This window comes from Populus trichocarpa, chromosome 10, assembly GCF_000002775.5.
Source record: "Populus trichocarpa isolate Nisqually-1 chromosome 10, P.trichocarpa_v4.1, whole genome shotgun sequence".
NCBI classification, from domain to species: domain Eukaryota; kingdom Viridiplantae; phylum Streptophyta; class Magnoliopsida; order Malpighiales; family Salicaceae; genus Populus; species Populus trichocarpa.
Genome location: NC_037294.2, coordinates 16,808,501 through 17,051,092, shown reverse-complemented (window position 1 = coordinate 17,051,092; position 242,592 = coordinate 16,808,501). Strand labels below are relative to the sequence as shown.

Sequence of the window (242,592 nt, the reverse complement as noted above, 5' to 3'; positions counted from 1 at the left end):
AGAAAGGTTAATAAATGATCTTGATGGTTATTTCCATTTTGTTAACCTAACTCCTCATAGGGTGAACCTTACATCTACTCTCGTACAAGTTCAGGTCAAATGTTGAGTTTGACTAAAATTGTCCTTTGTATGCATCTTAGAGTCTGTCTGTACTCTGTATCTTGGGAAATTTTGTTTATTAGGAAGTGTTTTTATTTTAAAATAATATTTTTTTTATTTTGAATATGAACATTTCAAAATAATTAAAAAACATTATCAAAATATCAATTTAAAACTAAAAAAAATAAAAAATATTGTTAAACTACATTAAAAAAACGGTGATATATATATATATATATATATATATATATATATATATATATATATATATATATGATCCATTCCACATAAACTAAGGCAAACATTTTTTTAGCAACCCCAAGACAAACGTTGGGTTTAATTTTCTTCCTACAAAATTCTAATAACACTCGAATAAAAAAAAAAGACCTCGGCAAACTGTATTTTATTTATTGATTAAAAAATTACTGTGAGAAGGAAAAAAAAAAAGATTTCCGTGGCCAATTAGAAAAGCTGTCATAATTAACAAAAAAGATACGGGAGCATTAATTAGTGGCCAGTTAATTATTTCAATATAGAAGGGTTTGATAGGCTGAAAAAACTTAATCGATCACTTTCACGGGTGACCAATTAAATCACTAAGTAAATAAAGTCATTTTTGTTAAATTTTCAATGATTATGACCCAATTGTAATGACGTGGATAGCTTTAAGTAAATCTCAGCGGTTTGACTTGGATGGAAGGTTCAGAGTGCACTTTGCCTTGATGTTCCTGCGACAATTTGCATGAACAAACATAAATGGTGAGGGCTGGATTGGCAAAATCAAAATAGAAGAGGGACTAACCAAAGAAATACGTGTTTGGTAGTGAAACTGCATTCCAAGCACTGCATCAAAGAACCGTACAGTAATCCTTTAAAACTGTCCACACCACTTGAAAAAGACAAGGGTTAATTAATTGAAGTTTTACACAATAAATACAAATTTTCATTATTTTTTCTGACAAAAGATAGAAGGACCTGATTGATAAATGGACAAAATACAAGGAGTTGATCTATAGAAAACAAAGTTTTGGGAAGAAATCGTTCAGTTATATAAACTTGGGTGGAACAACTGAAATTAGCCATGCATTGATATTCAAAATACTGTGGAGTTATGTTACAAATGGGTAATCACAACTTTCATGGTTTCCAAATGTCGTGTGGTTTGAAATTAATTTAGAATGGAAGGGATGCATAAGCTTCGAACAAAATAAATCTGATAAAATACTTTCAAAAGCAAATGAATACAAAAATAAACTATTTTTGTTATTCAATTAGATAAACTGCGGATCATTGGATTAATTTTTTAAAAAAATATATATATATATTTTATGCTTTGCTAACATTTTTTAGTAAAAAAAATAAATTATACAAAGATTGACTACTCGAATCAATTATTGAAATGAATAGTATTTTATAAGCTGGTACATGATAAAATCAACATCTCTTTTAGTTTCTTGTTAGTATATAATCAAAAATATATCTATACAGATCTTTTCTAACAGAAGAAACATGCTTATGATAAGCCTTGCAATTGTGTGTGCAAGTATTGATTAAAATACAAAACACTCGATAATCAATGTAGATGCGCGCGGGGATGATCATGGACTTGTAATTAATTTCAGATGAAAACATATATAATACAAGCTATATATAATTCAACCTCAACTCATGGAAGATAAAAATAATGATAAAAAACCCAGACAGACGTTTTCATTAAAATAATTATGGATGTTGTTTCTAATATCATGCACAATACGAAGAAAAGAATTGAATGGACTGCATCAGAATAGAGAGGTGCTTGTGACATGACGTGAAACTTTAGATGAAAAATGTTGTCGGTTTAGCGGACCAAGAAGCAAAAAATGTTGGAAGAAGCTGTTGGCAGCATCCTATGTTTGGATACGAATGGGAGAGAGGTTCGCTGTCGAGAAGGGGATTTGTTCCCTCAACGCCCCGAGCTCATGTGATGGAGTTGGTTATGATTGTGTTGAACATGAAAGAAAGAAACATGTTTTGAGAATGACCCTTGTAAGATACAAGATAGCTCGCCTAATCAGATCTCCAAAATGCATGAAATTATAAAAGAGCCGCAGAGGTGTGTGGTATAAATGGGGCATGGCCCACCGTATAAATAGTAGGGCTTATCCATGAGATTCTGTTGGGGATGTTCCCTTGGAACTACATGGGAAGGGATGTAAGGTTGTGCCTTTGTCGCTTTTGGGTACCCCATAACCCTCAAGAACAAGACGCGAATCGTGGATTTCAAAGGCAAAAGCATTGCTCCTTGAAGCTCAAAACAAGGAAAAAAAGAAAGGGAAAATACAATGCACAGGCAATTAAACATCATATGTTATGGCCTCCCCCTCCCCTCGCATGTTGGATATCAGGTATGAGAGTCAGCTAACCCTGTCCGGAGGCCTAACAGCAACTATAAGTCGCCTTGCCTATTACCATGTGAGGTGTGGCTTTTATGCCTGACTTTGCTAGGACCAGTTCTTCAGGAGCTGTTAGTGAGACTCTATATATAATCAAATCTGTGTAGATACATTTTGGGATGTATATAGATGATTTTGATACATAAAAAAATATCAAATCAATGTATTTTCACAATAAATGCATTTTTGTAAAGAGACAATACATCACATCACACAACCAAACACAGAAGACATAAATGTTTCTAGGAGAGTTAAGAAACAATATATAGGAGAAGAAAATAGGCTTAGCACTAGTTCTGCTCACGGTTGAACCTATTAGCATATGCAATAACGACTTTTCCCTGCTTAAGGAATTGTTCTTACTGGTGTGATTGTGTAATGGCTGGAAGTGTTCCTTTCTTTTAGAAATTACAGGAGGAAATATGTTTGCTTACAGATGATATTTTTGCACTCGTTTGTGCTCCTACAATATCAATGATTCTTGTTTTGAGAAAAATTATGCGTGAAGTCAAGAACCGCGCGAGTCCAGAGCTAGCCTAAGAATAATCATGCTCCATCTCGACGTACTGAATTACTGCACCAATCAACCGCATCAATCAATCAAAATAGTCTTCTGTCCCACGTCAATCCCGACTCCACATAAATGTCATGGATTTGGTATGATTATATTGCATATGCTCTTGCCGTTAGTAATTGTTTGCTGTAAGTGGTTCGCGATCCTTTTTTTATATGGATATGTGTGTCCTGAGTTAATTGTAACCTAGCCTCTATTATTTATTAAAATTACTTAATTAATCTTTGTCGTATTAAAAATAATTAGATAGTTTTTTATTAGTATTTATTGTATTTAATTTTATAGTGTTTTATTCTAAAAATGTGTTTTTTTCTTATCATTTTGTTTTCATTTATCTACTTCTTGTTTTTTCTTCTCTATTTATTAAAATCAAAAATCAAAATAAATTAGAAAAAAAATTCAAATAGATGGAAAAAAAGTTATAAAAGAATTTAAAACCATGGAGATATATATAGGTTTTATATAGGTTTTGGTATTTGAAATAGAGTCATGTGTATATTTTAAAAAATAAAAAATAAAAAATAAAGTTGAAGCCCGATAGTTTTACATTGTGCTTTTCTCAACTGTACCTGTGGTATTTTTTAAAATATTTTTATGACAGTGACAGTTTCCAATATTATTTTTAAGAAAAACTGAAGTAATAAAGAGCAGGGGTTGCAGTACAAGTGACCGCAGTTAGCTATGCTGCTATAGCCCTAGCTACAAAGAAAACTGAAGTCAGCAGAAAAAAGGTTGCCGTGTGGAGAGGGTTGTTCTTAGACTGAGTTACATGAACTACCCAGACACGGTATGGACCTAAGAGACTTATTATGCCACTTGTAGATATTAAAGTAAAAGGAGTTAGACTGTCATAATAATAAGGCTTAATAGTCAGTCATCAGTAGTAACACAATTGCTGATACACAGAAACGATCAGAACCCACAGAAGGCCTTCCAGAAAGAGATGACTTTCTTTGAACGAAGTTAATGCTTCATATGGTAAATGAACCTGGTTTCCCCACTCTTTTCCTCGATCTGCAAGATGTCAACTACACATAGCAAATGGATGGTATGAATGAACTGTTGAAGAGAGTGAAAAAAGAGTCCCCATTTCTCTCGCATTCATAAAACTCTTTGACAGAAAGGGAGGGCTGAGAATGACCCACCAGTTTATCTCCTCCCTGTGTTGAAGGTCCTGACTTCGATAGTACTCCTGGGACTACCAAGTAAAAATATGATCAGAAGGACATTGAAGGGAAAAAAAGAAAAAGCAAGGCCCTTAGCCTTAGGGGCAAGCCAGTCAATTTTCATCTTGTTTATGGGAGAAATTAACTGTGCATGCCACGGGGGGTGAGTGACAGGTGAAAAGGAGAGTGGGAGATAGAAAGGACAAAGGTGTTGATTTTCTAAGAGATTTTCTTGCATTGATTAGGGAATAGACACTGCTTTACTCACGTAGAGGAATTGTCTGCCCTGATCATCAACTTAGTTAATAGCAATAGTTTATTGTTCCTCCCAGAACAAGTGATTGTACTGTCCACGTGCGTAGACCCCTTGTTTGCTGTTACTTGTATAACATAGCAGACCCAACACTTCATGCTCCGTTTGCGATTTTTTTTTTTTTTTAATCAAATTAGCCTATCAAATATTAAAAAAAAAATAGCATAATAATAATAATTCTGCTCAAAAAATATTTAGTGAAATAAAACACTTTTACCTTATTATACTTCTAAAACACAACAAGATAAAAGTTCAATCATCTAACTCAATCGACCGGTCGATCGATTAGATTTAATTGTATTAATCGATTGATCGTTTCACATCAAAACTATAATTTTATGAACTTTTTTTTTTCAAATATGTTTTATGAGTCACGATATGTTTTTTTTCAACAAGTATACTAAAAATAGACTACAATTAAAATCTCAAAAAATCATTACTCACAGGGTAGTTGTCATGTGTTTTTCAATGTCAATGATGTAGTCGAGTTTGTAATAACGGATGATTCTAAACAAGCAGGTGTGAGTCTGTCATAACTAAATAAGAATGTACCCCGAACAGATTACATGAATAACCTAGCATATGCATTTATATACCAGTGTGACAGGTCTAGGTTCAAGAGAGATATGGTCGCGTCGGACCATAAAAACATATCAAAAGAGCAATTACTTTTAATCCAATCATTGAGTCGTGCTGAAATTTTTATAAAAATTTTCGAAAGCTATTTTCCCTATACTAGCCATTGCATCACTATATAAACCGTCAAATCTTTAAGTATAAAAAATCTCGTCGAGGCCTCATGATCTTAGTAGCTTTGAGATTTTTCTTATTATTTTTAGAATTAGTCGACAGGTTTCACTAACCATCATGAACTAGTATACTAGTTGAGTCAGATAATTAAATTTTTATATTATTGTGCTTCTAAAACACGACAAGGTAAAAACATGCTATTTCATTTTTAAAAAAAAGGAACAATTTTTTTCCATCAATTTTTTACGTTTATTGTGTTATTTACTGTGCTAATTGACTAATTTGTCCCCTTCAGCACACCTGTATATCATATCCTGTATTATATAAATAAAGAAAACTAATATTAATCAATAGAATGTATATTTAGAAAAATACCTTTATTATATGCTTATCTTTTTTAAGAGAGGTAAAAATTATTGGCCACGTGATTTATTTCTGAGGTTGTCCTAGCTCTAATTAAGAAAGAGTTTTGACCAACTTAATTTCATGTTGTCACGTACCAAAATTCTGACTCCCTCGATGCAACTGAGAAAATTAAATATTTACAATCAATCCAGGTAACTGGCTTCTGGCTAGATCCATTAAGACGACACATTGATATTTAATTAGTGTCGTGAAGTCTAAAATGGTACGGACCTGTTTCCTTGTCTTTAGGTCATGGTCTTGTCTTTTTTAGCCTTTTATTTATTTATTTTTAGTGATGATATTTAGAAATTTTTAATCTTGAAAGATAACGAATAAGAAATAAATAAAAAAATAACCATAAAGCTCAGCAAAGTTGCACAGCGTCGTTATCTCTTATTCCTTGTGCATGGTATGAATCGTTGCCTCTTTTTCTTTTTTTTTTTCTTTCCAATTATTTTAGCCTTTTTTTAAATAAATAAAAAATTGGTTAAGCCTAGCTAGTGATTTTATGAACACATCCAAAATCCTAAACATCAAAATGCATGACCCCACACTTCACGTATTTGGGAAGAAAACAACAGTCTTGAGGCAGACACAGACAGATGTGGGAAACTCTTAAACACGATGCCTCTTGTGAATTCAGTAGGGCTAAGCAAAAAAATCAAATAACTGAGAAAACCAAAAAAACCGGAAAAAAAAAACTGATAAAACCGAACAAAAAAAAAACTGAATTAACCGATTAGAAAATCACAAAAAAATTCCGGTTCGGTTCGGTTTCGGTTTCTAAAGTCGGAAACCGATTAAACCGAACCGAACCGAACCAGTTCAACCAAGCCAACACTTAAAAAAACAAACATCTATAAATAGCTTCTAACCCTAACCCTAAACACATTCTCATCCCTCAGCCGCCGCTCCCTCTCTGTCTCTTATCTCTCAAATGACAAATTCCAAGCTTTCAAATCTTCACTTCTTTCTACCTGGCCATTTTAAAATGAAAATCAAGGCCTTTCATGAAGGAAGTCAGTCACTCATCTCAGGAAAATGCCCTGAACTTTAGCTTGAGCCCTTCCACTTCCAGTAGTCTTGCTTCGTGAATGGAATGACTTTGTAGTTTCGAAAGGTGGAGCAGATCTTGGTCTTATGGACTGGTTTTCTAACCATCCTGAATATTAACCCCCTCGATTCTGTCTTCTTCTCTTTTAATTTTCCAATCTTCCATTAGCCGGTTCATTAAAGCTGGCTTCATTAGGACTACTGGAGTTTCTTCATAAGCAAAGTTTCTTTGGTTAGTTTGATTTGTTGGTTTCTTGAAACGCAAAAGGCATTTGAGTTGGAGAGCTTCGAGGATATGTTTAACGGTTTCAAGATCTTTCGATGGTGATTCAATCCCTTGCGTTGTGTTGTTCAGTTTCAATCGGTTTAAACCAGTTTGAAAGGGAAAAAAACCGAACCGAACCGAACCGAAATTAATCGGTTTGAACCGGTTTTCGATTCGGATTGGTTCAAAAACTAAAAAAAAAAAAAAAACAATTTGGTTGTTTATTTTGGTTCAAAACCGGACCAAACCGAAAATGCTCAGCCCTAGAATTCAGGGACATTAATGAGGCAAGCAAAGAAGTCCTTCCCCTAGAAAAAGACTTCCGACAATTTTCAAGCTGAAGAATAGACCACGCTAGGATCTGCTATATCCATATCAACACATGAATATGGCCCTTGGCCCAAGTCGGGGTGCTGCCTGGTCAACCAAGGCATGGCCTCAAGTTTGGAAGCTCGGAAGGAAAACAACACGGCAAGTGGATTAAACGAAGGTGGAAAACCTTTGTAGTTTGTACTGGAACAAAATTCAATTATTTAATTAGTTTATGCAATCAAATGAGATATGTATAGTTCTCCGTATGTCCAAACACATTGGACCATTTTTCACCGCCAAACATCCTGAAGGAATTCCAGCCCTTTTTCTAATACCTTGTTATCGTATGATGAAGAAATTCCAGCAGCTTTCTGCCACATTGCACCCAAAGCAGCCAGTTGCATAAACACCCTTCGCGGTGCTTAATTGCAACAGTTTGGTAAATTCACAAAGCTTCCTCCGTATGTTTATCTTTTCTACCTCAATTGCCTAGGCTATGTTGGGATATGGCTTTATAGGTAACCTTTTTCATCTTGGCTAACAGGCATCCACTGGAACTGTATTCATAGACAGGGTATTTGCTTACTTTAAGATAACTGTGTAGCTTTATCAGTCACCTGTAGTGCGATCGATGTCCCCATGCTGTCATGCACAAGCTCCTCCCTCAACCATCTAATTACCGAGGATGGATATCAAGATTTTGAGCCTGTATTCAAACTGAATAGAGCTTCAGCAATGCTCCCAGTATTTAGGTCCCACAACATATTAACACTTGATCAGGAAGGAAGAGGAGGCCTACCAAGCACAGAATGCGTTTTTCTCCTTTATTTTCATCTTTGCACCTGCTCAAACATAATTGAGTAAGACTTGACAATACAAGATTCTCTTAGGATAAAAGAGAACAAGTTTTCAAGGATACCAAGAGATACGAAAACAAATTTTCGTGGATGCCAAGATGTGGGTCAATGTTACATAATAAGACGATCGACAAAGAGTTCATGTATAGTGATTGCCCAGAGAGAAATAGAAGAATAACAAGGACAGAATTTCTACAGAAAACCATGTGACTTTAAACTGCTGCAATGCAGAGGCCCCACCAACAAGGCACAGTGTCCAAGATATGCCATTCTTGGCATCCATTGAACAGCCTGTAAAGCAATTTCAAAACACCAGATGATTATGACGGCAATCAGTTAATCTTTCTGAACCGTTAATTACTTCTTACCAACTACATGAAATGGTGCAGTAGGTCAAAACAAAGGATCGTTAGTCAAAGAAATTCAGTGTCAAATACTTATTCATGCCAAATAGCAAAAATGTTTGAACCAAATGCAGCAGCGCCATAATTCCCATTTTTCTATTCGCGATCTCTTACAGAAGGCTCAGAAATTGAATAAAGAGACTAACTGGTCAGCAATAGAGATCAAGACCATAAAAGCCAGAATTATGTAAATCCAAGAGCAATAGGGAACAGAATAGGACACTGGACGTGGTTTAATACCTTCAAAGTCTTCACCTAAGCAACATAAGTTGGATAGCCGATTGTCTACAGTGAAGATGAATGGAAATTAGTAATGCAGGGATACTTGCAAAGTTCATGCAGACTCCAGTAAGATAAGTAATTAGATTCAACAACACAATCATGCACCATGATCATAACCTTTAATCAATCTTTGGTAACACTTAATCTGTGTTTAGTGCTGCCTGGTCAGCAAGAAACCTAAAATGAGACATTTATAACGCAGGAAAAAACCACTGTTCAGGACAAATGAAAGATCCAAAATGCAGGAATAGCAGACCATTTATGCTTCAAGTCTCTTTGAGAAATCAAGCTTGATCAGAGATAACCAAAATCCACACCATATACTTCAACGATGTGCACATGTCATATCGCTCGTAGTGATGAAAGAATTTATGGAGCTGAATTGATACACACTGAACTAGTTTAATATATATGAACACTTCACCGAATCAGACAATTAGAGTGTATCAGCAACTGCAGGTAATGCCATTAACAGAAGAGATAAATAAGGATAGGGGTTGACTACAAAAATGCCCCTTGCCTACTTGCTCATTCTCAATTTTACCACGTCCAATTCAGGGAATCAATTTTGCCATTGATGTTACCAAATATTTCCAATATGACCCTTCTGTCCGATCTCTGTTAAAAATAGTTAACAGAAACATCAAATTATTTGTGCGCCATGCACACGTTTCATTAGAGGGGGGAAAAACTGCCAAAAACACCCAAAAAACACATTCATCCATAGCAGCTTAATACCAAACAGGCGATTTTGGGTATTCTGGCAGGTTTTGTTCCTTCCAATTTCACGAGTTAATGCGAGACGTGAGTGGCACGTGAGTAATTTGACTATTTGTTAACTGTTTTTAATATATAGTAGATGAAAGGTAACATTGATCCCTCTACTTTTGCTTTGTGAATCAAGTGTGGATCCGCTAATTAGAGAGATAAAGAGAGATCACATTAAGGTCTCTCTAATAAACCAAATCTTTCAACAAAAAATCAAGCAGCAAAAATTTTAAGACTTTCGCATGCATCTGTGATATGAATGGGAAATCACTAATCAGTCAAGCTGATAAAATCTTTCAATCCAAAGCTGCATTCTTAGAACTACTACCAAATAACTTTTAACAGAAATTAATAATTTAAGTAGAAGCAAAGCAGGCAGCTGAGGACATCACGGAAACAAAAAGTGAAAAGAAAAACTTTCAAAAGATACTCTGTGCTCCAACTTCCATTTCATCCCTCAGAAAAGGGAAGGGAGAAAGAAAGAACAAATGACTGTATGCTTTTATTCAGTGATATAAAACTCAATTTTGATGTTAGAGGCAAGCTCAGGTGGCCCTAGGTAGAGAATTCAAGTTTAAGCAGCTCAACCTTGAAGAAAAACTCATTTAACCTAATGGAGCTTGCACGAAAAAGGACAAACTGTGAAGAGAACCATAGAGCTTATTGAATTTTTAGAAGGGGCATGCAATCCCAAACAGAGGAAATGCAAGCCATTGCCTTCTATCACAAGACATGTAGATTGACAGTGCACGCATGCAATTTGATAAGCAACATTGTTGTAGCAGAAGAAGGTTTAGTCTCCATGAGGTTAGACATGGATGTTGGGTTGTGATTGGTGATGACGGTTATGGAATTCGGGGTGAAATTGTAGTGAGGATAATGAACACATTCAAGGACATTGATCTGTTGGGGAGGTAGATGAGGAGTGTAGGGTGCATCCGGGATTGAGTTGTTGCTTCAGTTAAGGAATAGTTGAGGGGACATCGGGGAGCAGCAGAGATTAGTCATGACTCATGAGTTAAACAAACAGAACAAAAATTCAAAAGGGCATCATTATAAGCACGGAGACTCTCAAATTTAAGTTTGTCATGTTACCATAGAAGTTCGGAGTATGTTGAAAGGTACAACTGAACTATAAGCTGGGAGCTTCTGGAGTTTGATATCTAGCAAAACTTAAAGAAATAATGGTAAAGCTAGAGTACATCTGCAGAACTTAGTTTTTGCATTCTGGTATTTGCAGAACCGTCTCTGTTCTCCAGCAAGTGGAACATGCTTTAACATGTGTGTTGGAGTTTCTTGAATTTCTAAAAGTTCTAGTGTATAGCAGACAATGTGATAGCATTCCTAAAAGAAAAAAATGGATAGAAACACAACATTTCTAGATAGGAGACAGTCAGAAAACTGCAACTACCTAGGAATGCTGATGACTGTGGTATAAGCTATGGCCAACAGGCCACGTATGAATAGCAGGACAATGGTACACTTGTATTTCTTGAATGTTAGGACAAAATTGCAGGACTTTCTTACAGACTTGCCTATTCCTCACGTTGTTGTAGGCTTAAAACCATTGCTTGAAATCCTCCCAACACTAGCAAATTCAGTGGTTTTTTAAACTTTTCCTTTCAGAAACAGAAATTGAGAAATAAAATTAATCCTTGGAGTCTCCCAATCTGAGAGATTTAGGGTTCATATCACTGAGATTTATGATGTATAGGATATCAAGTGCCTTTAGAAGCTCCACAAAAGAGCACAAGTAGTGGAAAAAGATTTACACAGTAAAACATCACAAAGTGCTTGGTTTTTGTTAAAGCTTGACTATGTCGCAACACACCAAACCAATGTTAACCACAGGCTTAATTATCAACATCTTGGCTCCTAAATCTGTATGAACGACACTCACACTTGAACCAGAAAGACAATTTTCACATCCCAGCAAAGTTTATCGTGCATGGCTAAGCAAAACTTCCTGCTGCACACGTTGTGTGTGTGTGTATATATATATATATATATATATTTTGAATATTTCTCTTTTAATCTTCAAGTATAACCTATATATTAACTACGCTACAAAATGCATCAAACCTTGTAAACATAAGACAATTTTCTATGTCCTAAACACAAATTAGGATACATAATCAACATAAAATCTCAATCAAATCTATAGCAACTTAAAAATTCAGCCTTATCCAGCACAAACTCAAAACATGCCCACATGTAAAACTATCACGATATATCACAAATCCCAGATAATACTCGATCAAAATACACAGGCAAGCAAGCAAGCAATGAATCAACTTACTGATTATATCCGATCAAGTTAACTCTCCTCAGCCATTCTCAGCCGCATTTCAAACAATCTAGCGTTGAATTCCCCGTCATTAACCTTTAACATTCTCGACAATGGCATCTTCAACCCATACTCCACCAACATTCTATGCCTAGGCTTAATCTTCCTCTCCAAACTAAACGAGAAAAATTGCGGAAACTTCTTCAATTCCCCTAGATCCCCCTTCATTTCTCTCACAAAGTATTCAAATTTAGGCTTCATGTTCCTCTCCACACTGAGAGTCAGAATCCCAGGAGCCCTCACAACCATATTTTTAACCTCGACAAACTCAAACCCCAGCCCCATCAAAAACTCGATCTTACCCATCAAACTTCTCTCCACGTTATAAACAAGCAACAAAGTAGTTTGATAATTTAACTTACGTGGACCCACAAAGCCCAACTCTTTTAGAAAAACAAAAGCAGGCCTCAATTGATTAGACACGCTGGAAACTAACAATCTGGGACAGCGATTGATTGACCTAGAGATATCAAGAAATGGGATTTCGACTTCATTTAAGAGGAAATCGAAGGTGGGGTGGAGGTGGAGGTGGGGGTCAGAGGTGAGGAGGCAAGGGTGCATGTCGAGGATGCGGCCAATGGAGGAACGGTGGAAGCCCATGGAGGAGAGACAGTTTTCAATGGCGAGGAGAGTAGAGAGAGGAGTGGAACGGATGTTTGGGTTTAGAGTGAGAGCTTTTTGAGTGTTTATTTTAAGGTTTGTTAGGTAAGTTAGTTTTTGTCGGAAGAGAAGACCAGTGTCTTTTGATGTTGTTATAGTTATTGTCGTCTTTGCTAGGCAAAGATTTGGGAGGGCTGGGTTGTTTTTGAAGAGGGAGGAGAGGGGGTATGGTGATTGGCTGCATGTTAGCATTATGAGAGTGTCATGAGAGGAAGGAAGGAGATTGCTGGTTGCTGGTGAGAGGAGGAGGAGGAGCCTAGGCTAGGAGGGCCATCATGATGATACTATCCATTCATCCGTTCATTGGGTAGGATTTGATTTCACTTTATTTTATTGTTATAATTGGGCTTTTGTATTTCTTTGGATGTTGGATCCTTTTTGTTGTGTTGGAAGTTTTTGCACACCGTTTTGTTGACCTTCGATTGGATTGTGGGTTGGCCCATTGCCCACAAATTTCAATTTGTAAGGGGGGAAAAAAACAAAATAAAAGAGGTTATTTGTACCATCATCAATTCGTGATGTTACTATACCGCCGCTCTGTGTTACGGTTTGTACTACATTTTTTCTACCAAAATAAGGATTAAAAATAAATTTTACATATTGAATTCATCTAGGTTAGTTTTAGTTAATTTATCTAATTTATAGCTTAAATTTTGAGATTATCAACTAAGATTAATTAAAACTATTTAGAAAACATATTAAACTACAATATATTAAATCAAATTTTATTTTGTGATTTAACCCGTCAAATCTACAATTTGGCTTGTGAAGTGTGTTGGGTGAAATAAAATTATTTTACAAAAAAACTTTATTATTTACATAATATGCGATAACAATAATATATAATTTTAAAAATTAAAAAAATAAATATATGATAACAAAAATCAAGATTTCTTTATTTAAAAAAAAATTAAATTATGTAATTAAAAGGAAAAAACAAATAAAATGAAAAAAAAGGGTTAGACACTTGGATTTGGCTTAGGTGGCCCAACACTCTTGGACCTTAAAAAAAAGCCTAGGTGCATCAGACTTCATACCAAGTTCGCATGCTTTGGTTTTTCTCTCTCTCTCTCTTTTTTGTATGGGATGAATGATCTATCACTCATTTTTTTTTTTAAAAAAAAGACAAATAGCGTGTCATCATGAAATTCCTCCCTATTTTATAATTTGGTCCCTTGGATTTTAATTTGACCTAAATTTTAACAAGTTATACCTTAATCTGGGCAACGAATAATGAAACCCAAAAAAAAACAAAGAAAAAAAACAAGGCCGGGCATTTTAGTATATGTTATGACATTTCTTTCTAGTGTTGTCTATAATAATAAGCTAAAAAGAGAGATTATTTTGAACCACCTTCCCGAGGGTTGATCGCAGGTTCACATTAATTGCATCCAGCGTGTATTTAAAATTACAGTGGCGGTTATAATTTAAAGTATTTTTTAATTATAAAAATATTAAAATAATATTTTTTTTATTTTATAAAAAATATTTTTAAAATCAATATATTAAAATGATCTAAAAATATAAAAATAATAAATGCAGCCCGAGGATATCCAAATTTTAGGTCCAAGAGGATATGCGAAAGAAAATTAAACGAATTAAGTGTGAATTATCCCTGGCTTCAGTGTTTTTATAATATCATTCGAAGAATCAAGTTGATGGTTTATACAATATATATTTTTTAATTACTAAAATTACCAATCTACGTGTGTAAGGTTGCGACAAGTAAAATTTATACGAATCTCTTAGTTCTGATATAAAAGATTTGACTCTAGAAATATTGAAAAAATAAATTTAATTTTCATATGAAAAAAGGAGTAGTTGGATATAAGAACTAGAGTTTTACAAAGTTTTATTGGCACGAATGTGCGGTGGCGGGGCTTGATAAACCTCCAAGGGTTATGGCGGGGTTTTGACTTTGACTTTGAGAGGCTTGATATTGAAAAGAGCTGGATTTCTGTTGTAGCCAAGACTCGCAACATCTTCTAATAAAATGGCGCCATCTGGCAATATAAGATCAATTCTTGTCTTGCTCCGTCTGTTACAGTGACTGTTGCCTTAACTGGGCCACATGAATATTACACCTGGCATTATCGACACGGGGAGGTACTGAGACATGTGTAGAATGAGAAGTAGAGGAGTATTTGGCTCTGATGTTACGTGGGTTTTTGTTATGTTTTGTTTTGTTGGCTTGAAGCTCTCGGGGGAAACTTACTGACGATCCCGGTTCTCAAGCTTCTTCTGGTGACCGATTTTGGCGCTCACCCGATCATGTCATGCAATCCTATATGCAAGCTAGTTCAGAACCCTTTCTCCCTCTTTCCCTTCGTCCTCTCCTTCTCCTTTCTCTCTCTACTTTTCTTGGTTCCCACATTTAAAATTCCTTTCCATCATCCATTTTTTTCTCCTCGTTTGATTTGCTACTTTAGGTAACTTCTTTCTTTCTTTTTCCCAAACCCACTCTTTTCTTTTTTTTATCCCCTACCACTACTCTTTTCTTCTTCATCGGAAAGAGAGAGAGAGAGAGGGGCAGATACATAGATTCCCCTCTTTCTCTTCACGAAAAGGAAACTGGGTAGTGTTTCATTCTTTTGTTTTTGTTTTTAGTCAATATAGTTACATGGATTTAGTCTCTCCTGGCTTATTTATTTTAGTTTCTCTTTTTTCTATGATCCCATTTCTTTTTTTTCCCTGTGATCAAAATTATTGCTTTCCATCTCTCCCCCTTTTCTTTTCCAACAACTTTCGTTTGTCAAAATTCTTGGCTCGTCTTAATGTACTTACGGTATTAGAAGGTGTTCTTGGTAAATTTGCAAACTTTTGGGGGTATATCGATGCTAATTGATTAAAAACTAATCCTTGGTTTGAAATACGTGCTTAATGTTGGAAATTAGATGTTGAGATGAAATTATGGGTTAGTGGCGATTCTGAGAAATGTGGATTATTCTAGATAGAGTTTCGAATTATGGGCATCCTTTGACGATGAAATGCTGATGTTAAACGTGCAGGATGGGTAGGGTTAAGCTAAAGATTAAGAAATTGGAGAATACAAATGGACGCCAAGCGACCTTTGCCAAGAGGAAACATGGCATCATGAAGAAGGCTAATGAGTTATCAATACTATGTGACATAGACATCATCCTTCTCATGTTCTCACCAACTGGCAAGCCCTCGTTGTGTAAAGGAGCAAGCAGGTACTGCCATTCATGCCACGCTTCCACTGCTTTAGAGAATTAATTTGCGCGACTGAACTTTAAACTTGCCTATGAAATTTATATCCATTTCTTGTTTTGCATCTTTTGGGAATTTCATTACATATGCACAAATGCAACTTGACTTCACTTCTCACCATTTAACGAGTTGGGTTGTCAGTATTCATTGTTTAGCTACAATAAGAAGCGGATTGAGAGTTGTGGCTTGATTGTCATATGCACGTGCAACCCCCAATATATATATATATTTATTTATTTATTTGCGTGTCTGGTTTAAGAAAAAAATGTATATGAAGGTTGTGTGGCATCATAATATGGAGTTCTCAACGACATCAACAATTTTGAATAATTTCCTTTTTTTTTTCTCCTTTAGTAGCATTGAAGAAGTAATTACGAAATTCGCTCAGTTAACACCTCAAGAGAGGGCGAAGAGGTATGGTGAAGTTTTCTTGCTTCGTTTTCTTTTAATCTCCTTGTGCCTGCATTGAATATTTACCAAATTGGAATTTATTTGCTCTATTATTTGATTGGAACAGGAAGTTAGAAAGCCTCGAAGTAAGTCCCTGGATCCTCGTTTACAGTCACTCCCCTTTTCTGTTATTAACTCTCATTCTGCTCTTTTTATCAACTTTTTTTGTTGAAGATTGTCATTCTTATTGGTTACGTAATTTTTCTTTCCTTTGAGAGGACAGGCACTGAAGAAAACTTTTAAGAAGCTGGACCATGATGTTAATATACCAGAATTTCTGGGTACAAGGTATATGCTCTTGTTGATGTTGACACAATTAATTTTTCATAGCTTACAAACTGGCTATGTTCTTTAAACATTATGTACTAAACTTCTTGAATCCTGTTCTTTTTGTTTCAGTTCTCAGACAATAGAGGTATGGGTACTGGTTTCCATTGTTAAATACGACATCTTAAAACTTCCTCTCATATGCTGATGGCTTGTGACGTGTTACAAATTTTGCAATTTAATTGACCAGGACCTGACTAGCCAATCAAGACTGCTGCAGAATCAACTATCTGATGTGCATAAGAGACTGAGGTGAACACCTGCAAATCTTTGAATGTAGATTTCCATTTCATGATCTCATGTATACTTTGGTTGGTCACCAACCTGGACTAATAGTAAATTGAGTTTCTGCAGCTACTGGACCAATCCAGATAAGATCAACAGCATAGAGCATTTGGGGCAATTGGAAAACTCACTCAGGGAATCACTTAATCAGATTCGATCGTGTAAGGTATGCCTATTCTTGTGGTGTTCATCTGGAGAAATTACACACACACACACACTCTTTCTGCTTGTTATTCAACAGCTCTTATGTTTTTGATTAAATGATTATATCTCATCTTTGGTCGACTTGGACTCTATGTGATTGAATGCGGGTTCAATTAGGATCTTCATTTTAGCCTATCTATGAGAAAATCCATGACCCTGGTCCTCATTGTGATCGTATGCCTGCTGGGAAGAATTTGGAGATCAATTGTTTAACATTCCTTTTTTTTTTCTTAATGGATAATGAGGAGGGCAAGGAGGCTAAGATGATTTCACATCTCAGTCATTCTTAACCAAATTGGATGGTTGTGTAAAGGGATAAAAAAATAAGCAATGCCAAGTATTCAAGTGTTCTTTAAGTAGCACAGTGAAACAAAAGCCAGGTGCTGCAAAGTTTTGATTCAATTTAGAGGAAACACTCAGTCAGGCCTTGGAAAAAAGAAACTATGAATATCTCTTGATTATCTGTGGCATTTGTATTTACATTTTAAAACTGAGGGTTCCCTCTTTGCCAGGAAAACTTGGGAAAACAGCATCTTATGTCACTAGATTGCCATACTCAGGTAATGGATGGCTTTTATTCGATACAAATGGTTTCCTGATGGCATTGTACTAAATCCTTGCTGGAGTTGTTACCTAACTAATCTTGCTTGCAGTTTCAAAATGAGATGCATGTACCTTTCAGAATGGGTGCAGAGCAGCAGCTCTCACCTCTTCTGTGGATACCTAATAATGACAGTCAACATATTATGTTACCAGAGGAACAAAATCTGCTTCCCCATAGGTGAGTGAACCAATTAAAGGAAACTTCTAATCCCATTGCTTAAATTGTTTTCCTATTGGAAGATCATCTCTGGGCTTGCTCTGCCCTCTCACAAGTATAGGATTAAAGCTTCGTTTTGTAAAATCATATTGACAAAAGTTTGTTTATATACATGGAGAGAAAGAGGGGGGGATGGGTTCATAGTATAGGACTAAACTAGATTTTGTGAAGTATTTTGTTTGATGTAAGATAGGACACGAATAAACACAGAACAGATGACAAATTAACAATGTACCTATCCATAGAGGAATCTGTAATAGCCCCTCCTGATGTTGTGTTCTTAAATAATTGATCGAATGTCTTTTTTTAGGGATGCTGAGTGCACTGCAAGCACCTCTTTTGGGAGTTATTCTGGTTACTTTGGTGCAGGAAAAAATTCTGAGCTATCTAGTTCTGGTCAAGAAAGTGGTATGAATGGTATTCTTGATGAGTTAAATGGAACTGCATCACTGAGGCTACGGTTGGCTGGACAGTACCCTTACTTGCCAGGGCCATATAATCTGAATTTACTGAACGATACAAAATTCCAACCTGCAGCAGAGATGAACATACAAAAAGGCCCTGGGGATTTTAATGTTAGTGGAAGTTTTGAAGCTCCCAAACCTGAGTATGACTCTGGCCCTCATGGCTGGGCTTCTACTTCAGGATCATGTGCTGTTACTATGTTTGATGATCATTTGTATGCTCCGGTAAGTTTTCCCTCGGTTCTGGTTTGAACAAGTAGTTCAGTACTTTTTTTTCATACATTTTACGTTGGTGGTCATCTATGAAATGATCTGAGCCTTTTTGATTGAGCTAGCAATTACTGGGTTGAGTGAACATAGATGTAGAGCTGTGGATATATATAAACATTTTTCCATTATTATGTTTAGTATGGGAAAAATCATCTGAAATTTTGTAAGATGATGCCCATTGGTATAATGAATGAGCACTTCTACTTTTTGAACGTTCATTTATAACATGCAACTAAATTTGCATGAGCTAGAGTACTATTCTCTTGAATGCTTCAGTTAATCTGGAGTATTATCTGCGTATGCAGTAGTTTGAGCATATTACTAGATGATTAATGTGGTCTTCTACTAGGCTTAAGAGAGAATGATTAAAGTCCTGGACCATTTATTAGAAGATCACAATCTGAAGGTGGTTTTTAATTTATTAGAATCATTGCTGCTTCTTTTGCATAATAGAGTTTTAAAAATACAGCCATGTCTTTTGTCAAAGTAAGAGGGAGTGAATGCTTCAAAGTACGTAACTATTTGAGTGATGTTTAGCCTGTCTGTTGCCTAGTTCAATTTAGGATTTGAAAGCCCTTTTCTGTTCTGTAGCTATTCTATGATGATGGTGTTTTAGGGATCCAGGTGTTGGATTTCTGTTCTTGATGATGTATTGCAACTTCGGTAGCTCATTTGAATATTATTATACTACTTTCGAGTTCTATATTTTCCAGGAAAATACCACATCAACATTACAGAAGCCTTGAATTGAGAGCTAATTTTGTTTAATTGAGATTGTATTTTGTATTCATGGTGTAGATGTTTATCTCGGTGATAAGAGTGGATGTTATTGGAAATTCAATTATTTCATGAATATTGTTATCGCTGTTGCCTGTTGCACCAGTAACATATACCTTGGTTAAAATTAAGTTGCATCACTATAACGGACTTCAGATAGATTAAGTTCCCTATTAGTGTGAAAAATTATTGAATCTATATTGGAGTTGCCAAACAGCTATGGTCAAAATATTAGTTGCTCCAGATCAGAGAGGCATTGCTTGTTTGTATGAATTGCTCGTGCACTACGTTTCAGTTAGCAATGCAGACTGTAGAATCTGTAGTTAAAAGGTGGTAGGAGAGGAATCTATTGGAAAACCGCAACATGAATGTCATAATTCTTCATACACCACTATTCGTTAGGGTGCTTGGTCTTGGAGTTGATACTGATTGCAAAATCTTGATGCTCTTATTCGTCTCGGGTTTCTGTTATGATTTCATAAGAACCACTGATTTAGTCATTTTAATTATTGTGAGATATCGTTTTAGAGCAGAGATTGTAGATTATAAGGTCCTCTTTGAATCACCTATATCATACTGTTTTATCTTCTTGTATATTGTTATTGTCCAACATACTGCAAATTTGAAACCCGTTTATTTTTTGCAGCAACCACACTGAGATTGAGTTTTACTTGCTGTTCAGCTGGTGATAAGTTGCTGGAGAGCTTGGTCAGGTTTGTGAAATTACCTGTCCTCCAGATGACACTGTTGGATTTACTGTATAGGTTTTAAGCTATGCAATGGCGAGGGGAAGCCAGTGAAATACATATATCTATACAGCTCGACACCAGCATAGGAATTCACTGATGTTGCTAACTCGTTAGAAAGAGTGGTGCTGATTCCATCAAGTGAGACACCATTTACAATCTTCTGTATACAAGCTGTAGGTTTTACTGAAGTTACTATACTTCCCCGGCCTGAACTCTGGTGACAGGGTCACGGAGGGCAGGCAGGCTACTGCCCTCCATCCTGCATTAGGGTGCCCTGGGCTGTGTATTAAAACCAATACAGCACAGGTTGTCTTTTTTTATTTTTTATTTTTCCAAGGAAAGCAATGCTTGCAATTTAAAACCACTTTTGTGAATCGAGTTCTGTAAGCAGCTTGATACCAATTTTTATTCGTAAATATTTTGATACTGATTTTCCCGAAAAATGTTATGGTGCTCACAGCATCCTATTATTTAGACTCACATGGGAAAAAGAGAGAGCATATAATAAATACTGACGTTTCATTTGTTTATCGACAAGGTCTTGTTCATCTCCGTTAGTTTTGCTATTGTAAACGTCAATTTCCCTTTAAAATAAAGATAGTTTCTTAATTAATTTCTTGAAAACAATTTCATGCAAAACATTTGAAAATTTTCTGTGTGATTTTATTTTGAAAGCAAATTCACCTTCAAATAAATATAAAAAAAACAATAAAATTAAAATTTGGTTAAAAAAATTAAAATTAAAATCCAATTTCACCAGATATTTCTGGAGAAATAATTATCAATTAGTCCCAGATAAAGTTTTCAAGTTATTATACTACCAAAGATTTTCTTTAATCATGACAAACATTTAACAATCGTCGGGCGGTGGTGGTAATGGGGTGGAACGTGCAGCTCATTTTGCAACGGTGCGGTGGTGACAAACCTTTTTTTTTAACAACTCTTTTTTTATCTCACTACTACTGAAGCCTCACCTTTCAAAATTTAATCATCACCTTGCATTTATTTTAATTTTAATTTTTTTTTATTATTTGTATTGATTTTAATATTATATTTAATTTGATACTCGTTTTTTTAATTATTATTTTTTGATTTATTTATTTTTAGTTTTGTCCCTTGACATTTTATCTCATTTAATTTTTGTATCTAATTTAGGTCCTTATTTTTTTTTATCCTTTTCCTAATTTATTTTGTTCTTCAATTTAATCCCTAATTATTTTTCTTTCATTTGATTTTTGTACTAAATTTAGTCTTCATTGTTTTGATTATTTTCTGTTTGCTTTTTTAATTTTTTATAATTGAGAATTTTGCTACGTTATTTTTTCATGTTCGCCTACAGGTTAATCGCAATCTCATGACTCGAGTTACTAATTTTAAATATTAGCCTGGTTTAAGTTCGGTTTTTTTTTACAAGTTGATTTTTTTTCAATCTTATCATTGAACATTGATTTATTAGGTCTTGAGCGACTTATTTTGCTTTTTTTCTTGTTGAGTTATCTCCGTCTCATATCTTTGACAGCAAGTTAGTCAGCTTATCACTCAAGTTTTTTGGAATTGATTTTTTTTAATTTTTTTCTTTAGCATTATTTATTAACCCTTAAACTCTATGATTCTTTCTCTTTCTTTTTCACGGGGAGGTGTCGGGTCGGGTTAGTCAAGAAAAGGACCAGAGCCGTGTAATTGGAAAAATCACATCAATGCTTAAAATGTTTCGAGTGCAAGCAAAACAATAAAGTAAATTCTGCAATCAATATCATGTGAAGAGAGCCATTCTCTAAGCACCTCCCACGTAAAACAACCTGACAACCTAACTACCACATCAAGGTGAATGTGTACTTAATAAATGTGGGCTCAGCTCAGCCAGATTTTGATGTACGACTGCGAGATTTGATATGATAAAATTAAAGTGCTCAGAAAATCGAATCTACACCGTCCCGAACCATTATATAGGGTCCAAGTGGAGATTTTTTTTATGGTCCGATGAGGCCCCATGGCATCTTGCAGTTTTAGATTTTCCATGATTTTTATGGCCGCAGCTGCATTTTGTCGAAGAGAAGAAGAAGGCACACAGCGCCGTATGCAAGAATCATGGTCCTAACCGCTAACAGGTTATTCCATGATGTTGAAATTTAGGACCAATCGGAAAATGTGAAGTTTTACATTTATGCGACCACATGCATATGTCCCATCTTTCTCTTTGACAGAAGAAGACATAGGCAATCAATTCACTTCTTGTTGTTCTATCAATCACTTGTCTATGTAATTGCATTTTCTCAGGTGATGGACGGATTCAAGATTTCTTTTTTTTTAATAACCGTAAATATCTGATAACCTACATGTTCCTTAACTAAAAATATATTTATGAATAATATAAATTATATTTTAAAAAGTTGAGAACTCTTCTAAAAATTTAAGCTATTAAATAAATTTTTAATATATAATTTATATTATTCTCTAACAATATGGTACCAGAGCCTTGATAACCAAGCAATTACGAGTTTGAATCTCATCATCTCTATTTATTTAATAAAAATTAAGTACAAGGTAATGTGACATTTTACAAGTTTCAAGCCTAAAAAGCTATCACTTGATGGGATGTGTTATAGAATAATATAAATCATATCCTGGAATCTCATCTAGTGGCTTAAATTTTTAGGTTAAGATAATTATTTGACATATATATAAATACTTCGTGTAAGATTGATGCATAAATACCACATGTGAAGTTATTATTATGAATATTTAATTAAATATCCTGGGTAGATCCACAGTAAAATTAATTGATATTGATATTTTGTTAAAATTCTTTTATCCTATATTAATTCATAATTTTGTATGCTAATTAGCCCATTTATCTTTAGAACGCGATTAAAAATAAAAAATAAAAGCCAGTAGTGTTTTACGATACATTACATTGTTAATTGGAATTCTCTAATGATACTTTTGCCTTTCTCATTAAAATTCAAAAAGCTTGTATATTTTCAAAGGAATATGTTGAATATTATAAGGTTAATTAAGGATAGATTAGTTAGAATATTTTAATAGCAAATTTAATTATGTTGTTGACTATCTTTCAGTCATTGGCTTTTTTATCTTTTGAAAATTACTTATATGATAAAATTACTCTATTAATTTTAGTTCATCTTCGTTTAATTATTATTTATTTTATTTTTAATATCTTTTCAATTTTAGATTTTTTTAATTTTATTATTGAAATTTTTATCTAATTTGTCTTTTGATATATTATCTAGGTTTTTCTTTTGAGAGTATATTTTTTTTATTTCTTTCTCATATTACAGGTGGATAGTTATCTAAGCTAATTATAGACATTGTTTTTTAAAATTGATTTTTTTTTATTTTTATTTTTTGATATTAAATAAATAGACTTTCAATTTTATAATTTTTTTCTTTAGTTTACGTGTGTTATCTCAATTTTATATACCAGATCTCGTCTTAATAGAATCAATCTAAATTAATTTAGATTATAATAACCTTATTATTTTTTAATTTTCCAAAGAAAAAAGTTAATCTTGCTCCCAGCACTGATCGCGACACCTATTTAGTCATTTTCTAAGATTATTCAAAGAAATGGAAAGGAAATAAAGTATATTAAAAGGTTATCCTGTGCATCGTTTAGTCACCACATAAGTAGTTCCGTCGTGGATGGCGACACACCGTAGATTGCTAAGAAAAAGTGGTGATGTGTCACAAAACCTGACTCCTCTCACGTGGCTCGAGATTTTGACGTCAGTTGGAGAGACAAACTGCTTTTTAGTTCGTGACTGCAGTGTTTGTCACTGGAATTGAAAATTGTTTCTGAAAATTTTTTAAATTAATATATTTTTATATTATTTTAATATACTAATATCAAAAATAATTTTTAAAAAATTAAAAAATATTATTTTAATATATTTTAAAATAAAAAAACTTTAAAAAACAACCAATACTGTACAATTAAACAACCTTTCATGTCTAATAGCTTTTTTTTTTTTTTCAACTTGTACTATTTAAAATATTCAATTAAGGGAAGATTAGTTCATAAGCCAGGCGCGTCCAATCATTATTTTTCTAATATAACAAAAACAAAATTGAAGATAGGAGATAATCACTTGGTATTTATTTTTATTAAATTTAATACAGTGAATTAATCTTAAAAATTTTCAAATTTTTTATTTAGCTTAAATTTAAAATTAAATTATATATGAAAAAAAAGACTGGATTGAAAAAAAAATCAACAGTAAAACTCCATAAACATTTTCAAGTTTTTTAACATGCAAGAAAGTGAGGTTATTTTTGTCAAGCCATGACTTTATTAATAGTAACAAGTGGATTTGTTCTTAGAAATGGAGGGCAGAGTAATGAGAAGCGCTAATTTATACTTCTAGCAAAACATGTGGTTTGACCTTAATTTTTTAGTGAGACCTACCCCTAAATTACATATTAAATTCTTAATTATTTAGGTGGTGGTCCAGTGGTAAGAGCTTGGGATTAGGAGGTTTGCTTCCTCTGTAGTCTCAGGTTCGAACCTTGTGGTTGATCATATGATGGTCACTGGAGGCTTACATGGTCATTAACTTCAGGGCCCGTGAGATTAGTTGAGGTGCACACAAGCTGGTCCGGACACCCACGTTAAACTAAAAAAAAAAATTTCTTAACCAAACAAGTATAAATTATGATTAGGGCAAAACACAACCCCAATAACAATACCAAACAAACCCCTAGACTAATTAAAATTTCTATTAATTCGCGTTTGGAAACCCAAACAAGTCAAAAAGACAACGCTATTAAAAAAAATCGAAAAGAACGCAAATGTTTGGATGAAAATTAAAAGTCACTCAAAATAGAAAAGGAGAGAGAGACGTTTAAGAACTTGATTACTCTGTTTTACACGTATTGTTTTCGAATATCATGCTGATGCGAGTAAGAAAAGGAGAAAGGTAAATCTGGAATTTACAATATTGTTGATTCAAGCATTTCCTAACGAGTCAATCTAAGAAGTAAAGCTCCCCATGACAAAGATGGTGCTCCACCTCCATCCGAGAAGGTTGCTCCAGGAACTGAAACCTTGCCATGGATTTGTTTTGGTTACAGTACAAACAGGTTGCCTACTCGAGACAGAGCACCAATTACAGAACGTGGGGCCAATGTGAAAAAAACAGGACAAGTAGAAATAAAAAGAACAAAAGAAAACAAGAGCAATGCAATAGTATAATATACGTTTTTTGAAGAACGAATCATGTGTTTCCTGTGAAATAAGCTTTAAATTGAAGGACAATTACAAGAGTTTTCAGATTTTTGGGACTAAAACGTGAAGTTTTTGAAAGTTTGCGGATGCCATTGTTAATCCATGTACGTTTTCCAAGGACCTCCATGTAATTTTATATGTATTCTACTAAAAATATCTCTCCAAATTTTGATAATTCTTTTTTTTTTTTTTTAAATTATATATAAAAAACTATTATAATACCAAACACACATATAGAAACCTTCTTTTTCTTGAGGCAAAAATCTAGCAATCGCTAATTTCACAGAATTGCTAGAAATAAACGAACATGAACTTTCGGGGAAACTTCAGTGGTGCTGAGCTCCATCCATTATTTTGTCTCAAATATTCCCATTCTTGGTAGTTGGCACTCTCTTCTCACGGTTTGCTTTCAGAGTTCAAATCTGAATGAAATATACCTAACTCTTTCGTGTGTTTTGTTTGGTAGCTGGAACTAACAAAATCTGATTACCTTTCAGGATCTGAATGCAATAACCAACCATTCATTTATCATATTCAGGATTCTTTTGGGCCGCCAACTCGATCCATTTATCAGCACCAGACCTTCCAAGCTAAGGGGTTAATTCACACGGGATATTTCTCTCCAAAAGAGGGGGGGAAGGAAAGAAGAAAAACATATTTATCTAATGTAACAACAAACATGTCTGATTTTTGCTTGTCATGTTCTCTGACAGTATTCATGTGACTGAACATGGTGAATCTTGAGGAAATCCTCCCAGAAAGAGATTTGAAGACAAGGGACAAGCAGCGGAGACATTGATATGAAATGTCTTCACTCCATTTTACTCGAGTCCAGACACCAGGCACTGTCAAACAAAATGCAAATGGCAAATACTGTTGGATTCATTCAAGAGAAAGAAAGAAGGAAAATAAAAGGTAAAAGGCTGCTGCGGAGTGAATTCGGACATTCATTTCTAACACGAGAAATGAGGATGAATTAAACAAGTGGAAATTAGAAATATACAATGCAGAGTACACGGGCCTGGTGGGGTAAAACTTGAAAGATTCTCATCTACAATTAAATGCGAGTCACCATCTATCTAGTATATGCAAACAAAAACGAAATCAAGTGCGAGAAGAGAAGACAAATCAAATCTTGTAATCTTAACCTCCACCTAGTGTTTTTGAAAGATCGGTGACATCCGAAATATTTCCTCTGTTTTTTTTTTAAAAAAAAGAAATCTACATTGCCCCAGAGTCGTATCACACCAGTGTTAGTTGAAATTAAATTTGAATGGTGAAGTCTGCCACATACACGAAGATCATTGCATTTCGATTATTTCATATCGGATGGGAACTTTCAACGTTTGTGGTGCCCATTAACCAGAGCATCTAAATGTCAAGCCTCGAGTTAACCATCATTACTACAGCTGATCTTACACATTTAACTTCTGGGACTCCATAGACTAGGCAGCCAACCATAAAAAATACAATTTTAATTTTACAACGAATTAATTTCTGTTTTTAAAATACAAAATAGTCAAAGAATTGTATTTATTGAATGATGTGTGTTGGGCCTTTAACCAAATAAATTTAATTTTTAAAATACTTTTCAAAATAGATATTTCTCTGATTTCATTTTAATAATTAGATTTTAAATATACATGATTTTTGAAATATAAAAATTAATTCAAGAACAAGGAAAGATTATGAAACAAAAATAACCTAATTCAAGAACAGAAAAGATTATCAAACAATAATAACCTTTGGATGGCCGGCCTAAGCACGCTCTTTCCATATCCATCAAAGTTCAAAACTCTAACCAGGGAAGGAAGAGTCTCCTGGATGATTTGTCTTCAATTAAGATTGGAAAGTTGACGTTTGGGTGGGTGAAAACCGATGAGCTTGGCTAAAAGGCACGAGAAAGAAAGAAACAACTAAAATTTGTTCAGAAAATAAATAATACTCTACTATTTTGAAAAAAAAAAAAGAGTTAGAAAAAGGAAATTGGAACTCCATCCTCGAATGTAATTTTGTTTTTTTAAAAAAATTGTACTAGTTTGCAAAACACAATTATAAAAAGTTTTTTCATATTTTTTCATTTTTTATCAAATAAACAAAAAACACTGCAATATTTTTTTAAAATTTTAATATTTAGTTGGTGTCATAAATCTAACTTCTATTGTACATATAATATCAAAATCTCCTTCTGTTTAGATAATAATTTGATATTTTTCATTATAATTTTTAAATTGAATAAAAAAATTAATATTATATAATTAGATTGTTACAAATACAAAAGTATTAAGACAATTATAATAAATCATATATTTATTTTTTATGAAAAACAGCTGTAATTTTGAGGAGAGAATTCCTTTACATATTCTCAGCAGAAATTAGCGCGTTTTTCAAGTTTTTTTTTACTGAAAAAAACAGAAAATAAAAAATGGTTTTTTAATTAAATAACAGACAAAGAACAGAACAGGATAAGTAAAAATAGTTTTCCAAGAAAGTATTAAAAAGGAGACAAAGAACAGGATGGGTGAATAAGCAAGGGAAGCCCTCAAGCGAAGTTGGGCTATACAAGATTCGGCTCGGATCGATCAGTTATCAAAAGCCATTAATGGACTCCTTTCGAACTCACGAATAACCCATTACAGGCCTTCGAGTGGCCCAACTAGCTGCCACTTAATCTAATCACAACTTTCCACGTTTCTCAAACGAGTACTCCGTGCACCGGACCATATTTGTACAAATGAAAAATGATATTTAATGGTAACAAGGCAGAAGAGAAAATGTGGGACAGCAAAATAAAATAGAATAGATAGCACTCAGCTACTACTTTCATCATCACTAGTAGCAATCGGAAATTTACACCTTAGTCTCAAACAATTCAGACTTCAGAACCAAGGACATAGTTCAGCGGAAGCTGATTACAATATTATATATAGATATATAGATAAAAAAAAAAAAAAAAAAAAGAGGCCCCCAAGACCCAGCAAGGCCGTGGAAGCCAAAAAAAACAAGCGGCGGGTGGTAAAGACCACCTCTGCCATGATCTTCTGCCCCTTTAACAACAGAAGAAAAGATGGCAAAACCCCGGAGACCGATAAAGAGTCCCCTGAATAAAACACCCTAGAGCATCTCCATTAGCTCAAAATGAGAAGCGTGCCATTTAAAATAAGCCCTTCTCATCTTGACCCAGGAGGCCGAAGACTGACCTGACCTCCAACTGAGACACGAGTATATATTAGTATTACTAAAATCATACTAATACTACTTCTGTAGCTAACTATTGATTATAGACCTAACATGCTGCAAACTTTAGTATGGTGAGAGGACGGTGGCCACCGAGGCAAGTATGGTCCCTAACGAAACTGGGCGCCGGAGAAGGTCTGCCCAAAGGACCAGCTAGAAGGAGCCGCATTGTAGGAGACCACAGTTCGACCATCACTGGTGGTGACCTTAAAGGAAAGACTTTGTCCATTGAGATAGTTGTTGCTCTGCCAATTTTGCCCCCAGTTCCTTGACATTGGTTGCCAACCAGTCCTGGACCCCTTGATGGACACAGAATGTACATCACCAGCACCACCAACGTTAGTGATCAGGACTAGATTGAAGTAAGAGTGGCCATTGATTGTGAACCTTATGCCTCCTCTCCTCCTGCAGGGTACCCTACAAAGAACCACCACCAAGACAATTACTAACACTGACACCAGAGCCAGAAATGAGAGGGCTTAGCTAAGGACAGGGCAAAAGGACAATTCGTTAACATGTCCAAGAAAGGAAAAATTACAGGCAGCAGGGAAGGGCAAACTTGTAAGAGGAAATTGAACTTTTTATTTTTTTACAGTTCGTGGTAAAAATGATAAAACCTTATTTTTTGTTTTTGTAAAAAAGTATTCCCTTTCGGCATTTACACCTCAGTTATTACTCTATAAAAAACTAGATCAAGAATGCCAAGTTTTGACATAGTGAGAGGGAAAGGTTGACTGCGGTAAAACTAGAGTTGTGAAAGTAGTAGCCTGCAAGTTTAGGAGTGCAGTTGATGGAACATATTTTTCCTAATTTTTTTTAAAGTTTCAAATTAATAACTTTTAGTGTTTTATAATTAATTTGAACTGAGAATAAAAATATAAAGTACATGAAAAGACTGGTTAAAGACCTAGATAACCCTCACTGGCAGCTTAATTAAGGGAAAAGTGAGACTAAATTCATTAAACACCGCATCTTAGCCAAAATTTTCCTTCAAAAGGTCAGAATTGGACGCTCAGGAAGACAGGGAGACATACCTTCTGTAAGACACAGGCACAATTCCTGCTCTAAATTGGGCAATGTGTTGGAAGACAGGCTGGGAGAGATCAAAATGGTGTTGAGGAGGATTACACCAGCCCCCTGCATTGTTAGGCAGGGCATTGTTCGGAGGGCAGAAATTGGTGGCGGTGATCACAATGGAGCCAGGCAGGCACCATTTGGGGTCATTCACGCACCTGATCTCATAGCAAGATCCACAGCTTAACCCGCTGTTGAACAGAGCTGTGCTCAAAGCTGCAGTATTAGTACCATACCCCTGGCTGTACAAGTTCCCATAACCGCAAGCCCCACCTGAAATTACATATTTTTATGCAAATTAGTCAAACGGGTGCGCCTAGCTAAAAGAGTTTAATTTCTTAAAAAGGTTCTTCTTTTCTGCAAAACGGCCATACCCATTGTGCCAGAAGCATCACCACCTCCGTAGAATGTTGCATGAGCATTAATCCAGCCTCCACCGCCATAACCATAAACAGATGAAACCATTGCAAGGAAACCCACCAAGAAAATACCAGCTAGAGCCATTTTCCTGCACAGAGGGGTGAACCATTTTAGTTTTCTCTTTAAAACACACCGAGCTCGCATTTTTTTGTTGGTTCATTTAACAAAAGAAACAGCATATAGAAGAGCAAATGTGAGAGAAGATAGACAGAACTCTTACAGGAAGATTGAGACTTGGGAGGAGAGAAAAGGAGAGTGCAAGGCAAGAGAAATGTGAAGCTGTTGAGTGAAGAAAGTTGGGAGGGGATGAGGTGGAATTTATAGAGGTTGGGGGAACTATTTTGGCCACCACCGTCAATGGTGCTTGGGATTTTAAAGTTTATTTTTAATATTAACAAATAAAATAATTTATATATATATATATAAAATTTAAAATCAAAATCTTTAAAAAACACTTCTCAACGGCAGCGCCAAAACCACCCCCATTAGTCACGTTAACACACCCTCGAAGAAAGCAGCAGGGGGGACCATAAACCGCTAGGGCATGAATAAATAGCAGCTTCGTAATTGTGGAAAAACAAGAGCACATGTGAGCTTTGAAAAAAAAAAATTTGTTTTGTGGCTTAAAACCCTGTGGGTTTGTTGCTTTCTTAGTAGGAAATTCCCTAAAATCCAAGTGGGGTATAGGCGAACTTACGTGGCCACGTGCAAACAACTCCCATTTGTCGGAAATACCCTTTATCCCCTCTCCTTTAGTTTTTCTAGCAACCATACTTTCTTTAGATTTACCAATTTCCCAGCACCTTAATTTTAATTAGGAGTGAGCTGATGATATCGTTAAACCACTCGCTATTAATCCTTTTACTTCATGGACAATAAATGTTAAATTATTAAAAAACCCTCAATGCATAGAATTTATCTTGTCTTATATAAAAATATAGAAATATTTTATTTATTTTAAAATTTACGTAAAGTAAAAAAACCCTTCTCAGCGTGGGTTTAAATTTCGTTAATATTAGAGGTAAAAAAATATTTTTGTTGTACAAAATAATCTTTAAAGACAATAATACTTATGTTTAATTTTTTAATAACCATTTAACCTACATGAAAAGATCAAAATACCCCCATACACGCGTTTTATATTTTTGTTAATGTTTATTTCTGCTTAATTTACGCCCCCATCAAGCGGGTGTGTGTAATTAATATCGATCAGTTTGAGCTAATTATAAACTTCCATTTTGATCCTTTGGTTTGTATCTACCCGGATACGGTCCCTATCTCTAGCACATGCACGCGTACCGTGGTTCTGCTCATAGCCGTTTATTAGGACCTGGCCAGCTGAGCCAATTTATTTATTTAATACTAAATCTATTTTGGTGAACGAATTAAATTCCTGTTTTGAGTAGCACGTACGAGTCCTTTTTTTTCTTCTCTTTATTCAGAACAATTCATTAATCAATTCACAGCTGTGAAATGGAAGCTAGCTTCTACTTTAGCGTGGTGTGGGTCCCAGGTGTTAAGGATAGTTCAAATACAACTGAACAAGCACAAGCTGGTTAGAGAAGAACCAGGGAGAACTTTACCAAGTATGAAACGGATAGAAGGTACTTTAGAGCCTGGTAGCAGCACGTCAATGGTATTTTAGAAGCAGGAGAACTCTGTACGTGCTGTTGAGAGTTTCCTTCCCGTCAATGGAGATATCATGAAATAACCAGAGATTTCGGTGGCAAAGCTCACACGCGGATGGTACAAAAACTCTGCAACAGCTGTGATCAGTTTAATTTGATGCCAGCCATCTCAGCATGGGAGGGCCACTGAGCTGGATTAACTGTTTGCTCTGTGTCTTGTTGCTTGTAAGTTAATCAACAGGCGCTGCAAGCTTGGATTCTGATACTGATTGACGAAATCAGAGGACCGCGATTCTCGGCATTAGCTTGTCTAATTATAATCGGACTCATTAATTAAAATGTAATTAACAATTATAGTACTGTATCTACATCGACGCTGACGAAAAGACGTCCTGCAAATAACAATATAAATGGATGTTAGTGCATGTTCTTGATGCTTACCACGAAGTTTAATTATTTCTATGAGAAAAACTTATCCTCCTACTAAATTTGAAACAGACAGTATCTAACCCTAAAATGAAATGTTCAAGACAATTTTTACACCGTTATGGATTCTGAAATTTTTTTTTTTCAAGATGACCCTCGTGGTTAAAAATAATACTCTTGAAGTTTTCTTGGCTCGTCCATTTCCTTCCACCGTCCTCTCCCACCTTTTTACTAAAAGAGAAAATACCAGAGTGTTTTAAAAGGAGATTTCACATTGGAACCGGAATTAGTACTCCGGGGAAAGGCTTTGTTACATGCAAAACATTTTCCAAGTAATTAACAGACTGGTATTAATTATCGATTGATAATATCACTATCAAAGTGTATTATTAGTGAACTTGAGTGGTAAAAAGAACGAAATCCAAATTGATATTCTGTATTCGAGCCCTGGTGGACAGGGAGGGGGGGGAGTCTTGGTTACTACTAGCATTCATTCCCGCGTCAAAGTTAAAAGAGATCAGCTCTGAATAGGTATGGGCTGACCAGCCCAGATTTCAAGTGAAGCTCGTGCCAGGCCAGCACCTAGAGGTTAAACCATGCACGTCTCAAGAAAAGAGAAAAATCGATCATGGGAAGGTGGGGGGCGACTCTTCTATGTAGGCTGCTATGTTTGAAATGTGGTCAAATTAAGAAAAAGGGCACTACCAAAACCTTTGAAATAACTTCTTGTTATCCATTCTAGTTTCTACAATATGAAATTGGCCATGCGAGGGTAAAAGGATTACATTCGTGGTCACAACAATTTTAAAGTGGAAGGAGGCTTTCTCAATTTGCCTGCTGAAAACGATACAAGGGTTTGGATTAACGGCATAGCAGCTGCACATGCTATCCTTCTGGCTCTTATCTTTTTCTCTATATACAAAATCCAAATTGGCTTCTGCTACCAGAATATTTTATCTTTTTGATTTTTTTATCATTTTTTTTTGTTGGAGGATAGCTTCTTTTGGGTTTGGGGGTGAAATGTCAATAAAGCCCGGGAGAAAGGGACACGACTAAGAGATAAAACGGAACTCGGAGTCCAAAGAAGGGAAGAAATTAGCCGTGCTGCTTAAATTTTAGGATGGTTTTTCCTTTTCTTTTCAAAGAACAGCTCAGAATTGTTTTCACCTGAAGACATAACAAGATATGATGCTTACATTTACACCTTTCGGCTTTGCATCGAGTTACTGTTTTGGCCCACTTATATTTACACTTTTTATCCATCTGAGCAAGTGCTAGTATAATAAGATATGATCAGGTTTGTATTTCAACACTTGCTATTAATATATGGTTTTCACTTGTTGCTTTCTTTTCAACGATCAATTTTTGAATTAATCTGCATGTTATTTAAGACTAGGCATTTTTTTGAATAATTTCTTTTTGAATAATTTTTTTCAATGGTTAGCTACAGGAGTAGACTAGGCATGTTAATTAATCTGCATGAATAATTAAGACTAGGCCAAACTTTCATTTAAAATGATAATTATAATCGGAAATTAAAATAATCAATCCAGAAGGAGAGGTTGACCCTGGCTGCCACCCTTTTTTTTTTTTCAAGGGTTACCGACCGCCATATTACAACCACTGAACTATAACTGCCAATAACCAACTTGTCGTTTGAAAATGTCCAAATTCATTCTCTCTCATTTGCTTTTATGTTTTGTCTTCAGCCTCACAGCTTTGATCTGGACCGCTTATCTTCTGGGAAACTTTACCCACCGCTACATATCCCATGTTGATTCCACGTTAGATTTTTTGGCTTTTATGTTTCGTCACAGTTACCCTGTTGCTAAGGATCCTAGCGTTCTATCCTCAGGATCTTGATGCCTTCAGCAACTACAAGTCAAATGGGAAAAACATCATTGCTCTTTCTGACTCGCTGAACACATCCCCATCCCTGGTTTTTCTTGCTTTATATATATGTTGTAGTGTAAAACTAACTATCGGTAAACAACTTCAAACTTAATTTCCATATTGGTGTCTCCCTTTTTTTTTCCTTGCCTTTTGACGTTATCTTCAAAGCGAAACTGGCCAGTCATTAAACTGTTCTTCGTCAAAGTTTACATGCAGATGGGAAGTCAGATAAAAAGTACGATGATCTCAGGCATGATAACTCCGCTTCAGCTTTTAGACAGTGCTTTTCCTTTTCTTTCCCAGCGTAGATAACTGTACGGGATATATCTTCAAGATCTGCAGATTTTAAAGAACAATATTAAAATTGACTAGGCATTTTCAATGGGCAGTTTTATCCGTTAATGATTTCTTTTTTCCCTGGCAGACATATAATATAGTGCTTTTGTTGCGAAACAGGATACCATGAGCGAGGCCATGCATGAAAGATTAAAGAACTGTCCCATCTTTATTAATTTGTTGGAAAATCATAGTGCTTTTATTCCTGTTTTAACCCGTCGTGTGCTAAATCATATCTCTAAGTATCTTGTGATTTCTAAACCCAGCACCGAGATCTCCCTAGTTGTCCCCATCCTTCTTTCTCTGTCCCTCCCCATGTGCTATGTTGTTAAAGAAAAAAGTAGTTAATCATTCTTGTTACGACTCCGAAACCCAGAAATAAAGGCTTGCCAATTACATTGCAACAAGTTGACTACTCTCCGTGAGATTCTTATCAAATAAAAACGAAACTGAGGATTTCGATTTCGAGTGTTGTCTCGTCAAAAAAAATTTGTCTTGTCACTGCTGATCAATTTATGGCTTCACGATTTCTGTACCCCAAAGTTTGCTCAACGCTTATTTATCTGCGCCAGCGTCCTGGCGCGTGGGCCTCAATCTCTACAGTGAATTAAAAGGTGAGTGTGTAATGTGTATCCTATAATTGTTACTTGCAGGATCAGATACGGACAATAAAAAATATATCAAACTTTTTTTATTTTACTTTATCATTTAAAAAATTACATTTTAAAATAAAATGACCAAACTAGCTGATATAGTATAAAAAAACACACACAATTAGCGAATCAAAATTTCTCTCAAGCATTAGTGTTAGCTTAACTGATCGGGATTTAAGTTTGTTTTCTAGTAGTCATGAATTTGAGTTCTTTTAGAGTTATTAGAATTTTATATGATCGTTAACTTTAGAGTCTATAGAATTAATCGAGGTACGCGAAAGTTGATCCGGACACCTATATAAATAAAAGAAAATCTCTCTCTCTCTCCAAACACTTTACCTCTCGTTTAAAAAAAACCAAAATCTAAACCTAATTTGCGTTTATCAAAATCAAAACATGCAATTTTTTTTTTTTTGATTTACATGGGGTGTCCGGGCCAGCTTACGCGCACCACGACTGTTCCCCACGGCCCACTGGACATCCTGCAAGCCCAGGAGCAGGTAAGGCACCGCGGGGGTGACAGGCGTGCACATAGAGGGTTGAACCCGGGACGGGGGCGGAACAAGTCACACGATTGACCACAGCAGCTAGACCCTCAAGTGCAAAACATGCAATATTTGATTGCAAAGGTGTTGGGATATGAGTTGTTTTTAATTATTTGGCCTGGTATTGTTTTTGTGCTATAACATCGACGCTTGATAGTCAGATTCACCTTTTTAGGGTCCGTTTGTTTAGTTGTAGCTTTTATGTTTGAGGTGTAAAAAACATAGTTATGTATTTGATAATACATCAAATTGCGTTTTATGCTGTGGAGCCCATCAAAAAATTGAGTTTGAAACGCAGTTTTTGTAAAGCAGTTTTTACATGTTTTTTTAACTGAGTTTCGTAAATTCTGTTTGTTTTTGCGTTTCAAAAGCATTTTTTTCAAAATTTAAAGTTTTTTATTTTTTTCTTTACATCAAATTAATATTTTTTTTTGTATTTTCAAATCATTTTGATGCGCTGATATCAAAAATAATTTTTAAAAAATAAAAAAAATTATTTTGATGCATTTTCAAGTAAAAAACACTTTTAAAAAGCAACCAAAATCAAACATTTTATATATGTTTTTTTGCTGCACATAAACCTCAACCATAATTTTTACCAGACACGTATCTAAATTCAACCAACTATACTTTTTTAAACTTATTTTTTAAAAATCATAACCATAAAAGTTATCTAAAAAACAAACGCTATCGAAGAAGTCATGGGTTAAGCTTTTCCAAAGGGTTGAGATAAGAAAAGATTTGAAGGTTTTTTTTTTATTTAAATCTGTAAGTCCTGGTCATGCTTTTTCGCAACGTGGCTCATGTTGAATTTCAGGGGGCAAGATTATTGTCATATTGTTAAAATTGGGTTGGAGTCTGAGATTTTTCTATAAATTCTTCTTGTGGACTTTTATGTTGAGTGTTTGAGTTTGAAATATGCGTCCAGAGCATCTGAATGGATCAACGAACCAAATTTGACGCCGAAGTTATAATATTATTAGTGTAATGGCTTTTTATAATTCAATAAATATAATACAATGATAAATTTGTAAATAATCTTGAATATTTTGTTGACTTTTCTCGTCGTCAAGCTTTAAGTATGTAAAGTGTTGTAAGGATATCAAGTTTATGGTGTGAAATGTAGTTTTTCAAACAACGAAAATAAAGTAAATAAATGGCTAAATTACATAAGACTCCAAGTAATTTTTCCTGTTAAAAATCTATTTAGTTTTGTAACTATATTAATCACTCCATCAAAGTAATTCTAACTTCTAAGAACAAACATATTTTTTCGATAAGTTTAAATGTTAATTCAAATTATTATTTTTCAAATAATTATAAGTGCAAATTCTTCAAATCAACTCAATGTCCCTGAGAGGCTGGATTTTGAGTGATAATCCTGTTATCTTGGTTTAGAGAGATGGAGTAGAGAACAAATCTTTTGGACCAGCACTGGCATCTCTCTTCTCAACAGGTGTCGGGTTCAAATTTCTTATCTGTGACAAAAAAAGGAAGTATGTTGAAATAAATTATATAGTTCTATAAATAAGTGATAGTACAATTAGTTTTCCTTTAAATTAAAGAATGATAATATCACTAAAAATACCTTGAAAAAATAAAATAAAATTTTTTATATTTTCAAAGAAAAGGCAATTTACCACTTGCGTCCCTTTTTTCTCTTGTTCTAACCGGTAGCTTTGTTAAAACATAAATGTGCATTACTATTATGTTGATTTTTCTTTAAAAAAAAAAAACATTGTTCTAGAAAAATCAGCAAAATAACATGTTTTTGAAAAAAAAATTAGCAAAATAACACAGCTTGGTACATGTTACAGTTAAGAATAAAGACCTTGCAAGAAGTAAGACTTTATGAGATGTCGCATTTCTAAATGAATTATTAAAATGAGATAGTATAAATTTTAAGGAAGAGGGATGAGATAAAAAAAAAGAAAATAAAAAGACCTTGTAGAGACACCTGAGCTCTGATTACAACACCACTAATATCATCGTAAATATTATAATGATACAAATTCAACTATATTAAGAAAGATTATCAATAATAATTGGGGTGGATCACACTTCACATTCAAGGCAAATTAGTAATTAGAATGAGGAGAAATTAGAGAAAATTGAGAGAGAGAGAAAAAGAAAGAGACTGTAGCGAGAAATTGAAACACTAATTGCTATATCATAGGTGTCATTATAAAAAATTCAACAAGGCAAATCCAATACACCAAGTGAGATCACAAACAGTGATAGGACATGGCAACACTCACTGTGCATAGCTAAGTGAGTAATTACAACAAGAAGAGATAAGAAAGTAAAGAGTTTTTTAAAAAACAAAGAATGAGATCCTAAAGGCACACCAAAACTCTGTTTATAACATCTTGATACCATCAAAAAAATCTAGACGAAACAATTTAAGCAATACCAAGAAAGGTCACCAAAGATGACTGCAGTGGGCAACGCATGGTGAACAACTCCCTTGTCTTTTGTTAAAGAGCGCGATGCACTTTGAACATTTTCAATGACCTTAATCTTATTGTTGGATTCATCTTACTGAATTTTTTTAAAGTATCGATAATATCATAATTAGAGTTTTAACATCCATTTCCTTTTTTTTTTTTTGCCTTGTTTCCCTTTCCTCTCTCTTCTTTCAAATTCATGTCATCCCATTCTAACAATTTTTTTATAAGTAATATTCCGAACTTGACTCCTTACAAAGTCATTATTCCCAAAGACAACATATACCAGACGGTATTATTTTTTTAAAAAAATTGGTGTTGACAAGCGATTATATTATATTATGCTGTTTTAAAATGTCATTATATATTGAATGTATTTGTTTTTGTGTTCAAAAAATATTTTTAAAAATTTTTGAGTTTTTTTCTTCAAATTATTTTTCATAGTTTCTGATATTTTTATATGCTGATATTAAAAAAATATTTTAATATATTTTTAAATAAAAAATATTTTAAAAAATAATTGATAATACAAATTCACTACCGTAGTCCAGCACTTGGTGAGGGCATTTTCCACGTCTACTCCCTTCAATGGCGCGTGGAATGAAAAATGCAATCCCCGTGATCAGTGGGAATCCTGCTTTTAAAAAAGGGAGGATCTGCAGTCTTAGATTTCTCGTGCCTTAGGTAGCTAAACTACCCTCCCTCCAAACCCTTTGGATTCTATTGAAAACAAAATCTACAAATAGAAAAACCCAACTAATCTCGAAAAAGTGTACTTTCAACAACCTCTTGGATTCGGTGAAGACCCTCCTTGCTAGGCGTGCTCCGCAGAAACTTGCCGTGATAATTGTAAATGCTCGTTGATTCGACAATAAGTAAAGAATAAAGTCTGGCCGAGTGGAATAATTGTTCAATGAGCGCCGTTCGATTCGATTCCCGTTTTCATTCAGCGAGCATTTTTAAGATGCTGCGATTACTTCTCTTCACTGACTTCATGGCTTCGAACATGAAATTAGCGTTGGAGAATTATTAAATCTATTTTTATCTTTAAAATCATTTAAAAAAAATAATGTCTATTGATTCAGGAAATCTTTACATGAGTTTTTTAAAAAATAAACAAGCTTTTTTTTTAAAAAAAATGGAGGGGGTCCCTACCTAAAAAAAACAGGAAGAAAGCAGAGGTGCTGCCGACAACAGTACTGCCCAGTGATTCTCTCGGATTTCTCATTGTTCCCCTCTGTAATAATGGATCATGGACACATCATTTTTTTAAATTTTAAACTGCAGTACTTTATCCCTACATGAAACTTCGCGGTGAATCTTGCTTTAAATTTCAAATTAGAAGCTTTTTGTTTATTTATTTATTTTTATGACACCTTTTGGCTTAAGGCTATGAAAAATAAAGAATAAAATCAGCCATACATTACTTTTTAGCTTGTCTTTCTCTCCGGGGGATGGAATTAACTGTCATCTTAATTTCATCCGTGACTGCTCCAGTGGATTATTCGAGGGGCTCGAAGATTCTCTCCCCTCGAGAAGTTGTATGGAATTTTATATTCATGGTAAAAACAACGTCAGATCCCTTGGATAGCCATGTGATCTCTATATTGCTGATTATTTTAGATACAACCAAGAAAGAAGAAATTATTTCCTCTTCGAACTGAAACTATTGCCATAACAAATAGCTTAATTCATTTCTTTATGATTAAGCAAATCTTTAATATATTCTTACGTTTTTAATTATAGCTGCCATGTCAGTGCATGGCATTTGGTTTTTTAATGTATTTTTTTTAATCATTTTTCCATCAAACTTGACAAAATCATAAGTTTTATTTTGAAAACACCCTTGCACTGCACAAAAATATAATTATATTTTTTAAATAAAAAAATAGTTTTTTATTTTTTTAAAATTTAATGGTTAAGTTGCTTGATTTTATTTATTTATTTCTTAAAACATTTTGAAAAACTTTCAGCACGTTTTCCACTGTATCCTTGCATAGCTCAATGTTGTTTTTATATGAACAATGATTTTTTGATAAATTTTGATAAAAAAATCTTGATTGAAAAACATGTTTGAAAAATTGGATACTATATTATAATATAATAAACACGATTAAAACAGAGATACATGTTAAGAATTTGGAGAACAAATCTAGTTCTTCATCCCTACTATTAATAACTTTTATTCTCTAAGCATAAATCTTGTCCTCAAATACCATGAACAGGAGTACATTTTGTCTTTGCTATAACTATCCATCCAATTACAATTTCGGAAATTTACCAATCACGTGGAAAACAGCTTATCCACGAACTCACTCTCCTCACTGTTTAGCATGTTACTTTTTACATTTCAAAATTATTATTTTTTATGTTTTGATATATTGATATCAAAAATAAATTTTAAAAATAAATAAATAAATTATATTAATATATTTTTAAATAAAAAATATTTAAAAAAACAATTAATATGTAACAGACTCTTGAATATCTTTTTCTAAGTTAATTCAACAAGAATATACAATTAAGAGAAACTTAACCAGTGTGATCGGTGATTACGTATATTTACTGCGAACTGTATATATGCTTATAGGAAAATTCAGATAGATTTATTGAGAGAGACGAGTTTTGGTAATTAAAAAGCGAAAAATCTCCAAGATGGTTATTGTTCTATATATATATTTCGTAAACCATAAAGAAGACTAGGTCAAAGGTTCCATGCACCAGCCACGATATACTATTTATGGTGAAGGTGACGCTAGTTGAAAACTAACTTGCGTCTAATTCAAAAGTGTTCTTCTTATCCTCCCATCTCAAGAGCAAGCAAGATGGCCGTTGATGTTACTGCATGCATTGTTGCTTCGTTCACGTTTCTATCGCTCTCATTCTAAGTGCATTTTTTCATGAAAAAAATCATCTACATACAAGCACCAATCACTAACGTCTTTTTTTCTTCCTTTTCACCAATCAAAATATACAGACCAGAAACGATACCAAACAGTCAATTGGTTTTATATATTCTCTGGATTGCGGCACCGGCCTGGATGTTTATGTTTACGGATGATTTTTAGTGTAGCTGTTCATCTAGTTGGTTAATTTGAAGAATTTACAATCTAGAAGCTAACTGGAGTTGAATTTTAAATTAAATCATGAAATATATTGAGATGGTGAAACCTGGTTGAATTGATTGGGTTGACCCATGACCTAGCTGATCTAGTTAAATCAAGTTTAAATCTAGCCGAATCAACTTTAAAAATTAAAAAAAATATAAAATAACATTATTTTAATATAAAATAATTATTTTGGACTGATTCGATAATTCACAAGCTGATCCATTGGCTCGACTATGTTTTTCATGTTATTCGAGATCTATGCTTGCTCAGGCATCCCACGTATATTTGGTTCGTTAGAGGGTTTTAGCTGATTGTTTTTCCATTAACTTCTCCGGGTTTGGGTAGTAGCTTGATTGTGATTCATGAGCATCCAAGATAGAAAGACAGGCCGTTTAGCTTGATCAAGTGTGCATGAGATATTATACTGTTGACCAGTCGTCTCCTTGTTGATCTTGAAAAAACCAACAAGAGTGATTATAAGATTTGATTTGGATTGGGGCATCTTAAAATAAAATAAAATAAAAACAAAAATCACTCGAAAGAGCCAAATTATCAGTATAGTATTTTAAATAGTGTAATTTAGCCTCTTTTTTCTTTGTCCATGTATGACTCCAATGACAGATGACATTTCAACAAGCTATTTGTATTTTAAATAGAATGAGGTAAGAGAGATGAAATATTTAAAAATAAAAAAAGTTTAAGTTTTCCCTCAATTTCATAGCTCTTCCAAAAAAACCAGTAAGAATAAAATTTTATTCTGATAAAAAGAATTTCAAGATCCCACACAACTATCCCTTTAAAATCCAAAATCAAAAAATAAAATTCCAATTTCAGGATTAATTTTTTGTGGCTGTTCTTACAGCTCTGCCATTGGAGATGCCATTACTCGAGTTTTGCTTTATTAGGAGCTGGGGGAATTTCATGGGTTGAATGTTGACTTGCGCGTGCAAACTTCGTTATCTGAGGTGTTTTTTTAAAGGACAGTTACAGCTGCCACGCAAAACTTATCAAGAGGCTAGAAGCAGCTCTCGTCAGGTACACGCACCAATCCATGTGCACATCACATAGTACTTCCTGCTATGGTGCTCCGATTGGCTGGCCTGTGTATTAGGCCCATACTGCTTAAAACTTGTTGGTTGCCTGTTGGCCATCGGGTCGGGGTGCCCATCTTATATATAGCTTTTTTATTTATTTATTTATTTTATAATTTCTTTTAACTATGTATCCGGTTTTTTTATTTTTTTATTTTTTATTTAGCGTTAGGAGTTTAACGGGGACACCACCACCTCGCCAAACCGCCATAAAAGAGAACCATCGCTGCACCTATGAGAGTGCCAAGCTCTTATTTGAACACCAGAATTGAAAATAAATGAGAATGAACAGAGGGACCACTTAAAGTAAGGGTTGGTTCGGTAATAAAAGGTTTATTTGTATTGTCTTTTATCTATTCTTATGAATGAAGTAAATTGGTTTTCATCTAAAAAAAAATCTAGAATCACTGGAGATCTCCAATTGGAGAGCCAAAAAATAAAAATAAAAATAAACGTGGCGGCGATGCATGTATCTCTAGATTCGGCGGAGCAAGCCTGCCGATGGGGGGGTTTCGAGAATGGAAAACGACCGGGAAGGGGCAATTGAATCCAGCCGTGCACCGCAATAAGATCAACACTATTAATGTCTTTTATGAAGATTCATAGAGGGCACGGGCATGCTTCAATGAGAATAATGGCAAGCACTAAATGAAAAGAGAACCCCAGTTCCCTTTAAGAGATATACGGTTCAACCTGCATTTCATCAAATTTTAAATTTTTTTTTTTTGTTAAAATTGAGTGTGGTTTGTACTTTTTGAATCGTTTTGATGTGCTGATATCAAAAATGATTTTTAAAAAAGAAAAAACATCATTGGCATGTATTTCGGCATGAAAAACTATTTGAAAAGCAACCATTACCACACTGCCAAACACCCTCTTAACCGGAGCACCTTTTCATATCCTTTTGAAGCAACCTAATGGATTTTTATTTTATCAGACATCTCTCACCAAACAGGCAATTGGCTCATCAACTCACTTTGCTGCTGTAATCAGTTCATATTACTTGCTCGGCAGCGTTTTGCACATGTAGAGGCCAAGATATTAGAGTTACAAAAAAAAAATATTATTTTAATATATTTTTAAAAAAGAATCATTTTAAAAAATAATTGCTAACAGAAAAATTTAAAAAATACCTAAAAAAAATTGTTTTGAAAAAAAAAAAAGACCACGCTGCATAAACAAACAACTCCAGTTAAAACGGCCAAATTTTATAACTACAAGGAATATTCTTCTCTGCAATCAAATTGACTTGCACCACTTGCAATCAACTCCAAGTTAAAAAATTGTTTGTGTCGCCTCGGCAAATGGATAGAAAATGACAATAGCATGAACATGGCTAATGGGAGGGGAACGGCGTGATGATCCAATTGGGCCCGATTGTAAGGTTGGTTATGGGTTTTCAAGGATATGGCAACCAGTAGGCATACCATTGTTGCTTGTAGTGCCTTTTTCATCGTGCAATTGTCTGGGAAATGCAAACATGGCACATGAATCTGTAAGAGGGAAAGGATGGTCCCCTTGTACAAATTAACCTTGACAAGAAATTAGCTACTGCAAAAATTGAAAATTTGAGCGGCCATGGATATTGGTTTTGTGGGCTCTTCTCATTTATTGGTGTGGAAGAGGGACACATGCTGGATCGGAAATTGGTTAGGGTTCTGATGTAAACCTCTACTCTGCTGGATCGGAAAGTGGTTAGGGTTCTGATGTACACCTCTACTCTGCAATACGTAACCTTTATGTGTAAATCTAACCTTATATTTTATGGAAGGACCATGAAAAGGGCCAAGTTTTGGTATTAAAATTTGTCATCTAATGTTCTGAAAATGACTCCTCACTAGATCCCCAATATTTCAATTGCCCTCTCCCCTTACTAACACATCGAATTAGGTCCCCCCCTTTTTGTAAATTCTAATCTTTTTTCATGATAAATTAACCGTCCGCATGGTAGAAAACTTGCTCTTCTCTTGAAGATGAACAATCTGATCCTCTTTCATGAAACAAAATTTCGTCTGATATTTAAAAATATAATTTACTTATGAAGTCCCTAACAAATATAAACTTATCAATTTAAATATTTTCCTCTACTTTCTTACAAGGAAAAGATCTTGCCCCCCAGGCCATTTCAGGATGCTAGATTCATCCTTGCTTCATTACGTTTGAATGCATAACTCACCCTTTCAAAGCTGTAGAGAGAAAAAATTATGAAGGTGGTTGCATGCATGATGGAGAAGATATGAATGGGATTAATAAAATCTCTCTCTCTCTCTTTTATACGAGGAATTAATATATTTCAACGATGCCCTAAGTAGTTTCTAGTAAATATTGTCTTCAATCACCGATTGCACATTTACTTGCCTTCTTATTTTAGGAAGTTGAGAGAGAGATATATATTTCAACTAATGCTTTCTTATCATTCACATCCCTTCTCAGCTACTGCACAATTGTGTGGTAAATTATGTCCAATATACAAAAATTTAGTGGAATTGATAGTGTCATGGAAGAAGCATGCACACTGCTTGTATAGATTCAAAGTTTGAAAGCGGTAGACCAGCAGCCACGCTGATTCCTGCGCGCGCATATTTTCCATCTTCGTGATAGGATCCACGCCGAAAACCTGGATATCAGCATCACTGGCATGGTATTTGAGGTTAGGACCAGTGCCTATGAATTCTTGGCCTTTAATTTCCTCTTAAATTATTAAAAAGCTGTGACTTACAAACTGCAACCTTGGCCCAAAAGAAAAAAGAAAAAAAGAGAGGGAATATATCATCAGATAGAGGCCTGGATATATAATCCCTACAACAAAAATTGTTTTAACAGGCAAGAGTAGCACTAACTCTGCTTCATAGGGTCCCGTGACAGAATTCAATACAGGTCCATAAAATTCCTCCTACCAAACCAATCTCGTACCTAATGAGGCTACCGAAAACCTCTCAAAGATTATGGTTTTCCCACAACTGCTATAGGCATTTAGTTGTACAAGATATATAGGTTTGAGTTACAGAAAGAAAATAACTTGCCTTAGGATTTAAGGCTATCTATATAGCTTAGGATGGTTAATGTGCTTGTCTCCTCTGACTACTCAAGGATAGAGACTAATAAAATGACAATGAGTTGCTGCAAAAGTTGCCCCAATTCTGGGTTTTGTGGGCTATACAATGATTGAACCAATCTCCAAGGGACATGTGACCAAGGAGCGTGCAAAATACATGTATATTTTATCCTGAGTAAATCAAATTTGACCAGGAGTGGTGCATTCTGGTGTAGCAAATGGTATCAAATGTATCAGCCTCGTTCAGCTTTAGTTTGTCTATGAGATCTCAGTGAGTGTTCTACATGAGGTGCTGTTATATTGGGCCATATGGACACCTCAAAATAGTATAATGAATGTTTCGAACTTATTGGGCATCAAAGTTCCTAGAGGTCTAAATCAACAACATGGGTTCTACAAAAGCATTGGACCAAGTGATACACCCAGGTCTACATGAAAAACCAAATGGATGCTAACTTTAATTGAATCTTGGATGCTTGGGTGAGCTTTATAGCCTATCATGGCTTTGAATATGTATCTCTCATTAACCTAAGCATTGGTATATGGATCTTGTTAAGAGGGTGTATATTCAGACCCATCAGTAAGGTGAACTCTACTTTTTTTTTTTCTATTAGAAAAAAGAGGCTCGAACAAGAGACTCTTAAAAGAGGTCTATTGAACACCGTAAATATATCGTGTTACAATACTGAAATTTCTCACACAACTAAATCAACAATGACAGCAGTCTCAATTATGCCCGCTAGCTCGGGGTTGGTTAACCAAAACAGTCATTAACATATTTAAAATGGTTAATTTCTACTTCTATTGGCAAATATTACAGTCAAAGTCTGATATTGTAACTGGGTTCACAGAGTGTGTTACATTATTGAGTTTGCGGAGCTCAAGTTTTCAGCTGCGAAGTTAGCTTTTGACAGGACAAGACTATGTAACAAGGAAACAGAACTGAAAGTAAATTTACATCAAAGGCTTTGATATCTTTTTAAGCACCATTCAATCGTGTATGCTTTTGGAGCAAATTAAGATAGGCAAACCTTATAATCAGGCTGTAATTTATCAGAAGCGATGGAAGGACGCATAGGAAATAATGCAGTTGATGCTGCTTCAAGAAAATGCCTTCTCCTGCATGAGCAAAATCTGCTGCTGGCACGTAATAGCTCCCCTTTGTTTTTTTTTTTCCCTGATCTTCCTGAGGTGTCTGGAGGACTGGAGTGCCTGGTTCCAGAATTCAAAAGGGGTGTGATTGTGGGAGTGGAAGTTTTATGAGAAGAGCTGCTGCAGGAAGTGGTCAAGCTGAAGGTAAAAAGCGAGGACCCAACGATCATCTTAATGGGGGTTATATTTAGTTTGTCATGGTAATGTCGTATAAGAACTTTAACATAAAAAATAAAATTGCTGTTATCATGACACCAATGAAAGATATTTCATACCATTGTGCCACTTATCTTTCACGACCCGGAGCTGTTCCTTTAAAATACAAAGGGCAGAAGAACTAAAGAGAAAGGATAGGGATCACTTGATCTTTAGATCCCTACTAGTACTAGATATGTCCGCGCTACGCTGTAGGGTGGATATATATTTTTTTGTATAAAATAAAAAAAAATTATCTAAGTATTGTAAATGTATTTTAAAGAATAAAAACAAAATTTATAACTGGGATTATAGACCCCATTAGAATAATATAAATTGGTTTTATCATAAAAAAATATAATCTAGTATTTTTATCATGTTTTAAAGAATAAAAACAAAATTAACAACTCGGGTTATAAACCCAACTAGATTAATATGAATTAGTTTTATTTTAATTATATAATAAAAAAAATAACAAGATCAAATATACTATGTAAAAAAAAATTGCCCAAAACAACTTTTTTTTTTTTTGAAAAACAAGAAATATGATGCAAGTCAATTTTTAGCTAATTAAATATGAAATGATGAAATGGAGTAAAAAAAAAATAAAAAGACCGAGCCTAAGTCTATCCGAGTTGGCATGAAAAACTTGTAACCCGAGTAATAAAGACCAAGTCGGCACGAGCAAACCCATGGTCCAGGTAATGAGACACAAAACCCTTTAAAAAAAAAACCAATATCGAATAATGAAATAAAAAAAATAAGTAAAAAAAATAGATGTCAACTAGTGCTGACTTCTTAAACAAGTGGCCCGGGTTATTAGACCGGAAGCACTCCGCATGAAAAAACCATGAAGCCTAATTCTCAAACAATAAAATGTTGAAGAAATAAATTCAAAAAATAACAATTAAAAAAATAGAGATTAAAATTAAATAAATAAATCAGAGGGTAATTACAAACTTTTAATGTTGAAATTGAAAAAAAAAATGAAGATCAAACTAAAAAAAAAAACATATGATAAATTAAGATTGAATGATGAGATTATATAAAAATCAGAACTTTATAAAAAAATCAAAAATAAAAAATAAAAACAAAAAGAACAGGGATCAAATTTAATGACAAAATAAATTGAGGGTTAGTTGTGGAATTTTGGTAGGCTAGGAGTGAAAATCAGAAAAGAAAAGAAAAAAATCACCGAAATCAAATGAAAAATCTATCTAGGACATCTGTGACCAAGGTTGGAGATATCGCCAAGAAGATTCAGACATTACCCTGAAAGTTATTATTTGGTCATCAACCAACGTTACAGGTAAAAAGAAACGTGATTGGTATACGTTTCTGTTCTTTTATTTTTTGAAAAAAAACGTGATTTTTTTGTTATATGAAAAACGCCATTTCATTTTCTAACAATATTTATGAATATACTGGTGCAAATTAAATTTGTAGTGACACTTCCTGTATTAATTATTAAAGATAATTCAATTTTATGTTTTGAAAATCAAACAAACCAATTTAACTATAATTTATCAAATATTATATAAAATTATTCAGATTTAAAAAAAAAATATTTTACTAATAATTATTCAAGATTATTTATTTACAAGTTACTCAGTTTTTTTAAATAAAATATTGTAATAACACACGTGCAGGAAAATATAGCTGATATAACAAAGCACCATGTGCCTAAAAGAAAATAACAAAGAGGGTGTTACCGACATAGTTCTAAGTTCTAACAAAAAGAGTGTTGTAACTTGTAACTGCAGAGTAACGAATATAGTCAGTAAACGTATTTACACGTTGTTTCGAACCTTAAAATTGAATTTAATTCAAATAATTAAATCAATTTCCGTGTTTAAAATCTTTTTAAGAATTTACAAATTAACTCCTCTTAAAATTAACAATAAAAATAATATTCTAAAAATAAACAGCAACACCCATTTCTTCAAATGATTCGCTGTCAATTTTTTTTTATTAACGTAGATGTTCGGGTTAGCTTGCGCATACCTTAATTAATTCCACAAGCCCTGAAGTTAACAACCATGTAAGTCTCCAGTGATTCTGAGATTTATAAGACTTGAATGATGACTTTTAAAAAACAATTCTAAAAATTTAATCAGTTAAACAATACCCTTGAAGATTATTCGGTATCCGTCTCTTCTCTGTCAAGCAAGTTGCCTGGAAATGCTACTTTCCATTTATTTAAAGCCAGGACTGAACCCAAATGGGAAATTTCATTCATTACGTGCTACTGGAGAAAATGGTCTGTTACTACAAATAGAGGTGCATTTGCATCTTTGTTAAGCTTCAAGGAAAACAGTAGCAATGTTTATATATATATATATATATATAAAAGAAGTGATGTGACTCGTCTAAAAGAGATATTTCTCTTTAACTTATGAGAGCTTAAACGGGGAAAATAAAAACAGAGCAGGGAAAATATATAATATAAAGGAGATTTGAATATCGGTTTTATAATTCACCTTCTTGTTGTTTCTTTTGTAAGGTTGAATGCTTGATATTCTTAAATTCTGACTATAAAATCTCTCTTTTTTTCCCCGACTTCTTGTTGTTTTGGGGGTATGTTTTCAATGCTAATGACTGGTTTTTTTTTTTTGTGCTTCCAACATTTAATAAAGAATCAAGGGTAAAATAAATATAAGAGTCTTTACAGTAATTTTTTAATTATAGATAAAATAGTTAAGACTGTTATTAAATTTATTTTTACATGTATTTAAAATAATATAATTTAATATTTTATTTAAAACATAAAAATTATAATAAGTTATTAATTAAATTCAAGGTCCACACATGAAATTATAATAAGTTATTTTTGCCATTCGATCTGGTAAAAACAGAAATACAATTAAATACTTTACCTAATCGTATTTCATTACTTTTTTGCAAATACAACATCAACTGTCCATCTTCTGCCCTTCCTATTCCGAGCTGCCAATTTCAGCTAAAAAAATTCCATACCAACAGACGGAGGCTATCTCAGTAATTTCCATGAAGGGATCCGGAAAAGATACGGTACAACCCTAGATTCCAATGCTCTGCTGTCCACTACATATTTTGACAGAGTCATCTTTGCCCCATCTTCTCCCTCCCCCTCCCCCTCTATCTTTTCCACCGCAGAACAAATCAAAGCAGACAAGCACTACACCCTCTCTCGCTCTCCAGTCCTCGCTTCCCGTGTTAGTCTCTCTCCCTCTCTCTCAATCCCCCCTTCCTTTAAATCTCCTTTGATTTATTTATGTTGCGTAATTGTTACTATTAAACTGCTAGTTACTCAAATCCCAGATCTATTATTATCACTAAAGACACAAACTTTTTTATTTTCTTGTTTATCTTAATCACATAAAAAACTGTCCTTTTTTAATTTTTAGTTGGTTTTTATGTATCTGCAGTTAAAGGGGGTTGCTCTCTCTGTTTTTTCTTGTTCCTTTTGCTGCTACTACTAATAATGGCTGGTCAAAGGAATGACTACGGAAAAAGATCACAACACTCACAATCTGATTATGGCGGGGGTAAAAGAAGAAACCCCGGAGATGACCCTTCTGACCAGAATACTATTACTAATGAAGATACAGTCTATCGTTATTTATGCCCTTTGAGAAAGATTGGCAGTATTATTGGTAAAGGTGGAGAGATTGCTAAGCAATTAAGGGCGGATAGTAAGTCAAATATTAGGATTAGTGAGGCAATGCCGGGTTATGATGAGCGAATTGTTACTATTTATAGTTCGAGTGAAGAAACTAATCTTTTTGGAGAAACTGGCGAGTATGTTTGTCCTGCTCAAGATGCGCTTTTTATGGTTCATGATAGGGTTATTGCTGAGGACTTGAACAATGCTGCTGCCGAGGAGGAGGAGGGAGAGGATAATTTTGGGGAGGTGCAGCAAGTTACGGTGAGAATGCTTGTGCCAGCGGATCAAATTGGGTGTGTTATTGGGAAGGGTGGACAAGTTATTCAGAATATAAGGAGTGAGACTTGTGCCCAGATTCGGATTACAAAGGATGATCATTTACCTCCTTTAGCTTTGAGTATTGATGAACTCCTCCTGGTAAGGGGTTTCTTAAGTTTTTGTTTTTCTTGCTATTGTACCATACCGGAACTTAAATTCTTATTGAGCTTTATTTAAAACAAGAATACAACAAAAGAATGAACCTGTGTGCTTTCACTGTCGATGGCGGAGCTGTTTGAATTTAATTTCTATTATAAACATGTTTTCTTTTTGTGACCTTGTTACTAATGCAGCATGTTGTGTCTACCAATAATAACAGTTGAATACCTGGGCATGCGATTTTCTTTTCCAGATTTTAAAAAAGCAAACATAAATTCTGAACCAAAATCTCTAGTGTTGTTTGCTAGTGAATTTGTCAGCTCATCTCAAACATGCTTTTCAAGATGACTTGCTATCTCAGCAGTAGCTGTTGGATGCTGATGTATTTTCTGAGAGAAGTGAACTTTTGATATAATACAGATACATGGAGAACCCTCTGCTGTGAGAAAGGCACTTTACCAAGTGGCAACCCGCCTTCACGAGAATCCATCTCGGTCACAGCACTTGATACTGTCTTCTTCAGCCAACGTGCATGGTGGCGTGTTTGTGACTGCAAATGCTGGAGCCCCTGTTTTGGGTCTATACGGCAACTATAAAGGTGGTTGGTCATCATCATTTTACCCTGACCAGAGAGATGAATCTTCCACGAAAGAATTCTCTCTTCGTTTAGTGTGTCCCACTGCAAACATTGGAGGTGTGATTGGGAAAGGTGGTGGTATCATCAAACAAATTCGACAGGAATCTAGGGCTTCTATTAAAGTTGATAGCTCAGGTGCTGAAGGAGATGATTGCATAATATTTATATCAGCAAAGGAGGTGAGCATGCAATTCTTATTTTACAGGCCCTCGGTTTTCTTTGTGAAACACTCTTGATGGAATTCTGTATTGTTGATGACCTAACCATTTTCCTTTTAGTTCTTTGAAGATCAATCTCCAACCATGAATGCAGCATTGCGCTTGCAACCACGGTGCAGTGACAAAACTGAAAAGGAATCTGGTGATTCTGTAATCACCACCCGTCTGCTTGTGGGAAGATCACAAATTGGATGTCTTATGGGAAAAGGTGGGGCAATTATTTCAGAAATGAGGAATCAGACAAGGGCAAACATCCGGATTATTTCGGAAGACAATCTTCCTAAGGTTGCTGTTGAAGATGATGAGATGGTGCAGGTGAATGTTTATAATTTTAATAGTGTGCAAGTGTTTTGACCCTGCTATTTGTGTCATGCTTTGCTCAATTTATTTTGGTTTTTTTGGCATATTTGGTCCAACCTTTGTAACCCCATGGGGATTATGTTTTTTAATGCTGACTAGATCACCGGAAGCCTTGAAGTCGCTAGCAATGCTCTTTTACAAGTGATTTTGAGGTTGAAAGCCAATTTATTTGGAAGGGATGGAGCACTAACTGCATTTCCACCAGCACTTCCATATATTCCTATGTCACTAGATACATCAGATGGTTCAAAATACGGAAGCCGAGACAGTCAATCACGCGGACGCGGTTACACTTCTTCCTCTAGTGGATATGGATCTCGTGACGTGCACCCAAGTGATAGTTATGGAAGTAATGGAGGTTCACTGGTATTTTTATCTTTGCATATGTGTGTGTAGAGGGAACTTTCTTTTGGACATCCGTGGATCAGTAACCATGTCTATGTTGTTATTGCCTCTTATGAAGTTTTATGTGATTGTTCTTTCAGATCGGTGGTGAAAGCAGTTATGGAGCATATGGTGGCTTCTCATCTGGTCGTTCTGGTGGTGCTGGGTAAGATTTCTTTTGTTTGAAACTTTTTTGCTCAAGTTTTATTTTAATGCTGGTGCAATTTATTATTGTTACATTTTTCTATTGTTTCTTAAAGTGAAATGTATTTGGAGATCTTCATTCGTTATCAATATTGATAATCTCTCCCTCGCTTGATTCTTCTTAACTTCTGCTACCAGGTTATCTGGTCAGAATCCTGTTTCCCAAAGAAAACATCATGGGTATTAATCCTGTATTCTAGGGCCAACAGGTAGATAATTTTCCATCCTCTCTTTCTTATCCTTATTATTCAATAAGCGTGCTGCTTTCTGTTTTCTTTGTGATTGAAGAGGACATAACTACACATTGATATCTAACCCAGCCATCCTAGTTTTTAGAATTCTAATGCACCTTTTTGCCTCTGTTGCCTTCCCTGTACAATCCAAACAGCAGTGATCTACAAATCCTGATGCCGCCCTTTGCCCTTTGATGAAGCCTTCAGCCTAAGTCACAAAAGATCAGATGAACAGGCCTTGACAAAACTGTGCTTCACCTTGGCCCACCCTCAGATGCTTTATTTTGGATATCTGTTGATGCAATTCACCATTCAATCATTTGAGGACCTTGACACCAGTAACTATCAAAGCTTATATTGTGCTCTAGATGGATAGGCCATCAGCATGCTTATGTGTAACAATAATAATATCTATTTCCCTGTAAAAGATGTGTGATTGGCACTCACAAACTTGTGTCATTGGTTTTATGAGGGAAAATTTTTTATAACTGAATTCTGATAGTATATGCTTGTATTAGTTATCATTCTGTGTGTGGGTTGACAGATTATGGCAAGGGCCCGGAAAACTTTAGGTTCTGTAATCTGGACTATGCTTTACCATCTCATCATGGTGCAGTCATTCTTTTATTTCAATTTACTTTTATTTTCAAGTTTGTGATTGTTATCTCTGTGGCCATGGGTTGCCACTACCTTCATGGTTGGAAGGGAACTCGTGGATGTCCTCTATTTATTCAAATTTTGATTTATTCTCTAATATTTTGCATCTCAATTTATTACGTGATTTGGAAGAATACCGTGTGGAAATATTGATATGAAAATTTTCTAATATTTCAAATTTGCTTTGAAGGCAAATCTCTTGATGGTCTGTGTTCAGGCTTGTCCCATAAGCCGTGGGAAAATCACAATGGGGCTATTAGTTTAGCTGGGAGGTAGTTGTATGCATCCCTCTTTGAGCTGATTCACCAATTACTGGCATGGTGAAGATAAATCAGCTTGAGGGGTAGGCATGTTCTCTACTTTCACCTTAGTGTTCTTGTCCATTAGCCTTGGATGGATGGATTGAAGTCCTTTGTGTAATTAACGTGGCAGGTTTGATGCATCAACAGTTTTCATTTACATCACCAGCAGGTATGTTTCTCTGCTCCTAGTTTATAGTAAACAGGATGTTTGTCCAAGTCATGACATGGCTATCTTATTGGTAATCAGTAAGCTGGCTGCTCCTGTATAATAATTCAATAATTGAAAGATGGTAAGGCATGATGTGTGCAGCAATTGAAGTTGGACAAGTAGACAGAAGTGTAATTTTCCCAATCAGGCACTATATCCACATTCTTTTTTTGCACAGGTACTTCACCTCATCTCATGTATGGAAACAGACCCAGGAAACTAGTGAAACTGCTGTATTTTTGGATGTTCACTGGTGTGATTACCATGGTGAGCAATCACCATGTTATTTGATAGGAACATAATATAACAAATATCACTGTTGAATACAGTATTACCTGAAATCATGTATGCTTACCGGTTGTATTTGGAATAGTTTTATTTCTATGTTTGCATTAGACCGGGTTTCTTAAGTCTAATGAAAGCTCACTCTTCAAACTTTTGATTTCTTGTGTTATATTGTGTTTCAGCATAGCAGAAGGTATCTGATTCTTGTTTGGTCTACATCCACACCTCTGCATTGTGGTTAAATATGTGTGTGTATATAGGAGGTTGATGTGATTGGAGCTTTTGGGGTCGAATTTGAGTAATTGATTTGATAGTGCAGTGCATTGAATTAGCTCGAAAGTAATGTGGAGAATTAACTTGTGTTTTGCTTGTATTGTGAATGGTGAGGAATTGTTTCTGCTGCCGTTCTCCTGAATTTCTCCTTTTAATTGGCGTGTAATATTTGCTCAGCTAGGATTTTATCATGAATCAGATGTTTGCAACTTTGTATAGATGATTCTATCGTGACTGTTGTATAGCCGGATGAGTCTATTCTCTCCCGCCATTCCATCTTCGCCTCCTTTTTTTTTTTTTGCCTTGATCAAACATTGGACACAGATCAAATCTATGCCAACAACCTTGGATTAGCGTATCCGGTTTGTGGCTGTGGTTGAACGCCAGTGTTGTGTCCCAAAAAAACACACATCCCCTATGTTAGCGTGGTGATTTTTTTTGTATTGGTTTTAAGATTTCAGTAATCTAGAAGTTCTCCCTTCCATCAAAATTTGTGTTTTTATTAACCAGCAACGCATGCACGTTGTGGTCGCCCAAAATAAAGTGGTTATTCAATGATACAATCCACTAGGGCGACTGAAGTGCGTGCCTATTCTGACCCGAATCAAGAGTCCATTAACATTTTACCAATATTTATTCAATGGTTAATGCCACTATTTGGGTACAAATATAGAAAGAAGGAAAAGCCAAAAGGATCCATTATAAATGTATTATTTTCGAATGACTAATATTAGGACGACGATCCAATGCTTTACTTACTGCATAAGCACCTTGTAAGCCTCCCATCATGGTTTCTTAATCTCATTTTTCTAGGAATATAAAGTGACAAAGGGTGCCAGTATGAAATTATGAATAAATTAAACTGCAACTAGGCATTGCAGGTTTGAACACCAGGAGCAGAGTTCTTATCGTCTCCACCGTTGCAGGTTTGATCTTTAGGAGCTGAGTTCTTATCGTCCCCACCTTGTGATTCGCAGTTCTCATGCTCGGGTGATGCGTGATTACTGCCATCCTCTGCTGCAAATAAAATGAAATTAGTAGAAGTAGATGACAGTAAGTGGGCAAATATAGGCAAGGATTGCACGTGGTTCTGCAAGATACCATCATCATCGTCTGCAGGAGCATAAGCTGAGCGCCTTGAACGCATTTGGTGTTGCGGAGTGGGCTGAAACAGAAAAAAAAAACAAGGTTTAACAGGTGATGGGCCGTGTTATTGGGACGAAATTCATTTGTTAAACTCTTCATTTTAGTCAATCCGCCTGGCTTAAAAAACAGGATTGGGTGGCAGGACATTGGTTAAATTCAATTCGAGATAGGATTGTAGGACAACGATCATAGCATGCAACTGATCTTTTGACGAGGAATTTTTTTCAAGACGTAAACAGGAAGCATCGATACCTGAAGTTTTGGGCGGAGAGCTTCAAGCGGTCCTTTAGGTTTTTGAGCTCCTTGCTGTTGAACAAGTTGACAGACAGGTAAAAGAAAAAAATAACTTGGAATTACAAACTCAACATTAGAGTTCTAAAGAATGACAACCATCAAAATTCTAGAAAAAAATATTCAATTGACTACCTTTCCCAGTGCCCAATCAGCAGAATCAAAAAATGCTCGTTCATGATCCTAGAACAGGATGAAACTCGTTACTTGTTAGATAATTCAATTGAACTAACGAAGACAGCTAGGAAATTAATGATAGTTACCTTAGATATCAACGGCTTCTTCTTTGATAACATTCCCCCATATTTTTTCTTGATGATCTCCTCCTGCAAAATGTGTCAGAAGCTAAGTTTTGAAAACTGTTACATTTCGCTTAGCCTGCATATCAATGAAATCTTTATTTTTTCTCTCCAGGGCAAGCAGCTTGAGAGCCAATGAGTTTAGATTTGTGTCAAACGTGTAACCAAAACACAAAATTTTGTCCAGCGCTCTCAAGATTGCCTTTTCTTATCCCGTTTGGTTACGTTACAAAGAAACAAATTATACCAAGATTCACACGACATTTGATGTGGCAAGTGACAATCCAAAACATCAGGTGATTAATCAAGTACGAAAAGAAATACTTTGCGTATCAGTTTGTATAACTATAATATGACATTTGTTGATTTAGAACCCTTATGCCTTGGGAGATTATAAATTCTTGTCGCCAGCCAAACCAGAAGTGTGACATAAAGAAGTTGCATTGCAATTTACCTCCTGCTCGGGTGAGAGCATGGGGTTTTCACCATTTTGATCCAATTCTTTTTGGTCACCATCGTTTTCGACTGGATTTTCGGCAGCATCGTTACTGAACTCTTGCTCCTTTACGTCCTCGATGCTCTTGCTTGACATTCTGTGTTTTGTAATAATAATAATAATAATAATAATAATAATAATTAGAGAAAACATTGTGAGTTCCAAAGAAAAAAAAAAGCGTCGTCTAATCTTTAACTGTATACGATTGCCATAATTAAGTATAACTTATAACCATATATATATTGTTACATCTATGTATTCTAGCACTAGAGAGTTGCTTTGGGTAGCGGCAAAACACACCAATTAATAATAAAAACTAATTGAAGAGAAGAAAATCATCGATAATATTGGTCTTGATAATTAACTTATAAATGCTCGAGAATTGTATGATAGAACAAAAATGAATTTATTAAAAATATGAAATAGGTAATGTTCAAATGAAATTGAAGCAAAAGGAGCATGTAGAAGTTGTTTTTTTAGTTAGTTTAACGTGTTTATTACCTGATAGTAATCGATGATCGGACCGGGAAGCTTGGATGGCGGCAGAGTATGCTACGGATCGGGTCTACCCGGATTCTGCTGTCTTATCCTATCAAAATGAAGCCTCAAGACTACGCAATACGCATAGAAGTTAGAACAATGAATATTTCTCTCTTTTTCTTCAGTTCCCGATGCGGGAATAGGCCTGTCCTGGGCCTTTGGTCCATGCATTATAATCTGTGGGCTCGTGGCTCTTTGTTTTCAGCCAATAGGCCCGATAAACCTTGCATTTTCTTTTCCTTTTCTCTTTCTTTTTTGTACATTTTGATTGTGTGTATTATTGTGTTTTTGAAGCATAGTGGTTTGAACTATTTTTCAGTCCCGAAGAAATATTTGGTTTGATGAGCATGGTTCAAGAACCCTAAACAATATGCACCTTTTTGTGATGATCTTATCCTGTAAGCATTGGGATTATATCAAAGAATACATGGAGGAGGAAAGAGACCCTTGCGAGATCCTCTAAAAGGATTTGATGGCTGCCGACTGCTGGCTGCGGAAAGAAAGTAATGCCCTGAGCTAGCTCGGAAGCATGAATAGCAACAAATCAGTACTCATATTAACAAATATAAGTATTTAATTCCGATGAGTATAGCTCAACTGGTCAGGTCTTGAATTTATTCTCTAAAGATCATCAGTTCGAGTTTTATAAATTTCAGGACCACTGGAGTCTTATATGATCATTAACTTCAGGGTCCGTGAAATTAGTCGAGGTGCGTATAAATTAGCCCGGACACCCACATTAATAATAATAAAAAGATACTTTAAATTGTATGTATCTGATACAAGCTTCAGCACTGACAGATATTTTTAATATTTTTGTTTCCTTTTCTTCTTTGCTAGACGGAAGGTTGATGAGGTTATAAAATATGACTAGCCAAATCCCAATATCGTATCTATAGTTCTTAATTACTATATTGTAAGATGTTGTCACTGATAATATTCAGAACTAATCTATGATATGAAACTATTGTGTTGTGTCCAGCCACATGATCGATGTCTAATGGAGCCTACGGCTACAATTCATCGGGGGCATAGGCATTTTCTAGTTACCTTGAATGCCTCTACAGTTCCCTATCTTTTCAAAACGATCTCTATTTTCTTTGTTTAGAACAAATTATGTAACATCTTACGAAATAGTTTGTTTAATCGGAGGTCAAGGGTACTTTACCTAAAGCAATTTTGAAAATTGTGGTTGGATGTTCTAATTAACCGATTATACAACAGCTGGACTTATTTATTTCACTAGTATAATTGATGCATGTGAATAGCACAGTTCAAAGTCGGACCTGCCAGCATTGGCAACTCAAAAGTGCTGAAATGGTTATAACTTGAGCCTAGTTCCAATTTATATCCACCAACATATAAAGATTAATGATTGTATTTATACCACAGCATTTCCTGTGCTAGCCCGAATTCTTGCAGAATATTTAAAGCTACTAACAACTCAAGTTGGAGAGACTGCAATGGCTGCAGCAGCGTTCAATGACGTTGCAGCGTGGATCTTGCTGGCCTTAGCAGTAGCTTTAGCTGGTAATGGTAATGGTGGTGAACACAAAAGATCTTTAATATCAATTTGGGTAGTCGTCTCAGGTGTTGCCTTTGTTGCATTCATGTTAATTGTGATCCGACCTGCCATGAAATGGATTGCTCGAAGATGCTCCCCAGAACATGACATGGTAGATGAAGCTTATATCTGCCTGACAATGGCTGGGGTTATGGTATCAGGACTCATGACCGACCCTATAGCCATCCATTCTATTTCTGGTGCATTTGGTTTTGGACTAACTATCCCTGAAGGTGAATTTGCTGAGGCATTGATGGAGAGGATGGAAGACTTTGTTTCGGGTCTGCTTCTTCCACTTTGCTTCTAGTGGATTAAAGACTGATGTGGCTACAATTCGCGGGGGAAGGTCATGGGGACTTTTGGTGCTGGTTATTACTACAGCCTGTGCAGGGAAAATTATTGGGACGTTTCTGGTGGCAATGATGCTTATGATTCCAGCTTAGGTCCGGAAAAACCTAAGCTGGTGGGCAATATTGTAGGCCATGACCTTTCATTTTTGTCCTGCAATTATAACAAAAATGAAAGAAACGACAACTCCACAGTAAGCAAGTGTTTTTTTTTTTTTTTTTTTGATGATGAAGGAAGAAGCAAGATAGCGCTGACAGAAGAGATAAAGATAACGAATATATAAATAGCGTTTGATTAATGTTTTAGAACATAAAAGATAAAGATAAAAGATAAAAATGGTAGTAATAAAAATATGTTTAATTGAATAAATGAAAATAAAAATATAAAAAATATGTTATTATAATAATTTTAAAGTAAATTTAAGTATTTTGAAAATAAAAACTACAAAAAAAACATGTATATAAAGATAATTTTTATTTCAAAAGTATTCTTATAAAGAACTTTTAATTAAAAAATTATATAACTAAGACATGTAAAGATAAAATTAGTTATTATCATAATTTTAAAAATCAACTCGTAGTAAAGCTTGGGCTAATTTTTTTTAAAATAATCAAATCAATATTGTTTTGGTACAAAAATCACCAAAAAAAAATTAACAAATTTTTTACTCAAGGTTTACCCCTGCTTGATCGGATTGCAAGTCGACTTAGGTTTTTGATCAGGTCAGACTAGGTTATTTTTTTTTTTATTTTCTCTTAAGCCTGGATTGATCAATATCCCGAGTTGACCACATCTCAGCTTGTCCCACAAGTCCAATCTAGGTTTTATAATAAAGGTTGTTATATTATTAATAATTTCAACACGTAGGATAGAGAGATGATTAATCTATTTTGTATATTATTATCAAACATAATTATATTTATATCTCTTATTTATATCTTATTTTCTATGTCTTTATTATCTCTGTATGTTTATCTTAAAATACAATAATCAAATACTGCTATAAGAAAAATGTTTTTCTATATTTTTATTTTAAAAATATATAAATTCACAATGACACATTTATTTTATATTTATATCTTTTCTTTTTAATCAAACATTTATGTTACATACACACACGCGCGCTCCAATATTGAAACACTAACGAAATGATGTTGTTCATGCAATGAAGGAGTGGAGGAAGAGCAAGAGTAATTTAATTTAGTACAGTAGTTACATTTTTGAAAAAACTGAATTCGATGTAATAACTAGGCATGTTGGAGTACAAATTTTTTTTTTTATTATTATTATTAATGTGGATGTCCGGGCTAGTTTGTGCGCACCTCGACTAATTTCACGGGCCCTAAAGTTAACAATCATATAACCTTCTAGTGACTATCATATTAACAATCACATTACTTAAATTTGATATCATACGAAGATCAAACCCAAACCCTTTAATTTCAAATTTTTACCGTTTGGCATACCCCTTACAAATTCTAATAGTACGCAGCTCATGACACATGATTTGTGGTCTAATCCACTATCATTCTTCTGCATCACACACACACACACACACACACACACACACACAACAAAATCTGGTAGAGAGAGAGAGACGACAGCATAAGAAAATATATCGCAAGAGCTGAAATTCAAGATTGTTGATAAATGCTCATGTAACAACACTGGACTAGTTCTCTCCTAATATTGCCACAATATCGTCTATTGATTTCAATGTCTTCTCGTAGTACAGGTACGATTCATATACTCTCGGCGTCCGAACATAAGAATCAAACTGTAAAATAAATTACCAATTAATTAATTAATGATAACGTGACAGATATTCTATGATTTTTAAGTAAATTTAATTAATCAAATTACAGAAGAAGAAGAAGAAAAAGAAAGAATCAAATCGCTTACCTCGTCCATATTATCAACCAACTCGTTAGCCTTTTTAACATAATCTTCCCGGCGACTTGGAGGCAACGTAGAGAAAGCATTTTTCAGATCCTTGGAGAGATATGCTTGTTTTTGCCTAATGTAAAACATGACATACCTCCAGGCCATGCTCTCTAGCATGTCTCTCATACTATGGAGGCCCTCGGCAGTTTGGGTAATTCTTGCAACTGCATCTTCCGGTGATAAGTCAGGCTGAAAAAAATGCTCCCATAGTAATGAACGTGTGCCCCATTTCTCAGCTAGTGCTGCTGGTGGCGCGGTGGTTGTGGTGCCATGTAGCTGGCCTAGTGCTAGTGAAGTGGATAAAAAAGCTACGATTTTCCTTCTGTTGGTCACACTTTCTAGGGGTGAAATTGATGCTTTGATTATTGGAGCTGAGCGTTTGGGTTGATGATTTCGAGGTTTAATGGTGATGTTCTTCTGGGCATGGAGGAGAGTTGGGGTGTTAGCTGTGAAACTGCTCATGATGAGTTTGGATAAAATGTGAAGGAATTATTAACTCAGATTCTTTGGAAACGAGGGGAAGGGAGGATTGACTCTGTGGATTTTGGAGCTGGCTGGCATGCTGACCTTTTTGCCCTTCTCTTCAACATGGACCGTAGCTATTTGCCATGTGGCAAGCTTGTTATCTTGTTTTTTCTTCTTCTTTTTTTTCTTTTTCGATTACGATGAGACTTGTTCATTTAGAAGGGCCGGAGCGTAGTCACAGACAAAGGTTGAGGCCTGTTTATATTTGGACTGGGCTCTCTTAGAATGGCCCAATGGGTCTTCCTGTCATCCACGGCTGCATCTATCAAGGATAACTTTAGTGGCCCACCATTCCTTTTCCTTTTCCTGGTTCATCCTTTTCATTTACAAATAAGTATATTTTTTTTCTTCTAGAAATACAATATGCATCGTTAGATTAGCTTTCTTTTTCTCTTAATTCGATGAAGAATAATATTTTTAACCTAATTTTATATGTCAATCGAGACTGATTCAAACTCTTGGACAATTTTAAAAACACATTTCACGGTAAAAATGTATTCTAAAAAAAACAATAAGCTATGATTACGTTATATATATAGAGGTTGGACCCTTGATGCATGCATTAAACCCTATATATATATAGAGAGAGAGAGAGAGGGGGGGGGGGGGTTGAGGTTGGACCCTTGATGCATGCATTAAACCCTACATATATATATATATATATATATATATATATATATATATATATATATATATATATATAGAGAGAGAGAGAGAGAGAGAGAGAGAGAGAGAGGGAGGGAGGGAGGGAGGGGGGGTTGAGGTTGGACCCTTGATGCATGCAATAAAAAATAGCCATAACTAACCATCTAGGTGGTGGTCCAGTGGTAAGAGTTTGGGATCAAGAAGTTTACTTCCTCTGTGGTCTCAGGTTCGAGCCCTGTGGTTGCTCATATGATGGCCACTGGAGGTTTACATGGTCGTTAACTTCAGGGCCCGTGGGATTAGTCGAGGTGCGCGCAAGCTGACCCGGACACCGTATACAAATACTATTTATCCAAAACGGTAGAATTACAACGAAAAAAAAATCTTAAATTATACTTTTCTATCTATTAGATTTAAATAACACATTTAAATGCAACGACTTTGAAATTTATTGATCTCTGTAACTTATTGCATTCGGTTTGATATTAAATGAGATTTTACAAGTTGCAAACAAACATCAACATCTCTGCCATTTCCTGTTCACTACGAGAGCTGATGCAGTGTTAGATATGCCCTTACCATTGCCTGCAACCTCATCAGTGGCAAGGATGATAGCATCAACAATGTAGGCTTCATCGGCAGGCACTGTTTTATCATCAAACTACAAGAAAATCTCTGGTACAAGACATGTGTTGTGTTTAAGCCTTGTAACGAGAGGCACTCCGGTGCAAATGTCATCACCACGAGGAAGATTGATACAAGCTAGTGATTCAAGAACACTGAATTATAAAAATGAAAGAACAATGGGGGTTGTAATATCCAACAAACTACTTCCAAGATCAATCGAGACAGGAACAGCGAGTGTACATGTAAAATTATCCAACAATGTTGCCATGTCGGAAAGTCTTATGGTGTATCGAAATAAAAACCTGTGGTCAGACCAGTAATCAAGGCAGCATACAATCAAAGGCAAGTTCTACCTACCTTAGCATCACCAACACTGGCATAGTAATGGACAATTGATTCATCCTCGTTCCCTGCTTTATCATGTCCATAATTTTCCATAGAAGTTGTTGCTTCTTCAGAAACCGCAGGATCCTCTGCTTCACCTAACTCTTACATAACCTCTTTATCATTCCAGTACCTAAGCAATCTTTTTTTCTTTTTCTTTTTCTTTTTTTTCCTGTTAGTGAGTTAAGAATTTTGTTTATACTTACAAGTGAATTGAAAACAAAGCAAATACATAAACACCCCACGCAAACCTATTAAAGCTAGTTTAATTTTCAAAACTTTTAACCCGTGAAATCTTAAACACGGACTTAACCAAGAAGCTCAAATCCAAACTAATCAAATGTTTAAGGATGAAATCAAGCAAAAAAAAATATAAATCTAAAAATTTTACAAAGAAAAAATACAACAATCAAAGGAATGAAAATAAAGCATAAATAAGAAAAACATTTGATAGAGGGTGGAATTGCAAAAAAAATCCAATTCAAAAAATCATCTCAGATTACATAAATAACAATTAAAAAATAGGACCAAATTTGATAAAGAAAAAATTAAATGGAGATAAAATCAAAATAAAATTTTAATTTCATAAATTATCTTAAAATAAAATAAATAACAAAAAAAAAAAACAAAGCCAAATAAAAAAGAAAGAGAAGTTCAAGGGCTTATTTGAAAAATCAAGAGAGATGGCACAAACATTAAGGGATAAAAAAAGAAGGGAAAAAAATGGTTATTAGCTCAAAACCAGAGATCTTCTCAGTAAACATGTCGTTGGGTCATGGAGGAAATACCAAGATGAATCTAACACCCGCCTGAAATGATTTTTTTGGCCACTAGAACCAACTGCTCATATCGTTTAAAGATGACAGCGGGTGGTGTTTGTTTATTTATTAAAAAATTAAACTATCCCTAGCCTAACCCAATAATAACGCAAAATCTAGTAGGCCAATTACAAAAATACCCTATGATTCTAGGTTAAAGAATTTAATTAAAAAGGGTAGGGAGGTTTTTTAACCATGGTTTTCAAAAAAGACAAAAACACAGCCACTGGAAGCTCAAGTTTTTTTTTTATTATTATAATAGTAAACCGGTCTATAATGATAAAATGGTTATTTAAATATGTACTTTAAAGCGAAAATACAAAAATAACCTGCATGTCAGCCTAACAATTTTTCACTTTTAAGATTATTTATGTTATTTTATTGTACATTTAAAAAGTAAAATATTTGTTTTATCCCTGTCCGTCTTGAAATGTTAAAATGATCCCAGTGCAAAGACATTTTTGACCTCAGCCATCAACCTATGTTTTTTTTTTAAAAAAAAGTAAAATGGTAAAAACATTATTCTCATATCTAGAATAACAGTAAATTCATCATCCCATTCGTGTTTTTTTTTTTAATGGGTTTGGATGCTCTACGAGGCGGATAGATGCAATATCTAAAAAAAATTATAATTTTTTTAATTTCCTAAAATTAAATGGAGAACCAATCTCTTTTAAGTTTTTATCGGGAGCCAAAGAGGAGACGGTTATATACGTAGTCTGTCACAGCCATTCACGGCAGCAAACCCGTCTTCAGAGCTGCTTTCACTTTTGTCTGTCCCGTGATGGCATAAAATTCAAGAAATCCCCTTTTCTAAATTTTTGTCCTAAACTTAGCTTCTTATCTCCTTGTCTCCTTCTCCCCTCCTGTAGAAAAACATACACACAACCCAATAATTTTCTCAACAAAATCCTCCCGTAGAAAAAATCCCATCTTTTCCTTTCTGATTTTTCAATGGGGAAGTATGGATTGTTTGATCTAGAGAAGCACTATGCATTCTATGGTGCATACCATAGTAACCCAATAAACATATTGATTCACATGATATTTGTTTGGCCAATCTTTTTCGCCTCTAGTTTGATTCTTTATTTCACACCTCCTCTGTTTAATCTCCCTCAAGTCGAGTTATCTCTGTTTGGTAGTAATGATGTGGTTCTGTTTCTTAACATCGGGTTCTTTCTTGTTTTAATATATGCTTTGTTTTATATCTGTTTGGACCCAAAAGCTGGTTCCTTGGCTGCTTTGTTCTGTGGTTTCTGTTGGGTAAGTAGTTGTTTTGTGGCTAGCTGGCTTGGATTCTCTCTTGCTTGGAAGGTAATTTTATTTCCGGTGATATTCTTAGTTTTTGGTGTGTTGGGTATTGAACAATAATGTTCAGTTGCCGTGCTGATGATAGCTCATGATTCATGGAAATTGAAAAAACAGAGAATAATAGGTCTCTTGTCTGGTCCTTTTGGCTATTGAAATTTCAATAATAGCTATTCATCAGATACTTCTTTTCCCTGATGATACTCTACCTGAAGAGCAATTCTGGATTTTATTCAATTTATTAGCTACTATCAAATTGGTATTAGTTTTATCGGGGCATCTCTTTACTTCAGAGTTCTTTAGAGCTTTCTCTGAAAGCTATAGTTTGCATTTATTGTAGAAGCAGAAATATGTGTTTTAGAATAGTTGATGGCTTAATTCTTTATTCTTTTTTAAAATCTGGTTCTTTAAAAGTTATATTTCGCAAATGTTGTGAATTGGTATGGTCAAGACAAGCACAGAATCAGAAATTCGAGAACTCTTTCCTTTCACTGTTCCAATTTGTCTGTCAACGTGGCTATAATTAATATGGCTCTTCATACACCCCGATCTGTTGCCATCCTTTGACATTATGTATAACAGAAAACTTTATTAAGTAGGCCAGTTCTGATTGTAAACCATATGTTTCCTGTAGGAAATAATGATGGAATATCTCATATTTCACTTCTAGATGCATACTTTTCCAAAGCAATATAGCCAGGCTTGAGAAATGTCGGACTTTGGATTTGAATGGTTCTATTGGTCTCTATCTGACTTTATATGCTACAGGAGATTAGGAAGTTGTGTGGAATCTGGATATTGGTTGTATATTTGACTGGTGCACGACCTGAATCTATCTGTTTTTCTTACAATGCCATGATGGATGTTAAAATCAGAAAGATAATTGAATTGGTGTAGTTTATTGAGGCTGATCTCCGATAAAGAAGATGGACATGATGAATGTAGTGCATCTTTGTTCAGAGTTCCCATGGCTTGAATTGTTACTGGATTCGATCCAATTTTGAGAAAAAGGTGTTTTAGAGGTAGATGGCAGATCCAACCTCAAGAATGGAGTATCATGAAGTCTTGCGAGTTGGATCAAAGTAGTTATTGATTTTTTACGGCTGCAAGCAGTTTTACAGGATAATGCAGTATATGAGTGTTTCTAAGTGTGCTTCTTTGCTGTGGTTTGATCATTTTGTTGGACATTAGTACGTTAGTTTGTGTGACAATTTCCTTGACTTGTAAGATTCATTTTTCACAGAAGCACGTGGTTTGATCATTTTGTTGAGAGTTAGTACGTTAGTTTGTGTGACAATTTCCTTGACTTGTAAGTTTCATTTGCACTTTCTGTTGCTCATAAACATCTAATGCGTGTACATTTAAGTCTGACTCTGAACATTCATGCATCATGCATTTTTCTTTCAACAATGCAAACCATGAGATAGTAGTTCAGTTTTGTTTCATTTAATTTTGAAGGCAACAAATTGTTCTCCAGGTTGTCCTGGTGGCTCAAATAATTTGTTGGACTGGACAGTTCATTGGCCATGGGGTCTTTGAGGTAATTGATCCTATGATCTGGAGTTATTAAAGTTTAGTTACATTAAAATGTGCCTCAGGTTCAGATACTTTCCTGCAGAAACGAGCCCCTGCTCTTTTGGATAACCTTGTTCAAGCCTTTGTAATGGCTCCCTTCTTTGTGCTGCTGGAGGTGTAATTTCTAGTTTCATCATCTTCTTCTTCTTGTTTTTTTTTTTTTTTTGACGATTTGATCTCAAAACTATTGTGGTTATGCTGCTTTGCTTCAGGCTCTTCAAACCTCTTTTGGCTATGAACCATACCCAGGGTTTCATGCCAGTGTTCAAGCAAAGATTGATGCTGAAATAAAAGAGTGGAAAGAGAAGAAGCTGAAGTTGCTTAGTTAAACTGGAGCCCGTTCAATAAACATCATCGATCAGTTTAGATCCCGTTATTAAACTAAATAATGCCATACAGCTTCTATACAATATCCATGATCACGCACAATGTACCAAAAACTTTATGAGTTGAATGCATGATTATTTTTCACTTCCCATTCTTATTATATGTTGATAGAGCTTCGAGATCATATTGGATTCAAAATGCACAAGCAGTTCAACTTCCTTAATCTTAGCTGGAACCCAATTATTAAGTATTAATGTATTGGTTGCGAGCGTTAATTATTTTTAACTTAATTGGAATGCAGTGAACTTGAACGGAGATGCATTTTGGAAGAAACCATCTTTGAGCCATCTCGATCTCAAGCTTGAAAGAAACTGCATCAGGGCCCCAATTATACTACATTGTAACCATGGAATAGGGAGCATAAGTTACCAGGCCTCTTGCTTTTACTTTGGTTCCATCAGGCAATCCATCGTCCACCAGTATACCTTCGGGATCCTGCAATCATCAAATAACAGTTCACTAAACAGTATAATGCTGTCATGTTTTTTTTTTATTTTAAAAAAAGCACGTATATCAAAACCAAGATCTCCATGGCTAAAGATTTCCATTTTCTCTAGCTATATCAAATTAAATCATCTGTTTTCTATTTTCCAAAGTTTTTACACGGTTTTCATTGACTGCATTGCATTCGATACGTTAGGCTTACCCGAGGAACTGCTGGATACAAACGAAGTGTCTGTGTGATCACTGCATGCAAATAGTATAATCTTCCCTAGGAATCTTGAGTCAGAAGTCCTGCATATTGCATTTCCCTTGACTGAATGATTCAGGGTCGTTTGAGTTATCTGAAGCAACTAAACATTCTCTTCCTTCCCCTATCCTCTTCAAAAGTTTTGAGCTCAGAGTAAGGCTTCTCGGCTACGTGGTTAGGTGTCATTACCGTGTATATAGCCCTTGAGAGGGTTGTTGCTGTTGTATCTCGCCCTGCTTTCACAAAGTCCAGGACAACATCTCTGAGGCTTTTGTCTGTCAAAATAGCTTTCTGGGTCTTCACCTTGCTCAATGAACCTTGATAATATGTCACATCGACCATGAATTTGGTTAGTGAATACAATTTCTTTTATCATTATGGAGATTAAATCTTTCACAAAGATGAAGTTACCTTGGTACTTTTACCAGTGCCTCTGGCTTCTTCAATTTCTGCTTTCCTTCTGCGAATCATGGAGTAGGTGAAATCATCAAATGATCTTAATGTTCTTACCAAGTAGAGCCTCTGAACCCACATTAAGAAATTTCTTAATTTTTCACAATGGATCAATGAACCGAAGCGTCACGATGATGTTAGCAGTATCAAATGACTGAGCAAAGCGATTGGCTGTAGGTTGGGAGCCAGTGTTCCACTTTCTACTCTGGAGTCATCCACATTAACAATTCCTATGAAAGAGAAATTGTAAGCTTTATAAACAACCAGAGAGAATCGACAGAAGCTCTATTCGAAAAATCAAAAATGGACTGAACAACTCTTTCACATTGCATTTAGTTCATAAACTGCTCATTGCTGCTCCTACAGTTGGCCAAGTTGTCGGGCCTTTTTTGTGCCTTTGGTTCCATCTATGGATAAACATCCATGACAAAACCATGCTAGCTAGCATCAATGCCATTCCCATGTTGTAGCCATCGGTTTTATAAGAAGCTAATGAAAGACTCTTTTCTTCCTCCATTGATTATAAAACTTAAAGGATAAAAACATTGAATGTGTTGGCAGGAAGGCCTAACTTGATTTTTTTCTTATAATTGAGTATGGTAAAGGTAACTGGGAAGTTGGTTAAGAAGTGGTGAAGCTTATGAACTACTGAATTAGCTTTCTTTGTCGGCAGTCTTTGTATGCTTTAGGATGCCTAAAGATAAAATAATGTCTCCCCTCTTTTTTGCTCTCAACCTAGTTAACCGTAGACGAGCAAGCAATCAGGCCATTGCTTGATGGCTGCATTCACTCCTTGAGGCTCAAGGTTTTGTGTACAACTCTCAACTGTACAGTCTGTATTCGCCTTGGACCACTCAAAGTGGTGCTAAATAATGTTATCATTGCATATGTAGACGCAATTTCTCTCAATATATGTAGAATATCATGATAAAATTTCCGACCCGGTAGTGTTTATCGATGATCCGAAATTGACCAAGTCAGAGAAGCGGGTCATGGATAGAACTTAAAATAATGGAATCCAACCTTCCTAATGAGCTAGCTGGTGATGGAATGGTTGGAATCTCAAGCCTTTAGAGTTCTTATCAAGCAAACGACAAATTAACCCATGCAACCACCAAAACACCTGGTTAGTTGCATAAATCAAATTGCTTTCTTTATTGTCTTTGCCCAGTCTATAAAATATCTCGATATTTTAAATAAAATAAAAATATCTCGATATTTGTTTTTCGGGCAAGTGACTTTTACTATTCCGAAGGCAGAAAAGTTAAAACAGTGCCTGGCCGACTGCAAATCTGCTCAATATTGTAATAATTAAATTTCTGTATTGTTTGTTGGCCATCCTGGATTTTGTTAGGGCATATTCTTGGATGAGTGTTTTTTTTTTTATTTTTGTTGTTTTTTTTTAAAAAAATCAAAATATATTAAAATAATAATTTTTTATTTTTAAAATTTATTTTTGATATCATCACATCAAAACCATCTAAATACAACAAAAACAATAATTTAAAATAAAAAAATAATCTTATCTCTTCCTTGCTCGGGTTATAAAAAAAGAAGAAGAAACCGAGAAAAAGGTATCAACAACAACAGGTTTTATTATGGGGCAGCTCATAATGTTCATATCGATCTATTATGCGCCTCTGCATCTAACATTAGATAAACCTCATACGATAATTGTTCTAGCTCTACGATATTTTTCATTTCATTTTTTCTAGAACAATCATAAGCACTTTTTTTATTATGGATCTACTACCAGAAATTCAATGTGTAATCTTAGCATTCAACATGTATTCCTAAATAATCTTATTTTTTAATTATTCAACCATTTCATTTTACTAAAGTCAATGTTAGTCAGATGAATCAATATTTTATATATTTCGATGCAACAATAAGATATTATTTGTAGCAAATAGTTTTGTTGGTAGGTTAATTGATCACATTTTAAAACAATAATTTAAAATAAAAACATATTTTTTTTTCAAAAAAAACTTTTAAAATCCACAAACAAACATTGATAAACAGTACCCATAGGCCACACACTAAACATACCCATAACAAATGGAAACACCTTCAAGGTTGTCCTAAATGTACACGTGTGTAAATAAAACTATATATTAATAGATGCCAAGTTGGTACCACATTAATAAAACTGCAAATAAAAAATATCGCGCAGGATATATACGTGCTCCGACAGACAACATGTACATTTCTGATTGGATGTTAACCACTGAGATGTCTTCAATACGATGATGAGCCCAGATTTTGTTCATTCAATGGTCAAAACCATCCAAATCACTGGAATCCGTACATCATTGGGTTTACAACTAGGGGCTGATTAATTAAAGAAGTGCTGCCCCGCTGGTTTCCTTGAAAATTGCCATTATCTGTGTGCTCGGGAGACATCTCTCCTAGCTGAATTTTTATAACATGGTCAGTCAAAGCATCGCTCATGAGGTTCTGGGAATCAAAATCTGAATTATACGTGTCTCCACTCAAGAGTTGGGAAATTGAACCCAGGTACTCCATTTCCAACAGACGAGAAAGAGAACATGTTCCTGAGATTTTCATCATCTGTTGCTCTCTAGCATCATTATCTGGGGTGACGTCCAAATGGGCATGTACTGGATTTTCTGTTTTCTCCTCCAAATGTCTTATTGCATGCCTCTTCCTGTAAATTCTGCACAGGACTAGCTGAAACACGCATACACAAAAAAAAAATGTCAAATCACCAGAAGATACACAGATTCTTGGAAAAATTACATGGTAATTGATCATTAGAATACCCGATGATATATGTGCACCATGGGGGGGGGGGGGGGGGGGGAGGAACTTACTCTCATGGATCCATTCTGCTTGCTGGCTGGCTTATTCGAATCATTTAAGCGATACTCCTGCATAATCCAATCGGTCTTAGTACCCTTAGGTGGCCTGCCCTTGTAAAAAACAAGAGCTTTCTTGACACCAACATATTTAGAGCCACTATGGATGGCCTTGTCTGTGCCCGTGGCCTTCCAGTACCCTGACACAGTTGCTCTGTTAGGCCTCACTCCATTTGGGTACTTGCGGTCGAGAGGGGTGAAGAAGTACCACTCATTTTCTCCAAAATCCGCTTTCTCTACACATAAGTTAAACAATCAATATTACGAGCCCTGTCTAGAAACAATCAAGCATGCATGCGAATTATAAGGATACTTTTCAATTTCAATGTGCCCAGAAAACAAGATCCTTTAACTTAAAACCAACCAGGTAATTGCCAAGGATCAAATTTGTAAATATCAACTTCTGGGATAATTGATGCAGGGCATGGCCTGGATGTGGCTTGGTTACGAAGGTAGTACATGATCAATTCCTCATCGGTAGGGTGGAACCTAAAACCAGGAGGAAGCTGCTCAGAGTTGGTTTTTCCTTGCATTTCTAGCGCTCAAACAAGACAAGAGGTATTAAAAAAAAATCTTGGGGCAGTTTGCTAAGATTAAAGTGACCTTGCAGGCTTTGCTAGGGGAGGGAGGCCAGAGGAGGGCTTGAGAGAAATGAGGGTGTTTGAAATGTTTGCTAGGAGATGGCTGGCCCTTTTATTTTTGAGGGTTTTTTGTCCTGTTGTGGCTTCGTGGTTTTGATTGGTTGTTTTGTTGACTTGAAAACCTCGGATGTTAACGAGGCTATACTCGCATTGTGTGTACAGACTACAGAATGAGAACACCCTTTCTAGAACTACATTCGACTTTATGCTTGATTCTTTGCACTCGCACTTTCCAAAACTTTAATCTTGTTTTCATTGAAAAGTCCAACGCTTTTGGCTCTATTTTTTGTCCTATTCTATTTATATACGTATTAAATATTTTCAAGTGGAAATTTTCTTTAATATACACGGTAGGCTCAAATTATCGACGATCAAATAATTTGATGTTCAAATCCTTCCTTTAAGTAAAGCTTAATTTGAATTTATATATTCATATAATCTTTAATATTTTCGTATCTTGGAAAATAATATATATGAAAAAAATTGTATTTATACTTGCATCGAGACTCTTTGGTCGAGGGAATTTGCTTTCAAACAATCCTTGCAGTGTCATTTACCGAATTTTGCTTTGAAGTTAACGACAAATTTGTTTTTTTGGTTGGAAAATATTTTTGTAAATAAATAATGCTTTAATTTTTTAATATATTTATAAATAAAAAAATATTTTAAAAAATAATAACAACACGATGTATGTATTGTATTGAATTTTGCTTTCCGAATCTAAAAAGTTCCCCGTGTGAACGAGGTAATCATGGTGCTGTTGATTAGGATACTGAACCCGAGGGTGCGAGCTCTCGGATATTGAATCCGGGCTCCATTTTACAACTCGGTAGATTAGGATATTGAATCCCTCCCTGGTTAAACATGGGTCGGGAAAAGCCAGAAAACGTTTGTCGGAGTCTGAGATAGCTATCAACACCTATTCATAAAATGACACGTACCCCTACCAAAAGTAGAGGCTGTAGACTATGGATAAGCAAGCATCGGAGAAAATTGGAGGCCATAATTTTCCACTTTGTGGTTCTTATCTAGCCACCTCATGTACTGGATCCTAATTGGTTTTAAATCAGTTTCCTTGGTTACTGCATGCCCTTTTTCTTATCAATTTTTGAGCGAATACGTGCTGTTGATTTTAGGTCATCCGGATTAAGATCAGACCAAACCCTTCACTGATTAATTTTTTAGAATATGGCAGGAAATGAAACAGGATATTCTACGAATCTCGGCCGTTAGATGCAGCCCCCTTCCCTGGGAGTTGGGCATAGCATGCGTGACCAGTAGGTGGCTTCTTTTTTTTTTTTTTTTACCCAGTTTTTTTTTTTTTTAAATACTGACGGTGAGTAAGAATCCACGTACACGTTATAGAAATGGGAATAGAGTGGCCTGAGGACGTGAATTTAAGGTAAGGATTAGGTCATGACCCAATTGAAAAGTGGGACCTTTTCGAGATTATGATCATGAAGTTGCTGGCTTTGGAAACAAAACTAGGGAGATGTTAACTGTGAAGTTTAGACAAGAGCCCGAGAATCGGTCGATCATGCATGACGGAAAAAAAAGGTTTGGTAGAAGTGGGGGCATGATTCTTAAAATTTTCTTATTTTCTTTTTTCTCGCTCCAAGTTTGCTACTTGGTATAAAAGCGTGTTTCGCAGTTTATTGTTTGTTTGAAATTTAATTTTTTTTATTTGAAATTAATTGTTTTTTAGTGTGTTAAAATTAAAAATAATTTTTTAAAAATAGTAAAAATATTATTTTAATGTATTTTTGAATAAAAAAACATTTTGAGATGTAACATTTATCACATTCCTAAACAAGCCCTAATGAGTTTAAGAAATTCAAGGATGTGGAAAGAAAAAAAAGCAGCTACCAATTCCAAACTCGATGTGTGTTAAGGGCATTCGCCTTCCCATTGGGCCGGGGGCACAGACTTTTTAAACACTGTGTTGAAAGGTGGTTTTTAGTGGCTGGCTGGCCTCTTACTCGGGACATGTCCACGTGTTGGCACGTGTGCTATGCATACACCACTAGTTTTTTTAAAAAATTATATTTGAAGAATGTAATTTATAGCAATGCCTTGAGTACACCTTGCATGTACAATAAAATCAACATAAAATAATAAAAAAACCCTTAAACACGAGTTTTGTTAGGTTTGTCTTTAAAAACATAAAAATAATTACACTATTATAGAAAAATAGAAATACAAAAATGCCCTTGAGTAGTGGGCATTAAATTATTTTACCATGGGGTTAAATTAATAATTTAAATGTAAAAAAAAAAATCACAAATCTAACCCATGCAATTTGAAAAAATAAAAAACAATTGTGTCCTGCTAAAAAAGCCACCTTACCTTGATGCATAACTCAATTTATTTTCAAGGACAATCTTATAATTACACTATTATAAGAAGTAGCAAACCTGACTCTCGACGAACAATAACTTTTCTAAAAGATTTTTTTTTGAATAATTTAATTTAAAGTTTGGTCCGAATTCCCACCACCAATTTTTGTTGCCAAATTCCCTCATTAAATCATTCAAGATAACAGGATCGTCTATGAGTGAGAGTTTAGACCAAAAAACTGAGAAATTATATTGCCAGATTTTAATACAAAATAACACAAAAGTATTGAGGGAGAGTTTTGTTAGTTTTGTCTCTAAAAGCAATAAAATAATTACATCATTCTAAAAGTTATATAAAAAGGTTTTTGAGTGATGGATATTATATACTATTTTATTTTAGTGTTAAATCAATAATTTTATCTTAAAAAAATAAAATCACAAATTTAACGTAATATAATTTTAAAAAAGACAATTGTATCACAATAAATAGACTACATTACCCCCAATAAATGAATAATAATCCGAGTTTTGTGAACAGTAATTTTTATAGGAGAATTATTATTATTTTTAATTTAATTTAACTCCATGTTTGGTCCGAATTTTCCACCACCGATTGTTTTTTCTCCAAATTCCCACGTTAAATCAATCAAGATAACCGGATTAGGACCGACCCTGGGTGTAATATTTACGAATGCTAACAAGGCGATTGTGCACCTAGTTCTCCTATCGTGAATGAGATAAAAATCGTAACAAGAAGAAGTAGAATTGTTCATGGGCCAGGCAACCTGACGGGCTTAAATGGGCCCGACAAATATTGGAGGGGCCTGGGTAGTAATATTCTTGACTCCTCAATATCTAACCTTATCTTAATCCCTCTAAATGATTTTTATAATATGAGAGAGAGAATCAAGGAATCAACAGTTGATGAGTTTCTACTTTCTATCTATTCCCTTGCCAAAAGAACACCTTTGAAAAAAGAAAAGAAAAAAGAAACTTGGTGACTCAGGGAGGGCCCAGGAGGACAAATTAAACACTGAATTCTAACGCCGAAACCAATCAAGCAAGGCCCAGGCCTTATGTAAGAAGACAAATGCAAAAACTTTTTTTTTTTTTTTTTATCAGGACAGGACTGGAGGAATTAAAATTCCAGGCCCACCTCATTGAACTCCTGGAGCAAGTTTGCTTATGTATAAAAAACAGGAAATTTGGTACCAGTACCTGAAATTCAGTCCTATCGTCTCTTATTTTAGGGTTTTTAAGAACAGCAAAAAACAACCCACTAGCAGCAGTACTCTGTATAACATTGATAATCTCGGGTTGGTTGTCACCATCTTCTTCTTTAACCACTGGTCGTCTCTTTCATTGTTTGTTTTATAATAGGTTTGTCTGCCCTTTGATCGCAGGTTTTGTTATGTTTTAATTAGTGGTCTAAATAAATATGTATTCTTCGAGAGGCAGTAATGCTTATGGCCAGCAATCTTATGGTGCCCAATCTGGCTATACACAAAATGTAAGCCTCTTTTTTATTTCCTTATCTTTTTCGTGTTGTTCACTGTAAATTAAAAAATTTGTTGCTTTTCTTGTAATTAGGTCATTTTTTTTCTTTATTTGTAACGTATTTCAATGTTGATGACATGTGAATGACCGTGAAAATTGCTGTTTTTGGGATATTTCTTTTAGTTTATGGTATTTTTTATTAGTTCAATAAATACCCATGTGTTTTGGTGTAATTGTTTTCCTGTGCGAGTAGTTCTGGAGTAAAGGTCTCATTTTTAATTTGAAATTTTCAGTTTTTTTTTTTTTTTATTACTGGGAACTGCATATTATAGGAGTTTTGTAATTTAGTCGTATTGTTTTTTTTTTACTGCATAAAAATTGCAGCTTTTCTTGTAATTCGATCAATTACTTTTAACGTGTAATACTTTTGCTTGATTCGGGATATGCCTATGAATTAAAGAAATGGTAATCTTGTGAACTGGTTGTGGATTAAAGCTCTCATTTTCATTTTTCAATTTGGTTAGCTGGGAACGGCATATTCTGGGAGCTCTGCTGGGGGGCATGATGGGGGCTCTCAACATTCACTGGCTTCTAGGCATTCATTGATTCTGGGTGGTCCTCAGGAAGCTGATGTTGGTGGATACAGAGGCCATGCTTCGGCCACAGCACATTATGGGAGCCAATACGGGGCTGCCTATGGCTCAACTGCCATGAGTGGTGCTCAACAGGTATGTTTTTCTTTACTCATATTCATGGTTATTTCCAAACTATTCATGCTTATTTATGAATCATTTTATATAATTGAAGGAAATCTGTAGTGGCCTTTGAAATCATTTTTGAAGATTCTTCTATAACTTGACATGTCCTTGATGTTTTGCATTAAGTTTTTTCATGAGCCTTCTTTGCATGTTTTGTAATAATTAATAGGTACCATGGATTGAATTTATTGTTAATTTGTGTATTAAGATAATATCATAACATAATGCGTGCTATTCACTTGTTGCTACAGTATTCTTAGGATCTAAGATGACGCCACAAGTTAATGTAGGAAATATTTTTATGCTCTTATGTTTGCGGTCCTTGGAATCTTGAATTACAAAAAAAAGGGGTCTTGGATCTAAAACTAGCTTCATCTAAATATTTAGGTTCCTTTTCATTTGTGCTCCTAAATAGTTTGGTTGCAAGTTTAGTCTGCTGTGTTGTAATTCCAGTGAGTTGTCAATGTTTTCTTTGACTATCTGCAGTCTTAACCATCTAAGAATTCTTTTGGAATTTGTTCATGTAGGCTCCCACATTGAGTGCCAAAGGGAGTGGAGGGTTGTCATTGGATAGTCGTGGCACCTATCCATCAACTCTGCCTGATTCTCCTAAATTTTCATCAGCTGACTATATCTCATCATCAAGTCATGGATATGGACACAAAAGCGATCAATTGTTTGCAGAAAAAATACCTGATTATCCAGCAATTGACAGACGACCATATGGTGAACGACAAGGTACATATATGGGGAGGGATATGCAAGGTGATACAGCTACACGATATGTCGATTCTGTTGGTTTTGGTCATCAACATCAGGTTTTGATTTTTTATCTTATTATTGAAATTGGATTTTTTTTGTTAATTTCCTTCTGTTTTCTTGATTATTTGTTTTCTTTTAAATTTCTGGAACAAAGCATGTTTCAGTATAGTTTGTTGCTATTTAGATAACAAATTTTCTACTTTTTCTGTGGTCTCATTTAACAGCCTGAGATTTATGAACGTATGGATCAAGCTTCAATTCTTAGACAAGAACAGTTATTGAAACCTCAGTCATTGCAATCCGCTTCTCTTGATGGAGGTGCCAGGTATTTTTCATGGATAAGTAATGTGATCAAATTGGAGCTTGATATGCATGTAGCATGTAGTGATTGTCATTTACTAGTCATATCCATTTTTGCTCAATCAACAGGCAAGTTCATCCTTGCCTTTACCACACTAGACTTGTTAATCATGGTGATTGTCTGTGCTCTGCTAAGTTAGTTGGTATGTACCTGGTATTACACTGAGTAGCAAAACATTTCTGGCAGACAAATTGACTATCTTGCAGCAAGAGGTGCTGCTAGTCGTCATACCACCCAAGATCTCATGTCTTTTGGAGGAAGAATAGATGCCGATCCTCGCAATTCTTCATTACTTAGTTCTTCTACGTACAATGGGCAACATGCTCCCTCGATATTGGGAGCAGCTCCTAGGAGAAGTGTTGAAGATCTATTGTATCCTCAAAGCTCATCAAATCCCGGATATGGAGTGAGTTTGCCTCCTGGAAGGGACTATGGCACTGGAAAAGGGCTCCATGGAACATCTCTTGAATCTGATTATCTTGGTTCTCATCCAAGGATTAATGAGCGCATGGATGACAGAGCTAGCTATCTTCGAGAATTTGAGCTAAGAGAGGAGGAGCGCCGTCGAGAACTTCTGCGTGAGAGGGAGAAGGATAGAGAAAAGGAACGAGAACGGGAACGTGAACGGGAACGAGAACGGGAACGGGAACGAGAAAGAAAGCGGGAAAGGGAGCGCATTTTGGAACGACGTGAAAAGGAGAGGGAGAGGGAGAGGGAGAGGGAGAGGGAGCGAGAGCGGAAACGTGGACTCGAAATTAGGCGGGAGCGAACTCCACCAAGAGCTTCAATGGATCGACGTGGTTCCTCTTTGCTGAAAGAGGGGAGATCTTTACGACGTGATTCTCCAAGCCATGAAGCATCACATAGGTGGATCTTGATGTTTCATTTGCGTCCTACACTTGTTCTGAATATGTAGCTGCTTGTACATCTTGCAACCTTTGTAACTAACTTACTGTTCTGTTATGCTGAAGGCGTCATTCACCTGTTAAAGAAAAAAGGAGAGATTATGTCTGCAAGGTAAAGAAAACAGGACAAGAGATTATCTTTCAATGCTGATAAAAAAAAATTTCCTCTTCAAGAATCTATTCTTTCCCTTTGGTATGTTTAATAACATCCTGTCTTGATTCTTCCTATTTTTGCCTCTATTTGGACTTTAATATCGCTTGGTAAGGTAGGTCTTCTGTTCTATGCTGAACTGTTCACTTCCGGTGATTCCTCAACCTTACATTTCCTTCTCTTTTTTCTACCATTTGGTCATTCTCTTTCCAGACTGCTCTACTGTGGACTTTTGGCTCATAGTCTGACTGTTTGGTTCCCAGGATTCCTTGTTTGCCTCCATTTTTGTCTAAATTCTTCTTGCCTCTTGTGGCTCCTACCCTTATTGGGGCATCTTCTATGAGTTTGAACCCGCTCCTCTTCATTTGTTACATCAGGCTAAACACTTACATCATTCAGAGGACGGTTGCTAATTTCTATTAAGAGTTTCTAGGCTTTCTCTGAAATTCATTAGTTGAATATATATATTTCTCATTTGATAACTTGCTTAGGGTGGACAGTTGTCTGTTATTGCCGATCTGCTGTTGAAATTGTTGAATTTATCCTGTCAGGAAGAGAGGAATCTTACAGCTATTGACTTATATGTTATGGTGGTTTATTCTATTTTGTTACCATGGTTTGTGCAATCCGAAGTGTTTATGTATTTCCTTTATATTTGGACTTTATGCTGTCTACTTGCAGGTTGGCACATTCAGTTTGGTGGATATAGAGAGGGATTTTCTATCAATTGATAAGAGATATCCCAAACTGTTTGCTTCTCCAGAATTTTCTAAGGTTTTGATATCTAGTTTTGTTTCAGCTTTGAATTTCTTATTGTTATCCTTTTGTCTTACCTTGATATCCTTTTTATTTTAGGTCATTGTGAACTGGCCAAAGGGAAACCTGAAACTTTCTATCCATACCCCTGTCAGGTACCTTACCCTCGAGACAATGGATTTCATGTTTTCTATTTATTCTATTCTGGGATATCCACAATAGTTTTCGTCTTGTTTGTTTAGTTTTTTCAATTATACTTGCTGCCATAATCATAGTATAATTTATCATCATTGTGAAACCATTTACATATTTTTGTTGGATTTGAAAGTTCTCTTTCACAAACCATAGGGATGAGTGATGACTGGTATCATACTTTATTAGCAGAGCAAGTGGAAAGATTGGAATGAACTCACATTCCTGAATTTTTTGTCGAGAACAGTTTTGAGCATGATTTTGTTGAGGATAGCAGTGAAGCAGAAAAAAAGGATCTGTCCACGACGTTCTTGTCTCAAAAATTTGGAAAACCAGAGAATGGAAGCACTGTTTGGAATGCAAAGGTAGGTATTTTCTCCAAGTAGTACTTAACTGATGATAATTACATGGAAATGAAATTTCAAAATGATGCTGCTGGAAACAGATTATTATGCTCTTGATTGTAATTGTGCGCTTTACTGGTCATATCAGTAACAGCTGATTATGGAGGCTTGTTGTTGGATATTTAAATTTCTTTATGCGTGCAAGTTTGATCCTGTATAAATTGTTTATTTCTGTATTTTCTTTAAATCAATGTTTCTTCGGGCTGAGAAAAAAAATTAAAATTTCATTTATGAAAGAATTGAATGTTTATTAGTTCTGCTAAAATCACAACCCATTCAGACAGTTGAATGCTTTTGATTTACCTTGCATTGTCAAGAAGAAAATTTAATTATGGGATTCCATTCATGGAAGTGTATATTTTGACCCCTGAGCTCTGAGGGCTGTATTGTCAAATTGTTTGAAGTGCTTCACAGCTTGTTACTTCCCTTATAATCTGTAATCTCATGACTGCTTGATCCTTGATCAAAATACCTCTTTCTATGCACACTGTATATATAATCATCCCAAAGCTGTTTCTTTAATTATTTTTGGATCTCTACTTCTATATAGCATTACTTATTGAAATTGTTATAATTGATACATACTATATTCTTTCCCATAAAATGATTTAATATTAAGGAAAAGCAGAATGGAAAACAGCATGGAGAATAAGACATACTTGGAACTAGAACAGAAATAGCTATCCAATCTGTCTAAAAATCAGTCAGAGACACTCCCTTAAAATCTCTCGTGGAAGACCATCACAAGACACCTGGATACATCATTCCATCTCAATCTACTTGATTAGATGAACTATCTACTTGATTAGATGAACTATATCAGCTGGAATGTTTAACACTGTATCATCCAAATACACCCAATCAGTGTAAACATCTTACCTAGTCATGATTTTAATATTGTCTGTACATTTACTTTTTAGGTTTTTTAATCTCATGATCGTTGTTGCATTCTGTTAGTTTTTTCACCTTTTTACCATTTCTTTTAATCTTAACACCTTTGTTATCATTCTTGATTTGTAAGGTGAACTTGATGACATTTATCTGCTTGGTAACGAATAATTGTCTTCCTTGTTCAGATAATTTTGTTGAGTGGACTTAGCAAGAATGCTCTGGAGGAGCTCTCATCTGAGAAAAGATGTGATGATCGTGTACCCCATATTTGCAATATTCTTAGGTTTGCTGTCCTCAAAAGAGACCGTTCTTTTATGGCTGTTGGTGGACCATGGGATTCTGCTGATGGCGGTGATCCATCAATTGATGATTCTGTTTTAATTCAAACAGCCCTTAGGTTTGTGTTGGCTACTCTGTATTGAATTGGTATATTAGAACATCCGTTCCTTTTGCTGTACTGAAGCGATTTTCACTCTGTAGACATGCAAAGGATGTAACTCAACTTGATTTGCACAACTGCCGTAATTGGAACCGTTTTCTTGAGGTAATATTTTGCTCTTCTTGATTATAATGTGAATCACAATCTCTTCAGTTTTTGTTTGCGTTATGCAACTGAGATTTCATGATCAAGCCTTTAAGAAAATAAGTTGCTGTAGTCTGAATGATATTTGAATGAGTTGAGAAATACTCGTGTGAAGTGGGGTTTTTATTGGTTGAAATTGGATTATTAAAGTTTAGTTTGGGGGTTGTCCACTGTTCAGTTAAAAGTAGCTGATGCGTTGCACAAGCAGTTTAAAGTTAAAGAGAGGAGAGAGAGTAGAGGAGCAATGGTGTATATTTCAAATCACACAAATTAAACAAAATATAAAATTCCCATAATGTAAACTTTAAACGTTTGTGGCTATTGCATCAATCTTACAAACAATCAGACTGTCTTTAATCTATTAGGATGTAGGATTACAAATTTGGAATCTAATTAATTAGTAATCTTGGGATAATATAAAGGACCACAAAGCAGAGGCCTAATCATTTAAAAACCCAACACCAGATAAAATGGATCATTACTAAGGCCTATGCAAGAAAACAGAAAATTATCAAGATATCCTTTACACAGTGAAGAAAAAAATAAATAATAAGAGCGGCTGCTAAAAAAATCCTACAAGACTAAGAATGAGTTAGCAGCCTAATTTACGTTTCCACTTAAGCAAACAATGTGCCCGTGCCCATAAAATGTTTGTGTGATTTTAGGTTGGTATTTTTATATCTTGTGTGCATGCAAATTGTATATGTATTTTTAAAAGCCATTTATTTCTATTTGTACTTATATTGATTGAACACCGAGTGTAATTGTCAATTTAATGCGGAATGGATCCTTTCCCATTTATATATTTATTTTATTCTTGTAAAGTGTTTGTGAGATATTGCTGTGGAAATTAGATTTTCCTCCTGGACAGTTTTCATTTCTATGGGTTATGAGATCTTTATGTCCTTTTTTCTTGCATGTTTCTCGAAGTCAGACAGCTAAATTTTGGACTCCTGTTGGCATTTGCAGATACATTATGATAGATTTGGCATTGATGGGTTCTTTAGCCACAGAGAGGTCACTGTTCTGTTTGTTCCAGATTTATCTGAATGTCTTCCTTCATTAGATGCATGGCGAGAGCAATGGCTTGCACACAAGAAGGCTGTTGCTGATAGAGAACATCAGCTTTCTTTAAAGAAAGAGGTTTGTTTATGTCTGCAATTTCTTGCTATATAATTTATGTTTTCTTTTCTTCTTTCTGGTGATTGGTTAAATAAGCTTACTTACTGGGCTTGTTGCAAATGGCTTTCTTTTCCCTGAAATATTTGGCAAAATTACTGGAGCATTGTTATGTTTGAGCTAATTTGACGTGTCTCTTTTTCTCAGAGGGCTAGAAAGAAGGAAGGGGAAAAAGGTAAATAGACTGAAATTTCTTACACTTCATGACACCATCTCTTTTGCTATATCATTAAAATTGATATCATCATCCAGATAAAGGAACAGATTCTGCGAGAGATTCTAAGAAGTCGGCTCAAATGGAAAACGTCAAAGAGTCTGCCTCTTCTGTCATCAACAATAAGGATAAAGATGGAAATTACATAAAAGGTAAAACAACTGAATGCAGGAGTGGTGAAAATGATAAGAAAGCTGAGAAAAAAGATGAACCTGAAACAGCTGACGAAGGCAAGAATGTCGACAAGAAGGACCAGGGGGGGGCTGCTGGTTTGCAGACAGCTGGTACCATGAAGTCTGGAAAGAAGATCATACGGAGAATTGTGAAACAGAAGGTCACTAATAAGACAGCTGATTCTGAGAATTCTATCAGCAAAAAGAATGAACTGGCAGATGAGGGTGTTGAGGGAAACTCTGGAAGATCTGAGATCTCACTTGAGCAGAGTGAATCTCCTGCTGATACCTCCGGCGTTAAAACTTTTGTAAGAAAAAAAGTTATAAGAAAGGTACCAGTGGGAAAATCTACTCAAAATAAAGAAAATGACTTGCAGTCTGAGATGAAAGCTGGGAAGGACTGCACTGAAGATAAACCAAAGAATACTTCAGATACCAGCACTCCTATAGTTACGCAAGGTACTGGTATCAAAACAACCATAAAAAAGAAAATAATTAAGAAAGTACTTAAAAGAAAGCTCACTGGTGCAGGAGCCAGTGGCGGGACTGGTGACCTTAAGAAAGATGACAAAAAGGATGAGGAAAAGGTTGTTCAGGCAGGTAAAGAAACAGAAAACACTGGGGAAAAAACAGCAGAAACAGGAAACCAGGAGCGCGAGGCAAAAGATTCAGAGAAGAAAGTAATTCATAACACCAAGTCAAAATCCCCAATTGCAGAGAAGCAAGCTAGTGTGCCAATTTTTAACAAAATCAAGGCTGTCAAGGAGGATGAAAAGGAAATTGACCAGAAAAGCAGCTCAGGGACTAAAACTGAAGTTAAGGCTGACAGGCTAAAGGTTGCCCCGAAGGATAGTGCTAATAGCAAGGGAGGAAAGTTGAAGGATGATGAAAAATCAAAGGAAGAGAAAAAGGACAAGGATGGAAAAGAAGTTAGGGAAAAGAGAAAGCCTGAAGAACCTCCTAGACACCCTGGGTTTATTTTGAAAACAAAAGGCAACAAGGAATCTAAAGTAGGTTTTGCTTATTGCCTCACACATAGTTGTGTTACTAACTCCTACGTTGAAAATATTCTGCCAAAAGCAACTCATATTAACTGTCATTGTGTTGTCAAAAAAATAAAATTTGACTGGCAATTTGGAACATCTTGCCTACACTTGTATTATTTCCTAATGTTGCATTTTTTGCTACAGCCGCGTTTTTTATCACTTTCACTGGACTCACTTTTGGATTACACTGATAAGGATGTTGAAGAATCAACATTTGAGGTTTGCCTTTATAATACTGTGTATATTTTTTCTCTGTGTATGCCTAAACTCAATGAAGCTCTTTGTAGTGTTTAGAGAAATGTAACTGCTTTCCTCATCCCGTTGTTGTTCTCCTACTTTTTCAGCTTTCACTATTTGCTGAATCTCTATATGAAATGCTTCAGTATCAAATGGGCTCTCGTCTTTTGACATTTCTCCAGGTTGGTTCATAACGTTTAATCAATCAACATGAACATTACTTGATTCATTTACCAAGGCATCTTTCTATGTTATATTACATGCAGAAGGTACGAATAAAATTTGTAACCAAAAGAAATCAATACAAGAGGCAGCGGGAGGAAATAGACGAGAAGGAGAAGGAGAAGGAGAAGGAAAAGGAGAAGGAGAAGGAGAAGGACATGGACATGGACATGGACATGGACAAGGAATCATCAAGAAAGCGCCTGAAGACTAGTGAGTTACCTGTGAAAGCTAAATCTGCAAACAGTGAAATGTCAAGTGCAGATCAGCCAAATGATGAAAAGACTGTCATGGAGGAGGATACTTCTGTCGATCCTATTAATGAGACAAAGCAGGAAGAAGAAAGTGAATCTGAGGAAGACCCAGAAGAAGACCCTGAAGAATGTGAAGAAATGGAGGATCCTGAAGAATATGAAGAAATGGATGATGCTGGACATGATTCATCTAATGAGGCAAGATTCTTTCCTTTCAATTTTTATTATAGATATTATAATCTCAGTCAAGTTCTCTGGTGCAAAATAGTCAGATATCAAGTTGGGGAAGTCTAAGCTGGATTGCATGTCCAGTTCAAGTTTGATGATTTATGATAGTAATGGTTTCCTGTAATTCGTTGAGTTTCAATTATATACTGTACAGCATCTTGTTTTATTGGGTAAAATGGTAAACAGCAAAAAGATGAGGGGAAGACCAGTAGGGATGCTGAGCATGATGAACCTCTGGCTGGCGATGAAAAAGACAAGGCTGAGGAAGTGGCCCAAGATAAAACTGACATCAAAGATGTAGAGTCAAAAGCCAAGTCTGGTGCAGATTTGTCTGATAAAAAAGATGACAAGGTGAAGACAGAGAAGACAGAGCTGTCTGGGAAGGAGGCTGTGATTGATAAGGAATTGTTGGAGGTATGTTCTCAGAAACTTGATTCCCTTATCTTTTTCTGCAATTTAAGAATATCAATATTGTTCTTTCATCTACCTGCTATCAATATTTCTTGTATGGGACAGGCTTTCAGGTTTTTTGACCGGAATCGAACTGGCTACATCAGGGTAAGACTAAAATTCCTTATTTTGCTCATTGTTGTTGTTTTTGGGCATGTTGAGGATTAACTGTTGCCTGTTCAGGTTGAAGACATGAGGTTGATTATCCACAACTTGGGGAAATTTCTTTCCCACAGGGATGTCAAGGTGAGAATTGTGCTTCTGTATCTTCTAGCACCCTGCCTCCCCCCATCAAGAGCTGCACACCAGCACAGATGTTCTTTTTGTAGTTTGTAATGGTTTGTTTTGGCATCAGGAACTTGTGCAAAGTGCTTTGTTGGAGAGCAACACTGGGAGGGATGACCGCATTCTCTACAATAAGCTGGTGAGAATGACTGGTGTTTGATATTTTAGGTTTTCAGGTTGTTCCGGGAGTACTCCAGTCACTTTGCTGTTACAATTCACCTTTTCATTGCTCCCATAAGAGGATATGTCACTGTATTAGTCATGAATTTATGTTGTTTTACGTCACCATTTCTTACTGTCAACAGAAATAAATCTTATCTTTACTTTTATAATGGGGGAAAATAGGTTATATATTATTTCGTGTTAGTGGAAAAAAAATGTCAGGTATTGATAATTAAGCATTTTCATATACCTGAATTGGGATCATGCTCAAGTCCCTTGTTCCAAGAGTGGCAAGTTGATTAGATCCTCATCTAAGGACTAAAAGGAAAAAAGAAAAATTTCTGCTGCAAGCCCCAAATTGCTTCCATGGGTCCATGAGGCCATAACTAGAAGTTTCGCCAGATAGTTTTGGTGCTCAGCAACTCAAGTGCTTGCTGTCAGATTGCGGAAAAAACTATAGTTTTGCAATCGGCCCATGCTTCTCCCAAGGAACAATAAATTTAATATGGATGTTGTCATGTCGATCGGCACTTGATTAAAGTACTCAGGAAGTGCTACTTTTTTCGAGTTTTTACCAGATATTGCAAGGGTATTTTCAAACAAAATTTTAGACAGAGCCCAGAAAAACATTAGCGGTAACATATTGATCAAAACGAACTTACAATGCTAAAAAAATAAATAAAATCCTTGCATTGCTACTGGCTCAATAACTTTGGTTCATGAGTGTCAAGAGTCAAGGAGGGATCTCAAGGCTTGTTTCTTGACCACCTTTCCATCCACTCCTCTTCCCAGCTTTAGTGCTTTCTCGTAGCCACCAAACGCCATTTTCTTTAAACGCTTGCATAAAAGTCTTCAGTACTCTCTCCTCAGATCTCACAGCTATTCCAACACTATTACAAAAAAAAAAAACTAAGGAATCAAGCTCCAAGACACGGTTTTCTGTAGATTATAGCAGTAAAAATACTGTTTTGTCCTTGCTTAAAAAACTCAAATAACATGGTCTTAGGCGTATGAAGATATTTCAAGTGAATTTATTTATTATTATCATATTAATTAGGGTTAAATAAGTACTTTTATATTTTAAATGAACGACGTAATAACTTCTATGCCCTTGAAAGTAATTTTTTTTTAAATAAATGACGTAATAAGTTCTATGCCTTGAAAGTTAAAAAAATTAAAGATGGGTATGAGAGCTTTTTGGTATTTTTAACCTTCAAATGCACAATTAAATGACCATAATATCCTTATATATTTAAAAAATAAAACTGGTGGTTAGGGTCAATTGGGTCTTTCAAGTTTTTTTTTTTTTTGTTATAGTCAATTTAAATGAGGGACAATTATGTCTTTGAAAATATATGAATATGAATATAAATAAAAAATAAAAAAGTTGAACGCGCTATCAAGTGGGAGGCGCCTGCGTTATTTGGATGGCGTGTGTAGCACCTCCCGGTGTTCAAATGCCACCATATGACAACGTTGGAAGCGATGTGTTGTCCTTTACACAAAGGTATGACGCGTGTAAATAGTGGAGGTGTGATTAATCGCCAATGAATATTTTTTCTTTTCACCCCTCTTTTCTCTTTTTATATCTTGATTTTTGTGCTGGGCCTTTTAAAAATCCAATATGTTTTCCCGTTGTTGTTTACTTTAATTTTGATCCTTATTATTTTGTTTGATATTTATTTTATTTTTAATGTTTTTTAAATTTTTTTATTTTATTTTATTCCTAGATATTTATTTTATTATTATTTTATTTGATAGACGCTCTCAAACTTGACTCCTCTCCCTTCTCACAACTCCCTTTCTCTAGGTTTTTGTAAATAATGGAAGAATCAACTCCATCATTAGCAAGCAATCTAGAAAAATTCTAGACACACTCACCGATGATTAAATGGTATAGGGATCATCATTAGTAAGAAACTCTCTCTTGCTCGCGATTTCTTTCTCAAGTCACTAGACGTATCGTATACAGATATTGCTTTCTTTAACGGATCAGTTTAAGCACTTGCAATTTAATGTGTTTTTTTTTATTATTATTATTTGTGACAGGAAGCTTTTGAGAGAAATCTAGCGTTAAAATTTTGGTGGCATTTTGATTGTTGTAACAATGTAGGAGTTGACTATGAAGATGAGTTGCAGCAAGTTTTGTGTAGAGCACTTGAAGAGATTTCATTAGAAAAACAGTAGCAGGAGAAATGATTGTTACTTTTAGTTCGTGCTTTATTACTGGAAGGAAAACCTGACTCGGAAAACGAAAGAGAATATCTTTTTTCTTGCTGGTTTCTTCGGTTCTCATTGCTAATCTTCTTCTGCATTTTCTTGGCATGCGTGCCTCGGAATCAGTTTGCTTCTTGTTATTAGCTATTTATGCGTAACTAAAAATGTTTTGATGGTAAGGTTAACTTGTAGCGTTGTTTCCGTGATTTATAATGTTCTTAGAAACACCACACTGGTATGTTAAGGGAAGGCTGGAGGAGCTGAGTACAATAATGGATGGAATGTTTAATGGCAATGACGATGATTCTCGAGATAAAGATGACATGGATTTAGATGGGAAGGGGAAAATGTTACATGGGAATAGTGCGATGGATATTGATGCATGCTATCTTCAAGGGAAATTTGCAGAGAATAACAAATTGGTGAAGAATATTGGAGTGGTTGTACGTAAGTAGCGGTGAGAAAAACAAATCAAAAACTAATTAAATTGAGAAAACTAAAAAAAATAATTAAAAAAACTGAATAATAAAAAAAAACCGATTAGAATTTTAAAAAAATCAACTGGTTTGGTTTTATAAGCATGAAACCTAAAAAACCGAACCAAACCCGAACCCAAACTCAAACCGAGCCAAACCGGAAAAACCGAGCCAAACCGATTTGAACCGGGGTTTTTTTTCAAAATAACTGAGCCGAAACCGGTCGGTTTTAAAAAAAAAACTGGTTTTGCATATATTTTTTTTTTTATAAAAACCAAATCTAACAAAAAACGATCACCCTGATTATAAGTGACCTTGGAAGTCTTGGATTTACATCTATGACTGAATATGCATATGCTTCTGAAGGTGAGCAAGCACTTGATTTTCTATGCAATCAATGCTTGGCCAAAGTCATTGAATTCCACTGTGATTCTTGTTTTCTTTACCATATTATATCTGACAATTTTTATAATTTTTAATCTTGCGTGTGCACACACAAAGAAGAGCAACTTAATTTAAGTTAGTTTGCATCCTTTATCTTTTGAATTCCGTCTCACCTTTATTTGCATCTGCATATTTCCTTTTTGGATGGCAGGCTAAAGCACATGATCTGGCTGGTGATGATTACAGGGCTTCTGTTTTGGACTCCATTAAAGAGTGGATCAAGGTCATTTCCAGTGTTTATTAGCATTTCCATTTCTTCTTCCCCATAAAATTTCTGCATCATAGATGTTCACCTCTTGATTTGTTTATCGTCTGGAAATGTCATCCATGAGGTAAATTAAATTGGGAACTGCAATTGTCACGTTAATTGAGTGGCTGTAATATAAATGCTCTCTGAAACCGCATAATAGTCAATTTTTTGAAATTTCACAAAGTTACTGTTTTAATTTATAAACAAATAGATTTAGTAAAAGGAGGCCATTGTTGATTCTCCCTCCCTCACCCTCACCTTGTTGTGCACATAGATCAATGACCAATATATTAGTGTAGCATGATGAAAAGTCTTGGATTTCATTTGGATGGGGAGCATGCATCGGTGAAGTTTGATTTTGATTTTGAATGATTTTATGTATTTTTGTCTGGAAAACAAGTACTGACACCATATCAATGCACTTTTAGTTGCCTTACTTTCCTCTTCGCATCTAAAATTTGAATCCTGCTCCTCTTCTGATGCTACAAGTACTAGAGCAAGAAAGGTTTTATCCAAACCTCCTTGTGAGCAGCATGGTAAGTTTAGTGCATAAATGGACATTGCTAATGTTAATGTAAGATGCTATTAGGAAACTTCTGATCTTCCCTAATTACTTAATTACAAATTATAATAAATGTTCATTGCTAATGTTAATGTAAGATACCATTAGGAAATTTCACGTTATGCAAGGTGAGGCAGTTTTTAGGAGCTTTCCATCCATTGATTAACATGCTAGCGATCAATGTTGTTGTGATAAGATTGGATTTTTATTTTTTTTATTAACGTAGGTGTTTAGACTAACTTATATATATCTTGATTAATCTTACGGATCCTAAAGTTAACAATCATATAATTTTCTACTGAATTTGAAAGAACTCAAACTCATAACTATTAAAAAAAAAAAATTAAAATCTAATCCATTAAGCTAACTTTAAGTTAACTGTTCTTTGCATTTTCATTAACCTGATTATTGTGGCTTCCCCATCTACAAGTGGTGTGTTGCCTTGCGTGTCTTCATTTGAATGAAATAGGCGTCTAGTTGTGTGCTCCTCGTCCTTGTTATTGGCCCCAGCACCATTCCCCTATGGTTTCTGGTCCTGACCAGGATAATAAACAAAAAACATCAGGTCCAATTTCTGTATACTCATAATTTAAAATATCTGGATAACAAAAAATAAAATGTCAAGTAAACAACTTAAAGATAGAGAGAGTGAGAGAGTAATTTATAAATCATTCCTTTTAGTATTGTAAAAATGAATTAAACACTTCCTTTAGTTTTAAGAGTTAATTTATTTTAAGAAATGTTTTCTTTTTTCATCTATCTTTTCATATTATTTATTTATTTTATTTTTAAAACAAAAAACAAAATAAATTGAAAAAAACATGAAATAGATAAAGGAATTAATTAAACAGTTTTTAAGATTAAAAATATTATTAAATTTGTTTTGCAAAATTAGAGGAAGTAATTTATAATTTACTCTTAGAAATGAAAAATGCCCCCCCATTAAAGAAAAAAGAAAAAAGAAAAAAGAAAAAAGAAAAAAAAAATGAAGTCCTAGGCGACCGGTTTTGCTACATCTGCCCAAACATTGGACACCTTCTCCTTCTCGGCAAAATCCATCCATTCGTGTGCTCTCCGTCTCCCATGAACGGAAGCCATGGCCACCAGCAACCAAAAACCCACACAAAAATCCTCCTCACCTCACTGTCAGCCATGGTGGCCGAGATAGCCACTTTCCCGATAGACTTGACAAAGACCCGGCTCCAGCTCCATTCCTCCACTACTAAACCCACCAGCGCCTTCGTGGTGGCCTCCGAGATCATTCGCCAACAGGGTCCTCTCGGGTTCTACCAGGGCCTTTCTCCTGCCATTTTAAGACACCTATTCTACACTCCGATTCGAATTGTGGGCTATGAAAATTTGAGATATCTTGTGGTGGTTAACAATGAAGTTGGTGGCGGTGATCTTGTTTCTCTCTCCACCAAAGCTCTCCTTGGTGGACTTTCTGGGGTAATTGCTCAGGTAAGGACGAAAACCTCACTTCTCTGTCAAGTTTCCTTTCTTTCCTTTCCTTTCCTTTTGTTTTTTTTTTTAAAGGAGTTCCCTTAAAAGTTTAGATTTTTCAGTAATTGAGATATAAATGTGAGTGTAGTAATTCATAAAGAAGAAGATTAAAAGATGGGGTGTACTTGAATATGCTGAATTGATTAGAGGGGTGTATATAATCATTATTGCTCTTAGTGATTTCTTTCAGACCATGAAAGAAAGTGATCAAAAGTATAAACCAAAAGCTACAATTTTCAATTAGTTTTGAGCGTTAGAATTTTTTGCAATTAATTAGCAGATCAAACAAAAACTGAGAGCTTATGGAGCTAGCAAATGGTATAGTTAATGGATATCCTTGACAATTAGTTATTTATTTATTATAGCTAATTGTACCAATAGGTTTGATTTTTTTACATTTGTTTGGTATTCACAACGGTACTTGTGCTGCTCCAATGATTTCTAGTATTACAATCCAAACAGAAGAATTTCCATCCTTGCTGTCGAGATTAAGACAATCTCTCTCTTATGTTTGGAAAAATTGGTTTTGCTGTTCCACAGGTTCCTTGGTTGGTTATCAGTTGACAAAATTAGTTGAGGAAAGGCAACCATATTACCTTTCAGTTTGTCTCTGTAGAAATATAATTGTTTGTGTACAGTTTAACCCTTCTCAAAGATTCAACATTTCCAAGCATTGACTCAGAATTTTAAATCATTAGCATTGTGGAGAGATGCATATAGACTAGGATTATCTCAATTAATCTAGCACCCAGCTGTTTAATTCCTTAAGTTATACTAATTTAATGTGTAAACTTCTGCATACTGTTGGACAGTTTCCCGTCAGTTTTTTTTTATTTCACCATTAGTTTTACAGGTGGTGGCTAGCCCTGCTGATCTGGTTAAGGTGCGGATGCAAGCAGATGGTCGTATTGTGAACCAAGGTCTCCAACCTAGGTACTCGGGGCCTCTTGATGCTTTCAGCAAGATTATAAAGGCAGAAGGCTTTGGCGGACTGTGGAAAGGAGTTTTCCCGAACATCCAAAGAGCCTTTTTGGTGAACATGGGAGAATTAGCATGTTATGACCATGCAAAAAGATTTATCATCCAGAATCATATATCTGCTGATAATATCTATGCCCACACATTAGCATCCATCATGTCAGGACTTTCTGCAACTGCTTTGAGTTGCCCAGCTGATGTTGTGAAGACAAGAATGATGAATCAGGCAGCTAGCAAGGATGGCAAGGCTGTATATCAGAGCTCTTACGATTGTCTGGTGAAGACAGTTAGAATGGAGGGATTGAAAGCACTATGGAAGGGATTCTTTCCTACGTGGTCTAGACTTGGTCCATGGCAATTTGTTTTCTGGGTTACTTACGAGAAATTTCGACATGCTGCAGGGCTTTCTTCCTTCTGATAATTATTGATTATGAGGAGGACTCTGCAAAGCCCATTTTGGCCAACACTTGCAAGAAGTTTCAACAAGCTCCAGGCTGTCTTCCTTCCTATAATTCTTCTCATTGCATTCACTCTGCAAGCCACTTTGGCCAATTATTCTCCTTTAGTCTTAACTGCATTCACCAATTGGCACATTCAAACCCACCTTCACTTACTCATTTTGATGTTTATTAGTGATTTATTATAATTTAAATATGGAAGATAAAATTAAATAAAAACTCTCTTAACAATTAATTTGAAAAAAGAAAAAAAAAAAGGCTAAAAAAAGCCGTGTTGAGACCCAGATTATCTACCCTTTTTTTTAAAAAAAAAACATAAAAAACAAGTCATTTGTGTTTGTTTTAAATCAAATAGTGTGCCTAACATGACTCAAATATGTGATCATATATGGCTTTCCTACATGCTTTAACCAAGTGAGATAAGGCACCACTTTCTTTTAAAACGCGTAACTTCTTTTCTTTTTTTCTAGTTGAGAAAAAAATATGGCACCCCAAGTTTTAAACCCGCAACTTTATATTACTTTTATATGTTATTCAGTAAGTTACGACACGAAACTTATAATCAAATGATTAAAAAAATATATTAACATAGTTTTACTTTTTAGTTGGTAGTATAATATTTCCTTTCTCATTTCATAATTTATGATTAATTCTTATTACAATCTTAATGAATTATAATATAATATCCGAGTAACCAAGTTATTAAATTTGATTTGGAGTTAATCCAGTATAAGGCTTGAGATACAGGTTTCATGAATTGATTTTGATCGACTCAAATTAATGTATTTTTTTAAAAAATAATCAAATTCAAAATCATGTTATTTAAAAGTAATTTTTTAAAAAACTTAACAGGTTTTAATCGAATTAATTTTGGATCAACAAGATTTCAGATCCTTCCTAATTAACGCTAAAAGATAATCCCAGAGTCTATTCTTTTGTTTTGCTGAAACTAAACATGCAGTATTAATCTCTTGGATACAGATAGTAATAATAATCAACAAAGGCATATATAGTGAAGGTGAATCTGGAAGAGATGAGGGAAAGATGATGTTCGGAAAGCAGTTCAAGCAACAAAAGGTGGACTGGTGCTTACGTGGATTATAATGGTCTTAAAAAGAATACTGGGAGTGATCTTGCAGTACAAGCAAAGCAGGCACCCCTCAACACCTTTGAGATCCATACACCACAAATTAACTTTGCACAGACCCTTCAGACTTCAGTGGACTAAACCTGCAATCTACCAATCTCTCCAGTAAAGGAGATATTGAGGACCAAGTGATAGATGTTAACGCGTTGCCCCAAGGTGGCTGTAGAAAGTTTTACACGACTCAGTTCCTGAGGGAGTCTGCAGAAGGAGGCGAACTAGAGGTTAAGTTCTTTAAGAAACTTGATGAACAACTTAACAAGTTTAACACTTTTTACAAGGATAAGTTGGACGAGATGAAGCATGAAGCATCTTTGCTGAATAAACAAATGGATGCCTTTATTGCCTTGCGGATTAAGGTGGAGAGCCCTGGTTTTGACGACTCTTGTGCGAAGAAAAGTTGTGATACTGGTGTTGTTACCACAAACCCCTTGAAGAGCTGTAGCCCAAGCAGAACACACCTTCAGGTATGAGAACATAAAAAGGGTGATCTGTCAGCTGAGTTGCAAAGCATCAATATGGCCTTTTATATGTTGAATAAGAAGCAAGAAACCATGAAGAGATCAGAAAAATGGACCAAGAATGGTTGTAGCTCTTTTAAGTTGGTTACAAAGTAGAAGAAGCTATAAGCAAAGGATTTTTTTATTGGCCGAGTTTATGAAGTTTTTGATCTTCCTCACCCCGTAAATTCAAATCTGCAAGATATTTTGGTTTTAATTCTGCGAAGGACTATAGCTCTGTATTATATGCAATATTATTTTCAGGATTGGAGGATATGGATGTTGGACGCGGAGTTGAGACGAGTAACGATTTTCAGCCAGAGAAATCTACTTATGAACAGAGTGGTGATGCATCTCTCTGATCTCATCGCAGTTTCAATGGGTTCCTCCAATTAAGAAGTTCAGATTTCAAATTTTGCTCCAATATGCAGGAAGGGAGCATATGGAATCGACCATTGAGATGGATAGAAGAAATGATTATGACCAAGAAGAGTCTACTCATTGTCCGGAAGTATATGAAATTAATGCCACAAATTATGGTAATGCTCACCAAGAGAAGGACATCCTCATTCACAACAAATTCTACCCATGAAATATCTTAGAATCTTGAACTAGTTTTGATAAAAAGGACTAAAATATCATTTGGAGAAACATGGACGGCGTTGCTTTATAATTTTGGACTTGCTTAGAATTAAAATAGAAAGATAATAGTGCGATACAAAAATTTACAATCTAGATTCCTCTGTTGCCACTAGTTTTTTGTCTAAAAATCTTGCCTTTTCCATTGTCAAAAACATGTGCAATGGCTCTCATTTCTTTATTGCCTCCAGCTTTGTTAATTGTTGTGGCAAAGCTTAGTCATCGTGGTCATCATCTTCCACATTGTTGAAAGGTAAAGGCACAGACTTGAATGCTCGATATTTTCCAACGTTGTTCAAATGTTCATTTTCCAACCTGACAGTTCAACCAAAAAATTGAAGAGATTCTTGATAATTAAGGATCTTGAACTTCTCAAAACTAAAATTTTTGTTACCTAAAGAAATTCCACATGCCACGGCGAATGATCTCGAGGCTGGCCACAAGGGTAACCATTGTTTCTTCGTGCAAGGAAGTAACCCTGAAGTTCAATACTGTTTGCAGCCAAGCAAATCTCAGCAATATATTCAAGACCTGTAAATCAAATGAACGTTCCTTTTAGGAGTGATTTAGTTTTATGGGAAGTTAAGATTTATCAACTGTAGGTATTTTTTTTTTCTGGTTCCTCCTTTTGCTACTAACCATGGCTCCAAAATATACTGATTTGTGAGGGACAAGGAGTTTGTCTCTCAGCCATCTATTCTTAGAATGGCGCTGAAGAAGCCCCCAGTCAAAAACAAGATCCCAATATGTGCCAATGATTGCTGCAACGGATGAGAAAACCCATGCTATTGCTCTCCAACCATCCCCATTGTTAATGTTGTAAGCTGTCCTCAAACAAACGGCTACTATTGTCAAAAAATACTTCAATCCGTTGTATCCTTGCATCGGATCTTTCTCTTCAAACAAGCGCCGGAGGCACTGAAACAAAGAGGAAAACTTGTTGATATGTGATTTCAATTGGTGGTGATCGCTTCCACATTTCAATAAAAAGAAATCATGTTTGAAAGTTTCAAAAAGCTCGGCAGGTTAGACACACCGACAACTAGGCTAGCTACTTGCAAACCTGAAGAAGGCGAGACCAGTATGGAATCACAGCAACAATAAATGAGAAAGTTATGAAAACAGGACTTTCTTTGCAATTGTTCCGTCTGTGTTTATAGTCCCCCCAAGCGTAATAGCAAATGTAGAACTCCAGGCTTCTAAGGGATTGCACCTACATCAATACAGTGATGTTTTTTTTTATCACTTCTGAAATACAAGTTTTTGAACTGTTGAAGTACAGCCTAGGCTGATGACTAACCTGGCTAGTTAGTTGGTCTGCCAAGTGTTGGGGATTTCCGACCGGGGATGTACTGATAATTGCTCAAACGGAGGGTAAAGCACACTGACACACAATATTTAACGTGGTTCGGCAAAACCGCCTACATCCACGGGAGAGAGTCATTGTATTAGAGATAGAGAAAGGGTTACAATACATACATGTAGAGGAGGAGGATTACATCCACTCTACTCAACTCATCAACTTATCTTTGCTGCACTTGCAGCTGCTGCAATGGCAGCAAGGCTGCTGCCATTGCAGCCTCTCTTTCTCTCTTGATCTCTCTACTGCACTCACGTTCTCTCTCACCTTTTGCTCTCTCATAATGTCTCTATTTATAGGCATTTCATGGCAGCTGTTCTTGCTTTGTTGTCAACATTTGTGGCTGCCAAACTCCAGCTCATTCAACAATGGTGGCTGCCAACCTTTGACATCTTGGATGGGTGCACATGCAATGGCAACAACCCAACAATCACCCCCTTTGCCATTCATGTGGGGCAACTGTCCTCTTGCTTCTTCAGCACAGGCTTGCATCTTGCAGCTCTTCCAAGCTTACCATTCTGAGAGCGTCTTTGGCCAAGTTTGCAGGTACTTGCCAAACCTTTCAATCACCAGAGTCACCAAAGCACATCTTTTCTCACACAAAAGGATCACTACAACCAGATGGTCTGCCACATCACATCTGAAGAGTGTTAACGCTTGTCTCTGGGACACAACATTCCCCTTCGAGCGTATCAACCATGCTCGGTCCGGAATGAATCATCAAGCCTTACACCAAGGCTTACAACACCCCCTCAAACGGAATATTCCCAAGTGCGACAGTCATTATCTGAGTATCTCAATATGATCACGAGCTCACCACTCTTCCAAGAGTCTACTCATCCAGGAGTTGCGTCTGCCCTCTGTTCCATCCTAGGAACCACGCCTTACTTCTCCGTGAGTCTCTCGCTCTTAGTCGTAAGAGTCCAGGTAGCTCTCCACCTTTAACCATGGGGGCAGCCCATTAAAGGTTGATCCATATCTGTCTTCATACTCTGAGTATTACAATGCCATTACCGAGCTCACCACCTTGACAAGAGTCAACTCGTTCTCGGAACCTGCGCATGCCCTTCTGCTTCTTCATAGCAGCCGCGTCTTAATGCTCCACAAGTCATCCACTTATTGTCCAAGGCAAATGTCTTCTAGCTCATTGATCTTTAGCATGGGGGCAATATCCATGAAAGTCAATCCTGCATTTGTCTTCATACTCATCATAGCCACTTCATTGGCTATCCATCTGTCCACTCATATCCAGCCATCACATTGGCTCTGGGGTTGTTCTGAACTTGGGCTCCTATCGTGGCCCACACACCTTCTCCTTAGGTGTCTCCGCTCGTCGTTATGCGGCGGTCTAATCTTGGGCTCATATCATGGCCCTTACACACCTTCCATCTAAGGTGTCTTCGCCCGTTGTCATGGGGCGGTCGCATCCTCCTTCAGCTGAGATGCTTCAAAGTGGCTCCAAAATTCTCTACCGCCATGTGCATTATGGGAGAGATAACTGCCACTGATTACATAGAAAGAGAAACTTGCGGTATACTCCTCACAATCCTCCACCTCGATTTCTATGTTTGGAGCTTCTACGCCTTTCTGCTTGACAGCTCCACCTACACCAACTCTCTTTGGTGTCTTCGCCTTTAATCATAGACGGTCACCTTTTATCACAGGCGTTTGCACCCCCTCAATTAGGTGCCTCTACAACAGCTCTCTTTCCATGCTTGCATGCATTGAAAAGGTCTTCGCCTGTTGTCTTCATTAAGAGCATAAGAGACTTCCTGTTGTACAAACTTTAACAGTCTCTGCTCTGAGCTTCATCTGGGAACACTTCTTCTCCTTGCACCTGTTGTCTCATTACGGTACCTCGTTGGATCCTACAGGTACCTCTGCACAATCTCCGTGTGCCCTCGTGCAATTTTTGCTCTCCAGATTTCTCCCTATTCCTTGCTTATGTTTGACACCAGCTCATCCTGTCACAACACCTGTCCAAGTCAAAAATAGGGTGCCAATCTTTATCCCCTTGCTGTATTTCTCTTCCATTATCAGGGTCTTCATCAATTCTCCCTTCGAGAAATCACAGTCACCGAATCTAACTTCTTTGGAGAAATCACCACTTTATCATATCCTTGATCATTCGGAACCCAACTGTTCCCTTGTGCCGTCATCCTGCTAGTCTTCAACCATTTCATTACAAACTGCTATATATACGAAAATAGTACCGTATGGATAATCCTTCCACTAAGCAAGTTCCCAGGAAAGATTGGAGGGGTCACACTGGTCCCGCTTAAAACCCAATCTCCTAGACAGAACTTCTTAGGCCATATCTATCCATCGTACTGTCTTTCCGTATATACAACCATTTGCTAGCTTTGTTGCGGCTTTCCTTTACAAGTGATCTGGAATATACTGGTTTAATACATCATTTCTCAATATCTGGCGAGACTACCAGTTCTTAGATTCGTCAAGATTGGTCTTTGTCAATTTCCACTCAACACCTCTAATTGTCCACTTGATCGGGTGTCCAGAGTGTCCCAATTTTGCCTTCCTTCAAGGCAGTTAAAATTCTCCCCACTTAGCAGTTCAGCACATGTAATTGGGTAAACATGTGAACGTTCTTCCTCTTCATCTCCATCGACCACCATGATGACCTTCAGATGCCTCCTGATCGGGCAATCTCTTTTGTTAATTTACCACCGCCATTTTTGGTCTCAAATCTCAACGATCGGACCATACCATTGCATCCGGAACGATCAAATTAGCTGGAAACAAGTCTGAAATCGTCCAAATCGCACTTCAGACGGCTAAGATTTGATCAAAACAATTCTGGCCAGATCAACAGCCCAGATTCAATCTCAGAACCGGTTGCATGTAGACTCCGCTGCACAGAATCTTATCCCTCGGCTCGCGGCTCGGCTCGGCTCAGAAACGGCTCGGCTCAACTCGGCTTGGCTCCGCTCGGCTTGCGTCTGGTGACGTGGCAGGTGGGACCCGTATGCCGACGTGTCTGCTGACTGGACGCTTACGTGGCATGCTGACTGTGTATACTAGCGTCATCATGACGTCATGATGACGTCATCCTTTTCCGGGTCTGTCGCGTGGGTCGGGTCGTCTGGTATTCGGGTCGGGTCAGGTCATTCGGGTGAGGAAGACGCGTGTGACGCGTGGCGCGCGTCTGTGCGCGTGGCCAGCCACCCTGACGGCGCGTGACGGCGCGTGTGGACGTTTCCGACGTCCGATTTCGACGCGGTTTTCAACAGTGGCTTCGTCTTTTCCTCCTCTACACAGTGGTATGGTCAAAACATAATTTTGACAACTTTCATTTTTGAGCAAAATCAAACACCCCTTTAAACCATGTGCTCTGATACCAATTGTTGGGGATTTCCGACCGGGGATGTACTGATAATTGCTCAAACGGAGGGTAAAGCACACTGACACACAATATTTAACGTGGTTCGGCAAAACCGCCTACATCCACGGGAGAGAGTCATTGTATTAGAGATAGAGAAAGGGTTACAATACATACATGTAGAGGAGGAGGATTACATCCACTCTACTCAACTCATCAACTTATCTTTGCTGCACTTGCAGCTGCTGCAATGGCAGCAAGGCTGCTGCCATTGCAGCCTCTCTTTCTCTCTTGATCTCTCTACTGCACTCACGTTCTCTCTCACCTTTTGCTCTCTCATAATGTCTCTATTTATAGGCATTTCATGGCAGCTGTTCTTGCTTTGTTGTCAACATTTGTGGCTGCCAAACTCCAGCTCATTCAACAATGGTGGCTGCCAACCTTTGACATCTTGGATGGGTGCACATGCAATGGCAACAACCCAACACCAAGAAGAAATCAGGGAGTGTTACCTGCAGAAAAAATAATTTCCAAGAGAATTAGTAAGCGAAAAATTTAAGTTCCATATCCACATTTTGTGATTTTCTGCCACCAATTTCCACCTTGTAGAGAGGAGCAGCAATACAGTGAAAGATACACGTGAGGAGGAGGAAGCGAGATGAGCGATAAAACATGTTGAATGGCCAGAGCAATATGATGAGGAGGAACTACAGGGAAAGAAAAATATCAGTTCATGCTTGAAAAATTGGAGGTCGAGGGAAAAACAAGAGAGAACTTATTTTTTAAAAAATAAATATTTGTAAGAATCTTACTATCAACACATTCAGAGGGAGAAGTTCTGTAAGCGCTTCGTAATCTTTCGTTTTAGGGTCCATCTCCATGTCAAGGTTTAAGTGCACACTGCATAAAGCTAGTACTGCAATACCAAAACCGAGAAGAAGAACTTGTCTGTAGCCCAGTTCGGTTTCTCGTTTGAAACCAAAAATGAAGGAGTAATTCACTCGGTACCGCCTCCAGAAGTATATATTAGCAGCATAGATGAGCACGTGTAGAACAATTAATCCAAACAAACTGCAATAGGTTGAGCATAGCTTGTCAAACAAATGGATCTAGCCACACATGAAAGGTTGGGATAAGGTTTTTCATGTTGAAAGAAATGAGCGAAGAGAAGCAGAAAGTGTTGGGGATTCGGGCTCCCCATGCGCGGACCGGTGGTGTACAGATAGTTGCCCAAAGAAAGCTAAGCACACTAACACAATATTTAACGTGGTTCGACAAATCGCCTACATCCACGAGAGAAGTCAATATTATTAGAGACAGATAGAGAAAGGATTACAACACACATGGAGGAGGAGGATCACTTCACTTAAACTCTACTTCCATTGCTCTCACACTGCTGCACAAGGCAGCAGGGCTACTGCCCTTGGCAGTCCCTCACTTTCTCTCTTGGTTTCTCACATTCTGCACTCTCACTCTCTCAGTTTGCTCTCTCACGTATGCCTCTATTTATAGGCATGAATGGTAAGACAACTTGGCCATAGATTATGACACTACTGGTGGCAGCACATGGGTTGCACCATTTTGTTAATGGTTGGTGCAACTATCATTGACAATGGCAACCCTCTTTTCTTAGGGTAGGCTGCACATGTTGTTGCCCAATAATAGCAATATCCCAACAGAAAGTAATTGTAGACCCTATGTTGGGATTTGCCATTATTGGGCAACCTACCCTAAGGAGTAGGGTTACCATTTGTCAATGGTAGTTGCACCTACCATTGACAAATGTATCAACCCATGTGCAGCTGCTGTTGTTGAAGAAGAGAAGCCACCATACTTGCCTATTTATAGGCATACGTGAGAGAGCAAAAGGAGAGAGAGAACGTGAGTGTGTGCAAGAGAGTGGAGAGAAAGAGAGAGCTGCAATGGCAGCAGCTGTAAGAGCACCAAAGAGAGCTGGGAGTTGAGTTTGAGTGAAGTGATCCTCCTCCTCCATGTATATTGTAATCCTTTCTCTATATATCTCTAATAATATGGACTCTCCCGTGGATGTAGGCGGTTTTGCCGAACCACGTAAAATATTGTGTCAGTGTGCTTTACCCTCCGTTGAGCAACTATCAGTACACCCCCGGTCCGCGCATGGGGGAGCCGGATTCCCCAACAATTGGTATCGAGGAGAGAGGGGAGGATTGTTGGGTATACGACCAAAGTCCCACATTGGCTAGAAATGGGGAGGATCATGGGTATATAGGGATGGACAAATATCTCCATTGGTATGAGGCCTTTTGGGTATAGCCCAAGAGCAAATCCATGAGGGCTTAGGCCCAAAGTGGACAATATCATACCAATGTGGAGATAGGTGGTGTCCATAATCCTTACAAGTGGTATCAGAGCCAGGCCCCGGAGTTAGCCATGATGGATGAATCCTCGGAATGCCGAACAAAAGGTGGTGGGCCCCCAATCACGATGTAATCCATGGATCAGCTCTATTGGATAGGCGGTGTGCTCCAAATGCTTCATGAACGTGTCCTGATCCCAACACGGTGAAGAGGAGTTGACCTAGAAAGAGCAAAAACTCTCAAGTCAGGTAGTGCTCTCTGGATGCTTCATGGACGTGTTCTGACCCCAACACGGTGAAGTAGAGAATGAAGAATCCTGGTTGGTAGAGAGTGGACGGATGAATGATCGGTTTGAGGGGAGGCTCGGTGGTCCTTTGTTCGAGGGGAGGATTGTTGGGTATACGACCAAAGTCCCACATTGGCTAGAAATGGGGAGGATCATGGGTATATAAGGATGGACAAATATCTCCATTGGTATGAGGCCTTTTGGGTATAGCCCAAGAGCAAATCCATGAGGGCTTAGGCCCAAAGTGAACAATATCATACCAATGTGGAGATAGGTGGTGTCCATAATCCTTACACCCTATGCTAAAAGAAAAGTAGTGTTACCTGTAAAGAGGAAACATTGTTTGCATGTATGTGTTCCTTCCTGGGTTATTCATGATTTTGCGGACATTTACGATTAAAACAAGGGCAATTAACAGGGCTACTGTGCAGCCAGAAAAGAAACCTGCAAATTTTCTCAGAATTATCAACTAATCAATAGCAACCCTGAAAGAGCTAACATCTAAAGAAAGCAGCTTTTTTTACACCAAGATGCTTGAATCACGTTGCAACACAAATATTAACTAGTATCTTACGTACCCATGTAAAATGTTATTCTATGTCTCTCTTTTTTCCCTTTTGGCCTTAAGACGCGCATGCCTTTACTCCGATTTGAGTTCAAGAAATGCTTAATGAATGTTGCCTCAACCCTTTCCATAAGCTTGGTAACCTATGATGGAATATACATTTTAAGTTAAATAAAAATGTATAGGACTAAAAACATATATATTGAATGTATTAGTGTCTTGTTGAACATTATGAAACAGAAACTATGCTCACTTCATCAGAGCTTCCAAGGAAGGAGTTATCCACCATTTTCATGTAAACTTGTGATGCATCCCTTGTGGTAATCTGACAGAATTATGCAAAGCGAATTGGGGAAAAAAACTTATCAAACTCTCATGAGGATTAGAATACAAGTAGAGAATAAGAGGAATCTGAATTCCCGAGGGATGACTTACATACCTTATCATACTTCTTCATAATTTTTGAAAACGCCAGTGTATTCAAGAAGCTGTAACTCTTAAGAAGGCGAAGCTTTTGGTAAAATTCAAAAAAAGCACCCTTGAGTTGTTCTTCAACTTTTCTAAGATTTTCCCTTGTAAATTTAAGTTCTGTTTGTTGGGGAACTTTAAGGAAGCTTTTGATGGTCGAGCGAGGTGTCGCCAGTGTGTTGTTAATCTTCACACGGTTTAGTATTTCTAATGGAGCTGGCCTAAAGGTACTTCTGACCATGCTCTTCGGCTTCTCTTCTTCTTCTTCTTCTTCTTCCTTCTGGTCAATATTATCGCTTTCCTTGTCCATTTTATCATGGTCTGATTCATCTGACTGCTCATGCAAGCTTTGCCCTTCCTCAATCGCATCCATTAAATGAAGTCCTCTTCCTGCACATTGAGAAGGATTTTAACGAAGTTAGCAAAACATTTAAGAAAGATGATTGGTCTTTTAAAAATGCTTTTGGAGGCAATGGTAATATATGTAGGCATGTGGCTGATTTAATTAGAGGAACTTACTGCGTTCTCTAGCTCCAGATGGAGAAGAAGCTGCCAATGCAGCAGTAGAAGCTGCAACGTCTGAAGCAAGACGAGTCATATCTGCCACTCTATCAGACCACCCAGCGGGATTCTCCACTTTTATCCTGAAAGCAATCAAAGCATCCATTTGCTTATTCAACATCTCAGCCTCTTTCAATACCTCCTCCACTTTAGACCTGTAAAACTTGTCCACTTTATTGAACTCGTCATCAAGCCTTCTGAAAAACACAAGCTCGTATTCTCCTCCTCGGACAGTAGGCATAAGAAATGTAGTCTGATAGCTTTGAGAGCCAGCGAGGTTCACAGAATTCACCAAAATAGGTTGTAGTTCAAGATCAGGAGAAGAAGGGCTCATAGGGGTGTAGTTAGTACTATTCCGTCGTGTCAGGCCACTAAAAGCTCTATATAGTGTGAGCTTTCTTTTTAGGCCTCCTGAGTTGGTTGCAGGTGGGTTGGTTCTTAGTCGGAAACTTTGTATCTCTTTCAAAAGGGTCTTGAGAAAATCGTAGTCCATGTATGCTTCTTGCCATTCAGGCACCGCTTGCGCTTTGAACTCTTTCCCAAACTTCATTTTTCAGGTTTTACTTTTTAGATATGTTTGGTAGCAGCAGTTGTAGTTTTATACGAAAGGAATTTGTGAAAACCAAAAGTAAAAAGATTTGCAATCTGCCTCCATTCGGTGAAATGGGAAGAAATGTCACATGGCAATGGATTGTATTTCGGGAACATGGTTAAGATGTCTTTTACAATATTTCTTTACTGCATTAAGAATTATAGAAACAAGTATTTTGAACTAGAATTAAAAATAACACAATCCACCATTTTCATCATTAATTATGGATTGTAATATATATCTTCCTATTTTTAATTAAATATAACGACACCTCCTTTTCATCATTAATTATGTCCTCTTCATATGTGGTTGAAAACATCCATCGATCCCAGTACGAGGACGAAAATACTTCAGGACGATTTATGGCCGGCTTTTATTACTACGGTTGATTGTGCAGGGTCGTACGAGAAAAAGGCAATTGTTGTTGTAAATTTAATGCAAGTTATGAAAGATTAGAACACATGTGGTAATGTTTGGTAAAGGTGATTTTTTTTTTAAGTATTTTTAAAAAATATATATATTAAAATAATATTTTTTTATTTTTATAAATTTATTTTTAATATCAACCTATCAAAAACAATATAAAAATATAAAAAAATTAATTAAAAAACAAAATTCTTTTAAAAATATTTCTACACCACAACAACAAAAATTATCTTAATCTACAGTGGTCTTAATCCCTTGCAAGTTGCAATTTTAATGGTCACACACCATTGTGAAACAATATAGTGACACCCATCCAATTCATTGGGTTGTTTATTTTATTATTTTTACTTTGCTAGGCTTTTTAGATTTTTTTAAATTTTTTTTAATTCTTAATTGTGGGTTTTTTTAAAAAAACAAGTTAATAATTATTATTTTCTAATTTTCAGCTAGGTTTTGATCTCTTTGAAGAGAATTTTTAATTTTCACTCTTATTTACTTATTGACATTATATTTTGTTAATAACATCATCCCTAAATATTATCTTAGATGTTAATTTTATATTATCACTTAATGGATTTAATTATCAACATTTGATTAGTATACATTTACTTAGATACTTTATTATACAAAATTAGAAGATTAAATACTTATTTAAATGAGAGTAAAGATTAAACACTTGATTGTAAGAATCATTATTCCTTGCTAAAACTATCTTATTTTAGGAGTAGAAAAATATGGCACCCCATATTTGGTTAAAAGGTGGAAATTAAGCTATCCGCTATACGAGACAATCTAGGACTTGCCTGATCTGGCTTCTGGTCTCGAGTTTTGAAAGAACATGCATCAACTTAAAATCGACTCAGTCAAGAATCAAGATAGAAAAAGGAAAGGACAAGGCTTGTCTCCAGAAAATAAAACTTACCCATTCTAAATTAACATGTCCAGCCATTAACTTCGGCTTTGGACCGAGTCATAGACCCGCACAGTTTGAATTACTTTGCTCAGCACAAAAGTCGTTGGCAGTGATTGCTGTTAGTTGTTCCTTGTTTCAGCAGGAGCTTCAGTAGCTATAATTAGCAAGCTATATCTAGGTGCTTAGACTACTCTAGATAGAAAGGAAATACCAGCTAGCTAGCAGCGCTGCATGCATCGTACTGCCGACACCATATTAAATATGAAAATGACTAACCGCACCCATATCCGTCAGATGAAGGAAATGATTTTCTCCAGGCGGCATTCATTTGGATCGTTACGTTTCATAGATATACATTAATTATTGAAATTAACAACTATCTAGAGGTAGAGGTGCCGTTTGAACCGAGGTTTGTTTTTTCTGTGGTTTCAGGTTCGAGTTGTTTATATGATAGTTACAGGAGACTTACATGGTCGTTAATTTCAGGGCCTGTGGGATTAGTCGAGGTGCATGCAAGCTGGCCCAGACACCCACATTAAACTAAAACAAAAAAAAAATTATTGAAATTAACGTCCGCCCCGCAGGTTAATTAGGTTGAGTTGAAAAATCATCGGAACCATGCTTTCTGCTCCTGCGCGCTCCTATGCTAGCTGCATGCTGGAACTGTTTAATTACTGCTATTTTCTGCTACCGTTCAGCATTTTGATGTCTTTGCTTCTAGCTAGGTTATGCTCATATACATATTAGGACTTAAAACCTGTTCTGATACTGCATGTTGGTATTATCTTCAGAAAGTTTGCATCTATAACTTAGTTTAGCAGTTATGAGAGAAGAATCTGAAATGATTTGCTATTGATGTTTGAGTACAGTACTTTATATATCAGCAGCCTGTATGATCACATGTTTGAATTCAAGTATAAATCATTCAGATTTTGATTCTCGTACTGCAGATACTATAGATTTCTTTTAGAGGCAGTTTTAGAAACAGGCTATATAATAAAATGGCTTTAACATCACTCTTTAAGATTGCCTTCTTTCTTTTTTATTTTAAACATTCTTCCTCTATCGAACGAACGGCAGTAATGTTCGTTTCGATCGTCTAGCAGTAAAGATTGTCTTTCATCCTCCACCATCTCCGACGCATAAGTGGAAAGTAAAGTGTGCGTGCGCCGTGTGTGTGTAATAATAATATTTCACAGCTAATTAAATATCAGCAGCCTCCGTTGAGTTTCCAGATAATTCAAACCCAGACTTCGCATCGCTTCAAATTTTCATACTTGAAACTCCACCAGTACTGCACTGTTAAAAAAAATAAATTTTAAAAAAAGAAAGATGAAACGATGGCCAAAATGTCCTTTAAGCAGATTGATGCGCTATAAACGCTGATTGAATGAATGAATGGACGGTCAGATTGTCGAGGAGTTTCAATCTCGTGTAGGTGTTCTGGGATAAGGATTGTCAGCCCAATTGGTAGGTGTTTGGATAGAATACCTTCTTCTAATGGTCTAGGATTACAGGCCCTGAATCATAACTCTTCTTTGGGCTCTAGTCCAACCTTCCTTTGGGCCTTGATAGTTATGTTCTCCTCGTAAGTGAAGAAAACCAAGACTTCCAGGATATATTGTTTTCCCTCCAGCAATCACAACTCGTTCGAAATCCAGAATCAAAATCATTAAAATTTTAAAAAATAAAATAAAACCAAGGAATTTAAATTGAGATTATATTAGGTCTAGTACTCGGCCCATAATTTGAATTTTTCTCACTCTTTAGTGATTCATTAAGCATTGGATGAGACTCGTTACTAAATAACACGTCAGATATGGGAAGCTCAAATTACATTAGAATTAATTGCTTGAAATTTCACAGATCTAGTGTCCTATATCTGAGTTAAACATACTTTATCCTATTAAAATTTCTTCTTTTTTATATAGAAAATAAAATCTCTATTTTTTATATTAACAAAAACCACAGGAACGCATCTTGAATTAAAAGCTCATATATATAGTCTGGGGGGTTTTGTTTTTTTTTTTTTTTTTTAATTTCAAATCTAAGCAATTTGAATTAAATTTGAAATTGTTTAAATTTGAATCAAATGCCTCTTATCATTTTCAGGATAAATACATTAGAGAAATATATATTTAAGATATCCATCAAAAAAATTTATAAAACACAATTTATTAATGAAGCGGGAGACTGTAAGAATTTATATATATACATGTATGAGTAACTATTGGTCGATTTTGATTGCGGCTAAGCAGAATAGGGAACTTCCACTACAAGTTCTAGGCGTAAATTATAATTTAATTACTCTTGTATTAAATAAGCACTCCCTTATTTAATCTTTCTAATTTTGAAAATCATAAGTGGTCTCTTAATCAAAGTTTACTATATATTGATTTGTTTAGAAATTAATAAATAAGATTTTAGGGGGGAAACCAACAAAAATACCAACGAAAAGACCAGTTAAAAATAAATATGAAAATAGAAGGATTCAATATTGGATTTTTAAATCAAATGAATAATTGATAATTTTACTAAAGATAGAGGGATTAATTAAGTAATAATTGATATAACAATTTTATTTTTTTGAGTTAATAAGTAACATATAGTTTTTTTATAACATTTTTAAATTTAAATGAAATAAAAGATATATTTTGAAATCTAATCGCCGCAAATACAAAGTATTGTTATAAATTATGATTTTTTTATAATTAAAAAAAGAAAATCGAAAATAAAAATATAAAATGGTTTATGTGCAGTAACAAATGCTCCGAATCTCCATCACTCCCTTCTCCCGTAACTCAACCACTTTTTTTAAAAACAAAAACATTGCTATGGTTTATGTGCAGTAACAAATGCTCCGAATCTCCATGACTCCCTTCTCCCGTAACTCAACCCTAACAAATGCTCCGAATCTCCATTACTCCCTTCTCCCGTAACTCAACCACTTTTTTAAAAAACAAAAACATTGCTCCATAGGGATATGTTTCGTAATGATGAATCGCAAGAAAAAAATATATTTTTCACTGTAGTTTTGCATGGCGCGGACTATATCATCACTTCCACTTCCAACAGAGTAGTCTAGCGTGGAACAGTGGTGACCATAAGTAGAAAAACTGTGCATGTCTTTCTAATTGAGTGCACTTGAATCAGTGCCAAATGATTGCTTGCTAACTTCACTCGATTCACGACGCCAGCCGATCGAGTGAATAGTGACGGACAACCATGCGCGGGCGTGATCATTACTCAGAATTATTTCCGATAAAATATCTTCTTATATGAACACTTTTCATGCTTAGTGGTCAATGGGGGCGCAAAGCTCTTATACAATGTTGTGGAATATATAGCCTATTTTCGATTACATTTTTAATCCAGGAAAATAAGGCTTTTATTTTATAATTAGCAATTGAAAGGGAGGCATTTAATTATGTGTTTCAATTGCTATTAAATACTCCTTATGTCTTACTACTTAGTTGTTCATTATTAAGTTTCCGACTGTTTGTCACTCTACTATTATTTAATTATTGCTAATTCCCCTGTTATGCATGTTTTTATTTCTTAAAAATACTTAATTTTATCTTGAGAAAGGTGGGAAAATGATATCTTTTGAAATAAACTTGTAATATGTTCTTCAAGGACAAAGTCGAAAAATTATATGTTTTTTTTAATGTATTTGATTTAGAAATAGTGAATAAACATTAAATGCACTCTGATGCACAAATAAATATTGGGGCGAAGGAGTATGTATAATAATTCACTTGTCGTTCCATCATCATTCAATCCTGCTAGCTAGTATCTGTACACGGATCACGATCATCATGAGCAAGATCTTGAAAATTCTCCAACTGCTAGGAGGACTTTTGCTTTAGTTTCAGCACTTCTACAGTGGAGATTCTTCTAGTGACTGTTACAGTGACATGCATGGTTACTTCATTTCTTTTATATATTGCAGAAAAGTAAGTAAAAATATTCATGTTTATGAAATACAGCTACATAAAATAAATATTATCTAAGCAAAGCATACACATGTCTTAACCTTGTTTTGCAACATTTCACTTCAGAAAAATCAAGTAAATGAGTTAGCACACTTTAATAATCAAATAAGGCCTAATTAATCTATTATTTCACCTGTGTATTTGTTATAAGAATTTTCAATTTCACACGAGTTAATAATTTCTCATCTTTTTAATTTCCACCCATGTATGACATGTATATCACACACATGCTTCTTTTATATTTTTTAAAATATATAGACGAGGATCCATTTGGATTTCGTAACATTATATAATTATTCATAAAGAAAACTAGAAACGAAGTTAACATTACAGTTGTTGTTAAGGGTGATTATTTTCGGTTCGGTTCGGTTTTTATAAAAAAAAATTACTGAACCGAAATTTTTTTTTAAAAAAACCGAAACCGAACCGAAACCGGTTCAAACCGACTAGTTTCGGTTCAGTTTTTTAGGAAAAAACCAGTTCAAACTGGTTTGGCTCGTTTTTTTTCGGTTTGGGTTCGGTTCGGTTCGGTTTTTTCGGTTTTAGACTTAAAAAACTGAAACCGAATCAGCCAGTTTTTTCAAAATTTTAATCGGTTTTTTTTCACGGTTCAGTTTTTTCAGTTATTTTTTTCTAGTTTTCTCGGTTTTTTGATTTTTTTACTCACCTCTAGTTATCACATATAAAAACATGAATCACGTGTTGTGCTTGTGGATATGTGCAAGCAATGTTTTCATAATAAAATTTCTGCTCAATTAATGAGTTGTTTTCTTTCATAAAATTTTTTTAAAGAGAGAGAGATAGAGAGGAGTGTTTAGAGCACGAGAAAAATGTAAGGAACGTACAAGAGAGAAATGTGTAGAGAGGGGAGGAGAGAAGAAAAAGCAACAATTATTTTTGAAAGAACTGGTTGTTTCTTAATTTTGCTGTCTATTTGATAACACGAGATATTTATTATCATGTTAATTTACCTTATGGAAAGTGGTGCAATGATAAAAAAAAAAAAAAAAAAAAAACATGAAAAGTTATGGTATCTTGCTGTCTCATTAATGAAGAGGTGAGTGGTTCGATAAGTGTTTTTTGAGGTAACATGTTGGTAGGAAATAAACATTAAAGAGAAAAAAATGTCTTGCACGTATAGAGAATTTGACGTGAGCTAATGGATGATGCACAATATTGGTCTAACTTCTTGAAATTACGGCCTATTTATTTGTTGCAAAGTAATATTTTTTGGGAAAATAAATTTTAGAAAAGTAAATTATTTTTTGATGTTTAATAGTGTAATGAAAAATAAGTTGGAAAATATTTTCCAGTGTTTGGTTATGTTATGGAAAATGAGCTGGAAAATAATTTATTAATGTTTTATTTTTCTCAAGTTTATTAAAATAATGAGGAACAAATCTTACAAATTAAAAAGTTGAATGAGAATGAAATTGAAAAAAAATATAATTTCATAAATTATCTCAAATAAAATAAATTATAATCAAAATAATAGAGATCAAATCTAAAAAATAAAAAAAATAAAAGATGAAGAAATTAAAATAATAATAATTAACATTTCATAAATTATTTCAAAAAAAAAGTAACAATCAAAAGAATGAAGACCAAATTTGATAGATAAAAAATTTTAATAAAAAAATAATAAGAGAAAAGCAAATAACAATTACAAAAATGAGGACCAAAGTTAATATAAAAATTAAATTTTAAGAGATGAAATTGAGAAATAAATATTCAAAACAAAATATATATATATATATATATATATATCAATCAAAAGTTTGAAGATCAAATTTGATATAATCAGCAAATAATATGACATTTAAATTTTTCACAACTTCCGGAAATTGTTTCCCCCCTAAATTTTCCAGGAAAACACTTTTCTGAAAACCAAGCCAAATTTTTTTTGACTGAAAAATATTTTCTATTGACCAACTTTTCTAATATCAAATAAATATAAAAAAATTTAAAAATAATTTTTTAAAAAATAAATTCTGCGAAACAAACATAACCTATAACTCAGCTAAGGATACAGCTTCCAATTTCATCATTAATGTCAGAAGCAAGAGATATCTGAAACTGTCCAAGAGTTTAATTAATTATTGACTCATCACTGAAATAACTTTAAAATAATCATAACTAGAATGTATAAAAACTCATTATTTATATTTACTAACTTAAAAAAAAAAAAAAAATATTTCAACAAAAAACTTAATTTGCATTAAAAAAAAATGTAGAAGTCGCTCGCTCATTAATCCCTCACTCTACCAGTCGCAACCGTGAATTCAATCATGGAGTTTTCATGAATTCATCATTATCATTTCACGTCACTTGATTTCACCCTCAAATTATACGCATCTTACATTTTGTTTGCTGGTTTTAATTTGCTGCGACTGCCCATGTAGGTTAAGAGTTCTTCGTGTGATTTTTTACCTCAGTTTATTTTTGTATTTTAAAAATATTTCTAAAACATATTGAATTTTTTTCATTTTAAATTATATTTTTATATTTTTAAATTGTCAAAAATAATCTTTTAAAAATAAAAAATATTATTTAAATATATTTTAAATAAAAAATATTTTAAAAAATAACTATTACCGTTTTATAACCTTTAGATTTACCACGTAAACGTTTTGGCTGGATAAATGCATCGTGAAGGGAATATTGAGTACCATTCCTCGGAGTCTACATACAAGCCAATGAAATCGGGAATGCATGAAGTTTAACCATAACATCTTCAAGATATTCTTGGAAACCACCACACACTCCCCCGCCCTTCTCCCGAACCAAAAAAGAAAAAAGAAAAAAAAGATGTTACGTGAATAAACATAACATCTTCAAGATATCCAAGCCAATGAATTGGATCCATGTTTTTTTCTTTTTCTTCTTCTTTCTAATTGCTACTGATTCAAGTGATGTATTTTAACAAATTATTGGGATTTTAAATTGGATTGTTGGTAATTAGAGATAATAATGAATATCTATGAATCGGATTTTTCAATACCCACACATAAATCTGATTAAAAAAAAATTATCCAAATCTAATCGGGTATAAACTAAGTACCCGATCACATTTTAAGTGTTCAACAGGTATCCATTGGGTATTCATGCCCAATCAAGCCCAACCCAATTAAATTTGCATTAATACAAAAAGAGCAATTCAATAATCAATTAAATTTGCATTGATCAAATTCATTTATACACAGGATTATAGCAAAAAAAAAAAGGATAAGCTTCATACATCCAAAACATCTCAAAGGAAATAAAATACATCAAGATTAATACTTGAACCAGTACAACAAGTCAGCAACATAAAACTCAATATACCTCCCTTTAGAAAATAAATCAAAATTATCATAACCAACACATTGAAAAATAAAGAAAAATCACCTCGACCAATATAGAGAGAACTTAATATACCTCCCAAAGCTTCTATCTTGTTTTATACGAGAAAATAAAATTCATCCAGATCAATCACCTGAACAGATATAGAAACAAAAAACTCAACATACTTTCCTTTTAAAAATAAACCAAAATCTTCAACTACATAATAACACACACATATAATTCCCCTACAAACAACAAAACCATAAAAAATAACAGGAAAAAAAAAACTTGAAAGAAGTCATCAAACAAGTCGATATATAATATATATATATATATATATATATATATATATATATATATATATATATATATTAGTTGAACATGATTGTAATTTTTTCAGTTTGGGTAAGATTTCGAGCTGAGGAGGACAATATTTACACCCTATCTGAACCTATTTCTTACTTCGAGATAACCTGAACGGGCCAAAAACATCTCTACCCATTTAAGCTAGGTCGAGTCATTATCTAACGGGTATGGATAAAAGTATCATCCCTTCCCTACCGGTAATCGTCCAAAAAGTTTAATCCTCCAGTTATTGTACCGGGAATAAAAATTATAAAAAGAAAGCATACTATAATTACCATTGATAGCCTCTGCTATCAATAATGATCTTTCCTGCTGTGTTGACAGGTACGAAACAACCCATGTTTACACCTCTACATCAAAAATCATGAGCCGGACAAAATTTTAGGTGGGTTCTAGCTCTAATGATATCAATACTCTTCGTTGTCTTGAATTAATATGATGGGCAACATTATCATCTCGTTTTAATAGAATGTTTCGTCATATTAATATGCTTAGGCCCCGTCTTTCCCACGAAGTAAATACCGTATTTATTCAAATGTCAGGCACTCAGCAGGACGCAGATGCACACATAATAACACATACAACCAACTATTATAATGTTCTACCAAAAAGAAAAACTATTGATAATGATAATTATTTGCAGATTTTTGGCAATGTAAGAAAAGATCACGACGGTAACTTGTGCGGGCTGATTTTGTGCAATCGTACTATACGCTCATTTATTGCAAATTAATATAACGCCGGGAATCCAAACTCTCTTGCTGTTATGAAAGGAGTCAAGTCCTGTAGCTACGGAAATTAAAAATCCTTAATGTTCAAAACAAAGAAGCAGCAGCATTAAAATGTGTTGCAGTGAGTGATATGATAAAAAAAAAAAAAAGTTAAAATCTTTGAAATTTACCTCGCATCATTTTAGTCAATTGCAGAAGCAGCGAATCTAATATACTCGATAAACTTTTATCCAAACATTTATAAAAAAGTTACAGTGTGTAAAAAAAAATTTAAAAATTTTAAAATTTAAACTGTGAAAGACACATAAGTGGTAAACAAAATATTCCAGTGATAACAAATAAACTCTTATACTAACTTTGAAAACATTGATTTCAAAAACTTTATCATTAGCAGAGAAAATAATATCAATTAATATAAATTAGGTACAACAGGACTTAACTCCTGGGCCATCTTTTTCTGAATTTATCAGCAACAACGGATCCTTCTATCCTCCCTGATGCAATTAATTTCACCTTGGCAGGAAGAGAAAAACTTTACTAGAAATTTAGTAATTCTAGCTACCATGATACAATGAGGATGCAACTAGATATTTTTTTTTTGCTGTCAGTAATGATAAGAAATATTAACTTCAGGGAGTTGATAAGGTAATAAAAAAACACGTTATCTTTCTTGATTTTTTAAAATTAATTATTATGGTCAATAGCTAAAAATAATAATATTTTAAAAAAAACACATCAAGTTAATGTAGAGGAATATTGAAGCATTTAAAATCATTTGAAAAAAAGAACTTAATCTTGATTAACACACAACTTGGTTAAAAAATATATTTATTACCGCTTACAAAAACAATATTAATTCTTTCTTTCCACATCATTGGATGATTGTTTTGTTTGCTATTCTCCCCCGTCATGAGTATTTGCATATATAGCTCATAGAGGCCATATTGAACTACGTACTGGATTCGATTGGCTTTATCGATCAACCAAATAATTAAGTATCACATCATTAATTTTCAAAATATATTTATTACCGCTTACAAAAACAATATTAATTTTTTTTTTCATGTTTATTAATCAATGATTGAGTCATGCGATAATAAAAATAATCCGTTTTCTTTATGTTAACACAATGAAATTTCTTCTAATCTTAAACCAGTTTGACACCGAAAAAACCAATTAATAATTGGTGTTTCTTTATTTTTTTTGTCATTTGAAAAAAATGAAATGTTTAGTTATGAAAAAAAATTAAAAAAATAGACGGACATCAGCATCTGGCTTGTCAATCTTGAAACATATTGAATTTAGCTCGGCCACATAATTATGTTAAATTATTAGCTCGGCCATATAATTATGTTAAACATATTGAAACATAATTATGTTCAATTTTTTTATCGTCTTAGAGTTATAATTATAGAATTTGATAATTTTTTATTAATAGAAAGAGGCTAATTATTAGCTCGGCCACATAATTATGTTAAATTTGAGTTTAATAAGGTCTCCCACTCCCTTAAGCACGTACGGCTATACAAGTAACTCCTCCGAGAGAGTTTAATCATTCACCATGTGCCCTAAGCATCGGTGGTGATATGTTAAATATACAAACAAATCATGCGAAGTTTTCACACAAAATGATGTCGTAATTATTTATTTATTCTTAAACAATTATTTAATACTTATGAAATTCGTAATTGGCCAATTATTTATCATCAGTCATGTTTATTTTTATAAGATTTTAATATGTTTTTTTATATATATATGTGCAGTATTTTTAATGCACTAAAAAAAGTAAATGTACAAATAAATAGTTTTTTAAAGATCTGATTACTTCCAAGAAAGAATTATTAATTTTTTTCAATGTATCAAGCCGATATAAGAAACGAGTTCTTAAATTTGTTCAAGAAAAGATATAATCTCAACTGATGTATACTTATATATATGAGTTCGCATGCGCATGGCATCGAGCTACTTTAAAAATGCGAATTATATGTATTATTTATGTGTGTGTGTGTGTGGTGTAATGTGGAAACAAGGAATCTCGAGTAGTTGAGATCGTTTTATTTCGTTTCGGTTTTCGTTTACCTTTTCATGTGAGGTTCTGATTGAGTTTTTCATATCCAGTTAAATCAGTAGTATTTATTATTTCATCTTATAAAAATATATCATTCATTGTTTGATAATTAAGAAGAGACTTGGGAGTTTTAATACTATCAACTGCCCAATGTATTGCATTAGAAAATTAATGACGAACGAACCGTAATAGAGTTACTGCAAACGGCTTACATCACCGGCTGAAAGGGCAAGGAAATAATTACTGCTGTCTGATGATCATTACACGGAACACGTCTTTCCTCCCAACACATTTCACGTTTTCAGTACGTAAATTTGAACTTTACTACATTGCTAGTAAGTTCAAGGTGGATTTGTACTGATCCATATCGATATTAATTTATTGCATTGCCAGTGCGCCTATATATTGTGCATGCGTTTTTCTAGTTCACTTGCCCCCCCCTCCTCGCATTTTCCTTACCTTCCATATTATAAATCATCGATCTGACGTCTTTCTCTCTCAACTGTCCTAAGTTTGATAGGTCAGAGAGATGGTAAGGTCTCAGTGCTGTGATAAGGTGGGATTGAAGAAAGGGCCATGGACGCCTGAAGAAGACCAGAAGCTCTTGGCTTATGTTGAAGAGCATGGCCATGGAAGCTGGCGAGCCTTGCCTGCCAAAGCTGGTGATTACATTAACAAACCCTTTCTTTTTTTTTTCCAAATTATGTCTCGACTCGGTATTAAACGATATTTTCGTTGTTATCTCTTCCTTTTGTTTTTTGGTCTACATATATACAGGGCTTCAAAGATGCGGGAAGAGCTGTAGACTCAGGTGGACTAACTACCTCCGGCCAGATATCAAGAGAGGAAAGTTCAGTTTGCAGGAAGAACAAACAATCATTCAGCTGCATGCTCTTCTTGGAAACAGGTGAGATAGTAGTCCCTCCTGGTGATACATCGGATCTTGAAATTGGCAGCATTGTGATCCTCTCACGTAATCTCATGCTCTCCAACGTTGTGTTATTATTCCTTTGATGATCTTTGGTCTTCAAGTTTTGTGCCCACTCATATATATATATATCATAAAAAGCATATTAAGTGGTCCAAAGAGTGACTTACAGATAAGCTCTTAGTTACTGGTATTGTTGCTATAATTCAAACTGCCAAATAGGTATTAAATCTAGCTAGTACTTCTAACAATTAATTGATTGCCACATTGGTTTAGACAATGACACGATGTTTTTCTATGTAATGATGACCTTCTTGTTTTATATAGGTGGTCAGTCATAGCTACTCACTTGCCGAAAAGAACTGATAATGAGATCAAGAATTACTGGAACACACATCTTAAGAAAAGATTAGACAAAATGGGCATTGATCCTATGACCCATAAGCCAAAAGCTGATTCTTTCGGCTCAGGAAGTGGCCATTCTAAGGGTGCTGCCCATTTAAGCCACATGGCTCAATGGGAGAGTGCTCGGCTTGAAGCCGAAGCCAGATTGGTCCGCGAGTCGAAGGTGATTATACCTAACCCTCCCCCAAACCGACTCGGGTCCACTGCTTCAGCTCAAGTCTCCGACAAAAGGAGTGCAGCTCCACCAGCTAGACCACAGTGTCTTGATGTACTCAAAGCATGGCAAGGGGTGGTTTTCAGCATGTTGTCGGCCGGCTGCAGTGACTCTCTCGAATCTCCAACATCAACGTTGAATTTCTCAGAAAATGAATTAGCTATGCCACTCGTTGGAGTTCAGAAAAATTCAGCCACTACACTAGCGTTTGCCACAAATAATGCTCCGTGCAACGGGGGGACAACAGCCATTGAATTTAATAGCGGAAATCAGTTCGAGTGCTTTGAAAAACTGAATGAAGCAGCACAGGTGAAACAAAATGTGGACAGTTCAGTGGCATTGCATGACATAAGCCCCGATGCTAGTAACCATAATGCGTGGTTTGATTCTGCAACGAATGAAAACGCACCTATGGGGATCATTGAAGGACTTTCGGAAATTTTGGTCTGTACTTCTCAGGACCACAATGCGTCATTTGATGGAGAGAATATTAACGATAGCTGTGGTGGGAATCTTGAAGAGAACGGGAATTATTGGAATAGCTTACTCAATCTGGTGGATGCTTCTCCAACTGGGACGTCACCTGTGTTTTGACCACTATACTAATGTTTCATTTCATTGCATCATGTGTAACATTAGATCTTTATAAATAAAGGTTCTTTAGATTTTCGGTCGGTCAATTTGAATGCTAGCTGCTTGATCAAACTATCTTGTGTTCGTAAGTTACCTAAGCTGACCTAGCTAGGATCTTAATCCCCTTTTAATTTGTAGCTAGTTTTCAGATTTTGTGATAAAATATTGCATGTTAGATTTTGTGGTTGACTAACCGATTACCATACATATATATATATATATGCATATAGTAGTACTGGCCACATCTTGTTTCATTATCAAAAAATTACCATGTTGTATTGTTACAAGACAAACTACACAACACCTACGTACTGCTCCTTCCTCGCAGACCGGCAGGTGTAATTGCCAGTTTTTGGCCTTTCTACTCGTACAAACCGAAGCAGTTCTTCCATAAAAAAAAAAAAAAAAAAAAAAAAAAAAACCGAAGCAATAGCTATTAGAGAGCTATTAATTTATCACTCACAATATCAGTTAGATATACGCATTTGAGATGCCCATATCCTAGCCATAATTGAATGTGAAATAAAGAAATATAAAGATTTGTTCTAAATAATTTCCATTTCAGAATTCAGTGCTGTATCTATAAATCTAATGACTATCCAGATTGTGCAACCAACCTTGTCCAGCTAGCAGTTGGGACATGACACACACGCAAATGTCCTTGAGCCGCATCACTTGTGGCTGTTCTCTGTCATTGAATTAAGCCTATATGAGACGGTCTTGAGTGTCTTTAAAACATCCCAACAAGCACAAAAGTTCATGATCTTGTGTTTTAACAACGACATCGAATAATTTTCCTGATTATATAACCATAATTAATTGAAGGAAACGAGTTACCTTATTTGCATAGCCAAGGCGTATTAAACGTTTTTTCTTTTTCTTCAATTTTTTCTCCCGTCCACATAAATGCATTTAGTTGTCTCTAGACTTTTTACCTAATGCTGCCTGCATGTCCTCTTCCTTGGCAGAAATATTCATTGAACATGTACATGGCCCGTACGTGCTATAAAACAAAATGCATCAATAAATGGACCTATCGTCTATTGACACGATGTCTGGCGCCTCTTTCAGCCACCGATATATATATATATATATATATATATATATATATATATCAAGAATACTAGCTCAGCCAGAATGACAGAGATGAGCCAGCACGAGGGATTTCTTCTTCTTCTTATTTTTCTAACGACAGGAAACACACGTACACATATATAATTGTCCAAAAATTAGTGTGCGAAAATTAAGCCATTTAATTTTTTTGGAATAAGTTGATATATTAAAAGGGTTAACAAGGTAGCCAAAAACAAGATATATACACAAAAGAAAAACATAAAAAAAAGAGAGAGAATCACAAAAACAAAAAACAAATATAAAAAGAAAGAAAAAGAAAGTCAACAAATACATAACCGAAAAGGAACATCAAAATTGAAGAAGCTGATATGTCATACTTAAAGTTTTGATTTGGTGTTTGACCAATCTATAATACCTTCAGGTCCCATAATTAAAGTAGTGTCAGTAGCCATGAAGAACTTATCAGCAGACTTGAGCCAATTTGAGAGGCGATAAAGAATTAAGAAGAAGCTGTCTTCGAAGGTCGCAGCTCCATCATTGAAGATTACCTTGTTCCTCATAAGCCATATGCTCCAGCTAACACAGCAAGAAAGCATAGACCAAGCCTTACACTGGAATTTTCCAAATACTAGGTTGGGCCACTGATGTAAAAGTAAGCCATTCATGACCCAAATTTACCTGCTTCATCTCCATCCTGGTTTAATTTTATCTTGTCATACAAATATTCAAGGATCTATATATCTATACCCTTTAAAAAAAAAAAATCAAAACACCAAACAGGAATCCACATGGAGAAGAGAGCATTAGATCATGAGGCTGGGAGAAACAAACAACCAAGAAGATTGAGCAGTAAAAAGCACCAATGATACCAGCTAAACAAAAATAACCAGCTAAAGGGAATGGAGCTGCCCAGACACAGCCATGCATGAGCCGTTTGTTGCAACCATCGAATTATTAACCAAAAGATCTCTAAAAAAATATTTTTAACATGTTTATTTTTGTGTTTTAAAAAAAAATTAAAAAATTGAATTTTTTTTCTTTAAATTAATATTTTTTTGTATTTTTAGATTATTTTAATACGCTGATATTAAAAATAATTTCTTAAAAATAAAAAATATATTATTTTGATATATTTTCAACTAAAAAATATTTTAAAAAATAATCATAACTATATTTTCAAACACCCTTATTAATTATTATTGTTATTATTATTATGGATATGGTATCTTAAGAGCAATTAATTAAGGTTTTCCCGTTACGCTATCTCATGATCTATTCTAGCTGGCTCCATTCAATGTTTGTACATATGTATGTTAATGCCTTTACCACTTCACTGTTATCTGCTCTTTCTTTCTCTGTGTTTTCCGGTACTATATAGTCTGTGATGGCAACTGCAATGCATTTGCATCACTTACGCCGAAAACAGATGGAACTGGCATGGATGAGACTGGCATGGATGAGCTTCCCTCTCCTCCATCTTAAATTGTCGATTAGCCACATGCACGTCATTGCTTTAGTCTTAACTGAAGCATAAGTACGTAATTAAATTCCATTGCAAGTATATTAAGTGAAACTGCATCAAATTATAAACTGTTAAATTGAGATCTTGAATTTTTAATAATTCATATATTAACTCGTTAATACCCATAAAATGTTGCAGATGGAGTGACAAGAAGCGTGCCTTCAACTCAAAAAACTCTTTCCATTGTTTTGATGCAGCTCATCCAATTTACAACTTGTAATCTTCTTCAAATATTTCAAAAAAAAAAAAAACAGATGAGTTTCAAAATCTAAGATACTCAGAAATAAAATTGATATGTTAGATGATTGTTTGATCTTTTAATTTAAGTAATTTAATACATTCTTCATAGTTAAGGTATCTAGTGACTTAATATGAAAAGACCAAAGAATTAGTAACTAGTAGTAGGTGATACCTGGTAAGCCAAGTGACTGGTAATTGATATCTGCAAAAAGGTCCTCTTTAATGGATATAAGGACTCTTCAATGATAAAAATCAGTAACTTTATAAAGAGATAATTAAAGTGCAATAATATTCTAAACATATATGTTCTTGAAATAACTATGCAGTCGAGAATGAAGCGATTGCAAACCTTTATTCTGAAGGTCTCATGATGTATTTAATTTATAGTCCATGAGTCTTGTTCTTTTGTGAATAGAAGGGTTTTGAATGTAGTTTTACCCTTGTGATATTTTGAGTTATATTCTACTCAAAACAATATATATTGAATCAATATAAAATATTGAGGGACCTGCAGGGAAAAATCTCTAGCGAGGTTTGGGCTCGGGCCCATTAGAAGTGACAAATAGGTCCAAGCGCGCTTCCTAGACCCGAGCATATTGGTCTCGGGGGGCGCTCCTGAGCCCGAGCATATTGGTCTCGGGCATGAAAGCCCGAGCCAACAAGGGTGGTAGGCATGTCACGCCCACGTTGGATGTGACAACACACCTAGCAGGGCGTGTGCTCTGCATGAGCTCAGACTTTTTGCTCGAACCCATGCTCTCTAAGGAGGTGAGCTACTTTTCTTGGGCCTCTCCTGCACTTTAGGCTTAGGATACCAAGCTGGAGCCCAATAAGTGTTCTTATTGAGTCTATTTTGAAAGAATTTTTTGGATTTATTATATAAATTTTTTAAATCCATTTTATTTAGATCCATCAAATCATAGCAAAAATCTCATTCTCGGATTGAAGTTCCCGAATAGATTCCAGCAAGAAAATGAGTTTCAAAAGATTCATTTTCTAAATTGAACCTATTTTATCTCAACCGAGTTGATCTCTCAAGTCTAATAAAAAACAATGTCATGTTCTATGAGAAAATGAATTAGGTTCAGGCTGAATTATTTGTTGCAATATGATCACTTAAGAAACTAATTAGTACGAATATCCATAACACATGTGATATACTCGAATATCAACCTTTTGATATTGCAGTCGGAAATTGTTTTTAATGACGTAAATTTACAAAATCTCGGTTAAAAAACAAAGGATTCAATAAAACTATTATTCTGAAGTACATCAAGTTTGATGAGCTGGAACTTTGAAAAACAAAGAAGCCACATACATAATTGGAGAATTAGCTCCTTGATAATTTACGAAACATAACTAATTCAGAGTTTTTTTTAAGAAATAATAATTAAAGTATAATACAATTAATCAGATTCAAATATATCATTTACGCGTTAATGCCAATGAATGTATAACTTAATTTTAAAATGGATAGATAAAAAGCAAGTCTCATATGTATCTCTAATAACTTCAGAGTTGAAAAGCTAACTTAAATTCTATTTGTTTGTTGAAAAGATAAATTTTAGAAAAGTGAATTATTTTTTGATATTTAGTAGTGTAATAAAAAATAAGTTGGAAATCACTTTCCAGTATTTAATTATATCATAAAAATAAGTTGAAAAATAATTTATTAATATTTTATTTTTTTCAAGTTTATTAAAATAATAAAAACAAATTCTTACAAATTAGCAAAGACTTTTAATCTTCACGTTGCAAAAATTGTCTGGTGGTCAATACACACAGGAGAGCATCTTATTTTGAGCCGTTCGAGAATTTTGGACAAATAGAAGAGAAACCGGCTTCTTTCTTCTTTGAGAGTGCGGTTCAAACGGAAATTTTTTATAATTTTTTTATATTTTTTATATAGTAATGTTAAAAATAAAATTTAAAATATTTTTTAATACATTTCTAAATAAAATTTTTTAAAAAAAGCAACCACAAAAATATCCAAATATATTTTTGCTTTCATTTTAATCATTTTTTTACATTAGAAATTAACAGTGAAAGCTACATTCGGGAATGATGTTTTACCTGCACCATATAATATCATTGCAATCCAATAACGGTCGGTGAATATTCTCATGGGGCCCTTTGATTACATAGACAAAGTTAGGGTGTTTTTTATTATAATGATCTTGGGCCGAATGATTAGCGGCCATTAATTAAGGATAAATTTGTTATTATGTTGCTAAATCTATTTTTAAAAGTATTTTTTATTTAAAAATATATTAAAATAATTTTTTTTTATTTTTAAAAAATTATTTTTTATATTAATATATTAAAATAATTTAAAAATATCAAAAAAATATTAATTTAAAATAAAAATAAAAATAAAAAATAAAAAATAAAAAATAATTTTTTTTTAAAATAAAAAAACAAACCAGCACGATCAATAATATCATGCCCGAAGTCCTGAGCTGACCTCTCCCCCTTTACGAGGTTAGAACTCAGGCCAGGCGTAGAATTCGTGGAATAATCAGTTCGATTCATATTCCTTAATAGAGTATTGATAAACTATAATTAAAAGTTTGAAAGACTTAGCTTCTATTTTCCAATTTTACGATTTCTAATTTCAGATTTACGATTGCTATATGTTGTGTTTTGATAAGCGAAATTTAATGCTGGCTGTTGATAATTTGCACTTGGTTTTTTGTGTGTGTGTGTGTGTGTGTGTGTGTACGGGGATGTCAATTTGCACATCTCTTAGATATTGTGGTTTTAGTTTTCTGCTATTTAACCTTTTCTTTTCCGGCACTGTCCTTTAATTTGTTGATTTTTGGTAATGAGTTTTGTCTCTCATGATTGGGTATTGGTTTAGGGATTGTAAGCTGAATGGGAAAGGACTCAAAGCCAAAAGACGCTGGAGCGAAGGGAAAGCAAGCAGGGGGTGGAAGTGATGAAAATGCTTCCGAGGGGAAAGGAAAATCTGGAAAGGCTTCATATGGGCTCGGCACTTGCACTTATGTCAAAGGTTTTGGTTTATATTCCACTAGTTTCTTTCTATTTTCTTTTCATTGTGAATGATCTTTTACAATCTTGTTGAAAGTTACCTAGAAATTGTTATTGCTTGAAGAATGTTACCTAGAAACTTTATTGTAGAAGAGAAATTTTGGATTCCCTGGATTAGAAATTTGTGCTCAGGAGGATGGCCTGCTCATACCCTAGGCATCAAACTATGTCGCTTCATGTTTTATCTTGTCAACGTGTGCTTGGCTTTGCCCGAGGGAACACACAAGACTTTGGCATTCAAATACCATATCCCTTAGACATGAGCTATAAGTCCTCAAGTTTCTGAGATTCTTTTTTTTTATAAAATAGTTTCTGAGACTCTTAAATTGCCTTTAATTTTTATTTCATTAAGGCATATATTATGTGAGAAACAAGGCAAGGTCAATGAGGCATACCAGAAGCTGCAGGATGGTTGGCTAAGCAACGGTGACAAGGTTCCTCCAGCTGAGTTTGCAAAGGTAAACTTACCTCCTATTGCCTTTTCTCTCAAAACTTTGGTTTCTGAATCTTTATTGAATTTAGACAGAAATTAGAGCAATTTTTTCCCTTGTTGAGGACATTTTAACACTTTCTTTTCTTGCTATAATGAGGAGACTGTCTACATCTGGACCGGTTTTCTTATGATATGATAAATTGCAAACCGCAAATTGGATAGATTTGGTTCGAACTTTGGTTATTCAAAATATTCTAAAGAAGTTATGGGTGTTGCTTTGGTAGTTTGGTGATATTGCCTGTATGCTCTGTTGTTTTCCTGTGATTGAAATTTGCAATTCTAGAGCAGCCATCTTGCTCACGATTAAAAAGTTAGCAACTTCACCACAATAAGGACTGCAAGAGTATTTAAATGGTTTTCTGCAGGGGTGACGAAGATACAGATTGAGGCTAAAAGAGCAAGGAAATCGGCCCCCGCGTGGCCCTTTTCACTCTTGTGCTAAAAGGGCATTCCTTATCTGAAAACAAAGTCATCAGCATCAAGGGCAAATACGTTGGTCTCAATTCTCAACACGCAGGGACACGATACAAAGTAATAAAATTTATTTCGCTCTGAACGAGATTTCATAGCAAAAACTTCATGATAGAGCATGTTGGTATGCAAAGTAGAATCTTACACTGATCTCCAATTCAAATAATCCCCGTCTGGGCTCGGGACTTGATACCGAACAAAATCTGACGGCACGTAAATATACCAAAAAAATCTCAAATGCTAGATCTAGTATAAAATGAAGTTAAACATACGAATCTCCTGTGGATGACTGCTAATAGCAGTTGTTACATCTTGTGCAATGGAAAAGATGCATGCCACTCTAAAATTACCAGTCAATTCTGAATCTGTCTCTTTCTCGTTCCTTAGCGGCCTCATCCGCTTTCATCTTCTCCGCTATTGCAATTATCTTGGGATTGGTATAACGCTCCCGAAGATACACATCCTCCTCTGCTTGTATCTCCTTAATTACACTGGGATATGGGTTGGGAGGAGGTGTTGTCCCCTGAAGTCTAGCAATTTGTTTCAATCGAGCATACGCCTTCTTTTTTGCCTTTGTCTCCGTTCGATATTCCATCTAGAGCCCCCCCGGGAAAAAAGAAACAGTTAGTTAAAACAATCAAAAGGAAAAGAGGACAAAAGGAAAGAGATCATATCATTTTCACAGGTAAAGCAAAATCCATGAATCCAGAAACCATACATCAGCTACAGCCATGGCTTCTTCTTCACCAACTCCCTGCTCCTTCAGCTCAAGTACCCGCCAACCAAAAATACGAGCAGGAGGGGGATCAAAAGATGAAATCCTATACAAAGAAAAAACACAATTGAAGCAAGCTCTTTTACATTTATACATTCCCCTACTCTTTATATATGATAACCTTTATCCATTTTTGCTTTGTAGACCTTAACAAGAACCAAAATCTCAAATTGATATGCAAAAGCATAAGTATCAATAGCCATACATAACACTATATAAATGAACTTTACCAACGGAGTTTCTTTCTTTTAAAAACATATCTCAACAACCAAAATAGAAAACACGGGTTCAAGGAGAAACATAAGAAAAGCTATTCATTAATAAACCTTGCAGTGTATGTATTTATTCTTGGATGCTTCATTTCTTAATCAGGGCACAAGTAACCAGACCAACTTGAAAATTTCAAAAAAGAAAAAAAAAAACCATCAGAACGTAAATAAAATTACGCTAAAGCTAATGAATTCTTAAATCATAAAATCAGTATTCACCAAGACCTAAAAATTGAACTCACAATTGGCACGCAAATCATTAAGGAAGAACGGAATCCCAAAGTCAGATGCAAAAATTTATGCATGCAGTAAATGAATAAAAAGAAAAGAAGAATACAGGATGGCATCTTCGTGTTTGGAATCAGGATGTTTGGAGAAGAATTTCTTTATATAAGGATCCTCTGGAAGACTGATCTTCTCAACTTTTCCACTTGATTTAGGAAATGCCGCTGGTGGTGCACTGGATTATTACACAATTAATAAGCATTAGAGAAAGAAATTGATCATGATTTTCTTTTATCATAATTAAAGAAAAAAATAGGGAGAGACTGACTGTTCCATGGCTTTGAGCCAGGCAGGTTCGGATTTGGCTAAGCCTTTGACGAGCTTTCTGGTTTTTGTTAGCAAATCTCCTTTCATGAACGACATGGCTGCTCTCTCTCTGTCTCTGTGTTTCTCTTCACTGACTTTTCACTTCTCTAGGTGGTGGTGTCGCTAACGATGGAGAAATAACGAAGAGGAACCTCGTCGGTTAGGAATTGAGAGTTAGGGCTGTGACTTTGGTTTGGGCTTCGAAGATAATTTGGGCTTTGAGTGTTTCTTTTTTTAAAAAAAAAAAATATGGACGTCTCCTCAATTCCTGCCATGAATATAAAAAATTGATATAAACTATATAGGCGCGTTTTGTAGTGTGGTAAGTCAATTTTTTAAAAAAAACTTGAAAAATTAATGTTCAAACACTGATAACGAATTTTAAAGCAAAAAAAAAAAATCTTATAACTTGAGTTATATATCTTAATAGTCCAATAAAATGGTTTTAATTTGATTATATTATAAAAACACAACAATATATATAATCTAAAAAGAAAAAATAATGATGATGACAGGTAAAAAAATAACATTTTTTAAAAGAAAAAAAATTATAAAATTAAATTCAAAGATAACAAAAAACCAAATGAAAATGAAGAATAACAAAAAAAAAACTTCAAATCAATCCGAGTTAGTATGACAAACTCATGACCTAATTCATGAGACCAGGTCATCCTCATAAAAATCAAATAAAAAAATACAAAAAAACTCAATCTTTAATAAATTTAATATTAAAAATTGAAATAAAAAAAGAAATCATATAAAAAAAAGATTGATTTAAATTTAGGTTAATATTTTATACTCGTGATCTGAGTTATGAGACCGGAATCACTGCACTAAGAAAAATTATAAAGCCTGATTCTTAACAAATTCAATGTTAAATGATAAAATTGAAAACAGAAAATCAATTTAAAAAATGAAACAAAAGATTAAAAAAGTTATTATAAGAAAAGGATGGTCAAATGTGATATAAAAATAAAATAAAATAAAATATTGATGGATAAAATTAAAAAAATAATTAAAAGAATCAAATAAAATATTGATATATGAAATTAAAAATAAAAAAATAACAAGCTCAAACGCGCAGGCTTGGGCTTTTAAAGCCCACGTACCTGGACATTTCATTTCTTGATAATTTTTTTTTCTAATTAATACCTTTTTTATGTTTTCTTTTGAAATATTTTTTAAGTTTGTTTTTTTAATTACTACCCCTCATATGTTATTTTTTTTATTTTTTTTAAACAATGATTATTTTTTAATTATATTGGATGTCTTTAATTGTTTATGAGGTTAATATAATTCATCTGTATTTTTTTATATATTTTATATAGATAAATTTATTTTAAAAAAATAAAAATATTTATTTTTTATGATATTTTTAATATGTGCAACCTTACATGATATTGTTTTTCTTTTATTTTATTCAGTAAAGTTTATGTGTCTGTTGATTTCTATTAAAAATTAATTTTAATAAATAAATTCATTAAACACGGTTTGGTAAATGACCCGTGTTACGCTTTTAAATATCTTGATCTATATTTTTTTTTCCCTTAATCTTTTTAGTTTTGTCTTTATTTATCGTTATTTTTTATTGAGTTATCTCAATTTCATGATTTAAGACGCACAATAGACATGTAATTTAAACATATTTTATATTCAGGTCATAAATTTTGCATGTTAACCCAGCTCTATCTATGACAAAAAAAATTTAATTTATTTTTTGCTGTTACTTTCTTATTTTTTATATTACTTTCGAATTAATCAAAATTTAACTTAATTATTAAAATTTCTCTTTTTTTTTTAAATATAATCATCTTTTTCTTTAATTTTTTTTTAAATTAAAAAAAAATAGTCTGATCCATGATATCGTGCGGAACAATAATCTAGTAATAATTAAGAAACGAGTCATCAAGATTCGGATTAGTATTCTTTTCCCACACTCAAATAAAATTTGCACAGGGCATGAATTACGATTTTGAATATTGGTTCAAGGAAGAGAAATTTGCTGAGTAGGAAACCCCACTTGCAGCCATTCATTGAAGGGTTGAACTCTCCTAAACTCCCATTGATCGCCCATTCAAACCCACCTTCATTTAAAAATGATTTTTAATAAATAAAAAAATATTATTTTAATATATTTTTAAATAAAAAATACTTTAAAAACCAACCACAACCACATTCTCAAACAATTACTTACATTTTTTTTAATATTTATTAGTAATTTATTATCATTTCAATATGAAATATTAAATAAAATAAAAACTCCCTCCTAACACCACTCAAGAAGAAGGGGAGAGAGACGTACACAAGTAAGAAATCTTCAATGGCAATGTGGGTTGCCGAGTCTCTGAAAATTCCTTCTGGCTTTGTCGTCTCGTTTATTCAAAGAAAAACGAAGGTAATTATAATCAATTATACTAAAATAGTCTTCATGAAGTTATTTTGGCTACCTTTGAGTAATTAATGTAAGTGTTTGCTTTATTTTTAGCCTTCCTAATTAATGCTAAAAGATAATCCCAGAGTCTATTCTTTTGTTTTGCAGAAACTAAACATGCAGTATTAATCTCTTGGATACAGATAGTAATAATAATCAACAAAGGCATATATAGTGAAGGTGAATCTGGAAGAGATGAGGGAAAGATGATGTTCGGAAAGCAGTTCAAGCAACAAAAGTGGACTGGTGCTTACATGGATTATAATGGTCTTAAAAAGAATAATGGGAGAGATCTTGCAGTACAAGCAAAGCAGGCAACCTTCAACACATTTGAGATCCATACTGCACAAATTAACTTTGCACAGACCCTTCAGACTCCAGTGGACTAAACCTGCAATCTACCAATCTCTCCAGTAAAGGAGATATTGAGGACCAAGTGATAGATGTTAATTCGCTGCCCCAAGATGGCTGTAGAAAGTTTTACACGACTCAGTTCCTGAGGGAGTCTGAAGAAGGAGGCGAACTAGAGGTTAAGTTCTTTAAGAAACTTGATGAACAACTTAACAAGTTTAACACTTTTTACAAGGATAAGTTGGACGAGATGAAGCATGAAGCATCTTTGCTGAATAAACAAATGGATGCTTTTATTGCCTTGCGTATTAAGGTGGAGAGCCCTGGTTTTGACGACTCTTGTGCGAAGAAAAGTTGTGATACTGGTGTTGTTACCACAAACCCCTTGAAGAGCTGTAGCCCAAGCAGAGACACACCTTCAGGCTTCAGGTATGGGAACATAAAAAGTGTGATTTGTCAGCTGAGTTGCAAAGCATCAATATGGCCTTTTATATGTTGAATAAGAAGCAAGAAACCATGGAGAGATCAGAAAAATGGACCAAGAATGGTTGTAGCTGTTTTAAGTTGGTTACAAAGTAGAAGAAGCTATAATCGAAGGATTTTTTTATTGGCCGAGTTTATGAAGTTTTTGATTTTCCTCACCCCGTAAATTCAAATCTGCAAGATATTTTGGTTTTAATTCTGCGAAGGACTATAGCTCTGTATTATATGCAATATTATTTTCAGGATTGGAGGATATGGATGTTGGACGCGGAGTTGAGATGAGTAACGATTTTCAGCCAGAGAAATCTACTTATGAACAGAGTGGTGATGCATCTCTCTGATCTGATCGCAGTTACAATGGGTTCCTCCAATTAAGAAGTTCAGATTTCAAATTTTGTTCCAATATGCAGGAAGGGAGCATATGGAATCGACCATTGAGATGGATAGAAGAAATGATTATGACCAAGAAGAGTCTACTCATTGTCCGGAAGTAAATGAAATTAATACCACAAATTATGGTAATGCTCACCAAGAGAAGGACAACCTCATTGATTACAATTCTACCCATGAAATAACTTAGAATCTTGAACTAGTTTCAGACACTTGGTGTATCTGACAAGTATGATAAAAAGGACTAAAATATCATTTGGAGAAACATGGACGGCGTTGCTTTATAATTTTGGACTTGCTTAGAAGTAAAATAGAAAGATAAAAGTGCGATACAAAAATTTAGAATCTAGATTCCTCTGTTGCCACTAGTTTTTTTTTTTTGTCAAAAAATCTTGCCTTTTCCATTGTCAAAAACATGTGCAATGGCTCTCATTTCTTTATTGTCTCCAGCTTTGTTAAATGTTGTGGCAAAGCTTAGTCACCGTGGTCATCATCTTCCACATTGTTGAAAGGTAAAGGCACAGACTTGAATGCTCGATATTTTCCAACGTTGTTCAAATGTTCATTTTCCAACCTGACAGCACAACAAAAAATTGAAGAGATCCTTGATAATTAAGGATCTTGAACTTCTCAAAACTAAAATTTTTGTTACCTAAAGAAATTCCACATGCCACGGCGAATGATCTCGAGGCTGGCCACAAGGGTCATCATTGTTTCTTTGTGCAAGGAAGTAACCCTGAAGTTCAATACTGTTTGCAGCCAAGCAAATCTCAGCAATATATTCAAGACCTGTAAATCAAATGAACGTTCCTTTTAGGAGTGATTTAGTTTTATGGGAAGTTAAGATTTATCAACTGTAGGTATATTTTTTTCTGGTTCCTCCTTTTGCTACTAACCATGGCTCCAAAATATACTGATTTGTGAGGGACAAGGAGTTTGTCTCTCAGCCATCTATTCTTAGAATGGCGCTGAAGAAGCCCCCAGTCAAAAACAAGATCCCAATATGTGCCAATGATTGCTGCAATGGATGAGAAAACCCATGCTGTTGCTCTCCAACCATCCCCTTTGTTAATGTTGTAAGCTATCCTCATACAAACAGCTACTACTGTCAAAAAATACTTCAATCCGTTGTATCCTTGCATCGGATCTTTCTCTTCAAACAAGCGCCGGAGGCACTGAAACAAAGAGGAAAATTTGTTGATATGTGATTTCAATTGGAGGTGATCGCTTCCACATTTCGATAAAGAAATCATGTTTGAAAGTTTTAAAAAGCTCGGCAGGTTAGACACGCCGACAACTAGGCTAGCTACTTGCAAACCTGAAGAAGGCGAGACCAGTATGGAATCACAGCAACAATGAATGAGAAAGTTATGAAAACAGGGCTTTCTTTGCAATTGTTCCGTCTGTGTTTATAGTCCCCCCAAGCGTAATAGCAAATGTAGAACTCCAGGCTTCTAAGGGATTGCACCTACATCAATACAGTGATGTTTTTTTATTACTTCTGAAATACAAGTTTTTGAACTGTTGAAGTACAGCCTAGGCTGATAACTAACCTGGCTAGTTAGTTGGTCTGCCAAGAAGAAATCAGGGAGTGTTACCTGCAGAGGAAAAAATATTTACAAGAAAATTAGTAAGCGGAAAATTTAAGTTCCATATCTGCATTTTGTGATTTTCTGCCACCAATTTCCACCTTGTAGAGAGGAGCAGCAATACAGTGAAAGATACACGTGAGGAGGAAGAAGCGAGATGAGCGATAAAAAATGTTGAATGGCCAGAGCAATATGATGAGGAGGAACTGCAGGGAAAGCAAAATATCAGTTTATGCATGAAAAATTGGAGGTCGAAGGAAAAACAAGAGAGAACTTTTTTATTTTATTTTAAATAAGTATTTGTAAGAATCTTACTATCAACACATTCAGAGGGAGAAGTTCTGTAAACGCTTCGTAATCTTTCGTTTTAGGGTCCATCTCCATGTCAAGGTTTAAGTGCACACTGCATAATGCTAGTACCGCAATACCAAAACCTAGAAGAAGAACTTGTCTGTAGCCCAGTTCGGTTTCTCGTTTGAAACCAAAAATGAAGGAGTAATTCACTCGGTACCGCCTCCAGAAGTATATATTAGCAGCATAGATGAGCACGTGTAGAACAATTAAGCCAAACAAACTGCAATAGATTGTCAAACAAATGGATTAGAGCCACGTGAAAGGTTGGGGATAAGGTTTTTCATGTTGAAAGAAATGAGCGAAGAGAAGTAGAAAGTAATTGTAGACCCTATGCTAAAAGAAATGTAGTGTTACCTGTAAAGAGGAAACATTGTTTGCATGTATGTGATCCTTCCTGGGTTATTCATGATTTTGCGGGTTTTTACGATTAAAACAAGGGCAATTAGCAGGGCTATTGTGCAGCCAGAAAAAAAACCTGTAAATTTTCTCAGAATTATCAACTAATCAATAGCAACCTTGAAAGATCTAAAATCTAAACAAAGCAGCTTTTTTTACACCAAGATGCTTGAATCACGTTGCAACACAAATATTAACTGGTATTTTACGTACCCATGTAAAATGTTATTCTATGTCTCTCTTTTTTCGCTTTTGGTCTTAAGACGCTCATGCCTTTACTCCGATTTGAGTTCAAGAAATGCTTAATAAATGTTGCCTCAACCCTTTCCATAAGCTTGGTAACCTATGATGGAATATACATTTTAAGTTAAATAAAAATGTATAGGACTAAAAACATAAATATTGAATGTATTAGTGTCTTGTTGAACATTATGAAACAGAAACTATGCTCACTTCATCAGAGCTTCCAAGGAAGGAGTTATCCACCATTTTCATGTAAACTTGTGATGCATCCCTTGTGGTAATCTGACAGAATTATGCAAAGCGAATTGGGGAAAAAAACTTATCAAACTCTCCTGAGGATTAAAATACAAGTATAGAAGAGGAATCTGAATTCCCGAGTGATGATATTTTACATACCTTATCATACTTCTTCATAATTTTTGAAAACGCCAATGTATTCAAGAAGCTGTAACTCTTAAGAAGGCGAAGCTTTTGGTAAAATTCAAAAAAAGCACCCTTGAGTTGTTCTTCAACTTTTCTAAGATTTTCCCTTGTAAATTTAAGTTCTGTTTGTTGGGGAACTTTAAGGAAGTTTTTGATGGTCGAGCGCGGTGTCGCCAGTGTGTTGTTAATCTTCGCACGGTTTAGTATTTCTAATGAAGCTGGCCTAAAGGTTCTGACCATGCTCTTCGGCTTCTCTTCTTCTTCTTCTTCTTCTTCTTCCTTCTGGTCACTATTATCGCTTTGCTTCTCCATTTTGTCATGGTCTGATTCATCTGACTGCTCATGCAAGCTTTGCCCTTCCTCAATCGCATACATTAAATGAAGTCCTCTTCCTGCACATTGAGAAGGATTTTAACGAAGTTAGCAAAACATTTAAGAAAGATGATTATTGGACTTTTAATAATGCTTTTGAATGCAATGGTAATATTTGTATGCATGTGGCTGATTTAATTAGAGGAACTTACTGCGTTCTCTAGCTCCAGATGGAGAAGAAGCTGCCAATGCAGCAGTAGAAGCTGCAATGTCTGAAGCAAGACGAGTCATATCTGCCACTCTATCAGACCAACCAGCGGGATTCTCCACTTTTATCCTGAAAGCAATCAAAGCATCCATTTGCTTATTCAACATCGCAGCCTCTTTCAATACCTCCTCCACTTTAGACCTGTAAAACTTGTCCACTTTATTGAACTCGTCATCAAGCCTTCTGAAAAACACAAGCTCGTATTCTCCACCTCGGACAGTAGGCATAAGAAATGTAGTCTGATAGCTTTGAGAGCCATCGAGGTTCACAGAATTCACCAAAATAGGTTGTAGTTCAAGATCAGGAGAAGAAGGGCTCACAGGGGTGTAGTTAGTACTATTCCGTCGTGTCAGGCCACTAAAAGCTCTATATAGTGTGAGCTTTCTTTTTAGGCCTCCTGGGCTGGTTGCAGGTGGGTTGGCTCTTATTTGGAAACTTTGTATCTCTTTCAAAAGGGTCTTGAGAAAATCGTAGTCCATGTATGCTTCGTGCCATTCAGGCACCGCTTGCGCTGTGAACTCTTTCCCAAACTTCATTTTTCAGGTTTTAGATATGTTTGGTAGTAGCCAGCCCTTTGGTTCTGTAAGAAGAATCCATATGATAGATATTAATTTGGTGTAATAAGAAAATGAATTAATAAGAATCTCTATGGTGTAATAATGCACACCAAATCTGATGTTCTTTATCCTTCTAAACCAAACTTCACCGCCTTTTAACTCGAGATAATATGTTATCTTCTTCTCACATGAAAAACTAAGAACAGTATAATTCTATAGAATCATAACATCAACTTACAGGTAACAAGAACGTTACCAACTTCTACCACATAATTAATTACAAAAGAGTAATGACAACATCAAGTTGATGGAATGGTACTCGATGAGTTCTTTATAGAGTACTCCTTCATTAGGTTAAAGGTCTAAATTTATATATTTACATCTTTACGTAATTACCATGGAAAAGAAAAACGTTCACTTCAATATTATAAAACATGATGGGATACTCCTAAATAAATAAATATATAATATTTACTGTCAAAGAATGTGATATATATAGCCTATGCCTTCCACTGCAAGTACAAAACACGAATATGTCACCATCTTATACCACATAGTCAAGCACAGAAGGTAATCTAATACACATCAGATAGAAACCTTTTTATCAATAAAGGAAGATTATATTATCTAATTGACGAGAAAAAGAGGAGTTGGTAGTAGATAGTCCCTGGCGTTTCCTGGTTAGCTAGCTGGGTACAACAAGAAGGAAAAGTCACGAAAAGATATCTTTCCTCGGCGAGACTAAAAAAAGGGGGGTGGGGGGAAAGAAGATGTTTCCTTGCTAACTTTGCAAAAGTAAGTTTGAAAATTTGAGTTGCTTTGGTGTTAAATGTTATGCGTGTTGGGATGGGCACATTTAAAAATTGCCTATGGACGGACTTGTGAACGAACAAGTAGTAGTTCCTTGAATACTGCTCTTTCTCCGGTCAAGTATGGCGCTGCCTAGGGATAGTGGAGGAGCACATCAGACACTGTCACACCTAATTTAGAATACTCCCATGCCGACGTCGGGATATATATTTCTATATATATAAGTCTCTACTAGCTTGAGGTTTATGAGACTCAAACTAATAATTTCTAGAAAACAAACTCAGGACTTGATCAATTGAGATTACTATCGTGATATATATGATTATATATTTTGTGACGTGAATATTTCTTTTCTTAGAAAAATGCTAAGTGGATCCTGTTATCAGGACATCTCTTGTAAGATGTAAGTAAGTACTTGTTAATTCTGAGAGGTAGCTCAACTGGTTAGATTTTGAGTTTACTTCTCAATAATTACGAGTTCGAGTCCTTTTAGGGCCACTGAAAGCTTATATGATCATTAATTTTAGGGCCCGTAAAATTAGTTAAGGTGCACATAAACGCACCAGATACCCATGTTAATAAAAGAAAAAAAAAAGAAAGAAGAAGAAAGGACTTGTTCTCTCATCGATGAGGAGCAATCCCGAAATCTTACACTTCCATCTCTAACTCTCAGTAAAGCAATACAGTGATAGTAAATAGGACTCGGTGGGCAATTATTGGCCCAGAGATCTGGGCAATTATGAGAACGTGATGGATAAATTTCTCGAAAATGAATTTATTATGTTAGAGCAAGACAAGTTTATCTTGTTCAGCTATCCTAAGATTTTGTGTTTATCTTCTGACAGAAGGCATGATATGATATGTGTGTGTGTGTGTGTGTGTGTGTGTGTGTGTGTGTGGCTAAGACTGATCACGTACTCAAAGCAGTCCTCTGCTGAAGCTGTCTGCCGTGTGTAGTCTTCTAACTTCGGAAGGACCTAAACTGGACTTTGAAATGCACCCTAAAATCAACTTTATCTAATAACAAGTAAATTTAAAGAATTAGCTTGATGATCTAGAAAATGTGTTTTATTTCTTAAATTAAATGTTAGGAATTAGAGAATTTATAAAGTTACTTAAAAATATATCCCAATAGAGACAAAACATAATAAAATCAATAAATTTTATGGTACTAAAAGAGTAACTAATGACATCTTAATAATTACTTATGAATCCATTAAAAAAAATAAATACAATTATTCAAGAAAATATCCTAAATAATGATATTTTTATTATTTTTAATGCGTCATAATTTTTTTTTAAATCAAGAAAATAACTAATAAAATATTATTAATTATCCATAAAATTTTTCAAACAGGTTCACGACCACTCCTGGACCCTAAGTATTAGTACGCCAACGTTTATGGTCCCTAATCCATGGTGCATGCAGTGCACTTAATTTTTTGTTCTTTCCATGTATCAGTGATAAATGCCAACCAAAGTGTCGAGATTTATAAGGATTCCATTGCATAGAATGCTGCATCATTCATTCATTTTCTTTAATTGCTCTCCAATCTCCATTTGTTTCTTTTCTTATTCCTCTTTCCTAAGTTTCTTCCATTTATTCTATGGTTAATTTATTCCTTTTCATCAATTTCATTCTAATATATTTATTTGTCACCCAAGCTTTAATTTGCAGTGGGGATGTCATTTATCATTCATGCATAAAAATATAAATTTCATATTTTTAGTATTTCATAATTATTTAATACTTTATTTTTTGCATATATAATATATACACTTTATTTATAAATTCGATTTTTTTATACTCCACACATATGCACCAATACACAGTCCATGCATGCACCAGTGAATGTGAAAGTTATGTTCTTAAAATAGTTCGAAATCTTAGTTTGAGAATATCCATTACCATTCTTTAAAAAAAAATTACTTAAAAAATATATTCGTATACTGAGACGTCTCTCAAGTAGGCAAACGACACTCCGTTTCGAACCCTTAACTATTAGCAACCACAAGCTATAAAATAAAAAATCAGCATCAAACTCTGTTTTTCTCGTTATCTCATTAACTGAAGTACTCTCAACTGTCCTAATGGCTACACACTTCACTCTCTCCTTCAAAACCCTTCAAGAACTTAATTCCCTTCTTTCACCAAGAATCCATCTCTTCACTTCAAGAAACCACTCTACATAACCTCTTTTCAGTCACCAACACCACCAGCAGCGCTGCAGCGGCACCAGTAGTGCAAACATTCTGGCAGTGGCTCAGTGATCTTGGTGTGGTATCATCCAAGACTCCTGCAAAGCCTGGTGTGGTGCCTCAAGGCCTAGGACTGGTAGCGCAAAGAGATATTTCAAGGAATGAAGTGGTTTTGGAGATACCAAAGAAGCTGTGGATAAACCTGGATGTAGTTTCTGCTTCTGAAATAAGGAATGTGTGCAGCGGAGCGAAGCCTTGGGTATCCGTGGCTCTGTTCTTGACAAGAGAGAAGTTAAATGAGGATTCTACGTACCTGGAGGCCTTATTTGGAAGTGCTTCCTGAGAGTACCAATTCCTCTTTATTTTGGTGATCAGTATGGTTTGGTTTGGTTTTTTTTTTTACTTGAGTGGTTCTTCGATTGAGAGTTTAGGAATTATAAAATATGTTTTAAATGGATTCCAGTGCAGGTCAGAAGAGGAGCTTGCTGAACTTCAAGGTCAGTGTGGTCGTGGCATTAGTATATTGTATTTAGAGTATGTTTGTTTTCATGTAGCTTTCGTGATTGAGGTTTTAAAAAATAAATTTGATTTACCTGTGATTTATTTTATATAGATATTTGATTAAAAAATTGTGATTGAAAATTCTTTTCAACTCAAAACAAGTTATGAGTGTATATAAAACAATGATTGAAGTTGCTATTGCATGTTAAATTACTAGAAAGAACGCTAATTTATATATTCATTTGCACTGAAATTTAATATATTCAAGTGTATGACATTTGACTGTGAAGACAGAGGAGAAGATGATGAGAAATTAACAGATCTGATGTTTTGCTGTGACGGATCTTGGAAGATGATGAGTTTTTGTTGTTTAAATTCTATCTTGGGTTTTTTCTTCTACAGAGACTGCAAAGATGCTTTGACATAAAACATGTAGTGGATGGAAGATTTAGGAAACCTGTTTGAGGGACGCCATGTGGACATATTGGGGGGGAAGAAGATGAGAGGAGGACGAGGATGACCAAATAATAGAGTGAAGGTCGAGAGGATAGAGGTATTTTGGGAAGTCTCGAAACCAACAGGTCTTTTGTAACGAGAGTGGTTGGCGGGGAAGAAAAATTTGAGTTTACAACTCAGTAAAAAGCAGCTTTCCTTTGCTAACCTGTGGTCCAACCACAAAAAACTATGGGTCCTACAAGTACAAACTTATGTTTCAAACGAAACTAAACAAGTTGTTTTTTTTTTTTTTTTGACTGCCGTGAAAGCAGAAGCATCACAAAAACAAATATATTTTTAATTTTTATTTGGGAGTGCGGCTTAAATGAGATTGATTAAAATTTATATTTTTAAATTATTTTGATATATTAATTAAAAAAATAAATTTTAAAAAATAAAAAGTTATTATTTTAATATATTTATAAATAAAAAATACTTTAAAAAACAACTATTACCATAATTCCAAACACACCGTAGTCTAATTCTACTATTGAATTAGTGTTGCATGCTGCATTAGTCTTTAAAGGTTGATAATTATAGTTTTTGGAATAAAACGTGAGACTTCTTATTGTTAGTTTGGTAAGCTTCATCTTAATCATGCATATGTAAATGGATAGAGTTATTTGATGCATAATGTGTTGCAAATTCAACTGTGTAGTATTCTGTGTAAAATTAGATCCTTCTATATAGCAAGAATTTAATGTCCTTATCATAGTGATCATTACATTTTGTTATGCTTGTATAACTATTTTATGATTTCTAATGCTAGATCTGTTATTTTGGATTCGCTGATCTTTTGCCTTCGTCATTCATCGTTGTAATTTCTTGATTTCAATTGCAGGAACCCAACTGTTGAGCACAGCATTGGGTGAAAAAGCTATTTGCAGCGTGAATTTCTGAAAGTAGAAGAACAAATCCTAGTCCCTCGTAAGCAACTCCTTCCTTTCCCTGTAACATTGGATGATTTCTTTCTGGCGTTTGGGATTCTCAGATCACGGTCGTCTTCACGTATCCGTGGCCAAAACCTTGTTTTGATCCCCCTGGTAAGCTCTTTCTCTTCTTTCTTCAAGTCAATTTTCCACGTCAAGTTAAAGCAAACAGAGTACATAATACTTATCGGTAGTAATGTTGAGTGCTAGTTACGATTTTGCTTTAAATAACAAAGAGATCAACAAATGGAAAATAATTGAATTTCTGGCATGTGATTCTTGAGGTTGAAGCCTGTTTTTTAGATTAGCAAGTAGAAATTAGAACCTTCACTGTAGCATATTAAAGCTATGTGGTACACAAATTCCAGTCATCACAGGAAAATAGTGAAGCAAATAATCAGTCTAGAAATTCTGATGGAAGCTTCTCAGTTAAATCCTGTTGCACCCTAATTAATAATACCTCCTCTGCGAATGATAGAGTTTTCGAAGCAAATGTTTGGATTAAAGGGGCCCCTCCGAAAGTTCAGGTATTTCTCTGGTTGGCAGTACAGGACAAAGTTAGTACAAGAGCTTTTCTTCATCAACGGACTGTTTTGTCTGCCACACAAGCTTCATGTGTCTTTTGCAGCTCAGATTTGGAAACCTCAGAGCATCTTTTTATACATTGTAACTTTTGTAGGAGTGTTTGAATGAAATTTTTGGATTGGTGGGGTATCCAATGTTGTTTACCGAGAACACTTGACTCGCTGCTTCTGCAGTGGCCCGAAATGGTACATGACAAATTCCAAAAATCAGCTTGGAGACTAATTTCAAGTAGTACTATTTGGGGTATTTGGTTGCTGAGGAACAAAATTGTTTTTGAGGGGGGAACTATAAACTTGTTTGATTGTTTCTCCACCATCCTTCATCGGGTTGCTATTTGGTTGCATACTCAAGATTCAAACTTCACTTATACAGGAAATGATCTCTTAAGATCTTCTGATGGCATCAAATTGTGGTGTAATAAGAAATCTTAGGCAGTTTTTTTGTTGTTTGCTGTAGTAAATCAGTTTTTTATTTTCTCATATCCCTTGTATTTCTCTTTTGACTATTAGCTTTATGGCCTTATTAATATACTCTCGATGATTATATAAAAAAAAAAATCCTTTATATACAGGCTATATTGATCGCCGATAAAAGATAAAAAAATGAATCCAATTTCAACAATTTTGTGGCGAATTTTGTTATGACTTCCTCTTCAAATGTAATTTTCTGCAAACCTGGCTCTTGGATCGGATCAACCACAGCCCTGACACGGTGCTTAAGAGATTAAAGGAGCAGGTCTTTTTTCCAGAGATCTCATATTTTCTTTGCGGTCCCCCATTTCAGTCAAGGCTGGTGAGCAGGTGAAGTACTCCAACAATTTTTTCCACTCATGCTTTGAGAATTGTGTCTTTAGAAAGGTTTTAGATACACTGATCAAATTATATGAATAATCAGCTTGCAATGAATCGGAATGTGTATTTTCTGAAGGCATCCTGGCAAAACATTAAAGCATGCATCTACATCTATGTATATGTTGGGAAGTGGGGTTAAACAGAATTGGATGGTTTTAGGACTGTGGAAATAGTTAAACATGCATCAGGAATTAGCTAAACAAGTCTCCTCATAAACACCAGGGACCCACAACTCCTAGGTTTTTCTAGGAAAAAGACCTTCTAATCATATGATTGAAATATGATCCTGTCAATATTGTTATCGATTATCACTGTTCACCAGGCTCTTATGCAGTATGATTTAAACATGAGCAATGCTGGGTTGGCTATGGACTATGGGGATTCATTGAAGCAAAGTCAGACCGCAATATGTATACCTTGACACTTCGGATATCTGAGTCAGACCCCTTTTTCGGTGACAAGCTGGATATTGCCGAGACAAATGGTCTGGGTGAGACTGCAGACTTCGACATTGTTTCGGGCAATCCTCTTCCACCAGCGTTGCTTCCATATCTGAGGCTGGTAACGCTTGGGGGTACCGATGCTTTCCTATTGGAATCTATTTACAGAAACACTATATGGGGCCATCTTGAAGTGCCAGTAAGCCGTTCTAATGAGGAGCTCATATGCAGAGTGGTCAGAGATTGAAGCAAGCGGAAATTGAAGACAGCAAAACAAAGGAGAAATACCAGAATTTTAATGAAGGAAAAGGGTAGCTGATGTTAACTTTAAGTTCCCAGGTTTTATTTTTTTTATAGAATAACAATAATATATTCTTTCTTCTAAACGTTTATAAAGTTTTAAATAGACAAGAAACCTCAAATTAAAAAACAAAAATAAGAATCCAAGATTACATAAAAAGCATAAAATCTAAAAATAACAAGAAAAATAAAAAAAACTGTCAAAATTGGAGTTTCGAAACGAGATTTTCAAAATCTAAAAATCTAATTGTCAAAGCAGCTATTTCTTTGCTACTCTTAGAAAACCGCCTTTCAAAAACTCTTCTAAAAATTTAAGCGCGATCCAACGATCGAATCAAAAGTTATGATTCTTTTGAGTTGTTATTCTGGTTTGACGTGATCAAATCTTTTCTTAGACTTAGACCTATCCCACTAGTCCATAAATGTATTTGTTAGGTTATTCATATAATCTATCTGAAGTAGATTATCATCTAGTTGTAGCAGACTCACACCTGACCGTTTAAAATCACTCGTACATGCTTTCAAATATGCTCTTTTCTGGATATCATTCCGATCCACCATTGAAGAGGTAACTGGTTATATAAGCACATTGGATGTTCGTTATTATGTGATCCATGTTATGTGACTGGCTTTAGTATAGAAAAGCAGTGTATTAACAGTCCCGTCTTATATTGGGCATTTAACAAGGTCACCGAGTTAAGTTTGAATAAATCATCCATCAGTTATCTGCATCACTAAAGGCAACGGAGCTTGTAATGGCTGAGGACTAATGTTTGCTGACACCTGTTTATGTTAGTTTCATTATGCTCGAGAATATCGTTGTGGAGCAACTTAAGCTTTATTCATAGTTTTTCCTTGGTTACTGTCATGATCCAAATTCGAGCACATATTCGTTACATAGGTTAAGGTATTTCTGGGACCGGCTCACCTATTCTAAACCTCTCTTTTAACCTAATTTTATGTTAAATAATAAAATTAAAATTAAAAATTAATTTAAAAAATAAAGCAAAATATAAAAAAAATTATTAAAAAAAGATAGTTAAATGTGACATAAAAATAGAATATAATAAAATAAAATATTAATGGATGAAATTAAAAATAAAAAAATAACATGCTCAAACACGTAGGCCCGGGCTTCAAAGCCCACGTGCCTCAGCTTTTCCTTTCTTGACACTTCTTTTTTCTTCCAATTAATACATTTTTTATGTCTTCTTTTGAAATATTTTTTAAGTTTGTTTTTTTAATTACTACCCCTCATATGTCATTTATTTGGATTATTTTTTTTTTTTTAAACATTGATTATTTTTTAATTATATTGGGTGTCTTTAATTTTTGATGAGGTTAATATGATTCATATGTATTTTTTTAATATATTTCATATAGATTAAATTTATTTTTAAAAATTAAAAATATTTATTTTTATGATATTTTTAATGTGTGCAACCTTACATAATATTGTTTTTCTTTTATTTTATTCAATAAATTTTATGTGTCTGTTAATTTCTATTAAAAATTAATTTTAATAAATAAATTTATTAAACACAATCGGGTAAATGACCCGTGTTGCGCTTTTAAATATCTTGATCTATATTTTTCTCTTAATTTTTTAGTTTTTTCTTTATTTATCATCATTTTTTTTATTGAGTTATCTCAACCTTATGATTTAGGACACACAATAGACACATAATCTTAACATATCTCATGCTAGATCACAAATTTCGCATGTTAACCCAGCTTTGTCCAGGACAATTTTTTTATTCATTTATTTTTTGTTGTTGCTGCCTTATTTTTTATTTTCCTACCAAATTAATCAAAATTAACTTAATTATTAAATTTCTTTTATTTTTTTAAATATAATCATCTCTTTTTTTTTTCAGGTTAAAAGAAATTTGGTCCGGCTTGTGATGTCGCGCAGACTAACAATCTAGTAATAATAAAAAAACAAGTCATCAAGATTCTGATTAGTATTCTTTTCCCACCCTCATGTCATAACCCATTTCTGGGTTATGACCTAAATTCACTTTTCTTTTTCAAAATAAAAAATAAAATAAAGACTGGCAACGCGGAGAAAGCAGACCGAAAAAGATTTCAAAAATACAAGCTGCAATTTTAAAGGAAATTTGAAGCCTAATTGTACCCCATTATACCCAATAATAAAGAAAAAAAATACAAATTCAAGGTCAAATTAAATGATTACTGGATGAATTTTCATAAAAATTAAGTCCAAGGACATAATTAAATTTTTAATAAGCCAATTTGATTTAATCATGGGTCAAATTAAATTTAATTATGTTTGAGAATTAATTTGGGTCCAATTGAAGGATTTAATTAGGTATAAGGACTTAATTATACTTTAAATGGGTCAAATTAATTTTATTAGGGGCTTAATTGGTGAAAAATTAAGTTTGGGAGCCCAATTTGGGCTTAATTGAGAAGAATAGAATTTTAAAAAATCAAATTTAATTTTTACCAAGTCAATTTATTGAAATCAGGAGTAAAATCGCAAGAAAAATAAAGTTTTGGCGTCAAATTGAAAACTGTCGCAGCCAAAGATCATTTTGCAAAAGGTGTTAAACTATAGGGATTTAATTGATTGAAATCGGGGGTGAAATTGTAGAAATTAAAAGTTTAATAGTCAAATAAGGGTCAAATTGCATAAATTCAAGACCAAGAACCAATTTGAAAAAGGCATGCAAATTTAGGGATGATATTGTAATTCAACAGGGGCTAAATTGCATTAAATCCAAAGTTTATGGTTAATTGAATAAAATCAAAATACAAAGGACCAAATTGAACTATGACTAAAATTCCTAATTCAAGGCAAAACGACGCCGTTTTTCAATTAAAAAAAAAAGAACGAGACGACACGTCGTCTGATTACTGTTCATTGCCTTCTTCTTTTACCAGAAAAAACTGATCAGGTCATCTACTTTGCAGGTACATTTAATGCCTCTATTATTCATCAAATTTGGTAATCTTTGCACGAAATTGATCACATGACATCCCTATACACCGCGATATGGTCTTCACCGGCTAACTGACACCACAACGGATGTGGCGCCGACCTAAAGTGATCAACTGAGGCAACCTTTAACTGCTAGATTTAACATTTTACCATGCCTACTTTAAACCTACAGCTGAAATCCTTTCCAGCTGAATCAAGGGCCGAAGTTTAGTTTTTTCCCAGTGAAGACAAGACTACACTCTTCCCGCTTCTATAAATATGATGGATTTCATGGCCTGAGGATGAATAAAATTGGGTTCAAAATTGGCAAAAAAACTAGTCTTCCTCCCCGGTTTTTCTCTTTTCTCTTTTCTGTCGTCTCTCTCATTTCATTTTCTCTCTCAACCATGATCTCAGCCACACCATCTCAGCACCACCGTGAATAATAACAACCCAACTTTCTCCTCCAACCCATCCCATCACGATGAACAATAACACCACCACGAACTCCTCTCTCTTTCTCCTCTGCAAGCTTTTTCTTCCTCCCGTCACACCCGACTCGGACCATCATTTCTTCCACCAACATCTTCATTCGCCTCACGCCAGACCAGTGACGGCAGCTCCACCACTCACATGCCTGGAACAACCATCGTTCTTCTTCTCTCTCCCTTCTGCAAATTTCTTCCTCCTCCTCCCACAACCAACGCAGACCACCATTTTTCCCACCAATTCAAAAATTAACAGGTTTTAATCTAATTAATTTTGGATCAACAAGATTTCAGATTAATTTAAATTTTTAACCTGGTAATATTACATCCATCACTCTTTATTTATTTATTTTCTATAACTCTTGACTTATTTTTTATTTTTTATAAAACTCACCTTAAACCAAGTCTATCTAATTACAGATACACCTGCCGTACGATACCGGGTTTAATAATATTTACAATAATGCTATGAAAACTAACATATCCTGAAATCAAAAGGGAAATAAAAAAAATAAAAATGAAAACGACACCGTATAGCTTTTAATAAGTCGACGTCGCTCTCTTTTTAAAGAGTTTGCACTAACAGAACTGAAAGGTTTTCATCCCTGTGCTTTAGGGCAACAATGGCGTTAAGACTGGGAATGTTAAAATGTGCTGCTGAAGCAAACAATGGGTGTAGGTTAGGAATCAGGAAGTGGACCCATGTCGTAGCCATGGCTCCGCCGTTGGATGGAGCCTTAGAAAGCTCGATTGCCTCTCCACAATTCACCCTACCCGAGTTCGATGCAAACCAGGACACAAGCAACAACAGTAGCGATTTCGGGTTCACGTTTCCGGGTTTTTCGTTTGGTGGGTCCATGGAACTCATGGCTGTTCCTAAAAGGAAGGTAAATTTATTCACTCTATTTCTGTTTCTCAATATTAAGCATTTGATCGCTATTTTTCGTTATAAATTTTTGTGATTATACTTTTTTATCTGTGTTTGTTGATTTTAGAATCTGGGTTTGTAATTTTTGTAATGAGTTTTGTTATAAGTAGGGTTTCGGGTTTCATAATTGATGCCCATATGACTTGAAAGTCTAGGAATCATTTCTTTTTTATCATTAGATTTTGAAACATTAGTTTTATGATGCTCTTTCTGATTAAAATCTTTCTCAATTCGGTGCTGCTGTTTTAGATTATTTTGTTTCAGTACTGAATTTTATGTTGTACAGTTTATTTATGATGCTCTTTCTGATGTTCTAATGCCCAAATTTATAACTTATATAAGAAGTAAAACAACACATAGCACAATGTATAACATTGTGGAAGAATCCACTACGTGTTTTCAACAATTTGTAAGAGCCACTGGAACTTGATGATCCCAATACATCTAAAAGTCAACCTTCTGCATTACAGCATCAGTACACAGCTACATAGTAGGTATTGTTGACTGAAATGAGACATAAAACTATCAGAGAAAATGTGGTTTTTTTATTTTAAGGTGTACTGAGGAGATAATGGTAGTTTATCTTGCTTTATTTCTGTACTGTTTGGTGTCATATTTAGTGCGACAGGAGTGAGCTTTTTCTTGGGGGATTTTGATGCAATAATCAGTTTGGTTCCATATTTTGAGCGTGACAAGGTTGACCAGATATTGTCCATTTTATATTGGGGGTTTTGCTCTCAGTAATCAGTGTTGGCCAGTATAGTTTCTTTCATGAGCTTTTTTTTCCAAGCTTTTTTGATAATTTATGTTGCATAGTGTTTTTTTTCCCCCCAGTTATGAGGTCTGCTGATGCACGACTCCTTATACATTCATTAATTTTCAGGTGAATGGTAATTGCTTCTCGTATGCATGAATATGGTGTTCTACACAGTGAAATCTATTCTTGTGTGATCTTCTTTTCTTTTTTAATGTTTCATTGAATTGGTTTTTCCTTTTTTTTCCTCTTAATTATAGTGATGATTCTTAATTCTTTTTCATCATGCAGGTTACTCCCCATAAGAGAGGTATACGAAATGGGCCAAAGGCATTGAAACCAACACCAGTGATTATTCGCTGCAAGTAAGGATTTGTCAATGATGTTGGCAATTTATGGAAATCATTATTGGAAGCAAAAATTTGACAGTTTTATATGATGAAAACCTAAAAGATAAACCTCTATAGAGACATTGAACTAAAGAATTCACAATACAAGTTGCTCATCCTGCAAGTAAAGCGTTGTTTGTTTCACCTAAAATATGGTTTCATAATATATTTTTCTCATTTTCTAACCTGATCAACGGAAAATATTTTCCTCATTTCTAATGAGTACATGGGAGTGAATGAATTCATTTTGCCATCTGATATTTTTAAGTGCATTTGAATCTCGTATGTTACCCGTAATTCAATTTCAAACCCATTGTTAAATCTTATAATTACTGTTTCTAAAGTTGAGGATTATATTTGTTTTTGATTCCAGCTCCTTGAATATTTGCCTATGGGTACAGAATATACCAGTGCCTTTTAAATGATGTTCTGCAATTGATTGTTTGGTTGCAGGAGTTGTGGTCAAGTTAAGCTACCGCACTTCTACTGTTGCAGTGGAGACAGGGGGAAGAATGGTAAGCGAAATAATTGAACAATCTGGGTAATGCATGTGCATTGCTTGTATTTCTGTTCTTTTAGGAACAGCAGTCTTCAGTTTAGTTTGTGCCTTCATTATTTGGATTATTGCATCATGTTTGTGCCTATACATTAAGTTGAATGTTGTTGATGAAAAAGGAATTAGAAAGTTTCCCATATTTACCAAAGTTAATTAGTTAGCTCCGTCGGCATTCCGACCAATGAACAGGTGATTAGGTTAGCACACACAACACAAGAAATGTGTACAAGATTTGACCGACCTAGCAGTAGCACACATTAAATTAAAGGGAGAAAATATTATTCTGTCCATAAAACATGCAAAGTAGCCACATTTCAATCTGACAAATATTTCTCAGTATCATAAAATGCTGACTGCACCACCGCATTCTCTTTTTTCTCCCTCCAACCCCAAGAGACGTTTCACCTCCCAAGCGATCCACGAAACGCTCGTGTGACGCCACTAGCTGAAATCAGACTACATCGCACCGAAACAATACATCGTAATTCCGTTACAACCAATCAAGTGAGAGGCTTCAAATCAAACGTCAAAATCAAGGGTCTGATTGCTCAAAACTAGACGAGTGCATTGGTATTAGGAGCATCGGATTCTTTATTTTTTTTAGCGCAACTAACTGGAGGGAGGGTAGCAGAGTGCATCTTTCATAGGGCACATTATAAGATGACACCACCCCTGCAAGAAGGGGAGAGAGACGGACACAAGTAAGAAATCTTCAATGGCAATGCGGGTTGCCGAGTCTCTGAAAATTCCTTCTGGCTTTTGTCGTCTTGTTTATTCAAGGAAAAACGAAGGTAATTGTAATCAATTATACTAAAATAGTCTTCATGAAGTCATTTTGGCTACCTTTGAGTAATTAGTGTATGTGTTAGCTTCAGAGTCTATTCTTTTGTTTTGCTGAAACTAAACATGCAGTATTAATCTCTTGGATACAGATAGTAATAATAATCAACAAAGGCATATATAGTGAAGGTGAATTTGGAAGAGATGAGGGAAAGATGAAGTTCGGAAAGCAGTTCAAGCAACAAAAGGTGGACTGCTGCTTAGATGGATTATAATGGTCTTAAAAAGAATACTGGAAGAGATCTTGCTGTACAAGCAAAGCAGGCAACCCTCAACACCTTTGAGATCCTTACACCACAAATTAACTTTGCACAGACCCTTCAGTGGACTAAACCTGCAATCTACCGATCTCTCCAGTAAAGGAGATATTGAGGACCAAGTGATAGATGTTAATGCGTTGCCCCAAGATGGTTGTAGAAAGTTTTACACGACTCAGTTCCTGAGGGAGTCTGAAGAAGGAGGCGAACTAGAGGTTAAGTTCTTTAAGAAACTTGATGAACAACTTAACAAGTTTAACACTTTTTACAAGGATAAGTTGGATGAGATGAAGCATCTTTGCTGAATAAACAAATGGATGCCTTTATTGCCTTGCGGATTAAGGTGGAGAGCCCTGGTTTTGACGACTCTTGTGCGAAGAAAAGTTGTGATACTGGTGTTGTTACCACAAACCCCTTGAAGAGCTGTAGCCCAAGCAGAGACACACCTTCAGGTATGGGAACATAAAAAGTGTGATTTGTCAGTTGAGTTGCAAAGCATCAATATGGCCTTTTATATGTTGAATAAGAAGCAAGAAACCATGGAGAGATCAGAAAAATGGACCAAGAATGATTTTAGCTGTTTTAAGTTGGTTAAAAAGTAGAAGAAGCTATAATCAAAGGGTTTTTTTATTGGCTGAGTGTATGAAGTTTTTGATCTACCTCACCCCGTAAATTCAAATCTGCAAGATATTTTGGTTACAGTTCTGTGAAGGACTATAGTTCAGTATTATATGCAAATCTGCAAGATATTTTGGTTACAGTTCTGTGAAGGACTATAGTTCAGTATTATATGCAATATTATTTTCAGGATTGGAGGATATGGATGTTGGATGCGGAGTTGAGATGAGTAACGATTTTCAGCCAGAGAAATCTACTTATGAACAGAGTGGTGATGCATCTCTCTGATCTTATCGCAGTTACAATGGGTTCCTCCAATTAAGAAGTTCAGACTTCAAATTTTGTTCCAATATGCAGGAAGGGAGCATATGGAATCGACCATTGAGATGGATAGAAGAAATGATTATGACCAAGAAGAGTCTACTCATTGTCCGGAAGTAAATGAAATTAATGCCACAAATTATGGTAATGCTCACCAAGAGAAGGACAACCTCATTGACTACAAAGAAGATCCTCTGAAAATCCTTGAACGCGAGAAGATTAATGATTCTCTTAAATCTCGACTACCAACCATAAAAGGTGTCTATAAGGATTCAAAAGAATAGGAGCTGAGCATCAAGATAGAGGATCTGAAGAAAGTTGAAGAGCAGCTACGCTAATCGAATTCTATCAGAAACTTCTTCTTCTAAAACACTACTGTGGCAGTTTTTCAATGATCTGCACAAGTTCTACCCATGAAAGATGTTATTGCACCTGATCTCATAGATTTGCTGTGTGTTCATTGTTTGGCAAATGGTCAAACCAGTTATATGAACCTCGCATCATCTTCAAAGATACGAAAGGGTCAAGACTTTTACTCAAAGAACTTAATGTTCTCTTACATTATAAATATATATATATATATATATAATAGTGCGATAACATAAAAAAAAAAAAAACCTTGTATCTGACAAGAATGATAAAAAGGACTAAAAATATCATTTGGAGAAACATGGACGGCGTTGCTTTATAATTTTGGACTTGCTTGGAAGTAAAATAGAAAGATAATAGTGCGATACAAAAATTTACAATCTAGATTCCTCTGTTGCCACTAGTTTTTTTTTTTCAAAAAATCTTGCCTTTAACATTGTCAAAAACATGTGCAATGGCTATCATTTCTTTATTGCCTCCAGCTTTGTCAAATGTTGTGGCAAAGCTTATTCATCGTCGTCGTCATCTTCCACATTGTTGAACGGTAAAGGCACAGACTTGAATGCTCGATATTTTCCAACGTTGTTCAAATGTTCATTTTCCAACCTGACAGTTCAACAAAAAATTGAAGAGATTCTTGATAATTAAAGGATCTTGAACTTCTCAAAACTAAAATTTTTGTTACCTAAAGAAATTCCACATGCCACGGCGAATGATCTCGAGGCTGGCCATAAGGGTAATCATTGTTTCTTTGTGCAAGGAAGTAAGCCTGAAGTTCAATACTGTTTGCAGCCAAGCAAATCTCAGCAATATATTCAAGACCTGTAAATCAAATGAATGTTCCTTTTAGGAGTGATTTACATTTTATGGGAAGTTAAGATTTATCAACTGTAGGTATTATTTTTTTCTGGTTCCTCCTTTTGCTACTAACCATGGCTCCAAAATATACTGATTTGTGAGGGACAAGGAGTTTGTCTCTCAGCCATCTATTCTTAGAATGGCGCTGAAGAAGCCCCCAGTCAAAAACAAGATCCCAATATGTGCCAAAGATTGCTGCAATGGATGAGAAAACCCATGCTATTGCTTTCCAATTATCCCCTTTGTTAATGTTGTAAGCTGTCCTCAAACAAACAGCTACTACTGTCAAAAAATACTTCAATCCGTTGTATCCTTGCATCGGATCTTTCTCTTCAAACAAGCGCCGGAGGCACTGAAACAAAGAGGAAAATTTGTTGATATGTAATTTCAATTGGTGGTGATCGCTTCCACATTTCAATAAAAAGAAATCATGTTTGAAAGTTTTAAAAAGCTCGGCAGGTTAGACACACAGACAACTAGGCTAGCTACTTGCAAACCTGAAGAAGGCGACACAAGTATGGAATCACAGCAACAATGAATGAGAAAGTTGTGAAAACAGGACTTTCTTTGCAATTGCTCCGTCGGTGTTTATAGTCCCCCCAACCGTAATAGCAAATGTAGAACTCCAGGCTTCTAAGGGATTGCACCTACATCCATACAGTGTTGTTTTTTATTACTTCTGAAATACAAGTTTCTGAACTGTTGAAGTACAGCCTAGGCTGATAACTAACCTGGCTAGTAAGTTGGTCTGCCAAGAAAAAATCAGGGAGCGTTACCTGCAGAGAAAAAAAAAATTCAAGAAAATTAGTAAGCGAAAAATTTAAGTTCCATATCCACTTTTTGTGATTTTCTGCCACCAATTTCCACCTTGTAGAGAGGAGCAGCAATACAGTGAAAGATACACGTGAGGAGGAAGAAGCGAGATGAGCAATAAAACATGTTGAATGGCCAGAGCAATATGATGAGGAGGAACTACAGGGAAAGCAAAATATCAGTTTATGCATGAAAAATTGGAGGTCGAAGGAAAAACAAGAGAGAACTTTTTCTTAAAAAAAAAAGTATTTGTAAGAATCTTACTATCAACACATTCAGAGGGAGAAGTTCTGTAAACTCTCCGTACTCTTTCGTTTTAGGGTCCATCTCCATGTGAAGGTTTAAGTGCACACTGCATAAAGCTAGTGCTGCAATACCAAAACCGAGAAGAAGAACTTGTCTGTAGCCCAGTTCGGTTTCTCGTTTGAAACCAAAAATAAAGGAGTAATTCACTCGGTACCGCTTCCAGAAGTATATATTAGCAGCATACATGAGCACGTGTAGAACAATTAATCCAAACAAACTGTAATAGGTTGAGCATAGGTTGTCAAACAAATGGATTATAGCCACATGAAAGGTTGGGATAAGGTTTTTCATATTGAAAGAAATGAGCGACGAGAAGTAGAAAGTAATTGTAGACCCTATGCTAAAAGAAAAGTAGTGTTACCTGTAAAGAGGAAACATTGTTTGCATGTATGTGATCCTTCCTGGCTTTTTCATGATTTTGCGGGCTTTTACGATTAAAACAAGGGCAATTATCAGGGCTACTGTGCAGCCAGAAAAGAAACCTGTAAATTTTCTCAGAATTATCAACTAATCAATAACAGCCCTGAAAGATCTAAAATCTAAACAAAGCAGCTTTTTTTTACACCAAGATGTTGAATCACGTTGCAACACAAATATTAACTAGTATGATTTTACATACCCATGTAAAATGTTATTCTATGTCTCTCTTTTTTCGCTTTTGGCCTTAAGACGCGCATGCCGTTACTCCGATTTGAGTTCGAGAAATGCTTAATGAATGTTGCCTCAACCCTTTCCATAAGCTTGGTAACCTATGATGGAATATACATTTTAAGTTAAATAAGGCATTGGTCGACAGAATGAACCCTCAACAAGCGAAAATGTATAGGATTAAAAACATATATATTGAATGTATTAGTGTCTTGTTGAACATTTTGAAGCAGAAACTATGCTCACTTCATCAGAGCTTCCAAGGAAGGAGTTATCCACCATTTTCATGTAAACTTGTGATGCATTCCTTGTGGTAATCTGACAGAATTATGCAAAGCGAATTAGGGAAAAAAACATATCAAACTCTCCTGAGGATTAGAATACAAGTAGAGAATAAGAGGAATCTGAATTCCCAAGGGATGATTTACATACCTTATCATACTTCTTCATAATTTTTGAAAACGCCAACGTATTCAAGAAGCTGTAACTCTTAAGAAGGCGAAGCTTTTGGTAAAATTCAAAAAAAGCACCCTTGAGTTGTTCTTCAACTTTTCTAAGATTTTCCCTTGTAAATTTAAGTTCTGTTTGTTGGGGAACTTTAAGGAAGCTTTTGATGGTCGAGCGAGGTGTCGCCAGTGTGTTGTTAATCTTCACACGGTTTAGTATTTCTAATGGAGCTGGCCTAAAGGTACTTCTGACCATGCTCTTCGGCTTCTCTTCTTCTTCTTCCTTCTGGTCAATATTATCGCTTTCCTTCTCCACTTTATCATTGTCTGATTCACCTGACTGCGCATGCAAGCTTTGGCCTTCCTCAATCGCATCCATTAAATGTAGTCCTCTTCCTGCTCATTGAGAAGGATTTTAACGAAGTTAGCAAAACATTTAAGAAAGATGATTGGACTTTTAAAAATGCTTTTGAAGGCAATGGTAATATATGTAGGCCTGTGGGTGATTTAATTAGAGGAACTTACTGCGTTCTCTAGCTCCAGATGGAGAAGAAGCTGCCAATACAGCAGTAGAAGCTGCAACGTCTGAAGCAAGACGAGTCATATCTGCCACTCTATCATACCACCCAGCGGGATTCTCCACTTTTATCCTGAAAGCAATCAAAGCATCCATTTGCTCATTCAACATCGCAGCCTCTTTCAATACCTCCTCCACTTTAGACCTGTAAAACTTGTCCACTTTATTGAACTCGTCATCAAGCCTTCTGAAAAACACAAGCTCGTATTCTCCTCCTGGGACAAAAGGCATAACAAATGCAGTCCGATAGCTTTGAGAGCCATCGAGGTTCACAGAGTTCACCAAAATAGGATGTAGTTCAAGATCAGGAGAAGAAGGGCTAGGGGTGTAGTTAGTACCATTCCGTCGTGTCAGGCCACTAAAAGCTCTATATAGTGTGAGCTTTCTTTTTAGGCCTCCTGGGTTGGTTGCAGGTGGCTTGGTTCTTAGTCGGAATCTTTGTATCTCTTTCAAAAGGGTCTTGAGAAAATCGTAGTCCATGTATGCTTCTTGCCATTCAGGCACCGCTTGCGCTGTGAACTCTTTCCCAAACTTCATTTTTCAGGTTTAGATATGTTTGGTAGTAGCGGAAGTAGTTTATAACTTCATACGAAAGAACGTTCAATCAGTGGATAATTTAATATTGCTTCTTGATTTAATATTAATATGATTGATACTAATTTGAAGGGTTTAGATGGAAAAGGAAATAAGAAAATGAATTAATAAGAATCTCTATGGCGGAATCATTCACACCAAACCTGATGGTTGAGATATTTTTTCATTGAAAAAACCTGTATTTATTATGGTTATTTTTTTAAAAAAATTAATTTTTATATGTTTTATTATTTTAATTTGTTGATATTAAAAATAAATTTTAAAAAATAAAAAATATTTTAAAAACTTTCAAACATGCTCTAAACTGAATATCTTAATAATATTCTTTGTAAAAATAAAATAAAATAGGGCAATTATAAGTTATAATTTATAACCATCAATTTATGTAAAGTAAGATGCCTTCGAGTGAGAATAATCTTTTAAAGTTTACCCGTTCTTGAATTGTGATATTTCCGACTAAATTAGCCTCAGGACATTTCTTTTTTAAAATATATGTTTTGTGATGTGGATATTTTTATTTTTATTTTTTAAATGCCAAGTGCATGGATCCTGCTATCAGGACATTAATTTCTGGTAAAATGTAAGAAAGGACTTGTTCTCTAATCGATGAGATGAGCAATCCCAAAATCTTACACTTTCATCCAAATATCAGTAAAGCAATACAGTGATAGTAAATAGGACTCGGTGGGCAATTATTGGCCCAGAGATCTGGGCAATTATGAGAACGTGATGGATAAATTTCTCGAAAATGGATTTAAGAGACATTGGCTGACCAAAGTCTCTCGCTCATTCTTTAACCTTGTGAGAGGAAGCAGCACATGATATATATCACTACATTAAATTACCAAACGTCAGAGCAAGACAAGTTTGACTTTGATAGAAGCCATGATATGATATAAATATATGCATCATATCATATCATGGCTTCTATCAAAGTCAAACTTATATATATATATATATATATATATATATATGCAGCAGTCCACTGGTGAGCAGTCCTCTGGTGAAGCTTTCTGCCGGGCGTAGTCTTCTGGTGAAGCTTTCTGCCGTGTGTAATCTTCTAACTTCGGGTAGAACCTCAACTGGACTGGACTGCTGCATATATATATATATATATATATATATATATATATATATATATATATATATATATATATATATGCAGCAGTCCTCTGGTGAAGCTTTCTGCCGTGTAGTCTTCTAACTTCAGGTAGAACCTAAACTGGACTTTGATATGCACCCTGAAATTAACTTTATCTAATAACAAGTAATTTTAAAGAATTAGCTTGATGATCTAGGAAATGTGTTTTATTTCTTAAATTAAAAGTCAGGAATTAAGAGAATTTATCAAATTTCTTAAAATATATCCACTAATAACTAACAATATATCACTAATTACTCTTTCAGCATCATAACAAATAAAACCCAACTGTTAAGTGAAAAAGCTATTTGCAGCGTGAATTTCTGGGAGTAGAAGAACAAATCCTAGTCCCTCGTAAGCAACTCCTTCCCTCCCCTGTAACATCGGATGATTTCTTTTGGGCGTTTGGGATTCTCAGATCACGGTCGTTTTCACGTCTCCGTGGCCAAAACCTTATTCTTATTCTCAGAGGCATATTCGTTATTATTTACCAATAATATATATTACAACGATCAAAAACTGAGCTAAGCATAAAATCCGCCAATTACATAGGAGCAGACGATGAAACCTCTATGAGCCTAAAATACATTAGTATGTCAATCTAATTAATGAAGACAACCATACTCATTCAAATATAAAAAAGATGATTGTATGAAAAGCTAAGGAATAATACTTGATAATAAATCATCAATAATTCTGATATACATGATGGGATCCAACTGAAATATGTCTTTTATAATTAGGGACCAATTTGTAATTTTCCTGAAATCTAGGGGTCAAATCATACTTTTATATTATCCAAGGACTAAACTGAAAATATAATAACGCAATGGCCAAATTGGAGTTCCTCATCTTTAACCTATCAATCACTTCTCTCTAAAATTTCAAAATATGTTTCATGGATCAAATTTTAATTTTTAAAAAAATTCAGAGACTAAACTGTAATTTCTACAAATCAATGACTAAATTGAAATTTAACCATCTTCAACCTCAAATCAAACTTGTCCAGATTTCCAGGAAATGTTATTATAAATTTCTGAACACTTCTTACACATCAACCTCAAAATCATTATTTGTAACAAAATCAATTAATTTCACCATTACCCATAACAATCATGGATTAACTTCAAATCTTTAGAAACCCCAATAAAAATCAAAATTATAATTAACAACAACAATCATGTATATCAAAGTATAAACCTTACCTTAAAAACCCATTTTCTCCAACTTTCATCTCCTTCCTTTCTCTTTTTTCTCTCTTCTTCTCTTTCGATTCAGCTTCAATCTTTCTGGTTTTTCTTTATAAAATAACTCCACACACACACACACACACACACATATATATATATATATATATATATATATATATATTATAACTGAGCTCTAATAAAGCTAGTCTAATGCATATTTCGATCAAGAAAGAACGTTCCCAGACGATTCAGAGCAATCTACTTCTCTGGGCACACAGCGGCTGTCCCCTGTTCCGTAGCAGTTATACTTGCTTTCCAAATTCTAATGTCGATTGTTTCATGTTCAATTAGTGGAGTCAAGCTTGAAGTAACTGAATACAAGAGTGGACTGTAGGATGAGAAGCTGAACTCAACCCAAGGCTTGAGATTGCAGTTGGAATAAGAACAGGGGAAAAGAAGGTGCTGCGGATCGATGAGGTTTTAAAGCAGAGGGAATCAGAATTGGATGAGTTGGAATACTACAAAGAGAGGAGGCGGCTCAAGGGTCCTGGTCTCGTTGGGAAGCAAGGTGAAATTATATTTTGGGAGTACAAGTAGAACAATGCATCAAATGTCAAGATACTGAGGCCATTACTTTCTGGACGCCCTTCAGGAGTTCTCTATAGCGAGGAAAGAACACCCTTGGCAGTTCGCATGCATATCAGTTACAAGTATTCATATCCAAGTAAAAGCAACCAGACAAAGATACGTGTTCTTGGAAACAGTTATTATAACCTATTTTTGTTTTTAAAGGAAACATAATGGCACTTTGCATGCCAAAAAAGTTTTGAAATTTGAGTTGGCCACTTCGTGCAGAGTTTGAGATCAGCTTTTCTGTATTATTTCACTTTGCATTAGGAAAGAAAAGGATCCATTTCTTTCATTTACAATCTTTCTTTACCGTTTTCCTGGGCCGATCCTTGACATTGTTTCTGTTAGCTCACAAACAGAGTTCTGCAGCAAATAAAGCATTACATCAGAGAAAAGGCTACCGTCGTAAATTTTTAACTGTGGGATTATATGGCATTCCTGAACAAACTTTTGGCTGGAAAAGAAATGAATAAATATATCAACAGGGAAAAAAAATTGAAGAGCGAGTGACTTTGATAGCCAGAATGGGCACTCAAAGGTTCTGTTCTGTCGTTCCTTACAAATCTTTAAGGTAGGTGTGTATACGTTGGGTCGATTAGGGAGTCCAGCTATGAAAGCCACGTGATATGTGCACCACACTGCTTTAAGAAAAATTAAGTGGAACACCATCTCAATCTGCTTGGTTTTGTTGCAATCACCGAATTGAACTTGAGTTACCAGGTCCTAATAAATCATCACAATTTGCTCCCTCACAAAGGCACTCTTGAGGGTTTGCATAAAAATAATCTTCCTCTTTTGGTTTATCTGCAATAACCCTACGTCGAGTTGGCTGTCCCATCCTCTTCTCATGTGCCGATCCAACAGCAACTGCAAACTCATTCCATGAGAGTGTCCCATTCTGATGCAAATCCAGCAACTCTACAAGTCTTTTACGGTCTAGAAGGATTGTCTTTTTAAACCCACGATACCTGCACAAACACTAATCAGGACTTCTGCAGGATGCTTCAACTGATATGATTTATTTCCTTGGTAAAATGATATAAGATAAACACCCCTTGCGAGAATGGGTGTTTGTACCTGCGGTGACCTTCCACAACTTTTGCCATGTTTCCATCATAGGTGGGAATGAAAGTGTCACTGGCTATTGAGACCATGAAATCGAGAGCAGCCATTTGAGATGAATGGTTCTGGAATTGCTGCAGCTCCCCTGGATCTAATAGCATTTCCTTTCTCACCTGAAATAACCTTTGACATTGAGATAAAGAAGAAATATGCAACATGCAATCAAAATGATAACAAACTAGATTCAATTATATGGAATTAGTTATTAACATGCATATTCCAAAAGTCAGCGCAGACCATTTGATGGGGCCCCTTAATGAGGCCCTCTAGTTCATTGCTTTAATAATAATACAAAAGATACAACTGCTTTGTAACTCCAGATTCAAACCCATCAGCTGGCATAGTGGGACAATCAATCAGATGGGATTCAACATGTACTGTATTCTTCTAGACATTTCTGAGTGTTGCAAAGCACTTGGCCAGATTTGCTGACATTTGAATAACACAACAGAAAGAATGGTTAATAACTCACAATCCTCGGATATGCAGCGCTTAGTACCGCAAGTCTCCGTTCACTGCCGTATATCTCACCAGCTGCAATATATATTTGTGTGTCCTTGTCAAAACCCAATGCCAGCAAAATCAATGCTGTCTCCTCAGGTGTCAATGGGCATAAACCTTGTGATCTTCTCTCCTTGGACACTATTTCTTTCTCTCTCCACCAAGGGTATGCATACCTAAATGGAATATGCAAGTGCAATAAAAAAATTATCACACTGAGGAATGCCACAACAAAATAAAGCCACTCTGACTGCAAGTTAAAAAAACAGATGAAAATAATTGATTGCTTCAAAGTTGGCATCCTTTCTTAAGGTGATTATAGACTAGTTATTCTGTCAAATATTTAGCAATGAAAACAATTTACTTATTTTCATTATCAAGTTAAGTATCTCCTATCAACTACTAAATAAAGGCAGACCTCTAACACAGGCCCGTGGCAGCTAAGCAGAGTAATAGTGATGAAGATTGAAGACAGAAAGTTTTTTTCAGAACAAGACTGTTAGTGGGATTGTAAACTAGATACTGAAAATGAAAAAAAAAAGAGCAAATTTTTCAATACAACAAACCTTAAGCGCTTGAGCTCCTTTGCTTCTTCCTTGGTGCAGCCATGAGTACAACCTGAGAAAGCCAACATGTCCATCTCATATCGCAGATGCAAAGCCACAAAAGGCCCCCTTTCCTGTAGAATGCGAACCAATTTGTACCCCAAAGATTCAATTTCAGGAGTGAATTTCAGTGCCTGAAAATTAACACGACACCTGACTTTCTGAAGATCAATTGAAATCCCATTGTTTGCCAAACGCGCATCTGTTTTATTGAAGTGCAACACCTTTCGCTTACTGAAAAGTGGCAATATCTGCATTACCAGGTCAAAGTCATTAAATAAAAAGTATTATTAAGGGAAAGTGGAAACATCATCATAAATCGTACATTCAGCTCCCATAGCTTAACTTTACTTTGAAAACCTTGAACGTTGAAACAAATAAATAAACCGATACTTTCAAAGTTTATAAATCGGAACCACATCCCTAATCCATTCTTACACAAGAGTTTAGCGGTGGTGTTGTACATAGTAATTTACAGTACTGAGAATCAACCAAATCTTCTAATTACCATATTCAGTGTACTCAGATATTTTCATCTTAATTTCAACCTCTGTGCTCTTTACCCCAGTTGGTTAGATTAATAATTCCACACTTTATGCTGTAACTTCACATGCATCTATATATATATAATAATATGAACGTGGAGAATTATAATATGAAGTCCAACGAATGAAGAGAAATGATTCCATTCTTTCCTTTTTCCCAGATGGGAAGTGACAGCTGTTTCAATTCATCATCCACTTCTGCATCATGGTTTAGGACATGCAAATCCTGTGTCAGGGGAATCCCTGTATGCAACTGGGAGAGAAGGAGATGATCTCCAGCCACCTATAGTTCTTAACTAACTGTTAAATTCTTGAAAATCCACTAAGTTGCATAAAGTTGACTTTCACGACAGTCTAGCAGATCTCTGAAGGATCATACAAGAGCTTCGGAAAGAATCAGAGCCTTCATTCTAAAGAACTTATGTGTGTTCTCAGATCAACCAGCTAATCTGACTAGCAAAATTGAAGCTATAATTCAGCATCTAAGAACCCAGCTTTAAAGTAAAGAACACGCACACTCATCTACCGATTATTACACAAACTGTTAAATGATGATTGGTATAAACATACTTTCCACGGATACAAGCTAGTAAAAAGTATTTAAACCTGTTGTAGGTAGTATTTTTCCAGTGACCAACTAACTGGAGGCATCTGGAATACTCTGTATCCATATTTTCTATTAAATCTCTTTGGAAGCCTTCTGACAATCCGAACTTCATCTCTTAGTGAGTCAATGAAATGCTTCACATCAAATATTTCCTCAAAAGTACTGCAGAAAGAATTTGTACAGTTAATATTACAGAACTGCAAAAGAAGAAAATATGATAGCATGCCAAGAACAGAAAAAATACCTGTTGTCAGCCCAGAAAGATGTTTTATCAAGTTCCGGGACAACCAAAGTGAGATTCAAAAGCCTGGCAACAGCCACCATGTCACAGATCTGAAATCCAAAACTAGCCAATTTTAAAAAACCTGAAGAACAATTAAAAAACTAGCAAAAGAATAAGTACAAACCGCAGATCGCATTTGATTCAAGCCACCATTGCAGGACACTTTAAGATAGCCATTACTTGTATAGTTTCCTGCAAAAAATTGCAGCTCTTGATGTCTTGGTAGATACAAAGAACCTAATGTTATATATAAAAGAAGACTTGGACTTTTGAGAGGTTCAATATACTAAAGCTTTAATTGCAGATGCATGTAAAACTCAAACATAAGAAGGTGTTTATACAAATGGTGAACCTCTTTGAGACACACATGGGACCACCAAATCATGAACTTTAATTCAGACGCCAGAATCAGTCACGGCAGAAAGCTCAGAGTTAAAAAGGAACAACTAAGATGGAACTTTTGGATCAAACCAAGGTCTCATGAGAGAGCCCAGAGAAGCAAGAATTATGACTCAGCTATTAGCACTTAAATTTTAGAGAATTCTTCAATTGAAAGGCCAAAAAAACGAAACTTTATTGATTCCAAATCATGTCTAATCATTTTGCAGACCTAAAATGTCCAAACCACACAAAGCAAATGCTTAAACTTGAACTGTACTAATAGATTCTTAAAAATTCCAAAACTCTACATTAACTAGATAATGTAAGATCACATAACCACCATACACCAGCAATTCATTCATAGAATGCCACGGGGATTGGGGTTAATTCAAAATATAACCAAAAATCTATTATCTAGCCAGTCAGAAGCAGAAAGTAACCTCCAAAACCCACAAAAATCACATGGTTTTTCTGCTACTGAATACTTCACTTAACTAAATAAAATAATCAACAACTTATTTAAAAACAAGTTGGGCATAAACAAAATACCAAACCTTACTACTTGTAATATACATAAATATACACACACACATCCGTGATCTCAACTGCCCCCATTTCTTATAAACCAAGATCACAAACTGCAATGTCAGATTGCCCCCAATAAGAATTCAGAATTTCAACATGAGAAACCCCAGTTATTCCAAATTTTTTTCAAAAATTCAATAGTAAAAAATATATCCCTTTATAAATTCAAAGTCAAAAAATCAATAATTTTTTTTTAAAAAAAAAAAAGGATAAAGAGTAGGACTTACTAAGAGGAAGGAGGGGAGGGGGGTGATGAGGGGGTTTAACGATGGAGACGGTGGTGTTGGCCATAAAACTGGGATGCCATAACTCTCCAACCGTAAGAAGCTGAACCAAACAGGTCCATAAAAGAATACTGGAACAAACCCTAATAAACCAAACTTGAAATCGCTTAGTTCTAGCAATGACTGTAGCCACCGGCGCTGCTATTTTCTCGCTCCTTACTCCGCTCTCAGATCTAACAACCTCCATTTCTCTCTTTCTCTCCTCATCGCCTTCTCTTCATTTACAATAAACTACAAAAAATAAATAAACAAAAATCTGATCGCTCTTGAATTTTAATTATTTTTAGAAATAAAAAGAAAATCCACATTGTGGGATGGAATTACAGTGCTAACTTGTCCTTCAAAAAACAAAAGGATAAATATAAATGAGGGAAAGGATAAGAACGTTGTTATTTAAAAAAAAAAAGAGGTATGAGAGGATCACGAGTCGATCAAATCTCTCAGCTAGTTCACACGATAGGAAAGAGGGAGGGATAACAGTGTGAAGAGAGGGGATTCACGAGAAAAATTACAAGGAGCGGATAAATTAAAATTATATCTCAACAAACAGACTCCAAAAAAGAGAAAAGTGTTTTTTTGGTGTCTTTGCTTTAATTTTTCTTTTCAAAATTCGGTTTCTGTTTGTCAGGTACAAATTCAAACCATACATAAATTAATACCTTGATCTTCAATAAATAAATATTCTTTTTAGGATAGATTGGTGGTAGATAATGCAGGGATTAGTAGATAAATTTGTTGGTTTAATCAGTTAAGATGATGTGATGATCATTCTGGCTACTTTTATCTGGTGCTGAATATCCCTATGATTTATATTCAACTGTATACCGTAGTAAATAAATAAATTAAAAAAAAAAAAAGAGTTTTTTCATCGTGTTGTTGTTGACGAATGTTATGAGTAGCTGATGGATTCAAGAATTCAAGATAAGAAACGATCGATGATGACGAGGTGGTTTGAAAAGGAAAGGACATTTGTTTCTTGTTTACAAACTGATCAATCTCCGTATCCTTACATTGAACATCAATGTCTCCATCGGCTATAACAACTGAGCAGACCAAGGACTCCTTGTCTGAGAAATTGACAGTTAATTATCATCCCACGCCACATGTATTTCTTAAGCCTTGATTCAGATAACTAAGAGAGGAAAAAACAATATGGTTATTAAATAAGTGAATTCAATGACTGTAAATGTTTTATATCGAAACGAATTGTTTAATGACATTCGACCGGTCGGATAATTTTATAGTAATAGATTCAAATGTTATTCGGCAAATAAATATGTTTATATATAATAAAATACATTTAAGATTATAATGGTTAATAAAAACTTCTACAATATCAAGTTAAATTTTAACATAGCAAAAGAATAAAATAATATTATAATTGTTACAGTAAAGTATATTATTTTCTTAGTGTTTATATAATATTTTTTTAAAAAAAAGTAAAGAATTTCTTTTTATAAAAGAATAAAGATAAAAATAAAATGAATAGTATAAATAGACTGAGTGATAAATATTAAAAAAATAAAAAAATAATAGTTTTCTTCCTCAAAAATAAATATAAAGAAAAACAAATATAATTATATCATTTCTACATGGAAATATCATTTTTTTTAAATATGTATAATTTTATTTTTTTTAAATAATATAGTTTTGACTTGCAACAATCTTTCTTTCTTTTTATTCTTATCCAGGTATCCTCACACCCTTGGGTAAGATTAGTCCCGTTTGGAATTTGTAGCTGCCCCTTTCAATAAATACGTTTTCTGGAGATTAAACTTGTACTCTCATTCTTGCAGGGGTATAGTAATATCTTAACCACTAGACCAATACTTTATTGATTTACTTGCTACAATCTTTTTTGGTAGAACCAAGGGTATCTTGAGCGCTGGCCCAGACTAATCCCTTTGCGCACCGGGTGGCAAGTGCTCCCCAAAGGGCTGGTTGCAGACGAAGAGAGGGGTCGAACCCCAGACCTCGTAAGCGACGAGAGCGTGCCTAACCGCTCCGCCAGGACCCCATGGGTTACTTGCTACAATCTAATGCTTAATATATTAATTCAACATGAGAAAATGGTTAGATAAACTTGATATATTATTCCCCATTTAACCCATCATGTCCATTAATTTCTAATAGATTGATTTAGAAAGTAAATTATAAATTAGTCTCTCTAAGTTGACCGGTTTAAAAATATATTTATTTTTTAATCAGCTTTTTTCATTTATTTATTTATTTTTCAAATAAAATAAAATAAATTGAAAAAAGAAGCTGGAATAAACAAAAATAACCAATTCATCTGTTTTTTAAAGCAGAAAAAACTCATTGAGCATGAAGCCTTATACGAGGAGAGGAGAGAGGAGAGAGTTTCCAATAATTTCTGTATCATCGAATCCGAGCGCTGCTCAGCTTTTTAAATACATGATGATATCTCATTCCTTTTTCCTTCTGTATGGAATAAACCGTTGCATCCTTTTTTCCTTCCTTTACCCTCATCACCGCAAATTAATATCTTCATTTTCTTATATTTTTCTATTAAAAAAAAGAAAAAAGAAAAAAGAAACCATGAGCTCCGTTTTGTAAATCCAGTCCAATTTGGTTTGGTACAGAGGGAGAAGCCCAACAAGTTCACAGCGCAGGGCTTTCCGGCTATTAAACACAAATGTACTAACTAGACAGTTTTATTTATTTATTCTGTATAGTTACGTGTCCCAACCAATCAAATACTACCAGCTGTCAATAATTCAATCGCTGTTCGGACCTCCTCCTCTTGCTAGCAAAACTGATACCGATTCGCCTCAAAGCAAACCTAAAGAGAACGAGAGAGAGAGAAAAAAAATTGTCCATCCAAGAGTTTATAAAACAATCTCAGCTCGCAATCTACCACCACCATTATGTCAAGATTCAACCTTTATCTCCTCCTAATAACAACTGTGATTGCGATTTTATCCTCTACATCAAAATCAATTCGTTTCGAGCTAGAATCAGGAAACACGAAATGCATAGCAGAAGACATCAAAAGCAATTCTATGACTGTTGGGAAGTACAGTATTGTTAATCCCCATGATGGCCAGCCCTTGCCCGACTCGTATAAACTCACTGTCAGGGTAAGATTATTTAAAAAGACCCCTGATCTCCTTTTCAATTTTTTTCTGGCTACCTGTAATTTTTTTTTTTTTTTTACTGGTGTAGGTGACATCGAGTTCTGGGAATAATTATCATCATTCAGAGCTTGTGGAATCAGGGCAGTTTGCTTTCACGGCGTCGGAGGCAGGGGATTACATGGCGTGTTTTTGGGCGGCGGATCATAAGCCAGCAGTGACTTTGAATATTGATTTTGATTGGAAGACTGGTGTGGCTGCTAAGGATTGGACTAATGTTGCCAAGAAAGGCTCTGTTGATGTAAGTCAACTTGCTTTATTGATTTTTTGCCCTGTTTTAATTTCTGAATTTGAGGCTGCTTTTATTTGGTTTTTGTGTAATAGTCATGATTTTCATATACTATGAGTAAGTATTGGGTATTCTATTGCGAAGGGAACGAAGCTGTCGAGTTCAAGGCTAGTTTGGGTTTGGTTTAGTTGATAGATCAGAGGAAATACTCCTGTTGCAGTTCTTATGGAAGGTTATCAAATGGATGGTGATCTCACACTATAAGATTAGGTGATGTATAGGAATAAAGAGATGTTATTTTAGGCACCCAAGGAGTCTAATGTATAGCTATGAAGTTGTAGCTCCAACCCAGGTGGAGGTAAGAAGGAATAAGCGGTAGCAGAAAAGATGGGGATTCTCTATAGAACTAAACTATCGTGGGTGTTTGATTTGCATAACCCTGACATGGCCACCTGACATTGTTGTAAGTAGGCATTACTGGGTGTTATAGGGAAATTTAATTGGACTTTCATGGTGAACAACCGGTCTACTAACAGCAATGCTAGCTTCAAATGATGTATTTAGAATGGCTTATCAGAGAACTATGTCATACGCAAGAATATGGCATGATTAACTGGGAACTCATGTTTCAGATAAGAGAGGAACAACAAGGATGGTTTTAATCGCAGCCATTATAATTTTGTAGTAACACATGAGAAGAAGGAATTGCAGTTTTAGAAAAAGTTATTAGAGTGGTTGTCTAAAAGGTTGCAGCCTAAAAATAGTCTTTTAGTTCAGCAAGTTGAAAGCCACAAGCCTTGTGATTTAACTGAAAAAAACAGTATATACCCTGTAATAAAACCTGCTGTTGCTGATACCTTGTTCTAGGTTCCTTCTCCTTCTTCTATAACCCAAGCTCTCGCTTATTGTAGCTATCCTTCCTGCCTAACAGCTGACTTTCAAGCAGCCTTTCATCTCTTTGCTGAGGTTTGAAGCTGAAGACTCTTTCCCTTTTTTTATTAACATCTTAAAGTGGTTATCTAATCTATATCATTGCAACTAAATCCCATTGAAGGGGTTCTGCAAGGAAAAAAAAACCGGTGATGGAAGATGATCTTAACCCAAAGGCAAGAGCCATGCTTCTTCTTTATTTTTATCAAACCGAGAAACCCTCCAGGATCTAGCACTTAGCTTTAAGTTGAACTATCAAACACCACCTGTGATTTGCTGTTTGCAGACTGAGGCAGACACCGACTCCAGTACTTGTCATCTATTGTTTCATAATACCACTCTCCTCAGTGACGTCTTGTGATACCGTGTGATGTTGTTTCACCAATTCTACTTTAGTTTTATATTTGAAAATGTCAGACTCAAAACACAGAAAGATTCTTACCCGTTTACTTTTATCATTAACACCAGGTTATGGAATTGGAGCTGAAGAAAATGTATGACACAGTTATTTCCGTTCAAGAGGAAATGAATTATCTTCGTGAAAGGTGAAGATTTATCTGTTTTTTCCAACAATTATGAGAGCTAACAAGCTTAAATATTCCATTTTCTTGCAGGATTGTAGTTTATTTGGACAAAAAACTCTTTTGTAACGTGCTTAATGTTTGTTGCAGAGAAGAAGAAATGCAAGATCTGAACATATCTACTAATGTAAAAATGGCCTGGTTGAGTTTTCTTTCGATCGTCGTGTGTTTATCTGTGGCAGGCTTGCAAGTGTGGCACTTGAAGACTTTTTTCCAGAAAAAGAAGCTCATTTAGTTTATATTTGCTTAACAGCCACCTCTTCTTTTTTCTCCCCCTGTAAAATGTTTTACACATTATAATATTTTGAGAAAGAACAATTACAGGTTAAATGCGACTTTGGCCAGCTGTTCACGAATTTTGAGCTATCTAGTGTACAATTAGTGTTCCGGATACCAGGGAAGCATCTCTTTGTAATTCTTATAGATTCTTGGTCAAAATCTACTGTATTTGCAGGATTGCACTTGGTGCAAGACCCCAGTGGGCTGATAATACAAAGAATTTTTTTCCCCCAGCTTATTTTTAATTGTGCGTGAGATCTTTGCCAATGGCCGTTCATATGCGAGAGTTGCGCCTGGCGATGTAATTCTAGAACACAGTGGCTATTGGCTCTGCGATGCAGCTACTGCAAGTATTCACAAGCTTTCAACTCACTCCGACCTAGTGATCGCTGGAGTGGTGACTACTGACTAGCATGTACGAACTTAGTCGGGATTCCATCGGTCAAGAAAGGATAGCTTTCCAGCTTAAGACAAACAACTAGAGGCTTCATCGCCATTCACCCCACCCCGCCCCGCCCTAAAGAAGGCGGCCTGACCTCTGTTGATTCCCCTAGTTTATTCCCACGAGATCATGCGTCACGAAATGCGAGATGAAAAAACAACCAAAATTTTGTATATGTTATTACACCCACAGCCTCTCTGTCTCTATTTGTTTATTTTCGTTAAAGAAGGTCGGTGACCTTGCAAGGGAGTTGAAAGGAAGCTTCAGTTTGTTCGTAGTCGTGCACACAGCAATCAGGTTAGATTACTGTACCGTAAATAATCCACAAGGAAAATATGAAATTCAATGAGGTCAGGAAGTCCAGCATTTACAAAACACAACCTTGATGCTTTAAAAATATCTGGACATGGAATATTGCTGATTCTCATGTCTTGCAATAAGAAAACGAAGGACTAAAAAATGACGGGTCAGATGATGATACATTTTATATGTTTGTTAACTGAATGAAATACCTTGCCTATTCTAACGAAGATAATAGAGGGCGTTTTATGGAAAACCAGTAACAGCAATAACACTCACAATCATCTTCAGTAAAATCTATCCATAACACCTGCACAATCTTGAGTACAGGATCTGACCATGTCACTGTGCTCCACGCTATGGATTGAATAAATTCCAGTGATGATCTGTCGGTAAGTTTTCCTTGATCTTTTCAAGTCTCTTAAGAATTTCTAAGAAAGCAGGCCTTCTATTCATGTCAGCAGCCCAACACTGATCCGTCAACCTAAAAACATTGAGCAGTAAAGAAATTAGCAACCAAACATTTCATTTTCTGACACCTCAAATGATATGTCAGTACATACATGAAGCATTTTTTAGTATCATAGCACACTTTTCATAGGGCATTGACATGAACAGAGATTTCAGTTGTTGAACAACTGAAAGCCAGTTCTTAAAGAAAGATGCTGAAAGGTATACATTATTTTAAGACGAAAATATTCTTTACAACTAGAAGAAGATGCAAGACTTGATTTTAAATGAACAAAGAGCAGAGGAAACAGTAAAGATTTGATAATTATTAGCCACGAGACCAAACTTCATAACTATATCTATAACTTCCTTTCCTCTATTAGTAGCTATCAGAATTATTACTTAAACCATGAAAACTTAACATCACAGGTAACTATCAGAATTATTACTTAAACCATGAAACTCGTTCCTTTTTTCATTTGATAAATTATATTTGGCTTATCGGTTATTTTAAGGTGTCCATCAAGAGGTGAAGTTTGGTTTACTGGCTTTGGAAGATGCCAACTGATTTCAACTTTGCTTTCCTTCACATACATTTACCATCAGTGGTTATAAAAAATAATGTTTGCCAAGTGCAAATTTATTAACTTCCCTTATGAAATGTAATGCCTCTTTGGATTATAGTAGGTATACACCATGCAAGAGGTGTGCATTGTGATTGGATTCATTTCAGAAACAGCGTATGCTACAGAATGGTATAGGATGTGGAATTTCTGGTAGACTTACCCGGACAGGAAAGTAAAAATAAATAAATGAACTGAGAACATCTCAAATTTGACTTACTCTCTGAGGTCAGAGATATTAAATCCTTTAGAACGAAATGGTGGCCTGTGTCCTTCTGCCACATACTTGGCTGCTTCATAAGGCTCAAAATCCGAAAAGGGCGGCTCCCCTTCAAGCATCTGCAAAGAAGAATATAATGAATTACAACCTGCTTTGAATACACCTTTTGTAGTTTTTATACTGAACAGAACCACAATTACCTCATACAGTATCATCGCAAAAGAGAAAACATCAACTTTCTTATCGTATTTCCGGTGCTTGAAAACTTCAGGAGCCATATACCGGTCTTTTGTTTTTTCAAAAAAAAAAAGGAAGAAAAAAACGTTAAGTAAAAAAGTTAAGAGATCACTTTCTATTCAATTTCTTTTCGCAAGAGACACTCACAACTTCCTGTCTCGCCAGTCATTTTGTACACATCATGTGAGTTTTGAACCTTGACGAGCTTGCTTAGACCAAAATCTCCAACTTTCAAATGGTCTGCATTGGAGTTGACTAAAAGAACATTCCTGAGATTTATAGAACAAATATTAACAGGTAAAAATGAATGGGTGCTATAAATATCAGCTCCATATCCTCAATACTGGAAGGGTTTAAACATCCAAGAAATGCATTTTGCATGCTGGCAAAAGCTAAATTTATTAGACGAGGGTTCTTCAAATAGGAAGATGAATTTAAGGTGTCAGTTAAAGCATGGAAATATTAGCTAAAAGAGAACAAAGAGACGTAATTATATGTCCACACGATTTAAAAAAAAGAAATTGAACTTGCCTTGGTTTTAGGTCTCTGTGAACAATGACATTTGGTTCATTGTGAAGATATGCCATGCCTCTGGTAACATAAGATAGACAGAGCTCAGATTAGCATAACAGTTAACGTCACTACGGTAGCATCTGTTACTTGATAATAGTTTTTGCGACAGCTTCAGATTTTCTAATGTTTTGTTTTCCCTACTGGTGGACCTACATGGGGAGACTATGGCCAAGTTTTTAAAATTCTCATACACACCCTTGTTTTTTTAACTCTCTTGGCCACACCAAAAAATTTTATTACAGTCTGCAACTGGTTTTCCAAATAAATGAAATCCAGCACTATTATTTGTACAAGGCTATATGGCTTGTACATGTTTCACAAAGTAGCTAAGCGTGGAAAAAAAGGGAATTCAACAAAAGAATACAGTTCTTAACATTCAAATACAATGATACTTGTAAGGTTCTTCAACTATTCTCATTCTTCTTTCTCAAAAAATATGAATGAAATACTAGGACCATTCAGACAGTTGCACCCAAACAAAATACTCTTATTAAAATGTCATTAGGTAACTGAAGCTAGGCAGGACGAAAGGCACATGTGATGTAAACAGGACTGTATAGCCCTCACAGGGTCCAAAAGGCATCTTCTAATGAGAAGTACAATTGATCACAAGAGTCCCAAGCCAACAAGACATAAAATAGAAAAGCGTCCCTTGAATAGGAATTATATGACAAGCATTGCCTCGTTAATCAATAAAAAAAAAGAAAACTTAAGATGCTTGAATCAATTCATTGTAATTAGTCTCACTTCAAAATGATCTTATATTAAGAATTTCTAGAGGTGTTTGCAAGAGAATCTCACCCAACATGTTTGAATGTTGAAAGAAAAACTAATGTTATCAGTGAAAGAATAAATACTAGAAAATTTACTGGTTTACAACTAAGAAAGTGGAGAGGTTCTGCTATACTTAAGTCATACTACTGCCAGTCTCAGTTCACAAACTCACTTATTTTCTGAAAAGCCAAGGAGTCAGATCCTAACAGCAAAGATACTGGCTTACAGCATGCCAAAGGAATATGGTTCCAAACAAAAATACCATGTGATGGAAGTAAAGGCTAAAAAAATGCATTTCTCAGAATAGCTAATTTCTACTAAGATAGTTTCCTTACATCCACCTGATAAGAGAATTTTTAGCATGTATATTTTCCACTATTCATACTTGATTTTGAAATATTTTGGATGTGTTGCACAAGTTAATTAGAATTTTGGATCCCTTTTTGAACTATTAACCTTGTGGGAAATTAATGTATTTTCAGATACTAGGTTACTGAGTAGGTAGAATCCGGCAGTAAAACCAAACATTGATTGATTTTGGGCTGCAAAGGAAGTTATACAACTCAGTTCCAGGCGTTCATCACCATTTTCAAATATCTAAGATGAAGATCTACAAAACATATGAAGGGCACAAAACTCAGTTTTGTTGTTTTGAAGCCCAAAGAGCAAGTCGAAAAACAAGGATTGAATCAGACCCGAACTTCCTGCACTCCAAATGCTGTCTCGGGTTATGGCCCATATCTCAAGCCTCAGAGGTCCAAAAATTACAAGATCAGTGTCGTTGGAAAGAAGATTCGATTTTCTACAATTTCTCCAGAAATAGAGATCTTTGAATTCGCACATTTCCTGCCTCAAATCCGGCCCGCAATATCCGGATAGGAAAGGAATACAAAACAGAGAAGGAAATTTTCTTCTTTCCATCTGGGGGTAAAAAGGCCAGAATATAAAAGAGAAAAACATGGATCAGCTAGGGTGACGAGAGACGTAGAGGGACCTTAGAATACACCAAAAACAAGAGAGGAGGCGGCAAAAAGGAGGAGACGAAAAGCAGAGAAAAACAAGGGTTGAAAATCAGGGCGATTGGAAGACACCTAGCTACTTTTCTGCCACTCTCTGCTTTTGAATGATGTTCATCGTATCAAGTTTGTTTCTCTTTCATTTAACTATGGAGTAGACTTTTATTCTGGGATTTTTTATGTAACCTTACTATGAATATGTGAACAATTTCTTTGATTGAATTATTACATTAAGTTGTTGAGTATTTCATTCTATTTTTAATGCTTGTGTATGTTAGGCCAACATCTGCATGATTTGGAATTCAATTTGAGACTGAGAAGTGATAATTGTTTTAGCTATTGTTTGAAATACCTTAAGAAATCTATAGGATAAAGATATCCTAGGAACTTTTGTAATCGTTAAAGGTTTTACGGTACTTAATAAATTTCGACAAGTTCAGAAATTTCGTAAAGTATATGAAGTTTGATTGTCGAAATAATTCGTTGATACTCAAGAGAGATTAGTGTTTAAATTAGAAAACCTGATTATCAACATTAGGAGTAATTAATTCAATTGAGAAAGTTCACATAAGAATAGTTACGGTAAGTCTGAAATCCTAGAATCAGTAGAATTGAATTCAATAATATTTAATCAGTTAGTTGTTTGTTTTTAATTATTAATTTTTGTTTTGAAAACTATCTCATTTGATTTCTCAAATAGATCATAATTTAAAAGATTTTGGTAATTAGTAGTAATTTTTACAAATCCTCGTGGGACAATACTCTACTCATCACTTTATTACTTGTTACGATTCGTGCGCTTGTGAAATTAATCAACACCAACCATTTTTCTTCCATTAGAGATAAGCTCTTTTAGGTATTCACTATATATAGGAGCCTGCGCTACACCACGAGCTTACCCAAATTTCTTCAAATGCCAAAAAAAGATACCATGATACCACGAGCTTATAAAAAAGCATAAACAATTTGTGGTTTGGGTCATTGAGTCGATTGGGTTTAATAAACTCGGCTAATATAAATAATACAAATAAAAAATACACCGACAATAAATAAACTAACAAAAAAAAAGACTCAGGCTCATCTGGGTTAGCATGCAAAATCTGTAACTTGGTTGTGATACCTTTGTCACAAAAAAATAATTTATTGGCTATGTTAGCAACTAATTAGGATCCTCAAGAAATTTGTAATGATACTTATTAGGTTCTTTAATGTTGATAAAATTTGTAAAATCATGGATAAAATTGTGCATTAGTAAAATTTCTTGAAAATTCTGAGTGTTGCCAAACCGTGTGAAATATTTTCCAATATACCTGGCAATGTCCAACGCAAAGTTTATGGCTGTTGATGGACTTAGTGCACCCTTTTCCTTGAGGTACTGATGAAGATCACCCTGTGTCAGCACATGAATGGATTAAGAATGGCTTAGAAAGTTAATCAGTGACTTGAGCTTTTTCAGAGGGAATCCAAATTTGGAATAAGAAGCAGATATTGACTATTGACTATACCCCTCGTAGATATTCAGTAATTAACATAAGGGGCTTCCTATCAGTGACAGCTCCCAGAAACTGGACTATATTAGGATGGCGAAGCTTGACTAGCAAATTAACCTCATGTCTGAAGTCCTGACTGAACCAATAAAGTGAAAGATAAGTAAGCAAATTGACAATATAACAAATTAGAGTAAAAGAAAGTGAATTACAGCTACAAAAAGCACCGGATTGATCAAGATATTGAAAATAATGGCCCCTATCAAGTGAAATTCTCTCTTGATATCAATAAAAAGCTGGGGGTTGTCAATTTCAGTAGAAAATAGAATATCATCTAGAATTCTGAGTGAAAAAAATATATTGATCTCATCTTCTATCTGGTTCTGATTTGGTTCATTGCATAGCATAAATAAACAGGAATAAATAAGTTGGAAAGGAATAAAGTATTGATCAAAGTAAGAAGTCCACATGATAAGCCCAATTGTTGATGTCATCTTTTATTTTGGTTCTGAGGCCAAAATTCATGTTATGAATCACCTGAAATTTTTATTTACAAGGAAAAGGATGTTTAACAAACAAAAAGGTTATCTGCAGCTGTAATACAGATGCATAACTCAACAATAGGAAAATGTTGCAAAGAAAGGACTTACATCACCAATCTATCATCTGAGAGGGATGGAAGAATGCGTTTGACAGCTACCGGTGTTCCACGCCAATTGGCTTTCAAAATCTCACCAAAAGATCCCTGTCATACTAAGCTACAATTAGCAGAAACTCTTGCAGATAGATTCAGATAAAATAATCCAAGAACTTCTAAGTTGTGCCCCAAAATTCTAGCATTTTACATTAACATGAAGCAAAGAAGTCGAACGCAAAAATATACACCAACGATGTAAAATTGAAAAGGAGAACGTATTAATAGCCAAAACTACTTTAAGAGCGTCTAGCCAAAAAAAATTTTCCCTCTATTGAAGTCAAGGACAAGCTTAAACTACAATTACTTGTTGAGAGATGGTTATACATATAATTTGCAAGATTATAACAAAAAAGTAATTTTATCATAATAGAAGGCACTGTTTAAAAAAAACACTAACTCTAACATGTATATCAAACTGCAGCATAATTTCTACACAGAATTGTTTTATTAATGTCCATTAAAAACTTGACAGGATTGACAATCCAAAAATATTAAATAAGGATTTCCTAATTATACTCAAAATTATTAATACAATAGGTTGTTAACTTTACACATTCTAATAACCTGTATAATCAACCGAGAAATAGAATCAAACCTTTCCAATAATGTTTGAGTTTGAGAAGTCCAGCTCAGAAGGTTCAATTTCCCAGTCACACTTGTTTGGTAGAGGGGGTGGAACAGGCTTTGGTTCAAAATGGCTTCCATTTTGGCCCTGCAATTTGAATTAACAAAGTTAGCTCTCATAAGCAATTAAAAGACGGAATGAAAGATATAAATTATAATTGTATAAACTATATGACAGAAAAAACACAGCATATGGAATTGGAGCATTGAGAATGAACATGAGCGGCCGGTTTTTCATAGACGACTGGATACTCACAACAAATCACCACAATGAATCACTACACATTATGTACTGCTGACTGAAAAGAACCAGACAACCAAAAAAATCAATACTCGATACCAACACAGAGTACCACTCAATACCTGCCAGTCTTGTGGCAACTTCCTAGGCTGGTCAATGCTTGAGTGATAGAGCAAAGGCTACAAGGTTTTTCCCTTTATTATATCGTGCAAAGTAATTTGTAATCCACCAATATTTGCCCACGAGCAAGAGCTATATAATTTTAAGTGTACCAGTAGATTTATATAATAATAAGTTACCAAATACGATAGATCACATTAGAAGTGGCTATCTAAAACTCCTAAATCCCTAAAAAAAAATTACCCTAATTTATGTTGGATGCTATGAACTGAAACAATACGTTAAAAATTGCCCGGAAACAAACTTCCAAAGCTACAGATGCTAACACTAAAGATGGTGAAAACGGGGAAACAACGTGGCTACATTCTTCGAGCAATTCCTTACTGGTTGAAGAGTTGCCAAATGTATCCTCAAGAAACAAAAATTCTTAATTTTATCATCAATAAAACCAAGAAAGAGAAGAAGCACTATCTATACTCACATATGACAAGCCACCGTATGATTTTAGCAGTTCAATCATGTTGTGCTTTTTTGCGCCTTCTGCATCAGCTAGTGGCTGCAATGACAGACAAATCCAGTTTTACATGACAAATTATCAACTGCAACCATTACAAGTAAACTTCCAATGCATATCAAAACGACGCGGACAGATAAATGAAACGGCATCCAAATGAGCAGGAAATGATACATACCGTATTTTTCCAGCGATCTTGGGCGTTGACATCGGCTCCAAATTCAATCAAGCACTTAGCGACATCGACCCATCCATGGAGAGATGCCACGTGGAGCGGAGTCCGGCTATCGTAATCCATAGCGCGAACGAGAGACGGATCTTCCTCTAAAAGCTTCCGGACGGCAGCGGCGTCGTTTTGGTGAGCGTGCCACAGTATCAACGACGTCCTGCTCACTCTCGCTTTCTCCTTCTGCTTGTCCGTCATCGTCTCCGACGGTGATGAAGAAGAAGCTCCAGCCGTGTTAGTGTCGGCGGCGGAGGAGGGAGTATCGGAACTCATGAGAAGGAAGATCGGGATCAGGATCGGAAGAGTACTTCTGGTTTTTATGGTTTAGCTTTGAATGTGCGTGAAGTTTTTTTTTATCTGTGTGTTTGTGTGCGTGTGTTTGGGATTTTAGAGTGGAGTCGGAAATGGAGAGATAAAATAGAATATGAGCGGAGGGGAGGGGAGGGGAGGGGTAAAGAAAAGTGGAGGTTTGTATCCGTTATTCCGGTTTTTACTTTTTCAACCGAAATTTTTTTGAGAGAGATGGATATTCTCTTTCCTTTACTTTTCTGATACTCTCTATTAATTAATTAAATCAATCATTGTGTTTTTTTGTTTGCTTCCTCTGTCTCTCCGTTATTTTCTTTCTTTTCCTTCAATCATCTCTTCATTTTATACACTCTCGTATGGCTGTGGATTTTAATAGCTTTATAACCCCATTGTTTTTTTTTATTTAAAATAAATTTTCATCAAATTATTATTTTTAAATTATTTTGGTATACTAATGTTAAAAATAAAATTTAAAAAACAATTATTATCATAATATAATATAATTTCTTAGTATAATTTTAAAATATATATATATATATATATATATATATTATAATTTTTTTAACCAAAATTTCATGAAAGAATTTTGAGTGAAATTTATGTAAAGTTAAGGTATGTATTAATTAATTAAATATTTTTAAATTTATAATTAAAATAAAACATTACATCATAAAAATAAACAGAATCTTGATAGCTAGGGTGATATGGCTAATGCTATTACATCTTCCTACTGAGTTGATAATTTTTTTTACAAATTTTTTTTGATAATTTTTAAACTAGATCCATCGACTCAAGACATAGCACATGTCAAAGTTCATGTCAAAATGGATTGATGGTTAGCCTGCTAAATTTAATTAACATGGTCAAAACTTGAGTTGAAACTTAAATTAATTTTTTTAAAATAAAACTTTTTATTTCAAAATAGTATGGTTTTAATTTTTTTTTAAAAAAACTAGTGTTATTTTACAGGACCTGTGACATAAACCTTAAACTAGATCAGAGACCAAACCAGGTTGTATAACTGTTGAGCGGCCACGTCGGTTTCCAGAGATCTAGCCGTGTGGATATGCAACCATTTTTAACTGGTATTTTACCAATAATTAATCGTAGATTTTGGGGTTGAGCGAGTATCTTTCCTCACCCGTGTGAAAATGTGGATGTGATACACTCACCACTGAAAGCAAAAGCAAAAGCAAATTAAAACAAGTTTTGGTACATTAATGCTAGATAAGATAAGGTAACAGCGGCAATCATAACAGCTGGGAAGCCGAAAATGCAATCTTAAGAAACGAGAATCAGCCGAGATGAATTATTAGAGGATTCTACTTGTGCATTGAATAGTGCATGCAACTCGTCGAACTCCAGTTCTCTCTTCTTCTTCTTTTTCCTTTATAAAAAGTTCCTAAAAAGATTATTAATTTCTAGCAAATTGTAATTATTCTCAAGCAGGCAAAGAGAAGAGAGCGGCAGCATTTAACAACGACCGATATATTTACGCTCTACAGAAAGTGCGATGTAATTGCCATACCGGTCCACTTTTCTGGGAGAGATGCCCGTCCCTATTGTTACCAACTTGCCTCCAAAAAGGAAGGAAAGCATTGCCTAGCAACTTCGATTCGTAAGATTCCATGCCACGTTTAAATATTCCATTTCCGTGTGTGTATGAACACACACACTAGCACAACTCACAAACATATCAACTAAATACGGATGCGTTTTCCATTTCAACTTCCTTGTCGAAAGGCATTTCTATATTATCGTGACCATTGAAAAAAAAAAAAAGGAAAAAAAAGAGAACATGTAAACCATGTTCCTGTATATAAATTGCTGGCATTGATGTGCAATACAATATTTACTTCCAATCTTCAGGTTCCCTAACATAAGATCCCAATCACACGCGCCAAACCACTTGAGCTTCACACCAAGTCCTCTTGGTCTTCAAGGGACCGCTTACGAGCCCTCAAGTTAAGCTCAAGGCTTTGAGGTAGAGGTGGTGTCCTACCCCGCCGGAATAGAACAGCAAGGGCCCTCATTTTCTGACATAGATCAAACACCTGCGGGAAAAGTTGGGAAAATCATTACAGATCTACATTCAATAAGTTGCAACGACAGCTGGTGGGTTAAGAGTTTGCTCAAGACTCTTACTGACGAGGCTTCGATTTCTGCAACACCTTCACAACCTTTACCTCCTCCCTGAAGTAAATCACAATATCTTACAGCTTCATTTTCATCTTCAAAAACCTGCAGCAAGAGTGAAGAGTTTGCATATTAGACAAACAACCAGAGATTCAATGGGGTCTTAATAAAATAAAAATAAAAAAAGGGAGACCTGCCTTGACAATTCACACAAAGTGGCATGCAAGGCATCCTAGTTTCCAGTGCATCTCGGGGGATAGAAGTGAGGACTAGATACTTTTTATCGTAACTTGTGACTGGACACTCAAAGTTTGAAAAATGGACATGTGAGGAATAATTAGAAATCACATACCTCATGACAGAAACCAATAGGCATTTTTATGCGGTTACCTATAGAGTTTGGACTCCTAAGATGTTCAGTGATCCTAGCAGTTATAAAAGAAATGCATGCAGGCAATACCAAGTGCTAATCTTGCTCAAGCATTCTATTAGTTTTGCAGAAAATTTAACAAGTAAACTAACACTTACAAGCACTCCTTCCCTGACATCCTCCACAAGCATCTGGAACTTTGTTCCTCTTCTTGACTGTTTAGTCTGACTTCCTATTTCAGACCTCCACTTTCCTCCTTTGGAAAACAGTAGCCCAAGCTCCTTCTCAACTTCACTGGTTCAAAAGCAAAACCTGAGCTTGGGCTTTGACAGTACTAATAGTTACTCAAAAGAATACAACGCACCAAAACAACTTAAACCTGCGATTTCTTCGAGTTTTCATCGTGCACAACTGGTTTTCTCTTTGAGTAAGTACATACACAGGCTTCGAGGTTTCTCTCCATGGATTGGCATCCAGCACTGAAAAAGAATGAAAAGGAAGAGATTTGGTGAAACTTGGTGAAAAAGCAAACAAAGACTTCAGACATCAATACAACTGCAGATTTACTACCAACTAGCCTTTGGTCCAACTGGTAGTGACCTCCTCTGTAGAGCAGGAGGTCAAGGGTTCAACTCTTAATGAGGGATTTATGCCTCTAAAATATTCAATCATAAGATAAAAGTAATCATGTATCCACGAAACAACCTTCAGAGTTCAGACATTAATGAGCATCCCATATAGCTGAATACATGAAATACCCAAATTAAAGCAAAGAATATCAGACATTGATGAAACCGGTACTTTTCTGCAAGTGCAAAACATATCCAACAAAAGATGTTGAATACCTACAGAACTAACTAGTAAAAAATCTGTCACCAGTACATGCTACATAATTTGACTTTCAAACACGTCCAACAGGGGGGGTCAGACTTTTAAACAGCAAATAATTACAAACACTAAGAACTATGTACTAGGAACAAAGACTAATAATACTCAAGGCAATTCTAAGAATGAACGGAAGACAAATTGGCAATTAATCTAGCATGCTTCAGGGAATGCCAATTTCACTGTGTATCTTAAATGTAATAATAATGCTAAAAAATATGTAGTGAAGTCCAGCACCAGCATGTGTTTAAAATGTTTTCTTAAATTGAAAACCTTGAACATCAATTTCATGGTCAATGCCCATAAAACATAACCACTTGTCTTGTTCTACTAATTCAAGAACGTGAAAGAAATACTATCTCAAAAGAAGAATTATTGATTAAGCTGATTATATAAGCTAACACTCCAGTTTAGATCTGCAGATCACCAGATAGCATCATTAATTAAGCTGATGGCATCAATTAAGCCACTAAGAAGTTTGGGCAGAAGATTTTTTCAAATTTTCTTCATTTTTGTAAAGTGATAAAAAAGATAACTGCAAAAAGCTGCTGAACCAATTAACTCGTAAACACCATGGCTCGAGGTCAAAGAAGAATGATCATTAATCAGTGCCACAACCTGGAGGATTTATTTTCAATTGCAACTCTTTCGTATACAGGTAGGCAACTACTCAAGATTGAGTTGAGTCATTCACCAGCAAAGCAGAAACAATTCTCCCACAAAAAAGGAAGAAGGAGAGATCAAAGCACCTCCCTCAGATCGCAAGTTTGGTAAGTAGAAAATACATTACTTCATTCAATGTAAATGAATAAGAAAAAGGTCACATAAATACCTGCAAATTTGTCAAAGTTATCGATTTATTTACTTCACAAGAACAAAACCCCAACTAGTTTTGGATTTAGGCACGTTGTTGTACAAGAACAAAAACACCATTTATCTCGCGAGAGAAAAAAATATCTATGATTCAATAAAACAGAGGAATGAATATGAGCAGCAGAATCCAAAAGGTTGTGATGTAATGCTTAATTCGAGTCTAAAACACTTAAACACACTAATGAAGAACACATGCATGCAGTCGAAATTGACCCATTAACATGCACAAGAACAGAAGTGAAAGCAAAAGGCACGGGAAAAATCTCGGCAACCTAGAATCAATTTGTTGACAGAATATGGAAAAAGCAAGAATTACACAGCAAATAAAAAGAAATGTAAGAAGAAGGGGGTAATTAGCAAGGTGACTACCATCATAACTGCTACTATCAAAACTCTGTTGAAGATGTCTACGCATATCATAAGCACGAGACGAAACCTGCTTGACAAACTCATTTGAAGTCCCTGGAATTGTGCCGTCTAAATGAAGCGCTCTCTCCACTTCCTCACTTCCATCATCGTTGCTGTTGTCTTCTTCTTTTGCATCTCGATCTCCATCTCCACTACCGCTCGCTAATCTACAAGAGACTCGTCTCCTTGATCTACTACTTCTTCTAGAAAGATCGAGAGGGTGCGATGCAGAGGAAAAAGAAGAAATCCGAGGAGGAGGAAGACGGCGATTATTAGCGGAGAAAGATGATGAATTTAAGACTCGACGACGCCGTAGAGGGAGAGGGAGAACCATAGAAGGAGAAACTGAGGTAAGTGAATCCATGATTATTAGCTACTAGCTTTGATCACTCTCTCTCTCTCTCTCTCTCTGTTATTGTTACACGAAAAGAGAGGGAAATGAGTCTAGACCAATGATTATTCTTGAGTCCGGTTATATGGTCGAACACGTGGTGAATTAAGAGAGAGAAGTAAACAGAAATTCTCGGCGTGACAGGCTCTGTAACTGAATCGGTGAGCCTTACAAGGAACAAGGAAAGTTCGCTTTGTGAATCTGATTTTTCCTCTCTTTTCTTTCTCCAGTGATATTTTTTCGGTGCGGTGGGTCCAGGAAGCTTTGCGTCTGTGTGAAGATTTCGTTTGTCCACGTGGTTGAATCTTATGATAGTTGTAGACGCGACTCGATTTGTATTCCAAGTTTCCAACCTGCGCCGAAAACTCTGTTAGCCCAATAGGCCTTGTTTCTGTGGTTAAAGCCTTCGCGAGCATTTTGAAGATTTGAAGTACGAGACACGGCCGACAACTCTGATGGCCCACTGTGCATTTGTACAAATGTAGTTGAACCGCTACGTTCTACGATGAGCGGCATATTTGTGCCTTTTCTTTATTTCTTTCTTTCTGGTTAATTACACTTAGTTAGTGATTTTAGTGATTCATTTTTTTTATATATATTAAAATAATATTTTTATTTATTTTTTTATTTTTATTTTTAATATCAACTTATCAAAATAATTAAATAACATTAAAAATTATTTGTAAAAAAAATAGATCTTATAAAATATATAATCGAAGTACGGAAATAAACGATAGATTAATTGGTTGCTATTTTTTTGTTTTTTTTCTATTCTTTTCAAAATTACATATTCTAAATTAATTTAATTTTTAAATTTAAATTAAAAAAATCAAAATATAGTAACAAATAACATTTTAAAATTTCTTTCTTCAATCTCGATGAAACAACAATGTTCCTTAACTCCAGATCTAATTTCAACCTCGTTTAATATTTGTGTTAATAATTATTTTTTAAAATATATTTTTTAAAAATATATATTTTTTTATTGACACATTAAAATAATATTAAAAAAAACAAATAGATATTTCATCTTCAACTCAGGCTCCAAAAGATTTATAGGTTTCAAAAGATTATAGGTTGCCATGCTACTAGAATGAAATAGCAGAAACAACACTCTGTACAGGGAAGAAAAAAAACACTCGAACTGATCATATAAGTTATGAGGGCAAAAGCAAGATTCACTAGCAGTGTCACCCAGTCATCTCCATCTCAAATCATGACCATGACAAATCAAAGCACCACCTGAAACACACCTTTTTCCCATGCAATCTTCCCCTTCTTCGGTAATCACCCAACCTCACCCACCACCAAAACAACACCCAAATCACTGCAGGACAGCCTTTCAGACACCATTGTTCCACTCCGCCTATTTTCCCTCACTAATCAGCCACTCACCACCACACATCTGAGTAGCGTGTCCATACAACTAAGGTCAAACCATGTAAACCCCAGCAATAGATTGAGACCCTTTCAAGCCAATTGGTAAGCGAATCCTTTGCCAATGCCATCAGTGGATCCAGTAACGAGAGCCCATGACCACTATTTCTTGAGATTCTCGGCGGGTCTAAGGAAACTAACATAAACCCATTTGAGAGAAGCGGAAAGGAATTTCAAACGTGAAAGAGAACCTATTCGACTCGATTAAAACCTTTGTTGTATTCTTCTTTCAATTTACCTGTGGAAATTAATTTGTTAGGGTTAATAATAACCCATGAAAATCAATTTGAGATTTTTTTATGGTTTTGAAAAAAACAAGAATATTTGGGTTGAAGTTATGACAGTAGCACAACCTAAACAAGATAAAATTGTTCTCCATAAGATGATATTGCAGCTATTCCCATCCCACTGAAAAGGAAAATGAAGAAAAAAATGATGGTTTCAATTATTATTTTTAGGCTTGCTAGAGATTAAAAGGGAAACTGATAAAAAGTAAAAGAAAAAATAATGGTTTTAATTATTTTTTAAGGGCTTGTCCGGGATTGAAAAGGAAAAGGAAGATAGTTATAAATGGCAAAGTTATGATATTAATAATAAAATAGTTTTTTAGTTATTAAATAAAATATAATGATTCAATATTTTTTACTAATCTTTTTATACACTAACATAATAATATATTATATAATTTCTAAAATGATTAAGATAACAAAAAAAAATTAAAATCTCGTTTGTTTGCTGGAAAGTATTTTCCTTTTAGAAAATGATTTTCTTGGAAAATAAATTATTTTCTGATATTTGGTAGTATCATGTAAAATAAGTTGGAAAACATTTTCCAGTGTTTGACTATATCACGAAAAATAAGGTCGAAAATAAATTATTAGTATTTTTTAAAATTTTATTAAAATAATAAGAAACAAATCTTACGAATTAAAAAGTTGAATGAGAATAAAATTGAAAAAAAAATCTAATTTCATAAATTATTTAAAATAAAATAAATAACAATTAAAATAATAGAGATCAAATCTAACAGATAAAAATGTTGAAAGATGATGAAATTTAAAAAAAATATAATTTTATAAACTATTTCAAATAAAATAAATAACAATCAAAAGAATAAGAACCAAATCTGATAGATAAAAAATTTAATTAAAAAAATGATAAGAGAAAAGTAAATAACAATCATAAAAATAAGGACCAAAGTTGATATAAAAATCAAATTTTAAAGGATGAAATTGAAAGAAAAAATATTCAAAACAAAATATATAGCAATCAAAAATTTGAGAACCAAATTTGATATAATCAACAAATAACATGACATTTCTAAATTTTTCACAAATAAAATATATAGCAATCAAAAATTTAAGAACCAAATTTGATATAATCAACAAATAACATGACATTTCTAAATTTTTCACAACTTCTATAAAGTGTTTTCTATTCAAAATAAAAGAAAAAACACTTTTCTGGAAAACAAGTTAAATTTTTATTGACTGAGAAGTATTTTTTATTTACCAACTTTTCTAATAATAAATAAACACAAAATTTTTTTTAAAAAATCATTTTCCATGAAACAAGAGCACTAATTGCATGGGCATATTCAGGCACAGAGCATTACTTAGTTTGGCATCAATTCATTAACTAGTTAAGAAAAACTAAAGCAACTAGCCAATTCCTCGCGACATCAACTGTTAGATTTATTGGCACTGTGAATTCGCACCAGAGGAGGAGGAGGCGGAGGAGGATTATTTTCATATACATAGTGATGGCATAATGCTCAGTACACGACTGATAAATCTGTATACAACACGCACAAATAATAGTAGTAGAAGAAGAAGAAGACGAAGAAGAAGAAAGGGTAGACAACACAGGATTTTCATATACATAGTGATGGCATAATGCTCAGTACACGACTGATAAATCTGTATACAACATGCACAAATAAGAGTAGAGTTTAACTGGCACTGGAGACCAGCAGTAGCAACAATTTATGCCTAAACAATTTCAAGTGTTTATTAATGATGAGAAATCTTGAATAAGATTATAAAGATGATGGCCACGACAAGAGCAGCAATTACTGAGCCAACGATCCACTTGTTTCTGGTCATTCTTCTCAACATAGAAGTTAGGACTTTCTTACTCTTGTCAATAGCATCATCTACTCCATGGAGCTGGAAAGGAATAAAAACAACACAGAATTCGTTAAAAAAACTCATTACTTCTGTTGTACTTGTGAACACATTGGATCAATGGGTCATTAACCAGTATCACAAAAAATATTGTCCATTTCAAGGAGAAAAAGATTAGATGCAATACCTTGTTATGAGCATGTAGGAGAGTCTGGCGCTGTTGATGCAAATCTTCAAGAATTGAGACACCAAGCTCTTCTGTCTCTAGCATGGTTCTTCTGCTCTCCTTAATCCTATCACCTGACTGATTTAGTCTCTCTACGGACATAGTCATTCTTTCTCTTTGATCTGCAGAAACCTGTGCCAGTATTTGACCAATTAATAGAACATTCTTTCTCAGATGCATTTTGTAATCGCTCGAGTAGTAAGATATCAAAGGAACCCAGCAATCATCTTCTAGTGATAACAAAGAGATGTCTAGGGTGAGGAATCATTTAAAATACATCAAGTGAAACTATAAAATACCTGGGATGAAAATAAGGATTTGGCCGACACAACTTACATTTGTGTTTTAATCTATATCCAAACATGTTTTAGAGTCGATTCACTAAACGAAGACAGGACAAATTTTCATTTTCAGAAGACCACTAAGCAAAGGCACTCCTGATACTATGCACAACCAATCAAACAATACTGGCTCAGTTGTCTAAACAGCAGCAGCGCACAGCGTAAACAATAACCAATACATCCTCAACTATAGCAAACATAGAAATTAGAACCACAAGACGAGCTGAAATCTATTCCATTACACACAGCCAAGAGAACGAAGTCTGAGAAAACACTTGCCGAACAGAAAGCAATGCATCCGTTCAACAAAACTAAACCAATAAAAGAGACTAAAAAATCTATAGTTACAACATGCAATCGAAGACCAAGAAATAAACAAGTAATCTAATGGCAAGCTCTGTTAATATTGTAGTTGACAGAAAAAATGCATACCGAATGCACATCAGCCATCCCAGCTTCCAACAACTCTACACGGGAAGCCTGATTGACATCGCCAGAAGTTATCCTCTTAAATTCCCTCTTCAACTTATTCAGATCAGACTTATATTCCCTCAACTTGGCCAGAAGCATAGCCTTCACATTCGGCTGCAAACTCCTCGCCTCGAGGTCCATTTTCCGAATCTACCCAAACCAAACCCCCAAAATTAAAAACTTCAAATTCACATAATAATAATCCACTGAAAGTAAAACGCAAAGCAGAACATACCAGAACATCACAATCATCCAGTCCAGATTTAATCTCATTGACCTTTGCGTTCTTTTCCACTGCAGTTCTCCAATTAATTGATAATTATTATATAGTTAATTAAAAAGATGGGGGGTTTATTTAAAAGGTTGGGGGGGTGGGGGGGGGGGGGGTTGTGGAGGTACCTCCATCGGGAAGAAGAGAAGTGGAGTTGCACTTTCGAGAGAGATTGGCAGAGAGCTCGCAGTACTGACGCTCGTATCCTTCGAAGACTTCACTCATGATTTTGCAGAAGAATTGCTCCGATTTGGATCGCAAAAGTGACCTAACTGGATTAATATGTCAAATTCAATTTCCTTATCGACAATAAAAAAACAAAAAAAGGTCAGAAGTGTAGATCACGAAAAAGTTACTGTTACTTACAGGTAATTAATTGCTCGCTGATAATCTGAATTGAGAATTGGTGGGGCAGAGGTAGGTGCCCGCAAGACGGATTAACCACAAATTAAGAGATGGAAGAGAGACGCCGCGCAGTCCAATTTAATGCTTCTCTATTGACTCATGTGAAGAATAAGATACCATCAGCTTCGACCATGGTTGGTTGCTGATTAATATTTTTTTTTAAAAAAAAAAACGAACTAGAAAACCAAAACGCGCCGTTTGCGAGGGAGGTTTTGTGTTTTATTAAAAGAAAAACTAAAAGAGCTGCCCTCCTCGCCTTACATTATTAATTATTCCGTTTCTTTTTCCTTCCTTTTGGTTTTTTCTTTTTAATTTTAATTCGATCTTTTAAACAATTAAACTTTATAATTTTTTTCATAACTTACATTATAAGTTTAATAGGTTAACTTAATTAATTTGATTTATTTTTTATTTTTTTATTTTATCATTTAATATTAAACTTATTATAAATTAGTCTTTATGACTTGTTTTAGTTTGTTTTCTATGACGTTATCCTTATCTCATGACTCGAGTCATGAGTTTAACAGATTAATTTTAGTTAATTCAAGTTATTTTTATATTTTTAATTGATTTTTTTCAATTTCACATTTAAACGCTAGATTAATTGAGAGCACTTCATAATTTATTTTAATTTTTTTATTGGATTATCCCGATCTCATGATCGAAATCACGAGTTTGATAAGTTAATCCAGGTTGAGTTAGGTCATTTTTTAAATTATTGTTTTAATTTTGTTTTCAGTTTTATCATTCAACATGAATTTATTGAAAGTTAAGTTTCGTAATTTATTTTAATTGACTTTATATAAGACTATCATGATCTCATGACTTGGTACACAAATCGACAAGTTAGGTTAATATATATTATTATTTCAATGTTTATTAAAAATTATTCTATCTGAAATATTTATCTCGGGTCAGATTATATTTTTATCAATGATTAAAGTTGTCCTTGAACATGTTAAACTGACTTAGTCATCTCAAATTAATTTTCACATAATTTATTTTATATAAAAATTTTAGTAACACTTAAATACATTTTTTAATTAGATTACAATATTTATTTTGTGAATAACAGTTGAGTTATGAAATATTTAATTCGTGGTACAAAAGTGTTAGATTACTCTACAATCACCCTAAATAAGGATAGTGCCGGGTAATTAAAAAAAAATATTACACATGGGATTTGATGAATTATAATTTACATTTAAGCTCTCCATTTTTTGTTATATCACTTGAATATCAGAGAGTCCTATCACTTTCTTCAAATTATCACACAGGTGTACGCAATCAGAGTCGAGTGAGGTGAGCCATTTCACCTCACTTACCGACACCTCAAAACAATCAATTTCGTCATAGAGATGGACACGTGTCCATTCCCTCCTTGTCGGGAATGGGAGTCCATGTTGATTAGCAAATACAGTACAGCTACGAAGTGGTTTTGCTTGTTCGAGCGAAAGCTCCTTTTTATCTCTAAACTAATGGTGTGATCATTCCTCCATTCCCCAGTAATTAACTTTCTGCTGGTAAAGAAATTACCCCTTCCTACATTTCAACTTCGAACAACATTACTCAGTTCATAGCACGGTAAGAAAACGTAATAATAATAATGATAATCAGTTCTCCAACTTGGTGGATATCGATGTACTCGATACACAAAACATCAGAGGCTAAATCAATTGAAGAAATGATAATGCATGTCAGCAACAAAGCACAGAAAGCTTTTCAGAAGTAAAGGAGCAAGCAGAACCACCTCCTACATCTACAACCTTAGGCCATAATCTTGGCAGACCTCACGTAGAGGCTATCAACTACCTTGCCAATATTGGAAATGGTCTCCAACGTTGCTGGGTAGATTGCATCTGTTTTAAGATCCTCAAAAATGACGAGGCATCCAGCACCTTGGTCCAAAGTCCCAGCAAATTTCTTATCCAGAATCATCTGGGATAGTTTCTTCTCCACGTGATCTATGGGCAGTTCAATCAGGTCAGCGATGTGAGCAATCTCAACCCTTGAGAATGGCTCAATCAACCTGCAGAGGTTCTGCTCTAATAAAGTATCATATAGGGATGACAGATGCCTATGAACAATTGGGTCTTCTTCTAGCTGGGCCTTAAAATCCCGCAGTGCAGTCTCAAAGAGCTTCAAGGAGCGTTTTGCATGAGCATCAGCAACAGCTTTCATTGCATCCAGCTCAGGCCCCACATACTGAAGTCCTGCTTTGGATGATATTATTCCTGCAACATCATCAGCTTGGCTCACCATTATTTTGCACAACAACATATACTTGAGGCTAAATACTGCTCGGGGATCTTCAAGTGCATTGAAAGCTTCAAATGCTTCAAAGAAGTAGCTGTAAGCAGTTTTGTAATCCTTTTCTTCTGCGTGAAGGATCCCACTCTGCAAATCTATAGTACCCTGTTGGGCTGGAGGCACATAAATTGCGTTGGCTGCTGTTCTTGCTGCCGTGAGTGCAGCCTTGGCTTTAGGGAGGTTTCTAAGAGAAAAGTGGAGCTTACTCTCCAGCAAGTCTATGTCCACAAGAAGAAGCTTGTCATCCAATCTTCTCACCTCCTTGATCAGACCAGAAAGCAGGTTTAATGCTTCTGAATACTCTTTATTTTCCATCAAAAGGGCTGCGAGTCTTGCTTCAACTCGCTGCCGAAGAAAAGTTCGCTTCTCAGCACGGGTCCACAGCACCATCTCTTTGCACAGAGAAATCTGAAGATCAGAAGTGCCTGGTATTTTAGCTACTGTATCAATTATCCCACGAACAATTTTAGCAGTTTTTGCCTTGGGAATCAATGCAAAAAAGGGCCTCAACTTGGTCAGAAGGCTTCGAAGCTCCTCTGCCCGATTCTCCTGTCTAAGAAGATCTGAGAGATTTGTAATGGCCTGTTCCTTAATCCTGAGGGATTCAGGAGAAGAAGATGGGTTCTCTAGTATGATGTAGTAGATAGAAATGGCTTCAGATGGGTTTTTTGCTTCTAAAGCCTGAGCAATTGAATCTGTAGTTGCAGGGAGATGTGATGTTGACATGGTGCTCAAAGTCCTGCAAAAAGAAAATTCATTTGACATGCGCAGCCTTGCCTCAAGCAATGAAAAATGATGGCACAGAACTAAAGTATGCATATCACCAAAGAAAGAATTGTTCGCAACATATTCATCTAATAGACAGTGCACAGATATTGAATGCATAGGAAAGATTCCTGAGCAGTTGCTACATATCTTGACAACATAGTACTGTCAAAACCTTTTGCTGCACCAGATTCTACTTAATGCCTCTGATACTGTCAATAACATTGAGCTTACAACACATCCAAAACAGAAAAAACTAATAAAATCACGAAATTGATATATTACGGCCAATTTCAACACTCATTGGACATCAGTGAGCACAGATTATAACTGGATGTTTTTTATTTTTCTCAATTAGGCTATAACAGAAATAACATAGAGATACAGATAGACTCACTAGCTGAAAAACCAGGCTGGTTGGTAGTATTGCCAGGGAAACAAAAAATTATGTTCAATGAGGCTGTTACCATCACATACCTAGGGGCATATGTGGATAGGTTAATCGTTATCCTCACAATTATCAGACCCAGCCCAAGGCCAGACCCGGCCCAAGGGTCCAGGTTGCCTGGTCAACCCACACAAGTTACGCCTGCATTAAAAATACAGATAAAGCTGCCTGAATTTGAAGCCAGCTTACGTTCCTTCTGTTCTTCTCTTCTAATTACAAACCTCAATTTTCTATACCCAGATTTAGCTAATCCAAAATACAAACCACATTCCAAAATTGTCAAGTTTTTGAGTGAATGGAATATGCTGCAGAAAAAAACTCATTACACAGATTAAAAGAAATTTATAACTCCAATCTTATGATATAAAAAGAACCCATTTAAAAACTTTAATAATGTGATTACTTTCAATTTTCTTAGGAGAGCCATTCAGTTCAGCTATTGCAAACAGAACCATGATTTGATTTATTTGATACATAAAGAAAATTGCTACAAAATCTTCAGACAAAATCTCATATGAGATAACTTGATTGATGTCCCTTATTCCACTAAATGTGGCAGACTTTATATAAAACAAAGCAAAGCTGCAAATGGGTCTTTAACATTGGGCAAATGCCAGATGGAAGTATTAAGAGGTTCAAAGCAAGGCTGGTTGCGAAGGGATATAATTAGACTTATGGAATAGATTATCAGGAAATGTTTGCAAAAATGAATTCACACAGAGTTTTGTTATCTCTTGGAGCAAATTTAGGGCGGGACTTGCAAAAATTGGATGCAAAAAATATGTTTCTTCATGGAGATATAGAATAAGAAGTTCACATGTAGATTCCCCTAGGATTCTCATGGGACAAAATAGAGGGCAAAGTATGCAAGCTGAGATGCAATCTCCATGAGCATGGTTTGATAGATGTAGCAAGACAATTGTTAGATATGGATACAAACAAAGTAAGAGACCACATTGTGTTCATTAAACATTACAAAGGTAAGACCACGATTCTCATTGTATATGGTGATCATACTGAGGTAATAGGAAATGATGAGGTTTCCATTTTAAAGAAGTATCTTGCCAAAGAATTTGAGATCAAAGATCCTGGAAGTTGCATTACTTCCTAGGAATTGAAGTTGCCTGGTCAAGTAAGGGTATCTTTGTTTCTCGAAGGAAGTACATCCTCGATCTACTTACACAAACATGGATGTTGGGATTTAGACATATTGATTCTCAAGTCAAAGTGAATCCTCTCCTTAAGAACAACAACGGTGAAGTGGTGGAAAAAGGAAGATATCAAAGGTTGGTTGGTCAATTGATCTACCTTTCACATACTTGTCCTAATATAGCTAAGCTAGTTTAGTGTAGTCAGCCAATCCATCACATCCTTAAATGCCTAAAATTTGCTCTGGGGAGGGATTGTTGTTCTCAAATAATAGGCATTTAAAGGTAGAGGACTTTATTGATGCCAATTGCACTGGATCACCAGATGGTAGGAGATCTATGTCTAGATATTAGGCCTTTATTGGTGGCAATGAAATATCATGGAGGAGTAAGAAGCAATTTGTGGTGGTTCAGTCTAGAGTCTAGAGCAGAAGCAGAGTATTGAATGATGGCACATAAAGTGTGTGAGCTCGGTTTAAAAGTCTGATGCAAGAGCTAGGAATAACAAATGATGGTCCTATATCACTTTCTTTTGAGAAGGGCTGCTAGTTGAGCTGGTTTGAAAAATATTTTACATAAACATTGATTTGTAAAATATTCTTGGAAATAAATTATTGACATTTGTTATTGGAAAATTTCAAATTTATGTTACCGTAATATATATATGCTCTAGTTTATCGTTAGAAATATTAAAAGAAAACTTTTTTTGTGATAGTATATAACTATCACAAAGATTAAATAATAATAGTTTCCACTAAACATGTAATTTACTGTGGCTGTTGAGATAGAGCAAGCAAAAAGAGGAGCTTAATCACTTCCTGACATTTTTTCGTCCCTCCACTCTATTTATCCATCAATCATAAACGAAACCTCAAATTGTGCACTATATGTCCATTACGAACGAAACTCAAACACAGACTTTAATCAAACCCTAACTTCCCCCAATTACGTGAAAAGTAACAACTTAATTAATCAACTAACTTAAGATTTCAATTCATAATAACCAAAGCACTCAACCCTAATAGGTCAAGACTAAAGCCCTGCGTTCAAATCGTACCAAGGCCAAGCCAGGTACTAATTAGCTACAAATGGAAGCTATAAACTAACTATAGGCTCACGCACAAACTTCGTGAATGTTTAATATTGTGTTTTCAAGTGCATTTTAAAAGTATATTTGTCTTGAAAAATATCAAATTGATATTTTTTTTTAATATTTTTTATGATTTTGCATTATAATATCAAAAAAAATTCTGGAAAATAATATTTTCAAAGCAAAAGGCATTATGCACCAGTACCACAATACCAAATACACTTAAATTTCCAGTGTCTAAAAAAAAATCACCAATTACTACCGAAACTAATCCCACAACCTACACGGAAAATAATAACAATTTTGAATTGGGAGATTTAGATTGAAAAAGGCTAAAAAATCCCTGCCTTTTTAGCAAAAAAAAAATGAAAGCTAAGAAAAATCTAAAATTAGGGATACAGCAGGGATAAGTAAGAAAAAAAAATACAGATAGGAAATAGTAAGGGAGATTGAAAAGATGCAGTAAGAGAAAGTGTAAGAAGTGGCGCGTACCTGTGACTGGGAAGCTCGAGCTTGTTCGTGAGTAGATCGTGTCCGTCTGCTTTTCCTGGCTGTGTTGGAGAGGCGTAGGGGAGATGAAGCAGTCTTTGATTTTTTTATTTGGATGCCCTTCATGGGCTGATTTTTGGGATGACTTGTGGCGTGAGCAAACTCTTTAGCTTAATTGGGCCTAGAGCCCATGAAGTTTCAAGGCCGGGTGTAAATAAGAGTGCTTCGGATTTTTAATTTTTTTCAACAAAAGAAAGTTACAGTAACTGCATGATGGATGGAAGGTAACCCATTTTCCACTCCTAATTTGGATCGGGTTGCAATTTCTTGACCCGGCTTTGTTCACTTTTATGTTATGGTAATCAGCTGTTTTTCTTTTTCTTTTATTTGTATATTGCGCTCTTCTTTTACGACTTCGTTTTTTAACAATACTTTCGCAAGGTTTCGAACTTATTTTGGTCTCATTTCGTTTTTGTCCCAGGTTCTTGCAACAATCTCGAAGGTTGTATTTGCTTTCATGTTCATGACAAAAGAGAGAGAACTACAATTCGGAACCGTAACTTGTTTGGTTAGAAAAATGAAAAAAAAAAAAACATTTTTCTTTGATTTTTGAGACAAAACTGGGGTAAATTTAGGGACGCGCGAACATATCCGAGCAAAAAGTTTGATGATTTTTTTTCTTTTAATTTTTTTTTAATATTTTATAGCTTCCATATTTATTCATATACTTTGATCTAAGATATTAATCTTACATGGTAAATTTCCATTAATGAATTTCAAAAACTCAAAAATAAAAAATTCATAAAAATATAAAACAATTGTAGGAACATACAATTATAAAATTAACCAACATCATTGTAAATTAGAGCTCACGTTATAAGACATCTGCTATTATCAGAATTATATAATTTTTATTACGACAATTTGAAGTTTTATTATTAAAAAAAATCGAAATTAATTTTTATATTGTTTCGTTGTTTGACAATGTGTTTTAAAGATAGAGTCTTGTTTTCGGAAAATGAGGGAGTATTTTCGTGGATCTTTAAGCGCAAAAAATGCGTGAAAATGGTTTTGCGCGGTAGACAAAGGATTTGAATGGAATCCCACCAATCTCCTGGAACATTGACGAAATTAGCCCTCTCGTTCGATGCGATGGACGGCGCCACTCCTTGGCTTCGATCCGCGCTTTTGCATTGATGTTATATTTAGCGCTATTTTGAATTTCGTTTGAAATCATGTTTTATGAAAGGGAAAAAAAAAGTTTGTTTTATTATTTTGATATGTTTATATTAAAAATAATTTTTAGATAAAAAAAATATTATTTTTATATATTTTCAAATAAAAAATACTTTAAAAAATAATTATTACCACACTCATAAATAATACCACGTCAATAATAGTGAGGTTTACTTTGTGAGTTGGAACCTATTTGTTTTTGCAGTGGAAACCATGTTTTACAAAATTTTAAATTTTTTTTGCTTTAAATTAATTTTTAATATATATATTTTTAAATTTTTTTGATGTGCTATTATCAAAAATAAAATTTAAAAAATAAAAAAAAATATTTTTTATATATTTTTAAACAAAAACACTTTAAAAAACAATTGTTATCATGATACTAAATGCTATATAAAACAATTGTAGTCGCGGTTGCAATTAATTTTTTAGAGAAAACTCGGACGGGTGATATTTCTCACTACAATACTTCTTCATCTAGTGATTAGCATATTATATGGTTAGATCACGCTCCATCACGGGTAAGATATTTTTATTTCATGTAAAGAAATTGTATATGCAGGTTTTTTCAATACATTTTTATAATTTAAAAAATTTAAGTTCAAATAAAAATATATATGCACACATGTAATCAAATAGATTGAGACTATGCACGCAAATAAATAAATAAAAAGTCATTAATCATACCTAGAAATAAAACTTGAAAAATCGAGAGACAGATATAAATAAAAATATTTAATCTCATAAGATGAAACATTTACCCGATTGTATTTGCTAAATTTATTTATTAAAATAATTTTTTATCTAAGTAAATGATAATAAAAATAAAAACATAATTAAATTAATCAAGCAAAATAAAATGGGAAAAAAAACATCATGCAAGGTTGTATATAAATATTATCTTAAAATATTTTTTTATTTTAAAAATAAAGTTCATCCACACACAAAAAAAATTTATAGATGAATTATAAAAACTCTTTAAATTTAAATGCATAACTAAAAAAATAATATATATTCAAAAGAGACTCTCAAAATAAAATGAAAGAGAGAAAGGGTACTAATTTAAATATAAATTTAAAAAAATATAGAGAAAAAACCATAAAAAATAATAATTAATTAAAAAAAAACTACAAAAAAAAAACAAAGGTCAGGTGTTGTTGAGCCTGGGAAGGGCAGGGTCGTGCGATTGGGCCCTTGATTTTTTTTTTTTCAATTGGTGTGGATAACATGTTATCTACCCTGTTTTTTTTTTAAAAAAAAATCAGACGATGCATCATCTGATTTACTCAAATTTCGGCTGCTGCAGTGGCCTGAAAATTAGAGCTTAAAGTTTTTTTTTTTGACTCAAATACCAGTTTTTTCAACTAATTTCTGACTTAAAACACCTATAAAACATTGTAAGAATCATGATAAACCTATCTATGACATCAATAAACCTAAATAAACATTTAAAAATAAAAAATCAACTTGAATCAAAAAAATCAACCCTAGCCCAAATCTTTTTTATGAGCTTTAAAGGTAAAAAAAAACATCTAATATGAATTCATCTCATCAAATAGAATCGTTTGATACAAATATTATCTGTTTTGGTAGCCTAAATTGGTGTCAACGACACTCTTCTTTCTTTACCATCAGAATCCGACGATTTCTCTTTCATTTCTCAATTAGGAACTAAAAAATAATAAAAATAAATTTTTGTACCAAAATTAAATTGAAAAAGTATTGAGGTAATGAAATTGTATAATTTGTGTGATTTTTAAAGTTCAATGACCAAAATACTTTTTTTGCAAATTCAATGACATGCCATCCATATTTAGCAACTTTTTTATTTTAATTATTGTTATTTTAATTTTACATTTTCATAAAAAAATCAAGGAATACTGAATGCAACCTTAGCTAAGTATATACTTATTTTCTTTATTCAAATCAAGTCTCGAACGACATGAGGGCATATTGTTGTTTTTTTGTAATTTAAAAAAGCCATTCAGAGGGCAAAAGTGCAAAACCTCTTTTTTACCTTTCACAGAGCAAGGCGGAGGTTTATTGTTTTTTTTCGTTTATCTATGGAAGCACCGCTCAAGCTATGCTTTATAGTTTATAAAGAGAGAACGAAGGAAACACGTGGTCCCTAGATGACGACACTCAAAGGAGTGTCGACTGGGAATAGTAGTTGCTACTTACTAGTTAGTGTCGACACTCAAAGTTGACTACCAGCCGTTCCTCCCATTCCCTCAGTAAATCCCCAAATCATCCCTGTCTCCCACCACCAAACAAACGCCTCGATCACCCGTCATTTGCGTTTTACTGGCCGCCTTGACAAGCAATGAACATGATACCAGCAGGGGTATTACTGGCAATTAATCAAGCTCAACAAACTCAAATAAGCAATCTCAGTATACACGGTTTAGCTGCTCACAACGATCTCTCCAGAACAGTACCAGATTCTACTGCTGCAAGTCTCTACACTACCGTTACGAACTTACGATTGCACCTCACGTTAGATTTGTTTTTGAATTCTTTACTCAGAAGAACATTTTGCTTCTCTTACAAGCAGCAGCTGCTGCAGCAGAATCCAAACAGCACGAGGTGTGGATTTTCTCCGTTGATATTTTTTTTTGCTTTCGATTTTCTTATGTAGGTTTCTTTTCCGTGGCATCATTTTTTTTACTTCTCGATCAACTTTATGAAAGTAATCAAAATTAATCAAGCTTTGCACTAGATTTATTTTATTTTTAATCGATGGTAGCTTCAACCGGGAGTGAGAGGAGCAGTGTAATTAAGTCATATTAATCCATGATTAATTTGAAGTAACAAAGTGATTATCATGTCTTAATTGTAATTAGAGTGCAATTTTCTTAGGGTGTTAAATATTTGTCCCTGTTCTTGCTGCGGTGTAGAAGTTCGTTCGTCTTTCTCGAGGTTTTGAGATTGGTCTGCTGAAATGCTCGTCTCGGCTATTCTAACATCTGTGGGGATAAACTCTGCTCTATGTGTTATATTCCTGGTACTGTATTCTATATTGAAGAAACAACCAAGTTATTATGAAGTTTTTGCACCGCGCTTGCTCGCGGAAGGGAGTTCTAAACAGGGAAGCCGTTTCAATCTTGAAAGGCTATTACCATCTGCTGGTTGGTTGTCAAAGGCATGGAAGCTATCTGAAGAGGAAATGTTATCTTCTTCAGGCTTGGATGCTGTGGTGTATATGCGAATGATAACTTTCTGGTAATTCTAGTCATATTCAAGGAAGCTTTTTAATCTGCCATTAAACAAAGCCTTATTTTTCTTGCTTTATCTGAATACTGCAGTTTGAAAGTGTTTTCATTCGCTGGGATAATAGGAATACTTATTCTTCTCCCAGTGAACTGTTCGGGGACTGAGCTTGACCAAATTGATTTTGCTGATTTGTATACTAGCTCACTGGATGCGTTTACCATTTCAAATGTAAATAGTGGCTCAAAGTTGTAAGTATGATCTGCAAATCTGGCTTTAACATGTGCAGTCAATTTATTTAAGAAGTTCTAACATGCTAAAAGTATCCATGTGAATAGTCTTAATTTCTTGAGGCTTAAATTGCTTCTGAAGTTATATTTGCTTTAACTGCTGCTTCTTTTGATTCCTGCAGTTCTCACTCGATTATCCACTTTTATTTTAGCCTTGAGATGTAAAACTCAATTATAAACTTCATTTCTCATTTTGAACATATGCAGCAGCAACCTTTGTCTGAACCCTTATCAAAAAAAAAAAAAAAAAAACCTTTGTCTGAACCCATAATTCTGGAAATTGTCCTTCATCATGCAGATAAGGTTGCTTGCAATTATATTCAGTTGCATGACTTGGTTGATTTTTTTCAGCAATATTACAATGGCTTTGATGATTAGAATGCTAATTTGAAACTCTTTCTAATGCTTTTAGCTCTAGATCTTTTTCTTTTTTTTTATCTGCTTTATTGATGAAGCTCAGAAGCATATTTGTTTTAGGTGTTGTTGATTACATCACCCATGAATACCAAGTGAGTTTTTAACGGAGAATTGGATGGAAGGTGACATAATGGGTCTATTAATAGTTTTGTATAGGAGAGGTGTCAATCCGAACCCAAAAAGAATAAGGGTTTCCATCCAAATGACCGATTTGCCTAGAAAATGCTACTCATTTGTCTGAATGGTGTTAGCTCATTTGGGCTTCCATTCATTATGGAAAATAGTTTTCATCTAGAATTAAGAATCCACTTATTACATAACTCATACACACAGTTAATTTGAAGCAAATCCGAGTAGGACAACTCGATTTCACATTAAACATTCACATATTTATGCTTTGGTGAGGGCCTGGAAATGAATTAACTTTGTAACACATCCAGGATATTAGGCAGTGTAATATTCTTATGGTAAGGATAGTGTACTGTGTAGAGGAAGTCACGCATTTTGGCAATTTTTTAGCAGGTTATGGATTCACTTCTCTGCTGTATATGTTGTCATTTTTTTCATCTTCTATCTACTTTATTATGCAAGTTTGTGTGTACTGTGTAGAGAAACTCACGCATTTTGGCCATTTTTGCAGGTTATGGATTCACTTCTCTGCTGTATATGCTGTCACTATTTTCATATGCTATCTACTGTATTATGTAAGTTCCATTTTATGCGGTTATATCTTATTGTGAATCCTTATTTTAGCAGAATTTGACCACCTTCAAATCCTTTTGCCTAGGACTGTGAATGTAAGTTTTCCATTTTCATTGATCAGGGGATAAATCAGATTTATATTTTGGTGTGGATCTACACACATTGTTCGTATGGACAGGAGACTGTTAATTATTTAGCAGGGTGTTGGTTATAATTCTCTCATGATGAACTGATAAAATGTATTAATAAGTTATTTCTTGATACATAAACAGCTGCTGACGGGTATTTGATTCTGTAGGAATATAACTATATTTCTTCAAAAAGGATTGCATATTTTTATTCAGCCAAACCTCAGCCACATCAGTTCACCATTTTAGTTCGCAATATCCCTGTCTCAGTTGGAAGCAATGTCAGTGACAGTGTTGAGAGCTTCTTTACAGAGTATCACCCTACCACATATCTTTCACATACAGTTCTTCGTCGAACTAGCAAAGTTCAGAGCCTCATTGTAAGTAATGTCTTTTTCTTCCCTCACCATTGTCACCAATGTTTTTCTCTTTCCCTTTTTCTATATATCTAAGCTCCCTTTAAATTACTTTGCATTTATTTCCTCTTTTTTTCCCTTGGGGTTCAGAAAGATGCAAACAAATTGTACAAGAGGCTTCTTCACTTGCAATCAGAACCATCTGAACAGAAGTATAAGCGAGTTGGATTGTGTGGACATAAGGTTGATCTTTTGGATCATTATGGGAAGAGGTTAGATGACTTAGAGCAGAATGTGAGATTGAAGCAATCAGAGGCATTATTGGCAGAAGTATGTGGTGCTCCTTTCACTATTATTTTACTTCCACTGACATTCTTTAATTGTCAAATTTATACCTTATTCAACAGTTAAAATAACCATCAAATATGCATGAAGGTGTTGAAATCCTTTAAAATGTGGTGCGCATCACCAGTATCAAATTTAGTAACATTGAACAATGTTTAAGTTGTAAAATGCATTTGCATGTATCTTGGTAAATAGTGTTATTCACGAATCAAAATGTTTATAGCATTACAGTACCATTTATTTTTTGAAAAGGTTGCCATGCTTGAATGATATTGTTGGTCAACATGATTTTTCTCTCGATTAAAACAAGTAAGAAAGTTGGGTTGAATTTTGTTCTCCTGTTAAGAATTTGCTGGAGATCAAGTTTTGTGAAATTGTAATATTGCAAAAGAATAACCCAAGTCAAAATTGTGAAGCACATATTTGAATTAATCAGTCCTTGAATGTTTCTGTCAGTTTTAGAGCTCATGGAGAAATACAAATGACAACCCTGCCCTTTCATCTCCCACCCAACCCCAAAGAAAGATAACAACCCTACCCTCTCTCCTTCAACCCGCTTCCCCAAAGGAGATAACATTCTGTGTCAGTGCACCATTTTTTTGTCCAGAGTCTCGGTGCGCTCAAATACATGCTTGTGTACTTGCTTAAACCAGTTTTGGATGGTTTATTTTGGAATTCATTTTCATCACAGCTCTAAAGCACTAATCAACCTGATACTTTGCAGTACTTTGATTTTTCTGAAGTACTTATAGTCTCATGGTAGCAGCCATTGTACTCTGACTGGAATGTTTCATATTATCTCATCATCTTCAGGTAGAGGATGACTATGAAAACCTAGTTTTCCAAAATCAAGCTGATGCCCATAACGTGTATTCTTGCCATTGATTGCCATGCCTTCTGTTTAGTTTCTTTAGATTTTCTTTTTATACTTTTTTGGTGTTGTGCTGACCCATAATGTGTATTCTTGCCATTGATATCCACTCCTTTTGATTAGTTTCTTCAGATTTTCTTTTTGTACCTTTTTGGTGTTGTGGTGGTGCATGCTATTAATTTACGCTCTTTCTCTTGTTAAAGGATACTCATGCTGCCTTTGTGTCATTCAAGTCGCGGTATGGTGCTTCCACTGTTTTCCATCTGCAACAATCAATCAACCCCACACATTGGCTCACAGAAGAAGCTCCTGCACCTGATGATGTCTATTGGCCTTTTCTTTCATCATCATTCATGCGAAGATGGATTTCTAAGCTTGTGGTTGTAGTTGCATGTATTCTTCTTACAGTTTTGTTCCTTATTCCTGTTGTAGTTGTACAAGGTCTCACTAACCTGAGTCAGCTGGAAGTTTGGTTTCCATTCCTGAAAAGCATTCTAGACATGTAAGTAATGATCTCGAGTCTTTGTACTATCAGTGTTGCCATCATATCATCCTTGACAATTCAACCCTCATCTACTTGAAAACCTCTCACTCTCTCTTGCCATCTACTTTTTTCCTACTATGAATTGAAGTCGTCCATTGGTACTGTCAGCAAAGAATGGCCACTGGTATTTTAGAGTATGTCCTGGAGCACTTGCCTCTAGTATCCATTTCATGAATGTCTATATGATAAGATTTCAATGGGTGGCCAGGATCATGAATAGTAAGGATTTATGCTGAACAGTATCAATGGAATAATTCAGAGTTTTTCATATGTAATTTCTCTAGGGATCTTCTATTGCCATTGTTGAACCCTCTTATTGGATGCTTCAATTGATTGATATGGCATTTGGTGTCATGTGCTGCTCTAGATTATCAATAATCAGTGCAGTAAGTTCACTTTTTTTGTGATTTTGGCAGAAAAGTATTTCCTTGATAAACTGCAGCAACCTTTTCCAGTGGGTTTTCAGAGTCCAATGTTGTGCCATGTTTCTCAAAGCGTATTTCAAGGCGTTTCTAATGTATCTCTTTTACTTTTCAAAGCATGCTCTCCCCAAATTGACACAGGACATATCTGAAATGTGCTAACAGATAGAAAGAGCACGCTGAATTATTTCTACTGTTGTTTCGGTTGGGATTAGAAAAGTTGTTTTTCTTCTTTTACACATATCATTGAGGTGATTCATAACAATTACTCCATTATAGCTGGATTTATTCTTCCACAATGATGCAAGATACTAAATTTTGTGATCTTACTCGCAGATCATTTGTCAGTCAAGTAATTACAGGATATCTTCCTAGTCTGATTCTTCAGTTGTTCCTAAAGGCCGTGGCCCCAATCATGGTGTTCCTTTCCTCCATTCAAGGATACATTTCTCATAGCATGATAGAAAAGAGTGCATGTAAGAAAGTACTCTGGTTCACAATATGGAACATCTTCTTCGCCACTGCATTTTCTGGGTCCATATTTTATCAGGTTTCCATCTTTCTTGACCCCAAGAAAATTCCTGCAAAGTTGGCTGTTGCTGTTCCAGCTCAGGTGAGTGTGTGTTACTGAAATCTTATTACAAAATTTTCAATTTGTTACGAGAGAGAAGTGTGTGTGTTTTTGGAAGCAGAGAAACCTAACATGTTTGCTGAATACTCATTCTTTCTATCAATTATATCTCGCATTGCTCTCCAATCCTCTTCTCAATATTGGAAAGACACTAAAAAACAGAATACAAATGAATTTCTTTGAAGTGAAAGGAGATAATCTGAGGGCATTTTGTCTACTGGAGGGGTGAAAACAACTTCAACGACTGATAACTGAACAAAATTTAGTGGCCTCTCGCTTTGAGGACTGAAATAGCCGATTAAGAGATTCATGATAGCTATTGTCTGATTGACAAATTACTGCGAGATATAACAAAACAAGAACGTGACAAATTTTAATTTTTTGTAGGCGTCATTTTTCATTACTTATGTTGTCACTTCTGGATGGACGAGCACTACATCAGAACTTGCTCGCATATTCCCTCTAATTTGCCATCTAACAACTAAGTGTTGTGCTAAAAGTACGGATGAAGGAATTGAAGTTCCATCTATTCCTTACCACAAGGACATTCCGAGGATTCTTTTCTTTGGACTTCTTGGCATTACGTATTTCTTCCTAGCTCCAGTCATTCTGCCCTTCCTTCTGGTGTATCTCTGTCTCGCATACATCATCTTCCGTAACCAGGTTTCTTTTCTTATTTTATTTTTTTTATCATACCTTTTATAATATGAATTATTTTGCCTTCGAAATGTATCATATTAGGTAGGTTGTTTTGTTGTGATGTAGTTTCAGAATTTTATCATCGTAAAAGACAGTTACAGTTTGGAAACACTAAAATGTTTTTAGAATTAGTAAAAATACAATATGCATATTCATATTTACATGCTCAATGCAATTCTGTTAAATATGAAAATTTGAAGGAGGTGTATTTCCTTTATATATCAGCAAAGGTTACAACTTGGAATGGAGCCGTATCGACCAGTAAGAATCACTGTGGTCTTAGCTCATTCCTTTTCGTAGCAGATATAGGGAAAGTAATCATTATAATGGAAGTGTGGGTAGCTGCAACCATGAGTCTGTAAATTTTCCTCTTTCATTCTGATGCAAGGTAGCTTGAACAACGTTTTAAGAGATTTTAGGTTGAATCTTTAATAGGTAATTGTTGTAGGGTTGATTAGGTATATGGGTGAGAGGTTGTTTAATATGGATGAGCATTTAAGGGTTTGAATCACGCAATCAAAAGCAAATGATTAAACACGATTTTGAGTGCTTGAACTTATCTGGTTTTACAATGATTGTCTAATTTTTAATTTTGTTCATTTAAGTGTCTGATTTTTTTAATTTTGACAATCGAGTCATTATACCTGCTAAACTCTGTGGACTATCACATGACCTAACCTTCATCTAGCAAAAGTCATTTTGTTAAGATATTTATATAATTATTCACATACTCTCTCTCTATATGTGTCTAAAAGAGTGAGACAAACACTTTAATTTTTTTTTAATTTCTCGTCCTTTTCTCTCCCTTTCCTATCTCTTTCCTCTTTTCTTCTCGTCATCCTTTCTTCTTCTTTCTCTATTTTCATTTATTTCAATCTAAGAAAACCAACGTGGTATCGAAGAACTAAAACACTAACAAAAGTCAGTATTGTGCTGACATTAGTAATGATATCATGCTTATGTCAGCATGGCATAAGCGCCTCAGATGGCATCCTTTTTCCTGCTTTTGGTAGCTCTTTTACCCATCAACAAAAGCCCCATGGTTTAAACAAAAATTGATGTCTTTTACTTTGCCAATTTGTAGAGATATGGTTTGACAAAAAGGTCAGCTTTGATTTTCTAAGTACTCTAGTTTTTAGGGACTGTTTGATCAAGATATTTGGGTTTTTTTTAAGATATTCTTAGATGAGTTTGCCTTGGATTTTAATGTTTAGCAAAAGTCAAGTGGTCTCTTGTAGAGTTGAGACATGACAAAAGTAAGCTCAGGTGAAAACTCAAAAACTGCTAATAATGAGAGTAATGGAAGTCGAGTTGGAGCTATTAGTGATAATCCCTCACCTCATATCAGTCTTATTAAACTAGATGAAACCAATTACCTTGCTTGGTCCCATTCATGCTTATTATTTATCAAAGCCCGAAGAATGTATGATACATCACAAAAAAAAGTAATGCCAGCAACAAATGACCTATTACTTAATCGATGGAATTCAGAAAACTCCTTAGTTATGTCTGGGCACATTAACTCCATGGGGCCTTCTATTGCTCGTGGGTATCTGCTCCTTGATTCCGCGTCAAAAATTTGTAGTGCTGCTAATCAGATATATTCTCAACTTGGTAATGATGCATAGATTTATGATTGTAGCTCAATATTTTGCAAAACTCAACAGTTTATGGCAAGAGTTGTATTTCTATCAATATTTTCAAGCTTATTGTCCAAATGATGTAGCTAAATTTTATATAGGAATAACTATATAGAATAGAAAAACCTAATAACTTTAATAAAATAAAATACTAAATATAAATAAAGTCTAAGATAGAGATAAAACTTCCAGTAAACTTGGAGAATACTAAAATACCCTTTCATCATAGAATTTAAATAAAACACATAAATCTAATTCCTTTGTGCTTGCATCACGTTATTTACCCGGACTATTGATTTTCAAGTTGGGAAGGGGCCACACTTTTTCACAGTTTGTTTTCTGCATTGCTCATTTCTAAGGATTTTTATGTTAGTGCTAGATTCTTACAAGTTGGAAAAAAATTGACACTGCAAATATATGATGCAGTTCATAAATGTATACGCTCCCAAGTATGAAACTGCGGGGAAATTTTGGCCTATCGCTCACAATTCGATGATATTTTCTCTGGTACTCATGCATGCAATTGCAGTGGGAATTTTTACTCTGAAGAAGCTCCCTCTTGCATCAACCTTAATTATTCCTCTTCCAGTTCTCACGCTTCTGTTTAATGAGTACTGCCGGAAACGCTTCCTTCCGTTTTTTATCGCTTATCCTGCTGAGGTATGTTGATATTCCAATACACCATGCCCAAGGGTATATCAATTCTTATGCTTTTATCTTGTTATCCCCCTTTCCCAACTGTACTTATGATTTCTGCTGCTCCCAGCCAAGATTTGACCTGGATAAGTGTTTTCAGGTGTTGATAAAGAAGGACATGGAAGATCAAAATGATGCTACAATGTCTGAGTTTCTTGATAGATTGGTCACCGCCTATCGGGACCCAGCTCTAATGCCGATTCAGTACTCTGCAGACATTGACAGCCTTAACAGACCGCTTATATCATCTGCTGGAGTTTGAATGTGAGGAACGGTTGTGTTTGCGTTGTATTGGCTCTTGAACTGAATAGTAATGGTGGTTTCTGTTATCAACTACCATTTCAAGATGTTATATTTGATTTCTCTTTCATTTGGAGGACAATAGAAAAGTGTCCATGAAAACCACGTTCTATGCACGTGCGTTGTACATGCTAGTCTGCACGTGCTTGTATTTGTGCATGCACGTACTTTCAATGTTCTTGCTTAGGCATCCTGAATACTTGTTTCAGCTGACTATTTTTTTCATCTAAATATTTAAGTGTTTTTGTTGTCCTGCTCCCCTCCGTTACATTTTACTTGCCATTTGTCAATAAGCTAGAAAAATAAGAGAAACCAAAAGCATAGATAAATTGCTGTCAGATAACATGTTTATTTTTTAAAAAAAGAGGATCTTTTTTTTTTCAATGCATGTAGGAGGTTATTTTTCACTCTAAAAAATATATATTTTTAAGTAACGTTTGGTCATTTTTCTAGGATAAAAAGTATAAAAATAGTGAAGATAGAAATATCTTTAAATCTTTGATATTAAAGATATAGAAACATAAAAATAAATATCTTGTAAGAATTTTATAGTGAATTTTTGTACTTTCAAAACAGAAATATAAAAATGACAAGTCTCTATAGACAATATTTATTATTTTTTGTTTCTATCATTATAAAAAACTCTTAATTTTAAAATTATCTAATTAAAATATACAAAAATAAAAATAATTATTATCATAATTTTAAAATTTAACTTGAGAGTCAATTCTAAACAAAACCTGAGTCACTCGTCGAAACTCAAGTTATAAATCATGTTGACTCGAGTCAGCATGAAAATAATAATTATTGTTATCATAATTTTTTTTCATATTTTATTTAATCTTATTCATCATAACTAAATAAAATATATAGACAATCACTATTTTGTATATTAAAACTAAATACAATTTTATCTCCGTTTCTATCACATTACATGAACAAACACTAAATTAATTCAAATCGCACCATTATTGAACGAATTATTCTTCTAGCACAGCTGGAAACGTTTGGTATCCACAAAATTGTAAAGAACTTCTTGAACTATAAAATGAATGATACCCATGTGGCAAAGGCTTCTAGTTGTAGAAAACTGAGCACCTGACAAGAAGGAAGTGAAGTCAAAGTCAAACACTGTCAGAGTATCATTCTATGCCATGGACGATCCCTATTGGAGTGACATTTAGGCGACAAAGCCCTCTTGCAAGGAAGAGAAGACCAATGGGTGGTGGGATGGTTTATAGAACTCGAGGGGGAAAAAAAAAGTAATTCTACAGGGATCAAAGAAAAAGTCAAAGCTACAATGCATGCCGCCCATGTGGGGTATCCTTTGGAGGGTGTTGAAATGGGTTTGACTCGCTGTAAAGTGATTGGTTTGGCGGATGCATTATGAATATATTTATTGTCAAAAATTTTAATTGAATAAGTATTTTGCAGTATTTAATATCATGTATTTTTATTTTTAATTTAAAAATACATTATGAATATATTTATTTTTGATGCATGAAAAAAGCAAACATGCTTTTAATTATCTAATCACCAAATCAAATATAATTAAAAAAATCAATAATTTGAAGAAAGCAAGAAATCGTGCTTGGGCAATCTCTTTTGGAAGGTAATTATCTATTTTGATATATTTTTAATTAAAATATATTTTAAAAAATAATATTTATCACATTTACAAACAAACTCTAAGTTCAAGGATAGTTTCATGCAAAGTTTTAATTTAAAGGACCAAAGTGTAAAAAAATATACAATTTTATAAAATTCACTTGAAAAATTTAATAAACCATGCTCTTATTCTTTTAATAAACATCATGAATGTTCATAACCGAGTTTGTCAAATACATATTTTTGATAAAAAAAATTTATATATATAGTTTAAGTATTTTAAAATATATAATTCAAATAGAAATTTATATATATTTTAAACAATTTAAAAATACAATATGATTATTCCTTCATGAATTTTTATTATCTAACAATCAACATCCCAACCAAATTGTAATCAATTCAAACAAAGCACAGGCAAAGCTACCGAAGGCAAAACTTTGTCTCTTTCGAAAATGCTGCTAGTTAAATTGAGTTGGTCTAAAAAGGCTCTCAAGCAAAGCAAAATTAAATAAACAGGGGAAAGAAATTAGCAAGATTTCGATGTCAGTGGGGAGTTAATTGTCACTTCATCATGCAATTTTTTTTTCTCTCACATAATTATTTTTTAAAAATTATTTTTAATTTCAACATATTAAAATAATTCAAAAACACTAAAAAAAATTAATTTTAAAAAATAAAATAATTTGTTTTAAATTTTTTCATATACACCTTTAAAATATAAAAACATTCAGTCCCGAGATTCAAAACAAAATAAAAAAATAAGGCACTAATTTAGTCCCTTGTGGGATTGTTCTTGAAAATGACAAATAATCCTTAGATGAACATCAAATTCTTCTGGGAGTCTTATGCTAAGCAGGTTAGAAACATCACAAAAGCCAGGCAAATGCATTGCATCTGTAAAGACTATTTTCCTGTGGACTGAATACAGTCAGTCACACCTGGCTGCATCATGTCGGCAAATGAGATATACGCAATCCATGCACAGTCTTCCTTTTCATATCCAATCCCAACTAATCAGGGGATTTTTCTTTATATTCCTGGTCCCATTTTGAAAAAGGTTAGACATTTTCCAAAAATTTCCAAGAAAAATTTCTGAAAGTAGCTGATCATATTCTGGGAGTCTCTACTATAAAGAAAGCAAAAAAAAAAAAAAAAAAAAAACCCTACTCCTTTCATTTCCCTTTCTTGTTCTTTAATCTTCCTAAAGTTTCTTTCATCTAAATTTTCCTACGCAGTTCAAGCTTTCGTCTTTGTAAAAACTCACTTCTGTTAAAGAAAGTAGCTGATCTAGAAATTAATAGTTGCCTAGAAATTAATACAACAACTTACGATGGTGGGTGGAGTGACACCGCTGTTGTTGTTTGGACTCTGGATCTCACGATAATTGATGAAAAGAATGTCATCGATGATAAAAAAAATTAAAAAAAAAGGGTTGTTGGTAGTGGTTGATTGTTGGACGGTTGAAAAAAAAAAACTAAAAAAGAGACTGATGAATAGAGTAAATGTCGTGAATAGTTGAAATAATAAAAACAGTTTTAAAATCGTGATTTCGATTTATTTTACTTGATTTTACTCGGTATAGTTTCATTTTATTAATTTTTAAGTTTTTAAAATGATTTCACATGTTAAATATGATTTAACTCATAATTTTAACAATATTGTTCATAAAACTTTACTAAAAAAATCAATAATTTTTATTTAATTATTTACAAATTTACCATTATTTTTTATTTAATGATTAAAAATCTCAAGTACATTTAAACATCCCTACACAGGCTACACTGCTTTAACATCCCCAGTACTGGAGTGGGCCCCCGGCTACACTGATCAACTGTAAATTCAAGGGGTTGCGAGGGCTTTTAAAAAGGGAAACAGCTGCTCGTTAGCAAGATTGACGGTGTATGTGTGAATGTATTTGGTTCAGAGTATTTTTTTTTTAGAAATATATTAAAATAATATTTTTAATATCATTATATTAAAATAATTTACAAAATAAAAAAATAATTTAAAACAATTTTTTTTTTTTAAAAAAAACACAATTTCAATCACATTATCAAACAAAGCTTTATAACAAAATGAAGAATATGCACATATGCTTTTAGCATAAAGTGTATACAAATTGAAAGATTAATATAATATTAGTTGTCAAAACAATCTCGCATCACTATCATCGCGTAACAAGGAAGACCAGTTGAAGGAAACTGCAAAAAAAAAAAAAAAAAAAAAAAACAATTCAAAATATCGAGCAAACTGATTAAGAACGAGGTTTGACTTGGTCTCATAAGATCTCATATCATTTGCTCTGCATTGAATTCTCGTCTTTGTTGAAAGGGATATCTCAGTATGGTATTGACTCTTTATATATATATATATATATATATATATATATATGTATATATATAGAAAAGGAGAGAGAGTGAGAGCCGAAATAAAATGGAACAACGAGGTAATTACAGGCAGTATAATTCCTGACTATTCACAAACCTCGTATGTTACTATGTTAGTGGACAGCATCTCCTCGCTCTTATGTACACGTCTCAAAACATTGCACATAACACACAAATAGCAAGCTTACATGCAACCTCGACATTATTTGTAAATAAAACAGGAAGAGTTTGAATTAGAGAAGAATCATAGGATCAGGAATATGGTGAGGGAGAGAAAGGCAAGCGAAGGTGAAGGAAGAAAAGGTAAGCAATGATGGAAACATGGCTTGGGACCGAAAGATGGAGGAGGCTGAATCACTCCATGGAGTTCGGAGAGCTCGAAAACGATACCCTGGGGTGCGGCAGCGGCCGTCAGGGCGATGGGTGGCAGAGATAAAAGACACAATTCAAGAGATTAGAGTGTGGTTGGGGACTTATGATACAGCTGGGGAAGCCGCAAGAGCTTATGACGAAGCAGCTTGCTTGCTTCGTGGAGCTAATACTCGAACAAAAATTTCTGGCCTTGCTCCCCATCTTCTCGTTCAAAGCCAGCTCTTCCCCTAAAGATTGTCAACATTCTGTTACTTAGGCTTAAAGCTAGAAACAATGCCTTGATACCAACTACCGCTTTTCCTGTTAACCAAGAGGAGCAAAAAGCAAGAGAAGTGGAAGAAAATCAGTTCGATCACTTCTTCGAAATGCCTGGAGATTTCATCATTGTTGAAAATAGTGATACCGCAAATAGCACTGCTGATACTATGACTACTAGTGATCACATGAGTGGTTGCTTTGAATCTAGTTATACCACAGAAGATCATAGGAACACATGGCGCATTTGAAGTAGATGATAACTGGAGTAATGTTGATGGCAATGGTCAAAGTGGACAGCAAGAAGGGAGAGGAGAAGAAGAGATTGATATGAGGCTGTTTGATTTTCAATTTGATGATGCATTAGAATCATCTTGCTACCATCCTCCATTTGACATAGCACAGGAGATGATGGAGCCAATGGAGCAGGAACATAACGGGGACGAGCCACCAAATGTTAGGAGAGATCATGAAAGCATGAACGCAAGTTCACGGCTTCTCTTTATGCCTATAATGGGGTATCCGAATGTTTAAGGCTGGCACTCAGATCAGGAGTGCCAGCAGTGGCAACTTGTGGATATGATTTGCCCTCTAACCTTAGAATCAACAGTAATAACAACGAAGAGGAAGAGAAAAGGGATGGAAAGGGAAAATATGTCGAAGAGGAGGTCCAAGAAGTCGTTGGGATTCCACATGCACCAACAGCAAGGTCGTCTTCTTCTCCCTCTTCATTGAGCAAGGAAGGTTGTGAATTATCTCTTTGGAGCTCGCTGGATCTTCCTCCTATCTGCTTCAATATTATTTAGGGGATATTGATCATAACATAAGCTAATAGTGTCGGTGCTATTTTTGTAGCAACTTAGCCTGGATTCTTCATGTTTCATTAAGCAACAAAATAAGCGACAATTGCAGTTCAGCGTTGCTTCTTTTTGGTTCATGATACAATGCAGGGATCAATAATGAATCAAATTCTAATTCTAGTTCAGCCGTGCTTGAGGCGCCAGGTTTGCTAACCCTCTTGGATTATTGAGTTGTATCCCCCATGTGCAAGAATTAAAGCAGAACAAACAGCTCTGCTAGAAGGAGAAGGAGGTCGCTTGCCTCCAGAAATAAGCTAGGTGGTTAATCACTTGTATAATTACACTGTACTTTCATTTTCACATTCTAATTACAATAAGATTTAGGAACCAAACCCAAGATTGGTCCTCTCATTCCACAATATGCTTGAGCATATCCATTGCTCCCGCAATATCAATAAGCCTAATTTTTAAACCAATCGGGAGGTTAAGCATCATTAATAGCTTCTTTTATTGGTTTGAATCATGATTAATATCTGCCTCTTCAGTTTTTCAAAGGTGGTTTGAGTTAAAAATAGTCAGGATACTAGGCGTGTGGTCATGATCCTCTAATAGATTTCCCGCAGGATCTTCTCAATCTGCTCAACTTTCCGTACACTCAAGATTTGTATGACCTAATCAGTAAGATAAAGAAGCTACTTAACTTTAATTAATGTGATGATCCAAGACTTTTCCTAGTCTTGGTGCAGATTGTCAAAAGTTTAGTTCCTTCCATTTACCTAAATCATATTTAAGGAACGTTGCCACCTTGCTTTACAACTTTAGCTAGAGAAAGTGAGGGAGAGACTTTAAGATGTTTCTGTTTGGTACCAAGTTCAACACTAAATTAATGGCTACAGAGCATATTCAATAATGCTGTGTTTTTTTTTTTTTTTGCAAAGGTGCATGATTTAAAAGAGGTGATGACATTGTGGGGATAAAAAGGAACATCTAGGAGCATAAAATAGAAATGCAAATATTCATGTGACAGATTCTGAGACATTAGCATGACAGGCAAACAATCTGAGATAGACAGATTCATTTTATTTCCTTCGTCATGGCCAACTATCTAACCAATCCTTCTTTTTTCCAGCCCTAGTGTAACTTTGAATTTCTTTCCCCTTTTGTCCACACCCACTAGCAGGGCCACTGCATCTGTTGGGATTGTTTTCACCGCATTATGGTACAAAATGAGCCATCTTGGCATCCATTAACGATCAAGAAAAAAGAATTCAGTTTGTCATTTCCAATGGTTGGTTTTAGTATTATAATATCTCGTGAATGTTGAACATGCCATATCTGAAAGTAAATGCCATGAACACACACACACACGTATCTGTTTTATCTCTACCTGAACCAGCAGCAATACATGATTAGAAATTAGAATTCGTCCTCTCTAATTTTTTTGTTATACCATTCATGAAAAGGGTTTAAACCATTGAAATGCTCTAATTGAGGCACTGTAATCATGGTTTTGCTTAGGAAAGCAGCGATATAACCCGAGGATCCTTAGCTCTCCATGGGGATTGCTTAAGGTTGTTTTGATCTAGCAATGCTGCCCATGAGTGATTTACGAGTTTAAAAAAAAAACCTCATTTCTTTGTGTTAGAAATGCAGGACACGCCAGCTAACAACTCCATGAACAATTTCTTCGGGTAGAAAGAGAACGCAAATGTCATCAAAAGAAATATTAACCCTTTGGACAATGATCTTGGACAAGATGTGGCTGGAATTAACTGACCATGCGTGCTGCTTTCGTTTGATCATTTTGGTTGCAGTAATATAGTCTTCTCATTGTCCAAAGGGTGGGAACTACTCCAAACCATTGATTCAGCTCATGAAAAATGTGTTCATGTATCTCACTGATTAGCAGATCCAGAGGGTGTTTGAATAATCACGCTTTTAAGTGATTGTCCTCTGCCACTTAATCGGGAAACTTTATCTTCTAACCGCCCTCTCCTTCAGAGAGACAGAGAGAGAGAGAGAGAGCTCCTCGTCAACCCCATTTGCATAGTTTTTTCCGTATTTAATTTGCATCATATCTTCTTCCACCCCTGAACTTTTTGACATTGATAATGGTCCAAACCATGTGTTAACTACCAAAGCTTACATCATCGGTTTTTCTATACCATGTGGATTCGTTTATACTGTTGGATTTACATGCCTTTCTCTCTTTATCTGTCTCCTTCCTAGGAGGCCTATCTTCCCCGTAGCCCCCTGATTGAGACCTGCACACTTTCTTTAATCTTATATAACGGTCAAACAAAAAAAAAAAAGATTTACAGTGCCAATATGGTAGACTAGGCATCATTAATCTCTGGTGTGAAAGCATGATGCCTAGAGGAAAAGGATGGAGTTATATTAACAAGAATTATTAAGACTATGAAATCATCTTGGTAAGAACATGTTTTTTGGGGAATGCAACCAATCACAATTGGTCTTTTTCATTCAGCTCAATAATAGAAAATGGAGAAATGAAAGCAATACAAGATTTTAAAAAACCCATCATCACAACTTTTATGGTGAGAGTGGTGATAGAATTATTTTTTTTGGGAGTCTAATTCAGTGAAGATAATTACGAACTTCCGAATCAAAGTTAACGAGTTGAGTAAAACTTCTTTCCTCTCGACAGGCAGTTGCACTGTGACACAATGGCTCAGCAAGGAATATCATGATGCCACATGTCTGCCTTACTGTAACTTGGAAACTGTGATTGTTTGACCAATCTTCTGTTTTTGTCAATATCTTGAAGGATTCATAATTTCATATAAACAAGAGCAGTGGACGATGCTAGTGGGCATGATGTGGTCCAGATTTATAAGGAAAAAAAATGGTTTGAATTATCCTAGGCTCCACACTAATGATATTGTCCCATCACCACATTCCAACAATGTTTATCCTTAAAAATATTTGGAAAGACCCACCTTCCCAAGTGCATGAATGGCCCCCAATCTCATCCCCACCTCCATTAATCATGTTAACAAAAGTTTAGGCAAAAGGGGAGGCCGAAGGTAAGAATAAATACCATGTGAACAGATCATGGCTAGAAAAAAAACAAAAACAAATACAGCGTTGAGGTGGTCTTTTTGTATTCGAGGATAGTTTTGGTGATACTGATCTTTACCGCCTGATAGAATTAGCTTTTGTTTATGGTGAATAGGCGGGGGATAAGTGATTTCCCACGCCTATGTATCATGCATGTATGTTCAATACCGACCGCAGAAAGAGAGGGGAGAGGAAGGAACAGAACATTCGCATTCATAATAACCCTACTGATGTCAAAGGATATTAGACACACAACACATCATGAGGAATGAGGAGGTCTGGATATCCCCTTCCATACCAGGCAACTTTTGCAAAACAGTCCATAAAAGCGTTGTTGGTAGATGTAAGCATCATTCAAGAAGAAAAACCACCTCTGGTTTGGTTGTGTAATTAGGATTGTCGGTAGATAAACACACCATTCAAGAATTAGGGCCTGGAATTGGGATTTCTTTGAATTTGCACAGGGGCTTTACTTGTAGGCAGGCAGTAGGCACACAGCACTAGCAAGAAGTAAACTGGGTAGCTCGGTTTGCTTGTGCTTCTGTCATGTCTCCAAGCCCTCACCACTTTTTGGTCCGCCAAGTGGTCCCAATAGATGAAACATGGCTACAATTTAGTCCGAGTCCATTCATCTAATGCAAGTGGATGGCAATGATGAGGATGATCAACAAGATGATGCTAAAATACTCAGCAGTAAATAAGGAGAAGGGAAAAAGAAATAAATTGTAAGATATAAAGGAGGACATGGAAGTCCAGTAGCTATCAGCTGACAATAATTTCCTCCTAATAAAATGTATGCTTTTCCTCACCCCATTTGACTTCAAATCAGAATCAGGAAAGAAGAGGGTAAAAAAAAAAGAGAGGTGAGGATAGTTTTATGGAAAAAGAGTGACTGCTAGTCAATGCATCATAAAGGGTATATCAGTAGCCCTACTAACCTTAAGATATGCTTTGTACACACACAGATTGCAATAACTACAAAACATCCTTACCCATTTTATGAGTGGGGCCTTTTAACTTTCTTTAAAGCCAGCCCAGACACCCTCCTTTGAACTTCACTACTTCGGCAACATTAAGCCCCTCTTCAGAACCAGACACAAAGAACCTCAGGAGCTAAAACCCAAACTCCTCTCTCTCTCTCTCTCTGCCTTAACTACAGTTCCTTCTGAGACACTCTAGCATTGATATCTGCAAAAGGAGCCCATGTCTTCTCTTTCCTTTTGCTTCTCATGAGAAGCAAAGTCCTTTTTTCTCACCGTGTTTTGTTTCGCTCTCTCACAACGAAGTCATGGAAGAGACAGAAGAGTCCAGTGGTAACAAGAAATGCACCACCAAGACCAGGACTTTCAGAGGAAGGACCAACACTCACAAGCATCATTATCACCAGTATCAGTATCAGTATCAATATCACTATCACTATCAGCACCAACTCTTGCAATACTCAAATCAATATGGTTTCTTTAACCATAACCAGTACCCGGGTTACTACCCAGCTCTTCTTCCTTTACCTCCACCAATACCTCTCCAACTTGCTCTAACACCGCCTCTCCCTCAAAACCATAGCTTTATATCGAAAACCCAGTTGCAGAAACCTTTATGCAAGCTAAATAACCCCCCTCCCCCTCCTCCTTCCCCCGCTCCTCCTACCTCCTCTGATACCAAAGGCCCAGCTGTTACAACTTCACCAGGTAACATTACTAATCTGAAACCACCTTCTGTTTCGTAATTTTTTTCAGTTATTTCTTGTTCTTCTTGTGATACCATTATATGCATGTATGTCCCTTGGAAGTTTATATTTATTGTTTCATGTCCCTTGGAAGTTTATATTTATTGTTTCAGTCCAAGGACTCTAGAGAAGTACTTGTGTTCTTTTGCTTTGAGCTTTTATACTACCGAGTTATTAAATTATGACAGCTCTTTCATTTTAATCTCCTTGGGTACATTAAAGTAGTATAGAGTTATCAGCAATGAGGAATCTAATTATTTACAAAAGGAGAATAATGAAGATATTTAATCTAATTGCCAAACAGATTTTTTCTTTTACTTATAAGAAATAGGACTCAAATGCTATAATGTTCTTGATTTTATTGTAGCTCTAGATCTTTTTAACCATTTCTAGATGATCTAGTATGAGACCAAACCATACCCAAGTGGTTGAATTTAGTTCCATTGACTTACGGATAGTTTTCACCATGTATGAACAGCTTTTGAGGGGCTTCAACAACAGAAGAATCGGCCTCTTAAAGGAGATGGTGGAAGGAAAGTCATGAGTGCCACCACACAATCACTAGTGGTTGCAAGGAGACCAGATTCTGGTGGTGTAGAAGGATCAGTTATTACTCTCCTTGCCAACCATTTCCCTGTTCAATTCGACTCCTCGCAACGAATTTTCCATTACAATGTGGAAATTTCTCCTAATCCTTCCAGGGAGGTTGCCCGGATGATCAAGCAAAAACTGGTGAAGGAAAATTCAGCTGTGCTCTCTGGTGCTCTTCCAGCCTACGATGGCCGAAAAAGTCTTTACAGTCCTGTTGAATTCCAAAAGGATAGGCTTGAGTTCTATGTTAGCCTCCCAATCCCAACTACTAAGTCATCACTGCCTTTTGGAGAATTCAATTTCTTGCAAGAGAAGCATCAACAGCTCAAACTATTTCGAATAAATATCAAGCTTGTTTCGAAGTTGGATGGCAAGGAATTGAGTCGCTACTTGAGCAAGGAAGGCGATGATTGGATCCCTCTGCCTCAGGATTATCTGCATGCTTTGGATGTTGTTTTGAGAGAGAGTCCAATGGAGAGATGTCTACCTGTGGGAAGATCACTGTATTCTAGTTCAATGGGAGGAACTAAAGAAATTGGAGGTGGAGCGGTTGCATTAAGAGGGTTCTTTCAAAGTCTAAGGCCAACTCAACAAGGGCTAGCTCTCAATGTGGATTTCTCTGTGACTGCTTTTCATGAAAGTATTGGAGTAATTCCCTACCTGCAAAAGCGTCTAGAATTTCTTCGGGACCTTCCTCAAAGGAAAAAAAGAAGTTTGGTTGGTGAAGAAAGGAAAGAAGTGGAGAAGGCCTTAAAGAACATCAGGATCTTTGTTTGTCACAGGGAAACTGTTCAGAGATACCGGGTGTTTGGCCTAACTGAGGAAGCTACAGAAAATCTTTGGTTTTCTGACAGGGATGGAAAAAATCTGAGGTTGCTGAATTACTTCAAGGATCACTACAACTACGATATACAATTCAGAAACTTACCATGCTTGCAGATTAGTAGGAGCAAACCATGTTATCTTCCTATGGAACTCTGTATGATTTGTGAAGGCCAGAAGTTTCTCGGGAAGCTATCTGATGATCAGACTGCAAGGATACTTAAGATGGGCTGCCAAAGACCAAAAGAACGAAAAGCCATCATAGATGGAGTCATGCGAGGATCTGTTGGCCCAACAAGGTGATTCCAAAAGTGCTAAAAGAATGCTCCAGCGAAAGTTTTTCTTGAGTCTCTTGAAAGTTCATTTAAACTAATATTTTCACTCGGTCTTTAGTTTTTTTTAGATTCTTCACTCATTTGTTTCTAACTTTGTAAACCTTTTTCTTAACAGTGGCAGCCAGGGAAGAGAATTCAAACTCCATATTTCAAGAGAAATGACACGATTGAGCGGCAGAATTCTTCAACCTCCAAAACTGAGACTTGGTGATGGTGGCCATGTAAGAGATCTCATTCCTTCTCGCCATGATTGCCAGTGGAACCTGCTGGATAGCCATGTCTTTGAAGGAACTAGAATCCAAAGGTGGGCGCTGATAAGTTTTGGGGGCACCCTTGATCAGAAGTCCAGCATTCCAAAATTCATAAACCAGCTATCTCAAAGGTGTGAACAATTAGGCATCTTCCTTAACAAGAACACAATGATTAAACCTCAATATGAGCCAACTCAGGTGCTAAATAACGTCTCCCTTCTGGAATCAAAACTCAAGAAGATCCACAGCGCCGCATCAAACAATCTCCAGCTGCTTATATGCGTAATGGAGAAGAAACACAAAGGGTACGCAGATTTGAAGCGAATAGCAGAGACAAGTGTTGGTGTCGTAACCCAATGCTGCTTGTATTTAAATCTTGGCAAGTTGAGCTCACAATTTCTGGCTAATTTGGCTCTCAAGATCAATGCCAAAGTTGGTGGGTGCACAGTTGCTTTGTACAATTCGTTACCCTCTCAGATTCCTCGCCTCCTTCGTTCCAATGAACCTGTGATCTTCATGGGAGCTGATGTGACTCATCCTCACCCGCTCGACGATATCAGTCCATCTGTTGCTGCTGTGGTTGGTAGCATGAACTGGCCTGCAGCAAACAAGTATGTCTCAAGAATGAGGTCGCAAACACATCGACAAGAAATCATCCAAGACCTTGGTGAAATGGTGAAAGAATTACTAGACGACTTTTACCAAGAATTGAATGAACTTCCCAAAAGAATTATATTCTTTAGGGACGGGGTAAGCGAAACCCAATTTTATAAGGTCCTTAAAGAGGAGTTGCAAGCCATTAGAGAAGCTTGTTCTAGATTCCCTGGTTATAGACCTCCCATTACTTTTGCAGTAGTCCAGAAGAGACATCACACAAGGTTGTTTCCGAATGAAACTGATCCATCTTCAACTCAGAACCAGTTTTCTGACGAAAATATACCCCCTGGGACTGTCGTGGACACTGTGATTACACATCCAAGGGAATTTGATTTCTATCTATGCAGCCATTGGGGAGTGAAAGGTACAAGCAGGCCAACACATTACCATGTCCTGTGGGATGAGAACCAATTCACTTCTGATGAACTACAGAAGTTGGTTTACAATCTGTGCTACACATTTGTAAGGTGCACCAAGCCAGTTTCTTTAGTGCCTCCAGCTTACTATGCTCACTTGGCTGCATATAGAGGCAGACTTTACCTTGAGCGATCAGAGTGCATGGCTTCCATAAGAAATGCTTCTACAATCTCAAGAGCAGCCCCACCAAAGGCAGCTCCTCTACCAAAGCTCAGTGAAAATTTAAAGAAGCTAATGTTCTACTGCTGATTTTTGTCTAAGCCTATGAATTCTTCAATTAATGACTGGCATCAATACAAACAGCACCTAGCTCCAAATGTAGCGCAGCCCATTTATCACTTTAGTGGCTGGATGCCAACGCTTAGAACTTGCATGATGTTAAGAACCTCCTCCTCGTAGCAAAACAAGAAACCAAGAGTTGTGCATTTCTTTGTCAATGAACTATGACGCATGTTCTTGTTTGGCAGGAAGTTGTCTGAATGGCAGAGACTTGCACAAACAGCGCCATTCTTTATCTTTACTTATTTTCCGCGAAGAAGCAAAACTATTCCCTTAAGATACCAACGAAGTAGATTAAATTGGTAAATTATATTTGCTAAGATACGATTTGTACTAATTATTACATCTTGATGGATGGAAGTGGTTAAAAGACTTCAGGAAATGTGCGACGATGATCACCTGATCAGGAACCTAAGGAAAGAAAAAATACAGCCCATACAACCTTCATGTTATGTGCCAGAGAAATTAAAAGAACAAACACAGATATAAAATGTTAGAAAATAATATAAATTATATTTTGAGATTTCACTAATAGCTTAAACTTTTAAGATGAGATGGTTCTTTGACATGGTATCAGAGTCTTGATAACCAAACAGTCACGAGTTCAAATCTTACCATTCTTATTTATTTGATAAAAAAAAATTAAACACATGGTATTGTGGACCTGTGTAAGTTTCAAGTTCAAAGGGCTTTCATATGAAAAAATATGTTAGAAAATAATATAAATCATATCCTGAGATTTCATCTGACCGTTTAAATTTTTAGGTTGAATTCACATAAAATACCAAGGAAAAAAAAAAGAGAGGACAGTTGTAGGACCCGGAAAGAGAAGAAATGGTCCATAAAAACCAACCAGCTCATTTAACAGCCAGGATTAGCCAGCCCAAACCCAGTTGAATGGAGACAATACTGAGCTCATGAGACAGGGAAAAGGGAAAGATAAATATGGGTCATGAAGTAAAGACAGTGGAGTCTGTCTTTGGAGTTTCCCTTTTGTCTCGTCGGCTCTGTCTCTCGCTCACTGTAAAACAAACAAACATTATATCTGATGACGCACCAGCCAGCCATTGATCTTTTCAATATCTTCTGTTTTCATCAGAGAGTATACTCTTGGGAGTGGCACTGCACGCCCCACAGAACAGAACTCAGCAAAAGACTAGCCCCACTACGGGACCACTTATGCATGGTCCCACACAAAATCTGACACGTGTACCAGCTCTCTTTTGTTTTCGTTTTATTTCTTCCTTGAGTTAAGGCTGATAAGCCTGGTATTCACTGTCATAATCTTCACGGGCAGAATATTTTTTAAAATCTATTGAAATGAATTTTTTAATAGTGGTATTTTTTCTATATTTTTTTATTTTTAATATTTGTATATTAAAAAATATTATCAATTTATTTTTTTAATTAAAAAAAAACTCTTTAAAACATACCTAGAAACGCCTTCTTAAATTCGTTTTGATTAACGTTGATATTTTGATATACAGCAATTTACTTAATAAACTGAGCTAAAAAAAAAAACTTTGGAAGTCTAGGAAGTTTTATTTCGTGTGATAGAGAATAATATAAATTATATTATGAGACTTCATTTGAAAGTTTAAGTTTTTGGATTAAGATGGTTCTATGGTATGATATCAGAGTTTTAATGACCAAACGGTCACGAGTTCGAATCTCACCATCCTTATTTATTTGATAAAAATTAAGCACAAGATAATGGAAATCTGTGCAAGTTTCAAGTTTAAATGACTTTTTATTTGAGGAGATGTATTAGAAAATAATATAAATTATATCCTGAAATTTCATCTAATAATTTAAATTATTGGATTGAGATTATGAATTATTTAAATTTATCATTCCAACAATTTTTTTAGTTAGGAAAATGAAAATGAAGAAAATAAAACACAAATCTCGAAAAAAAAAATCTTGTTTGTGACGAGGGAAAGTGACCGGAAGGAAAGTTTTCTTAGTGCGGAAAACATATGGATGTGTCTACGTGTAGAAAATTTTCTAGTTTTTTGAAAAAAGAATTTCAAGATATTTTTAAAAAAAATATGTTTAGCTAAAAACAAGAATTATTTTTTGGAGACTCGTATTTTTTTTTAATTTTCCAATCCTATTAAAAAATTAAATATTTATGTATATGTATAAAATATTTATAAAATAAGGGCCATGTTTGGTTCACCTAATTTTTATGTTCATTTCTTTTATTATTTTTAAGATAATTTAAATAATTTTTTTGTTTTATTCTATTTTAAAAAATATGAACTAATAAATACGTTTTTCATTTTTTCATGGAGAAATATCTTTATGATAAATAAAAAAAGTTAGAGATGGAAACTAAAAAACTATTCAACTTATAAATTTAAAATTTTATCTTTTATTTCTCCTATAGTCTCAGGTTCAACCCATGTGGTTGCTAATATGATGGTTATTGGAGGCTTACATAGTCGTTAACTTCAGGGCTCGTGGAATTAGTCGAGGTGCGCGTAAGCTGACCCGGATATTCACGTTAATAAAAAAAAATTTATAACTTTGAAAAAACATTTTTTTTATCTCAAATTATAGGCTCATGATAGTAATTTTATTCTTCAACAAGTTTTCCTCCTATTTTTTTTATTGTTTCAGATAGAAAAGGTTGATTTTATTCTTCGACAATCTTGACAAGTGATAAATATAAAACCTGGATTTTAACTCAGTTCATTCCTTCTTCTTCTTCTTCTTATTTCCGCCTTCATTCTAAAAAATGGTATGAAATTGCAGAATACCCTTCAGGATATGGAAAAAATTACCCAAAAAAGAACCACGTGATATATCATCAGGTGAGCTATAACAGGTCATTTATAGCCGTTTCATTATTTGGTATATCTAGTTCTGCAGCTGCAAGTTTCTCGTCCTCATTAAGCTAAATGAATAGTGCATGCCATCAATATTCTGATTTCGTACACACAGAACTGCCCAAGCACTGGTAAAATTCCTGTTGAAGTATTGCAATAATTTGTACTGTATACATACATGCAGGCTCCTCTCCTAGTGCAATATTTAAGTTAATGGTGGGACTTAATTATGATCAATAAGCTGTTCTAACCATTGTGTTTGGGATTCATGTATACATTAAACAAAACTCTTCCTAGTGCAATTTGTCTGCTGATCACCGGAAAGTTGGCTCGATAAAGGTGGAGAGACTGCCTACATTATATATATATGATCTGCTAAAGAAAATAAAGAGTGTCATATAACCACATACATGGGTGGCAACGCAGCAGAGAAAAAGAAAAGAAAAGAAAAGAAGAGCATATATGTCCTTAATATATCTGAAGTGGCCGTGAATTGATTCCTTTTGTCGGCGAAAGCAAACCTTTAATTCAGCTCTGCTGCTACACAAACACAGCACATTCACAGCCACGGCCGTGGAGAGTATTAATAACATAAACAGTAGTAAAAACAGCCTATAAAACAAGAAGTTGTTTTCTTGCATTTATCGGTCCCATCCCATCAGTTCAGTCCAATCAAAGTTCTTAAAATGATAGCGATGCGCTTGTTGCTTTCCATTATACCGCACTGTTAATGACCCGATGGGTTAAATCATCCCAGAACCCACCGTTGCCCAATGCATGAAATATAGCGCTGTTGGCATCAGCTGTTTGGTGATGGTTACGAGTGAATTCATCTCCTCCGTGCTGTCCAATCCCAGAGTTACTTCTTTTCACGGTGAGGCATCTTTTCTCCCACTGGCCTCCATCCTAACAAACAAACCCTGTTTCAGGTGGGAATCAATCTAAGGACCAGTTTGCCAGTCACATGCCAGGAAGGGAAAAAAACTGAGATGACTCTTATTTTATTTTTTTATTTGGAGTTTTTTCAATAAAAATATGAAAAATATTTGTTCAGAGTGATAAAAACACTTCAAGATTACAACTATTTTTCACTAAGAATCAAAACCATAATTTATAATAGTCATTTTAATATTTTATATTTGTGATAATTTTATTGTGGAATATTAATTTTGTTTCATTCAAATTAAAAATTACATGAGGAAGTGATATTGTTAACTAAAAACATATTTATACTATATATATTTGTAATAAAAATTAAATTTATGAAACTAGCTAATTAACTAAATATGAATATGTAGAAAATATATAATTTTAAACTTTTACATCACAAACTAAAAAGTGCTTGTATATAATATTTCATTTTAAAAATGACGAAAAATTGTAAAAAAAAACAACAAAGAATTTTTAAAATATGTTTCTTAAGCTCGGTATAAATTTTAAAAATTAAAAAAGTAGTTTTTCAATTTTCTAAAAAAAATAAATTGTATTCGAGCATAACACTTCAATTTATTTGTTTTCCTTTAACTCTAGTTCTTCAAAAAGAAAATAGAGTGCCAGTGTGTTTCTGAACAATATATATAGAAATATATGTTTTCACTTTTTTCCTCTTTTTAGCACACCTATGATGCCACCCACCCCCCCTCTAAAAGGGTAGTTTTACCTGTTAGCTAGTAGTAGGATAAAGGTTCTGACTCCTGAGTTTAGCAATACAGATGGGCTTAATTTTGCTGCCTGTGCCTGCAATAAAAAGCAATGGATATCAGGTCCCCTGTAATTCTGTACAAAATTTGTATTGCCCGGCTATTCTACGTGTGAACCTCAAATGTCCACAAAACTCACACTGCTAGCCCACAGGCCATAGGCCATCACTAGGTTGGTGCGGTATGGGAGGTGGTGGCAGATGATCTTTGCCCAGGGGTGCTAGCAAGCTTACGAGTCGCTGTTAAGGTACATTTGCTTTGCGAAAAATGTTTTTCCATCAAAAATATTTTTTTGAAGATTGATTAATTTTGGATGTATTAAGAAAATAAATAATTGATAATAACATAAAAAAATTATGTTGTTAGTAAAATTAATAATGATGGTAGTGTAGTGATTATAATAATAATAATATTTATAATAGTGACAATGGTGGCGATACAATAACTATAACGATAGTTGTATAAAAAGATAATTGTTATGAAAGTAATAATTATAGTGATAATAATAGTAAATGATATGGTGATTATTATTGTGATAATAACAATATTAAAATAATAATGATAATAGTAAAAATAATGATAAATTGACGGTAGTTAATGGCATTGATAATGGTGATGACCATGATAGCTAGTGACGGAAGTGATGGTGGTTAAATTATAATGTTGGTGGATATTATGAATCGATAATACTAAAAATTATGAAAATTAAAATATTTTTAAATTGACAGTATTTGGAAGTTGATTGAATTTTACTTTTGACTTATTTTTCAATGTTTGTTTCGCAATGAAAAATGGTTGAAAACCAGGTGTCTAACTTTTGTCTAAGAAATATTTTCCACAGACCATTTTAAAAGATTCAGCTCCTGCCCACATGGTTCTGTGACTCCTGGGTATTCCGTCATTGCCACATGGCTTTTACAGCATTCCTGCTGGTAAATAAAACGTTAGCGGTTAAAGCGGTTAAAAGTAAAATCAGCAACACTACAGAAGGGACAACTTGCAGAAGTGAAAAATAACAGGGAAGCGACTAGGTCAAACTTATCCTCTAGATCCCTGAATAAGAATCTTTTGTTTTTCACTTTCTCGGACATCACTTTCCATCAAAGTTTCCCCGTGTTAATTATGAAAGAAGCGAAAGTCGTAGCAGTACACTTTTATCTCTTAAATATTAAAAAACACGCTCTGGTAACGATTTATCTGCTGGCAATTGGAGTAACTCCCGAATCCCCACACAAACCTGCATGCAACCAATGATATAGTTCTTAAACCCCAAAAAACTATCAAGAAATGCTAGAAAACATATCATCACGTGCTTTCAGCATGGGCATTTATGGTTAAAACTCACACCCAAGAAAAGCCCTCGGTTCACAAGTCATCTCAGTTGTATAGTTAATGTAATGTTTATGCCCCCACCTTGGTTCACGAGTCATCAAAGGACAGCAACCTGTCTACTTAAGAAAGATGAAAAAGGACCAGCTGAAAGCAGTTCCTAGAGGCATGAGATGTTTAAGAAAGTGGAGTGACTTTTTTATTTTCTTAAACAACAAGATGATAGAAGGCCACTGAGATTTACATAATGGTTAGTTGAGTTACGAGCAAGTTGGGCAAACACTTATATTAATCTAAAAAATAAACTATCACTAAAGAATACTAACCAACTTGATCCTGGCTTTAATTGTTGCGATTAGGCAAGTGTACTCCTCTATTTGTCTGCAGAATGTAATTCAGGGAATCGTTGAGGTTTGGATAGAACACACTTTTCTTACAGAGAATGAATACAGAACACCCTAAATATTCCCGCTACTTGAAAATGGCTAAAGTGATGAGATATAGCCACACACAATGGCAAGAGTGATGATACAGAGAGACACAGATGCACCGACAAGGAAGTGAAGGGAAGATGCAAAAGCAGATGTATTATGCAAAAGCTTTTAAGATCTTATAGTCTCATTCCATTATTGAACTTGCATAATTAGATCACAATGAAACAGAGCCCTATTCCAGCATCCCCGCCCAAGGGTTCATCAGGATTAATGCCAGTAAGTTGTAACCGTGGCCAAGCAAAATGTTCAAAGAGAAGAATAATCTGGCAAGCACCACCAACTTCTGCCTCGGAGGCACTTTGAGGTCCCAATACATGCTATTAACACAGGATTTAATCCATGTCATCTCTTAGTAATCGTAATGGAATCCAGAGGACTTGTACAACAAGCTTTTCTTTTTCTTTTCTTTTTTTATGGTAGTCCTATGGACTAGATATGTAATGACAAATGAGGTTCGTCATAACACAGGATTTAATCCATGTCATCTCTTAGTTATCGTAATGGAATCCAGAGGACTTGTACAACAAGCTTTTCTTTTTCTTCTTCTTTTTTTTTATGGTAGTCCTATGGACTAAATATGTAATGACAAATGAGGTTCGTCATAAAAAGAACTAATTCTAGATAGCTCATGGTGATAATAACCAGCAAGGATTTCTTTTTTCTCAACCCTAACATCAGCAAGTTGTCTTGCTATTTAGGGGTGTTTGTTTTACTTAAAATATTTTTACATTCATGACATGTTTAACATATTTTTCGAAGTTTGGTAAGTAATGACATGAAATATTTGATGGTAATTGATTCTTGGCAGAAAGATGGTGGCAAAGTTGTGGTTGAATGATGATGCCAGTAGGGTGGCGGCAGCGATAATGGTGGAAGAGAGGAGGTGGTGGTGGTGGTGGTGGGATGCCATTGATAGGGTGGCGAGTGGTGGGGTGGCGTTTAAAATAGTTGGATGATGGTGTGAGTAAGAAATCATGAGTTGCGTATTATCCATGAAATATTTTACGGAATTTTATGAGCTAAAATAATTTTCAAAGTTCCTAGGTCCACTTTAAAATATTGTACATTTGGCCATTTTTCTATAAAATATTTTATGCAAAAACAAATGGCCCCTAAGTTTCTATCTTTGCAACCTGTTTCTGGGGGAATAAAACTTTAAACAGAGCTTTGATTAACCAAAGAGAAAGTGCATACCTTGCCAGGTAAACTCCACATGGAATCCAAGTCCAACACCCACAAATATGCGGTGGGTATCTGGCCTGATATGTAAATAATACATGGAGTTCAGAGATGGAATATATCGATACAGCTACTGAAAGGTGTACTAGAGTACTCAAGGCAGCAAGTACTTACACATCAGCTTGCATGTACAATACGGAGCCAAGGTTGACCATCGTACGCTGTTCTTCTCTAAGTTCTCTATGTTCCTACGCAAATCTGAGCTAGAAGTAAAGAGTCAAGCAGATAATGGGACTATCTGGGATCAGTAATTGAGTTGCGAAATTCAATTGAAAGACACTCAATGCCCAATGGCCTCCTTTCAATGCACAAGGAAATTTTGGTTACAAGAAAATGGGTACTGACTACCCACTATTTAATCTCCAAAGAACCATGAATAAAAAGAAAAGGATACAACATCTTTTGTTGCTCAAAAACCTTGTCCCTGCAAAATAAGAGCATGAAAAACACTCAATAAGCATTCAACATAGCATAAATGATAAATCTCTTTCTACTTGTCAACTTTCGATCCAGCAAATTAAAGAAGCAACGTCCTAAGAATTTGATGTTAGATAGAATCAATTTTTTAAAGAATTCTTTTCGCATAGAACAGTCGTAAGCTTAAACAGGAATCTAAAGAATTCTTTTCGCATTCTTTCTCACTTAAACAGTCGTAAGCTTTGAGATTTTAATAGCAGTAGCAGAACCTATGTCTGAGATTACAAAGCAACTAGACAAGCCAAAACTTTTAAAATAATTTGTTATCATTTTGGTTCACGGTTGCTAAAATGGTACAAAGAGGCAATTGGTAGTAATAATTTTTTTAAAAAAAACATATATACCGTTCAGCAATAGCGCGAACAAGCTGTGGTTTCAAATGGCCATCAAAAAATTCCTCAACTTCATGAACTTTTTCCTGAATGTTGCTCTCCATCATTATCCCTGTTACAAAATATAGCCAAACTTATTAAATGACCTCCGAAAGAAGTCACTCTTCTTATATAAACTTGCACATAAAATATAAAAGTTGACGCAAACCAGCAGCATCTTTTACAATTCCAGTCAAAAAGAGGACATGGGTATTAATTTGACTAGCAAAAAAAACTCACATATTTCAATCAAATTGGAAACAAAGCAAACTTTTCATTTAGACATTTTGTCGAACAGTCTAACCGCGTTATCAACTTCAAGCACCCATGTTACTACAAAAAAACAAGAAGAAGAAGAAGAAGAAGAAGAAGAAAGAGAGAGAAAGAAGAATTATGTGATAGAGTGGGTTGTTAGTGATTAACATTACTATCAAATAGAAAATAGTTGATCAATCAGTTAGGTGCCAAGCCAAAAAGCGGAGAACACAAGAAATATGTGTTTTAAAAAGCACGGCAGCGAACGTAAAAAATAAAATTACTCACTTTAATATTTTTTAAAAAGAATTTATATAAATATATTAAAACAATTTAAAATATATATATATTTTTTCTTAAAAAAAAAAAAAAGGACGCCCTCGACAATACCAAACAGGACCTTGAACATGTGGCATTAAGAGTGCATCCAGGTAAGAGTTTGATATTTCGAGCCGGGTTACTGTTACACCCAAAAATTTTATTTATTTACCCGAATCACTTCCGACCTAACGGGTTATTCTGTTTAACGAGAAAATTAATGATTAATTTTAAACATCTTTGCCGATTATCAACCACATCAATTAGTTTTTTTAAGGACGTTTTTTAGTAAAACTTTTTTTATTAAAATTTAAATTATTTTAAATTATTTTTTAATATTTTTATTGTTTTAATATACTAATATTAAAAATAAATTTAAAAAATAAAAAAATATTTTTTAAATAAAAAATATTTCAAAAAATAAACAGCAACGTCATTAGTTATCGTATTCTACAAGTGCTTACCTCTAACCACAGCTGCTACAGGAAAGCAGAGATTATAGAGTTTTTTCAATCCAATCCAAGTACAGCACCTGTGAACAACTGGTATATAAACCTGAAATAAGGATTCCTGCTGCTGCTGATTTGGGAAGTTTTTATTATTAGGGTTTCCTTTCCTTCTTTATATTGACAAAAGGCGTCCCCTGTTTGTCAACTGAAGGGTAGCCAGTCCAGCCAAAAATGAACGACACGTCATGATTAAGAGTTATGAATGACATGTCTTCCGCTGGTCGTGCTCGGTTTCTTTTGCTGCTAGGCTAGAACCAAACCGTTCGATCAGCTCTTAGAGAAGGGATTCCAATCTCTTACAAAATTCTAACACTCTTCGGAATCAAATTTCACGATTGGTTTCTGCTTTATTTATCAGTATCACGCTGATTTTTTTTAAGGCTAATCTACTTTCTTTCTTCTTTTTTCCTTGCTTCGCGCATTTTTGCCACGTGGAAAATGGCCATTTATTTGCCTTTAATATAATGACATGATACCATTTTTTAGGAGCATTGATGCTCATAACTCTGTCTGGTGTCATCACTCCCGCTGAAATTGAGGGCAACCTTCTTTCTTCTGTTTTTTTCTTCGCCGCTCTGTTTTCGTTTACAAAAAGGGAGTATGCTAATCAATTTTTTTATGTTGCTGCGGAGATGCCATTTTGCTGTTTTCCATTCTGCTGCGGTATAAATTGTGATTTTATTTTATTTTATTTCTTTTTTCTTAAATCATTCTATTTGTCTTCCTTTCCTAAGGTTTCACTCTACTTCATCTTCATATTTTGCAGGAAAGAAAAGCAAATCAAGACATCAGAAAACTGTTCATCCAATTTACTCGACCCATCCGGTGGATCCTGGAACGAAGAACACGCATGTTGAGAGGGGATATGGAGTCGAAGGAGGTCAAATACCAGAGCCAATAATCCCTCCCCTCCAAGTAAACTCCCAAGCAGATAAAAACATTGGATGCAGCAACTAAAGGATGTACGAATGGACGATGGCTGTGCCCTGCTAGACTTCCATATCACTAGAAGCATGGCAGGCAACTCTAAGAATGACAAAGGTGTTCAATAAACAAATGAATTAAAGCACCATGCACTATATGATCCAGGACCTTCTAGCATTAACGTGAATTCTCAAGAACTTCAACAAACTATCAGGCAACAAGGAGAAGCATCAACCTATCTTCAACAAGAACAAATCAATCTTGAGGGTATGGCTTATAACATTTAAGATCAAAGTTTGCTACCAGCTAAATTGTATACTTTCCTTGCTTTTGGTCTATAGACCATCTAGATGCAAGAAACCAACTTGTTCACTTATTTCGTTAGTTTTCAGGGAAGAAAAATCCAGGAAAGGTGGATGAATGCCCAAAGCATCGGCATCCAAAGTGACCCTGAAGGGTCAAGCACTGAAATGCCTGTGAAGTTGTGCAACAATAACAGTGAAATTCCAGGAAGTAAAGACTTGGTTCTTAGAGTTGACACAACAACAAATCATCTAAAGGGCATAAGAATTTGGGACGGTGACACTCAAGTGGACTTCCTTATTGTTGAGAGCGAGGATCAAGGAGTTAAAGAACCAAATGTTCAGCAAAAGCCCCATGCAGGACGAGCAACAGCTTATGTTCAACAAGAACAAAATAGCTTTGATACTTCTAATGATGTTATGGTGAATGATATTCGAGAAGAAATGGGACCTATTGAATTCAATCATCTTGCTTCCAGCTGGATGAAATTTCGGTGATGTTCACAGCATAAAGAGCAATTCTCAGAGTTCTGGTGAATGAGGCACTGAAAGTAAATGAATAATAAATGAATCCCATAATACGTAGAATGGCTTTCAAATTGATGTGTTTCTTACAAGCAAATAAACTTCGAGATTTTCTGTTTAAAAGATGTTTTGCTTTCAAACATGCATCTCAAGATGATAAGATATTCCATTATTATAAAAGAAAACCTAAGAAGTATACTTCAAAATCCTTCCCCTGAGTTTTCCAGCAACCAACAAGAGTAACAACAGCTACAAAAGGACTTGAAAGTGAAAGAATCAGGACTCGGAATTATTATATCACTAACTGCCCATATCCATGCTGCAATGCTTAGAGAATATATATGAAATTATACACTTCCTCAACAACTTGGCTACATATCAAAATGTCAAAAGAAATCAAAATTAATTCTGAGCAAAATAATATCCAGTGACTTGACTGTACCCCAAACCGACACAGGTGAATAATCAATTTCATTTGGTCCATCAGGCACTTCCAACATTTCAAACTTATGCACAATGTCCTTGTGAGGAAAAGAATCCATATAACTGGCAAACTCCATCCAATACAATGAACAGATTAATTTATAGAACACAAAATATCCAGTCCAATTCACGTTCCATAACAGGTAGTAAATCTTTTGATGAAACATTAACAGTTTGATAAGTGAAATTGAATACTTAAAACAAATTTGACCATCCATGAATGAAAACACCATAGGCAAAGGACAAAAATTAACTCAAAAAAGAAAAGAAGAAGCTAATAGGAAATGAATTTCCACTACATGTAAAGAAAAGGTTGCTATCATTTTCAAAGGTTCTCCAAGGATTATATCTTTATACAACGATACTGTACCCATCAAACTTCACATGCCTGTTCTGATTTTGTTTCATCTCCTGCAGAATACTAAAAATGTGATATATTGCATTCCAGTGACATTTATAAAGAAAACTAGATAATCATCTGAGGTAAGCACCAGCCTTAAATCTTTGCATGCTAATGACTAGTGAAAAGTTCCCATGAGAGTTCTTTAGAAGTAGTGAGAAAATGAGAATAGCAACGTAACCATAATTTTCTCACACAAGTCCTGCCTTCATTAACTGGAGAAAACTCTACAATGGTAATCATTTCACATGATCACATCATGGAGTACCCACAGATTCAGCAGAAACAGTGACTGTCTCTAAAATTGACTGGCATTCACCATCCGAGGTTTCCATACTATAAGATCTGCAACTATAGTAGAAAACTGCACTCATCATCAAATCAATAAGCACCACAAATGAATGCATAACAACTAAAAGAGGACCTTCCCAAATCCTGGAAGACCCATCTCCATAACTCAATGTCTTCACCCTATGCTCAAACAAACCTTCTATCATTGCCATCCCAATTGTTGATCCAAGAAATATCAGAAGACCCACCTGAGTCTGTCCCCTAATTAAAACACTGGACCGGAGCAGTGCCTGCGGCCCTGAAACATCTTCCAACATACAGACCACAACAGCAGTATTGCAAATAATAATCGCATTTGCAAAAACAACTGAGAAAGCTAGCCCCGCTATTATTGCAGCATATAGATTTAACTCTTGCCAAAACCCAATTGCCGAAAATGTACTGCAAGCAGCTAAAAGAAGAACACAGAATAATGTGAGACAACCAACAATCACCAAACTCGACCACAAATACGTAGAAACAACCCTTCTCCAATTTTTACTCACTATCACCAAAAACTTTGAACCGTCGACATTTTTCTTCGAATAAGTGCAATCTACAGAATAAACCACCGCAGCTCTCGACAACAAAGACAAGGTAATAAACAATGGGAAGCACATGGCAGACGAAACAGCCATCTCGGAAAAACGATGACACGACTGTTTGATAAAAGGCCCCAATGGGAGTCCACTGGATTTGGCAACCAACAAAAGCCTAATACTCAATTTCTTAACAATAGACTGATCAACCAATACATTTGACAAAAGAATGGCAGATACTGGGCAAATAAGCAAAGCAGCGATCGTCATAAACGACCATGAATTACATCGGAGAATCCTCACTGTTTCTCTCAGGATCTCCAACGCACTCATTGAATGGAATTGATGATTATGCCTATCACTAAAATCAGATGATTCAAGCTCAGAGTTTTGCAAATGGGTTTCTTCAGATCCCTCCTTTTGTAGCTGATCCAAGCTCATTCTAGGAGAAGCTGTACTAGAAACCTCCATCTTGATGTCGATATATACACCGTGTCTGTGTCAGTCTATTGGATCTTGAGTTAAAAATCTGCCTAGCAATGTAACACGCAAAAAAAAAAAAAAAAAACTTGATTTCGCTTTAACGGTCAACACGAGGAGCATGGAAAAGAGAGGATCTGATAGCGAAAAAAACCTGGGAACTTTGCAAAATGATTGTTGGATTTGGAGGGAATTCACGAGGATTTCACAATTGTGAAGGATTCTGGTATCGAAGGAGAAGTCGGTGGATAATTGGCGTGAAAGGAATGGTGGGGTGGGGTGAGTTTTCCAATAGCATGATATGTGGGACTGGGAAGCAGTAGAGGGTTTGCATATATATTTTTTCCTTCGAAGTTGAAGATGTTTATGCTACCATTAGAGCCTATCGAGCTACAGTTTTATTGGACTGGATGGGCGTTACGTCAGAGTGGTAGAAATAGTAAATTTAAAAAGAAAACCATGGACGTCCCAGAGGAAATAATCAAAGAAAAACAGTCATTAATCATATCCTTGTGATTCTGATTATCATTGTGATAATCATGTCATATTTATGCAATTCATGTTAAGTAGCGAGCCAGAATTGCGAGCGTAAGGATTTGTTAACTGTGTTTAATGGAAAGTATTTTTTGTTGATTAATTTTTTTAATAATAAATAAATGTAAAAAATTTTAAAAATAGATTTCAAGAAATTATTTAACGGGTCCTTAATTGATTAATCAATTGTTTTGTAATTATAGCAATTAGATGATCTAGTACAATTAGATCCAATAAATATCTTACTACCTTGTTAATAAAAGAAGAAAAGTGCACGTGTAATTTGAATTCGTGTCTTTAAAATTTAATTTATAATCACAAAAATTTACATGATTATTAATTTTAAAATTTATAAAATTAATTGAGATATACATAAATTAATCCAAACATCTACATTAATAATAATAAAAAAAAAATAGTTTACAAACACATACACAATTAATTGATCTCTTTTTTAGAGAAAAAATAAATAAATGTATACTAGCTCAGACATTTCAAGCATGGTGTTCTTGAGATAAAAATCAGCAAAATGTCAACATTTTAAGTTATGCTATTCTCGTTAACATAACCAGGTAGAATAATAAGAAAAAAATTAAAGGTTATTGTTTTCGGGGTAATTATGATTTTTTTTATTTTTTATATATTTTATCAGGTTGCGTTGATGAGAATAATGCAATCTATTGAATTTTATACCAACACAACTAGTTTAAAAAGTGTTATTTCATTGATTTTTTTTATTTTAAATTAATTTTTATTAATATTTTTAAATTATTTTGATGTGCTTGTGCTAATATCAAATATGAATTATAAAAATTAAATATTAAATATTATTTAAATATATTTTAAAGCAAAACCACATTAAAAAATAACTATCGTTCTAATTATTCAAACTTAATATCCTGTTAACTTAAGCTTACCCTAAACAAAATTTTAATAGAATTTGGGATATGTGCTATAATGACTTCATAAAAACAAACTATTTTTTATTATAAAAATAATTTAAAGAGACTGCAATTGTAATGTTTTTATTTTTACAAAGAATCATAGGAATGGTCTTCCTTTATATTAGTACTGGGTAACTGAGAAACTCCACCGTTAATATGGTATTACACGTAACAAAGTGTCCTCTAGTTCGTATAAATTTAAAAATATCTCATTGCACTTGAGGGTCTAGCTGCTGTGGTCAATTGTGTGACTTGTTCCGTTCCCGTCCTGGGTTCGACCCTCTATGTGCACGCCTGTCACCCCCGCGGTGCCTTACCTGCTCCTGGGCTTGCAGGATGTCTAGTGGACCGTGAGGAATAGTCGTGGTGCGCGTAACCTCACCCGGACACTCCATGTAAATCAAAAAAAAAAATCTCATTAAATTGTTCTAAATAGTCCATCCATGCCCGAAGAAACTTCGTCTTTGAAACATACCAACTCACCAGAACATCTTCAAACCTGCTTGCGCGCCACCCTTGCGCAAATCTAACTGATTGGTTTTAGGTTTTGGTCACAATCACAAACAAAAAAAAATGGTGATCAAATGGTTTGGATCATACTGGGTCGAACCCAACCCTCACTTCTCCGGTGTAAATGCTCGACATTGGAGCTCGTAAACCAAACTCCCATGACTTCAGAGTAAAATTTATTTATATTAAATTACGCAAATAAGATAAATTTAATTGATTTTTTCATAAGAAAACTGATGTAATGACTGCCTTTATCCATGGCGGCGATACAATCAAACGACCCGAGATAACTTCCAACCTCTCCATACACAAGAAATAATAAAAAGAAAGAACAAACCCATCACTTCCATCAAGTAAAACAAAAACAACACCACCACCACCACTTCTTCCACCCTCTCGATCAACCCAAAATCCACCATGGGATCAACAGCGGCCGCTGACCTTTGCTCTGTCTTATCAGAAACACAACGTATAATAAACGCCCACTCCCGCCATTTCTTGGCTCTCTCTGTTCTCTTTATCCTCCCTCTTTCTTTCTTTCTTTCTGTCTACCCCACCATCCAAAACATCATCTCTCAATCCTCCACTCTCCACTCCAAAATCCTCTATTCTCACGCTACTTTTTATCAAGATGACCTCTCAAATCTTTTCACTACAAATACCATTATCCTCTCCCTTCTCCTTGTACTCCTTTCCGTCACTTTCTCTCTTTTCGCTACTGGCTCCATCACCTACAGTGTTATTCATGGATTCTACGGTAGACCTGTAAAGCTTTGCTCTTCAATCAAATCTTCTCTCACTTCTTTCCTTCCCCTTTTGATAACTAACTCTTTTGCTGAAATTATCTTTTTGGGGGTCGTCCTCCTTTTTGCGTTGTTCTTTTTTTTGGTTATGAATGGAATTCAGCTTCTTGGATTTGAAGTTAATGTCTCTTCACCTTCTTTTCAAGTCTTTTGCCTGATTCTTGGGGTTTTTCTGGTCTTAGTTTTGTTTTGTCTGCAGTTGAATTGGGTTTTAGCTCAGGTGATAGTGGTTGCGGAATCAATTTGGGGTCTTGAGCCATTGAAGAGGAGCAACTTCCTAATAAAAGGAACGAAAGGAGTGGCTTTGTCTTTGTTTTTATTTTTGGCCTTTTTCCCTGGCTTGTTTGTAATTGCCATTTCATTTCCACGGGGAGACTTGGATATTGGCAATATCGATAGTGCATGGAAGATTTGGCCTTTTGTTGTTCGAATTGTGGTGCCTTCAGCTCTCCAAACGATGTTATTTCTTTACAATATCGCGGCGTTTACTGTTCTTTACATGGATTGCACGGCTGCACACGGAGAGCTTGTCTGGGAGATTGCTGAGGAGTTTGCCGGTGACTATGTCAGCTTGCCTTTTGATGATGGAAAGATCCCTCATTTTGTTTCTGTTACCTATACTTGACAAGGTTAGTGGCCTAACAATGCCTTTTGTTTGCTATATATACTTGTTTTTGGTTTTCCTTTTTTTTTTATTAGCTTAACAGAGTTTGTACCTGTGTACATGAACTCAGTTCTATGTGGATAATGCAATGAATTTGAAACTTGTGTGTACCATAATCTGAAGTAAGATTATTATAGCTCTCTTCTTTTTACATACACTTGGTTTGGCTAAATATTGGACTGGACTCTAATTGAGCAAATTGTGCATTTTGGATGCTGCACCTGCTTCAGATATTGTGGCTCGGGAGAATACTAATTTAAGTGTAATTGGTGAATTCACAGCTCGATACAGAAACATAATAAATAATACCGCAATACAAGAAAGAGTTCAGTCTCTACGTGGTTCAGTTAAAGAAAACCTGAAATTTCAGGGGTTAAAAAAGGTTGAAATTGATTTGTATTAAATTTAAAAGAAATATAGCTTAATTTGTTAAATTTTAAATTTATTTTTTAAAAATTACTAGCTTGAGTGTTAGAAATCTTAAGGTTATTGAAGATTTATATAATTATTAATTTTAAAATTTCAAAAAAATAATTGATTTATATGTAACCTAGTTCAGATATTTATAGATTAAAAAAAAAAAAAAAGCATGTATCATTTCCTGAGATTCAGATGTATCAGTGAATTGTCAAATCACAAACGCGATTAAGGAATAAGGTTTGGCTTAAAACTTTTTAACTATATTTTTCATTTTAAGTGGTTTCTGCGTAAATTGGCTAAGCAGTGGCCGCATTGTTATCAAGAAGAATCGGTGACTGGAGTAGTTCATCATTTGTCTGCAAATTGCTACGACCTCGTGACTCTTGGTGCTTTTAATGTGTTTATTAACGCTGTTAAACTTTTTCAATTGTCTGAAAATCATTAAATTTTCAGACATGTGTTAATATAAAAAAAAATTAAAAAGCATATTATTTTAATACATATGCAATTAAAAAACACTGTTAAGAGAGTACATCACGTTACAAAATACCGATGAATTTATATCACCATTGTTAGGTTTGTGTTTGCTTGTAGCTTGACAGTGACAGACAGCCAGTTCTAGCCAATCATTGCATCTACTGTTCGCTTGTGGCGGGGCTGTATTTGATGAGTAGGTTGGTGGTTTTTTTTTTTGTTCGTGTAGCATGTTCTAGCCAATCATTGCATCTACTGTTATGCAGAATGCTGGTTTTGGTGGTACTGCAGACCGAAGTTGATGTTCAAACTGAATCTTTAGATGTCTTGCTATGATTTGCCAATTCTTGATGCATCTGAATTGGAAAAAGTGGTGAGTGTAAAATTGGTTTTGGTGGTACTGCAGACCGAAGTTGGGGCTTGCTGGACCAGTTTAATTTATATATATATAAAATCAAGAACCAAATTAATTTTTTAAAAAAAAAAATTAACTATTCCAATTCATAAGTTGTGAGAGCAAACAGTAGAAAAAACTACAATGAACTACCCACACCACGTGTTTTGTATAATTTATTGGTGATTTCTGGGTTCCACTTGAACGAACAGGAGTTCAACAAGAACACCATGCCAGCATAAAAGAAAATGAAGTGAAAAGGGATTGGAGCATATTGACTTCGGGCTGCTTTTGCATTTTTTTTTAAAAAAATTTCTTTGTAGCATCCCCGAGCTTTCCTCCTGTTGGTTCCACTGACAGAACCCGGAGAAACAATACAGAGGTACTCTTTGTGGATGTTAAGTTAAATCTACAAAAGAAACCATCTTGAGAGTCCAACAAACCCTTCAAAGGGAATACAATCCAAGCATTATAAACAACACATGATCAAATTTTTTGTACCAAATGCAACAGCCAGAGATCCACGGTTGCAATGAGAGTGCATGCAAAAAGCTTCCTTGCGGCTCAGAGGAACGCAAGTTCAGCAACCTTTTTACAGCAGTGTCGTCTTCTAGCGAGGCCCTTGATTCCAGAATCCAAAGCCAAATACAATATAAATAGGCGAAGCGGCCAGTTCTTGAAGTACTTAGCCCATAAATGAAAGAATGTTGAACTTCTCCCCACAGAAATCAAAAGGAACCGAACTTCATAGAAGAGCCATCGTCAAAGTTCTCTATTGTTAGCCTGGCTGGATGAAGATGATGCTTTCATTCTAAATACAGTCTCGTCCCGATCAGCATGGAAGAGAAGGTTACTCCAGTTATCTGACCTTTGAGCAATCCTGGAAGGAACCCTGTCACTATCTTCTCCACCAGAAGCTTCATACCCATCACTAGTAGACCTTGAAAGTGGGAATGCATTGTGAGAAACAGCACCAGCTACAGATAGACCTGTGAGACGTCTGGACTCTTCAGCTCCGGATGAGGAAACCCGGAAAGGATGGATATCTGGGGAGTCTAAACTGCTTTCAGGAGAAGAAGCAGCAACCCCAGCTGAGCTTGACATTGCTCGGCTGGTCTGGAAAGCACTACGGGCCTCACGCTGAAGAGGAGCCAAGCTTGTAGATGTCTCAGTGAAACCTTTCTCAGGAGTGATACCTGAAGTCCTAGTTACAGACTCCATGGGTAGGTCAGCTGGAAAGCGTATTCGCTTACTAGCTCTCCTTCTATTATTGTCAATCCTTGGGACCATCCGATGGCCACTGCTGCCAAAGCTGCTATCTGTGTCTAGCCCAAAAGGGGGTTCCCGTCTTGTCACAGGCTGCAGGATTTTGGATTTTTTCCTCGCCTCTGCTGCAGCTCTCGAAACTTCTTCGGCGTTTAATCTGGCCAATGTCCAAGGACTGATCTTTACTGTAGCGGGGTTCTTTTTCTTGATTGGTTCTTCCCTCATAGACTTTTTTCCTAATGAGCTAACAGATCCAGTCTCTGGAGGAACAACATCAAACTGAAAGAAAAAGAAAATTGCCGTAGCATCAAGAAGTTTAGCAGTGCTTTTAAAAGTGTGCGCATGCCTGAGTGCGAGGCATTCAGAAAATAGAACAGAGAAAATCTTAAAAATGAAACACAATATAGTGACTGCTCAGCCTATTAGCTCAAAAGATAAAGTGAATTATGCAATTGTACAGAGGTTGTATGTGCAAATGCTGCACACGCTATTAAAATCTTGTAAAATCCATTAACTAAAACTATCATTAATCAACTGAACTGCAAACGCCAAAGTTATTGTTCCTCTTACAATTCACGGATTCACAATTGCACAAGCATGCCCAGCAGAAGAATGGATTAGTAAAAAGTACCTGATCTTCCAGAAAAAGACGAGGTGGTGTGCACCAAGCACCCCGGTGAAAAGTAGAAAATGAGCTTGCACTGCTTAATCCAGTGAGTGAGCTGGCAGGAGACATTTGAACACTCTGCTGACCTTCAACGCCCTGTTGCTCTTGTTCCTGCTCCCTTAGAGCTATTATGTAATCATAAGTGCTGATTCCCTATGACATGTACAGGAATTTTGTGATATCGGCTAATAAGTAATAACTACTTGGAATGAAACCGAATGGGATCAAAAAAATAGTAATAAAAAAAATTGAAGCTCTTGCCTGCCCAGATATTACGAAAGCAAAAAAAAACTCTATATAAAGATTAAATATTACTCAATTGAATAATTAAACAATAGTAAGCACAATTTGAAGAAAGAAATGATCGGCATCATTACCTTTTTTACAAGGAGGATATGAAAGAAGAAAAGCTGGGCAAGAGGTAAGGTGGCAATCATTGCCAAAATGGTACACACTGACTGCAAGAATATACACATTCTTTTAGTTTAGTGCAGAGAAATGAGGAAGTACAAATAACAATAAATCATTTCTCTACATTTTTAGCTAACAGGTTTGCAACTTTGCAAATGTTTAAACAGCATTAAAGAAAAAAAAATTGATTACCCAAGAAAAGGTTGGGTTACTCTGAGAGCAAAACATCAATAGCACTCACCACCACGATAACAAAGGGGGCCAAAGAGAAACTGCTTCCCAGCTTGGCAGAGATGTCCACAGCGAATCGCTTCCGTTCAAGAAAACAGCAGATAAGTACAAGGATTCCAGTCGACCATTGTAGAATAAGCTGCAATCTCAAGCCCAAGGTATATAAACCATGTATATACCTGTCAATAGTCAATTACATCGAAAATGACTTGAAAATGAAGGGCTTACCCTGGGAAATGTTCAGTAATGGGAGGTTGCTTGTGGGAATCAGGATAGAAAGTTCAGGATGTGAAAACTTGTCTGATAAGAATATCAGACATGATAGGGAAACTATTTAAGCACAAACAGTAAAGCCATAGACCCCAATGGAACTTGACAATCGAGTAATAATGCAGAGCAACCAGCGGACTCAAGGGAAAATATATATATATATATCCCAACTGTCTTGGACTCATCTGAAATTGTTTTGGACTCATCTGAAATTGTTTTCAAAACATAGTGTTCATGCATGGACAAATTATCAGAATTATAGGCAACAACACTGTCTGGATTCAGGATAATAGGGATCAAAGGCACTTGCATAAGGAAGAATGGAAAAAATTTAAGAATTAAGATATGGAAAATCCTATAAGCCTTTATTTATAGACCAGGGATTACAGGGTATTGATGCAGTCTGACCATCTGAAGATTCCAGGTAAGGAAGAATGTGAAGCTTGGGCTTACCAGGAGGAGAGAAGAAACCATAAGGGTGAAAAACTGTCCGTAGTTCTTCTTGCCTACACAGTTGTTAAGCCACTGCAAAAGTCCAGTAGAAAATGAGCATGAGGATCATAAAATAAAAATGAAAAATTCCCAACAAATAAGACCTCTCATACCCTGCAGTGATGATCAAAACGATCAACACATTTGTCACACACTCTACAGTGCTTGCTGTACTTGAAAACCTGTACAGGATCATAATTTCAGAAGCAGAAACTTTCATGAACTGTCAACACAAAAGTAGTACAATAGACCTTAAGATTGAACTCAAGATGCGTGCAATGGCTGTTAGCTTTCTAGCTTTGAGAAAATGTTTTCTTTCATATAGCAAATGTTTGAAAAAACCCAAAAAATTGTAAATATATGCTACATTATTAAAATCATAATTCTTGAGGGTGCCAAACTATGCATTTCAACCAAGGCGCTGTGTATTTATGAACTCTACTGAACAATTCAAAAATAAATGAAAAACTACTGACTTCAAGCACTCCGACCAACCTCAACTTCACACAAACTGCAGTAGAACATGCCATCTTCACTCATCTGTAGCTCAGAAGATTCATCACTCGAACTGCACCAATTACAGATCAAAGCACAAGGAAAGAAAACCCACTGAAAACAAGATGAATTCCCTGATGACACCTTCTCAATTTGAGTATTTGGCTCCTTCAAAGTTGCGTCAGAACCCACCGCCTCTTTATCCAGAGATTTTCCTCCAACAGTAGAAGCATTTGCATCATGTTTCGATGAAGTTGACCCTCCACCAAGTTTTGAGTCCTTCTGTGGGTTATGCTTTTCACTGTCTGGAATCTTGAGATACTTTTTAGATCTAAAAACTCCAGGGTCTGCTGGATCAGCAGCTGCACACCAAATATATAGGCCAAAGGCACAAGTAATCTGAAAAGAAAAGGTAGATGTTATTAAAGTTCCAACTACATTTACATAGACCTGTATTTGTTGTTGCTAATAAACAAAACTAAACAGATGCACATTCTATGCATAAAAATGGCCATCTCATGTCATGGTTAGCAGAAATGAAAGTTAAAACCGTAGCATGACTGAAATTTTAGACTTACTTTTTCTGACAAACAAATTATTGTTTTGAGATCATGCTAACAGCAAAAATGCGAAGTGTTTCAAATATATCACGAAGTCGAAGGATATCGATTGGACTAGCATGGGTTAATATGCTAGTCCAAAATATATTGATATCACTATCACTACCTATTAGCCTCTCATCCAAAATTAAATCAATCAGAAACACCTCTAGCTAAGAAGTATAATGAATCACGCAAGTGAAGTTGTTTGTTAATACAGAATTAGGTAACCTGAAAATGCATAGCATGTACTACTCAAATCCTGCCCAAATCTGTATTTTCGAAATCAACGGCTCTCAGCATCATCAACCTATTGTGTTGACAGAGTAGAAAGCATTTTAGTTTTCTATTCTGTACTTGG

At 35.1% G+C, this 242,592-nt stretch overlaps 28 protein-coding genes, 2 long non-coding RNA genes and 1 pseudogene across 74 annotated transcripts in view; 15 read left to right on the top strand and 16 right to left on the bottom strand.

The window, feature by feature from the left end:
• Positions 1–7,512: 7,512 nt before the first annotated feature.
• Positions 7,513–13,002, bottom strand: LOC7481579 (transcription termination factor MTEF1, chloroplastic). Of its 8 annotated transcripts, none has more exons than XR_002984508.2 (4): positions 11,983–13,002; positions 8,874–8,918; positions 8,172–8,214; positions 7,513–8,089 (listed from the first exon to the last, which is right to left on the bottom strand). XR_002984508.2 is itself a non-coding variant. In XM_002315008.4 (2 exons), the coding sequence occupies exon 1, from the start codon at positions 12,880–12,882 to the stop codon at positions 12,001–12,003; it is 882 nt and encodes a 293-aa protein (XP_002315044.1). In that variant the 5' UTR covers positions 12,883–13,002; the 3' UTR covers positions 7,513–8,214; positions 11,983–12,000. The 8 variants fall into 8 exon arrangements, 2 of the variants coding, with proteins under 2 accessions (XP_002315044.1, XP_024467150.1); XR_002984509.2 differs by having other exon boundaries at positions 7,513–8,078; XR_002984507.2 differs by having other exon boundaries at positions 7,513–8,214.
• A 1,863-nt stretch (positions 13,003–14,865) lies between these two features.
• On the top strand, positions 14,866–20,797 carry LOC7492930 (agamous-like MADS-box protein AGL30). Of its 4 annotated transcripts, none has more exons than XM_024610005.2 (12): positions 14,866–15,119; positions 15,699–15,884; positions 16,279–16,335; positions 16,439–16,457; positions 16,595–16,659; positions 16,771–16,786; positions 16,889–16,950; positions 17,053–17,149; positions 17,700–17,747; positions 17,841–17,968; positions 18,318–18,696; positions 20,165–20,797. In XM_024610005.2, exons 1-12 carry the CDS (start codon positions 14,962–14,964, stop codon positions 20,174–20,176), a joined length of 1,227 nt encoding a protein of 408 aa, XP_024465773.1. In that variant the 5' UTR covers positions 14,866–14,961; the 3' UTR covers positions 20,177–20,797. The 4 variants fall into 4 exon arrangements, with proteins under 4 accessions (XP_024465773.1, XP_024465772.1, XP_052312489.1 ...); XM_024610004.2 differs by having other exon boundaries at positions 14,867–15,119; positions 16,276–16,335; XM_052456529.1 differs by having other exon boundaries at positions 14,976–15,265; positions 16,276–16,335.
• Positions 20,798–28,302: 7,505 nt separating this feature from the next.
• Positions 28,303–30,628, bottom strand: LOC7481578 (expansin-A1). The gene is made up of 4 exons (XM_006378529.3): positions 30,464–30,628; positions 30,198–30,331; positions 29,784–30,096; positions 28,303–29,166 (listed from the first exon to the last, which is right to left on the bottom strand). The coding sequence occupies exons 2-4, from the start codon at positions 30,325–30,327 to the stop codon at positions 28,860–28,862; spliced, it is 750 nt and encodes a 249-aa protein (XP_006378591.1). The 5' UTR covers positions 30,328–30,331; positions 30,464–30,628; the 3' UTR covers positions 28,303–28,859.
• Positions 30,629–32,804: 2,176 nt separating this feature from the next.
• LOC112328775 (uncharacterized) lies at positions 32,805–34,643 on the top strand. Its single transcript, XR_002983924.2, has 2 exons — positions 32,805–33,594; positions 34,007–34,643. It is a non-coding gene; the product is annotated as an uncharacterized LOC112328775 (long non-coding RNA).
• A 15,163-nt stretch (positions 34,644–49,806) lies between these two features.
• LOC7492929 (KH domain-containing protein At4g18375) lies at positions 49,807–54,816 on the top strand. 17 transcript variants are annotated; one of them, XR_008060358.1, is made up of 10 exons: positions 49,807–49,968; positions 50,182–50,837; positions 51,258–51,653; positions 51,753–52,007; positions 52,152–52,418; positions 52,538–52,602; positions 53,721–53,873; positions 53,963–54,001; positions 54,080–54,218; positions 54,508–54,816. XR_008060358.1 is itself a non-coding variant. In XM_052456528.1 (8 exons), exons 2-7 carry the CDS (start codon positions 50,238–50,240, stop codon positions 52,825–52,827), a joined length of 1,632 nt encoding a protein of 543 aa, XP_052312488.1. In that variant the 5' UTR covers positions 49,807–49,968; positions 50,182–50,237; the 3' UTR covers positions 52,828–52,849; positions 53,721–54,816. The 17 variants fall into 17 exon arrangements, 7 of the variants coding, with proteins under 7 accessions (XP_052312488.1, XP_024465583.1, XP_024465586.1 ...); XR_002984062.2 differs by lacking the exon at positions 54,080–54,218 and adding an exon at positions 54,219–54,307 and having other exon boundaries at positions 52,152–52,438; XR_002984063.2 differs by lacking the exon at positions 54,080–54,218 and having other exon boundaries at positions 52,152–52,438.
• Positions 54,817–55,207: 391 nt separating this feature from the next.
• On the bottom strand, positions 55,208–57,469 carry LOC7481577 (uncharacterized). Of its 2 annotated transcripts, none has more exons than XM_002315006.4 (7): positions 57,332–57,469; positions 56,789–56,927; positions 56,299–56,361; positions 56,171–56,218; positions 55,997–56,050; positions 55,700–55,763; positions 55,208–55,615 (listed from the first exon to the last, which is right to left on the bottom strand). In XM_002315006.4, the coding sequence occupies exons 2-7, from the start codon at positions 56,924–56,926 to the stop codon at positions 55,467–55,469; spliced, it is 516 nt and encodes a 171-aa protein (XP_002315042.1). In that variant the 5' UTR covers position 56,927; positions 57,332–57,469; the 3' UTR covers positions 55,208–55,466. The 2 variants fall into 2 exon arrangements, with proteins under 2 accessions (XP_002315042.1, XP_024465590.1); XM_024609822.2 differs by having other exon boundaries at positions 55,208–55,612.
• Positions 57,470–60,888: 3,419 nt separating this feature from the next.
• Positions 60,889–61,801, bottom strand: LOC7492927 (photosynthetic NDH subunit of lumenal location 2, chloroplastic). The gene is made up of 2 exons (XM_002315005.4): positions 61,185–61,801; positions 60,889–61,059 (listed from the first exon to the last, which is right to left on the bottom strand). The coding sequence occupies exons 1-2, from the start codon at positions 61,686–61,688 to the stop codon at positions 60,955–60,957; spliced, it is 609 nt and encodes a 202-aa protein (XP_002315041.1). The 5' UTR covers positions 61,689–61,801; the 3' UTR covers positions 60,889–60,954.
• A 3,106-nt stretch (positions 61,802–64,907) lies between these two features.
• LOC7492926 (2-hydroxy-palmitic acid dioxygenase mpo1) lies at positions 64,908–67,579 on the top strand. Its single transcript, XM_002316091.4, has 4 exons — positions 64,908–65,539; positions 67,011–67,073; positions 67,152–67,223; positions 67,321–67,579. The coding sequence occupies exons 1-4, from the start codon at positions 65,180–65,182 to the stop codon at positions 67,435–67,437; spliced, it is 612 nt and encodes a 203-aa protein (XP_002316127.2). The 5' UTR covers positions 64,908–65,179; the 3' UTR covers positions 67,438–67,579.
• A 137-nt stretch (positions 67,580–67,716) lies between these two features.
• LOC7481575 (cytochrome P450 704B1-like) lies at positions 67,717–69,725 on the bottom strand (annotated as a pseudogene).
• Positions 69,726–70,737: 1,012 nt separating this feature from the next.
• On the bottom strand, positions 70,738–72,200 carry LOC7481574 (NAC domain-containing protein 2). The gene is made up of 3 exons (XM_002315002.4): positions 71,883–72,200; positions 71,474–71,754; positions 70,738–71,330 (listed from the first exon to the last, which is right to left on the bottom strand). Exons 1-3 carry the CDS (start codon positions 72,049–72,051, stop codon positions 70,932–70,934), a joined length of 849 nt encoding a protein of 282 aa, XP_002315038.1. The 5' UTR covers positions 72,052–72,200; the 3' UTR covers positions 70,738–70,931.
• A 3,454-nt stretch (positions 72,201–75,654) lies between these two features.
• Positions 75,655–86,399, top strand: LOC18102644 (protein SHORT ROOT IN SALT MEDIUM 1). 3 transcript variants are annotated; one of them, XM_024610076.2, is made up of 23 exons: positions 75,655–75,811; positions 75,899–76,005; positions 76,517–76,720; positions 77,278–77,568; positions 77,737–77,837; positions 78,060–78,740; positions 78,845–78,890; positions 79,611–79,703; positions 79,785–79,840; positions 80,125–80,242; positions 81,358–81,569; positions 81,653–81,716; positions 82,725–82,898; positions 83,082–83,109; positions 83,187–83,780; positions 83,853–84,331; positions 84,512–84,586; positions 84,712–84,786; positions 84,871–85,278; positions 85,495–85,722; positions 85,825–85,866; positions 85,942–86,004; positions 86,114–86,399. In XM_024610076.2, exons 2-23 carry the CDS (start codon positions 75,934–75,936, stop codon positions 86,201–86,203), a joined length of 4,194 nt encoding a protein of 1,397 aa, XP_024465844.1. In that variant the 5' UTR covers positions 75,655–75,811; positions 75,899–75,933; the 3' UTR covers positions 86,204–86,399. The 3 variants fall into 3 exon arrangements, with proteins under 3 accessions (XP_024465844.1, XP_024465843.1, XP_052312487.1); XM_024610075.2 differs by having other exon boundaries at positions 83,187–84,331; XM_052456527.1 differs by lacking the exon at positions 75,655–75,811 and having other exon boundaries at positions 75,828–76,005; positions 83,187–84,331.
• A 4,747-nt stretch (positions 86,400–91,146) lies between these two features.
• On the top strand, positions 91,147–93,267 carry LOC7492924 (mitochondrial uncoupling protein 3). Its single transcript, XM_002316087.4, has 2 exons — positions 91,147–91,615; positions 92,511–93,267. The coding sequence occupies exons 1-2, from the start codon at positions 91,238–91,240 to the stop codon at positions 93,051–93,053; spliced, it is 921 nt and encodes a 306-aa protein (XP_002316123.1). The 5' UTR covers positions 91,147–91,237; the 3' UTR covers positions 93,054–93,267.
• A 2,132-nt stretch (positions 93,268–95,399) lies between these two features.
• Positions 95,400–155,022, bottom strand: LOC18102643 (phosphate transporter PHO1 homolog 3). 6 transcript variants are annotated; one of them, XM_052456525.1, is made up of 13 exons: positions 104,251–104,905; positions 103,703–104,121; positions 103,517–103,588; positions 103,277–103,406; positions 103,022–103,142; positions 100,889–101,147; positions 100,679–100,783; positions 100,558–100,588; positions 96,677–96,693; positions 96,440–96,589; positions 96,016–96,294; positions 95,771–95,907; positions 95,400–95,691 (listed from the first exon to the last, which is right to left on the bottom strand). In XM_052456525.1, the coding sequence occupies exons 1-13, from the start codon at positions 104,840–104,842 to the stop codon at positions 95,592–95,594; spliced, it is 2,412 nt and encodes an 803-aa protein (XP_052312485.1). In that variant the 5' UTR covers positions 104,843–104,905; the 3' UTR covers positions 95,400–95,591. The 6 variants fall into 6 exon arrangements, with proteins under 6 accessions (XP_052312485.1, XP_052312483.1, XP_052312484.1 ...); XM_052456523.1 differs by lacking the exons at positions 95,771–95,907; positions 96,016–96,294; positions 96,440–96,589; ... (7 more) ...; positions 103,703–104,121; positions 104,251–104,905 and adding exons at positions 151,430–151,566; positions 151,676–151,954; positions 152,100–152,249; ... (6 more) ...; positions 153,802–154,211; positions 154,341–155,022; XM_052456524.1 differs by lacking the exons at positions 96,016–96,294; positions 96,440–96,589; positions 96,677–96,693; ... (6 more) ...; positions 103,703–104,121; positions 104,251–104,905 and adding exons at positions 151,676–151,954; positions 152,100–152,249; positions 152,334–152,378; ... (5 more) ...; positions 153,802–154,211; positions 154,341–155,022.
• LOC7481570 (transcription factor MYB106) lies at positions 117,140–118,934 on the top strand. The gene is made up of 3 exons (XM_002316086.4): positions 117,140–117,369; positions 117,485–117,614; positions 117,963–118,934. Exons 1-3 carry the CDS (start codon positions 117,237–117,239, stop codon positions 118,846–118,848), a joined length of 1,149 nt encoding a protein of 382 aa, XP_002316122.1. The 5' UTR covers positions 117,140–117,236; the 3' UTR covers positions 118,849–118,934.
• LOC7481569 (uncharacterized) lies at positions 125,788–127,537 on the bottom strand. 2 transcript variants are annotated; one of them, XR_008060353.1, is made up of 5 exons: positions 127,336–127,537; positions 127,120–127,242; positions 126,457–126,559; positions 125,947–126,333; positions 125,788–125,916 (listed from the first exon to the last, which is right to left on the bottom strand). XR_008060353.1 is itself a non-coding variant. In XM_002315001.4 (4 exons), exons 1-4 carry the CDS (start codon positions 127,428–127,430, stop codon positions 126,085–126,087), a joined length of 570 nt encoding a protein of 189 aa, XP_002315037.2. In that variant the 5' UTR covers positions 127,431–127,537; the 3' UTR covers positions 125,788–126,084. The 2 variants fall into 2 exon arrangements, 1 of the variants encoding a protein (XP_002315037.2); XM_002315001.4 differs by having other exon boundaries at positions 125,788–126,333.
• LOC112328908 (uncharacterized) lies at positions 129,657–130,796 on the top strand. The gene is made up of 2 exons (XM_052456526.1): positions 129,657–129,768; positions 129,948–130,796. The coding sequence occupies exons 1-2, from the start codon at positions 129,694–129,696 to the stop codon at positions 130,191–130,193; spliced, it is 321 nt and encodes a 106-aa protein (XP_052312486.1). The 5' UTR covers positions 129,657–129,693; the 3' UTR covers positions 130,194–130,796.
• On the top strand, positions 146,279–148,478 carry LOC7481559 (uncharacterized). Its single transcript, XM_002316076.4, has 3 exons — positions 146,279–146,599; positions 147,686–147,759; positions 148,237–148,478. Exons 1-3 carry the CDS (start codon positions 146,336–146,338, stop codon positions 148,313–148,315), a joined length of 417 nt encoding a protein of 138 aa, XP_002316112.1. The 5' UTR covers positions 146,279–146,335; the 3' UTR covers positions 148,316–148,478.
• Positions 155,023–158,332: 3,310 nt separating the features above from the next.
• LOC7481562 (rhamnogalacturonan I rhamnosyltransferase 1) lies at positions 158,333–163,711 on the bottom strand. Of its 3 annotated transcripts, none has more exons than XM_024610234.2 (9): positions 163,520–163,711; positions 162,804–163,091; positions 161,735–161,802; positions 161,572–161,660; positions 161,327–161,489; positions 160,137–160,426; positions 159,542–159,746; positions 159,025–159,182; positions 158,333–158,915 (listed from the first exon to the last, which is right to left on the bottom strand). In XM_024610234.2, the coding sequence occupies exons 2-9, from the start codon at positions 163,045–163,047 to the stop codon at positions 158,642–158,644; spliced, it is 1,491 nt and encodes a 496-aa protein (XP_024466002.1). In that variant the 5' UTR covers positions 163,048–163,091; positions 163,520–163,711; the 3' UTR covers positions 158,333–158,641. The 3 variants fall into 3 exon arrangements, with proteins under 3 accessions (XP_024466002.1, XP_024466003.1, XP_006378582.1); XM_024610235.2 differs by lacking the exon at positions 163,520–163,711 and adding an exon at positions 163,185–163,494; XM_006378520.3 differs by lacking the exon at positions 163,520–163,711 and having other exon boundaries at positions 162,804–163,494.
• A 1,896-nt stretch (positions 163,712–165,607) lies between these two features.
• On the top strand, positions 165,608–168,267 carry LOC7481561 (transmembrane emp24 domain-containing protein p24delta10). The gene is made up of 4 exons (XM_002316077.3): positions 165,608–165,961; positions 166,047–166,256; positions 167,643–167,719; positions 167,846–168,267. The coding sequence occupies exons 1-4, from the start codon at positions 165,749–165,751 to the stop codon at positions 167,988–167,990; spliced, it is 645 nt and encodes a 214-aa protein (XP_002316113.1). The 5' UTR covers positions 165,608–165,748; the 3' UTR covers positions 167,991–168,267.
• Positions 168,268–168,842: 575 nt separating this feature from the next.
• Positions 168,843–177,093, bottom strand: LOC7492917 (integrin-linked protein kinase 1). The gene is made up of 11 exons (XM_002314996.4): positions 176,531–177,093; positions 176,320–176,394; positions 175,449–175,565; positions 174,807–174,901; positions 174,175–174,295; positions 173,980–174,059; positions 170,838–170,897; positions 170,454–170,575; positions 170,270–170,355; positions 170,070–170,188; positions 168,843–169,260 (listed from the first exon to the last, which is right to left on the bottom strand). Exons 1-11 carry the CDS (start codon positions 176,849–176,851, stop codon positions 169,134–169,136), a joined length of 1,323 nt encoding a protein of 440 aa, XP_002315032.2. The 5' UTR covers positions 176,852–177,093; the 3' UTR covers positions 168,843–169,133.
• Positions 177,094–178,669: 1,576 nt separating this feature from the next.
• Positions 178,670–182,170, bottom strand: LOC7492916 (uncharacterized). The gene is made up of 5 exons (XM_002314995.4): positions 181,521–182,170; positions 179,773–179,872; positions 179,552–179,687; positions 179,033–179,128; positions 178,670–178,941 (listed from the first exon to the last, which is right to left on the bottom strand). The coding sequence occupies exons 1-5, from the start codon at positions 181,921–181,923 to the stop codon at positions 178,804–178,806; spliced, it is 873 nt and encodes a 290-aa protein (XP_002315031.2). The 5' UTR covers positions 181,924–182,170; the 3' UTR covers positions 178,670–178,803.
• Positions 182,171–185,243: 3,073 nt separating this feature from the next.
• Positions 185,244–187,409, bottom strand: LOC7492914 (vesicle transport v-SNARE 12). 2 transcript variants are annotated; one of them, XM_002314993.4, is made up of 6 exons: positions 187,189–187,409; positions 186,951–187,094; positions 186,787–186,845; positions 186,513–186,701; positions 185,701–185,871; positions 185,244–185,555 (listed from the first exon to the last, which is right to left on the bottom strand). In XM_002314993.4, exons 2-6 carry the CDS (start codon positions 187,045–187,047, stop codon positions 185,400–185,402), a joined length of 672 nt encoding a protein of 223 aa, XP_002315029.1. In that variant the 5' UTR covers positions 187,048–187,094; positions 187,189–187,409; the 3' UTR covers positions 185,244–185,399. The 2 variants fall into 2 exon arrangements, with proteins under 2 accessions (XP_002315029.1, XP_024465607.1); XM_024609839.2 differs by having other exon boundaries at positions 186,951–187,090; positions 187,189–187,348.
• A 1,395-nt stretch (positions 187,410–188,804) lies between these two features.
• On the bottom strand, positions 188,805–193,635 carry LOC7481558 (26S proteasome non-ATPase regulatory subunit 11 homolog). The gene is made up of 2 exons (XM_002314992.4): positions 193,481–193,635; positions 188,805–190,276 (listed from the first exon to the last, which is right to left on the bottom strand). The coding sequence occupies exon 2, from the start codon at positions 190,261–190,263 to the stop codon at positions 188,995–188,997; it is 1,269 nt and encodes a 422-aa protein (XP_002315028.1). The 5' UTR covers positions 190,264–190,276; positions 193,481–193,635; the 3' UTR covers positions 188,805–188,994.
• Positions 193,636–196,916: 3,281 nt separating this feature from the next.
• LOC7481557 (CSC1-like protein At1g69450) lies at positions 196,917–206,217 on the top strand. 3 transcript variants are annotated; one of them, XM_024611116.2, is made up of 11 exons: positions 196,917–197,299; positions 197,614–197,935; positions 198,019–198,174; positions 199,271–199,334; positions 199,631–199,840; positions 199,967–200,146; positions 201,236–201,534; positions 202,335–202,611; positions 203,017–203,292; positions 205,395–205,628; positions 205,765–206,217. In XM_024611116.2, the coding sequence occupies exons 2-11, from the start codon at positions 197,655–197,657 to the stop codon at positions 205,924–205,926; spliced, it is 2,139 nt and encodes a 712-aa protein (XP_024466884.1). In that variant the 5' UTR covers positions 196,917–197,299; positions 197,614–197,654; the 3' UTR covers positions 205,927–206,217. The 3 variants fall into 3 exon arrangements, with proteins under 3 accessions (XP_024466884.1, XP_024466882.1, XP_024466883.1); XM_024611114.2 differs by having other exon boundaries at positions 197,611–197,935; XM_024611115.2 differs by having other exon boundaries at positions 197,573–197,935.
• A 4,066-nt stretch (positions 206,218–210,283) lies between these two features.
• On the top strand, positions 210,284–211,619 carry LOC18102638 (ethylene-responsive transcription factor ERF013). The gene is made up of 4 exons (XM_024610706.1): positions 210,284–210,548; positions 210,801–211,107; positions 211,191–211,333; positions 211,540–211,619. Exons 1-4 carry the CDS (start codon positions 210,284–210,286, stop codon positions 211,617–211,619), a joined length of 795 nt encoding a protein of 264 aa, XP_024466474.1.
• A 3,839-nt stretch (positions 211,620–215,458) lies between these two features.
• LOC7492913 (protein argonaute 7) lies at positions 215,459–219,789 on the top strand. The gene is made up of 3 exons (XM_002316072.4): positions 215,459–216,158; positions 216,675–217,908; positions 218,060–219,789. The coding sequence occupies exons 1-3, from the start codon at positions 215,759–215,761 to the stop codon at positions 219,516–219,518; spliced, it is 3,093 nt and encodes a 1,030-aa protein (XP_002316108.2). The 5' UTR covers positions 215,459–215,758; the 3' UTR covers positions 219,519–219,789.
• Positions 219,790–222,707: 2,918 nt separating this feature from the next.
• On the bottom strand, positions 222,708–229,162 carry LOC112328986 (uncharacterized). 3 transcript variants are annotated; one of them, XR_002984390.2, is made up of 8 exons: positions 228,233–228,548; positions 227,966–228,065; positions 227,539–227,568; positions 227,259–227,347; positions 227,100–227,164; positions 224,222–225,008; positions 224,043–224,119; positions 222,846–223,302 (listed from the first exon to the last, which is right to left on the bottom strand). XR_002984390.2 is itself a non-coding variant. In XM_024610856.2 (7 exons), exons 2-7 carry the CDS (start codon positions 228,058–228,060, stop codon positions 223,252–223,254), a joined length of 399 nt encoding a protein of 132 aa, XP_024466624.1. In that variant the 5' UTR covers positions 228,061–228,065; positions 229,030–229,162; the 3' UTR covers positions 222,708–223,251. The 3 variants fall into 3 exon arrangements, 1 of the variants encoding a protein (XP_024466624.1); XR_002984391.2 differs by having other exon boundaries at positions 222,846–223,288; XM_024610856.2 differs by lacking the exons at positions 224,043–224,119; positions 228,233–228,548 and adding an exon at positions 229,030–229,162 and having other exon boundaries at positions 222,708–223,288; positions 224,926–225,008.
• Positions 229,163–229,387: 225 nt separating this feature from the next.
• Positions 229,388–230,912, top strand: LOC7492911 (uncharacterized). 2 transcript variants are annotated; one of them, XR_002984398.2, is made up of 3 exons: positions 229,388–229,737; positions 229,841–230,265; positions 230,391–230,912. It is a non-coding gene; the product is annotated as an uncharacterized LOC7492911 (long non-coding RNA). The 2 variants fall into 2 exon arrangements; XR_002984399.2 differs by having other exon boundaries at positions 230,384–230,912.
• Positions 230,913–231,389: 477 nt separating this feature from the next.
• LOC7481554 (uncharacterized) lies at positions 231,390–233,548 on the bottom strand. Of its 2 annotated transcripts, none has more exons than XM_024610855.2 (2): positions 233,212–233,548; positions 231,390–233,110 (listed from the first exon to the last, which is right to left on the bottom strand). In XM_024610855.2, exon 2 carries the CDS (start codon positions 233,046–233,048, stop codon positions 231,966–231,968), a length of 1,083 nt encoding a protein of 360 aa, XP_024466623.2. In that variant the 5' UTR covers positions 233,049–233,110; positions 233,212–233,548; the 3' UTR covers positions 231,390–231,965. The 2 variants fall into 2 exon arrangements, with proteins under 2 accessions (XP_024466623.2, XP_002315026.3); XM_002314990.4 differs by having other exon boundaries at positions 231,390–233,106.
• A 1,536-nt stretch (positions 233,549–235,084) lies between these two features.
• Positions 235,085–238,049, top strand: LOC18102637 (uncharacterized). Its single transcript, XM_052456521.1, has 2 exons — positions 235,085–236,477; positions 237,673–238,049. The coding sequence occupies exon 1, from the start codon at positions 235,463–235,465 to the stop codon at positions 236,471–236,473; it is 1,011 nt and encodes a 336-aa protein (XP_052312481.1). The 5' UTR covers positions 235,085–235,462; the 3' UTR covers positions 236,474–236,477; positions 237,673–238,049.
• A 15-nt stretch (positions 238,050–238,064) lies between these two features.
• The window catches only part of LOC7481553 (probable protein S-acyltransferase 22), a 6,145-nt gene continuing 1,617 nt past the window's right edge, over positions 238,065–242,592 (bottom strand). The window contains exons 3-9 of the mRNA XM_002314989.4: positions 241,633–242,031; positions 241,251–241,319; positions 241,099–241,170; positions 240,386–240,514; positions 240,111–240,191; positions 239,698–239,886; positions 238,065–239,345 (exon numbers count right to left, since the gene is read on the bottom strand). Coding sequence (XP_002315025.1) covers positions 238,563–239,345; positions 239,698–239,886; positions 240,111–240,191; positions 240,386–240,514; positions 241,099–241,170; positions 241,251–241,319; positions 241,633–242,031 — 1,722 coding nt within the window. The 3' untranslated portion in view covers positions 238,065–238,562. The remainder of the gene's footprint in view (positions 239,346–239,697; positions 239,887–240,110; positions 240,192–240,385; positions 240,515–241,098; positions 241,171–241,250; positions 241,320–241,632; positions 242,032–242,592) is intronic.

What these genes read in the sequence shown, in the direction of transcription:
- LOC7481579 (XM_002315008.4), bottom strand. Translation starts at nt 12,882, where the DNA reads ATGCTAACATGCAGCCAATCACCATACCCCCTCTCCTCCCTCTTCAAA.
- LOC7492930 (XM_024610004.2), top strand. Translation starts at nt 14,962, where the DNA reads ATGTCATGCAATCCTATATGCAAGCTAGTTCAGAACCCTTTCTCCCTC. An exon ending in CGTTTGATTTGCTACTTTAG is followed by an intron (nt 15,120 to 15,698) that starts GTAACTTCTTTC and finishes TTAAACGTGCAG; the next exon opens with GATGGGTAGGGTTAAGCTAA. An exon ending in TTGTGTAAAGGAGCAAGCAG is followed by an intron (nt 15,885 to 16,275) that starts GTACTGCCATTC and finishes TTTCTCCTTTAG; the next exon opens with TAGCATTGAAGAAGTAATTA.
- LOC7481578 (XM_006378529.3), bottom strand. Translation starts at nt 30,327, where the DNA reads ATGGCTCTAGCTGGTATTTTCTTGGTGGGTTTCCTTGCAATGGTTTCA. An exon ending in TGATGCTTCTGGCACAATGG is followed by an intron (nt 30,097 to 30,197) that starts GTATGGCCGTTT and finishes ATGTAATTTCAG; the next exon opens with GTGGGGCTTGCGGTTATGGG. An exon ending in GTGCCTGTGTCTTACAGAAG is followed by an intron (nt 29,167 to 29,783) that starts GTATGTCTCCCT and finishes GGTTCTTTGTAG; the next exon opens with GGTACCCTGCAGGAGGAGAG.
- LOC7492929 (XM_024609810.2), top strand. Translation starts at nt 50,238, where the DNA reads ATGGCTGGTCAAAGGAATGACTACGGAAAAAGATCACAACACTCACAA. An exon ending in TATTTATATCAGCAAAGGAG is followed by an intron (nt 51,654 to 51,752) that starts GTGAGCATGCAA and finishes TTTTCCTTTTAG; the next exon opens with TTCTTTGAAGATCAATCTCC. An exon ending in GTATTTTTATCTTTGCATAT is followed by an intron (nt 52,439 to 52,537) that starts GTGTGTGTAGAG and finishes TTGTTCTTTCAG; the next exon opens with ATCGGTGGTGAAAGCAGTTA.
- LOC7481577 (XM_002315006.4), bottom strand. Translation starts at nt 56,926, where the DNA reads ATGTCAAGCAAGAGCATCGAGGACGTAAAGGAGCAAGAGTTCAGTAAC. An exon ending in TGCTCTCACCCGAGCAGGAG is followed by an intron (nt 56,362 to 56,788) that starts GTAAATTGCAAT and finishes CACATTTTGCAG; the next exon opens with GAGGAGATCATCAAGAAAAA. An exon ending in CTCTCCGCCCAAAACTTCAG is followed by an intron (nt 55,764 to 55,996) that starts GTATCGATGCTT and finishes TTTCTGTTTCAG; the next exon opens with CCCACTCCGCAACACCAAAT.
- LOC7492927 (XM_002315005.4), bottom strand. Translation starts at nt 61,688, where the DNA reads ATGAGCAGTTTCACAGCTAACACCCCAACTCTCCTCCATGCCCAGAAG. An exon ending in TGGTTGATAATATGGACGAG is followed by an intron (nt 61,060 to 61,184) that starts GTAAGCGATTTG and finishes TTTATTTTACAG; the next exon opens with TTTGATTCTTATGTTCGGAC.
- LOC7492926 (XM_002316091.4), top strand. Translation starts at nt 65,180, where the DNA reads ATGGGGAAGTATGGATTGTTTGATCTAGAGAAGCACTATGCATTCTAT. An exon ending in GATTCTCTCTTGCTTGGAAG is followed by an intron (nt 65,540 to 67,010) that starts GTAATTTTATTT and finishes ATTGTTCTCCAG; the next exon opens with GTTGTCCTGGTGGCTCAAAT. An exon ending in CCTTCTTTGTGCTGCTGGAG is followed by an intron (nt 67,224 to 67,320) that starts GTGTAATTTCTA and finishes GCTTTGCTTCAG; the next exon opens with GCTCTTCAAACCTCTTTTGG.
- LOC7481574 (XM_002315002.4), bottom strand. Translation starts at nt 72,051, where the DNA reads ATGCAAGGAAAAACCAACTCTGAGCAGCTTCCTCCTGGTTTTAGGTTC. An exon ending in TGATCCTTGGCAATTACCTG is followed by an intron (nt 71,755 to 71,882) that starts GTTGGTTTTAAG and finishes ACTTATGTGTAG; the next exon opens with AGAAAGCGGATTTTGGAGAA. An exon ending in AGCAGAATGGATCCATGAGA is followed by an intron (nt 71,331 to 71,473) that starts GTAAGTTCCTCC and finishes TGCGTGTTTCAG; the next exon opens with CTAGTCCTGTGCAGAATTTA.
- LOC18102644 (XM_024610075.2), top strand. Translation starts at nt 75,934, where the DNA reads ATGTATTCTTCGAGAGGCAGTAATGCTTATGGCCAGCAATCTTATGGT. An exon ending in AGCCATGAAGCATCACATAG is followed by an intron (nt 78,741 to 78,844) that starts GTGGATCTTGAT and finishes GTTATGCTGAAG; the next exon opens with GCGTCATTCACCTGTTAAAG. An exon ending in GACATGATTCATCTAATGAG is followed by an intron (nt 85,279 to 85,494) that starts GCAAGATTCTTT and finishes AATGGTAAACAG; the next exon opens with CAAAAAGATGAGGGGAAGAC.
- LOC7492924 (XM_002316087.4), top strand. Translation starts at nt 91,238, where the DNA reads ATGAACGGAAGCCATGGCCACCAGCAACCAAAAACCCACACAAAAATC. An exon ending in TTTCTGGGGTAATTGCTCAG is followed by an intron (nt 91,616 to 92,510) that starts GTAAGGACGAAA and finishes TTAGTTTTACAG; the next exon opens with GTGGTGGCTAGCCCTGCTGA.
- LOC18102643 (XM_052456525.1), bottom strand. Translation starts at nt 104,842, where the DNA reads ATGAAGTTTGGGAAAGAGTTCAAAGCGCAAGCGGTGCCTGAATGGCAA. An exon ending in ATCTGGAGCTAGAGAACGCA is followed by an intron (nt 104,122 to 104,250) that starts GTAAGTTCCTCT and finishes CTCAATGTGCAG; the next exon opens with GAAGAGGACTTCATTTAATG. An exon ending in TTATGAAGAAGTATGATAAG is followed by an intron (nt 103,589 to 103,702) that starts GTATGTAAGTCA and finishes TAATTCTGTCAG; the next exon opens with ATTACCACAAGGGATGCATC.
- LOC7481570 (XM_002316086.4), top strand. Translation starts at nt 117,237, where the DNA reads ATGGTAAGGTCTCAGTGCTGTGATAAGGTGGGATTGAAGAAAGGGCCA. An exon ending in AGCCTTGCCTGCCAAAGCTG is followed by an intron (nt 117,370 to 117,484) that starts GTGATTACATTA and finishes ACATATATACAG; the next exon opens with GGCTTCAAAGATGCGGGAAG. An exon ending in CATGCTCTTCTTGGAAACAG is followed by an intron (nt 117,615 to 117,962) that starts GTGAGATAGTAG and finishes TGTTTTATATAG; the next exon opens with GTGGTCAGTCATAGCTACTC.
- LOC7481569 (XM_002315001.4), bottom strand. Translation starts at nt 127,430, where the DNA reads ATGTCGTTCATGAAAGGAGATTTGCTAACAAAAACCAGAAAGCTCGTC. An exon ending in AAACACGAAGATGCCATCCT is followed by an intron (nt 126,560 to 127,119) that starts GTATTCTTCTTT and finishes TTCTTTGTATAG; the next exon opens with GATTTCATCTTTTGATCCCC. An exon ending in AAGCCATGGCTGTAGCTGAT is followed by an intron (nt 126,334 to 126,456) that starts GTATGGTTTCTG and finishes GGGGGGCTCTAG; the next exon opens with ATGGAATATCGAACGGAGAC.
- LOC112328908 (XM_052456526.1), top strand. Translation starts at nt 129,694, where the DNA reads ATGGCAATGTGGGTTGCCGAGTCTCTGAAAATTCCTTCTGGCTTTGTC. An exon ending in TTATTCAAAGAAAAACGAAG is followed by an intron (nt 129,769 to 129,947) that starts GTAATTATAATC and finishes TCTTGGATACAG; the next exon opens with ATAGTAATAATAATCAACAA.
- LOC7481559 (XM_002316076.4), top strand. Translation starts at nt 146,336, where the DNA reads ATGGCGTTAAGACTGGGAATGTTAAAATGTGCTGCTGAAGCAAACAAT. An exon ending in TGGCTGTTCCTAAAAGGAAG is followed by an intron (nt 146,600 to 147,685) that starts GTAAATTTATTC and finishes TTCATCATGCAG; the next exon opens with GTTACTCCCCATAAGAGAGG. An exon ending in CCAGTGATTATTCGCTGCAA is followed by an intron (nt 147,760 to 148,236) that starts GTAAGGATTTGT and finishes GTTTGGTTGCAG; the next exon opens with GAGTTGTGGTCAAGTTAAGC.
- LOC7481562 (XM_024610234.2), bottom strand. Translation starts at nt 163,047, where the DNA reads ATGGAGGTTGTTAGATCTGAGAGCGGAGTAAGGAGCGAGAAAATAGCA. An exon ending in CCCTCCCCTCCTTCCTCTTA is followed by an intron (nt 161,803 to 162,803) that starts GTAAGTCCTACT and finishes AATTTTTTGCAG; the next exon opens with GAAACTATACAAGTAATGGC. An exon ending in TGAATCAAATGCGATCTGCG is followed by an intron (nt 161,661 to 161,734) that starts GTTTGTACTTAT and finishes TTTGGATTTCAG; the next exon opens with ATCTGTGACATGGTGGCTGT.
- LOC7481561 (XM_002316077.3), top strand. Translation starts at nt 165,749, where the DNA reads ATGTCAAGATTCAACCTTTATCTCCTCCTAATAACAACTGTGATTGCG. An exon ending in CGTATAAACTCACTGTCAGG is followed by an intron (nt 165,962 to 166,046) that starts GTAAGATTATTT and finishes TTACTGGTGTAG; the next exon opens with GTGACATCGAGTTCTGGGAA. An exon ending in ATGAATTATCTTCGTGAAAG is followed by an intron (nt 167,720 to 167,845) that starts GTGAAGATTTAT and finishes TGTTTGTTGCAG; the next exon opens with AGAAGAAGAAATGCAAGATC.
- LOC7492917 (XM_002314996.4), bottom strand. Translation starts at nt 176,851, where the DNA reads ATGAGTTCCGATACTCCCTCCTCCGCCGCCGACACTAACACGGCTGGA. An exon ending in TTACTGAATATCTACGAGGG is followed by an intron (nt 174,060 to 174,174) that starts GTATAGTCAATA and finishes GTGCTGACACAG; the next exon opens with GGTGATCTTCATCAGTACCT. An exon ending in AATATCTCTGACCTCAGAGA is followed by an intron (nt 169,261 to 170,069) that starts GTAAGTCAAATT and finishes CAATGTTTTTAG; the next exon opens with GTTGACGGATCAGTGTTGGG.
- LOC7492916 (XM_002314995.4), bottom strand. Translation starts at nt 181,923, where the DNA reads ATGGATTCACTTACCTCAGTTTCTCCTTCTATGGTTCTCCCTCTCCCT. An exon ending in TGATAGTAGCAGTTATGATG is followed by an intron (nt 179,873 to 181,520) that starts GTAGTCACCTTG and finishes ATTCTTTTTCAG; the next exon opens with TGCTGGATGCCAATCCATGG. An exon ending in AAAACTCGAAGAAATCGCAG is followed by an intron (nt 179,688 to 179,772) that starts GTTTAAGTTGTT and finishes CTTTTGAACCAG; the next exon opens with TGAAGTTGAGAAGGAGCTTG.
- LOC7492914 (XM_002314993.4), bottom strand. Translation starts at nt 187,047, where the DNA reads ATGAGTGAAGTCTTCGAAGGATACGAGCGTCAGTACTGCGAGCTCTCT. An exon ending in TTCTCTTCTTCCCGATGGAG is followed by an intron (nt 186,846 to 186,950) that starts GTACCTCCACAA and finishes GGAGAACTGCAG; the next exon opens with TGGAAAAGAACGCAAAGGTC. An exon ending in TCCTACATGCTCATAACAAG is followed by an intron (nt 185,556 to 185,700) that starts GTATTGCATCTA and finishes ATTCCTTTCCAG; the next exon opens with CTCCATGGAGTAGATGATGC.
- LOC7481558 (XM_002314992.4), bottom strand. Translation starts at nt 190,263, where the DNA reads ATGTCAACATCACATCTCCCTGCAACTACAGATTCAATTGCTCAGGCT.
- LOC7481557 (XM_024611116.2), top strand. Translation starts at nt 197,655, where the DNA reads ATGCTCGTCTCGGCTATTCTAACATCTGTGGGGATAAACTCTGCTCTA. An exon ending in TATGCTATCTACTGTATTAT is followed by an intron (nt 199,335 to 199,630) that starts GTAAGTTCCATT and finishes TTGATTCTGTAG; the next exon opens with GAATATAACTATATTTCTTC. An exon ending in CTGAAAAGCATTCTAGACAT is followed by an intron (nt 201,535 to 202,334) that starts GTAAGTAATGAT and finishes TCTTACTCGCAG; the next exon opens with ATCATTTGTCAGTCAAGTAA.
- LOC18102638 (XM_024610706.1), top strand. Translation starts at nt 210,284, where the DNA reads ATGGCTTGGGACCGAAAGATGGAGGAGGCTGAATCACTCCATGGAGTT. An exon ending in TCCCCATCTTCTCGTTCAAA is followed by an intron (nt 210,549 to 210,800) that starts GCCAGCTCTTCC and finishes CTTTGAATCTAG; the next exon opens with TTATACCACAGAAGATCATA. An exon ending in CTCTTCATTGAGCAAGGAAG is followed by an intron (nt 211,334 to 211,539) that starts GTTGTGAATTAT and finishes GATACAATGCAG; the next exon opens with GGATCAATAATGAATCAAAT.
- LOC7492913 (XM_002316072.4), top strand. Translation starts at nt 215,759, where the DNA reads ATGGAAGAGACAGAAGAGTCCAGTGGTAACAAGAAATGCACCACCAAG. An exon ending in AGCTGTTACAACTTCACCAG is followed by an intron (nt 216,159 to 216,674) that starts GTAACATTACTA and finishes ATGTATGAACAG; the next exon opens with CTTTTGAGGGGCTTCAACAA. An exon ending in GGATCTGTTGGCCCAACAAG is followed by an intron (nt 217,909 to 218,059) that starts GTGATTCCAAAA and finishes TTTTCTTAACAG; the next exon opens with TGGCAGCCAGGGAAGAGAAT.
- LOC112328986 (XM_024610856.2), bottom strand. Translation starts at nt 228,060, where the DNA reads ATGATGGAGAGCAACATTCAGGAAAAAGTTCATGAAGTTGAGGAATTT. An exon ending in GTTCGCGCTATTGCTGAACG is followed by an intron (nt 227,569 to 227,965) that starts GTATATATGTTT and finishes CTTATTTTGCAG; the next exon opens with GGACAAGGTTTTTGAGCAAC. An exon ending in TTGTACATGCAAGCTGATGT is followed by an intron (nt 227,165 to 227,258) that starts GTAAGTACTTGC and finishes TTTACATATCAG; the next exon opens with GCCAGATACCCACCGCATAT.
- LOC7481554 (XM_024610855.2), bottom strand. Translation starts at nt 233,048, where the DNA reads ATGGAGGTTTCTAGTACAGCTTCTCCTAGAATGAGCTTGGATCAGCTA.
- LOC18102637 (XM_052456521.1), top strand. Translation starts at nt 235,463, where the DNA reads ATGGGATCAACAGCGGCCGCTGACCTTTGCTCTGTCTTATCAGAAACA.